At 35.6% G+C, this 288,358-nt stretch overlaps 2 protein-coding genes across 4 annotated transcripts; both read left to right on the forward strand.

Moving 5' to 3' along the window:
- The first annotated feature begins 1,940 nt into the window (after window positions 1-1,940).
- On the forward strand, window positions 1,941-127,200 carry LOC120626800 (angiotensin-converting enzyme-like). Of its 3 annotated transcripts, none has more exons than XM_039894549.1 (14): window positions 1,941-2,190; window positions 60,474-60,525; window positions 99,424-99,466; window positions 117,233-117,431; window positions 118,498-118,665; window positions 121,445-121,532; window positions 121,814-121,954; window positions 123,782-123,958; window positions 124,482-124,579; window positions 124,963-125,251; window positions 125,344-125,500; window positions 125,583-125,759; window positions 125,832-125,945; window positions 126,020-127,200. In XM_039894549.1, exons 4-14 carry the CDS (start codon window positions 117,237-117,239, stop codon window positions 126,576-126,578), a joined length of 2,163 nt encoding a protein of 720 aa, XP_039750483.1. In that variant the 5' UTR covers window positions 1,941-2,190; window positions 60,474-60,525; window positions 99,424-99,466; window positions 117,233-117,236; the 3' UTR covers window positions 126,579-127,200. The 3 variants fall into 3 exon arrangements, with proteins under 3 accessions (XP_039750483.1, XP_039750485.1, XP_039750484.1); XM_039894551.1 differs by having other exon boundaries at window positions 117,236-117,431; XM_039894550.1 differs by lacking the exon at window positions 60,474-60,525.
- LOC120627026 lies at window positions 85,010-86,560 on the forward strand. Its single transcript, XM_039894864.1, has one exon. It carries the CDS (start codon window positions 85,010-85,012, stop codon window positions 86,558-86,560), a length of 1,551 nt encoding a protein of 516 aa, XP_039750798.1.
- Window positions 127,201-288,358: the final 161,158 nt, after the last annotated feature.

The raw sequence follows: 288,358 nt of genomic DNA on the forward strand, positions 1-288,358 counted from the left end.
TGGTACACTGAAAATGACCATATCCAAGAAAGTTTATGAATGCAATAAGTAACTAAATTAAAAAAAACTGTTTGTTACGTAATCCTCTTTTATTTTTATTTTTATTTTAGTTGGTAGTATCTTTTATATTTTTTTTTAATTTATCTCTTTAGTTTTAGGTTCTGTATATTGAAGAACGTCTATATTTCATGATGCATGCAGAGTTAGCCTGTAAGTGGTGTATACAATGTAAAATTCAGAATGTTACTGTTATGTTTATAATAATTTTAAGACATTGTATATAACGTTGGCTTCCTAAATAAATAAATAAATAAATAGAACTAAATTGGTTAAGCCGTATTATAAGGCTTTGGGGTAGTATACTGATCAGGCAATATATTATACTGTCAGTCTGTCACCACAAATATTTGTTAAGTGATATTATTGAGCCGATTTAATTTTGAGAGTACTTTGATGTATTGACTTTGTTATGTCTCTATTTATTTAGGACGGCAATTTCGTATAATAATATAGTTGTTATTTACATACAGGGTTAACAGGATTCTGGAGGACACTGAACAGTAGAAATCTGTTTTTTTATTCGATACAAAGATAGAATATGACCCAATCACATCCCATACTAGAGCCTTTGTAACTAACCTTTTTTCTCTAACGCCAGTTTATTAGTAATCTTTATTCTTCACAGTGTTCTTGGTATTATTTCCTACTAAATGGTTGTCCACTTTACTACGATTTAGTAAAAATTTCAAATTAGAAAAAGAAGTAAATGTTAGAACGCAAATATTTAAAAGTATTTTTTTTAGTTATGTTTAAGATTTTGGGAAATTAGATAAATATTTTTAATGTTAACATAACCGAGTTTTCATAAAATTTATCATTATTTCTATGACTCCAAAAATGCAACAAAAATTGCAAATAAATAAAAACACTAAAAGATATATTTGCAAAATTTTTCTTATTCCAAGAAGGCATCAAACATTGCAGAAAAAATTACTTAACCAGTGCGACTCGTTGGATGTGATCTATCCATATAATGAACGCATGGGTTTACATGTTACTTTTTACATAGTTCCAAATTCGCGGCGCGGGATCGCCATTTCAGCTCCTTGGTACTTCAGCGGGCATTATCCGAGCTGTGTGTTTTGTAAGTAAAAAAAAATCAAAACCAAGTTCAATATCGTACTTAAGTATTTATTTTACCTACTTCGTAAGTGAATATTGTGGGAGTCCAATGATAATATATATTTTAAACAAAATGGTAACCAATAACCACCGCCTACCTGAGTAGGGCGCTGATAGCGCTGAAGATGAATTATATATCCCGTCCAAACAGTTACATCAGTCTATCTAAATAATAATCTTTTGTGCGACACTTCCGTATAGGTACCTACGTCAGCCCTTCGCTTAACTGTCTATCTTATAAAATTGCTAACGTAGGCATATACTTCACTATTCTTATCTATAATGTACCTACTACACCGTGGGATATGTAGGTATCTTAATGATGTTAGCTAGGCTGTAAAAATTCGGAAGTAATTATTAATGCTTAGTAATATTTTATTTAAATATTAACTATACTACAGAAGATAATAAAATTGCGTATGCATTCATTAGGTGCGAGTAAAATTCTCTTAATTCGGCCAAGAAACGCCGAAATTAGTATTATGTACTTTCGTAAGTAAATGGAGAGATAAGACTGTGTAAATAAAATAATATGTTCACACAATATCTCAGATAGATTACCATCAGGTCTTTTGGTGAATCACAGTTTTTTTGCGTTTAAATTAATCGATTTACATTTTTACCATAGTGTTCTGCGTTGCCAGTTGACGCGTATCGCGATTTACAAATCACGACTTTAGATCCATTCATATTTCATTCAACAATCAACGTTCAACGTTTACATTCACAGCTCACTCAGTACTCAGTCTGCGAGCGATCGCGGTATGACGTGGTTGTGTGTTATGTAACCTCAAGTCATTGCCGCGTTTTCGATCTTCGAAAGTATTTGAAACTTTTATTAAAATCAGTGATGTGTTTTTGTGTTGCCATGACATAGTTTTGTGTTGTTCTATTGTGATGTAACACCGACTGTGTGTGTTCATTTGTGTTACAAAGTTTTGAGGTTGTGCAAACAGGCCTCTAAGCGGATTACTTCTTACCCGGCATTTTGTTTAAACATTAAAACAAGTAAGTAAGAAACAATTAAAATTGACGATGTTTTACTAATATTACCGTTAACATAGATAACTATGAGTGCTAAGGTTTTTATCAGTCACGTATGTAGTCATTGAAGATAGATGTTTATTAACGATAATTCTATTGGGTCAAAGACCAGTGTAGCGTGTTACTCAAGTCGAAAGTTCCATGTATTACATTAAGTGTTTATTATGATCCTACCTACAAAAGAACATTTTATTCACCATGCTTGTACTTAAATTTGTACATCATGATTTAAATTTCTTTACAGGTTCATTGTTTTTCCTTTTCTATATTTTTTATGAAACCAAGCGATCCTGAGTCATTTACATTCGCATCAGCATCAGGTTTTACTATAACGATTTCACGAGTGGTCTTAGTGAATCGACTTTTACCTAAACTGCATCATATAAATTAGTACTTATGGTCTGTACAATAAGTGAGCTTACAAAAAGTGACATATGAAATCAATGTTAAAGTACCTACCTAATCAAAGGCTGCCCCAACATAGGTATATAATGACTATGTTTAACCAATATTTCAATTCATCAATACGCCCCCAATATTATTGACAATATACAGATCATTGTTAATAGTAATGACGTATGTGCGGGCAGCCATAGTCCACAGATCAACAAGAAATTAACAATTCTTATTTCTGTTTTGACGAAGTCGATTCTTCCCTGAGTAACCTAAGATTTATTGCAGCTATAGATTCGTAGTTCATACACGTTAAACTATGAGTGACCTGCTAGGTAATAAAAAAAAAAAAAAATCGTGGACGAATGTAAGGCTAAAATATTCAAAGATCTTTCTTTATCTCTTCAAAAGAAACAGGATAAATAGTGACAACATGTTCAGGAATTAAGAAGTATATTGAGATAATATTAAAAAAAAATAAAAGCATCAGTCACGTTTTTAGGCCCACTTTATAAGCATTCATTGGAACTTATTAATCGACGAGGTGTAGGTAACTCTTCAATAAAGCACGGAATAAATACTGACGAGTTGTTCAGGGAGACAAAAATACACTAAGATGATATTTCATACAAACTCATAAGTGATTTTTTACAAGTACGCCCACTTTAAATAATAAATAAATAAATATACTACGACAATACACACATCTTCATCTAGCCCCAAAGTAAGCGTTATTGGTACTAAGATAACTGATGAATAATTTTTATGAATAATATACATATACATAAATACTTATAATATATCGATAAACACCCATACAATGAAAAACATTCATGTTCATCACGCAAACACAACATTCATGTTCATCATCCAGTTGTGGGAATTGAACCCACGGACTTGGACTCGGAAAGCAGGGTCGCTGCCCACTGCGCCAATCGGCTGTCAACTGTAACAATATGTAGCATCACGCTTCGATCAAAAGTTGTAAAAAAGGGATTCATGATTCCTTTTGGTAGCTTATGTGGCGTGCGCTGCGTAAACGGTCTAAGTTGTGCAAAAAAAATAAAAAACAAAGTCCACGTCAGCAACTTTTTTTTTTTTATTTATACTCTTTATTTGTACACCACTCAGAAAAACGAGAAGAAAAAAACACATGAAAAATGAAGCCGGATACAAAAGGCGGCGTTATCGCTGAGTAGCGATCTCTGCCAGGAAACCTTAGGATTAGGAAAACTAAAAAGAAAAACGAATAGGTGGGGTACACTTTTTATCCCCCACTATCAATGAAGCAATCGGTCTTGTCTCACTTTATAACCTTTGGTTTCAACAATGCGTTTTCGCGATTGTGTTTTAATAAGCTTGATTTATTCATGTATTATTTATTTATTTTAATAATGATCCTGTCCGAATACGTACGTTGTTCATCATAATGTAAAAAAAAAAACTAAACTAATGAGAACGGAACGACGCCGCGGACAAAAGCTAGTAAAATATTATTCCTTATTAACTTCCTTATTAACTACGGAAATCTAGATAGAATAAAAATTATCGGTAATTAAGGCCTAATTAGGAGGCGGTCACGGCCGGTGTTTAATGAGGTAAACCTTCATTTCAAGCTGTAATTGAAAAACTACCTTTAAAGATATTAAAATATTATCTATGTGAGAAAATTGTGTTTTTTGAGTAACTACTTTATGCAAATTTTAGAAGAACTGGCTTTTTTACTCGTCCCTGAGGTTCTAAATAATATTATTGTTAATTGTTTTAATATTATAATAATAACAAGAAACAAAAAAGTATATATGCATACTACATAGTAACATACATAAATTAATGTCCATACCTACTCCATACGTAACCATAAAACTTAATATTAAGACATCTTGCAAACTACCACATTATATTACATACTAGCGATCTCTCGCGACTTCGTTCGCGTCTAAGTCAACCTTAAAAGATAGATACATAGACATATATTTTTAGAACTTTTAAAGGGGACCAACTTTGTCATACAACATGATTTTGTCAAAACTTTAACAGTTTACGTAGCGCACGCAGCGGAAGCTCACAAAATGCAAAAAACGATTTTGAAACATTCTTCATTGTCGCTATGGTCCTTTTGGTCTTAACATGATGGTATATAGCCTATAGCTTTCCTCGATAAATGGGCTATCCAACACTGAAGGAATTTTTCGAATCTGACCAGCAGTTCCAGAGATCATGGCATTCATGTAAATAAACGAAGAAACAAACAGATATAAGATTATTTTATTAAAATGGTATATGAAAACACGATTACAGCCACTGTTTCTTATAGTCATAAAACTTAAGGTTGCACTTGCACCTATCCAGAGGCAATACGTACCTACTGTTACATCTCTAAAATAATAGTATACATATTCATCATCATCATATCAACCCATTACCGGCCAACTACAGGGCACGGGTCAGAATGAGAAGGGTTTAGGCAGCAGTCTACCACGCTGGCCAAGTGCGGATTGGTAAACTCATGCCGTTGCCATTATGGAGAACTCGCAGGTTTCGTCACGATATTTTCCTTCACCGTTAAAGCAAGTGATATTGCTATTGTTTAAATTAGAAACGCACATAACTTCAAAAATCAGTGGACCCAACTCTATCGCCTCGAAAGAAACCCGAAGCCATACACACTAGCAATCACCGCTTCTTTTATTGCATGCTTATTGTTTTCATATAATTATTGATTTGCGTAACAATAAAGAGGAATCAGCGATATGTCTGTCGTTCCGGTATTAGCCGAACTTTTGTTTAGCTACGGACCTAGTTTCTGATTGCTGGCCTGGCTCAAAATTCAGCTAACCTCTTCAGCACAAATTGCTGAAAAGTGGGTAGTTTTGTGGGCCCGGTATATTTTATTTTTATCTTATATATTTTTATACTATTTATTACATTTCGACTAAGACACCGGGAGGTATCTTTTCATTGTTCGAGTCCATGTAGGACTGAAGTGTATCGAAAAAGCAGTCGTATTTATATCAAAATACCTACAAACACAATGTCATGAACGTTGGTTTTTAATAAAATTTGTAAAATCCTAATCAATTTAGTAAAATATCTGGTAAATACAAATTAAGTAATATAAAGTTTAATTGTTTACCCACTTTATAAATTTACTGTAACTGAAAATAATTTATTTTTCTATAACTATTTCTTGCCCTTGGGATGCGAGTGTTTTGTGAAAACATAATATCGGACGCATTTGCCAGAAGATGCTTATTCGCACTTGTTTAAAAGGTATCCAGTTAATTAGGATCCGGAAACGCATGTGCGTATGTAAAGCTTAACGCAAATTGCTTTATTTAATTTGCCGAGATATCAACGATATATTGTGATAAAACCGGTAACGCAGAGTTAGTAGATCCTCGAAGCTGTAGGCAGATGGCATCGAATAGGTCGTAGTGAGCTCTTAGACCCAAGCGGCATAATATTTGGAACTCCCTGCAAAAAAGCCAATGTCCACCAGTGGAACTCCACTTATTGACGTGACGATGGTGATGATGATGCTGATAATGATTGTGATGAAAACAAGCCCGTTGTCTTGTCTTGCGAAATAAGAATGGTAAATGGTAGACTCCATAGCACAAAACTTTTGCGAATAATGAAAAACTTATTTCACAAACATTAAAAAGGCATTTTTCACAATTTGCTCTTCCGCAAAGTTCGATATCCCGGATCTGGGCGCATGTCGCCGGATAGGATAGAGGATACACCATAATGCTGCTATTAATGATAACATATTGTAGAAGTTGGACACGTGAGATGTTTTGTGAAGCACTTTCGTGAAGTTTGCGAGAGGCATAAGCAATATTGGGCGATTTATTTTTTCAATACTGGACCTAATAACTTAATAGGCGATGATAATTCTTTTAATAGATTTCTAATAAAAGCAGATAGTTCTATAGTAATCTCTTAAATTAGAGGTTACAGTTTTTGCCATACTTAATATATAAATAGCATTTGGAAAAAGTTGATAGTAGTATTAGGCATACTTAGGCATCATCATCATAGCTATTACTTTACATTAGTATTTCGTAGGGATTTTCAAATTTCAAATTTCAAGGTCAGCACGATGATTGCAAAGACTGGCTATTTTAACAAAAATATTAAGGAATCGCAATAATTATTACAAGGAACAGTTTTATGAGCGTAAAATATATTAGACACTGCTATTTATTGTGAAATAAAACTCAATCTTTTCATGGCCACGGATTTCCGGAAAGGGTTTCCAAGGATTCTCGGGAAATGGCATAAATTAAAAAAAAATAGGGTGAAACCTTTTTACAGTTAATTTTTCAATTTCCCAAGTTTCCGGGATAATAAGAATCCCGCAGAGACTTGTTTCGCGGGGGCTCAAATTTTCAAATCAAAACGTTTCCGGTTTCAGAGAAAGAAAAGGAAATTGAGTGAATCCTTTTAATTTCCATAAATTTCCGGTATACTTAACTGATATGGGGTCCCATGGCTCAAATTATCTCCTAGAGTGTGGTGTACCGTGAAACCCTTTACGGTTGGTAAGTCTACACAATATATACTCTTACTCCGTGCTCCGCGTTCATTAAGCCTTCAGTTCCGGTTATTATCACTGACGTTAATGATATTCGTTAACCCTCGGTGGAAAGTTAATCTAATCTGGTTACTTAGCGACTATTTATGTAATATAATTAGATTATTTTTAGTAATTGTTTTAAGATAATGCGTAAATTACGCTACTTTGTAGTTAATAAATAAGTTTTAGGGATTTAGAGGCTAATACCTACTTTATAAATCGAAATAATATCAAAATCGGTTTGGCTTGATTTGTTCAAAAATATCATCACGAAAAACTGATTTAATTAAACTATCGGTTTCCCATACAAACCTTAATCAACTATTCTACACAATATTCTCCAAGCCACAGCGTCGTATCGTGTTGGGTGCGTTACAAGGTACTTATACTAATAGTGCTAGAGTTAAGCCCTTTCAAACCAAATAAACTATTCAGGTTTATGAGTTAAATATATAATATAAATATTAACGGTACCTAACTTCGTCTTGCCGGTAGGAAACTAGTTGCGGCCGAAGGTCAAAGTCAAGGTTATACCGTGACTTAGGTTATAAGGTATTTAACTGTTCTTTAAAAAAAAAAAGACCTATTGTTATAAATTGCCTTCATGCGGGAAATGACTCAGAAAGGTCAGATGTAATCGTTCAAAAGGCTTCGATAAGGTAGGCATTACACCTCCGCGACGGAAAATGTTAGGAGCAAACAGTGAGGTGGGTACAGCTGATAACTCCCTTTAACCTTCACATTTGCCTACACAGCGTGGAAAGATAAAGGTGTACTCATTGTAAAGTACTGCCTCGTGTGTCTAGTGGTTAGTCGGAATCTATATAATAAGGATGAATAGTTTTTTTTAATCTTAATTATTGACGGACCACTGACCAAGCACGCTCATAAACTCATCAACACTTCACAGGGCATGCAAGGAGCACGTCTTGCAACATGCCGCACTGTGTCCATCAATTCGAGACGTAGGTGTTTAGCCTCATATGCCTGTTATTAGTCCCTGGGTTCGATTCCCAGTTTAATATATTATACTATTGAGATTTTTAGTATCGTCCTGGAGTTAGGACTTTCAATCAGTCACCTTAGAGAGCACGTTGAGCAGACAATCCCGGTTATTAAAACTAACGTGATCGTTAAAGCTGGCGGTCTTTATACCTGTTCTGTTTCCCAATCCTGAGAGCAGTAGGAAAGTGCACGCTGATGATGATCAGAGTATTTATCAAGTAATTATGTGTGTGTTGTCGTATATTATTTGTAGTATATTTATTTATTTATTTATTTGGTATAATTATAATAATAAAAATAATATTTACACCTGCTTGTTTTATTCATGTTACCTACTGCATCCTGACTTCTGTACTTTTCTTCTTAGTGCGTTATTGCTGCGTAAAAGAAACAAACCAATTCACTTTAACATTTATATTCTGTCTCTTTATTTCCAGCATGAATTCACAAAAACAAACTTGCGTTTTAGTATTCTACAACCTTTCCCATAGGAACCGTCCATTTTATTTAACGGGATAAAATGTAGTCTCGCATAAACTAAAAATAATAATTTTGACAATTTAAAAAAAAATATGTTCATACATTTTATTCGACGATAAGTAATACCCAAACAACCGCTCGTCGTGCTATGAGGTTTTATTAGGCCGTAAAAAACCCTCTTTCCCCTGTCGAATCGCGGTTATATCCTTGATTGTGTGCTCCGATTGTCGGGTCTATCTGCCCCAATGTTAAATTCGGCCCAGTGGTAAATTTATATCTTGGCCCAATAGTAAAATATGTCTGATTATAGCCAGTCTTCAGCCAAAGGGTTAAAGACAACGTAAGGGATATAATATGTTATTTTTTTTGTTATAATTAGTACAGTAAGTGGCCATGTAGTCCTTTATTATGTTTACAATCCAATATGATGACTGTTCTATTGAACCCGTCCTATGTCCTTAGTTATGAGCTGGTTCGTGGGAACAGATTTTTTTTTTATTTACTCACTGATTTTTGGCTTTTATGCCACCTGTCAGGTGATTAAAGCTGCTTTTGGTTCTCTTGTGCGTAAAAGCGAACTTGTTGAAAAATCTACTATCTTTCTTTGAAGGCCTTTGAAGTCTGCTTTTGGAAATATTTTTCGTCAAAGGAAAAACTTGAATAAAATATTTATCACATTCAAACATACTTAAGAACAAACGCTGTGGCAAAATGATTAGAAAGGAAACTATTGAAATTGGGGGCTCTGTAGGCTACGAATGTCATCTGAAATTAAAATAATTGTGTTGACTAAAATTATCTCTGAAATTAGGTTATGCCATCGGTCAAAGTCTGGGATGAAATTTTTATTATGCGCATTTGAATCTGTAAGATCAAAACTGACTTCAAGAACAGCCTATAATTTTGTTAAGTCTAATTTTTTTTCACAGAGATTTAAACTTGAATAACATAATTCTTACTTTATGAGCGTAGGTATCCTTCTCAGCGTTTTTATCGCTATTCGACAGCAGGCTAATTATGTGCTTTCGGGACTTTTAAAATTGGGACAGAAAAACTAAATAGTAGAACTTGAATTAAAATAATTATACTGGCTGAAATTAGGGTACGGTTCTACTTAACTTGACCACGTTTTATAATGCGCATTTGAATGTGAAAGATTAAAACAGCGGACTTCCAACAACGACCTCTAATTTTGTAAAAGCTAAAAGTTTTCACAGAGCACGGAAATATTAAAACTGTTTTGCATGCAGTGGGGTATGTGAGCCAGTTATGTTGTTTTTGGATTGCACACAGACAATGCGACGTTCCATATGGTTTTGTATTCCGATATATTGTGCGTCACAAGAAACCATGGTTGCGTCTAATAGAAACTGGAGCATGCCGCCAAAGGTAGCTTGTAAAAAATTTGAATTCGTGACTACGATAGTTTAGTTTATATATTTGATGAATGACAATGAGGACACAACATCTCTACTCTATATCCTATATATAATACAATCTATATACTATATATAATACAACCAAAGAAGAACCTTTTTTTACTTTCCTTGCGCAGCAATATTTTTATGAAGTTCCTTAAGCTGTGCTGTAATAAACACATAGGGTCGATTCGAGGCCGCTTAACCTTTTAACAAAGTATTATAATTAAACGTTTCGTTCCGCGAGTTTGACTTGGCGGATTTGTTATCAATCATAACTTGAATATAAAACTCGGTATCAAGTCTATATTGTACATAATACCTTTAATGGCTACTAAATACGATTCGAAAAAAATAAGATTAAGCTACGGGTGGAATTTGAATCCTAATTCGATGAAATAGCTCTTGAAAGGGCAATTCGTACTAGAAGTGGAATATTAAGAGGCTCTGACCCTAAGCGGAGAGAAATTTATGGTCTTTGTAGGAACTTTGTCCCGTTTAGCGGCTGTAGTTACTTGCGTTTATTTTATGGTGTCGTTGTCTGCGATCTATCGTGTAAGGTTTCTTAACTTTCATCTATGTTCTTTATGTATAGTATATGTAGGTTGACCGATTTATAAGAAAACTTTCCTGTTCAACGATTTTATTAGAGCTAGATACGTACCTTAGCGCAGAGTAAATTGGATGGTCCAGATGTCCAATGCACTAGAAACCATCGTCTTTATCTCTTGTTGACTGGAAGAACCATGCGGATCCCCGGGCATTAAATACCCCAGCACGCACCTTTTATTTTTCTAATTAACATGTATTCTAAGCAATTAAAATATCATCAGTGAGGAAACCTGCATGCTTGATAGTTTTCCATAGTGTACTCAAAGGTGTGGAGTTCACCAATCTGCACTGGGCCAGCGTAGTGGACTACGACCTTAATCCCTTCTCACTGTAGAAATGCCCTGTACTGAGCTGGTAATAGGTGTTCCAGGGTATGTATGATGATGATGATGTTGAGGATTTCAATGATTAAACCTTGACCCTTTCGATTGAATAAAAAAGCTAAGTAGTCAACCTACTTACTCCATTATTTTCAAAATTTGTCAACGTCAATTTATTCGTTCCGCACATATAGACTTCCGGCTATCTACTTCTTGGAAAGGTTACTGTATGGAGCATCTTTATTAGGTCAATTTGCAAAATTCAAAATTCATTTATTTCAAGTAGGCCTAATTAATAAGCACTTATGAAACGTCAAGACTGTTTGTAGTGACTCTACCAACGGTTCGGAAGGCAGATTCCACTGAGAAGAGCCAGCAAGAAACTCAGCAGATTGCTCTTTTTCGACATCATTTTAAAGTTTAACAATCTTTAGAATTTTTCTGTTTTGTGAGAGATGGGAGCGGAGTGGCCTGCTTCCAAGCAGCCTTGTTGTTTAGGAATTCATCAATCGTGTAGTAACCACGATTTATTAAATGTGTTTTAATATATTGTTTAAACTTAGGTAAAGGTAGATCTAATATTACCTTCGGTATCATGTTATAAAAGCATATACCCATCCCCACAAAGGATTTCTGTACTTTTCTCAGACGATATGCAGATATCACTAATTTATGTCTGTTTCTAGTTAGTCGACTGTTTATATCGACTTTTTGTTTATAATTACTTATGTTTTGTTTAATAAAGATAATATTATTATAAATTAATTGCGAGGCTACTGTAAGTATACCTATTTCTTTAAATTTCGTACGAAGGTATTCGCGTGATCTAAGTTTATATATCGACCGCACAGCTCTTTTCTGTATTATAAATATAGTTTATATATCAGCAGCTCTGCCCCATAACAAGATCCCATACGACATTACACTATAAGCAAGAAGTGATATTATTGCAATTCTGTTGATAGGTCGGTTTTCCGTGGAATAGGATAGCACTACTTCTAGACCACCAACCTGGTGAAGCGTAATGGGTCATTTTTTTAGCCCTCTCTCCTATGTAATAGAAAATCAGTGCCCAGCTATGTTGTACATCAATAGGATTATGATGACTTTAGTTAGTTTATAGCTTTGTCTGACAAAATTGGTACCATTCTTCATTCCAAGCTTCTTTTATCAAATGTCCCGAGAGTGTTATAGTCCCGAGGAGAATACGGTTATAACTTTGCAATTGTTCATTGTAAAGTCAACATCTCCTGAGGGATCTCGGAGCCAAACTAGCGAAGAGAGCTTATTTTGGAATCGTGTGGAGTTGTTTCAATTCGAATTTTAAAGAAAAATTTATGTTAAAATATTACAAACTAGTTGATTCCCGCGGTTATACGTAATTTCGAGTTAACTACGGGTCGTAACGAAATATACTGAGCATATAATAATTTATGTTAGTTCTGTATATAATAGGCCTTGTGCAAATTAATGCTTGCATTAATTAGTTTAAAAACTCTGAGCAAACAAAGTCAGAGGCAATCTAATCATAAATATATTAGATTTCTGTGGCTTTGCTTCATTAGCTTTAACTCCGCAAACTCAAACCGAGTTACTGCTGATGTAAAATCCCCCGCGTATATTACTTAATAATGTATCCGTTTGACAACCCCGAGTGATTGACGTTGGAACCTGAAAGTAAATTAATTAGCTGGGCTCAGTGAACACGCTTGTGCACTACTTCCGATCCAATCGGCTTCTTATATAATCTGATATAATCATCATTATTATATTGAACTAGCTTCTGCCTGCGACTTCGTCTTCGCTTAGTGTAGTTTTGTTATCAATCGGTTTTTGTATTCATATATATACGATAGGATCAAATGATAAACGACTAAGACACCGGGAGGTATCTTTGCATCGTTCGAGTCCATGTAGGACTGAGGTGCATCGATAATGCAGTCGTATTTATATCAAAATACCCACCACCTCAATGTTATGAACATTGGTTGTTAATCATATATAATTTCAATTGCTTGTTGAAAACTATTTATTAAAATATCTGGCAAATGTGAATTTATAGTTTTGATAACTATAAATTCAAGTTTAATTATTTACCCACTTTATAAATTTACTGTAACACAAGTCTCTCTTTAAACTTTATTCCAACAAGAGAAATATGTAAACGGGAAAAATACATACTAACTAATAAATTTTATACCAACCATGTATTTTATACAAACTTGAATACTATGTGGTAGAACTAGCTTTCAATAGATATTCGAATTTTATAGAAAATGTGTGACAACCCAGATCAACTGAAACGTCTGCGTAACCCATTCTAGTGTACAGGCGTGATGTTTTATTGTTTGATCGCGTAAACAATGCATATTTATGTAATTTATTAAAGAGTTCCGTTGTCTGTATCCAAAACTCTTTATCAGATCGGAATAATCGCCCTTCGAACAAACAAAAACGTAAAACAACCGAATTGATAACCTTTTCCTTTTTCAAGGAAGTCTGTTGAAAATCGGAGCGAATCCTTGTCGGATTCAGTTAGTGCACGAGCTCTCGAAGGGTAAACTAATTATCCGTCTTTATTTAGAAATTCCAGTAATATCGGATCGTTTTATGCGATATGGGATGAAAGACATTCTTAGTGTTAATAATAAACTAGTAAAGGTTAGAAAATAATTTACGTTAATGTTTTAAATTAACAGATAAAGAGTGTAAAATATATCGTAATCCGAGAAAATAATAATTAAATTATCATTAAGGTGTCATATTAACACGAATTATATTATTATAAAATTATTATAAGGTAAATTATTATTATTATTATTCCCTTCTTATCTTATGTATAAATGCAAAGGTGCTGTGTGGAAGATTGACAAACCGACTCATGTCCGTTTTCACTGAATCTAGGAATCGCATAAATCGATTGTCTAGGCGATGTATATGGAAAAAAACGTTTCACAAACTCTCAGGTGATAACTATTGGTCAAAGGTTGATATACATCAACTAACTAAGCATGCGCTTAGGAATATCCTTAGATTAGGCGTTATTAATAGGCGTTGTCTTGTCGTCGTTAGTAAAGACGAAAAATTGTCACTTTCGCATAATAATACTCTTTAGCAGATTTCTTAGGATTATTTGTATTACACTGAGACCAACATTTATTTGCCTATGAGCCTGTTAATGTACATTAAGACAAAGGCCTCCTATCTCACAGCAGAGAATTAAAGCATAGACCCACGGACGCTATTCCGATGCCGGTTAGTGATCAAATCCCCCGTCGTTTAAAGCTCACCCGCTTTGAAGTAGCGTGGTGCTCAAAAACCCGTTATCAGGCTTCTTATGAATATTAGTAGGTATGTTATCCTTCACTGTTATGGTATCGTTGAAGCATTACCAAAACTCTGGGTCCACTAAAGCTCTGTTGTGCCGTCGGAAGGGGGAATTTCGCGCTCTGTAATCACCAGATATTCGCAATTCCTCGAGTTAGTTGTTAGCACCACAATGGATCCGCATAATTGGATTTAGCAATCCAAGTCTTGGATATATAATAATGCTAACTGCTAACTTGATATACTGATTGCACTTATGCTGTGTTGCGAAACACTGATAATTTTAATGTTACAAATTCTTGTACGGCGTCAGAAATCTTATGTTTATATTGAGGCAGACATTATCCAGTAGGTATATAGTTTGCTACACAGATCAAATAACAAAATTGCAAATGATACTGTTGTGACCTCCTAAGAATGCTCCGTAAACGCATTATCGTGGAGCGGAACGTAGGTATTTTGACAAAATTATATTACGTAGAGATTCTAATATGTCCACTACATAAACAATACCATGATCATCATATTAACCTATTACTGGCCTAGAATGGGTTAAGGCCGTAGCCCGCCAAACTGGCCCTGTCTAGATTGGTGGACTCCATACACCTTTGGAAACATTCTGGAGAACTCTCAGGCATGCAGGTTTCCTCACAATGTTTTTCCTTCACCGTTGAAGCAAGTGATATATTAACTGTAATATATAATATACTCTAGTATAAAAAACTATAAATAGAACTATACAGAGTAATTGTCTGGTTGACGCAGATAATAGTTTTAACTTAATGTTCATTGTAATGTTTCGTTTCAGAGAACTTGTTTACATTTCTCTAAGATAAGTATGTGACTGTTAAGGCAATCCTATGTAACTTTTGTTTCACAGGCAACACTGCACTCCGCAGCTCAATTGTTATGTCAAACGGACTGTGGAACTTTGCCCGCTATAATTACAAGCAATTCGTAATTTCTCGAGTCGGTTGTTAGGGGCACAATGAGGCCGGATAATTGGAATTGGCAATCCAAATCTTGGATGTTATTACGTTCCTATGTTTTGATAACTTAATGTTATTTTCATGTCACTTAAAATTTACAGTATCAACTTACTAGTGATCGGTTGCAACAGTGGTTAGCTGGTTCGACTACGGTCCTGAATTTCCGGCCTGTTCTGGATATTACTGATAGCAATTAATGTTACGAGTTTTTTTGTCTTGAAATGCTTTTGAAGCTACAGCGTTGACCAAATTGGGTTTCAGATGGTAAACAACATCATCATCATAAGAAGAAAATGTACTTACTAAAACAATATGTCCGGAAATACAATTTACTAGCTAGAGAATTGTCAGTTCCACACCGATTTCCAAAACCAGTGAAGACAGATGTCTGTCTTTCAATCCAAATCCAATAGAAGACTTCCAGAACAACCTCAATCAAACTAACTGCAATTAGAATATCGAGTTAGAACTGCTTTAGATGCAGACTTCAAATTGTTAAATTGAATTTTAATGTTCCATTTTGTGGAAACTGGAGTGTTTGATAATTCTGACAGTTCTGTCAATGTTTCTCTGCCTTCGTGTGTATGTACGTGCCTGCGTGAGTGTGTGCGCGTGATAATAAAAATTACAGTTATATTTTTAAAACGAAATTTAACTGTAATTTTTATTTTATCCCCCGATTGTATTTACGTGACGACAACGCACGGCAACAGGGTATAGAAATAGTTTACCCTCATTTATTATTTCCACCCGTGCGGTAATGCACGATCAGTTGATAAAACTGTGGGAAAGATCAAATTATGCCCTTTCCCCAATTAGAAAAAAAAAGACGGGTTGCACTCCGGGAGTGCCGGCAGAAGTGAAAACTCAATTTGTTATATTATATTAAACTGTGGTGAATAAAAGTGCTCGCATGATAACTCTTTTTTTTTCTTCTTTTTCCTCCTTCGAATCTTTTTTCTTCAAATCTTTTTTACGCTGACGCCATGCCTTTTGGTATTCTCGATTCCGTTCTTTTTTTTTTTTCTTTTCTTTCTCTGAAAAACGGAGATTATTTATTATCATTTTATTTCATTTATTTTCATTCGAAATTATTTGTTTGGTAAACCTACACCGCACATGTGCTTATTGTGATGTTATGAAAATATAGGTTAATGCTATAAAGTATAAACATATTACAAATATTACATTTATACTATGTAAGTTCATATGTATCTAAAGGGTGTAAAAAGACCCTTCCGTATAATATATAATATATTTATATTATATATCAGATTTATAAAAATCGGAATAGGTGTAAACCTAACCTAACCTGAATAATAAAATTATATTAATTAAAAATTAAAACTTATTAAATTTTCATCTAGTATATTTATAAAGTACTCACTCATTTTCTTTCGCTATTTCTTCATCACTTTTATCATTAATAGATGCACTTTGTTCAATTTCCATATTTTAAGCACTTTACATTCACGAATTTTACGAATACACAAGAATGTGATCACTACACAGACGGTCGAGCCATCAGCTGTCACCATCCATGGATGCGCGTGGCACGCTGTAACATACACGAACATTCGCGCAAGCGCCCTGCGCTGCCTAAACAAAACAGTAGCCCAGGCATACATTTTCGCCGCGCCGTAGAGAGGGGATAGCTGTCTACTCTCCATCCGTCTTACGCTTTTTCGATCAGGTCACGTGTCCTGACGCGAGTTTAAGATTTTATACCCATTACAGAAAAAGCGCTCAACGCCGCTAAAGAAGTTTTCACTTCAAAAAGTCTTCCAGCCTATGTGCAGGTAGGTCAGTCAAACAGTCAACAGTCTTAAATAAAAAGAGTACCTACATTTTTTTTTTGCCTGAACTAAACCTGTCAAAGTTAGGAGGATGATGATGATGAAATAGCATAACTACAGTAATGTCTACTTCAGTAGGTATTCATATATATTTTCTTAGAAACTCTTTCATGTCGCCCGCTTATATTAAACACTAACTCATTGAGACTTATTTTTGCACTGGCAATTTCAGCGCATTTCTGAGGTGCAGTTATATGTAAAGTACACTTTTAATACACTTCACAATAATGATACTCACCGTATAAAACTTTGTGCTTTGACTTTATTTCAGTAATGACTAATTTTTTATTTTTTACTTTGTATAATTATATTCAGGTCACTTGACTTCATTTCGAATCCTTATCCATACTAAAATTATAAATACGAAAGTGCTTGTTGCTACCAGACTAAACAGGTTGAACTGTATTTAACAGACTATATTTATGTGTTATATATTTCTATAAATTGAGTGTCTTTTTCTTTCTCTGAGAAACCTGTTAAATAAGATTAATTATATTATGATCTTTGTTAATAAATAAGTGTTTAGCTTTTTAATAGCTCAGTTTTGAATTCTATAAAAATTACAGGTCACCATAGTCAGGTTTCAGTTGTTGATCTTTTATTTTCTTTGTTATCTATGCTCGCCACGAATTTGGCACATCCTGTAGATAACATAGGGTTAGCGATAATTTCGCGTGGATACTCTTATCCCCGGGAAACTATCGATTTCCGCCGGATTTCCAAAAAAAATAAAAACGCGGACGCAATTTTAGGATTAAGTGTATTTTTAGGCTTGTTGGTTTGCAATACTTTCACGCAGCGACTTTTTGTACACATTGTCCAAAAATTGCGTGCCTCAACTATTTGTATATTGACAATTGTGGTCGGGCCACATAGTTCTGAGCACGGAATGCTAAGGTGCTAAAAAGGTTATCTCGCTCTATAAAATTTTCCGTTTGTAGTAGGGGTAGGTACCTACTAGGTATACAGACATTAAAGAAGTCGTTGGATTAAGCAACATAATATCATGGAGTTTAGAAAGACCTATGTTCAACTGTGGATGCCCATTAGTTGAGATGAACTCGTTTTTTTAAGTCTTATGTTAACTGTGGTACAGATAATATGAGGAAACTACAAAACTATGAAGATTCCTCGTATTTGTATAGTTAATTAGAAACAGTTTGTATGGAAGTTTGTATTGAGTCTAGTTTTAAATGTAGTGCATCTTGCAAAATAATCGCCTCTTTTGTAAGGCGAGAAACACTTGGAATTCCTTAATTGCACCAGCTCTTAATGAGTTTGCGACGGGAGGTTCAAACGGGTAAAAGTAGGATTGCTCTTGCGCGATGGAGTTGTTTTATGCTCTCAATTTCACTTTATTTCTATTTAAAATATGGCCTCGTTTCAATATAAAAATCATGCTTTGATATACTTAATGCTCAAACTAAAAATATTTTCAATATGTTTTAACTGCGCTGTTCGAGTACATTTTCTAAGTGTCAAATAGCTTTGAATATTTAAGTATGGGTGGTTAAATACCATACTATAGACCTACTACGCGCAAATCTTTGACCAGCGTTTTAAAATCTTTCTTGCATTTGATAGCGCAGTTTCTTAGCAAGGCTATATGATATATATAACTTCACCCCTAAACGCTAGCAATACAAAATACTGTATATATATATAAAATACTGTCATATTGGTACAATATACCTACAGTATTATTTTAATCAATATACAATATTAATACTGTTTATTGATTCATACAGGTTTTTAACTTTCCTAACAACAGAACACTCTTTAGCTATCATTTTAATTCCCTTTTACACGTATGCACATATATAAAAGCGTATTTAAACATACAATGCATGTTACATTGTGTTGGAATAATGTTTTTAAATTATCTAGGATTATAACCTTATTGTTGTTGCCACAGTAGTTTTCGAAGTAATTTGACCTTCAATTTAAACATAGGTTAGGTTGGTTGTCACTGCGTAATTTTTGTATCTAAGTTCTTTGTCTAAAAGTATTGATTTTAGGAAAAATTGTGGTAGAGATTTTTTTATACTGTGTAATACTATTCGAACAACTCTGTTATTGTTCGCGTTCATTGCCATTATACAAATACTAAATTATAAATATGAACTTATATATACATATCTTATGAATAAAAGGTCATGTATAACTTGTTGGTTTAATTTAATTCGATATTGAAAAAAGGCTTTTTAGAATATAATATCAACAAACAGGAAAAGGGAGACCAAAGATCGAAAAATAAAACCCAATTACTTAAGTATTACGAACTTGAAATGGGCCCCACGTAGTATACGCTTGTGAGTAAATTAATACTTCAAAACAATATGAATCCCTTTTAAATTGTTTTTTTTTATATTCCCTGTTAGAAATATCGCTGACAACGACGGAAATGAAAATAGGAACCGCTTCATCCCAACGCAATTGTTTGACCAATTTAGGGTTTTTGTTTGTATTTATTTATTGCTTTTTTTTATTTCGATGTACTTTTTGCCTTAGTTAGTCCCCGGGGAAACTCGTTTTGTTCTAACAAAATTTTTTACGTTTACAATAAATTCCTTCGTTTTGTTCGATCAACCCTCGTGTCTGTCTATAACGACTTCATATTTTGACTACTACCTTGCTACAAAAGCAGTAGGAATAAAAACCCCAAACATTAAAAAGTTTTTGCGGGTATATTTGAAACCCATTTAAGAAGTTGAATTCGATCTTTGAAAAATTAGAATAGGAGGGGTGGTAAAAAACACAATTACAATAAACTACCCATTGACTCCATGGAGATGTGTCTTAAAAAATTCAAAGTTTGTATGAAACGTAAGAAGTCATATTATAGTATAAAGGACTACGTAATCGGTAAAAAAGCTTGGATGTGAATTATTTCTCTAACCAGGTTGCTCTTCTCATAATTTTAAATGACATTGTGAGATGGTGGTAACAAAAAAAAACACCTGGCTGTTTGTGGTGGGCTTCTTAGACCTGGACGCGTTCGGAACCCTATTTGACTTTGAACAGAATTCTGATGTGCCGCCACCACTCTGGCAAAATAGTTGGTTAATGACTTTTGTATTACAAGAAAATGTTAACACAATAATCCGTTCAGAAAATGTTCATAATACTTATCTAAGTTGCTATTAGACTTTCTGGATCCACCTACTCTAGAGATACCTAGCAAGAAAAAGTTATATATACATATAAATATATAAAGAGCAAATCCTGTGTTTCTTGACGGCTTCTTCTTGGTAGAATAGTCACTACAAACAGACATAGGTACTTGACGTTTTAAAAGTGCTTATATTACGCCTACTTGAAATAAATAAATTTTATAATATTATACCTCAGTGCCTACTCAGTTAATGCCTTCCGTATTTCTCATAAAACTTTACGGGGCCTAGCAAATACGTTAAGTTATATGAAATTTTCTCATACAAGCAGAAAACTTTATTTCTACTTTTGAGAGTATGGAATTATAGAGATTTTCTTTTGTAAGTTAAACTGCAAATAAGAAATTCATGTGAATAAGAACAGCTGGAGAGATTTTTATTCTGCAGGAGTGTATTTCTTGTTTGAGTTTATAAAAACGTATTCTTATTGTATTTGTATGGAATAAGTAAAAAGGTCCTGGCATATTTGATTTATTTATGGCCCCTTGAGCTTCTTTGAAAGCAGATAATCTTTCTACGGCTGGCCGGGACTTGCGAATATTCTGTTACCTACTCACTTAAAGCAAAATCATCATAGTACCGGCACGCCTTATCGCTTGGCGGCTCGTTTGGCGTTAGGGTGGCAACAATCAGCCAGAGCCGAATCTTGCTACCAGACTAGACCGGAGAAATTCATTAAAAGCAGGGTCGCTGCCCACTGCGCCAGTCGGCCGACTACTGCACCAGAGAAGTAGATAAAATTTTATTTCATTATTAAAAAATTGATTAACCGTAGGTATTGCCTTGATAACAGATAGAAAAGATATAGAGAAAAAGTACACCGTTTCTCCAAGTAATAAACTGAATACTTTATGTTATTAAATATTGCTTTGAGGACAGATAAATTCGTTACAAAATAGTAAGTAGAGTTTTGTTGCAGTCTCTTAGTTGTATGAACTAAGTAGAACAATTAAATAGTTTGGTAACAACAAATGTCAACTATTTCAATTACGTTACTTGTTTGGTATGTTATAGTTATCAGACTGCACAAATAATAGATAGCTTATCAGACAAGTCGTAAAGATTCCTTCCTACCCGAATGATGTCGCCAACATTGTGCTTGGTGTTGAAATGTAAGTAGATAAAACTTAACGCTGAGTTAGGTGAAGGGAGTCCGTTGTTTCGTAAACAAAATCAGGACAGTTAGTCTTAAGGCTCCCTCTTAAATAATGATACCTTTGCCTGCCTTCGTTCCATTTCCATCGTTTTTTGGATCATGACCACTAACATGATTGTATTTAGCAAGAGATGGCTTGTGTGCTGCAGAAAGAAAAAAGTCGTTCCATGGAGAGTCATGTACGGTCACTATGGTGATAGTGGTGTGCTCGACCTAACAAAAGGAATATCTTTCTACGAGCGGGTGTTCATACTCGGGGACCGAAGTCTAACCATTCTTCTTTGTAAGTTGTATATATAATAATTCAATGTGAAAAGTTCGTTAGCACGATGAAGGATATTTGTGGCGCCATCTAGTTAGGTAATGTGGAGACCGCTACAGGCATGATGAAATTAGCACCTTTAAGGTATTTGCAGTTTTCGAAATATTCAAAAATATTCCTGAAATAAAACAACGAACTTAAAATCTTAAGCACTATTTAAATCACCGTTGATTTAAAATTAATAAAATAAATAAAATTTTCAGTTCTAAACACTAAAGTAAGAGTGCTGAAATTGTTAGCCAAACTGGTAAACAAGTTATTAGTAATGGTTCTAGTTGTTATATCTTAGGGTCTGTGCACGCCACATATTTTAAACGCGCCCATTTTTAGCAATACAGTCTCGATACGTACGCAGCCTGAAGACCTTTGCAAACCTATATAAATTTAAACACACGCGACGCGCGAGAAAGTTCTTGTCGGTTGACCGCTAGTGACGGGGGTTTGAATCGATACAAAAGCTATGCTAACGCGCGTGTGTATCGATACAGACGCGCCGGTGTCGTGCGTATGTATCGGCAAGCGACAACAAACCGCTCCGTAGGATACCAGCGCGCCGACGAGGCACATTTTTAAAACGCGCGTCGAAGGTGCGTTAAAAACACGTCGTGTGCACATGCTCTTAGAGAAACAGAAAAAGAGCAAAATACTCGTAGCATTAAAATTTAAAAGCCGACTTTCACCCTTAATGTATGGATTTGCGATAAAACCTTTATAGTGCCCTTGTGCCTTAGTTATTCAGGAACTTTTTAGACGCAAAATCTAATACTTCTAGAGGCATTAGGTTTAATCAGTGCTTTGCTTGTCCATCATTCATCAGTCTTTGATTTATGAAATAAATTAGAACCAATGCTCTCTTAACTATTATTGGTAACTTAATTTGCTTCGTTGTATTTATTATGACGCCATATTATTATTGCCACCAGGCAAGCGCTACAGAGGCAGACCGTGCACTCGATGGGACGATGATATAAAAATAATTGCGGGTCCACAATAGATCCATCTATTCCAAAAAGCTCTATCTAGTCACACAATATTCCAAATAGCTCAGAATAGGGGAAGAAGGCCTTCACCAAAGAGGGTGGGAAATTACCATGTATAGTAATAAAAGTTAGAGTAATAGATTGAGCAGCACATAACTAATTGTAATTGTAAAAGTTAAGTTTAGGAAATTTAAAAGGCTTAAATAAATAATTATTATTACAGCGCTGTGACATGGGGAACACCAAAATGTACCTGCCTCTATAATAATCGAATGCATAGGTATCCATACATAGCGTAAGCACATATGAACTAGCCTTTTCATAGTGTAATGATAAATATTCCCACCTTTATTATTCAGCAGACTACTATATAATTTAACTAAACCGAAAAGCCTTCACCACTAAATATTAACTACGGAAATTTGTTCTTTTAGAGCCTTCGTTTCCTGCATACTATTGAATGTTTCCATTTGTTGGCTACATGTGTGGAATTAGAAAAAAGGCTGAAAAGTCCACAAAAACTCGTCTACGCTCGAAAAAAAGAGGACGAATCTCTAGAGAGCGCAACGGATGGCGTTCCTATTTTTGGTGCGCTGTGTTTGGAGTGCGTTTTCCCAGTGCATACAATTACTTGATGACTTAGAATAGGTATTAAGACTGTTTTTAAGTGTACCTTTTCGGTTTGTACTAAGACCCTACGTTTATCATCATTATTATCAACTAACAACCAGCCCCACTGCAAGGCACGGGTCTCCTTTCGCAATGAGAAGGGCTTAGAACGTAGTCCACCACGCTGGCCAAGTGCGGTTTGGTAGACTTACACATCTTTGAGAGCAATATGAAGAACCCTCAGATATGCAGGTTTTCTCACGATATTTTCCTACTTCGTTAAAGAAACTGATATTCAAAATTTCTTCAATTAGAACTCCTCCTTCTCCGAAAAGTTAGAGGGGATTGAACTTGGTCATCTTAACTGGGATGCCCAAGCTGTAACCGCTAGGCTATCACCGCTTCAGACCCCGCGTTGTATGGGTAGAACTTTAAATCTTACAATTTTTATTTGATAAGTAACAAAATCTTTGATTAATGTTGAAGTTACAGCTTATGTAAAACCGTTATTACGACGTTTTATACCTGGAATACATTTTCTTAAAATAGTGCGCTATATCTGATAGCCTTGCGATACGAGTACAATCAAGTTACGATGGTAAATTTTTTTTTTTAATAGTTTAGTAGGTAATTTGGTTAGTATGTGTAAAGTGAAACAATATATTTTTTAATCGTCCTATTTGCTTGAACTTTAATAATATTTTATTATTTAATCAAAGAAAATATTATAAATGAAAAGTAGCATAATATATTATGTCACATTCCGGCACTCTAACAATCTGCTTCCAAAATTTTACATCTATCTCTTATTGTTCACAGTAAAACCTAAAACCCTGTTTTTATATAGTAATTGAAATCCAGGAAACGTTTGACTACTGGCCTTGCGGAATTCGGTTCGCAATAACCAAAATAAGCAATCCTAATTATAAAGGACGAGACTAGCGGCCTCGATTGACAGCCGCGACTACGTATGTACGTATGTAGATAATAAATATAGGTACAATATCGGACGTAGGTCGCGGACGTAACATTGGTAGGAAGTAGAAGAAGAAGAAACAGAAAAGTCTGCTAGTGGTGCGATTCTTTATTTGTAGACTAAGAGTTGGTGACTACCAATTTTTTTTTTTTTTTTTTATTATTGTAAGAAAGTCTGTCATTGGCTGTATGACTTGAACACTTATAATCATCATCAGCATGTCCACTGCTGGACAAAAGGCCTCTCCTAACGGGTGGGTTTGCCCATAATCACCACGCAGTGCAGGTGGGTTGATATGCGCAGTAGATGGTAGTAGTTGCACCAAGGCCACAGATGCCCGTTACACTTATAGTTTCATCAATATATATTATATATGTAATGAAATAAATGCTCTCATAATGATAAATGTTTAGGATACAGAAGGCACTAGTCCTTGAAACGGTTCGTACTGTGAGGAGGTTCCTCACTCTGGAGCCCTGACCGCCGGTTGCTTGGGCATTCAAAAGCCCCTCAAGCGGAGGGTGGACTTTATTTCTTCTTATAAATTTATAATAGTGTTTTTTTGTTTTGTAAGCATTCTTAAGAATTAAAAAAAAATGGAAATCTATAAATGATAGAATATAAAAAAATATTTTACTATGGGCTTGGTCTGAAATAAAGAGATTGTTATTATTATTATTTGGACGTGGAAAAAAATGCTTCTTCCCTAGTAGTAGTAGAAACTAGTTTTAGTTACCTCTTTTTTTGTTAACTGTCGTTTATTCAACTTGCGCACGATTTTGTCCTAATTACTCATTTTATTAATAGAAAACTTTTGAATAATAATTAATTAAATTACGTGAATAGTAAGTAGGTTAATGGTTAATGTCTGTGCAAATCATTTAAAAGCATCGTGTTGATTCATTCATAATGTTTAAATAAATAAAGTATGACGTAAAGCGCCCATGAGTATTAATGTGTGACATTGACCCATTGACGTTATGTCGAAATTCCTACGAAGTATTTAAAATAGTGAACACGATAGGCTTACGCGTACAATGTGGTTTTAATTCCCGGAAAGTTTATATAAGTTGTTTCTTATTTATTATATTAGATCTATTTGTGAAATGTTTTAAATATATCTTATTTATTGCACTGCCTACCAGGCTACCTCACATCCATGTTTGTTTACTCACTTCTAATTGTACTCTCTTGCTCTAAAGTGTCTTAATCTCTGTAACTACTTTTTTCTTTGGTGTAAAATAAAAGTGTATTCATTCATTAATTCCTAAGTTTTTTTTATAAGATTATGAGAAAGGAAATACGCTACCATTCAAATTATAAAAAAAACTGAACTGGGTGTAATGGAGATAAAATTGAATTCTCACGACCTCTTTGGCTCCTAGATTCGAAATCAATTCATAAAATTTTCTTGTTTGGTCTGGTTCTCTGGGAGGCTTCGGCCGTGGCTAGCTACCACTCTAGCGATAAAACGTGCCGCCAAACGATTTAGCGTTCCGATAAGATGCCGCGAAACCGATTAGTGACTCAGGTTTAATATACCTTATCTTAACCGTTTACACGTTTCTATGATCGACTGCATCAACATTTACCAGGTGAGATTGCAGTCAAACATGTAGTGGAATAAAAAAAAATGACTTAGTCAATTAATTAGGGCAGTAGTCTTCGTAGCTGGAAACAAGCTCGTTGTGTTGATACTATAATAATATTACTTTACAGTTCATCATCAACATAACATAATGTTGATGATGCAGGCCCTCGGCAAGTAATTACGTATCTAGCGACAGGCGCAAGCCTAAAGTTTCCAAGACAGTTAAGACTGTCTTGGAAACTTTGCTGTCAAACGTCACTTTTGTATTATTTTGTATGCAACATCGCTGGCACAACACGGATTGGTGGATTCGGGACACCTTTAAGAACATTATGGAGAACTCTCAGGCATGCAGGTTTCCTCACGATGTGTTGCTTCACCTTTAAACTTTACAGTAAATAAGTAGATATTTCACTGTAGGTATCGCCAAATTGTAGAGACAATAAATCGTGCAGAAACAATTAAATTTTAAACGCTGGGTCGAGTGAAACTTATCTCGACGTGTATTGTGCAATAAATTATATTATTGGAACAACTCGCGCCTGCTTTCACAATAAGCTGACAAGATTGTAGAGGACAGTATTAATTGCAAAGTACGCACAGCGTGAGTTTTGTGCAATATTAATTTTCACTACATTTAATATTTTAATGTATTGTATAGGTATTACCGTGGCAGGTCCTTCTTGGTGCAGTAGCACACGCAAAGAGAAATGTGGGTAGACCGTGGTTGCGCTTTAAAGACTGCGTCAAGAGAGATTCGGTCGACTTTCATATTAATCAGAAAGATTGGGAGAAGCTCGTGATCGACCGGAGTCGGTGGAGAGCTTGTTAAGGGAGGTGTGGAGTCCAAGATACCACATGATTTGATGTTCTTGCACTGAGGACAGCAAAGAGGCGGATCAGTGTCGCTAATGCGTCAGTATTTGTCAGTTTTTTTCTGTAGTAGTATGTCGATATTGTCGCTCACGACTTTGTCTTTACAGCAACAGGAAAATGCCTCCGAGACAATTTTTGAATCGTCTAACATAGACGACGAGGCCTGAATGTAGTAGAGCTTTTTGTGACAGAGCTCGTCCGGGGAAGTACTATCACCAATCACCACGCTTATGCTTATCTGCCGCTAAGCAGCATTGTTGCAATGCTGTGTTTCGGAATGAAGGGCGTGCTTGCCGTTGTATTTACAGGCACGTAAGGTTTAATACTTACGCCTCAGGTCGATGGACACAGGCCGACTCATTGCAGTAGGTACGTAAACAATAGTAAAAAAAAAATAAAAAAAAAATAGGTCAAAAATTCAAACTTGGTCCATTTAGAGGTTCAGATTTTCTAAAGTAATCAATTTTTCAAGAAAAAGATAGCTCTAGATGCCTTTTCCAGGGTAACAATAGGGGAATACATTTATATGGAGAAACCCGCCTGTACCTACCTACTATCCTCTTAATCCCACTTCTGAAAAATATCAAACAGACTTTTGCATTAAAAGTGAGGGTTTTGTGAAAGCAAAATAACCACAAAAGTAACGAGCTACTCATAATATAACTTCCGTAAGTAAATTTTAGTTTTTTATAAAATCCCTTGAAGATTTAAAATCTTTTATTCTGAAATTAATAATTTTTAAAACGTTCGCAGGGCAGTCCTTTGTAACTATCGAGGCTAAGTTTATTAAGTTTTTGCGCTTGCTAAACGTCTCACAAGGAAATCTAATGAGTGCTACAGACTGAATTGGAATAAATTTACCTTTCTAATTATAATAACTGCGCTTTTAAATCCAATTTCCATACTTTTGATAGAGCAACTTAAAATAGCATTTAAAATGGTTATACTATTTTTCTCAATGAACAATTGGTTAGAAACCGAAATGATTGCATGAAGTTTCATTAATCTAGGTTACCGGTTTATCCTTCAATCAAAAAATTACTCTAAATACTACACTTGTATTTACCATAAACTTGCGAGACTTTTTTTGTATGGGTCCGGTTAGTTGAATAAATGAAACCGATTAACCTAAACGTGTCCAAAACCAGGGTTAATGACAGAAACCGGTTCGTTTCCAAGTTCGTTTACCGGTTTCCAAGCCCGAAGGACAAGTTTTAATTGGCTCATGGGAATTGGGTGGTTACTATAGAAACACATGTACATGACGTTTTCTCTGTATTTTTTATTATGCTGTGTAAATTGTTAAAATCTAGGGAATGCGTTCGTTGAATTGCTTTTGTCTAATGAAGAGACAGTCTATGTCCTCATAAGACGACAGAGATACACCGAGCAAAGATATCTTTGTTACCCGTTGTGTTATTCTGAGCTTTCTTATGAGGCGCACAGTGCGCGACCACTTTTTGGGGCGATAACTCTTAACTGGCAACACGTATTTACTGCATTAGTATTCGAAATATGAATGAACATCGACACAGTCGCATAGTGTCTCGATATTCATACAATTTTCTACTTAAGGCTACAGTGATACGGTCCTATTTTCGATGAAGCCCGTAAATTGCTTGGGCACTTTTCCGATCTGTCTGAACTGTACTTATCTCGTCATTACTTCAAAATCCTAATACCATAGTTTAATGAGTGGCTTAATCATGACAACCAAAGACGTCAATCCTACTTGTCCCACTTCAAGGCAGCCTTATCATAGGAGCTTAGAGATTAAGAGTTTAGATCTTCCCCGCTGCTCAAATGCAAGTTGACGGGCTTCTTTACTCATTCAAGCTATTAGCACTATGCTGTCCTGAGCTACTCGAAAGTTTAGAGACGGATTATAAAGTCTGAAGTTTAGAAGCGTAGCGTCTAGATTAAAATTTTGTACTTAATTTACCAAAATATTTAGTTTCGTTGATGGAAATTCAAGGCAGCATACATAAATTTAGTTTGGGAGACCCCGAGTACTTAGCATTTCGAGTCACTGAAGTTTAATTCTAAACAAGATTAGCGTTGGTGCGTTAGGTGGCGATTTCCAGTGAGGTGTGAACGGCGCAAACCCTCTCATGTCAGACGATAACCTTGCAATTGACAGCCCTAAGTTATGCGGAGCTTATGCCGAGTATGAAACCACTTAGTGCTTTCTGTGCATATTAATAAGTTAAAAGTTTTGCGGCTTTCCGTGTAATTCTTTTTATAAGTATAATTTTTGTTTTATATCGATTTATCGATGGCCTATATCATAAATAATAAATATACCACGACAATACACACCTCGCCATCCAGCCCCAAAGTAAGCATAGCTTGTGTTTAAATAAGTACTAAGATAGCTGTTTAATATTTTAATTAATATAATACACAAAAATATGATACACAAATACTTATACAATTATACAGATAAAAACCAATACACCGAAATACATTTATATTCATCACACAAAAATTTTCCAGTTGTGGAAATCGAACCCACAACCCTTGTCTCAGAAATCAGGGTCGCTGTCCACTGCGCCAATCGGCCGTCAACAGTCCACTGCTGGGTTGGTGATCGCAGTAGACGGTAGTAGTAGCATGGAGTACGCTGCTACCCGTTTTCCATTTCATTGAAGGAAGGGTTATTAGTACAAAGTTACTTGTTACTATGCAATTAATGATTAGATATCTTTATAGATATGGTGTAACATTGTTTGCCATGTTTTTAATACCAACAGAAATACGCAAATGGAAGGAATAAATAAGTATTCCCTTAGTCGCATCGTACGACAACTGCGGGAAGATGAAGGATGGTCTCAACTGGAGTTCTGATCAGCCTTCACTACACGGCATATATCGATTACATTAACCAAATAGAAAAAAAAAAATCAGATTTAGCATATTCATAGACACTCTTCGAGGACTTCATCGTCATCATCATCATTTCAACCAATGGACGTCCACTGCTGGACATAGGTCTTTTGTAGGGAGTTCCACAATCTACGGTCCTGGGCCGTTTGCCTCCAGCGGCTCTCACCGACTTGCCTGGTGTCATCTGTCCACCGCGTTGGGGGCCGACCTACGGTGCGTTTACAGGTGCGGGTTTGACCTTAAGACCCTAACGTCCATTGGTTCTCCGAGCTATGTGCCCTGCCCATTGCCGTTTCAGCTTCGCGACTCGCTGAGCTATGTCGGTAACTCTAGTTCTCCTACGGATCTCCTAATTTCTGATTTGATCATGTAGAGATAACGTAGCATAGCTCTCCCCATCGCCCGCTGAGTAATTCTGCGCCTTCTTACGAGGCCAATAGTTAGCGACAACGTCTCAGATCCGTAAGTCATCAAGGACTTCAGATTTTCTAAAAAAAACTGGGTATAAATAGAGCGGTTGAATCTATAATGAGAATTTTATCGTTTAGATTTAGATTTCTATTGTTTGTAGTGTACGTACATTATATAGGTAAGTGTTTCTGTATATAATTTTATACTTTAAATTTATAGGGAAGCGTATCGGAAGAACTATCAAAGGATATAAGGCTTTGAGCTGGCTTTGGAGCGTAATACCGGAAATCTCGTTTAGATTTCTAGTTTGCCTCTTTCGTATCTTTGGACTTACATAAACTTGTTTATCGACTATAAAGCAAACGGCTAAGTATGGTATATTGGGTGTGCTCACACTTGAACGTTGAACTTGTGTCTACCTTATCCAACCTAATAAATAGACTTCCACAGCGTGTCACATAAACGGAAAGCTTGAGATCTAACTGTTAAGGATGCAAATAATTTATTACACTAAATAAATATAAATGAGCCGGTATAACGCACCCTTTTGCATGAAACTGTAATATTTAAAAAAAAAAAATAAAACTTGTCTGGGCAGGTCAGCGCTTTTTTTACGTAAAGTGATTTTTAATAAATAGTTAATAGAACGCTTTTACGGTACGATTTGATCACGCTGAGATATTCCGAGCAGAGCTCTTCTGAATGTCTCCTCATGAAGCACATAGCTAGCCAGCACGGCACCATAAGTCATTATTGGCATCACGCATTGTTAGAAGACTTAAATCTTCAGGCACATCGGGATTTTGGAGAAGGAGATGTCACGAAGTTTCCCGAAAATTGCCTGTCCATAGCGGATACGACGGTTCCCTCTTCTCTCGAAATTGGACCTACCTCACTTAATCGTGTGTCCTAGCCCATGCATCCATCCATGTGTCCCAGAGTCTCATCCCATTAAAAGCACATCATCAGCAAACTGGAATTGAACGATAAAATCGCTGTTGATGTTGATGCCAATTCGCAAAATATATGTACGTACAATAAGCGGATAAGTGTAGACGCACCTAATGAGCGATTTTAAATGCCTACTGTAGTATGCACTATGCATTCCTTGCACTGGAAATAGACATTCCATGAGGTATTTTATCTGGTAATTCTAATGAGACCGGTTTATCGCGTCATTTTAATACAAGTACTCAACTAGATACTAGATGATAGATGAGAAAACTCGATGTATATGGATCAGTGTGTTTTCTGAATTCACACATAAGCACACGTTCCCGCAGGATTTTACAAATCGAAATTAATGAACTCCCTGGCGCAGCGGTAAGGGTCTGTGGTTTTATGAGGTCCCGGGTTCGATTCCCGGCAGGGGCAATTAAGAAATTTAAAGTTTCTTATGGTCTGGCGAGAGGCATTGACCATGGCTAGTTCACACTACACTACGATTTAACGTGCCGGTACGACGTCGCGTAGAAATTAGGGGTATTGGTATAATATAACTTCTCCCTTAAAGGTTAGCCCACTACCATCTTAGACTGTATCATCACTTTCCACCAGGTAAGTTTGCAGTCAAGGGCTAATTTGTAGTGCAATAAAAATAAAAAAAATAAACGATAATGCGGTCGCTGTAGGTATCTAATATGCTGATTTATTTCCCCACCCAAGTATCGAACCTGTAATCCATAGACCAATACACTGACGACTAGAAGGCAGAAAACCAGAAGATGCTAGTTATAGGAGCTTACAGAATAAAACAACCTAGCTTTAAACTATCTTATCCCATCACAAATATGATAATTGTGACTCAAATGTAATCACTATATTATTCGGCTATACCACTACATTATGCATTATGTTGTAGCCTAGCTTATAATACAGTAACATATTAAATCAGTGGTCACAAGTCACAACACGATTTCCGTGTGACTAAATAAATTTGAATTCAAAAGAGATGGAATTTTATTACTGCCGTTTTTATTGCAAGTTCTGTGGACAAAATTGAATGAAAGTCTACCTGAATATGCTTTGTCATACGTCCCGTAAATATAAAGAACAAGTCTAAAAAAATGGCGACGTAAAATTAGCGAAATTGAAAAGCATCTTCCAGCAACAAATTAGCAACAAATTGACCCTTATTTGCTTGATTGATCAGTCGACATTCAGTGATTCCCACGCTATCTTAATGTAAAGTTAGCGTTATTGCCGATTTTATGCGATCGGTTAGAGCAAACAAATTAATTTTTTAGCAACTAATTAGCAACAAAAAGCAACAAATTTCGGTGTTTTTTTTTCTTCAATTTCGCTAATTTTACGTCGCCATTTTTTTAGACTTATAAAGAACTGTCATCACAATTTACCATCCCGTCCCATATTACTACTACTTGCTCCGGTTTTCGTCAAAATATAACTTCAAAATATATTTTAAGTAATAAATTAATTAAATAAACTTTAAAATTAAATAATTTTGATGTTTGTTATTTTAAACTTTTGACACGGTTGAGATCACTTACATGCTACGTTTACATGGTGTAATTGAAAAGCCATGTCGGGTTTAGAGCATCGGAGGAGAACACATCCCGTGTTGGTTGCTAGAATTTATAGCAACCCTAATTAAGTAATATCCTGTAATTCTTTAGTAAAGTTTTTATTTAATCATATTAACTGTCTCGTTGGCTTAGTACCAGCATTAGTAAGAAATTATAAAAACAAAAATTGACAGGCAGAGTGAGAGGGCAGTTATGCAGAGATTTATTGAAAGAGAAGAATGAGAGGATGATGATGAAATATATATAAGGAAATACGTTTGTTGGTTTATCAATTCTACGTCAAAGACGTGATGTTTTACATATACGATAGTTTAGTTAATGTAGTTAACTAACTAATTAACTACATTATATATAAATATATATAATATCACTTAATTAATAGTTCAAAATAAGTTATTTATGTGCTTATTTCATGCTATACAAACAAAAAATTCAAATACCGTCTATCTAATCTTTTGTATCACTGCAGCAAATATATCAAATCCTTAATTTCGCAAGCAAATTATGTTCTTCATATCCGACAGTTCTTCCGCACTGACTTTGTAAGTTAGCCAGTAATGGTATTGCGCAGTTTTGGACTCTATTTTAAGTGGTAGTTAAACCTAGGCGCCTATTGCTAACCTGGCGGCGGCATCCGTTTCCGACAGACATAAAACATCTATATATGGCCACGCAAAACGTGCGTGCGTAGAAATAAGGTAGTGCATTGATCATACATATAATATAACTCTCTCGGGAACATTTTTGCCAGCGCTTTTAGATCGTAGGTTTTATCTGACTACGGTGGGTAATGTGTTTAACAACAGTCGATGTATGTATATCTACATGTTCCACTGTTATCACGACCTTATTAGCCTAATTTTAATAATGGGGTTGTCGATGGCTACTTAGTTACTAAGTGGATATAATGACAACTGTGTGATAAGTGGTACAAAAATACGCGAAAAAAATAAAATATATTGGAGAAATATTACGGAGAGCAGAAATTAACAATACTAATAAGGGAATTATATTATTAACTAGCGGTCCCACGCGACTTCGTCCGCGTATAAGCTAACCTTAAAAGATATACATATATATGCTGTCGCAGACTTCTGTTTTGAATTTAAAAAGGGGAACAATTCTGTCATACATGATATTTTAGAAAGTTTAACCATTTACGCAGCGCACGCAGCGACGTTCTCAAAAGGAAAAATTAAATCCAATTTTGAAACATTCTTCATTGGTGCTATGCTACTATTGGTCTTAGCGTCAAAATATACAAAAGCCTATGGCCTTTTCCGATAAATGTGCTATCTTAGTAGTTCCTGAGATCATCGCGTTGAAGTAACTCACAAACAAACTCTACAGCTTTATATATTAGTATAAGATTTAAACACCAGTTTATCCGGGATCGTTACGAATAAACTCCGCAACCCATTGTTAATACCTAAATAGTAGTAAAGCAGGGGTACGCCTAGTACCTTCTATGATATTTGAGTCACTTTTTTATGCACTTTGGACAGACAACCTAATGCGATATCATCCTTCAGTGTCTGATAAGATCTAAATTGATACTAAAATAATGTACCGGTAACTAGATATCTTTGATTTTCTTATCTTCAAACACCGATTTACGACAAAAATTCGTTATTCGATGAAAGATTAGTGCTTGACTGCAATTTCACCTCAATCTACCATTATCACTTTATCTATCAAACTATGGAGCCCGCCTGGGGGATGTGCTTCGACACTTTAAAATTTTTTGTCAGGCTTCGGCCTTGGTTAGTTACTACCCTACAGACAAAGTCGTGCCGCTAAGCGATTTAGCGTTCCAGCGAAACAGATTACAGGTAGGTTGATATAACTGAAATACTCCCTAACACGCTACCATCTTAGACTGCAACATCACTTACCGTCAGGTGAGATTGCAGTCCAGGGCTAACTTGTAGTGGAATAAACAAACAGAATTTGTTAAGTATGAGGTTTCTATGTAAACAAATTTTCAGTACTATCTCGGAGTTAAGTCGTTGGCACTTCGTCTCGGAGGGCACGTAAAGCCGTCGTTTTTGGTTAAGATCACTAACATATTATCATAATAATAATTGAAGTACTTAGCTTTTGTGGTTAACAATGAATTATGAATACACTTTTATTAATACACCAAAGAAAAAAGTAGTTACAGAGATATACCTAAGTAGTTACACATAGAGCAAGAGAGTACAATTTGGTGGCCTTGTCGCTACATAGCGATTTCTTCTAGGCAACCAAAGATGCATAGAAAAGAGGTAGGTGGTGTAATAAATGAGATATATAAACATTACACAAATATATAAATATCATATTATATTTATAATATGTATGTATATAAATATATATTCTGTCATAACAATATTGTTATATATGTTAGACATATGACAGATTAATTATTAATATTATGGTCATTGGGTTTTTATCGACTTTACTTTCCAGGGGCCGAGTTCGAATCCCAGCACCTCTGACTTTTTCAAGTTATGTGCGTTTTAAGTAATTTAAAAATCACTTTCTTCAACGGTGAAGGGAAACATCGTGAGGAAATCTGCATGCCTGAGAGATCTACATAATGTTCTCAAAGATGTGTGGAGGCAACCAATCCGCACTGGGCTATCGCGGTGGACTACGACCTTTAACTCCTTCTCATTGTGGAAGGAGACCCGCGCGCTGTAGTGGGCCGGTAATGGGTTGGTATGATGATGATGTTACATGCTATAGGAGAAACCACTCTGGTTACCTCCTGCTCTGTGTTACACATACGACTACATTATTGACGACTTCTAAAGACTGTATTATTGTATATATATTATGTAGAGTCTAAGGAGTATCTACTGAGCACGAGCGTCTGGTTCGGGGCTATGTTCGACACTTTAGGCTCAGTTAAATTCTCGCCCTGCTATTCCCAAGAATCTTTGAAAACCCGTTTTCCTGTAGTTTTTAGTTGAGAAAGATAATAATCTTATTAACTTGATTCATTTACTTATTTAATGATCTGAGCATCTAATATAGGTATTTACTTAACGATAAAAGTTATTAAGTATTATAAAAACTCAGATATTCTTATTCTTATTGTCTTCTTCACTCTTGTCAAAGTGTACCCACTAGTGCTGGGAAAGACCTGCTCTGTCAAAAAAGAGAGTGGCTAATGAGGCAGTATCCAAAACTCAGAGTTAATCTGTTGAAAGTTTTTGTATGACTCCGTACAACAATACCTACTCATTGCTCTGCATTCCAACAATACAGTTTGTTTGAGCAGAAGCCTAATTAAAGAAAAATAAATATAAAAATGTAAATTAAACCAGATAGCGTATTTGTTATTCTTGTGAAAACCTAGTGATCTAGATTTCAGGAATCCATTGTCACGACATCTAGGGTGACGTCATTTTGCAAATGAAAAAAATATTCCATTAGTATCTATAAATAAAATTTAGGACAAACTTATAAAGTTGGAACTTAATAATAAAGTTGGACAAAGGCGACATGGAAAAATTTCGACTCATGAAATATAGATCTTAGGTTGGGTTGTACATAAATCTCAATGATTTCACTAAATTATAAATATAATTAATTCCCAGATTATTGCTATTCATTTCACTGTGTTCTCTGGGGATAAGGGCAGCACTATTTTGCCTTCAGCACTTTCAGTCTTATCTTCGCACAATAATTCTACAGAAAACGCACTAGGTAATTATTATTTTTAAAGTTTTTTTTCTGGAAAATAAAAATAAAGCATATCGTTAACACTGCAAGAATAATAATAAGAAATACAGATCTCAGCAAACCTTATTTTTATCTTGTTTTATTCCATTACTACAATGTAATAATAGTAAATTACAATATGTACGTATTCGGCAAGAAGTATTAACAAAGCGAGATTCGTTCGGTGTGTTGTTAATTTTTATTTTTATCTCACGGAAAATAATTACCGAATTAGTAATTATAATTAATATTTTTATCAATGTACCTAATAATATTATCGTAAAATATATTCAATTTATTGCGTATGATATTTAATTAAATGTACCTACTTACTTTTGTCAGCGATTACGTTCACGCGGATGTTTCGTCATAGGTATAAAAATTACACTCGCTTATTCACTGTTTCTTTACTGCAATCACATTGATCCGTTGCTGCGTGAAATATCATTCGTCTAGATCACTTTCGTATTTATTATATTAATTATGATAACATTTATTTCAACTAGTCAAACACTTATTTCGTATAGAATTTGAATGATGGCTTAATATCTGGAAAAGTATAGCAGAGGTATTCTTTAAATGCACCGCGCTGCTATCAACGCTGACTCAGCTATGAAATATATTACAATACCTAACTTTTTTTACCTTATCGTTTGAAGCGATGCCCTCCAGACAACATTTGGTTGATGAAGAATGTTTGGTACGGAAAACGGGATAGTGCAACATTCAATTTAAAAAACATAATTAATCTATCAATCAATCAAAAATACTTTATTGCACACATGAACGAAACAGAAGTAATTAAAAAAGAACAAAGATACAAGTAATTTAAATTTGTGTAACAAACATAAATATATGTATTACATATAATTTACATACTAATACTAAATAATGTAAAGATTAATCATTATATATATATTATATTGAGATTTTAACACAAAAAAGACACTTAAAAAGTTTACTGACCGATTCCGACCTCAATTTTCCTCGGTGGAAATTTCCTCCATAGAGGTTTTTCCAACTAAGCTGGGGATCAAAACAGAAGCTCGTGATCGGAAGTCGAACGTGATCACCACTAGACGAACAAGGCATAATATAAATAATTTATTGGAACACAAACTTAACAAACCGCAACTAAAACTATAAAACATAACTATTAAAATACAATTTCAAAATTGCAATCAATAATTTGATTTCGGCGGAAAAATCCGATTGCAGATAGAAACCAAGCAATCAATCAATAGCGCACAACACACGAATCCGCCTTCATAGTCCAGCCACGTAATGAAATAACAATTTTATTGAATTGCCTAGCTTTTGCATATCTGCTATGGCTCTCTCCAGGACGTAGCTATATATCTGTTTTTAACTATGAGAACGTTGTTTTTAGATATACTTACCTTATGTCTGATGTGTTGTTGGAGGCGCATGTTGAGAATACCCTGGACAGCCAAGCGCACAAATGTGTCTATCCTGGCGCAGCTAGGAGTTAGTGTTCGACTTTCGTCTATATGTTACCAACGTATGCTTTCTTATTTCGGGCACATAATGCGGCGGGGGAATGATAGCCTGGAAAAAAATATAGTTACGGGCAACACCGAAGGCAAAAGACCTAGAGGCCGGTCCCCAACAAGATGGGCAGACCAGCAGTAAAAATCAAATTCAGACCGCTTCTATCAAATCGCAAAAATGGCCTCCAACAGAAGTCGATGGAGACAGTTTACCAACGCAAAGTTGAGATCTCACCAGGACCACGATCTTCAGTCATGAAGGAACGACCATAGAGAGAGAGACCTTATGTCTGTCTTCGGGATGCAAACTATTGGTGAATTTTAAGATTAAAATAAATAACAAGCAAAGAAACAGACAGACAATTTAGCAATAAACATTTTCAGTCGCAAATGACCGGTTACCTACTACGCTTTCACGTCACCAACCTATATTCCTGTTGGTAATAATATAGAGTGAAAACATTTTAACTACATTGCAGGATGACGTATAATATCTATCTAGTCTTTATATATATATTTTTTTATTTAATTTTAAACATATATCTGCATATGATATAATAAAGAATTTTAAGTTGTTGAAACAGAAAAAAACCGGTGATTTATGGGGTATGTCTGTAATGGTAATATCTAACATTATAGACGTTATTGCCCCTTACTTAGCCATACTTTTTAATGAATGTGTTGATAGAGGTACTTTTCCAAATTTAATGAAACATAGTAAACTTATACCTCTATTTAAATCTGGCAATAAAAACGACATTAACAATTACAGACCCATTTCAATCTTACCAGCTCTTAGTAAGGTCTTTGAAAAAATTATATTAAATCAACTTTTGAATCACTTCAATGTAAATAACTTACTACATCCGGAGCAGTACGGTTTTACTAAAGGTCGTAGCACCACGGATGCAGGCGCTAAACTTTTAAAACATGTGTACGATGCCTGGGAACGTTCGCAGAATGCCATTGGTGTTTTTTGTGATCTATCCAAAGCATTCGATTGTGTCGATCATAAAACCTTGCTTCTTAAACTAGCCCATTATGGTATCAAAAACGTTGCACTAAATTTGGTTGCCTCTTATCTCAGTGACAGAACCCAAAGGGTTTGCATAAAAGACATTAAGTCGCAGGGGTCGGCTACGTCAATGGGTGTCCCACAGGGTTCAATCTTGGGTCCCTTTCTATTTTTGGTGTATATAAATGATCTACCACACCATGTCAGTGAAACCTGTGACATTGTACTGTTTGCTGATGATACATCTCTAATTTTTAAAACTGATAGAGGTAGAGACAACTCTGACGATGTAAGCCGTGCTATGTCGCATGTGTCGCACTGGTTTACTGTCAATAATTTACTTTTAAATGCAAAAAAAACTAAGTGTGTGGAATTTATTTTACCAAATGTAAAGAAAGTTAATAAAAATATAATAATAAATGGAGAATCACTAAAAATGGAAGATTCCACAGTTTTTCTGGGCATGACCTTGGATTGTAAGCTTCAGTGGGGTACCCATATAGATACACTAGCAGGTAAACTAAGCTCGGCTGCCTACGCCGTCAGGAAAATTAGACAGATTACTGACGTAGAAACAGCAAGACTTGTTTACTTCGCGTACTTTCATAGTGTGATGTCTTACGGGATCTTATTATGGGGCAAAGCTGCTGATATTGAAACTATATTCATATTGCAGAAAAGAGCTGTACGGTCAATATATAAACTTAAATCACGTGAATCCCTCCGTGAAAAATTTAAAGAAATTGGTATACTTACGGTAGCCTCACAATACATTTATAACAATGTAGTATTTGTAAGACAACATATTAGTCTTTATAAACAAAAAGTGGATATAAACAGTCGACTTACAAGAAATGGTCATAAATTAGTGACATCTGCATATCGTCTGCGAAAGGTGCAGAAGTCATTTGTGGGATTGAGTATACGCTTTTATAATATGATTCCTAAGGTAATTTTGGACCTACCAATCCATAAGTTTAAAGAATGTGTTAAAACACATTTATTACAGCGAGGTTATTATACAATTGATGAGTTTCTTAATGACAAGGTTGCTTGGAAGCATCCGGATCCGCTTTCATCTCTCACAAGATAGAAAAATGAATGTTAAAATATAAAATGTAAATTTTTGATGTTGGAAAAGAGCAACTGCTGAGTTTCTTGCCGGCTTCTTCTCGGTAGAATCTGCCTTCCGAACCGGTGGTAGAGTCACTACACACGGACAGACTTGACGTTTCAAAAGTGCTTGTATTAGGCCTACTTGAAATAAATGAATTTTGAATTATATATTTCTTGTGTGCGTGTGTATGTCACTGAACTCCTCCTAAACGGCTGGACCGAATTGAATGAATCTTTTGGAATGCCTTTGGGGGACACCCTGGATGGTTTAGATTCACAAATCAGCCCGACAGATTGCGCTGGGGTCCGCTAGTCTTAAATATAATTATAAATTATAACCTTTTGTTTCATAGGTTTTTGGGCAATTAAGATTAACATCTAAGATCTTAATTCTCATTGAGATCTGAAGTCATAGAACGGGAATGCGCTTTAATCCCATTGATTAGCGTGGCGGATGGCATTACGTTTAAAACCGAGATTAGGCGCGCTTATTATTAAGGTATTAAAGTATTTAGTGATCAATTGTTAGTCATATTATGTAGGTAGCGAACCGCCCCGGCTTTACACGGGTAGCAAAAAGTAAGCTTAGCTATTTGATTTACCAAATATTTCTATGGAATGTCACCATCATTATATTCATAATTTCAAAATGCCACAGGACTTCTCCCTCATAAGGGAGACTGATTCGAAGCTAAAGCCTAGCTGCTCCAATGCGAACGATGTCGCGTAAAAATCGATTAGCGGTACGGGTTTAACAGGTACTAGACTGCACACCTCTAACAGGTTAGCCCGTTAAACTGCATAATCTCTTACCAGCAGGTGAGATTGCAGTCAAGAGCAACTTTAGTAGAAGTCAAGCCTCATGTGCCTGTAATTATATCGCCAACTACGCCATGTTGTTTGGCGACAGACATAAGCAAGGTGTTGGTACTTTTCTTGACGAGCTCTGTTACAAGTAGCTCTACTAATTATTTTCATATTTGACGGCCGAGTGGCGCAGTGGGCAGCGACCCTGCTTTCTGAGTCCAAGGTCGTCGGTTCGATTCCCACAACTGGAAAATGTTTGTGTGATGAAAATGAATATTTTTCAGTGTCTGGGTGTTTATCTGTATATTATAAGTATTTATGTGTGTTATATTCATAAAAAAATATTCATCAGCTATCTCAGTACCAATAACACAAGCTACGCTTACTTTGGGGCTAGATGGCGATGTGTGTATCGTCGTAGTATATTTTTTATTTTATTTTTTTATTTTATTTATTTAGTATCATATCATAAACTAGCAATTCTTGTATATATATAATTGGAATCTCGGAATCGGCTCTAACGATTTTCATGAAATTTAGTAGGTATACAGGGGGTTTCGGGGGCGATAAATCGATCTAGCTAGGATTCATTTTTAGAAATTGTCATTTTATTCGTGTTTTCCGGTAATAACCGATTTGGTGCAACGAACTTGCACGGGTCAGCTAGTTTATTAGCAATAACTACTGGAACAAACTCAAAGTGCTTCTTCGAGGTATGGGAAAGGACAGTCTTAATTATTGTCTTTAAGGTGACACTGAGGTTTTAGTTCTCATTGAGATCTGAAGTCACATAACGGCTGTACACTAATCCTCTTGATTAGCGGCACGGCTGGGATTATGACTAATACCAAGATTAGTCGCGCTCATTATTAAGCTATCGTGCTAACAATTTTATTATCGAAATACCTACTCTCTTTCTTGCGCACGCAGCGACCTCCGTGGCACAACGGATGAGCGCTATGAATTTAAGTTGATTCCTGGCAGGGGCAATTTGGGTATTTATTATTTCTGAATTTTCTCCAGTCTGGTGGGGTAGGAGGCTTTGGCGGTGCCTATTTACCTGCCTACCGACAAAGACGTTCCGCTAAGCGATTTTGTGTTCCGCTGCCATGTCGCGTAGTAACCAATTAGGCGTTATGACTACCATATTCCCTAACAGGTTAGCCGGCTACCATCTTAGACTGCATCATCACTTACCACCAGATGAGATGATGGGTTAACTTGATGTGGAAAAAAAATACGCAGCGATTTGACAACACTATAAACTTTACCACCAATAAAAATGAAGTAGGTACTAAAGTATTTAAAAGTCAGGATATTGTAAACGCTTGGTTTTCTTGTTCTCATTAATTCATTTTCAGGTTAACCCATTATGGGGTACATTTGTATCACAGTATTAATTCCTATTCAAATAAATCATCAGGGGTATTTCTAATTAAGTGAGATTTTTTTCACACAACTTGAAAATATCTTTAAAATTATATAGAAGCTGTAACCAACGTACACTAAGTTATCTTTTACCTAAGTTGTCCCCATTGACCTATGCAATGCAGATGACGGTATGTAGATGATATAAAATTAAGAAAATCTCCATTACAAGTTATTATATATACTTAAGTAACATCCTACCCTTAAGTATATAATAAACACTTGTAAGAGTGTTAAAACACTCTTACAATGCCTATTCTTAAGTATTTATAACTCGTACTGAAGTTTTCTTCATTTTATATAATCTGCATACCCTGTGCATACCCTCTATGCACGCCACTGGCACTATCCAGTTAACATTATTTACACAGTGCAATGAACAGTTTTTTCGCTGCTGGCATTGCCACACATTTGTCAATTAAACTTTTCCTACGGGATGCTTTAAAAACCCGAAGCCGCAGGAAACAGCTAGTATACAACGTGTAACAGAATTAAGAAAAAATATTGAATGATACATAAGTACATTTCATAAGGAATCACCCTGTAAAAATAATAAATGAAAAGAATATTATAATATATTAATTATTTTTTCCGTACAACAATCTAAGTGCTAACTTATGAAAACCCCATTTTAAGATACGCTACGCAACGCGTACATAATAAAGTGACAGTAGGGCTGTATCTGGTTTCTTTCAGTAAAAACTATGTCAGTGGTTTACTCAAAAACTATTAGGTTTTCGGTTTCACAGATAAGTCACAGAGACAATACACAACGTACCTCTAAAGTCTGCGAAGTATTATTTCGGTTTTCTTTTACACGTTGTATATGTATAGTACCTACACAATCTTTACAAAAGTTATTTAAATTGAAACGAAATTTGTTAAAATTAACATACCAATTTGTGTGCATTTTTAAATACATTTCCTTTGTGTTCGGGAACATGGTACTCGTTCTCTGTTATTTCTTTTATCAAGTCAATGTAACTGTGTTATTGTTTTCATATTCCCGAGGGAACAAAAGCATGTGTGGTTTTCTAGGAAAATGAATTATGACGGATATGCGAAACGCTTTTTATTTAAAAACGAGGTGAATATTCAAAGCAATAACACTTTTTCAATAAAAATGGCGTGCTTATAAACGAACTTAATTTTAAGGTTAGGCTTAGCATGTATTTGTTTTAAAATAAGATAACTATTCACTATACCAATAAATAAAACGGAGGTATTGCTCTGTGATTTAATAATCTTATTAAATACTACAACAGCTGAACAGTGCCGTTCCTAGGGTTAACATGACTCGTCATCACCTCTTAAAGTTACCGTTCTTGTCGTGACAATGCCGAATGCCAAACAATATCAACTTGTCTTTGAAAAACACTACAATAAAGGTCAACACGCGGATTATGATTGGCAATATCGATTGATAATTGGTAGGATAAAAAGTTTCTAAGCGCTTTGTGCCTAAATTAAAAAAAAAACAATAACATCACTTCAATTGTTTCTCTGAATAAGCTATTTAAGTCATACTGACCAGACGTGATTTAACCATTCTTTTCATCAGAAAAAAAAATTACCAACACTCTCGTAAAATATGTAGCACATTATGAACAAATAGATGGCTCTATCGTTATCAATATAGATTAACATACAAATTTGTGTGAAATTTAAACATACATTTATCTTGTGTTACGGAACATTGTACTCAACGTATTCCGTAATTTCTTTTATCAAGTCGTGTGTTATTGTTTTTATATTTGTGGGAGTACAAAAACATGAGTGCTTTTCTTTTAAGGAAAATGAATTATGATGGAAATGGGAAATTTTGTTTATTAAAAAACGAGGTGAATATTCAAAGCAATAGAATTTTTCGCAATATAAATGCCCTGTTTATAAGACTGTATATGAGAGTTTGTAAGGTGAGTATGTATTTTTTTATAGTATTAGGTATATAGAAGCGGTGATAGCCTAGTGGGTAAGGCTTCGGCTTTCCTCTCTTGGAGGTCGAGTTCAGACCACCATTGACTTTTCGGAGTTATGTGCGTTTTTAATTTAAGCAATTGAAATAAGACTTATTTTAAACGGTGAAGGAAAACATTCAGAGGTGATTGTGTGTGCCTGAGAGTTCTCCGTAATGCTCACAACGGCGTGTGAATTCTACCGCACCTGGTCAGCGTGGTGGACTACGCGTAAACCCTTCTCATTCTGAGAGGAGACGACGATGGTGATGATGATGACGGTGGTTAGGATTTAGGTGCCCCGTTCCATCCTACTAACAATCCATACTTCCCTACTAATTTTACAAATGTGAAAATGTGTCTGCCTGTTAAATTTTGTTTGTTACATATGATCGACTCAACCAACGCCAAAATTTTGATGTAATATGGCACAGTTAGCTTGAATTCTATAATTGACAAAGGGTACATTTTATAGTTTTTTTTTTTTTTTTTTTTTTTTTTTTTAGAAAAAACCTTACTGAGGCTTCAAAATATTAATTATCACTTTTAAAAGTTGTACCCGTATTACAAAAAAAAAATAGTGTATTATACATTTTGTATCTTTACTTACATTCCCTTTGTGTTCGTGAACATCGTATTCAATGTCTGTAATTTCTTTGATGCCAATGCGTGTTATTGTTTTCATATTCGCGGAAGCACAAAAACATGAGTGTTTTTCCTTTAAGTACAATGAGTTGTGTCGGAAATGCAAAACGCCTTTTCTTTTGAAAAACGTGCTGAATGTTCAAAGGAACGCTCGTTCACTATTTCAATAAAGGAGGCTTGTAAAAACCGACCTCAATATAGGCGTACGTTAGGTTTTTTTTATTTTTTGTAGGGCATTCTCTACACTTAGTGTTAGCACGGCACAGGTAGGAGACAAAAATTTAATCCTCCGATTATGTCAATTGACAAGAGATCAAATTTACTTTACTTTATATTATTTGCATATTATTTCCACTCGTGCGGCCCATGCGGTGAGTGAATAAGACTGGCAGAAAATGGCCCTGCAGAAATATAAATTTAAGTGTACGTCCCTGTTTTTTTTAAATTATAATTTGTGTAAAGCGTTTTCTAGGATGAAACATATCCCAAAATTCTCTCCGTTATTTAAACTAACTCTATGTCTAAAATCAAGTTGATTGGTTGCTTAGTTAGGGCGTAAAGGGGGGGGGGGGGGGGCAAACAAACAAACGGACTTTCTCCTTAAAAATGTTAAGTAGTAAGGTCATGCGGCTATTTTATAATATTTAAAGAAGTATCACTGGCGCTCCACCTTTATAAGCTCCAATTTTATAATTATTGAGCAGTAATGAACATTTTACGGTTACCTCTCTAGTGAGGGGATAAAAACCTGCCACAGGAAACCTTTAAAGTAATTGAGCTTACTCAACTTAACTCGCGCCAGTGGTCGATAACCTTTTTTGTGATAAAAGCCAACGACAGCGATTAATTCACCCACCGTTGGGTTCCAACGTCGAGCGACACGTAGTGGCGCGCATACAGGATGATGATATAAAATAGAGAAAATCTCCAGTACAAGTTATAAAACTTAAGGGTTGGCTTTTTTTACAGCGTACAATGCCTACCCTTAAGTTTTTGTTATTCGTACAGGAGATTTTTATATTTTATATCATCGGCCCGCATAGTGCATACCCTGTATGCAAGCCAATGGCGACACCTATATAGCTCGCTTGTCTGGCAGATGTCGTTTTGAAATATTATATATTAATATGGGTGATATTGTAACAACTAGGCAAACTATGATAGATGAGTACACCATAAGAATAAATATCATCGAAGTTATTGCGTACGTACAGCGGCGTTTATTGAAAATATTAAGCTTTGAAAAAGATATATATATATATATATATATATATATATATATATATATATATATATATAATAGATACTAGAATAAATAATAATACAAGTCAAAAAACACTCACCATCATTATAAAGCTTAGCTGGGCCTGAACTTTGGGAAAAGTTTTATCCATCTTTAAGACACGCATCTTCACTCACCACTAAAAACGTTCTGTTAAAAGGTTCGTGGAGTTCGTGATGGTAGCGAATGCATTCCAATTTTTATTTTGACCAAGTGGTCCGCTACTTTTGGCATTATAGAGCCAGATATAGGCTCCCCCTAGTAAGGGTGGGCAATTTTTTGAATTGTCGTGTTCTGCACAGCTGGCCATGGTTCATGACAATTAAGGAAAATGGGACTCGACCGTTTTGGTTTCACTTGTAGGTATAACAGAACAATGGCATTTTAAGGCTTTAGGCATATACATTTTGGGACATCTTTACTTATATAAATATAAAAAGCTGTGATAAGATAGTGACTGAAAAGTTACAAGAAATTATCCGTATCCATTCACATTACAACTTTGTAGTCAGTAGTAAATAATGTATAATATGTATGAAAGTACATTGCCGAAGATCTGTTTGGCGTGGAGTATAAGGATTGAAGAAATTATAAATTACACCATACAGATTCTCCTGCTTTTCGCGGAGTATTGTAAATTAAACTTAATTTTCATAATAGTATATCATGGATTTCCGCAAAGTAACGCCTGCTTCTATCCAAGTATAGTATGTATTACAAGCTGGTCAAGAACCTCTTTCTCCCTGACGCACGGTGAGAGCTGTATATTTACGTAGGAGTTACCGGGTTCGATTCCTGGCAGGGGCATTGGGAATTTACAATTTCTAAATTTCTGGTGGGAGGCCTTGGCCGTGGCTAGTTACCACCCTACCGACTCCGCTAAGGGATTTAGTGTTCTGTTGCGATGTAGTGTAGAAACCGATAAGGGTTACTTCCATGCTCCCTAACAGGTTAGCCCACTACCATCTTATACTGCATCATCACCAGCTTACTATCAGGTAAAATTGCAGTCATGGACTATATATATATATATATATATATATATATATATTTATATATTTATACAGAGAAAATGCTGATGCATAAAACTCCGTTGAGGGAAACGGAGTAGCTATATGGGACTTGCACCTATTAAAAACTCTGTGTGTCCCTCGACGGACTTATGTGAGAGAACGGGATTCACTTGCGTATTTTCCGCACTCTCGCCAAGGTTTTGACCTCCAATGTGTTCGGCGGGTCCCACCGTCGCAGGCAGCCTTCCGTTTGCCGAATCCTCCAGGGAGGCGCGCTACACGGCACGCCTTTCTGGTCTGTAATTTGTAACGTGACAAACTTCGATTCGCCACCATCAGGCTTCAAAGGCACATAAACTTTCTAAGTTATGTGTGTTTTAAGCTATTCAATGGTTTAGGCTAGTAATGGGTTTTTAGATTGATGATGATATTGTAAGTGGGCTATATTCTGGCTGCAAAATTTTGGCGCTGTCCAGTTAGAGTAAAATATGTAACTCTTAATATAAGGGAGATTTTGTGGGGCGGTCAAAGTTACTCACAAAAGTGCAATATATATACATATATATATATCTTTATATATATATTTCTTGTGTGCGTGAATATGTCACTGAACTCCTCCTAAACGGCTGGACCGATTTGAATGATTTTTTTAGTATGCGTTTGGGTGGCACCCTGGATGGTTTAGATTCATAAATCAGCCCGACAGATGGCGTTGGGGTCCGTTAGTATATATATATAGCATTTAACACAATTTTGTAATTTTATAGATTAAGTACCACAATGACCCGCTCCTTTTTTAGGTTTTAGTCCCCAATGAATTTTGTGCATGTAGCGAACATGCGCTGCGCTAAAAATTGTTTATTAACCTTTTGTTCCGTAAAACCCAACGACAGCGTTTCAATATCGTCGGGTCTCCATTTCGTGTCTCGATTGGCTATCCGTGGCCTTCCTGTCAATTAAGAAATATTGGAGTCGACAGTTTCATTTATACTCACGTAGCGCGATAAACTGGCGCAACGGGAGGTATAGTTATATAACTTTAAGAAGTTTAAGTGTTTTCTAAACACGCAAAACCGTGATATCTACTTAAGAAACTTTTCTTGCTATTACTGATGAGACTGAAAATCCGTCGACCGTCAAACTACTCAAATTCGGATTTTCAGTCAGATATACCTGTTATATTGACCAGGACACAATTTTAATAACTAGATCAAATGTAATTCTTTTGAATAATACGGACAGTTAAATAAGGATCGTTACAGAAAAGAAATTTAATTATAGGGATCATTATTCCATCAAGTAATTTTCCAATCATCGTTTTGGTGGAACTTATACTCTGCATTGCGATATCCGATGATATATAATAGATATGTGCATAAGGCAATAAGACCGGAATCTCAACATCTGTATGTTTTAACATGTACATAAACTTATGTCAACTGGACTATACAGAACTTACAAATTGTTTTACTGCAATATTCAATAGTGACCTGGTCGAAATGATTTGTCTCTCCGGTTCTGTGTTTAACAGTGCCGCAGTAATCCTTTGTTGTTTGTACGACACTACAGTATTCATTGGAGTATAGAGTCGGCGTGTGGGACACTCATCAAGGATTAGGTAAATGTTAGTTTAATTTTAGCGTAGTATTAAAACGTTTCCTTTCTTGAATTTACCATGTTCAGGAAACATGGTCCCTGAAATTTTTGGTGCCCATAATTCCCGCAACTTTCATTTTATATTCTTGCCATCGGAGCAGAATAATTGGGTAGGTTCACGAGGAAAAAATTCTTCTGAAATTCCAAAAACTAATGTGCGCACACGTAAGTTATATTTCTCTTGCGCACAAATGAGATTTTTTACTTTCTTGGATTTTTTTTGAATTTCTTTTATCAATAGCGGTATGAAAAGCAATAACGAATACAAATAATTATCATTCTAGACTAAATTAATTGACATCTGATTTTATAACGCGCCAAAACCATAATAACTCACTTCTGTATTTATTATTTCAGTATGAATAAAGAATAAAGAAAAAAATATTTTAAAACTGGTGCAGAGTTTGAGGCTGAATTAAACTGTTAACTGAAACTTAATGACAACATCTTAGGAGGGTAGCAAGTAGTTAAAGACAATAAGCCTGCTCGCTTTGTAAAGTGATACCTATGTAAAAACAAAAAGATAATAAAAATACTAGCGAATAAATTCCCCCATTCTTAAAGATGGTAAAAGTTTTCGTGAAGAGCTTGGGCTTGGAGCTAAAGCAATTGGATTTGAGCCTACAATCGACTCGCTGTCGCACTTATCGCTTTTAGATTGCATTTACATAAGCTTTCAAAGGACCAATGCACGAATGTCGAGAACTCGATCATTTTCATACCAAATGCATTTGATATCCTCTCGCAAAACGGACGCCGCATTAATAGAAATTTTCACAAAAGAATTTTATATTTGAAGCTGTTAAACGGTCTCTTTGAAGATATATATACAGTAAGAAGTCGGGAGCTTTTGGATTTTCTTTGTGTTTACGTACAGTGTGTTATTACTGGTAAACCCGCTTTAATGGGTTGCTCCTTTCTTTTATAACCCTTTCTACTTTACTCAATTATTCTGAGGGATCACGTAGTGTTTTATTATAGTAAAAATAATTTTATATTTTTGTTGATTTACTTTTGGTACAAGATTCTTTCCTGGTTGGTAAGTTTTTTTAGGTATACAAAATAACGTTAGTATTTATCAAAATCATAAAAGCTACGGAAATATTAGAGTCAGTTTTCAGTTTTCGTACAGAGATTTCGAAACATTTTATAATACAAAAATACTTTGTCTTACAGTTTTAAAACAGTAGGTCAGAGAAATATCGGGTTATGGTAGCGATTTAATTTTTGGCGCAGGCTCAATAAGATTTTTAGATTTATAGTAGCTACCTATTCTACTAGGAACTACAGCCTTGCAGGAGTAGTTTTTGCTCAATAACAAACGCTTTTCACTGGCTTAAAACAATGTCTCAGCGGATTTTGTAAACTTTCCTCATTTTCCTTCAATTTTAATTTGAAATCTTTTCCCTCTTCAACTTAGATTAGTTATGACGATTGTCCGAGAAATAAATTGACTTTAATTTCTTCGCATTCAAAGTTTTTAAATGGTGACTAGTTGAACGAGTTGTGAGAATTTCAATTATGGCTAGTCACAACGGCGAAGTAAAATTGTAACAAGGAAAATTAACGCAAGAGTTCTTTAACTTAAGAGCAATTGTCGGTACAGCTTACTTCATCTTGTGGTGTGGCTTTGCCATTACTGCATATAAATTTCTGTAAACCTTTGTAGCGGTCTCCACATTACCAAACTAGATGGCGCCACAAAGATCCTGCATCGCGCTAACGAAGTGTTCACAAAAATTTACCATATCACCCGCTCGAAGGAAGATCTTCCTATTGTTACGGTCGAGCGCATCATCATAGCTCCCGTTCACCTTTCTCTTTAATCTACCTCGTATAATCTTTTCTTGTTCTTCCCTATCCGACACCCTATGCCCGCTTATTTTTTTAATCCCACGTCCCAAATGCTTGCACCACTCAGTTTGGATTCCTTTTGGGTTAGGTAATATCTATTTCCCTTTAATAACGCATTTTTTAACGCAAATAAATGAATTTTGAAATATCTGTTCTAGGTGTCACAATGCTATTGTATGTGGTCTACATGAGGGTAACAAACAAAATATTTTCACACTTTGATTAACACGAGTGGGTATTGCGTTATAAATTGATTGAACGATTAATAGAGGACGTTGAACAGCCTGATTGTCGTAATCTGGATTCGCTATCTCGTGATAAAGCATAAAATCTTCTGAATCGGTTCACGCAACTTATCGGTTTTAGGACGATTTATTATTTTCTCGAGGCCTCATTGTTCTGTGAGACATGTGTTCAGAGTTATCGGCTCTATAAAGTTTGGCTATAACTTTTCACATGTGCTGATTAGTGTCCATTATGATGTGATAACTGCGACACTAGACGATAATCTAACACCTTTTCATAGTGTCCTTCAATAACCTCTCATGATCTATTTGGAAGTAAAACCAACACGTATGGCGTAACGACAAACATCATGACGCCCTTTCTTATTTTGAATTTATATTCTCTCATTATTACTTGGTATAATTAGAGTAACAAGATAAATATTCATTTTAGTATGGAGACTATTTATTAACGAATTTTATGTTATACTAAAATTTTATTGTAATTATTTTTATTTTTATTACCAGTTCTACCTCTAAGTTTATATAGTATCCCGGGAAGGTCAGCTTTTACTTACTTTTTACACACGTTAAAATCATTCATTATGCTCATACTTTAAAGAAACAGGGTGTACTTTTAGAAAGATTTTAAAATACTATTGTCTTTGGTAACATTTGCTATCTTCATTAAATACTTTCGTCTGGTAACATTTCCCATCAACTTCTTTCGGTGCTCGAGAGACTTTATGTTCATGATAGGTATTATGTTAATGTGTGTATTTTCATGACAACAAAGTTGAGTTTGAACTAATTGATCATTGATAAGTGCATTGATCTTAGACATCAACATCGCTCAAAGTGATAAAGTGGCTTTTTAGAGTTAGCATCTCGTTTCAGCGATATTAAAAGTTCGAGATGTGATATTAAAAATGTTCCATACTTTCCAGAAAACTTTGGTTTTCTCGTTGAAGTTTTGTACTCTTAAATACAATGAAGCTAATCGAAGTAGTACATGTAGTGTGCGCTGGGGCTATTATTGGTTACGCAGCCATAGAAATATTCGTTTAAAAAAATATACCATTATTTTGGCAAAAAATGGAGCCTTTTTTTCCAGACCGTATTTATCTTTGAAGTGGGTGTTACATTTTTGATTCTTATCGTCTTTTTAGTTCAACATTCATCTCAATTTCAATTTATTCAGTAATAAAACACAATAATAATACTATAATTTATAATAAAATATTTGAAAGAAACTTTATTACCTATAAAGTAAAGTATGTAGAGTCAGTTTGAGCGCAGCCATTTTTAAAATTAAATAATTCTATGAATTTCTAAAACACTAGTAAAATATTGTTTAAGGGGGAAACCGATTTTATTGGGGATGTCATAATCTATTAAGTAATAGACACCGGTACAAAAAACGGGTATGATTTCTGTTATTGGAAATTGAAAAGCTTCTAGATCAAAGTTTGAGACCTATTCCTATAGACAAAAAATAAATATTGCAAAGAAGAAGAAAAAAGATGCACAAATGGACCTCGACCTCTCCAGGATCCTACGCAAGTTATTTCAGCCCAGTCAGATCAGCAGTGAAGGAAGGACAAACAAACACACACTTTCGCTTTGAAGTCGGTTAGAAACGATTTTCTTCTATTGGTACGTATGATAAGAGTACGCTGATGTTTTGTACATAAAGTGCTATAAGTAAATCCTTGAACTGAGTAATTGACTCCGCAACGCGAAGTTGTCAATTTAAAACAGAGTCATGTGATTTTCCTTGGATGTTTATCTAAATAACGGTAGTAGCGTTTCAAATAACAATAAAGATATAAGAATTTAGTTTTACACATTCATGGGTAAATTCTCTATTTCCTTAGATTCCTAAGCGAGTCACGTTGCGCACGTGCAAACGTTTCGGGGTCATTTTCAATTTTAGCTTAAGTAGTTTTGCTGCGGCTTCACCCTTTTGATTCCGATTCCAGTAACTTTGCTAGGCAGGGTGAATATACGTACCGCTTGATCTTCTTTTTCCTTTACCATTTTACAGCCACTTTCACTATTACCGATGGGCTTTTGGCTAACTATGGGCTTTTGGCTAACTATGGGCTTGATAATAAAGCTGGAGAATAAAAGTGGGCAATGACAGCTTGCTCTATTTACTCGTATGTAAGGAAAGCGGTTGAACGAGAGTACGCTCCTCTTCTCTTTCCCTAATACACGATCGCCAAAATACGATAAGGCCGTCTTTTATGTTTTTTTTTAATTTGCAGAATTTCTTGCCGGCTCTTCTCGGTGGAATCTTTCCTTCCGAACCAGTGTTAGAGTCACTGCAAACAGACTGTCTTTACGTTTCAAAAGTGCTTATAAACTCAGCCTACTTGAAATAATCGAATTTTGAATTTCCATTTGACTCCACGTAACACACTACAAATCGCGCAATGGTTTTGAGTGTGTAATTTATAAAGATAATATCTAGGTACTAGGTAACCTACTTATAATAAAACTGTAAACGGTCGAATTCTGTACATTGAAGATATTTTGAAAATATTTTTTTGGAGGACACTATAATCGATAATTAAGCCAATACTGTATTTTTCATTTTTGCCTGTCTGTCTGCCTGTAATATACGCGGGCGAAGCCGCTGGGCAGAGCTAGTAATTTAATGAGTTTGTAGCTGAATCGCGATGGATTAAGTTTTTACTTTACATCTCTGCCTAATTTCTTCTGTGGACCATTTTCCTTCAACTGCCCGGAAAAAAACAATTTCCTCCTACTCCTCTTTACTCAATAGGTAGTGATATATATATCCCTACTAACGTGATTCAATTTCCATAAAATGCATGCGAACCAAATAATTATTAATTGCGCTGATATGATTATCGGCTTGCTCTCAGTTTCACATCACGGTTTTTGTTAACAGATTTTCTGTAAATTCGAAAGGAGAACTAATTGGAATAAAAACAAAGACTGGTGAAATTATATCCTTTTATATAATTTTTTAATCAATTTTGTGAGTTTTTTACAAGGTTTTTTCGGAAACGGAATACCAGTAGATAGTTTAATTAATTTGTAGATTACATACATTTCCGTGTTTGATGGTAGTTAAATGACAACAGAAAATCTTCAATGTCCAATGGCTGTTGCTTTATCCAAACTACTGATAACACGCCTGTTTAATCACACGCGATTTTGTATAGATGTATTTTACGTTATGTATCTACACTGGTTTTAAACATGGCGGCTAGTAGGCGCCATATTTTAATGAAAAAACTCAAACGTTACGTGTTTTTTTTTTATTAAGTACTTGTTATAATTTTTTATCTGTGCTGTTACCTTTTTATGCTGTACCATAAAGTGTAAGTTACATGTATTGTTATTTAAATAATATATTATACACAACGAATGCAAAAATTATTTAAGCCGTTTAATAAGAATTAGTTTTTACTAAAATCATTCCTGCGTCAAATGTTTGCTTGATTTCCGTATTTAATCGCTTCGTTGATTTTCTTTATTAACTCTGCAAAAAATTTCAATGCCCAAAGCAATGAAAATACAAACACTCCGGTCCAAAGGCCGTAGTTATATCTTCATAGCTGAGAACTTGCAAGGATGTGTGTTAAAAATAGCTACTAATTATATTCTAAACTAGTTATTAATTACCCTTAACTTATTTCATATTTAATATGTTAAATAAAATAAATTAAAGTAGCCCTATATTTTTGTTTGATTTTTTGATATGTTTTCTGTTACACCCGGCACGCATCTTTAGCTTTCACTATGAAGAAAAACATCATGCGGAAACCTGCATGCCATATTGTTTCCGAGGCGTGTGATATATATATATGTACCACCTATCTTTCTTCTTGGGCTATGTTCTACGCCATTGGTTGATTGGAAGAGATCGCTTTGTAGCGGTAAGACCGTCAAATTGTATATTTTGTGTTTAATTTTAATTTGACCTTTATGTGGCGTACAATAAATGTGTATTATTTAATTCATTCATTCATTTTATGCCTCTCTACTGTGTTTCCACGTCAACGATATTTGTCCATTCAAGTTAGGTCGTTTGCCTTCTACTGTGCCCATAAATATGAGCTGGAGCAGTCGGTGTCGCACATGTCTCAGGACGTGGTCCAGATATCAGACTTTTCTCTTATTTGTAGTAACTTATGATAATGCCATGTAGTATGCCAACATTTACAGTAAACAAAAAAAAAGCTTGCAAAAGGATAAACGGTCCTGTGACAGTGAGAGTAAAGAGTTTTCAAATTGCTACCACTTATGCTTGAGATGCTTCGTGGGTGAGTGGATACAAATTGCAGTGCAAGTGTCGGCACTTGAATCAATGATTTGATCTACGTAAGTACAGACAGTTCCACTTCAATTTGTGTAGGTAATAGGTGTACGTATGGTAGGGATAGTGCTCTACGGGTAGCAATTTATTTATTTGTTTTGGATGAAAACTATTTTGTGTGGGTTTTTATATAAGTAAATAAATAAATAAATAAATAAATATACTACGACAATACATACATCGACATCTATCCCCAAAGTAAGCGTAGCTTGTGTTATGGGTACTAAGATGACTGATGAATATTTTTATGAATTATATATACATAAATACTTAGAAAATACATATAAACACCCAGACACTGAAAAACATATTGCTCATCACGCAAACGTTTTCCAGTTGTGGGAATCGAACCCACGGCCTTGGACTCAGAAAGCAGGGTCGCTGCCCACTGCGCCAATCGGCTGTCGAAGTATCATGCTTACTCGCTAATAAGAGGTACTTTTCTATAATTCCTGTCTGTTTTTTTTTTGCTTCTCAAGTAGGTACTGTATATGTAACAAATAAGATACAATCATGTATTTTGTGGTTTTGAAATTTTTAGTTTGTGTTATCTATGATGTTTTCAAAGGCGTGTGTAGTAACGTGGGCCAGCGTGGTGGACTACGGCCTAAACTCTTCTCATGTGTGTATGACATAAGTGTGTTGATTTGACGAATGATGACGTAATTAAGAGGTGATTTTCAACCGTCATTATTCAATCATATCAAAAAAAAAAAAACATTATGAAGACAACTTTATTTAGATAAACCTTTCCCTTTTCTTCATGCTATTTGGTCGTATAGCTTAGGAGTTTAATTAACATACGTACGATATTCTGCGCGGCTTATATTATGCATAACACTACCTCACGACACTTATTTAACGTAGAAAACAGCTAGATTTTAATATTTTTTTTAAACTACTACTAATTTAATTTCGACGACGTTATTTGATTATTCCTAAAGTAACGCTTACACTACTCTGTATTTAAACAACGTTGTCTTAATCTTTATATATATATTTCTTGTGTGCGTGTGTATGTCACTGAACTCCTCCTAGACGGCCGGACCGATTTCAATGAATTTTTCGGTATGCGTTTGGGTGGTAAACTGGATGGTTTAGATTCACAAATCAGCCCGACAGATGGCGCTGGGGTCAGCTAGTAAATTATAAAAAAAGTATTAAATTAATTTATACACATAGTCAGTGGCGTACACGTCATACACAAAACGGTTGCCTAACCTAAAACCTTTATGTTCTCGTACATGAGGATTTTTTTTCCATTTTATACCATATTCCTTCTCTATGCCTACCCTGGTGAAAAACCCTGTGCATGCCACAACTTGCAGTGCGTCCACATCGCAGCTTGGACAACATATGCTCGCTATGTAGCGATAAGGCCACGAAATTGTACTCTCTTGATTTGTATTTATATCTTTGTAACTACTTTTTGTTTCTTTGGTGTACAATAAAAGTGTATTCATTCATTCATTCATTAATATATAAAAAACACTGGCAATACAATAATTTTACCAAAACCGTAATGCTTAAATTTTACAACTCATGTTCGAAACATACGACGTATGCAAAGCCTCAAGTCTCAACTGACAATGCTTTGCGCTGAAACTGTGTGCTTAGATGATTCATTTAAGCCCAATTATCTCTCACTGTTTCTGCGACGCTGCGATGTTGTATCTGAATATCTGTGACCTTCAACTCTTCAGTTAGGCTGGTTATACCGAGTTACCTAATCTATTAGCATAATTACACTCCGTTGTAGGTTACGTATGCTAAGGTCACATTAAAGGGTATTAAAGGCTAAATTAGCATGCTTAATGTGTTAGTCAGTTGCCACTAGGCGTAGTACCACATCGATAACTGACTATTTAATGAGGTCAGTGTATAATTTACACGTAATATAAAACCTATGGCTCTTTGTGCTGGTTGATACTAAGTTCTAGCCCTCAGCCTTCCTCATCCACCCACCCTCCCGTCACTCTTTTTATGTCGTGAGTCCATCGTGATTTATTATCGGTGCATCGTCAGTGGACTATTATAGGCTGTTCATGATACTGAATATTATAACGAAAGTTTTTTGGTTTGTTCTTACTTCAAGCCCTAACCAAGTGACCAATTAACTTGATTTTTGGCATAAAGACAGTTAAAATGACGACGAGTTACTATATTCTTTTCATCCCATGACAACTAGTTAAATTTCCACCAATCCGCACTGGGTCAGCGTGGTGTAAGGCCTTAAACATTCTCTTCGTGGGTGAAGACCCGTGCCCTGTAGTAGGCCGGTATTTATTTATTTTAAAAACAAACAGCTGTACAATTTACATAGTTACAAAATTAGATATGTTTCCACAAATTTGTAAGTACATATTTACTAGGCACATTTCGCGATTTTGCTTTCCCTTATCTTAGCTCGCGTTCAACCGTTAGGTAAGGTTTGCTGCCGAAAGCTGGACACGACTTAGACACATTTCCTGATTTCGGATGCAACCCTCTCGTACTTATAAAAGAATATTGATATATGTTGGTATTTACTGAGTTCTATTTCTACAGTAATTAAGATTACCTTATGAAAGATGAAATGTGTACTTCTGCTGACAATATTGGGTTGATATGATGAGTTAATTTTATCAAGTAGGTAAATAAACGTTTTAGATTGTTCTACTTATTAGCCTAGCGTCACCACTCTCAAACCAGCGTGGCTTATTCCAATCATGTATAAAGTTGATAAGATTTTTGAACAGGGCATTAATTGCTAGGAATTTTATGACTCTAGATAAGTAATATCAAGAGTACCTAATATTGCAAGCCTTGTTCTTATCTATTCTTATCAACATTTCAGTACTTCAGTATTTCTTATTTAAATAAATAAATATACAACGACGATACACACATCGCCATCCAGCCCCAAAGTAAGCGTAGCTTGTGTTATGGGTAGGTACAAAGATGACCGATGAATATTCATTGAATAATATACATTTAAATACTTAGATATAATATATAGATAATGATGTACATTTCATCAAACATACATTTTCCAGTTCTGGGAATCTAACCCATAGCCTTGGACTTAGAACAACTTGCTAAGTTAAATTTTTACAAGGTCATTTGATTTTGATTCTACGGACATTCTATGTTCATGCATGCTCATAAAAATAATTTGGTAGGTACATAATTTAAAATATTAATGATATCTAGTATTATACCTACAATTAAAATAAATACACATAAAATACATTAAATAAGATCAAATTGATCAAACACAATGAAATTATATACAATTGAATTGAATTAAATACAACATACAATTTTTATAATGTTAAGGATTACTTGAACGATAGAAAAGCTTGGGTGTGAATTGCTCTAACTTCATAGCTTAATATATATTTACTGTGAGATGGTGATAACAAAAAAAAAACTGGCTTAGTTTGTTGTGGGCGCGTTTGTAACCCTCGCAGCTTTAGGTTTAAGTTGGCGAACGAAGTTATCACCATCTCCTTACAATTATGTAAACATAATATTATATGTATGAACGCTTCATAAGTGCCTGTGATATTGCTACATTAATAAAGAGATTTTGAATTTGAATTTCAAATAACATATCTCTATTAAAAGGCACCTATTGATTTGTATAAGCGAAATAATAACTGGGGGACTAAGTTCAATCCCCGGCACGCATCTCTAACTTTTCGGAGTTATGTGCGTTTTCATTGTCGTTTTTAAATATCACTTGCTTAAACAGTAAAAGAAATCATCGTGAGAAAACCTGCATGTCTGAGAGGTCTCCGCGATGGTATCGTGGCTTTGTAGAATGTTAGCGGTTGCTCCCCCTTACTGATACCGACGCTACGCCTTAAACATGTTGTGACGTCACTACAAGATTCATTAATATATAATTGCTTTAATAGTTCTATTTTGCTTTATATAATTCGTGATAATACTTGTGTAAATATTTAATGTTTTCCAAATAGTATAATAACAATATATTTTGTGAACTAATATCGTAAAATATTATTATTGGTTTGTTTTGTTGTCAACATTGTAAACGGTACCTGAGCCGTATAAAAGTAGAAGCATTACCTTCTCACGCATTCATTCTGTATCAAGTAGTTGTAGGGGGAAACTCTGCTAGATTATATGTCAAATGTAAGAAGTGAAAAATTTTATTATTCCAAGTACTATCCCCACGTTCTTCAACAAGAGTCAACCATCTGCACTAGGCAACAACTTGGATAACTACGGCCTAAGCCTTTCCCACTCTAATAGGACACCCTTGCCCTGTAGTGGGCCGGTAAATGGTTGATAATGATGATGTATGACAGTTAAACTTTCTAAAACACTTGTAGGTTCCTTATAAGCCGAAAACATTCATACCTCGCATTTAATTAGTTTCACCTGTCCCAGTGTCTCGAATCAAATTTGCAAGTTAAATTGGCACGTCTCTTGGTTTCCGATTGAGCTGAAACTTTGCATGTATAGTATGTAAATCGGATGACATTGCAATATTATTATGATGTGGAGCTGATCTGATGATTGCCCCGGAATGCGAAATGCGGCGGATGCTAAGTATATTATAAGCCATATATTTTTGCACGATCCCATACACAACCCTTTTAGTATTTCTATTGAAAAATCACGACAAATGGTTGTTCTGTTGTTGCGAAGGAAATATCTATTAAGATACATTCTCATTTATAATATAAGTATTTATAAGTACCCAAGGATTACCTCAGTATTGCGGCCGCGATATCAACTGACTTCATAATTTCCGAAAATGAGAGAACAAACTTCCTACGGTGTCAGAAAAATGCTTAGGATAAAGTTTAATTTACCTTCGCGTTTTGCGAGAGTTTGTTTTTTCACACAAAACTTTTATCGTGGTATTTTATTAAACCCCGGAAACAAGCGGAGTCCACCGCAAACAAAGCAGGGTTTGCTTTGACGCTAAAAATATCTGGAATATTCGAGCATGCTTTTCGAGAATGGATATAAATAATCAACAGTGTATGATTATTGTCAACATTAGCTTTACAGTCTAAACCAATGTACCCTGAATTAAAGTATTTAATGAATTTATGGAAAACCTCATTAAAATAAATACAAAAAAATATGTAACAGTAACACACTATCCAAAAGTTATCTATCTGATATTAAATTTTTTTTCGTTTCAGGTGAGTTGCTGACATTTTCACAATCTTCGTAAAGAAATAAAACGCAAATAAGGTTAGTTGTATACAAATTCTATAATTTAGTAATATAAGTGTATGATTATGAAAGTATTAGCGGTGATAGCTTAGTAGCTAGGACTTCAGCCTCCCTTTCAAAGGGACCGACTTCAATTCCCGGCACGCACTTCTAACTTTCCAAAGCTATGTGCATTTGAAGCACTTTAATATGAATATGAATAAATAAATATACTACGACAATACACACATCGCCATCTAGTCGCCAAAGTAAGCGTAGCTTGTGTTATGGCGACTAAGATAACTGATGTATAATTTATATGAATAATATACATAAATACTTATAGTATATAGATAAACACCCAGACACTGAAAAACATTCACGTTCATCACACAAATATTGTCCAGTTGTGGGAATCGAACCCACGGCCTTGGACTCAGAAAGCAGGGTCGCTGCCCACTGCGCCAATCGGCCGTCAAAAAATATGACTTGATCGTGGGGTAACTTGTACGCTAGAGTTCACCATAATGTTCCAAAAGGCGTGTGAATTCTACCGATTCACCCTGCAGCATTGTGGGCTAGGGTCTAGAACCATCATCTCATTCTAGACCCGTACCTTAAGTTGGACTGTAATGGTAAATGATGTATGAGTATGCGAGCATATTAATGCTATTCGGAGTACCTATATGAGATGTATTACTATGTGCCTCATATGAAGGCGCAGAGTTACTCAGCCGGCGATAGATAGACCAATTTTGGGAGTACATCTACGTGACTAAATAAGAAATGAGGAGATCCGTAGAAAAACTAGAGTTACCGGCACAGCTCAGCGAGTCGCAAAGCTGAAGCTATAAATGGGTGCATATCTCGGAGAACCGATGAACATGGGTTCCAAGGTGCTGGAATGGCGACCCCGCACAGGTAGAACGCATCTTTGGTTTGCCCCCAACGTGGTAGACAGACGACATCAAACTAGTCGCTGGGACCCGCTAGAAGGAAGCCGTGGATTTTGAAACTCCAAACGTCCAGCAGTGAACTTCAATCGGTTGATCTAGGGGTTAGCATATTCGACTGAAGATCATGTGGTTCTTGGTTCGATCTCCGGTTTGCTCCAACGAATAGTATTAGGATTGTTATTACCAACCCAGAGTTGGCGATGAAATACGCGGTGAAAATTGGAGATGACTCAATCCTGTGCTTCGATCGATCTTCCTCCGCTCTTATCGGATCTGCCATCTCTATGATAGCGAGGGAATCGTGAGCCCACTTTGGCTATAATATCTTTGGCGTAGTTAAAAATCTCCCTGGAGATTGACCACCCTGACCGACATCGTCATGGAAATCGTTTTATTTAAATGGATATGGATGGACAAACGCTACTGCTCGTGCCACTACTTGAGGTGTACGAAGGTTAGGTACCGAATTAAAAAAGGCTTCTGAACGCGTTTTATTGTTTTTGGAAGCTTTCAAACTTATTTTGTTCACTCTCGTGCTAATTAGAGTCTTACTGCTACTGACTAATGATACCCCAACATTCCTAGTCTCCACTACAGCTGAGTAATGAGAGTAGTACCCATTACGTGAATATCTAAACCAATTGGGCTCATTCTGAAACAACGTACCTTAATACTAAGCGGGCAACCTCGTTTACCTTTACCAAATCTTTGCGTTATGTAAATTAGGACCAGACCGCTTGTTTACTCAATTCTGTAAAACCGTTGTCTAGAGTTGTAAGGCGTACCTACTTTGTATGTACGATGAGATTAAGGTGATTGTTCTTTACATTTTGACGACATCCCTGGTGCAACGGTGAGCGCTGTGATTTTAAGTTGGAAGTCCCGGGTTCGATTCCCGACTGGGGCAATTTGGGAATTTATAATTTCTGAATTTTCTCTGGTCTGGTCTGGTTAGTTACCACCTTACCGACAGTGCCGTGCCGCTAAGCGATTTAGTGTTCCGGTGCTATGTTGCGTAGAAACCGTCTGTCTACCATACATCCTAACAAGTTAGCTCGCTACCATCTTAGTTTTCCATTTCATCATCATCAACTGATGGCTGTTCCACTACAGGGCACGGGTCTCCGCTCAGAATGAGAAGGGTTTTGGCCGTAGTCCATCGCTCTACCAAGGTCCGAGGTCTCTTCTTGCACCTTATGTAGAATTCTCAGGCACGCAGATTTCCTCGCGATCTTTTCCTTCACCGTTAAAGCAAGTGCTATGTAATTATTAAAATAATAAACGCACATAGCTCCAAAAAGTTGTAGGTGCGTGCCGGAGGATAAACACTTGGCTACTCCGCATCAGATCAATATGTGCCTTTTACTACAGAGATGTGTTTCAATTAATTCCATTCAACTGTATTTATTTTTTTTAATTTTAAGCTAGGTGAGTGATTGTATTTAATTTAATTTTGTTGTATAAAAATATTATTGTTTTGCTTTCAAGTTAGCTCATAACCACCGGAAGCTCTCAAAGCAGCTTACAATATGACGAAGCATGGTTTATATATTACTTCTTATTTTATATATTCGGATTACTTCTTAAGCTCAGATTGAGAGTAATTTGGTGTTGTCCAAGGAGGAGTTCTGACTTTTATTTAATCTTTTATATCTCGAATCGTTGGCTTATGTAAATGTGGAACCGACCGCTTGTTTACTAAATTCTCTAAAACCGTTGGCTAGAGTTTCACGGCGTAGGTATCCACTTTGTATGTACGGGGAGATTACGGGAATTGTTTTTACATCTATTGCTTTTAGGTTCGGTTCTGACTTAAAGTTAGTATTATAGATAAATATCGCACCCCTTACTTAGAAAAGTAAGGGGTGCGTCTTTACTCTATATCACTTGTTTCGACGTTAAAGGAAAAAATCCTGAGGAAACCTGCATGCCTAAGAGTACATAATGTTCTCAAATGTATGTGGAGTCCAGCAAACTGCACTGGACCAGCGTGGTGACCTACGGCCTTAAACCCCTTCTAATTGATGGAGGAGAGCCGTGCCCAGTAGTGGGCTGATAATGAGTCGATATGTAGAGATTAAAGTAAGCCTCTATAAAACTATAACAACTATATAAAACCGCTAAGTATATGTAGTAGCATAAAAATCCTTAAATTATGGTTTTGGCTAAATAATGCGATGTTGTATTTCACTGTTGTTGTTACAAATGAAGAACTACTCAAGATTCAGTATCTTCTCAAGTTACACGTGTTTAAAAAGTACATGATCTATCTATCACATTGGGTTTGAGTAGATATGCGATAGCGTTAATTCTATTTACATATTCTAACATTACGTATCGTGTAATTACAACTGCTTGATATTCAACTGGTAAATGAAATACTAAAGTTAAATCGACAATATGGCGCATTGAACAAAGCAATTTGTGGAAGAACGTAATAAAAGAGACGAGCGGCTTTTAGGGAGCTCGTAAGTCACGATATTTAAGGGTTAGAAGTCTAGCCGTCGGATTGCAGGCAATGATCGAACTACAATAAAAACAAGGTTCTATTCCAAACTTTTTACTGCAAAATCCTTCACTTAGATATAAGTGTTTCTACAAAAATCATCATTTATTCATGTGTCTTCTATTTAAAGAAGAATATAATAGAGATGCTGTTACATAGTATTATTACGTTAATAGGTAATAAGCTCACGAAGCCGCGGTTTTTTGCCCAATTCTTGTTTTTGCCAACTGGGAAATAGTAATAAAAATATGTATTAGACCACTTAAAAGTTCGTTACATACCGTACGTAGTTTTAAATTAGCTGCAAAAATTTGAATTATTTTTTACTCCTTCAAACATGTTTCTTGCGGTTAAGTCAGTAAAGCGGTGACTTCAAATAACTGAGCTCTGAATTAGCACAAAAAAGCTGATTTTCATACCTAAGATGCGTAAAAATATTTAAAACCGTTACATTTGTTTTTACGTCTAATAATAACAGGTTTACCCCGCAGAAAAATGCACAATAGATGAAGATGATGTTACAATGCAGTTCAGCTTAACACATAATATATTATTACATTCTTTGATATAAGCTTGTGGATCTTTAAGGCACGTTTATAATAACAAGTTCTTAATTATCGGTCGATCTACACATAAGACCTAACATTATAACAACGTCAGTTTTATAATACGGTCTCAACTAATGTAGTTTCTGGCGTATTGAAATCGCAAAATTAGTAAATTTGGATGGATCGATGGTGTCACCCAAGAAGCATATCGTATTGGTATGAGATATTAGAGCTATCTATCATCTGCATGATAATACAAAATGAAGAAAAACTCCAGTACGAGTTATAAATACTTAAGGGTAGGCTTTGTATATCATCTGCATTCCTTGTGCATACCCCCTATGCTCACCACTGCATTGGAGTGGTAGTACATAGAGCTTATTGTGACAGAGCTCGTCCGGAGAAACACTACCACCATGCTTAATCCTGCCGCTTATCACCATTTTTACAATGCTGTGTTCCGACCTGAAAGGGCGTGGTTGCCGGTTTAATTACAGACACATCAAACTTAACAGCTTCGCCTTTGGTGATGGACACAGGGCGGTACGTTCAAGGACGAGTTCTTGCGTGCCCTATTTATAGGCGACAGGTTGGCCATGTGCTTGGTCCATCAATTAAGCTTAATTTGCTTTACTCCGCGAACAGCAAGATAATCTGTATGGTGTAATTTATAATTTCTTCAATCCTTATACTCCACACAAAACAGATGTTCGGCAATGTACCCTCTACGCACGTTTCGCTCCGAAACCGGAGCATCCTCGGGAGATGTTGACTTTACAATGAATAATTGTTAATTCCATCAATTAATAGTATTAAAAAAAAGCGAGTGCAAGTCCTAATTTAGCATTAGGTAAATCAAGGTATCGATGTAGGAATTCATGCCCATGTAAAGACCTATTAGGGTTAAGCGCCGTTGCAGATGTCTATTAAACAGTCCCATTGGTTGAAATTGCAACAACCATAATGTTTTTTTCTTCATCTAGCAAGTAGGTATAAAACTTGCTCATGCCTTACTAAAGGATAAGCAAGTTAGTTACGTAAAATGATTGCGAAATTGTTGTACAAAATATAATTAGAAAAGACCCTCTTAAGCTCATACATTTTCGTCTAGTGGTCTAGTAAGTGTAGGTACTATTTATTGTATATGTAATGTGTATATACATAATAGCGGTAAAGGTCCGTTGGGGCGTGTAATTAATTGCTCCGAATTCTTAGCACATATCGTCCCGGCCGGCGCTATTGGGTTAACGCGAGGAGGAATCTTCAGATGAAAATAAAGGTATGTGGAGTATCGTGAATATTGTCTTATGGCATTCTTGTTTTGATATAGTGATGTGATTTTACTTTATTTTTAAAAGGTTAAGATTATCATAAAGAAGTTAATCTTAATATGTAATTAAGCAGTTTTGGAATGTTTTAAATTCCTTTATCTTAATTGCAATTGCTTGATATAATAAAAACAGGATTTCACCCAATAAAAAAGGGTTGAGATATTTTGGTCTTGACTTTTATTAGTAGGTATGTGCGAAAAGAATTAATCTCGCGAACAATAGATCTCAATAATTAAGTATAATAAGTGGGATAAAAAAGTATCCAGTGAATGACTTAGGTTATAAATGTATCTTGATAAATTTAAGAATTAACCAGTGCTATTAAGATAGTGTTCAGCGAAAGACTTAAAATCATCATCATCACATCTTCCTATTACAGAGCACGGGTGTCCTCTTTAAATGAGAAGGGGTTAAGGCCACCACGCTGGCCCAATGCAGATTGGTGGGCGAAACAACGAAAGACTTAGGTTATACCTAGTGTCAATAATGCAACACTTCGTCGCTGCGTCAGCGTTGTAAACAAGCCTTTAGTGCAGAACAACAGTTGAAGAAAGAACCGGAAATGAAATTCAAAAGAAATATTTGCGAAATTAGTTGTTAGATTCTCACCGCCGCCGCGCCGTCAGAGACATCATCGTCAAAAAGCGACGTCGATTGTTGTGCAGGCTCACGGATAAACATCCTGTTCAACATGAATACATAAACATACGAACAGGGGAAGATAAAAGGGATTCGTGTTTTGCCGTCCTGGATCTGCAAATTGTCACAAAGGCGGCGATATTTTATTCACGTGGCGACATCCTTTTGTTTTTTTTTTCTCTCGTCACATTGTTTCTTCATTGTATCGCGGTATAAAGATAATAGGTGTACCTTCAAGAGTGGTTTATAAACGAGAAATGTGGTCTTAAAAACTGTTCCTGGATATTCATCTACTTTTAAAATATTGTAACGATTTTAGAAAAAATAATTTTCGGTCCTGGATAAAATTCCAAAAAAAGCATTAATACCTTAAACATAAGCATTCAAACGTGTATTTGACCACTTACTTACCTTGAATCTAAAGTTTTAACTACCTTCCTTTCGTTTCATTGAAAGATATCACAACGTTGAGTTTTTATGGCTTTTGCGAGTTATGGCTTTTGCACAACATTTTGTTGACTCAATACCAAATCGACTCAAATTGAAGGTCCGAGGGATGATAACGGATAGGAACCTTATAGGTATCATTGCGTCAATTTTATAAATTCAAAATTCATATAAAAAAAATTCGGAACCGACAGGATTTGAACCTGCGACTCTCTGGCAATCGCGGCCTGAGCGCTTTCTCCAATTAAGCTCTCCTACCGTCGATGCCAAAATGAGTATATGTCTTTCACATCAGTCTTATAGCGACTGTAGCGTCATCTAGTAGGAAACGTTGCAGTTTCGATCTACTTTTTCAAAGGTCCATATTACAATGAGACACGTTTTAAACAAGAGATTGCTTTTTCTTTATTTTTTATTATTAATTAATTGAAAATTATTATATGCATTTTAAATTTATAATATTGATAATTTCTCCAAGTGTAGTTAAAAAACACTAATAAAAATATCTTTGCGTCATCTGAGTTTCGTACGAAACTCAAGTGTATCGAAAATGCATCACTATTTACATCAAAATTCTCACCGGCACAATTACATGACCATTGACTGCGAATCGAATATATATTTTTTTTTACTTGAGAACTATTAATTATTAAAAATCCTATTATAATTTTAAGGATTACTAAGGAAAAAAATTACCCGGCTAAGTTTATTGTGGGCTCTTCTTAGACCAGGGCGCGTTTGGAACCCTCGTAGCTTTAGATTTAAGTTGGCGAACGAAGTTATCACCATCTCCTTACAATTATGTAAATAAATATGTATGAAAGCTTCATAAGTGCCTGTGATAGGCCTACATGAATAAGGAAATTTTGAATTTGAATTTATTCAAATAAGCACATTTAGCACATTCGATAAAATTATGCTTCTTGAATGATGCCAATTTAATAAAATGTCTGGGACATTTTTTTTTGGATATTGATTGTCGAATAAAATTTTATTGAGATTTACCGCGGGTTTTGATGGTGATAACAGGCACGATAAAGTTTTATTATTTACCCACATTACAAAATACTGGAGCACTTGCATAAAGGGCTATTTGCAGGGCAGCCAAAAGCGTGGGTCGCATCAAAGGGCCGTGCACACTCAACCATTAATAGAACTGCTTGGAACAAGTGCTCGAAAAAAAAAAACAAAAGACTTTCGCTTCTGAGAGAGCTCTTGCAAAATATTTTAATATCATTTGCCATTTGCAAGTCAAATAAGAAATAACTAAAGTATGAATTCCCATAATTTATACGATATAAGGAATAACATCCTACCGTAGCCTTGAATTACATACATATTTCGTTCACCCCACGCTTCAGAGGGATTGGAAACGTGCGTGGGTGTACATTTAGTTCGCCTGTTCTTATTAACATTGTCGGAACAAATCAGCAATTTTACAGGAGAGCATTTTAATTTTTCATCATCGTCAAAAGCCTATACTGGCTGCTGGTCTAAAGGCCACTTTCAACTCTTATGGGTTTTCCCATAATCAACACGCTGGTTACCACGGTTTGTGATCGCAGTAGATGGTATTAGATGGACGCTGCTACCCGTTCTCCGTTATATTCCCCTAGTCGCCTCGTTGGACACCCGCGGCTAGAGGCGGGGTGGTGACAACTATTCTTATCTGCCGTCAAAAGTTTTTTTTATAATAAAACTAGCGGACCTCAGCGCCATCTGTCGGGCTGATTTGGGAATCTAAACCATCCAGGGTGCCACCAAAACGAATACCAAAAAATTCATTCAAATCGGTCCAGCCATTTAGGAGGAGTTCAGTGACATACACACGCACACAAGAAATATACATATAAAGATATGCAAACCTATAAGATTAACTAAGTCTGGTTTAACGTAGGTATGTCTATAATAATACCTAATAAATAAAATAAAAGTTCAAAAACTGAACCAGACTATGGTGAAAAATTTAATTGAAATATATAATTTTTATGGGGAAAGAACAATAGATTATTTACTTCGAAGATTAATAAATGAACTACCAATTAATATAAAATCCAAAATAAACAAACACAGGCTCAAGGGTGCCAAGAATCTATGAAATATGCTATATTTTTGTTTAACACAAAACGTATAAAAAGTTTTAAACCATGTGAGAATAAATAAGATCTAATATTAGATTCGAAACTATGAACATTTTTCTGAAATTTATTTTTTCTTTGCATATTTTTAACTCTCGCCACCAACACTTGGTTTGCTAATTAATTAAAATCGGTGGTCGGTCTTCACTAAAATAATATAGGTAATATTTGTGATTTTGCAATTCAGTAATAAGTAAGGTACGAGTATAAATTTGCACGTATACAATTTACACGATAAGTGAAGCTTTGAATTAGCTATCATATTACATTCATCCCACGCTTCATGAGGATTGGAAACGTGCGTGAGTTTTTACTGGTTGGTTCCTAGATTTTGTTAGATACCTTGTTTTTTAATCCACGGCATTGTGTTGTTTATACTATGCGCGTATCATTTACAAATGTGACCCGTGAGAAATTAAACAAACAACGAGATCGTGGCATACAAGTGATGAAAAACAAACCGGCCAAATGCGAGTCGGATTCATGCACAAAGGGTTCCGCACAATCTGTAAAAATGGCAAAAAAAAATCATCCTCTCGTCTGTTGTCCCTTTAAATGTTTATTTTATTCTGTTTTTTACTATGTTTGTCATTGCGGCAGCACAAATACATCATATTATGTAAAAATCTAAACTGTCCAACTATAACGGTTCATAAGATAAAGCCTGGTGACGGACGTAAAGACAGACTACCGGACGGACAGCAGAGTCTTAGTTTACCCTTAGGGTATGGAACACTAAACATGTAATTTTGTTATTGGTTTGTCAATCAGTATGGTTTGCCTGACTCCCCTAATTTCACATCTTTTTCAAATAAATGAATATTTTAACGATTGCAATATATTTAAGGTGTCTTATAAAATATTTTAATATTATGTGCCATTAGCAATTCAGTTAAATACCTAACTAAAGTGAGAATTGTTCGTTATTTAATCGTCGATTTACGGCCTAGCATTCTAGTGAAGCCTTGAATGTACCTACATATTCAATTCATTTATCCCACGCTCTGGAGGGATTGGAAACGTGCGTGGGTTTTCATTCAATACTTAGGTCATATTTATGCAATGGCGCTTCTTTTCGCAAGCGAGGTTCTAGATTCGATTTATGTCTAAATTTAAATAATGATTTTAGAGTATATTTAAAGTAAATTTGCATGTTGAAAATAGAAAGGTATGGTCCTTCGCTGTATTTTCTATCATATTTCGTAGCGTTCATAAATCGTAAGTCGCTTATAGTAATATCGTGATCAACAACCCTTTACACGCCCACAGCTGGGCACGAGTACTCTCTCAGAAAGACAAGTGTTTGGGATTGGTAGACTCCACTTACCTTTGATAACATTATAGAGAACTCTCAGGCATGCAGGTTTTCCCTTACCGGCAATGCCTAAGGTGTAGGGGACGCAGGTCCTAAACACGGTTCACGAGAACGTTACAAATTGTAAATAAAAGCCCAAGCCCGCTTCCGTAGTACTCTGCATTTTTTTTAATTCCACTAAAAGTTACTTCTTGACTGCAAGCTCACCTTGTGGTAAGTGATGATGCAGTCCAAGATGGTAGCGGGCTAACCTGTGAGGGATTATGGCAGTTATAATTCAAATTCAAATTCAAATTCAAATTCAAAATTTCTTTATTCATGTAGGCCTATCACAGGCACTTATGAAGCGTTCATACATAATTGTTTACATAATTGTAACGGGATGGTGATAACTTCGTTCGCCAACTTAAATCTAAAGCTACGAGGGTTCCAAACGCGCCCTGGTCTAAGAAGAGCCCACAACAAACTTAGCCGGGTAAATTTATTTTTTTGTTATCACCATCTTCCAGTAAATTTAAATTAAGCTATGAAGCTAGAGCAATTCACACCCAAGCTTTTTTGTCGTTTAAATAATCCTTAATGTTATAATAGGATTTTTCTGTAAGCTTACGTTTTATATAAACTTTGAACTTATTGAGAGACAACTCAAAGATTTCAATTGGTAATTTGTTATAAAATAATATACAATTGCCCTTGAATGAATTTGCAATTTTGTGTAGCCTAGTAAACTGCACAACGAGTTTATTTTTGCTTCTAATATTTATATTGTTACAGTGCATTTTCTTTTTAAATTTTGATATATTTTTATGGACATAAATTAAATTTTCATATATGTACTGACTATGCACCGTCATTATTTTAACTTCTTTAAATTTATCCCTTAATGACTCTCTTGGGCCCATTTTATATATCGCACGAACAGCCCAGGACGAAAATAGAATCTATATCAGCAGCATTACCCCATAATAAAATGCCATAGGACATAATGCTGTGAAAATAACTAAAATAAACAAGCCTAGCAGTTTCTATGTTTGTCATATGACGAATCTTTTTTACCGCGTATGCTGCAGAACTAAGTCTGTTCGCTAAATTATTTATATGTGGGCCCCATTGAAGCTTAGCATCTAAAGTTATTCCTAAAAAGATTGTCGTATCCACCAAATCCAACTCCTCATTATTAAGTTGTACAATGGTTTTTACTTGTTTAACATTCGGTAGTGTGAATTTAATACTCTTCGTTTTTTTTCCGTTAAGAGCTAAGTTATTAGCCTCAAACCATTGTACTACTTTAGCGAGACATATGTTTACATCGTCAAGATTTTTTTCACGACGTTTATTTTCAACATCAATGATGTATCATCAGCAAACAATACTATCCCGTGATTGTCCTCAGCTAGGTAAGGAAGGTCATTCATGTAAATGAGGAATAGGAAGGGTCCTAATATAGATCCCTGGGGTACACCAATTTGCACAAATGACCCGTTAGACCGCTTTCCGTTCACGTCAACTTTTTGAATTCTATCATTAAGATAGGAAATCATTAAATCTAGAGCTATGCCCCGAATTCCATAGTGGTGTAGTTTCCTGATTAATGTTTCATGTTGTACACAATCGAAAGCCTTGGACAAGTCACAGAAGACGCCAAGTGCGTCCCGTGACTTCTCCCAGGCTTCAAATATATTTTTTACTAACTCAACACCAGCATCGGTTGTTGAGCGACCCCGTGTAAAACCAAATTGCTGCCCGTGCAATAAATCGTTCTTCTTAAAAAAGTGAAGTAATTGATTTAAACTCTAATCGGTTTCTTCGCGACATCGTAACGCTCGTATCGAACCCTATCGCATAACGGCACGTCTTTGTTGCTAAGTTGGTAACTAGCGACGGCCAAAGCCTCTGACCAGAAAAATTAATATATTATAGATATATAGAAATAATGTTAAAGGTTGCATTAGTATACTTCATAAGAAATCACTCTATTTATTTTTCCATACAAACGAATTAAAAAAGTAAATAGAAAGTAAATACGGGTTCTTTTATAAGAGAAAAAAAATATGTTTCTGTATCTATTTACTTAATCAAAGCCATTGAAATACTTTTTCATTCCATGTCAATATAATGCACGTTACAAGCTAATATCAATTAATCTATGGATTACCTATATCCCATTCACTCACAGTTAATTTATGTTGCCGCAATGGAAAGCTCTTCGTCACACGCGAGGTGGTAATTAATAACCACCTTCATGCGCTGATTTATTATAGAATAAATACTCTCGTATCTCTATACAACAGATACTATAGGGGTTTTTTTTCTCGCCATACAAAAGTGACCCAGTTAATCTGTCCAATCTCTACGGTTAATTGGTATAAAAACAAAAAAATAAAAAAATTGGTTGCCTGTAAAGTCGGTATACGGGCGAAAGTTTTACGTGACAACGACTTTGAGTGGTAAAATAATTTTAATGTGAATATTCATTCGTATAGTAGGAAGAAGGATGAAATAATAGTAACAATTTAAAACATTTATTTATACAAAGAATTATATTTAAAACATTAATTTATACAAAGAATCTCGCACTGAATTTCATATTAACAAAATTTTATTTTTACCTTTACACATACATACGTATTTATATACAAATATACATACAATAACTTGCAATACATTTGCGTACAATGAAACAGCGTTTACTACAAAGGGACGCGTGCCTTTCACTTTTTATGTCTGTCTCTCTCGCTCTTAGGCGGGCGCGTGCCTCTCACTCGCTCTCATTGTGAGCGCATAACGTGAGCGGAGCGTAACGCAGTTTCTTGAAGTGTCACCCGGCAAACCAATTTATAAGACGTTGTCACGTCAAAATTGAATCATATTGAATAGCCTACATGGAGTGTGAGGCTGCCAAGCGTTTTAGCGTTCCATTACGATGTCGCGTAGAAACAGAGTATGGTATGGGACTTTGACATTGACAGCATCGTAACTTACCACCAGGTGATATTGAAGTCCTGTACAGGAATTTAAATAAGCACAAAAGTATACTGACTTGGCTCAATTAGTTTTACGCTAAATTTGCAATGCAACTATGAACTTATGAACGCTGTGGTACCAATGTGTTTTAATTGCAACCACGCATCAGATAACGCAGCGGTGGTAGATCTGATGTGTGGACCATTTTAGAACGGTGCAAACCCGTAGAATTTAAAACTAGTTGCAAGACATGTACAACATGTACTGTGGACTTACAGCTGTAGAAGTAGTTATGTACTTCCGATATACGAAATGTACAAATCTGGAACGCCTGAAACTTTTTCTTACATTCAACTTATTTCTAAAGCCAATTGCTTTCAGCTCACCACATAATAGCTACACGTACTTACCGTAACGAGGTTTTGTGGTGGCATTATTTAGAAGGCTTAAAATAAAGGTAACATTTTATGTAACTACCAAGTGAAACGTAAAACGTAGCTACCAATTGGCAGCATTTTCCCCCCTTTGTGCAAAAAACGTATTTCTTGGCGTTATTTGCGTTTGCTATCCTTATATAGATTAGTATGAATTTATCTCTTACTTGTTAACTAAGAGTTAGTGAGTTTTTCTACGTTATTTGCGTTTTAAGTAGAAGAAAGAAGAAATACTTTTTTGCACACAAACATCAAAATATACATAAAATATAGAATAAGCAAAATAACAAGAATTGTATTCATGCAAAGGCGGCCTCATTGCTGCAAGCAATCTCTTACAGGCAACCTCTGGCAGAAGGAAAAGCTGCAAGAGAGCGGGATGTTCAATTATATATACATATATATTCCAAAATAAATACATAAACATAGATATAATATAATAAATATATTTAAAAATGAAAGAAGAAAAATACGAGTAATACACATTCATTACGATATTTGTTCAAATTACTTCACTCAAAGACAGATATCACTTGCTCCAACTGTGAACGAAAACATCGCAGGTAAACCTGCATGCCTGAGAGTTCTCCATAATGTTCTGAAAGGCGTGTTAAGTGCACCAGTCCGTACTAGGCCAGCGTGGTGGACTACGGCCTAAACCCTACTTATTTTAATAGGAGACCCGTGCCCTGTATAGGGCCGGAATGGTTTCATATGATGATTTATTATCAACTGGCATAAATACGCAAATTTGTACTTGAATTAAGATATATAAAGAATATCGTAAGAACTCATTCATTTTCCGTGATAACACTATGTACAATTTATATCTTTGCCAAATTTTATCGAAATCTGCCTAACAGTTTAGGCGTGAAAAGGTTATTGATTATGAATTTTAAGTCGGTAACTGGGAGTGTGTGCCATTTCATAATGCAAAATCGGGCGATTACATTTCACCCGTGTCTTAGAAAGCACTCTAAAACGTCGCTGTCAATCATTTATGTGATTAATAGAAGTCCAAGTTAACTTGGCCTTAGGTCTGACCAATCATATTGGATATTTATACCCCCCCTGTTGTGGGAGAGCAGGCAAAGGTCGATGCACAGCAGAAGATCGTAAACAAAACACTGAGGTGTACCTATAGGAAAATTAAGTATTTCCTGGAAACATCATGATATGATTGTACCGAATGCGCCAAAGACCATAATTCCGACCAGCAAAGAACACACTGTTATCTGTCTTAGGCAAGTAACGTATTATGTGAGTTTTGTCCGCATCCCCCAAATTTATACTCCTAAAATTGTATTTCCTGGAATAACAATAATACATGTAGTTATACGGTATCATAAATATTATGATTTCATCCAACGCTTCCTTAAAGCTTCTATCAATATTAGTATTTGCGAATATCTCTATTTATGATCTTGTACAAATATTGTTGATAATAATAAATCAATATCTAATTTCCTTAACACCTGGATTACGTCGGTAAAGTAAACTCCAGTCATTTGTACCCTGAGTATCTGATTTAAACAGAAATCAAATTTGTTTTCGAGAATCGAAACTAGTTGGTGCCCGCATTCTTCGACCATGTTTACTACGGTTTTACAAGAACCGTTATCGATTTTTTTCCGAATTAAATAAAAAAAGTAGCCCACGCTACAAAACACAAAAATAAAATCGGTTGATTTCTTGGTTATGTACGTAAAGTAACGACAACAAACGAACGAACAAAAAACACACTTTCGCATTTATAATATAAGGAATGGATAAGGATTACTGTATATTGAAGTGTAAGCAAATCAAAGCTTAAAAACAATGAGAATGAAGTGCATTTTACTGTGCTGTTAGTGTCTTGATATGATTTGGTTGACACTGCGTATTTTTTAATAATAACGTTTTTGCGCCAAAATCGAAGGGGTGAATAACGTGTCTGTGGGTGTATGTGCGTGTTGTGTGTTTTTATGTGTGATTTTGATTTTGTTTTTTTTCTTAGAAAGATGAATCTATCCGGAGCGTCCTTAGCTATGTTTGAAAATAAGCCCAAGATGGCCGCCACCACAAAATGGCGAATTCCATTTCCATTCCAGCACTTTTAGGACTAAAGTTGGAGGCAGTTTAGGACTAACTGTTGCAGTGTACAGGTTTTACACATACCATCAGGTGGAAAATATGCTTGGTCAGTCAATTATTATCTACTATAACAAAAACTTGGTCTCTCTGTTATAAAACAATATCATATTGCCGACAATTTTTTAAGGATTGCTTTTACTTACGTAAGGCTTCTTGTGGTTAAAATGTTATCCCACTTCTAAGGTTTCGAACAACTTGCAGGGGTGGGTTTATCAAGTAAAATTAAGATAAAACAGAATTGTATATATTTAGGTATTCGGATGTTGTAAAACTATTTTAGCAGTTTACACTAACGTATTTTTTTTTTATCATTATTATTATCATCCATACGTACTTATTGCGCGGAAGGAGTAGTATGGAATTTTACACAGTTATAATTTATGTAGAGAAGGAATGCAAAATACCTAAGTTTTTTTTAAATTATGCATATACATTAAACATTTTACACACTACTGCGTTTTAACCAATTTATTTGACATGCACACGCGCATATGATATATATATATATATACTCTTTTATTTAATTACTTTTTGGATTATAATATGTTGTAAAAAATTAAGGCAAATTAACAGTTTATGTGCCTTGGGAAAATCTGTATTTATAGATTATTATTTAAATTAATTATGGCCGAATTTTGACCAGTGGGCGACCATTAGTTATTATAATAACACCGTAACGAACGGTTACCACTGCGCCATGAGGGTGTCATAATCACACCGGTTGATATATTTGCATCGTTCGAGTCCATACATGACTGAAGTGTATCGATAATGCAGTCATATTTATATCAAAATACCCACAAACTCAATGTCATGAACATTGGTTGTTAATCAAATATAATTTTAATTGTTTCGTGAAAACTATCTAAATAAAAATTAGTAAAAATTCTAATCAATTTATTAAAAGTTTAACTACGAGTATTTACCCACTTTATGAATTAACTGTAACACGTAATTATAAAATAAGTGGCAAGTAATTAAATAAATGGTAATACAGGTAAATTGGCTTATTTATTTCATTTATTATTCACATACCAAATGCGAAAATAATTCCCACTTTGAGAGTGTAGAATAGGAAATGTTAGGATGTCATGGCTAAATGCACTCAAGTCTGGAATCTCATTTCGTTTCTATCGCTGCAATATCATTCAGAAGCGGGGAGTCGATTTTCTGCTTAATATCATCATAATCGATCTATAATTTATAAATTTTACACGAATATTGATACAGATTTTCTTGCTTGCAAACATACTCAAAAACACGCGACCCTCACACGTACATACACGCACGAACACTCATACACACACACACACACACGCACGTATACACACCTTCACAAGCACGCACGCAAACACACACACATACACACGCACACACACACATACACAAACGCACTGTCGAACACATACGCATACACGAACACGTACATTATAAAATTGTAAGTTGTATTGTTTTAGTTGTAATATTTAAATTTTTCTTTGTTTTAGTCTTTTTGTATTTAAGCAAACCCGGAGGTGGGCGTTAATAGCTGTAACACAGTTTCTAACACAGTTGTTACCGTTCCTTAGATTATAAGAATCCATTGTAAATGAGACACAATAAAGACAATTATTATTATTATTATTATAGATTTCTTCAAAGTTAGAAGCGTTTTGTAACCTTTAGTTAAAATCTTGTTGTACACTAAAATTGTGGACCGATTTCCGGCACGCATCTCCCACTTAACGCAGTTGCGTTTTCAAATTAAGCCATTAAATATAACTTGCTCGCTGGAAAACATCGTAAGGCATGCATACCTAGAGTTCTCCATAATGTACTCAAACGCGTGTGAAGTCTACCAATCCGCATTTATACGACGGCCTAAACCTTTCTAATTCTGAGACAAGAACCGGGCCTGTAGTGGGCCGATAATAGGTTTTTTTGTAGTAGTAATTGGCGGATCAAGCAGATGACCTACATGGTGGTGAAGTGGAAAAACATCACAAGAGTTGCAAGGAACCCGTTCAGCAACGTGTTACCCTATGCCCCTGGGAATAGGTGTTAAAATGAAGTGCATGTTACAGTGTCTCAATATGATTTGGTTGACACTGCGTATTTTTTATCGAAACGTTTTTGCGTCAAAAACGAAGGGGTGTATGACGTGTTTGTGGGTGTATATGGGCGTGTTGTGTGTTTTATGTTTGATTTTGATTTTGTTTTTTTTTTCTTACAAAGATTAATCTGTCGGGAGCGTCCTTAGTTATTTTTGAAAATAAGCCCAAGATGGCGAATTCCATTTTATCCCTCAATATGCATGTCAAATGAAAGGGCTTGGCTAGTAGATGTACAGTATATTGAAAGTCGGGGGCTTTTTTTTTAATAAATAGAAAGATAATAGGTTTTTTTGTAGTAATAATTGGCGGATCAAGCAGATGACCTACATGGTGGTGAAGTGGAAAAACATCGCAAGAGCAGCAAGGAACCCGTTCAGCTACGTCTTACTCTATGCCCCTGTGCGTATGTGTTAAAACTTATGCGCCTGTAATTACACCGGCAACCACGCCCTTCAGACCGAAACACAGCATTGCAACAATGCTGCTTGGCAACAGAAATAAGCACGTCAGTAGTATGTCAACGGACTTGCTCCGTCACAAAAGCTCTTACTACTATTAGATAATTACAATGACACACACTCATGTTAGCGGTTGCCCATCTGACCGTTATCTAACGCTACGCCATATTACATGTAATTAGAATTTTAACTAGAACATTCATTGATATAGAATTGCTTAGATAGTAATAATTTGCTTTATAAGTTAAGCTCTCAATAAGTTCAAAGTTTATATAAAACGTAAGCTTACAGAAAAATCCTATTATAATATTAAGGATTACTTAAACGATAAAAAAGCTTGGGTGTGAATTGCTCTAGCTTCATAGCTTAATATAAATTTACTGGAAGATGGTGATGACAAAAAAAAAAATTACCCGGCTACGTTTGTTGTGGGCTCTTCTTAGACCAGGGCGCGTTTGGATCCCCCGTAGCATTAGATTTAAGTTGGCGAACGAAGTTATCACCATCCCCTTACAATTATGTAAACAAATATGTATGAACGCTTCATAAGTGCCTGTGATAGGTCTATATGAATAAAGAAATTACGAATTTGAATTTGAATTTTGAATTTATATAATTAGTTATAATTGTTAGCTAAATATTTATTGCTATCCAAATACATAGATTAATAACTAAATAATTTGTGAAAGAACTTCCCTAAAACATTGTAAAAAAATATTGTTTATACGTCTTGTTGTCAAAATTGTAAGTGATATCCCTGGCGTATTAAAGTAGACGCACTGCATTGTTAATCATTCATTTTTAACAAATATTTGTTAGGGGAATCTCTGCTCGATTATAAACCAAATGATATTAGTGAAAACGATTATTATTCTAGTCCATCACCACGTTCACCAACACTCACCTCCAATGGTAAGCTTCAGTGGCGTGCACAGAAATTTGGACTAGGGTGAAGAAGCATAAAGAAATAAAATAGCATAAAATGGCAAAAAAGTTCTAGCTCTTGTTGTCCAAATCCTAAGGTTGCCTAGCAGAAATCGCTTTTAAGCGATAAGGCCGCCTTTTTCTATTCTACTCGTCTTTGTGTTTCTCTCATTTCGTCCTTTATTTTCCTAACTGTGTAGCGGTGTACAGATAAAGAGTTTAAATAAATAAATAATAAAACGCTCCTCCGTTGATAGTTACATGATTTCAAGTTAGGGTATGCAGTGCTTTTGAGCATGTATGAAATGCACGCCACTGGTAAGTTTAATAGTTGTCTAAATACGAATGTTTTTACAGCAACTAAGCAGCTTAAGTCGAGTACGTCAATTCAATCTCATTACGAAGCAGTCTGGTTTTCACAGTGCGGTAATACGATCGGTTGCACAATGCAATGGATTAGCGGCTAAAGCTTTAGTAATAGCGTTTAACTGATGCTATAATTTTTCCATTCAGAGCTAGTGCTAACTTATTAATACAAGAGCCGCCCCGGCTTAGCACAAGTGCATTTTAGGTAAGTCTGTGCGTATATTATTGTACAGTAATTCAAATCTATGATGTCCAATCTCTAAGACATTCATTTTAATAATATGCCGTAGGAGACAATTTTGAAATGCAAAAAGTATTAAATGTATTTAATTGGATAAGGAATAATACTGTAGGTACCTACTGTTTGTAAGGTGTGTACAATACTGTAGTACATTGTTTTCATCTTTATCGTAGGGTTCAGCCAGCGTTTGCAACGCGCAAACAAATTTGATTATTCACAACATCACATTTGAAACCCCTAAAATTACATCTTTCTCTTGAATCACTCAATCTATTTAAAAAAAGTTATATGCAGTGGCGTGCACTTCATGCACAAAAGCATTGCCTACCCTAAAACAGAAATATAGGTCGTATATAACCTCTTATTTTGGCTATTTTATGCAATTTTCCTGCTGGATGCATACCCTGGTAAGAAGCCCAGTGCACGCAGTGGCGTGCACTTCATACATGCACAAAAGCACTGCATACCCAAATTATTTTATATAACACGTATTAGAGGGGAATTTTCACATTTTATGCCATGTACCTGCTTTATGCATACCCTGGTCAAAAACCCTGTGCACGCCGATGAGTGCACGCCACGGCTTATACGGCCCACCTCATTGTAATAACGATAGCCTGTTAACAGTGCAATACTAAGCAGGCCCTCCAACGTAGTGCCCTGTGCCCATCAATCTGAGGCTTAGGTGTTAAGCTTCATGTAATTACACTGGCAACCAGGCCCTCCAAACCGGAACAGTGCTACTTTGCGACAGAAATAAGCATGGTGGTAGTACTTTCCCTGACGAGCTCTATCACAAAAAGCTCTACCACTAAGTAGTAGTGCTACTGGACTGATCGCCCAGTATGGACGAGTCCTTAGTATCAAGTAAAAGGCGGTATTCTGACCCGCGCAATAACAGCGCCATCAGACGTAATTTCGGCAAGTGCCTAAATCAACGGAAGTGGCAATACAAAAGACTTCTTGTTGTACTTTCATTTGGACTTGTTAGAGTAAGCCAATTTTCTTTTTACTTTTTAACGGTGTTTTGCTGCGTTATTTCATTGGAACTACCTGAGTACTGCCTAAATAAAAATTTGAAACTTGAAAAATAATCAATTTCAAAAATGTTTTATTTATGCATCACAGGTATATTATGAAAATGAAGCTCCATTTTCTATAGTCCGCGAAAAGCAGGAGAATCTGTATGGTGTAATTTATAATTTCTTCAACCTTTGGAGTATAAGTACTCCACACCAAACAGATCTTCGGCAATGTACCCTCTACGCACGTTTCACTCCAAAACCGGAGCATCTCAGGAGGTGTTGAGTTGACAATGAACAATTGTTTAACAACTATCCGGTAAGTATTGAAGAAATTATAAATAACAATATACAGATTGTCCTGCTTTTCGTGGGGTGTAGCAAATTAAGCTTAATTTTCAAAATAACGCCTGCTTCTATCCAATACGCATCACAGGCACTTATGAAGCGTTTGAAATTCAAAATAATTTTATAAGCACTCTTGAAACGTCAAGTCAGTTTGTTTGTAGTAACTTTACCACCGGTTCGGAAGGCAGATTCTACCGAGAAGAGTCGGCAAGAAACTCAGCAGATTGCTCTTTTTCAACATCATTTTACAGTATTACAATATTTAGAATTGTTCTATCTTGTGATAGATAACAGCGGAGCGGCTTGCTTTCAAGTAGCCTTGTCGTTAATAGGTATTATATATAGCATTTCTTTATTAAACAAGAAGCTCTATTTATTTGCACTCGGTGTTTACCTTTAAGTGACTGAACATTCAGTCTTTATAGTGTATTGTTTTGTAATTTAAATATATTTTTAATCCAAATGACCAAACCATACCCAACCAAATCATCTCCACAATCAAACATAATTTCATATGTTTGTCAAACCATTAAAGGGAAGCGGTAGCGGTATTTCGCTTTATTACATATAATACTGAACTAATATGATTATATGACACGTATCGACAAGTTTTTGAAAGACAATAAAGGTAGATTATTGTTTATTTATTTATTAATTAGGAAGCCAACGTGCATACGAACTATCTGAATATATGGACACATTTAACAATTGCTTTATAATGTCATACACTCTACTTAAAAGCTTACTCAGCATTTAAAACACAAAAGACACTCTTTGTTTACAACGAAATTTTGTAATATTTAGCCGCTAAACAAAAAAGACAAAATTAAAGGCGCTGAAAGGTTCTTAGAAGTTATATGCCTGAGTTTTAAGTTATAGGTCTTAGTTTTAAACGAACTAAGTTATAATTATATGGTGCTTCTCATTAAAATAGTTCAAGATAAATTATTTTATTTATATGTACCGAACAATATATCATTCCGTTTTATTTGCACTTAAAACTTAATAGGCTTCACTGTTCTTATGAATGAATTTTGGTATACTATAATTTATGTTGAATACGACAGACATCTTTTTTCTCAGTGTACTTGGCTGCTATCCAATTGCCCTACAAAACCAGTGACGCAGGCAATATAAAGAATTTGTTCGATAGTAAAGCGAGGAATTACAACGCACTCTACTCTATTTGTTTTCGTCTTTTCGGGAAAAAAAATGTTAAGACGCTATCATGTATATCAATATAACTTCGGAACCGGAATTTTCCGGATTCCAATATGGATGTCGACATTTAACTAACGGAATTAAGACGGGGCTGTCTGCTGTTTTATTATAGCTTTAATTTTTAGGATTCCGAAAAAAAAAGTCCATTTAAGATCGGTCGGCCTATCTCCGAAATCTACCTGTTACATGTTGTAAATTTACACTTACAGCTTCGCCACGACTCCACTCCGCCAGCTTAGCGCTCGGCGGAGAGCGGATTGAACAAGTTTTTCCTTCTAAACTGTTGAATCATGATGATAAATTTTCTCTGTGGTGTACAATAAAAGTGTATTCATTCATTCATTCATTCATAAATTTGATGTACAGGTCTTCACCACTTGCCGTTGCGCTAGTAGATACTCGCTCCTCACTATTCTGGCACAATGTAAATCGAGCATTTGTAATCAATTGTATTAGTCGAAACAATTCGAAACAAAACAAAGTGGAGTCGGCGCAGATTGAAGTGCCACAAGAATTTGAATAACGGCCCATTAATAAATACGGCCAGCCAACAAATCACGGACTCGTTTCATCGCTGGTAGCAAATTAACAAAGGCGCGTTCAATTAAACATCGGCTATCGACTCCCAGACATGATCTCGAGGTCAACTAATATATTCCAGATGAAATCGAACACAGAACTGTGTTTGCTTCTAAGAAGCGTATCGTATCTGCAATATATCATGGAAGGGCTTTTATGTTATGTGTGTAATTTTAGACATTCGTTTTGAATCAGCAACATTATGTACAAGCTTTTATAGTTAATGCCATCCAAAGGGGCAATGCTGCCAGCATCTTGGGAACTGTGCCTCGCTGCGGTGGTTTCGAGGACGTTTTAGATTTTATTTAGTTTTTAAATAGTTTATTTTTAGGTTATAGTTATGTATTCTTTGATAAACAAATTAATTGCATATCTTTGACAATATTTAGAGTTAATATACATACTTGTAAGTTGTTGTTGCCCGCGACTTAGTTGTCGTGAAAATTTTGATGTGTAATGCGTAAGTTATTACCTGACGCCCTCTTACCACTGTGCACTGAAACATATCGATCGATATCTTGCTCTGTGTAAAACAAAAGAAATCTATCTCACACATATTTTGGAACTGTACAATTTTCCGTCATAAAAAGTAGGCTATTCCCGACTTAATCTGAAATATCATCCAGATCTGTTGAATGAATGAATGAATGAATACACTTTTATTGTACACCACAGAGAAAATTTACAGAGATACAAATACAACAGCACAATAAGGTAGAATGTACAATCTGTTCTGTAAAGTGTAGGTATAACTTGTAACACTTATCATACATTTTGTAGCAAATTCCGTTTTCTCTGTTTCTTCTCTGACAACTTAACAGTGGGAATTTTAACTTGCTCATAACCTATACAAGCTCAAACCATTTTATATTTCTTGCTATGTAACCTGACCAATCTGTAAATGGTACATATGTTTAAATTTAAAAAAATATATTAATTCAAAAGACTTCGTAAAAGGAAAGAACTTCGGCTTCACTTTCGGGGGGCCGAGTTTGAATCTTAGCACGCACACTTAACTTCTCTAAGTTATGTGCATTTTAAGAAATTAAAATATCACTTACTTCAAAGGTGAAGGAAATCTGCATTTCTGAGAGTTCGGCATAAATTTTCTCAAAGGCGTGTGGAGTCACCACGTTGGCCCAATGCGGATTGGGCCAACGTGGTGGACTATAGATTTCACACCTTCTCATTGTGGTAGGAGCCCCGTGTCCTGTAGTAACCCGGTAATTGGTAAAAATGAAAGTTTTGTAATGACTGGGCCATTGTACGAACTGAAAGAATTAAGAAAAATAAATCCACCCCAACAATAGGATGGCTATGCTTGGTGATCTCAACACAATTTCTCAAAGTGTGGGACAAGCAGTGGCGTGCACTTCGTACATGCACAAAAGCACTGCTTACCCTAAAATTTATGTATATAGGGGGAAAAGGATGTATGGAATTTCCACTGTATGCTTACCCTGTTAAGAAAGCTGCTTGGTTTTGCAGTCACAAGCATGGCGATATTACAGTACGCGCGGCGAGAGTTTGGCTTTGACCGTTATTGCGCAGAAATCAGAAATTGGGTATCAACGGGCAATTAGCGGGGTGTGGGGCGGGTGTGTAGGCGCACGCGGTGCTCTGATTGGCGCTCCAGTCGTTCCCTGCCTCTCGCATCGATACGACGTACCGCGCACTCCTGTTGTACAATTACGTTCACAAGTGAATTGCTATTTTCGTTAATTGTTTATTGTTGTCGATTGTTATTATTTGTTGAGTTTGTTTGTTTAAGTTTGTCAGTTAAGTTTTTTTTGTTAAATATTAAAAAGTGATTTGAAAATGCGTAAAAAAAACATTGTTTTAAAAAGGCAAGCACGGAAAATGATATATGACGTGAATTGCTTTTTAAAGAAAGAAGCTGACGAATGTGCCGATTCATTGAAGCAAATTCGAAGTCAGATTGAGGAAGTTTCTTCTTTACTCAGTCAGTCGGAGAATAACCAAACTATACAGACTATGCAGGTAATGAAAACGAAAACTGTTTCTAAATTAAATTGTGTAGTCAGTAAATTAGCTAAAATTCAAAAACGGACATCGGAGGCCACTAAGACTTCAATTGGAACTGTAAAAAATATCGCAAATCAAGCCAAGAGTTCCGATTTGCTAATTACTTTCAGAACACCTGGAAAAAAACGTCCCAGAGCTAAACCAGTTACGAATATTGATAATTTTGACCAAGGTATTATAAAAAGATGTATACACAATTTTCACAAGACGAATAATGAACTTCCCACCATTGGGAAACTAAAAAAGAAACTTGAGGAAGATATAAACTTTAAAGGGTCAGAAAAAAGTCTTCGTGTAATTGTAAAGGAGTTAGGATTTCGCTGGAAAAAAACAGAAAACAACCGTAAATTACTAATAGAAACATCGAATATCCGATTACAACGCATTGAATATTTAAGTAAAATAAGAAAATATCGACAAGAAGGAAGACCCATTGTTTACACAGATGAATCCTACGTAGATTCATCGCACTCAACAACCAAAGCCTGGAGCGATGGCCCTACGGAAGGACTAAAAAAACCCATTTCTAAAGGACAACGAGTCGTGATAGTCCACGCAGGATCTGAAGCTGGGTTTATACCAAATGCTTTATTAACTTTTAAAGCCGGCACCAAAACAGGGGACTATCACGACAACATGAATTACGAGAATTATGAAAAATGGCTTAGGACACAATTAATTCCCAACCTACCACCCAATTCTGTAGTGGTTGTCGACAACGCTTCATACCACAATAAACAATGGGATTTAGCACCGTCCTCCAATACCAAAAAAGCCGATATGCAGAATTGGCTAACTGATAAAGGCATAAAATATGATTCAACAATGCTCAAGCCACAATTGTACAACTTGATAAAAGCTAATAAAGAAAGATTTAAAACTTTTTCAATAGATCAAATTTTAGCAGAAGCAAACCATAGCATATTGAGATTACCGCCTTACCATCCAGACCTCAACCCCATAGAAATGGCATGCGCTACTATTAAACAATATGTAGCTAGCAAAAATGTTAAATGGAATTTACAAGAATGTACCAAACTTATCAAAGAAAAAGTATCCTTAATGGGTGCCCAGGAATGGGGAAAAATATGTAAAAAGGTAAAAGATATAGAAGAGTACGTCAAGAGTGACCATGTAGTTGATTTACTTACCGAGCAATTTATAATTCGCGTCGATGATAGTTCAGAAGACGATGATTCTGATGATGGTTATGAAGATGATGATGATTGCAACCGAGGAAGCCCTGAACCCGGACCCTCAACAAGCAAAAGACGTTGCACAATTTCGTGTCGCGGCAGCACCACTGGACCATGCGGTGATTTCATAGAAGGCGTTAAACCTTTAACTGATTCAGAATCTGAATAGCACTGCTGCTAAGACTTTTTTTTAATCTTAACTTTTGTATTTAATAATTATTTTAAGTTTTCTTTTGTTTGTATGTACCAATTTTACGTGTATCTTGGAATAAATAATTTTATTAAAAAACAATTATTTAGAATTTTCATCGCTGTCTCTGTAAACTTTAAAAGGAAATAAACATTTTATATAAGTAAAATAACTATCAATAGTTTTAATAAATGAAGAAGTTTTTCTAGCATTATTACCACTGTACATGAATTTTGACCCACTCAAATATCCAACCTGGTACATAAAAAAGGAAAAGTATTGTGTGCGTGACAGTACCCATGCGCAGTAATCCCCTCCACCCGAAGGTCAAAGCCAAACTCTCGCCGCGCGTACTGTACTTCCCTAGACGAGCGCTGTCATAATAAGCTCTACAACTCTACTATTTGACGGCCGAGTGGCGCAGTGGGCAGATCCTGCTTTCTGAGTCCAAGGCCGTGGGTTCGATTCCCACAACTGGAGAGTGTTTGTGTGATGAACGTGAATGTTTTTCAGTGTCTGGGTGTTTATCTGTATATTGTAAGTATATATTTGTATTATATTCATCAGCTATCTCAGTACCCATAACACAAGCTACGCTTACTTTGGGGCTAGATGGCGATGTGTGTATTGTCGTAGTATATTTATTATTATTATTTATTATTATTCTGGTAAGCCTGGTATACAATATTCGTTCGCAGGACCACATATATTCCATTATATCAATGAAGTAATCCATTATCCTTATAGCTGTCATAAAAGTGATCGTATAATCCAGATAAATAATACTCAATAATCACGTGTGTGATTAGTTAAAGTAAATAGGAACTGTAATAACTGTTCTTGTACTGCCGTCTATATTTACACTTAGGCCAATATATAGTGCGACCTATCAATAAAAAAGTAGATTCTCGCGTGATGCTGAATCTACTTTTGTATAGATGGCGATAAAATGTGTCGACGTCGACCGAAGATCCTAGCAGAGTTACCTAACTTCCTATTGCGTTATTTTAGTGTCAGAGTTTAATAAATTAATAACAATGCGTCAATTCTTTGAGATAATCACAGGTAGGTACGATGGATAACACATTCTATTTTTAGTAAGTTAAAAAGCAGTCTGTACGACGGCCTTCCTGGCGTAGCGGTGATCGCTGTGAATTTAAACCGAAGGTTCCGGGTTCGATTTCCGGCAGAGGTTACTTGCGAATTTATAATTGCTGAATTTTCCCTAGCCTTCGTGGGAGGCTGGGGAGGGAGGCTTCGTCTGTGGCTAGTTACCACCCTACTGACAAAGACCTGCTGCTAAGCGATCCGGTACGATGTCACGCAGAAACCGATTATTGGTATAGTTTATATATAACTGACATTCTCCATAACAAGTTAGCCCGCTACTATCTTAGACTGAGGGCTAGAGGGGCAACTTGTAGTGGAAAAAAAAGAAATAGGTCTTCTAATTTAGCGGGCTAACAGGTATGGCAGCTATATTATACTCATACCAAAGCAAAGCATACTGCGGAACTGTATAGTTCACATTTGAATTTTCAAATTAATGTCTAATTCACTCGAAAACTTTTTTTCAGAACGTGGCTACCGTTAATGTCCTAATAAATTAGGTTAAAAGTACTTTCGTTTCGTATAGAGTATCAAAGGATTATTGTTTATTATGTAGTTGATCCGTCGCCATCTATGCTGAGCACTTCATGAGCTGTATTCACGAAAGTTTGGAGTTACGGGAACTGAAGCGTAACGTTGGGTATTAGGCAACCATTACGCAACTAATCTGGCTTCAGCTCAATTCCTGTGACCTTGTATAGAGATTATTTATTCCCATTACGTATATTACATTAAGGAGTTTACGGAGCTGAGTATAGAGACTGCACTCGATGTGTGATGATACGCGTCGGTGATACAGATACGGTAATCGGTACGGGCTGATGATAGGACCGGCGATGAACGGTAATAGCCCAGAGGGTAGGTCATCGACTTCACTTTTAGAGGGCCAGTTTGAATATTATGAAAGTTAAGCTTAGTTCGCTATATCCGCGAATAGCAGAAGAATCAATATGGTGTCATTTAAAATTTCTCCAATTCTTATACTCCACACCAAACAGATCTTCGGTAATGTACCCTTTACGCACGTTTCGCTCCGAAACCGGAGCATCCTGAGGAGATGTGGACTTTACAATGAATAATATTTAAGTACGTGGCCAGTTTATAAATGTCAAAGTGTGGATGTTTGAAACTCAATCATGCAAAAACGGCTGAACGGATTTGAATGAAATTTAGCCATGCATAACATGGAAAAGAACATAGGCTACCTTTTATGCCGATTCCTTAAGTAGAAAACGAGGAAAAATTGTAAATTGTTAACGGACGAAGCTTTAAATCCAATTCTGAAGTCCACGCAGACGAAGAGAATTTTACAATATCTAAAGTAGGTAGGTACACGAATAACTAAAAACATCTTTTACCCAGTAAAATTATTTCGTAGCCGTGATATAAAATTGTATTTTAATCTTCAAACGTCGCATTTTGCTAGTGATCCATTTTTTACTTGCCCTTTTGGGATTTCTGAAAGTCGTTGAAAGATCACGTACCCACGCTTCCCGAGGAATTCCCGTTCATTATTTTTTTTTTTTTTAAATAAAAAAAAAATGGATTGCTGAATAACGAAAGGTTACTAACCGTGAACGCTGTAACATGATTTCCTTCGGGGCCAAAAGTTACACTGGATTATAGATCACATTTTCAGGAAATAAAATCCCCATACAACAAAGACGAAACGCAATAAAACTTTTAGTGGGCGTATATTATTTTTGGCTGCGCGCCAGCAATTGGGGTACCCCGGCACACTAGTGTTATGTGATACGCAGTTTGTCGACGAAGCCAAGGTTTGGAATTCTTGTCTTTGTTATGGCTAATGGGCAGCTATTAAGACGGTATCATATTATGGATATTGTTTACTGTCGCCAGAGCAGTACTGCTTTTTGTAAATATAGTATAATAATATAAAGCCCCAGAGTTCGTACGTTTTGACGTGCAAATTTCAAGATACAGCAGTCCGTTATGAAAAAGTACTTAATTATTGATAACAGAAGCTCGCCCACGGCGATTAAGTTGCGGTTCTATCCCAAAAAAATCGCGATGTAGTTGCCGACGCTGGTCGTATACCTACCTTGCCGGGTAACCAAGATTCTGCATCGAAAATTTTGTTGCAAATGCGACAAACAATTCGCGCAGAATTGCTGCAAAAAGGTGCCGTGAAACGTCCCTTTGAAACGTACTTATTGAAGATAGAAGATGATATAGCGTAAATATTTTTTTTAAAGTAGCTGAAATATTGCGGCATTTTATCATCATCATACAGGGTGGCCGATCAGTTGACGTCATAAAAAAAAAAAAAATCTAGTATGTTGCGGGGTACCTGAATCACCCCAGTATGTTCCACCATTTTTTATAGTTTTGGAGTTATGATTTTTTTTCGATTTTTTGAGGAATTTCGACATCACCATCCTCATTCCAAAAAAAAGCAAAGTACTTTTTGCTTTTTTTCAGAAATCTACGACTGGTTTTGTCGTCCGTCCACCTTTTTAAAGGTCTAAAATCATTCAGCTTAAAAAATAAGTAATCGCGTTCCTTATTTTTGTAAAAGCGGTTATAAAATTGAATCATTTAAAAAAAAAGACGTCGAAAGTTATTAGAACTGTGATTAAAAACAACACAATGAAAAGCCCACACCATACAGAGAAAATGCAATAAATCTGTTAGCAGGCGTATATTATTTCTGGCGACGGTCCAGAAGGGGGATTCCCCAGCTTTACAGTTACACTCGTACGATACGCAAATGTTGACAAAACTAAGACCCAAGATTTAGAATTCTAGTCTTTGTGTTTCTAATGACCCGGTTATGTCAGATTTAAAGGTTCCTACACAAATCTATTTAAAGATTTTAGTAGATCTATTCTTAGTTTTATTAATCGCACAATAATCTGCTATTTTTAACGTACATCCAAAAAAGCGCAAGTTGTTCAAATCTTTAAGTTTTTAATTTTATAAATTATGTGTTTCTTCGCCATTTCTTATTAATTGAGTGATTTTTGTATCTTGCAGTAGGTATTACTAAAACTAAAATAAATGTAAAGTGGTGATAATTGTAAAAAAATGTGTCTAAAGTTTTAATTGCGATCACATAGGCAATATAATATGTAGATGTGCATTAAACGCAATAAAAAAGATAATCGTTAAAAACCAGCGATCGTTGTATATTTTGGTTTTTGATAACCCGCCGGACTTATTAATATAATTTTTATTAATAAGTAAGACATATACATGAATATAATTTTTTTTTTGTAAGGGTTTTTATATTCTTTGATTCATTACCATTAGCTGTCTATCCTCACAATCAAGGACCTCTCACTTAGAAAGCCGAATCGTGGGTACCTACACCTCAGCAAAAGAGATCTGATCGTTGCTTATTCCCTTTGGAGATTATTCGGAGTTAGATTATTTTTCGGTAACCGCATCATAAAAGTTCTCCCCAACTAGCTGTATAATAAAGCTCTTGTCTCATCTGTAGTTCACGCTATAGCCATAATAGAGCTCCAGTACAGTTTTTTTCGTCTGGTATCTCTTCGCTAGTTGGGTCAGTGCCTACTCGAAAAATAATCTATTAATTTTCACATAATGTATTATTTTTATCTTCTAAATTTGTTCTGCTAATTAAAATTTCACACCGCAATGATAATTTATAAAACTTCCCTCTTCGATATACAGCAGTCAAATTTATTAATAACTAGCTGTTGCCTATGACTTTGTCCGCTTTTGTTTTTGGTTTTCGAAAGACATGTGCCTCATAAATGTGGCAGCACTTTATGTAGCTAGGATAGCTGAGCCTGGTGTAAAATCGTCAAACACTTTCGTCCCCTCTCCCGAGAGAACTGAGCTTAATTTCGGACTAAAAAGCATTCAAGTCCTATATTACTTCTAATACCTTCAGGAATATGTGTCCAAAGTTTCGTGATGATTTAGTAGTTTTTGCGTGAAAGCGTAACAAACAAACTTACTTTCACATTTGGAATATTAGTAGGGATAGTGATTCATGAATAATTGCTTTTAATGTTTTATGAAAATGACAAATTGTAATATTTGTATTATAATGTGTGTATTATATTTCGATTAACTGTGATTTATTATTGTTACAATAATATAAAGTACTTTTAAAATAAAAAATAAAACTCGGGATATGGAGCACTTTTTTGTAGTCCAAAACTGAATTTATAAATTTAATTCAAATTATCCACGGTGCTTTTGCTTCCATGGTGAAGGAAAACATCGTGAGGAAGCCTGGATGCCTGAGACTTCTGCATAATGTTCTCTAAGGTGTGTGGACTCTACATTATCTAGAACATTATCATATCTTCATGTATGAATATTATTTTCATATTATGTTTTATAATTTGTTATTAACAAGGCATGCTTTTCGACGGATTATTTTTATTTGTTACACTTACACAAGAACATATTAGAAACAAAAAAAAAATTGCGCTGGCGGCGCCCCTAATGTTGGCGCCTGTGTGCGCCGCACACTTCGCACATGTCATGTCATGTCAATGTCCTTTCGATACCCTCAAAAGAAAAACGGAATTCTTTCCCACTAGGCTATCGCAGCTATTTTCATGTTATATCATATCGCTTGCATTGGAATAGTAGTATCACGTTTTTTCTTATTTTCGAACTAGCACTTGCTCACTTAACATAGGAGTGGAATACATTTTGGTTGCATTTTTAAATGTAAAGCGGAGTAGGTCACTAATGGAACAGGTCAGCTTCCATTTCAACAACGTTCCGTTACGTTTCGAGTAATCCACTAGTTATCTCGGATTCGCGAGCGAAATTCCTACTCAGTGGATATGTGGACCGTGGTGTACGCACTTTAAAGTATTACAATCTTCACGGTCTGATTCGTGCTGCATATTTTGCTGCATTTTAATAAGATTCCTATTGCTCACTTACTTTTTAATAAACAATTTTATTTTTTCAGTTAATATTTACCGTAATAATAGTTGTAGTGCTTTTTATGGCAGAAGTCATCCTGGGAAGTACTATTGCAATGCTTTTTTTTAAAAGCAAGCTGCATTCCTGTGTTTCAGTTTGAAGCGCGTAGTTATCTGGTGACTTACAGGTACCCGAGGATTATTAACAGCTAGGCCTAAGGTTGATGGACACAGGACGTGTTCCTTGTATGCCCTGCAAGGTTTGCTCTGTTTATAGTCAATGGTTTCCCACCAGGCATGGTTTTGATCAGTTATGTATCATCACTGTCTGTCTGGTTTATATGAATTATTCATAGATAATATAACAGTAAAATATCTTCACTTGCTGCAACGGTGCTAAACACCGCAAATTATATTTAATCCGTTAACTAACACATAGGCATTTCATCCTGAAGAATTGTACATTGCTTGCAGGAACAACAGACAAGCTAGTTTTACAAAAAAACTAAAAATCGCAACGACTACGCGACTTCGAAAGCATATAGGTACCTACCAAAATATCCAGCTATTATATTATTTCGCATGATATTGTATGATGCGCCACATGGTAATTGATATAGGTATAATTTGATTCTGTGAATCAAAATCCAATCTGCCTCGTTTATGTTTATAATGCAAGGCGTAATATGCGGAGTTGTATATCAGTCAGTGGTGTAACATACACATTTTATACTTTTTAATTACGATAGGGTTGTAACCCAGAACAAGAATATATAAAAAACTCTTTATTATACACCAAAGAATATATCTAAAGACAGATCTTGGAGATGTCTCTTAAAAAGTTCAAAGTTTGTATTAAACGTAAGCTTATAGAAAAGTCCTATTATAGTATAAAGGACTACGTAATCGATAAAAAAGCTTGAATTGTTGCTCTAACCAGGTTGCTCTACTAATAATTTTAAATGTCATTGTGAGATGGTGATAAAAAAAACACCCGGCTTAGTTTGTTGTGGGCTTCTTCTTAGACCAGGACGCGTTTGGAACCCTCGTAGCTTTAGTTTTAAGTTTACGAATGTGGTTATCGCCATCATCAATTCTTATGTACTCATCAAAAGTGCCACCTATGGGCCTACTTGAATAAAGATATTTTTGACTTTGACTTTTGACTTTGCCAGCTTAATATGTGCCGTGTGGATAAGGAAAATCACAATACTATTGTCACCATCCCTCTTCATCCAACGGAGAACTGGCAGCCGGATCATCTGTACTAATACTCTACTTTTATACTACCATCTACTGACAATTTGTCCAGAATGCAGCATGGTGATTATGGACAAAGCCTCCCATTAGAAGAAGTCATCAGACCAGCCGTGAACTGTGCTGAAACAACATTAAAATAGGGTGTAAGGGCGGTATCACTTATAGTGATCTCTTCCAGGCAATCTCGAAACGTAAAGAGTTGCAATGGTGAAATTCTTACAATCTTGTTTTAAATAATGAGCGTGGATACAGCGGTTATGAATTTCACAGAGCCACCCTACTGCGGCTTATTTGAATACACCAGTAAAAGAAAGTTTAGGTACTAGCTAGCCAAGGACTTAAGTAGAAGTTTCGTCGAAGGACATTGTCATAAATTTGTCACTTGTACAGTGTTCTGCATAATGCACCTGAGCTTATTAAGCTTGATATTGTAGTTAAAGGCTAAACCCGGGACACGAGAATATCCCGAGAAAACCGGAACAAACTAACTCGCTTTAAAGCCATCTACAGACGTTCCCGCGAGTCTGGTGCTTTTTAAAGTTCTATGCCTCGGAAGATGGAACCTGTGAGGTCGATTTTTATGTCTTATGAAAATTGTATAACATACTTGAATAATTTTCAAATTATAACGATAAATGCTAGATTTTCTTTTTAGAAATAATATTCATTTAGTGAACTGTCCACGATTATTGTCCAACTACTCTCCTATTCATGTTCTATTTCATTCATATATCTCCCTATCGCTCATATTCGCGATGCTATTGAGCGCCGCAATTATTTGGTATGAACAGCTTTGCGGTACGACGTACGACGAGTTCACAGGAAAGCTTATATATTTACTGTGACTGCGTATATCATTTGCGGAATTTGGTGATGTCGTGTATGCTTCTGGTGTCTGCTATTTGTTACTGCTTTTGTAGTATTTGTTATTGTCGTAGCTGATATGCATAGAGCTGACTTAACAAACAGTCTGACTTAACAGTCGTGAGGATAAGACGGCTGCTGATCTAAACTGGATTTGGAAGTTGGAACATCTGAAGACGTCTTACGTCGTCGTCGCGTAAAATTTTAATAAAGCGTTTTAGTATCTGAATACAGATGAGCTTTAAATTAAAGTTTCTTTCAACGGGAGTGACACTGTGTCATCTTATAATGCTGATAGCTGTTTTCCATGGCTTCCCTTTTGTGAAATTTACTTTGTAACTAAAGCAAAGTATGAGTATATATTTTATACTAACAAGTAGCCCGCATACAAAATCTGATTATACTTACGTTTTTTGACTGCAATCTCACTTTCTTATAGTAACAATTGACATACCAAGCGGAAGGCTGACTTTATAGTACGTAGAAAACCATTGCCTATAAACAGAGTAACACTCCGTAGAACATGCAAAGAAAAGAGCACGTGTTACAAATTGATTTCCTACTACTACTCCAATGTAGAAGAGTAGGAGAACAACGCGCAGCATACCTTGGCTCCTCAGCATCACTCCCTGAAGCACTTGGCGACCTGGGCGGCCTGCTAAGCTTCTGGAGTGAGCTCGGCTGGATAAAGTAGATCGAAACTGCAACGTTTCCTACTAGATGACGCTATAGTCGCTATAAGACTGATGTGAAAGGCATATACTCATTTGATCTATATACTAACTGAATTGGAGAAAGCGCTCAGGCCGCGATTGCCAGAGAGTGCAGGTTCAAATCCTGTCGGTTCCGAATTTTTTTATATGCATTTTAAATTTATAAAATTGTTAATTCCTCCAAGTGTAGGTATAAACACTAATAAAAATTATAAAAATTAGATGCATGTCTAAAAAATCAACCGACGCGTCTTTTTATGAAAAATCTGGCGCATTGGCTATATTCTATACAATATCCGAGTATCTGACTTCAAATGAAATATAATAAAATTATTTGACATTACTATGATACCATTGACGTTACCTGTATAATTTAATTAATTACTTTTCAATGCTTACTCAACAAGATTTTGCAGACATAATTATTGTCCTTGTGCACTTTAAATTTCGCAAGCTTAATTATAGATTATGAAACGTTATTTTAATAAGACCCTATGAAAGCTCATGTTCAGCGAATAAATTTCATCTCATTTCATTTCAGATGGTAGCGGGGAAAATCATACCCCTTAAAGGCTTTCTACATAGTTTCGCACTGAAACACCAAATCGCTTGTCGAAAACTAGCCACGGCCGAAGCCGTTTGCTACTTTTTTTTTATTTTACTTTGAAGGGTGTGGGTTTTTTGACTGCAATCTCACTTTCTTATAGTAACAATTGACATACCAAGCGGAAGGCTGACTTTATAGTACGTAGAAAACCATTGCCTATAAACAGAGTAACACTCCGTAGAACATGCAAAGAAAAGAGCACGTGTTACAAATTGATTTCCTACTACTACTCCAATGTAGAAGAGTAGGAGAACAACGCGCAGCATACCTTGGCTCCTCAGCATCACTCCCTGAAGCACTTGGCGACCTGGGCGGCCTGCTAAGCTTCTGGAGTGAGCTCGGCTGGATAAAGTAGATCGAAACTGCAACGTTTCCTACTAGATGACGCTATAGTCGCTATAAGACTGATGTGAAAGGCATATACTCATTTGATCTATATACTAACTGAATTGGAGAAAGCGCTCAGGCCGCGATTGCCAGAGAGTGCAGGTTCAAATCCTGTCGGTTCCGAATTTTTTTATATGCATTTTAAATTTATAAAATTGTTAATTCCTCCAAGTGTAGGTATAAACACTAATAAAAATTATAAAAATTAGATGCATGTCTAAAAAATCAACCGACGCGTCTTTTTATGAAAAATCTGGCGCATTGGCTATATTCTATACAATATCCGAGTATCTGACTTCAAATGAAATATAATAAAATTATTTGACATTACTATGATACCATTGACGTTACCTGTATAATTTAATTAATTACTTTTCAATGCTTACTCAACAAGATTTTGCAGACATAATTATTGTCCTTGTGCACTTTAAATTTCGCAAGCTTAATTATAGATTATGAAACGTTATTTTAATAAGACCCTATGAAAGCTCATGTTCAGCGAATAAATTTCATCTCATTTCATTTCAGATGGTAGCGGGGAAAATCATACCCCTTAAAGGCTTTCTACATAGTTTCGCACTGAAACACCAAATCGCTTGTCGAAAACTAGCCACGGCCGAAGCCGTTTGCTACTTTTTTTTTATTTTACTTTGAAGGGTGTGGGCTAGAGAAAAGGTAGACATAGGTGCCTATTACGAGCGCTAGGTGCAATGACCAGGCGCTGTATTTGTGGCTTCTCTTAATGGCAAATGTGACTTTGCTGAGGTAAATTTCCGTTTCGTTACTCGGGTCATAGGTGAAAATCAGCGTCGTGTATTGGGCATTGTGTGCGTTTATAATGCATATGTTAAAAAGTATATATACTTGCGGCGTTACAAACCGATATCATAACTATTATATTCTACACGTCCTCAATCAAAAGCCTATAAAAGTTCACTGCTGGACTAAAGGGTTATCCAACCTGGAGTATTTGCCAATTGACGGCCTAATGGCGCAGTGGGCAGCAACCCTCTTATTTTTGCGTGGTGGTAAAGCTTTATTGCCACCTCCGACACTTGGGCAGGACGGAGGTTATGTGGGACTCCCCCCTCTAAAAGGGTATACCCAAACGAAAAACCACTACGGCATGTCCTTCTTGTTGGCTTTGTCGCCCGGGGAACACTGGGCAGCGTCCTGCTTTCTGAGTCCAAGGTCGTGGGTACCATTCCCACAATTGGAAAATGTTAGTGTGATGGGCATCAATGATTTTCACTGTATATTTTAAGTATTTATGTATGTTATTCATAAAAATATTCATCAGTGATCTGAGTACCCATAACACAAATTACGCTTACTTTGGGGCTAGATGACGATGTGTGTAATGTCGTACTGTATTTATTTATTTATTATTTATTTACCACGCTGGGCATACGATGGCATCTGACGACGGATTGTGATCGCAGTAAATGGTAATAGTAGCACTGAGGACGCTGCTGGAAGTTAACCGTTATATTTCCTAAGTTGCTTCGTGTCTCGGGAATAGGAGGAGTGTAACAATTGTATTCTAATCTGACGTCACCATAAGACACTACACGTAGCTAATTATATTGTATCTCATGTTTTGGTTCTTGTTAAAATTATTTATAAATAAATTTTCCTCGAACACGCGCCACGAGCTACGATTTACGAGTCAGACATCAAATTCACAATAAAATAAATTGCTCGGATCGCGTCTGTCGAGTTCTAAATCATTCCGTTTCAGACTACTACGTGTTTGTGTTATTCTGGCTCATAAAATTAGGCGAATTATAAATAAGACTGCATTATTTCAAACAGAGCTAATAATCATCATCATCATTGTCATTAATGGCCCACTCTAGGGCACGAGTCTGCTCTCGGAATTATAAGGGCTCTGGCAGTGGCGTGCACTTCATACACAAAAGCACTGCCTACCCTAAAATGTTTGTATGTCTCATAAAGGAGTATTTTCTATACATTTTGACGGCCGACTGGCGCAGTGGGCAGCGACCCTGCTTTCTGCGTCCTAGACTGTGGGTTCGGTGGTTCCTAGAATGTTGGTGTGATGAACATGATCGTTTTTCAGTGTCTGGGTATTTATCTGTATATTATAGTGTATTATAATCGTTAAAATATTCAGCAGTCATCTTAGTACCCATAACACAAGCTACGCTTACTTTGGGGCTAGATGGCGATGTGTGTATTGTCTTAGTATATTTATTTATTTATTATTTATCTTCCTTCTTTATGCATACCCTGGACAAAAGCCCTGTGCACACCACTGGGCTCAGGGCGTAGTCCACCACGTCAACCACTCCAATAAATGTGTGGATTCGTATATTAAACGTCTTCGAGAACATGGGGAAGGCTCAGGCATGCAGGTTTCTTGATGTTTTTCTTCACCGTTAAAGCAAGTGATATTTCATTGCTTAAATTAAAACGCACGTCACTCCAAAAGTTAGAATTCGGTCTCCCCGAAAGGGAAGCCGATGTCTTACCCACTGGGCTATCATTGCTTCAAGCTTATAATTCATTAAATTCAAATTCAAATTCAAAAATATTTTATTCATGTAGACGTTATTACAGGCATTTATGAAGCGTTCATACATTAAACATGTTACACTAATGATTGTGATGGTGGTAACTGCATTCGTTAACTTAGCGAGCCTACAAAAAACTTAGCCAGGTTTTTTTTTGTTATCACCATTTCACAGTCTAGTTAATTTTGAGCTATGAAGTTAGAGCAATTCATACTCAAGCTGTTTTATCATATAGCTGTTTTATTATTTTTAAGCTGATAATTGTTATTTACAAGTCGAGTTGGAAGTTGTATAAAGGTAGTTTAGTAAGTAGGTGCTCCTTTAATTGCTAACTTAACTTGTATTTTCGAGGATCCTCATGAAAAACTTCATAGATACCACGCGCCTTGAGGAAGCGCCGACATTATGACAGACTTTTTATGACGGTAAATAACTCTTATACTCCTATTAAAGTTATAAAACATTGTCTTTTTATTTGTTGCAGATTCAAATCGCAGCGAGTCTTCAGCTATAAAACGGCCAATCAGGCTAGTATTATATTATATTTTAGATTTATAGCAACATTACTTTGATTAAAGCCACGTCAAGGTTTCACATTCACGGCGCGCATAGCGGTGCGGTGCGTGGCAAGAATTAAGTGCAATACACAATGACTGCACGGGCAGCATCTGTGCGTGTCAGCAGCAGTAATAATTGACGAATCAAGTAGATGATGGCACGTGGAAGACCCCTTTTTTTGGTATGGTGGAAAAGCTTTAAAGCAATCTCCGACTCTTGGGCAAGCCGGAGGTTATGTGGGCAGCGGCGTGCACTTCATACATGCACAAAAGCACTGCATACCCAAATTATTGTATATAACTCGTATTGTAGGGGATTTTTTCCATTTAATGTCATGTAGCTGCTTTATGCATACCCTGGTCAGAAACCCTGTGCACGCCACTGTATGTGGGATCTCCCTTTTTAAAGGGGGGTATAACCAAACTAAAAATAAACCAGGGCATGTCCCGTTGGCTTCAGACCATCCCATATAACCAGAGCAACACTTCGCAGGGCATGCAAGGAACATGTCCCAAAATGGCGGAGGAGGGAAAGAATTAAAATAAATATAAACTCATGAATTATGAATTATGATAAATATGTAACTATAAATCAACGTTGAATACATTTATTTATCATAATAATTAAGTAGGTGACAACAAATGTGATGAATAATATAAAAACAGTACCTACGGCTAACCAATCTAAAATATGTTAAAAAAAATGTTTAACTTTAAATTGGAATGGTAAATGGGTATTCTATGTGTCCCAACAAAGTTAGGTTTCGTTTAAAACAGTCAAAAATCGACAGAAAACCCAAAATTCCTTAAATTTAAAACCATCTAATTTTAACGTTTCGCTTCGAGAGCGCATGTTTCCAGACGGTACCGTCACTAGCCGTTACGATAATTAAATGGCCATTTAGAAACAATTTGCATGTAGTTGGCCTACAATTACCTATTTCCCCCGGGTTTCGGTGCAACAAGTTGCTAAGAGTATGAATTGTCATCGATTCAAGTAGGTACCTACTTATCTTGTTATAACTGGCTTCTTTCTCATCTTCTTTACGAAGTTCTAGAAGTTGCTTACGACTTCGTCGGAGTTCGTTATTGTTTTTGAAGCATCCCTTAGGTACAATCTATATGGGAAATGTGTGGCATTCAATTAAGATGTAGTTCTACAGCATTTTAATTTGTTATTTTTTAAATCGGTGATCGGTGAAGTGTGTAATTTTATTTTACTCGCGATAACTTCAAAATTAAATGAATTGGAATGACTATGAAACTATATGTAAATACAATGTAATTTTGTGTTTGCTGGGTGTGTTTGTTTGTTTTAACACCTCGGGTATAATATCAAATTTTAAAACGTATAATATACAATATCTTCTATTGATATAAAGGTTATTCAAATTTCGAAGGTAGGTATCTAAAAAACTAGGCCATGTATCTATATCCATATCCATATCCATACTTTTAATAAAGCTGAAGAGTGCGTTTGTTTGACAGCACAAATCTCAGGAACTATCAGTCGGATTCGAAAATTTTGATTGCATTTGATAGCCCGATTCTCGGGAAAGGCTATATAATTTTTTTCAAACTCACCCCTAAGTAGGGCATCGAATTTCTAAACAAGTCTGTCATTTTCGTGATCGATATTTAATTGTACAGATAAAAAAATTACATTATGTGTCTCAGGATGTGTAAAAATTCTACCGCCAAGTTAACTATAAAATATAAAATACTGCGGCAATACACACATCGCTATCTAGCCCCAAAGTAAGCTCACCTTGTATATTGGGTAGTACTAAGATAACTGATGAATATTTTTATGAATTATATACACAAAATACTTATAAAATAAAATAAAACCAGATACTGCAAAATATTCATGTTCATCACAGAAATGTTTTCCAGTTGTGTGAATCGAACCCACGGCCTTGGACTCAGAAAGCAGGGTCGCTGCCCACTGCGCCAATCGGCTGTCAAAACTGAAACTGGCAATTTAACATAGTTAGGTTCTATTTTATTTCACTGGGGCCTTACTGCCATCGCTGAAAACCGTATTATCTTAAAAAGAGACTGTATTTCATGTTTTAAAAAATAGGAAAGTATAATAAACATGTAATAAATATCAAAAATATTATAGTAATACTGCTGTATTCAAAAGAACGTTTATATTAAAAGATAACATCTGTATACTATTAGCAAGTTAAACAGTTAAAAATCCTTCACTATGTAGAATCTATTGAGTAATAAAAACTCCAAAGTAAACAACTAACAATACCAATCCGTCAAAACTGTTTACTTTTAGTAAAACAAATCTTTTAACGATGTACAAACGATTATAAGTTCTTTGGCCGATCGTTACGGCCGCGAGTGGTTTATTTCCCGGTTCATAAAAAGGATCATAACGTTTATTTACTGCCGCACTCATATGTATAGTATGAGCAATAGAGTATAAACAATTCAAGAATAGAAGCACAATAAACGGATGAATCATATCTACTCGTATATGGCGTAATAGTTCTGCCTTCCGAACCGGTGCAGTGGTAGCGTGACTTTTGTAGTCACGCTACCGTGACGTACGTAGGTGACGACCTCTCGGGCTATAAGTGGGATTTTATCATTTCTGAATTTTCTCTGGTCTGAGCTTCTATGCGGCATCGTACTGAAACGTTTAATCGCTTAAACTAGTTACTCCCGCCAAACAAAAAGTTAATTACATAGTTATTTTAAAAATTGTTAGTGGTATAATTTGGCAGGCTTAATTTTTATTAGTTTATAGTTGTTATATTGAAAAAAATTCACGAAATTTCATATGATCGTTAAAATATTCCTTGCGGTTTCACCAGCGTTAATAATTTTCGTAATGTGCCTATTCAAGATACGAGTACCTTACTCATAGACTGCCCCGTTCATCCCGTGATATTATTTTGTTTTATATCTGCTAATAAAATGTTGTAAATGGCAAATCTACGTATGATTGCCTTTATAATGAACCGACTCTTTTTTGTAAGGATTCATATTTTATGTCTGGGTATTTGTATATGAAAAGTATTTATGTATATCTATATATATAAAAGAAAGTCGTGTTAGTTACACTACTTATAATTCAAGAACGGCTGTACCGATATGGCTGAAAATTGGTAGGTGGGTAGCTTAGAGCCAGGAGGCGGACATAGGATACTGTTTATCCCGTTCGACAGCGTTCCCGTCTGAGTTGACATAAAAAGTCAGTTACACCATTTATAACTTAAGAACGGCTGGACCAATTTATATGATATTTGACTTTTTGGATTCCTCTTAGACCGGAATAGGATAATAAGTATTAAAATAATAACATTCATCAAAAAAAATATGATGCGCGGTACAAAGTTCGCCGGGACAGCTAGTTATTCATAAAATATTAAACAGTGATATTAGTACCCATAACATAAGCTACGTTTACTTTGGGGCTAAATGGCGATGTTTGTACTGTCGCAGTATATTTATTAAAAAAATATTCTATATATTTATTTGCCTTTTTTTAAACATAATTTTCCATTGTAACATAAGCTGCATATTAAGCGAGCAAAGCGAATGTTTCCTCTTATACTGGGATATATCACATTTTTCATCAAGGCGACGAGAAGAAAGATTTCATTCTTTTTTATTTCCATATCGCGTTGAGGCAACGATGACACATGGTCGTCTCGTTACCCTCAAATCTAACGACTGGCGTTTAGTCTAAGAGATACACAAAATCTTATAAACACAGATTCTTATGAGCTTGATGTCTTCTGCATCGTACTTATCTATCCTGTAGCATAGATGAATAAAAGAAGTAAATTATAGATTGATCCACATAAATGCTTTCAATGCAATATTTATTTAGGTTAGTAAGATTTTTTATATATTTATATGCAAAAATATAACTAATCTGGGCCCTGATTCACTATGGTTGCTTGGAAGCAGACCGATTCGCTCTCATGTAAGATAGGTAGAAAAAAATCCTGATATTAGAGAAGAGCAACTGTACTGAGTTTCTCTCCGGGTTGTTCTTCTTAGTCTGCCTATCGAACCGATGGTCGTCACTTAAAACAAACAGACCTGACGGTTCAAAAGTGTTTGTAATTTTGTAATCGATCAGGCGGGTCAATATGATGTTAAGTTACCGCCGCCCATAGCCATCTATAGGACCACAAAAAACTATATGTGATGTGTATGAGGCATTTGTTTATCCGCTCCATAACAACTTAATTGAAACACCACGTAGGGGAACACGTTCTACAATTTTTTTTTTTTTTTATAAATAAATAAATATACTACGACAATACACACATCGCCATGTAGCCCCAAAGTAAGCGTAGCTTGTGTTATGGGTACTAAGATGACTGATGAATTTTTTTATGAATAATATACATAAATACTTATAATATACAGATAAACACCCAGACACTGAAAAACACTTATGTTCATCACACAAACATTTTCCAGTTGTGGGAATCGAACCCACGGCCTTGGACTCAGAAAGCAGGGTCGCTGTCCACTGCGCCAGTCGGCCGTCAAAATGCATGTTAGTGGCAAAAAAAAAAATCTGTGTGACTTCCTTTGCCTGAAGTTTTCTGGTATATATACAATCTTATGGGCTATGTCCTGGATGCATATTATTGGAGTGCATAATTTTGTACAAATCTGGGAATTTAAACAAATTGCGTACCTACAAAAGATCCACACATCTTCGCAGACTTTTACATTTATATTATCAGCGTGATGATTAGGTTGCTGGTTTCTGCGTACCGCAAGCCAATTTCAGCAATTGCATGCTGTTTAATGAAACAAACGAACAGCGTAATTGTATTCAGTCTCCCGTTTTATGCAATTAGACATGAATATTAATGTTACGCGCATTCAGGGATTAGGATTGTTCTAACTCAGAGCCAAGGCAAATCTAACGACAACGGATGGAATTTAAGAAACATGTGTATTGGCGGTAAGTCGCGTAGAAGGAAATGTAGCTTTTTTGTGACGTCATTATTTTGGGACACTTTAATGCTGACACGAATCTCACGACACCTAATTGACTATCCATCTTTTTTTTTCTTGGATGTGTTATGCACTTACATCTGCCTCTATATGGGGAAGAAATATGAGACTTCTTCTTCTCACTGAGCCGTTTTCTGCATTTCTGAACAACTTCCAAGCGCTTCGCTTATTGTACCACTAAACGATTCGGAAAGAGATATAAAAATATCTTGCAACCTTCTCTTGCACCATGTAGAGTTTATGTGACGCGTTAAGAAACCGTATCAATGTGTGCAATCACGATACACTCACTGTAATTTCCTCTCGAATCACATTAGGAGATTTTTGTATGGTATTTTTGTATTTATTTTTATTCAACTGCAATTCAGCCTTAACTGCAATCACAACTGGATGTAAGTGATGCTCCTTAGATGGTAAGGTGGATAGCAGATATTTGTATATTGGTTACTAACCACGGTCTGGTGGGAACCAGACCTGACCAGAGAAAACTCAGTTATTCCCCGCCGGAGATCGAAGACGGGACCTCGCATTTATAAGAGAATAGCGATCACCACAGTGCGAGAGGCAACGTTTTAGTATTAAACTAGCTGTTCCCCACACTACGTCATCGTTAATTACGATTTTTCAAAAATTCCGTGAGAACCGTTGGTTTTCCTAAGATAAAAAGCACACTATGATACTCTCCATCATTAACTAACTCTACCTATGCCAAGAATAAAGTTGATTGGTAGCTTTTTAAGGGTGTACTGGAAGGGGAAACAAACAAATAAACAAAAACACTATCATCATATCAATCCATTACCGGTCCACTACTGTGTACAGGTCTCCTCCCACAATGAGAAGGGGTTTTCGAATTCACACACCTTTGAGAACATTATGGAGAACTCTCAGGTATGCAGGTTTCCTTACGATGTTTTTCTTCACCGTTGAAGCAAGTGATATTTTAATTGCTTAAAAAGCACATAACTTTGAAAAGTGAGAGGTTCGTGCTGGGATTCGAACTCGCTCCCCCGAAAGTGAAGTTGAAGTCCTATTCACTGGGCTATCACCGCTATCGCATTTATAATATTAATACTTATATACTCGTTTATATTATAATAACTGTTCCTCACGATCTTCGTCAGCGTTAATTTCTGTTTTTTGAAAATCCCCCTGGTAACAGTTTCAGGAAAACCCTGGAATAAAAAGTAGTCTATTTTACTCTCCGTCCTTTCAACTTACTATAGAAATAGTTGCCAAAAATCATGTTTAGCAGTTACATAGTTAGGGCGTAAAAGAAAGACTAACAAACAGACATATGCGCATTTGTAGTATTAGTTAAGATTTCTTGTTTATTTATTTATTTAATAGGAAGCCAACGTTGTATACACATAATGATATTATTATAAATTTTTACCCCACTTACATGCTAACTCTGCATGCATTATGAAATTTAGACGTTATTCAAAGAAGCTTTCTTAAGAAATAAATTTAAAAAGTACTAAAGATTCAAAAAAGTATAGTAAAAATAAGAGAGGATTACGAAATAAACAGTTTTTTTTAAATTTTGCGCTTAAAACACAGAGCGGAATAATAGTAAGGATATTTTGTAACAAATGGAACAGTAGTAGGTTTCAATAGTCATTTTAAAAAAGCACCTACGAGGCGGCCTGGTTCGGCCTGTCCTTTATTGCGTATAAATTATATGAAGCCGCTCCAATGTTTTGATATTGGAAGCTGGAAGCGCGTTTAATCAACAATATTATCCAGGCGTGATCTCATTTTCACGGCGATTCGCCGCAGCTGCACACTATAGCAGTCTTAATTGCCTATCAAAGTTACCGACAGATAAAAATAACTTACCGGCTGATTTTTAATGTAAACTTTCAAAAGTTCAAGTCAAATATTTCTTTAATCAAATAGGCATGTAGCACTTTTGATGCGTTCTTTACACTCGAAATGTGTACATAGTAGTGAGTAGTGATGGCGAGAACTATATTCGTAAACCTAAAACTAAAGCTTCGATGGTTCCAAACGAAGCTCATTCCAAACTTAGCCGGTTGTTAACTTAAAGCTTTAAGCGATATAAATATTAATATTGAAGCCGGTCTTTGCTAGCTTTATCGCTTAACTGAGCCTCCGAAGTCCGTCTGTTCACCCTTCCGTCTGTCTGTCAGCAGACTTAATCTCACTAATCGTTATAGTTAAAGATTTGAAATTTTCACAGAAATTGTATACTTATTATAAAAAATTATATAATAAATTACTGAGTAGATGAAATAAATTTAAATAAAGAAAAACAACAGAATTGAAAACCTGTTTTCTTTGAAGTAAAGCAGAGATTGGGGAAATTCTTGAGGATAAATATACTATATGTGTTTTAAGAAATCTGAAACTTGTCCCACTAAAAACCAGCTGAGCTGCAGCAAATGGAAATCTTGAAGGGTAATATTTACTGAACGTTCCCCGTAACATGTAAAGTATGTTACTAGTTCATACGACGTCCTAACCCGGTCGAGCTCTAAATATGTGAGACAAAACTGCCAATTTTTATGGCTATCTAACTGGGCTATCTGCCACGGTTCCTGTTTTTATTAGTATCCTGTATTAAGTTTATTGTATTGGGAAAATGGTGATTATACAACGTGTAACGGAATTACGAAATACTGTCGAAGGGGGCATATGTATATTTTCACAAGGAATCACCCAGTAAAAATACTAAACTAAAAGAAGCGTATTTTTTTACTTACAAACTAATTCAAAACATTTTAAGTGATTTTGGTCAGACAAACACGCGCATAGTACCTACACTACGCGACGCGGATCTAATAAAATGACAGGAGTCACTTGATTTTACTTTTGCATGCGCTGCCATAGGTTTTCTTTCAGTAAAAACTATGGCAATGGTTTACGCAAAAACTATTACGTCGTAACGTCTCGGTTTCACAGATGAGTCTCAGACGGTAAATAATGTACCTTTAATGCCTCTGGTGTATTATTTCGGTTTTCATTTACACGTTGTATATGAGCCAAGTGCTAGTGCAGTCCCAATGTAGTGTTTACTTTAAATAAATTAATTAATAAGCCCCTTACAAATTAAAGTGGCATAACCTCGAAATAAGTATGAAGTGTTTTGACACACTTCAGGGCGTTAAAAAAAAACGCCCCATACTATACCCCATACTATACCGACGTTATGCCTCGTTTATTTTTTTTTTTTTTTTTTTTTCGACAATACACACATCGCCATCTAGCCCCAAGGTAAGCGTAGCTAATGTTGGCGGTTGCTTCCCCTGGCTAATACCTACGCTACGCCATAAATTGTGACGTCACTACAAAATTAATTAATATAGAATGGCTTTAAAAGTTCTATTTTGCTTTATATAATTCGTAATAATACTTGTGTAAATATTTAACGTTTTTCAAATAGAACAATAACAATATATTTTGTAAAATAAATTACCGGAAACTAATATCGTATAATATTATTATTGGTTCGTTTTGTTGTCAACATTGTAAACGATACCTGAGCCTTATAAAAGTAGAAGCATTACCTTCTCAAGCATTCATTCTGTATCAAGTAGTTGTAGGGCGAAACCCTGCTCGATTATATATCAAATGTAAAAAGTGAAAAATAGTATTATTCCAAGTCCTATCCCCACGTTCTTCAACAATTATGTTATGAGTACAAAGGTGACTGATGAATATTTTTATAAATGATATACATAAATACTTATAATATACATATAAACACCCAAATACTACAAATACATGTTCTAGTTGTGGGAATCGAACCCACTGCCTTGGACTCATAAAGCAGGGTCGCTGCCCACTTTGGCAATCGGCTGTCTTATTTATACCTAAAATACCTACCTGTAAATGTACCTACTCTTTAATTTACGTTAATTACTCAGCAGCTAAGTTTTTTTATCTTGATAAGTTACACTAGGAGCTCAGACGACGGAGTACGGGGTACGGACGGTAATACCTACAGCCGGTTCAATCTTTACTTCTATTTTAATATTATATAATAGATGCGAAACGGAAGATCAATCACCTGAGAACTGCTGACCGGATCTGGGTGAAATAGATTATAGTCTGGAATAGCACATATACTCATACCTACTACTCATATCCCGCAATAATAGACGGTTCCAAGGGATAGGTTTGTTTTAGTTTTTTACAGAGTTACGGTACCACGGTAGTTCAGTTATGAAATAATAACAAAATCCAACAACTAGTAATCAAGTAAATTGAAGAAAGGACAATTTTATAAACACTTTAAAAAAATTACGTCACCTCAATTCCCTTATTATAATAAGAATAATAAGTTTGTGTACGGATTCGATTGGTATGTATTATATGATAACTCTAGATATACAAACTTTAGACGGGTGGTTAATTAATCTCTAAAGGATTCTGGCTCTATACCGAAATTGGGCTTAACTTTGAACGTTTTGAGTAAAACTTGTGGTAATTTACTTAAGATCGATAAATCAGTGGTGTGGCCTTGTTGCGACAGCGTTAAGACCTATTCTAATTCATTTATTTTCTTTAGGCAACTAGTTCCTAGAAACAGATAAAATATTTTACAAAATATATAAAATGAAATTTATCTGAGTAAGTTTATAAAAAATCACGGTTTTAGTAAAAAAAATCATAAACATTTTCTAATCAATTGGCTGAAATACGTTTGGAACCCTCGCAGCTTTAGTTTTAAGTTTACGTTTTACAATAATATTGGATTAAAATCATGTACTTAAATTATTAAAAACCTTATTTTATTATAATATTTATTTTATATTATTTATTACGAATATAGTTATCGCCATCATCTCACTACCATGTACAAGTCGTCATCCAAAAATGATCTCTGCATCAAAAGCCCCGTCTTTGATTATATGCATAATAATAATTTCAATAAAGAAATATTTGACTTTGACTATAGCAGTGAGAATAGGTAATGATACGATATTTAATGATGATAGTGATACTTTCAGTACTTTTTTTCAGGCATAACGTTGGAAACAATATGCGATGTTTATATCAACTGCCATATAAAATGTGCATGACAATGCATAACTATTGCAATGTTATGCCACGTTTATTTTAAGGAACTAAGGTTACAATAATAGGCCACCAAAGTTGTTTTAAGTCATGGGATTTTTCTTGTTATCTATTCTATGACAATACTGTAATCGACAGCAGCTGGCGCAGTGGACAGAGACCCTGCTTTCTGAGTCCAAGACCGTGGGTTCGATCCCAACTGGATAAAAATTTGTTTGATGAACATGAATGTTTTTCAGTGTCTATAATATATGGTTAAACACAACTGTATATTATAAGTATTTATGTGCATTATATTCATAAAAATGGTACGCATAACATAATTACATTGAGGATGAATGTCTTAAAATCGTTAAAAATAAATAATAAATAAATGTATTATTTATTTAAACGATTGACTCACTTACATGCGGGGCTTAACTAGGTTACAATCCCAAGTCAATGATTTCCGATACCCAAGATTCAATCAAAAGCCTCTCGCACTTTATCAGATGCCGACGCAAATTATTTGGGTCGAAGTCTCATTAATGAAGGCTGTAGGTCTGAACTTTAGGCTGCCATTCCACCAGGATACGCAGCTTCTTTGTGTGCCCCACTAATACACCTTCATTGAAAATAGTTTTTTTTATTCATTGTGTCAGCTTTAGTAGGCCTTACTAATATTATTAATGCGAAAATATGTTTGTTTGTTTGACTTTTTCTACATGTTCTAAAGAAGAAACCAATCAACTTGATTTTTGGCATAAAGTTATATATATTTTTTTTTTTCTTTAATTGGAAAACCAACAGTTGTAGATACTAAATAGTTAACAAATTGGTTGACTTAAAACTAATTACAGGTTTCCACAGATAACTCTTATATAAACAAGCGTACCTGATAGAACCCAGCAATAACGCAGCAAACTATAACAAAGTGTTAAGTTTACCTAGCATGCAACAGTATATGTAAGGACTGAGAGTTACAATGGGTATTTATTTGTAAAAGAACCGCAATAAACGTGGACGATGGTCGCGGACAACAGCTAGAGTCCATCATCAACAGGCTATAACAGTCCACCGCAACAACAGGACTTAATCTCTCTCCCAATGGGGGGGTTTGCCATATTAATCACAACGCTGGCAGACGGGTTGGAGATCACAGTAGATGGTAGTACAGAGAACGCTGCTGCCCATTCTTGGTTATATTCCCTTACTTATCGCGTAAGACACCAGCGGGAAGAGTAGGGACAACTGTATATATGGCAGCTAGAGTATTCTACATAATATGTTTTATATTCTAACGAAGTTCTTTAATGTACCAAATAGTTTGTAATATATAAAATTAAAATTTGAAAGCTCCCGAATTTTTATATCTTTTACAGTATTGCAATAGTCAAGCCCTTTCATTTGATACCCATATTGTGGCAAGGAGTTGTGAAAACATGTTATCATAGCTAAGAACACTCCCGACTAAATCACCTTTATTGCCCCACACACACAGTCACTCACACCATACACGCGCACACTTATACACACACACACACACACGCGCGGACTGTTGTCGGCAAGTTTGACGCTATCTCTTTCAGTACTCAATGGATTGAGTAGAAACTTATCGAAATCTTGCATTTAGACTATATAAAAGTGTTTGTATATCGTTTCTTCAATCTGATTGGGCTTCTAGGAACCGTGGTTGGTGGGTAAGTTTATAAATACGGGTCCGATGTTGTATAGAATTAAAACATCTTTCCGAAAATTTCGACCCAACTGTTTTACACTTTTGGTATTTGGGTAGTGATTTATAGTAGTTGCGATTGCAATCGTGATATCAAATAGCATCCTAGTTCTGCCTGAGTTAAAAAAGGCTCAGTTATAGTTTCTTGTTATGGCGGAAACCCATCACGTTGAAAATTTAACGGATACAGGGCTGCCGTCCGTTTAATGTTTGTTAAACTTGTTTTTGTAATACGGCAACACTGTGCGCCCTTCTTGCCAACCCTAATTGCTTTATTTTTTCTTTCTTTCAATGATTCCTCAAATAGTTCTATCACCGTATTTTTATTAGAAGCATGTTTCTTTCTTAAATATGTATTTGTCTTTTAGGTATGTAAATAATAATCTCTTTACCATTTAATGTTAATAATTAGGTTTAACAAATATATATTATTCATTGTCTGTTTGTTTTTTGTCTGGTGGGAGCGTGGCGCGTGGTTTGGCCGTGGCTATTTACCACCCTACCGACAAAAACGTGCCGTTATGCGATTTACTGCATCATCACTTACCACCAGGTGAGATTGCATTCCAGGGCTAACTTGAAGAGGAATAAAAAAAAAATTCAACAGAACATATTTTTTCTGTTTTTGAATCATACTTTACACTAAGAAATTTTTTAATTTACACTAGTTAGTTACATAATAAAAGCGAACAAAACATCCGTTAAGTAGACTTATAAATGTACATTATCGGTGGAAATGCAGCCTTTGGTTAGGAACATAGAGAATAGGTGGGCAGTTCGCAAGTTAACACCAAGCTTAAAGAAGCTTAGGCCCAAAATTCAATCATGTGCCTAATGCCTTTTATCGGGTAAATTGTATTGGATTCCGTTTAATTGGTTATTGTTCATGTATAAAGTCGAATTTAGCTGCTTTTGTAGTTCAATAAAATGTTACACGTGCCGTACGTACTCGTATATGTGTTTATTTTAATAAGCTCTATTAGATCACACAGAATAATCTTCTTTGTCGGGTGAGTCCGGTAACCAGCCACGGCCAAAGCCTCAAACCAGACCTAACCAGAGATAATTCGAAAATTAAAAATTTGCAAATCGCCCGTCAGGGTGCGAACCGGCCACTTAAAACCGTGTTCATCGCTGCTCCAGGGAGGTGAACAAAATGGTATCTAGCCGTTATACTGCTCTACATTTAACTCTAATAACTAAAACGTAGTTGTAACGTTTTAGTTATTACGCTTTGGTCGATAACCAGATAAAAATGGAGTGACATGCGTATTGTTTTTGACAGCGGTAGTTGTAAAAGATAGAAGATACCTTAACATTTATCCATCCTACTCCTTTACGAGGTACATAAAGTTTTTAAGGTAGGCAGTGCGTGTAATAAGTGCACGCCACTGAACATCTATCTTTTGCTGGTTGTTGCGGTAAATTAAAAGGGGAACACGCTTACGCCCTTTGAACCGAAATGTGATGTCTATTTTACCTACAAAAACATTCTCAAAAGTTTTGGGAAGTCAAAACAGGCTAGCTGGTCGACTCTTTAGAATATGCCCAAACCAACATGCAATGCAACAAGTCTGTCAAGTTTGAAGACAGACTTGTTTTTTTGTGCTGTACCCACATTGCGCGGGTTAAGAAAAGAGTATGTCATTATAACTTCGCATTACAGGCAAACTACAAGTTACCGGTCTCCTTTTAGAATGAGAACGATTTTGACCGTAGCCCACCAAGCTGGCCAAGTGCGTATTGGTAGACTTAACACGCCTTTGAAAACGTTATGGAAAACTCCCCAGCATCGAGGATATTTTATCTGCTTAAATTGAAAAAGTAAAAAAAGAGAATCTGAATAAATTATCATCTAAATTTGAAACAGGTTATTTTGTATAGTGAAGCACACACGGGTAGGTGATATGACGCGGGAACAAAAGGCATCTCACAATTTAGGAGGCCTTTAGTATAGGCTAACAAAGGGACCTTTCGTGAGACGTGACAATATATTAGACTTGCAAAAGATAAGTAATTAACTGTTTTATTTACAGGAGTGATACGGGCATTCGTTTTTGAAATCTTTCATCTCTCACAAGATAAAATAATGATAAATAGTAAATTATTGGTGTAAGAAAAGAATAACTTCTGAGTTTCTTGCTGGCTAGAAGCCAGCTCGGGTATCTATAATCTGCCTTCCAAACCAGGGTGCTTCCAAAATAATGAATCCGATTGCAAAATAGATGATTAATAAAACTAATATTTGATGTTGGAAAAGAGCAATGCTGAGTATCTTGTCGCCTTCTTCTTGGTAGAATCTGTCTTCAGAACTGCGGTGGTAGACTACAACAAAACGGCGATTCAAATGTACTTTAAAAGTATTCCTTCTTGAAAATAATGAATCCTATCTGACGTTATAAATGCAAATTTGAGTATTTTTCATTGTTACTCTTCCACCCCTTAACTACTCAACCGATTCAACCGAACCGAACATAATGTACATAGATATCTTAGTCAGTAGTAATGTAGTAGCTATCTTACATCCATCCAAACAAAGTACTGTTCCCAAGGTATAGAACAAAAGTCTGAAGTTTACAGTCCCATATCTCAGGAAAACCACAAAACAAAGATGTCCACAGTAGAACCAGATTCATTGACGTAGCCCAAACCATCACCATGTTGAAATGACCTACTGCCAGGCTTGTGTTAGGTGTGATGGCTGTTGGGACAGAAAAGTCCTCGTTTGGAAATCGTGGACAAGCAACTGACCACAAAAGAGGTAGGCCGAGGACCAAGAAGAGAAAGAGGTATGTGTGGTGGCGAAGTTTGTGAAAGGCCTATTTTCAGATGTGGGCGTCAGCAGACTGAAATGATGTTTATCATAAATGAATAGTCTATTGCTTTTTCCACGAAACATTGTATGTGATTTTTGTCCATATAGCGTAATAATTATAAACTGGTAAAAAATCAAATCAACATTAAATCACTATTCGTTTGTTTATAATTGTCATCGGAGACTGAAATTTATTTACGTTTGTATCCATTAATTCTGGTACCTCGTGAATATTCAATCAAACGTTTCGTGTTTGGTGATAAATGCTTGATCAAGCGATATTATTTATTTATTATTCATGTACCAAATGCATAAATGTTGTTTATATTATAAGAAAATGTATAAGTATAAGTAGTACCCACATTATTGTGTTAATAATCTAAAGGTTAGCCAAAGGTCTCCTATGAAAGGTAAGGTTCATAGCAGAGTACGATGAAATAATTGTCCAATTTATTATTATTATATATTGGACAATTACTTCATATAGTTGAGGGAGAGTCCCTATGGAATTCCTCGACGGAAACGTTTACCCACACAATCTGGATGCCTGGTATTCTGCCGGTAATATATATGACAAATCATTTATGCCGCGTAATTACAATTTGAGAACAATCTTACATCTGCATTCCTTCAAAATTACAATTAAGGATTATTCAAGTGGCGAGTAAACAAACTCTTAAAGGCCCACATTACATGTATTACTTGAATCACAATTTCGACAACACGACATGTTCGTTAGAGTTACAATGCTGCCATCTCTTGATAAATCCGAAGTCATACTAATGTCAATAACAAAGTGTTTCAGTCTTTTATTGTAATTCGTGGCCACCCAATACACAATACCAGCTTTTAGTTTTTTTTTTAATTTCAATTATATTGCGTAGGTATAGCCGCTCTAAAACTTTTAAAATTAGCACCGGGCGTCCCCTCCAAAAACGATTCACGAATTATGACTGGACCCCAATTATTGCCAAAAATATTAAATTACTTATGCACTATATAACAAAGATAATAAACGTTGCAACTTCTTCTCAAAGTAGCTAAACCGTTAAGCGAAGCGGGCTCCGAGGCTCGTTAACTCATCCAGTGTGCCACTGAGTGTACTCTTTGCTCACTAATTTATTTATCTTGACGGCTTTGTCCCAAAACGAGCCGCATTGCAGCTTGGTTAGCCAAATGCTGTTAAAATTTCCTACTTCTATACAGCCTGTTACCTAATCTTGCTGGGTATAACAAAACACGTACAATATCCTCATTATTACTTCTCGTCTGGATGCAAGACTCTTTATTATAATAACAGTTACGTTACCAACCTGCCTGCTGACCTGATAGTGAGTGGCATCCATCACCATCGCCCAGGGCATGCAAGGAACACGACCTGTAAAGTGCTGGGCTGTGTCCAGCAACCTGGGGCGTAGGTGTTACGCCTTCAAAACATAATTCAGCAATTATATATTTTCAAATATTATATAGTTCGTTTAAATTATTATTATCTACCTTTTACACTGTGTATCTTAATTAGTTAACTTATATAAATATATAATTATATGTTAGAAATATGTTATTATTATTATAGTTGTTTAGTTAGTTTGGCAGTATTCATTTAATTGCTGTATTTTACAATTTTTTTTTTGTTACTTTATATAAGTTTGCCTTAACTTTAGCTTAGTTTTTATTAAATTAAATATTAAAATTTGGTCAGTAGATGGCTACGCATTTCCGTGGTGTCACCTGGTGCAAGGTGCCAACTGAAAATCAGCGCTGTAGACTCCCACTGGGGCATGCAGCACAATGAGCTGGCACCTTTTTTCTAGGTTGGGCCACACATAACATATGTGGTGTTGTTAATATTATAATGTTTAGCGCAATGTAAAAAATATTGTTTTTTCTTTCTTCTTTCAATTCAGCATGGCGGCAGAAATAGCATTGCGGTAGTACTAGAGCTCGAACAAAAAGTTCAACTACTACTGAAACTACGAAGAATATTTATTGGAGAACGTTTTTAGATTAATTACCAGCAGACTAATCTAAAAACGATCTTTAATAAATATTCTTTATTGTTTTTGAAATGTTTTAGTAAATAAACTAAAACATTAAAGAAATTATAAAACATTGTGATCCTCGCTCAAATATAACGATTCTTAAATATGATTGAGCCTCTTAAGACGATAGACGCCAGCTTTTATGAATGCCTGGTCTCTAATTTAAATCTTATTGTGAACCTTTTGAAGTGAACAAAGAACTGCAAGGAAGGGCAGTCATTATTCCCCGACCCTTTCATTAGCGGGCAGTTTTGACGCTGTCAGAGTGATAATTGCCTACTGATGGGACACAAAAAATCTTATCGCTTAAATTAAACTTTACGTAATTGCCTCATCATAATCTTGGAATAATTTAATTCATGATAACACAAAGCAGATCTTTTTTAATTTTGGATAATTTAAAAAAAAAAAAGTTGCAATCAATCCGGTCAACATGCGTTCTTTTTTTTGGGTCATCACAGTTCTCGGTCGGTTGCTCTTAATACGGATAAGTTTAAGTTTGCTCGTTTCTGACTGAATTCTAATCTAGACCTTAACCTGATGATGCGTTAATAGTTACGTCGTTATTTCTGTGAATTAACAAGAATTGGCGGATTGGAAGTATTTTCTATTGACCGACAGCTTATTTGTATCCCCGAGTCCTAATATTGATTTAACTATTGGCTGTCGCAAAAGTTGATGTTACCGAAAATCACGGTTATACCTCAAAGTTGTTCTACTGCAGTTTATTTATATTATGATCAGCTATACCTACTCATTAATTCTAATCCAACCTTATGTTATAAATGCGAATCTGAGGATATTTGTTTGTTTGTTACACTTTCACGCTACCTACTCTACTGATATTTAAGAAGTCCTGTATACACGTAGTCACAGAGATGGTACCTTTCATCCAGAAAAAATCTGTTCCTGAGTGATGCAAAAATTGTTTTTAAAAACGACAACCCGTATCGTAAACCATAGCTAGCTATTCTTCACTATCGCGTGCGAAGCCGCGTACATAAACTAGTTTCTAAATAAAATTAAAACCAGTTACGCATAGTCCTTCGAGACCTTCAGCTATTTCATTGAAACTAGATAACTTTTCTTTCTAAAATTGTGTTTTGTTACAGTAGGATGCGGCCGACCCTTTCTCTTCTGTGCGTTTGCTTCTACGCCGTATTATCAAGTGGAAAGCCGAGCGGAGACGACAGAAGATGGCTTGTCTCCCTCGTGGATTTGGTGGAATTAGACTACCAGGACCACTGCGATCAGAGAGCCAAGGCTACATGGGAGGAACTGCTTGGTAGCAGTAAAGGTCTCCCACTCAAGGTAACAGCATAGTTTATTATTGAAGTTCAAACATAACCGTGTATTTTTCCTTGATTATGTTTAAATAAAAGAGGTCAGTTTAATTTCAGTAAAATTCAAACGCATAAATATCTTTGGCGAAGTAAGATGATCCATTCAAAAGGTTTTATTAATTCATTACGAAGGCTCAAGTGCCGGGCAAACAAAAACTTAGTTGCCACTTTCTTTGAAAACTTTGCTTTGGTTAGATATAATTCGTTGTACATTATACATTTAGTTATTTAGATCGAGTGATACCTTGTATATAAATTTACGTTATAACGTTATCTTTATATCTCAAAAGTAGGTACATACATAATCATGAATTTTAGGTTAGTCTAAGATTCGGTTATTACAGTGAGTTGAACCAGCGTGGGGTTTTAATCAGTAAGAGTCTGACATAACCTACACGCTTCCCCGTGACCTGTAGTATGTATGAATCAAGATCTCCCTACGATAAGAAAATAAATAATAGGAATAGGTTTATATACGAGATCTTTAGCAAAACAGCAGGCTTAGTAGAAGTACTTAGTTATTAATTTGTTTAGATTATTTATTTTTCTCCGTTTTTCATTAATTATATTTTTTTAAATAATAATTGTAAAAACTTGTTCGTGGTAGTAAGGTGCATTAGATTTAGTTACTAGGTAAGTTAAAAGTGCCTGTCCAGTTCGGCTAGATATTAAATGTAAGGTCACTTTGTGCATCTAATGTATCATATCAATAAATTGCTCTTTGTTGTTTTCGCATATAAAACCCTATACAGTCAAAGTAAAATGGACCTAATATCACTCGTTTAGAGTCTTAAACCTTGTATTTTTATTTTCAAACAAACTGCCATAAGCAGCCGGGATGCCTTAATTTCTTCAGCTCGTGCTTTAATATAAATAGTGAGGCTGATTTTTAATAAGATCCATTTTACTCTTACGTTCAAGTATCTACTTCAAAGTCACACGCAATTTTCGAGTAACGTTCAAGTGTATACTTGAACTCGAAAATTGCGTGTACCCAAATTTTGTACTAAGAGTACAGGCACTTTTTTGCACAGTTGGAGCGAGACAAAGCTTATGGGATATTTGCACGTAAGCAGAAGACGGAAGTAAATGCAGCATTCACCGCGCATTCAATGGGGGCCGACGATGATGTGCTGAGGCGTAGAGTGAAACTCCTTATACAGCCGGGAGACACGCTGCTCGATACAAAAGAGTGGATACGTGTAAGGTTTTTATTATATTATCTCCCTATTATGTTCCCAAATTCCACGCTTACACCCACAACTATCACATCACACGCTGCTAACTACACGCATGCAAATAAATGTATATCCATCCCTACGGCATATCGAGCATGAACTTGAAGAAAATCATCATCATCATCATCTTCCGCCTGTTAATGTTCCAGTTCTGGATTGTACCACAACTCTGCTTCAATTTGTTCCGGAGATCTTTTTTAGTAACGTTTATTATCACATGTTACTGATGATAACGTCGTGCTCGTACTGAAAATGTGACTAACAAGCTTACAACTATACCAACGTATATGAAGTTTTAGATAACTTTGCTATAATCTGCAATCAAATCTGTGAAAATTGCAACGTTTTCTTGTATTACGCAAGGAGGTCACTTGCTAAAAACAAGAGGTACAGGAGGTCTTTCATATCAAGGAGAGTAAATTAATTACTCCGCTGTTGCACAGATCTTAAATAAACTCTATACTGGTTTTAATGCATTCACAGGAAAACATGTGGCAGTTGTAAACGAGCAAGCAGCTTAACTGATCTACAAACACAGAGTCCAGTTCGATTTAAGCTAAATACTTTCAGAAACAATGAAAAGAATAAAAATTAAAACACCCACCTATAAAATAATGTTTTTAAAACACAATCACGACAAGGATAAAAAAACTGGAAATTAAAATTGAAAACGAAATCCTTTGTGTGATTTTATCCCGGAATTAGAATGTTTATATCCCCGTGGATGCTAATCATGCTATCCATCCTGGCGAATACAAAGTTGTTTACAAGTCAAAAGATTTGTATCAAGAATCAGGAATTTTGAAACTTATTCCATTAGCCTCTGGACTTATTTTTATAAGTAACTCTGCTCAATATGAACTTCATTTATCAAGAAACAAGTTGAATTTCTAATGAGTTCGCTATAAGCGACTTTTTGCTCCAAAAGGTTTCGGAACCAGAACTTGGTTGGTAACTTTATGATTATTATAATAAATTACAATTAACAGAAATGAATTCTATGACTAAGCAAGTAATTTTAAATTCCTTTAAACAGTAAAATTCTGATATTAGTTAAAGTTTAGAGAAACTAAGAGGCGAGAAAATCTTAAAATATAAAGCAGCGAACCTATTAATTCTATTTTTAAGAGCCATAAGCTTACCCTTGTTTACACCTTCGGTCAGTAAAATACCAGATACGCTGTAAGTCGACAAAAAGTGTTCGTTACAAATAAGATTTCACCCAGGATTTTGGAACCTATTTAGTTAGTTATCTAGTAGAGTTAAGGTCCGGTAAGAGGCTTTGGCCACGACTAGTCTACCATCTACTAATCTAATCTACCATCTTACCGAAAAAGATGTGCCGCTAAAAGAAAAAGTTTGTTTCGTAAACCTCTAGTGTTTAAAACCTGTAGAGAAATAATAAACAAAAATAAATCAGTTGACGTGGGGTTGTGAAATATGGAAAGCTTTTGCTGCAGTCAAAAGTTCTTACATCATTGCAGCTTTTGCTACTAGGTTCCTCGTACTTATCTTTGGTGTTGTTGTTTGCGTATTCGGATTTGCGGATCACAATTGAGTCGTTTGCGGTCCTGATTTCGATTCCCGGTATAAACCAATAGTTGAGAAATATTGAATCATAAAGTTAGAGCAGCGTGGAGACTGGATGCCCCACATCGGAACATTATATCGCTGTTGATGATGGATACCAGTGTTCCCACAAAATATATAAAACAGTAGGTTAATATCATAATGCTGATCATGTTACAGTCATACATAATTTAGATTATGTTATGAGTACTAACTACTCAAGCAATTTTCCTTTGCTTATTCCAGCCTTAGCTGTAATTAGTGAAATTGATACGGCTTCCCGCAAACTAATTCAGGCCATCTAAGATCGCCGCTACGACACGTCGGCTTCACTTAATTATCTGACATACCATTACACATGATTACAACTAAGCTCCGAACATGAAAAATTGGTTTCTGAGAACATATATTGAAACGTCAAGTCTGTCTGTTTGTAAAGACTCTACCACTGGTTTGGAAAATACATTCTACGGAGAACAAGCCGAAAAAAACGCAGCACTAGCCTTTTTCCAAAATCATCATTTTTACAATAATTATTTGTCTTTAAAAAAAAGCCTTGTCATTGAGAAATTCATAGATTGTGAAATAACCTAGTCGTAATAAATGGTATTTAACACATCTCGTCTAAACGTATGCATTCGTAGGTCCAAAATCAACTTATAAAAAAAAATTCACAACCCCATTTATTTGTATGTTTACATATTTAGTCTGATTAATCATAAAAAATAGGAAATTGTTTTTTTTTATTGTTTATCTAGTAATATGATCAGGATTAAAGTACATAAATTAAAAGTTAGTATCGAAACTGATGAAAGATATGATAACTGTTTTAAATGAATAAACAAAAAAGAGTTTAGAATGTTGCTGATGCCATTTCTGTTGTCTATCTCACAAATTTCCAACCTAAACTGAATTGGCTGTAATACTACGCTAAAGTAGTTAGTACGGAACCCGGAAAGTAAACAAACTGAGTACCTACCTAACTCATTAAGTTAACAATGAAGAAGAAGAACAAACTGAACTTCAAGATGACGTACATCTGCCAAATTCGTATGGACTTCATCTATGAGTTAACAAACTCCAAGGACCTCCAAATAAAAGAACATCTGCAAGTTGGATGTAACCTCAACAACCACATGCTAAATGACCTTTTCTTGTACTGCATTTGTTTCAGCTGGTAACATTTGGCGACACGGCATTAAATAGACTGCGTTTTGCGACGGATTATGATTGCGGATACAATACTACTTGCACTTTGAGAGGTAAGCAATGCCATAAATAAGAAATCAGAACGTCACATTATATTCCGAGCTTCTTTCGTTTTCAATTCAGACGTATTTTTTAAGAATGTCACCTCAAATCCTTTATCCGATTTGAAAAATATTTTCAAAAGAATATAAATTGATCACAGAGATTTAATAAAATTTGGCTTATGTGTTTGGTATCATATCGAAATGATTCTGGAAACTAAAAAAACTATGTCATATATTTTTACCAATAGACGTTTTTTTTCAATTGTAATCTTTTTATTGTCCTTCAACAGAATTACAAAACAACATCGCAAGGCAACCAGACGAAGAGATTTTACGTCGAATGAAGCTATCATGGGAGAATCATCTACCAGATATCCAAGATTACCTCGACAATATCCTGCCGCTACTGAAAAACGCTTCCAAAGAAAATCGTATGTCCTCATTAATTTTATTTTATTGAATTTGATAGATTACTCGTGTAAGCGCCAAAACACACCTCAGTATTTCGAGCGCCTATTTTGCGACGCGTTACACAAACTGCTATGTGTAAAATACACGTCACAACGCTAAGCGTAATAGATCCTGGATGTCTTGCGCGCACGTTATTATTATTATTATTTATTTATTATTATTTTAAGATTCTTAGACATTTTAGGATTCTTATTCAGTTTTTACGCAATAACGCATCACCAGCTCAGAGTGCCTAGTGTAAGATTTTCCACCCATTCAAACGCGTGAAAGTTTACTACGACATTTTTACAGTCAAAAGAGCATCATCAAGCTTTTAGGCTTAAATATTTTTTTGATTAGGTACTTTAGGCAGGTTAATATTATCTGTCATAGTACGTGTTATGTGATCTACATCGTATCGCCCTTTTTGCATTGCTCCTTAAAATATGTTGTGGATTAAAAATTAATCCCATTTTTTGTAAGAATAAAAAAAAATACTAAGTTGAATAACAAACTCTGTCAATTCCATACTTCATACCATCGAATATGTGAAAAAATCTCACATCAGGCAATCAAGAGGCACGGTTCACTAATGATTAAAAAATAACGTTAAACAAATGATCATTTCACGTTTTAAAAACTAATCAAATAAACGTCACATTCCACAAACTAATCGTTTTACAAAAGATTATTTGACGAATATTATTTTCGCAAATGTTTTATTTTGCAAATGTGCTGGATGTTACAAATATGGATATAACATTTATTATTTCCCCAAATAATTCTTTTACCAATTTCACAAAATAGTGGATTGTAAATTAATATTTGATAAACAAAACTAATAACATATCAATAATAACGAAGGGTCCTTTTTCTAGGTGGTTTAAAAAAAAAATTGTGTAATGACACTTTGTTATTTGTTTTTTGTGAATTAATCGGTCACCAAGAAGCACATTGGTAGGCTTATTTACTTGACGTTATAAGATAATACAATTAGCATATTTCCAATGCCAATTGCGAAAGATACGCTCATACTAAGCATTTCGGCCCTTTCACATGTTTTTAGTTTCTGCCCGTCAAAATTATTTATTGCGAGTATATTTTTTTGTATTTCCCAGGAACTCATGGTATCCTAATTCCGTTGTATCTAAATAAATATAAAAATAATGAAAAGAATTATGAGCCACGAAATTGTAAATAATAGACGGAGACTTATATTGCACGCAGTACCGTCGTAAACTTAAATTTGATTTAATAAAATTTCTTGCATAATTAATTCGTCTTTTGATATATTTTTCGATTGTGAAGTAATCTTATATAGACAAATACATTCTCTAACATTCAACAAATTTACATTAAAATTTTCTGAAAGACAAACTTGACTAAGACTGTTCCAACAATCGCTTACATTAACGTAACAAAGTTATTATATGGCTTTTTGATATTCATCTTAAAAGGTTTGACTCTCATTTGATAACGTATTGTTAATCTTTCTAAATTGTAAAGCAGATTAAGACTTTAAATTATTATTCAGGAGATAATTATAATTATATTTTAAATTCATATAATATTAAGTCTATATTGTAGAATATAAACAAAATCTTAGTTTTGCCTGTATGCATAGAACTCATCAAATTAATAGCTAGCTTATAATAATTGTTAAAGCCCGTCAACACGCAATGGAGCTGTGTATCACCTTAACTATTTCTATCCTCTACAAGAGGGTCTGTGCCCATCAGTGGATCACAAAGAGACTGAGGATGATGATGATGATGATGATGATGATGATCTTGTTTATTATTAAATAGATTACAATCTCATTGAGGAGTATTGGGACTCGCTGGTGGAGTATGAAGGAGCTATGTTGACCGCTCGTGATATCTGGCAGCATGTTCAACCGCTGTACCTTAAGCTGCATAAGTACGTTACTCTACGACTTCGAGGTGCTGAGGAAGTTGGCAAACCCCTGCCTGTACATTTATTCAGTAAGTTGAAATAAAAAAGTTTTTAGATTTCAGTTGGTTTAAAAGAGTTCAACACATACTATTAAGAGCTAAAAAATTGCTGGATTTCTCTCGATTTCCATAGGATCTTCCCATCGGATCCCGATTTTGTGACAATAGGACCATCTCGAAAATATACCTTTTCAAACAATTAAAGTCGGTTCAGCCCACCTTAGATGACTAAGTATATGAATTACATAGTTCATTGGTCCAATTTATATTTTTTAGTGATTACAGATTATAAAACTTGTTTAGGTACATGTAGTAATTATTTGGAATTAAAATTTGAAATCTGGTATCCTCGGTGATATACCCGAAGATCCTTAGAATGAAGTATACAAAAAGTTGAATAGACTTGTGTCTGCAATATCTTACAACGTATAAAATAATTTAATTATCACTTACTATTTCCAAGTTTTATTCGACGATAAAGGCATTGTACGTGAGGCTCCTAGGATAAAGTCTAACAAAGGAATCGATTCTACGTGAAAATTTAATTTCACAGGATCTCTCACGGGAGATGACTGGTCTAATCTAATCGAGAGTTTACTACCTAAATATCCCGATATATATCAGAAGGTCCACGCCAATATTCAACTAAAGGTATGTTGTTCTTTGTTTCGGAAATTATATTTCATCTATATAGGCGATCGGTCAATTATTTATCCAGAATTTGCTAATTATTTTAAACCACTTTGAATATTAACAAGAAGCTGAGGTTAAGATATAGTTTCAACTATTAGATAAGTAATTATTCTTATCCTGAAGCCATGAAAGAAGGGTAACCCTAAGCTCAGTTACCGAATTAAGTCATCGTTTCAACAAGCACAATATAGATATTTAATAAATTTTAACGCTAATACTCATTAAACTATTCCCAAATAATATCGTTGTCTATTAATGTATTTGAACGCACAGTGTTGGTTATAAATCATGAGTATATTTATTTTTGTTTAAATTTATTTATACACGATTCATCTTTGCAGGACATTGGAGGGTTAAATGCATACAGAGAAGCAAATAACTTGCTCAGCCAATTGAATTTAGGCGAAGTTCCCAATGATATTTTGGAAGAATCAGCTTTTAATGGCACTTGTCCCCCAACAATAGTAGACTGGTGCCAACCGAACAAACTGAGATTTGCATCTTGTAAAGATGTCAGTATTCAAAACTATATGGATGCTCACGAGACAGCCACCAAAATTAGATTTAAAATTACAACAGCTTTACACAGCAATAACACTTATATTTTGAGGGAAGCTCCACGCTATTCAGGTACAACCTTTGATAGTTTCTGTTTAAAACGAAAAATAATAATAAAGCAAATCCGCGAATCAAATTAATGCATCTATCATTATCTTTTACAGCTATATATGAAGCGGTGCCAGGATTTGTTTCTCTTCTGTCTTTAGACCCTCATACACTTGATAGAGCAGGGCTATATCCTCTAGAAAGGTTTAATTTTAATCGCAATCATCATCGCCTGGTTTTGCAACTTATTGTTGCATTAAGAGATTTGCCTAAGTAAGTTTATCTTAATAAGAGTAAAATTGTTTTCTTTTTCAAGATTTTATTTTATTTTTTATCTGTGATCTTATTCTTTCAGACTAAATTATTATTTGGCAGCAGACGAATGGCGAATAAAAATCCTTATGGGTGAAATCCCTTTATCAAAAGTAGAAGATAGTTGGAGTGAGTTTAGGAAAAATTTCTCTTTGATAATGCCATCGAGTTCTGACATTCTGGGCGACTCAAATATTTTGTTTAACAAACCATACATTGGGTAAGAAAAGGTTATTTTTTTTTCGTTTATGTGAATTTCTTTTAACATTAATGAATTCAATATTGATTTCAGAAAATTTTTGGGTCTTATATTGAAATATCAAATCTACCAGTCTTTCGCCGAAGAACTGATATCTGATGATTTAGATTTAATAACACACGTTTTCCAAAATAATCAACGTTTAATGTAAGTAAATATAAATTTCATCCTTCAGTTTTATGATTGAACTTGATGTAAATTATTATTTTTTCTATTTTCAGTGATGTCATGATGCAAGGTTTTGGTGTCTCGTGGCCTGAAATGATCAGCGATTTATTAGTTAAACGTGAAAATGGACTGGAGTATAATGCTTTCACGGATTACTTCAGACTATTAGACGAATATTTAGATAATCAACTAGATCCAGCAAGTGAACATCAAATTTTAGATTATAACGAACCTCCCCCCGAAGTTGAAATACAAGAAAATGAAATTCCCGAAGAAACTAGTTTACCGAAATCCCCGGATGAAAATGAGAGAGAAGATATCACATCGATAAAAAATCATGATAGTATATTTGATAATATCATAGACACTGATGAACAGTCCAACGCTAAATATGAAACATCAACAGTAGGCGTGTTAGAAATAAAGAATCCAGTGGCAGTTGGGGACCAGAGCAATGCTCTACATCCCCAAGAAGCGTCATACAACGTTTACTGGTGGATTGGTGTTGCAGTAGCGCTCGCAGTTGTGGTAATATTAGTGGCAATAATTGCAAGGAAACGACAAAATCACAGAAAACAGCTAGAAAAACAAAGGAGAAGACAGGCTGCCTGATTTGAAGAATATCGGTTCTAAAATGAGAACCGATACTTTGTTTAGGACACTAGTGAAATTGTGCCAATACGATAAATGGGGTGTGTAGAGTACAAATGTGTTGATGGTTAAATGTTTTATACTATAATTTCAATGTGTTTAATATGGTTTAGATATAATTGGTGTAAAAATGAATTATTTATTCTTACTCTATGGTGCTGTATCTCTTAATAGATTCCATTTTTACTGTTGCATTTATGTTTGTCTTTATTTCGATGTGTGTTTGTGAGTGTTTCTCTTGCGGTATAATAAATATTCTTAGATAGTGAAGATGAAAAAAATATTTTTGTACATATCACAATTTGAAAAACATAGTTTAATGAAGGTTACCAAGTGTGTACGATAGGTGTAAATTCTAGTTAGATGTAATTTCGCCGTGCCTTAAGCGTTTCAATTTCGTATAAGTAAAGAAATATTATATAAAAGGAAACGATCAAATTTGTAACAAATAAGGTAATTTTATAAAAATCTATTTACTCTGCCCTTAAAGACCAAACCATTATGTTTATTTGTATTTTATCAGATACCATTAATTTACTAACATTTATATTGTTTTAATAAGTATAAAATTATTTAAAAATTATACCAATCCAGTTATAACTGATGCATTTTAATTTTAATCTAATGTATTTTATTGTTTAGATTACTAACTCCCGTTAGTAAGCATGAAATAGTGAATTTGTCTCAGAATTTGATAAAAAGAGTAAAAAAATAAATGTTTTAAACAAATCTTTAGCTGTTTTAGTTAATGCACAAAGTATACACGATACATCAAAGTATCCAATTTTCTGTTTTGCTGTCCAAAAGCCAAAAATTTTGGGGAAAAGGTTGGGAGAGGCCTTCCGTCTAACAGTAGACTGTTATAAGGTATTGATTGACTGATATTTCATCATGATCATCATGATCATTCAATTCGTATTTCTATTTACCGCTCCTTTCTGAGGGTTGATAAAATAATTCATATTGGGAGTCCAATATTAGCGAGAGTCCCGCTTTAAATATATTATTAAGTATTAATAACACTTATTCGGCTGCAGATATATTTATTAATTTCTTCTTACACCACAACACTACCAACTAGCTTAGCAGCTAAGAAACCAAAATGAAATTTTAAAAGATTATTCACTTTGATTAATCACATTATTTTATCATTATTACCGGAGGTCAAAATTGAGCTACTCAGGATTTAAAAATATGAAAATCGTTAAACATCTCTTTGAAAATCTACAAGTTAAATTAAACATATTTTTACGGAAGTTTGAACAATATTTATAATTTTAAACCTTATTACTTTTATTCTACTTACGTAATGTTGCAAAAGTTTCAATAAAATTAAAATCTTATTTTAATAAAAGCTAACATAAGTGACGATTCAGACTAAGATTTTGGCGGCCTAACCTGTTAAGATGATGGCAATTATAATAAACCCATACGAAATCATCTATTATCATAGTGTTTTACGTTACAATAGCTGCAACCAATTTAAAAAACCTAAAATGGATCTAAAATAATAATCCTTAAGTACTAATATTACAAAATCGAAATTGCATTTGTTTGTTTGTGTTTTTTTTTTGTTTGTTTACCTTAGTAACCAATCAACTTGATTTTAGCATAGAGTTAGTTAAAAGGACGTACTGTAACATATGCTACTTTTTATCGCAGCGAAACAAACCGGTTCTGCGGAATTTGTAAAAAAAAAAAATCCGGAAGAAGGACGCGTGCTAACAGTCGTAATTCCGAAGACTTCCGAAGACAATAAAAATATTTACGCTTTTTGAACCACGCGCATTATATTCCCTCATACTACCCTATTGTTCAATAACTACTAATTCTTTATTCTACCTAAATGTGGGTCAGGTTAATGAGAAAATGCTGTGCGAATGCATCGTAATGGAAATATGTTTGTGTTGGTAAGTAATATCCTCTCTTTTTGCAACAACATGTATATTTTAATTAAAAATTATAGCTTTTTTTAATACTACATATAACGTGTTAATACCGAGTTTAATTCCAGTACAAATTGCTCTTGACTGCAATCTCTCCGTTGATAAGTGATGACGCAGTCTAAGATGGTATGGGGCTAAGCTGCATCGTATCATCGCTAAATAGCTTTCTGGCACGTCTTGGTCAGTAGTGTAGTAACTAACCTCGGCTGAGTCCTGCCATCAGACCAGGACTACAGAAAATTTAGAAATTATACTTCATTAATTCAAGTGCTTGTAAAAAAAAATGAAAAAGTTTGTTAGTTTAAACGACGAAGAGTAACATAGGCTACTTTTTATTTCAGCACGGCTAGCATGGGCAGGATATAATTATCTCCCCGGGAAAAGGATAAAAATTTATCTTCTCCCACAGCTTTATCAACTCTCAGAGCACTGGGGCACAAGTTTAAATTATATCCAAATAATATAATAAACGGCGGTAAACTTCTATTCCCCGTTCAAATTCTTTAGCAAGTGGACACGTTAATTATAGCCCTTGTAGGGGATATAATTTTTGTCTCCTGCCTGTGCTAGCCCTGCAGGAAGACAAACGGTGCCCACGGGATTTGTAAAAAACCGTAATAAACGCGGTCGAAGAACGGAGGCAACAGCTAGTGGAATAATAAAAACCAAACAAGACTCGAAACCAATTCAGAAAAGATTATCTCCCAGTGATTAAACTCGAAACGAAAATTGAATAAATTAAATAATATCAATATCAGATTCCAGAAAGTTATTCTATTTGTTATTGGCGACTTATTTGTTGTTTCAAAGTAGGGTAATGTCTAAGAGACGAGAAGCGACCTCATTAATCATTCCGTGTTTTTGTTTGCGCGTTTTCTGATAACTTCCAAGATTGATCTTCATTTATATTGAGCCGCTTTTGATGTTTGTCACCTCCAGAGGTCGTATTACCTTTAAATTTTTATAAAAGCTAAAAATAATGCATAGATTTTACGTTCATATAACTAACGTAGGCAAGGTACGCTAATCGTTTCTTCCTGCAGTCTTTATTGATTCGTATTTTATACACAACAAATACCAAATTTAGTGACCGTATTGAAACTTAGGTAGTGGAAGCCTTTATAGTGGGCATCTTTAAGTTAAGGCGTGAACTGTTAAGCTACGTATCAATACGCGAACACATTGATACACGGTGAGCATCTTGTGTTAAGTTGCTTGACATGAGTATTTAAAAATACGTTTAAACGAATGTTTTTTCTTGATATGTATATGATAATATTATCCTATAAGTGTAAAAATTAGTTTCGAAAAGTCCTTGACTAGATAGATATATCGGTAGTAGAGCATCACCTCAACTCTTCGCTTATGAGGCGCGCAAAAATAAATGGAGCGCCGTGTGGTGACTCTCCGCGTTGATTCGTGATCTACAATAAAGATAAACATAAAATGTTGCAATAGCACGCCCAGCTTCCTCTTTCTTTAAGTTATTATATCTAATGAAATGGGCGTAGAGGGTTTCAAAGTAGGTTGGCACGTTGTTGAAATGAAATAATTTCATGTTTTTTTTTGTGTGATTCTGGCTCCAAAATTTTCATTCCTCGACTGAGTGCGCTTTGATTAGTGCCCAGAACCACAAAATGCGTAGCGTAAAACGAACCACTTGACTTTAGCAGACCTGTATTGACTATCGGCATGCGAGTTCATGCGTTCACTGCTCTCACGCTCGCATGTCAATACGCGGCTTAACTCGTAATCTTCGTGTATAGTCTACCTCGACTGAGTTTCTCAGTCAAATACATTGTATGTAGACTTCTCGTCAAAATATCTAGTAATTATTTACATAAATACTGTTTGCAAGGGTAGTGTAAAAACAACATACTTATTTTGGACTGACTGCCTGCCTCCGTTTGTCTCTAGGATGCAAACTTTCCTGTACCAAATTTCGTTAAGCTCGGTGCAGCTTTGATCCGACATATTTTAACATTTATGATAGTAGTATTGATAAACTTTAAACCATAATTATTTTCGTTGTAATCACTCCTTCACTGATTTGTCGCAAACTTGTAAATTTTCTGACATAACAATAGCTACCCGTAATACCTCCCGCCCACCCTTCCGCAACGGTTCTAAATCAAAATTACCCATTCCGCTTTCCAACCGATCCTCCGAAGTAATTAATACTTTTTTATATCCATCACGGTTTATTTAAATTCAGCTTTTTATCGGGCCTTTTGAAATTCAGCGATCGTTTTCAATTAACCCCTTTTTTTAGGGATGGAACTTTTCTACATACCTAATCGCGCCAATCTTTAGCGATCAAATGAAAAACTGTTATAACAATAGCTAGTAGATTGAATTTATTAGTGCTACCCTAAAGTTCCGAAGCGTAGATAGCCCAATGGGTGGGACTTCGTCTTCACTTTCGGCGGGGGCGAGTTCGAATCCCAGCACGCACCTACAACATTTCTGAGTTATGTGCATATTAATCAATAAAATTATCACTTGCACCCTGCTTACTTGAGAGTTCTCCATAATCGACGGCGAGTTATGTGGCACAGTGGACAGCTACCCTGCTTTCTGGGTCCGGGGCCGTGGTTTCGATCCCAGATCCCACAACTGGAAAATGATTGTGTCACGAACATGAATGTTTTCAGAGTCCGGGTGTTTATATATATGTTATAAGTATTTATGTATATTATTAATTAAAAGATTTGCCAGTAATTTTATTACCCTTAACTCAAGCTACGCTTATTTGGGGCTAGATGGCGATGCGTGTATTGCCGTAGTATACTGATTTATTTATTTATAATGTTCTCAAAGGTGTGTGAAGTCCGCCAATCCGCACTGGGCCATCGTGATGGACTACGGCCTTAACCCCTTCTCGTTGTGGGAGGAGACCCGTGCCCTGTAGTGGGCCGGTATTGGGTTGATATGATGATAATGAGTGCTAACCTCTTCCTTTTTTCCCTGTAGAAAAGGACCGTCACCATCGTCTTCATTACCATCCCATTAAGGGCCACTACACAGTCCCATTACTGGTCCACTCAGAATCGACTTAGACCGTAGTCCAGCACGTAAACTAGTAGACATAACATTCCTTTGAAAACGTTATCAAAAACTCTCAGGACTGTAATTAAATAAATAAAAATACTAAGACAATTCACACATCGCCACCTAGCCCCAAAGTAAGCGTAGCTTGTGTTATGGGTACTGAAGCAAAATTTTCAAAATACATTAAATGCACAAAAATCTTCCAGTTACTGATTTATTATAAGTATAGATTATAGGTAACTAGCCTGGAGTGGAGAATAATTTTGTCCTGTGTCTTTACTTAGGTGTCAGTGTGTTTGGTGTCGATTATATTGTACACGAATGTATATTTCAACTAAATTGAAAGACTGCGGTATCTCTTGAACCTCTTATTTGATTGTCTAACGAATGTACTTATCTTCTAGTGCGTAATATTTTAACATAAAATGATTTGAATTTTTTCAAAGGAAAGTATATAGTCTTTTGGCGCGTTATATCGCGTTATTAAAAAAAAAAAACTGGTGCATTTATAATGGGAGATAGCAGACATGATCCGGCTAATTTATTTTATTGTCTGAAGTCACTCTTAACTCGTGATGTGCTGTGTTTTAGGGTTAAGGTACTAACTTTCAGTTATTGTCTGGCAGCTAGCTGTAACAAAAGGGTTTGTATGAAAAGGTTTATTACGTGGGTATAATGAAATCAAGCGGAAATAAATTCTGATTAAAAAATGTTTTATTTACGTATTACAGGCACTTATGAGGCGTTCTTACATACCTATATTACCATAAATGTGGTTACTTTTTATCTCGTGATAACAACTAATTATTCTGTGAGATTAAACATATTAATGACCCTTCGGGCTGTGAATTTAAGTAGGAGGTTTCGATTTCCAGGGGGTAATTTCGAAATTTATATTTTCTGAATTATCTCTAGTCTTATCTGGTGGGAGCCTTTGGCCGTGGCTACCACCCTACCGAAAAAGACGTGCCGTTAAACGATTTAATGTTTCAGTGTGATGTCGCGTAGAAACCGATTTGGGGCACGACTACTATACTTCCTAACAGTTTAGCAATCAAGGGCAACCTGTAGTGGAAAAAACGTGTTATAAGTACGTAATATATATACTAGTGCAAAAAGAGAAGATATTAATTACCAACATACTTACAGATATTTCCATTACGATGCATTCGCACGGCATGCTCATTAACCTGCCTCAAAAAAAAAATTACGCTTATGTGAAAGCTATAGTTAGGTTACCTACTGTATAAATATGCGAGAGTCTTACGGGTCCAGTTAAGTGTTTCCGTATTTATACGACCCTTGCGAAGTCAAATCTTGCGGACAAAGCTATGCGGTCGGCAGTCAAGGCCCGGATAATTTATTTCCCCGTGACGTTTGGCCCGGGACTTGGCGTATTACGTATTACGGAGTACTCCAAGCTTTCAGCTGTGATACTCTTAAGGCATTGATACACTAGCGACAGGGCACTGGTTTTTTTTAACTAAGTGGAGTTTTTTTTTTATATGATAATGACTAAGAGACTCCAGGAAGAACCTTGGCGGTGTCTGAGTTTCAAAATTCTTAATTCATTTATTTCAAGTAGTTATAGTTTATAAGCGCTTTTTAAATGTCAAGTCAGTCTGTTTGACTTGACCACCGGTTCGGAATTATCTTTGTTTTTTGACGATGACCAGTTTGTGTAAAAGGTAGGTATACTTAATAACCAAAAATAACTAACACTATTGTATACTTTTTATGTTAGTCTGAAGTAAAATAATCCAAAAACAAAATGTGCGTTACATACATAATGTAAAGCTTTAAAGGATCTTTTACCCTCATTATTTTTAAAACCTTTCACAACATATAATGCGGTAGCTATTTTCGGATCCTGCAACTTCCCTCGATATGTTAGTACTATCAACTTTATATAATAGGGAATTGGGTATGTTACAAAAATCCGGGTATTGGCTCACATATTAATAAATCATAATCTGAAAAAGGTCCATGAAAGGACGTGGGCGTCTCTCTGGAGCGTTGGCATCATTCATTCGGTGTCATTACATACGGTATTATGCCTTTATCGGTATAAAATCGGGCGAAATGGAAATGATTCGAATAAATCACAGATCCCGTAATTGATTAGGCAGTGTGGAGATTTTACACGACTGTCATTCAACATTCGTTGTGCGTTTCTCGATACTGCGCCTCGTTACTTATTAACAATATTAATTTAGACCTATGTTAGTTCCTATCAGTGATACTTAAAACTATCTTAGAAAACTTATTGCACCCTAACGGAGAAATGAGCATCGTTCCAAGCTCTCCAGAGGGTACTCGCAAGTGTGCTCATCACGACGCACGCACTTCCATGCAAGCATCCGCAAACATTGCTGAAGCGCTGCGGCGTCGCGACTTGTCCAACACTGTCCTCAGGACTTGTTATATTGTAACTGCGCTGCGTGTAGTTCGTCCACAGACAGTACATGTAGAAGGACTGGCAGTAACCTCTAACCAAAGTTAATTTGACCTGCGCAGTACGGCGTGCAAATCTGCAAGCCAACATGTTGCCTTTGACTGACAGCGCCCTAAACTCCCGCTCCAAGTCAATGTCGTCATCGAGCCGTTCGGTCACTAGATGTTCGAGATACCTTAAAGATTTGAGTCATTCGTTGGTGGAGACATAATCATCCACTGCCTATGAAAGCCCACTGCTGGACTTCAGGCCTCTCCCAGCGTTCATCGCCACTTCAGCTTCGCAAATTTTTGAGCATACCCAAAATTTCGGATCGGTAACTTTGGTTGCTCTACAAATCTCCTCACGATCTCCCTTGATCACGTTGTGTGACAATGAGTTTTCTTATATAGATAATTAATTATTTATAAGATTGGCACATTAATATAGATTATCTCCCTCAACTGATACAATATCACAAAAAGGACTTTCCCTCTCGAGACCGATAGTGTAACAGTAAGCTACGAAGGTGTTTGAATACCGACTTTGCATCAGAAAACGAACGCTAAGCGAGTCACAGGTAGAAAGAAATTACTTATGTCCATCGCTTGAAACGACTTATCATATAAAAAACTTGCCCGCATTCTTCGTTCGCTTTTAGTAAGGTTTTTTTACAAATCCCGCGGGAACTGTTTGTTTTACTGGGACAAAACCGTTTGTAAAAAAAGTTACTCTCCGGCCTTTTAACCAGCTCCATGCCAGAACTCAAGTTGATTGGATGCTTATTTTGGGCGTAAAGGAAAGATAAACAAACAAATAATCAAACACACTTTTGCATTTATAATAAGTATTAGTAAAGACTAAAGACTTGTAAGGATAGTACTGAAACTACGAGTAGGTGTTTGTAGGTGTAGATAATATTCCCATTAATTAGTGGTTTTAGATATTTCTGCCTTTATCCGCCTATGCAGGTAATTAGTTCGGGGAAATCACAGTTCTTATTTCCTTCCATAATTTATTAGTTAATTAATAACTCATAATGGTACAGAAAGGGTCTGAGAAAATTAATGGGTGTTCTTTTGGATGAACTTTTGTATAAAGTGGATTAATAAGGTAAATCAGCATTTTGATATCATGATTGCGTGCTTAAGGTTGTGCTGCTATATGGAATTGGAAGAACTTTAACTATTAACAATTTATGGCGTTCTTCATGCCGAAAAAAATATAGGTGATTTTCTTCATCACATTTCATGATTAAATTGTTGCCAACTTTACACGACTCAGTAAAATTATCTCGGTAGAAAAAAACGTCAAAGTTTCCTGTAAATGTAAAAATTACGAAAATCGCTAGATTTAAGCCCATCTCGAAGGTTGTGATTTCTCCTCCTTCAGTATTGTCGACAATACAGTACTTTCGTAAGTACTTAATTGTAAGCAACAATTGTAGTTGTTGTTTGACGGCTTATTGACGCAGTGGGCAGCGACCCGGCTTTCTAAGTCCAAGGCCTTGGGTTCGATTCCTACAACTGGAAAATGTTTGTGTGAAAATGAATGTTTTTCAGTGTCTAGGTGTTTGTTTATATGTAAATTACGGGTTTTTTGTACCTACATTATTCATTAAAATATTCATCATTCTTTTTAGTATCCTTAACACAAGCTACGCTTGCTTTGGGGCTAGATGGCGATGTGTGTATTGTCGTAGTATATTTATTTATTTATTAGATATCGATGTGTGTATCTTTATTTATTTATTTTTTTAAGTATTGAAAGTCTGACCGATATTTACCATTTCTCTTCACGCAAAATAAAATTCTTGCTCCCTTTACGGAAACAGTAAGAGTAAATCCATTGCTACGAATCTACTGCGAATATCTCATACCTAGTAGTATATCCTACTTGCATGATGCATTGTTGCGTCGTTCGCTTGAGATATCCTTCCCTACCGCTTTATTCTCTGTTTGCAGTAAAATACTGATGCCATTTATATAACAGTGAATGTAGTTCCCGCTCTTGCCCGTTTGAATTATTGTTTAAGCTATCAGTTTTCGTTTAAGTACTTAAATATTCTTTAAAAGAGTTACCTATTACCCACCTATTCGATTTACGATGCAGTAAAATTTTGGTATGATCATCAGTTCGCAATTTTGTAAAAGATATTTGTCGATGAAGCAACGGTCGTTTCTTAAACACAAGTTTTTTTTCTTTAATTTGTTCCTCTAAATTTTACTACTTGGCTAGTGGCAAGTGATGATGAAGTCTAAGATGGAAGCGGGCTAACCTGTTAGGGAGTATGGTAGTCATACCCCTAACCCCTGCTGGGAATTGAACCCGGAACTTCTTACTTAAATTCACAGCGCTCTCACCGTTATGTCAGGGAGGTCGTCAAAAATCTACGGCGGGAGTACGGGATGACTTGCTTATTGGCCGCAATCCCGCCAGGTTTTGACCGACCAATGTATTACCCAACATCGTCTGTAGCATGGCCGCTGACAAACTCTTTAGAGATACTGTGTTGTATGTAGAAGAAAATTACCGGTGTAACTGCAGCGAAAAGCTGATATCATATACAAATGTTCTTCGATTCAATCCTTTGTAATGCTTGAGAGTAACTTAAAGGAGAAGGTGCTTTGAGTAAATTACGGTGTACATCATTATTCCCCGCACGCTGAGTTGTATTAGATTCTCCGTGAAAAGGATTTTTATAAGAAATTCATATTTTATCAGTGAACGAAGCTAACGTAAAAGAAATATTTCTTTGATAAAGAAACTAGGATATTTTGTTACCTACTACTGAGATTGTCTTCGTTTTAAAATAATTGAACCATTCGTTATGATGAAAGCATTTCACTGAGCAGTACAATATTGCATGTAGTCACTTTAGTTACTACGCTCTATAAACGATAAAAAAAAATAGGAAATAAGTAGATATAATTAGTTTTTCTCACATTTCTTATAGTATAAACATTTTTCCGATACTTTAAAGTGTTTCAAAATCGTAAAAAGTTATCTATTGCGTGAAACGGTCTAAGTTAATTGTAAAACTAGTTTTTTTAACTGATAGAACTGATTAATTCTTTTTAATATTTTTTTTATTTTGGCTTTTTAATTTTATATTTGTAACATGGCATTTGAATCAATTTATACTGTAATTTTAATTTTTAATTCGATATTGCATATTAACTAATACTAATTATTGTTTTAAATGTATTAATATGGGCTGTTCCTGAAATAAATAGATTATTATTAATAATAATCAATCTTATCCAAAATCAGATGACGGATTGAATTTAGAAGTGCTATCTATAACGCACTATTCCGTAGATAAATACTACAAAATGCAATAATGCCATCAAGAAGATTAAATTGATTATTTATTTATACTAACTTATTTATTTATATTAACTTCGTAGTAAAAATAAAAAAATAAAAAAAAATAAAAATAGTTTATTTGGGTAAATAAAATTACTTTAAACACTAATGGCTGGAGCCTTCTTTTAAGGGTAGTATTACTACCCCTGTGTCAGAAGACACCGCTCTTCCATAACAAGAAATAAACATAAAAACGAGGGTAGGTATACAAACAAAAATATTTGTGTTGATATTAAAAATAATAGACATCTTAACAGAAGAAATTAAGTTAACTAAAAAATGAACATTAAAGAAAAATGATGTAGTAGCCTTTGTTTTGTCTAGAAATCAGTCATGGTCTAATCGTAGTCCTTTTTGAGGAATGCTGGCAGTTACGGAACGCCGGGCAGTGAAACATTGAAGCCAATATCAGAATTTATCCTATCATTCCCTATCCCTACTAATATTATAAATATGAATTTAAGTTTGTTTGTTACGCTTTCACGCGAAAACTACTGAACCGATCTTCATAAAACTTTTTATACATATTGTTGGAGGTATTATAAATAATATAGTATACATTTTAATGAAAAAAAATTTCGTAAGATAAAAAAATGTTTTTGAAAAAATCTCAAAATCTCAAATATGACTGCGGCGGGCGAAGCCGCAGGGCACATCTAGTTATACCTATATAATATTATACATGTGATTGGATGTTTGTTACTTAATTACGTAAAAACAGTTAAACGGATTTAGATGAAATTTGGCATTAATGTGCCCTTGACATGGCAAAGAACATGGGCTACCTTTTGTCCTGATTCCTTAAGAAACTCCGAGGGAGAATTGAAAATTGCTTACGAGCTAAGTTACGGGCATACAGCTTTGTATTTGGTATGCATGTCACCTTTGCTATGGAATAGGGCATGTACCTACTTACTATACCGATCTCTCAAATAGTTCCCGTGGTATGATTAAAAATTATTAGCGACGAAGCTTTAGACCCAATTATGAAGTCCACGCAGACGAAGTCGCAGGCAGAAGCTAGTATTTACTAAAAACTCTTTCGTAGTCTGTCTCTTTGTATAATGTGTATACGTCTTTCTCTGTTTCTCCACGCTTTTTCTGTGCGTAGTTAATTTCCTCACATGATACAGAAAAAACTATGCATTCTGTTGTTGTATTAATATACAACTTATTATATAAAGCGTGTTTAAACATTTCGTATCTTTGACATTTCACTTCAAATTTTTATTCTTGCCAAAAAAGTCCTTAATAATATAACAATGCGAAAGTGTGTTTGTTTGTTTGTTTAAACTTTCTTTACGCTATAACAAAGCCACTAATTTTCTTGATTTTTGGCTTAGAGTTACTTGAAAGGCCAGAGAGTAACAAAGGCTACTTTTGGCCCCAGGAAATGTAACGGTTCCCATGGGATTTGTGAAAACCGTAATAAACGCGGGCGAAGTCCGCAGTCAAGTCTAGTATAAAAGCCTATAAGGTATCCTAGGCAATTAACGCCCACTTAATTCCAAATTGATATATTATTTAATGAAATGATTGAATTTAAAAACTGTTTTGAAAAATAGTTTTATTGACCAATAAAGAACACAGAAAAATAACACATAAGTGCTTTCAGTCATCTAAGATTATGCAAACAAAGACATTTTGAATACCCTGTCATGGACGTTATTGAACATACAGTTTTTAGTAACGCCCATATATTAATTTACGTATTATCTTAATAAACATAAATATTTCGACTTAGAGCCGTACAAAACCTAAAAGTATATTATATTGTCTTTTTTAGATAGCACTATAATTATCATTATATGAACAACAAATACTACAATATTCAAATTTTGTAACACGTCCAACACATCACGTACTTTCTTCATATTCATCTTTGACAAAAATATCTCACTTCTAACTTGTGTTATAGGTATAGAACATCAATATCTAAAGGATTTTTAATTAAAATATAGATAATTATGAAATGCTTATTGGGCGCTATTAAACGTAGATGGCTAATGACGTCCCAGACTAGCGCGTCAATTAACGCCCTGAATTGGGTACAACATTAAACATGAATGAGATCAGTAATCTTTCATAGTATCTTCCGACCAAGACTCCCCTCTTCTCTTACGTGTGGAATGAGATGGATTCATTTCACCGATCTGTAAAAAGCAAATCATTATGATACACAGAAATTTACGCCTTGTATAAATGCGCCCACATAAGGATAATAGCGCCCATACAGGCTATTCACGCTCAAACCTCACTTTACGGGGCGTTACTACCCGAATAGTACCTTCTACCTAAAACTCATATTTTCACACATAATTAAAAAAAATCAATCAAATCGTCAATGAAATATGAAAAAAAGGTATCTAAAATAAACGCTAATCACAAAATTAGAAATGTTAATTATAGAAAATATACTAAAACTTACGAATTTGTCAGAGTATTTTTTATAATAACAGCGTGCACTGCCGGCGTCCATGAGGTAAAGTTCGCAACTGAGCATTTGGTGGCGTGAGCCCCGTAGCATTGCGTCTGTGCGTTCCTATTGTTTTATTCTATGTGTGCGTGGCGTGTAACGTAACTCGTGCGGCAGTATCCCCAATTTTTAGCATTCGGGCGTTATTCCAAATTGGGCGTTAAATGCCATACCTACCTTAAAGCATTTTATTTCATAAATTGTCTTGTTACATACACACTTTGAGTTAATGCGTAATCCTATATCCCAATATCTTGAAGAAACCATTCAAGGTTAATACTTTACTGCGGTTATCCGCGCCCTTAGAGCTGTCGCCAACATGAATATATTCATTAACGAGCACCCATCTTACATTACAGGAGTGAAGTGGGTTCGCACCTTCCATTTGCCTACTTGTCAAACGTTACGATTATGTTCTTATTAAATATATTACGTACTAACCAGTTGCATGTTCCCAATACGTGAGAACATTATTAATAATTTCCTCAATATAGTTTAACAGGTACATACCACGATAATATTCTGGGAATTTTTTATTTTGAGTGTAATTATAGGGTATCATCCTAAAATTTTCAAATCTTCTTATTAGATTTTATTATTTGTTGTTTAAATAATAGAAAATACACATTATTTCTACCTATTATGAAATCCAGCATGGTGACAGACAGATGGACAGACGCACGGACAGATGAACAGCGGTGGCTCAAAGAAATTAAAATTAAAATTTAAAAAATATTACCACTTTGAAAAATTCTTCTACTTTTTATATATATGTACAGGTATTTTATCAATGATTTGAAAAAAATATATAATAAGAATCTTTGATCTAACTAATGTGTAATTGTTTATGTGTTTATGTGTTTATTTTTATACATTTTCAATTTAAATAATATTGGGTTGGTACTAAAGTCCAGATAAAATACTGTAATAAAAAAAATACTTTAATGTAAAATCATGAACGAAATTCTGAAAGGAGCTTGCAACTAAACCGTATCTTCGTACCTTTACGTATCTACTTTGAACAAGGAAGGTACCAAGTCACGGTCGATGTCAAATTTAAAATGATAACGTCAAATTTCCACCCCCTCTTCCAGTGCAGCTTTACTCGAAATCAGCTTTACTGTTTAAGGCTGCTCAGACACCAGTAGCTTGGCATTAATTAATAAAATAAAATAATACATTGCTTGCAACCCAGCTCTAATTAAAGTTCTAAAGTCGATTAAAACTTTGCTCAATTGAAACCCTTTTTCCCAGTATAGTGGCTTTTGTTATATTTTTTTTATTTGGTTTCCACCACAAACTAGCTGCTTAACTATCTAAAGACATAACACTTTTTGGCATCTCTATAAAGTTGTGCCTTCTACTCGTAAATGTACCTACAACTGCTGGAAATAGCAACAATATTTAAAAATAAAAATGCTCAAAAAAACTTACTATTATCTAATTTTTTTTACTTGATCTTGACACCAGGAATGCTAGCGAAAAATCTGTTGCCGATTAACACCTTGATATTAAGAAACTACTCTCTGAAGGGCAATGAAAACCCTATCAATGTGTAAATTTTTGTTTGATTGCTTCTAATCGATGATACCTTTTGTATTCTTAGGTTTTTTACGTGCTAATTTTTAAACTTATTTCAGCCTAGGACTTAGATTTAATTTAATCCAGTTATAACTATATTTTTACTTTAACGCTGTTGATACGAATAAAATAATTTAAAATAATAGGAAAGTTAAGACAAACGTGATGGCATGCGGTATTTCAAGACCGGCAAACTGGCTATCTTACGATGTCAAAAAGGTTTACTATTATAAACTAAGTTATTGAAGTCTCCTCCTCGCCTAACGCTAATGTCAAGGCAGCCTTACTTCAAATCAGTGTAACAGTTTAACCAAGGCACGTCCCGCGGTCACGTGCTAAGCAACGTTTATCACATGTGGTACCCTCGTAAAAAGTTTGTATGTAATAATACCAGACTTCAGAAACCTCTATACAAGAGTAAGAATAAAGAAAATTAGTTCTAATATCCCCAGCAGGGCTTGCATTTTTTTTTGTAGTATTGGTACTTTAAAAAACAAAATGATTTAAGTTTTATCGTCTGTTGATGTTTGAGTACCTATGGCGTCAAAGATCGAACTCATTTAAGCGATTGATAAGCAATTTCCTTGTGTAAGCGTTGACTAGGTTGATTGACCGCTCGAGCACGATCGCTCAAGCAGTCAAGCGGGAAGCGGGCGGGCGTGCTCGTGTACACAGGTAACAGATTATGAGTGGTTTGATGTATCTTTCTCAAATAAATTTGTTCAAGCAAAACCGGTTAAACCTAAATAAATTATCGGTTACATATTTTAAAGCCGGGCAACGAATATCCAACAAACAAGCAGAGTTAACGATAAAACTGAAAACGCTATAAGAGCTGTATTATGATTATTAAAATACCTACAATTGTTAAGTAATATGTTAAACCATGTAACTATTTTAACCGAAGTCAGGACTGAGTGGATAATAGTATGTTTCACTTAAACGTACATACGTTTAATTGAAATAAAAACGTTTGATTCTAGCTCTTATATCGTAATCTGTTGAGATTACGCACAAATCTTTGATGGAGAGTCAGCCTTCCTCGGAATAAATAATTTATAACCCCGACTTAAAAACTACGGTTTTATAAGTTTAACGTGTATTTGTGTGTGTGACTGTCTGTGGCATCGTATTACCTGAACGGATGAACCAAATTTAATTTTTTTTTTCGGATGAAAAGTGAATGAGTTGGAAGTGTTCATAGCTATGTTAATAACCAAAGCATGTCCCGGTCGTGCGTTAAGTAACGTGTATCACATGTGGTTGGCTCGTAAAAAGTTTATGTGTAGTGTCCGAATTAAAATAGCTCTGTACAGGAGTGAAAATAAAGAAAATTAGATTTACTATCCCCAGAGACAGTGAGGTATCTGTACGAGTGTTGGACTTTTATAGTTCTGAGCATGAAATATGCCCTATTATATGACTAGAATCTTCTCGACACAGTCAGTTAAGGGCAACAGTCAGTTTATTTTGAGGTATCAAGAAACGGTGGTATTAATGTCAGAAACAAATAAAACCTAATTTAAATAATAATATAAATTAGAACTAAAAGTATGACTATCTTATAAAAAAAATATTAAAACAATTTGATGACTGGACAAGGTATTGTGAGTCGTAATTTTATTTTAATTCCTTAATTGAATTGTAAACTAAAACTAAAGTTATGTTGTAATTTAGATAATTTTGATAGTTTCAACAACTTCAGCCTACCTTTTTGCCTAGTTTAATCGTCTTTATTTACGTGTTTTTTAAGCAATTAAATATCACTTGCTTTAAAGGTGAACGTGAGATCGTGAGGTTACTTGCTTGCCCAACAAAGCTTTTCCACCAGTCCAAAACAAAAAAAAAAAGGTTACAGGTAATGGGGAGCTCTTAGGCATGCAGCCTAAGAGCTCCCCATTATGTTCTCAAAGGTATGTGAAGTCCACCAATCCATTCTTAACCATCGTGGTGGAGTACTGTCTACACCCTTTCTTATTCTGATAGAAGACCCTGGCTCTATTGTGGGCCCGCTATGCGTTGCTATTGATTATGATGATGCAACTACTTTAACACTTCTTTTTAATTTTTTTTAACATAGTGTCCCAAATATTGGTCCCAAGAGTTGGCGCTTATTTAGCTAAGTCTAGCAATTCAAAGGGGCTAAAGCGCCAGCATTTTGGTTACCATGCCCATAAGTGAACAGTAAGACGACTTATATTTTTTGTAAATATTAATGTTAGTTTTTAATTATTATTATGTGTTTTCTAATTGGAATAATATTTAGGCGTACTTGAAATAATAGGGAAATCTTTATTCGGACGCCAAAAAAAGTTGTAAAACAACAGATTTGATGTAGGTACATTAGTTCAGTGTACTGGTGCTAAACCCAGAACAGAGGGTACCTAATGTTTTTTTCAATATATGATAATGTCTACTGATTAATGTATTAGTTGAAAATATTTATGATTTTTTTTGGGAATAATATCCTAGGTACTGGATTTATTATGTATTTCTTTTGAAAGAGATCTTGCAAACATAATATAACAATTCGATTTGGATACGTAAAGTCATGCCGCTTGATATTCATAAATTCATGTTATGTAACATACGACCGACGGGGGATCACGAATAAAATCTATTTCCTGCGAAGCATTTCGGCTATATCATGTACATGAATTTGTCATTTTGTACTAGCATTCTTCTACAAAAAGGAAAATCTTTTTATCCGATTATTATAAGCGCCTTAAAATTTTATATTATCAGGGACTTCATATTTCTATTATTATATTCACAGGATGAAAGCTGTCTTTTGCTTGTTTCACGACTTTGGCGATTAGTGGTACCAGACAAACAGACAAAAGCAACTTGCTATAAATTCAAATTAAAATTCATTTATTTCAAGTAGGCCTACTTTATAAGCACTTTTGAAACGTCTAGTATGTATGTTTTTAGTGACTCTACCACCGGTTCGGAAAGCAGATTCTACCGAGAAGATAGGGCAAGAAACTCAGTAGTTGCAGTACTCAATATAGATATAGCGTACTTGCACTCATTATAATACTTTCAATGAGCTAGTGTTAGATTATTTATTTATTTTACATCTTGTTAGTACGGCAGGGCCACTTACACTAACTAGGTAGAACTACATAATTTATGGATAACTAACTATGAGACAAATAAATTAAAGATGACATGAAACGTTATAAAATACATGATATTAACGTAGTGTACTATAGTGATACTCTGCGAATATTGATGTAAAGGTCATTCAATATTCTCAGAGTATCTTAACAATTCACGGAACAATGCTGTGTACACTTCATGGAATAGATCCCATTGAGCATTGCTGTCCAGAGCGCATTGAATGACGACAATGGACGCGGTATAGGTGCCATGCTTCGTGCAACAGTGTTACAGGAAGGGATCACGAATATTTTTTTTTTTCACGGACGTAGGTTATTGTCTTTTGAGGCGCGCATACAACACAGTCAGTAATGGAGATCTGGAGCATCGACGTCTCCTCGTAAGATTTAGCACATTATTTTTAGTTGGTAGAAAGTCCGTCTGACCTCCAAATATATGATGATCGAAGGTCATTTAAATTTTAAATTTAATATTAATGCTAGTGATTACATTATAATGTAAGATGGGAATAAATAAATAAATAAAAATACATATATTCTATTCCATTACAAGTTAGCCCTTGACTTAAATCTCACCTGGTAGTAAATGACGATACAGTCTTAGATGGTAGCGGGCTAACCTGTTAGAGGTATAGCAGTTATATTAAACCCATACGCCTAATCGGTTTTTAACAATGTATCGTACAAAAACGCTTTATTGCTTCGCAGCACGTCTTTGTCATTATGGAAGTAACTAGCTTAGGTCAAAGCTTCCCGCCAGACCAAACCAGTGAAATAGTGAACTTATAAAGTCCCAGATTACACCTGTCGGGGAACGAACCTGAGACCTTCCCTCACAGCGCTTACAACTGCGCCAGGGTTGTCGTCAAATATTTTCACATTATACAATTATACAATTGGAAAAGTAAACTCAACACAGAAACATTAATTTGCATTTTATTGATTATTCTCATTTTACGAACACAAACAAAAAAGTGCTGTAATATCATCATCCTCATCATCTCAACCGATTGGGGTCCACTGCTGGGCAACTCGCATGATGTCGTCTTTCCACCTTGTTGGGGGCCGACCAATGCTGTGTTTTGCGGGCTCATCGATATATACTTCTTATCTTAGACGGAAATTCATTTATCAAATTTAAAATTAGAATAGAATATCTAAACGCATTTTCACTTGGAAAACTGCATAGTGAATAGTTTGAAATGAAATGTGCAAGATAAACTTTTGCTTGGAGCTTGCATTGTTGACTATTAACTTTATGCTTAAGGAACAGCGGTAAATATTTCAATTCACAAATGCCATATCAATTGGTTTTTAAAATATTATGGGTCCGCTGTCCAAAGGACCGAATATGAATGTTTATATAAGAAATAGTAATTACTGAATTTTTCTTACTAAAACTAAAACTAGAACTGTGTGCGTGAATTTATTGTGGCTACTACAAATCTTGACCTCATTAATAAAACCAAAGTGTCCGGCTGCTGGCTTAAGTTAGAAGAAAATATATGGATGATTTGTTTACAATTTGACATTCGTACCACGGTACAGGGACACTTTTTTGGAGCACTGTATAGTTATCGCTTTGGATTTTATAGTCGCTTGTTACGTGGGAATAAAATGTATTTTTAAAAACTAATTTATTTGAGTACACAATAATCTAATAATATTTTGATATAAACAATTTCATTAAAATATATAGTAAAAACACTAACAATGTTGTGAATAAGAATAAAATAAACTAGATATAAAAACAAATGAACAGTGTAACGATCTTGAAAATCAAAATAGAATGTGTCTTACTTTTTCGCATTGATACTTACCGATAACCACCTGAGGGGTTGCTATGGCGTCACCGGGGAAGTGGGGCGAGCGCGAAAGCTCGCCATGTGAAGAGCCCCAGGGCTCGACGACATCGGGGGGGAAGCTGGGAGACTTCGACCCGAAGGTGCCTGCTGCGAAGACTCGGACCTCGGCTCGACGTTAATTGGACTGTTTGTGCACTTTTGGACTAATCATTGTTTATTCCGAACGCCCCCGTGACCGTGGCAAGGGTCCACGACCCGATGACGTCAGAAAACGGGGCCATCGTCTTCGCCGGCGAAGACGCTTTGTTTGCTGTGAGTGTGTGTGGACATGCTTCGGACGTCGCCGATTAAGCTCGACGTCGGGGTGTATAAGTGTAAGCCTCGATCACTAGGGGGTTGGGTTGTCGGGGTGGGTGTACTGCAAGTAGAATGTGTCGTGATAAGGGTGTGTTTAGTGTGTCGAGAGTGGAAGAGATAGCGTGGGTTAGCGCGTTGCTGTGTACATAGAATTATCATTCATTTACATTATTAGGACGAATGAAATACTTATTTAGTAATTAATGTACATAATTCGGTCTAGTGGCTAGTAGGTACAAATTATAATAGCTGAGCTGTTAATGATAAAACTATCGGTATGATTACTATTGATAGGTACATTAAAGATAAGTTATAGACTAAGCTCAGGACTAGGTGACGCAGGCCTGGCATATTAATATTCACCTACTCAGTATTTCTATTCGCCCACTTTACATTTTAATATCCTCATTATGTTTAAATTATAATGTTTATTATTTCTGAACAATAATAAATTATGGTCCCTGGTTTAGTTAATTTTCCACAAACTAAAAAATAATCCCATTCTGCTTGGTTAAATATTACAATATCTCATTAGCAGTCGCCATATGATTTTGTATCCGCTCAGTTTTCAGTATTACTTTTTTTTAAAGCTTTTCTCTCCCAATAGATGGTTTTAGATTAATATTTGACGATCTAATGGCTACACTCATGAAATAGTAAAAAAAATTGTTTACGTCAAAAAAATTGTTGGTAACTCCTTTCTAAGTTAGGGTTTTGTTAAAGTCCCATTCTCTATAATGTAAATTCTTCATTGTGAAGATTGACTTTACTTATTTGTTAATATAGAATAATATTATAATGAATTTATGAATTCATATACATTTGTATGATATAATTTATTATTTAATAATTACTATGTGACGTATAATATTAATATTTATGCATAAATGATTATTGACTATTGACTATTGACTTTTGACTTTTGACTATTGACTACCATAAGGTGTCATTGCAGCGAAGCGCTTACTTAAAAATACATAATATACAATTTTCTCTAGTTTGGTCTGGTTGTAGGTCTTGTGTATTTCACTTGCAAACTACTCGTGAGAGAATTTTTTGTTCTTCACGGTGTTTATGGCGACTGACACATCTATTTATCAAAGTGCATCCGAATTTAAAAGGTACATTCAACCAATCACATAACCGTCTCACAAATCAAGGTTAACTAACTATCGGAAATCTACGAGATATCGGATAACCGGGATAGCACGAAAGCTACACCGCCTAGGCGGGTTCCAGGCTGGTTCTGTAACAGAAAATATACTTAACCAAACAATGTACAGCCCTGCCCGGGATTCGAACGTAGGGCCTCGTATTCAGTAGTTGAATATGCTGACCACTAGACCAACGAGGCGCAAGGCCACATGATCTGCACTTACTTATTCAGGTGTCATTTCAGTCAAGCGAAAATCCACACATTTAAAACAAAAGTCCTATCGAAGCTTAGCGCTACTCCATTTATTAAAAAAAAGAGATTATTGAATAAGGATGAAAAGACATTTTCATAACTCCAAGTGCAATTTACAGAGAAAATGTCTGCAAATATGTAATGCGAATAGTTTAAAATGAAATGTGCGAGATAACTTTTGTTATCATAGTTCACTAACGACCTGAGGCATATGAAATGTGAGCTAGCAAGTATTGCGTTGCACTTTTAAAACGCCATAACTTTGACGAGTCAAAAACTTTAAAATATTACCTGTTTAATGATTTTATCCTGATTGGTTTTTGACTTAAACTTAAATGGAAAAATAAAAGACTTTCCCCACTTAGGGGTACAATTAAAAACTAGCTTTCCGTGTAGGTACACCTCTACTTAGAGTGGCAAAAAAATTACAAACAAACAAACAAATCTTTGTTACGGATTTCCACCCACGGTCTATTGCTCGTTTCCAGCGATTTACTGCGGCTCGCTTGATGTCGTGTACACCTAGTGGAGGTCTCCTAACGCTGCGCTAACTTGCTGGCTCGTCACACCTGTACCTTGGGTCCCCATCGTCTATTAGTCCTTCTATTGCCACGTTATTATATTATTTTTTTTCTGATACCTTATATCTGATTAATATCATGTTTGAAAATTTAATTTATATCCATAAAAATATAGCAAAATTTAAAAAGAAAATGGATTGTAACAATATTAAAATTAGAAGTAAAAATAAACTCGTTGTGCAGTTTATTAGGCTATAATCTCTCAAAAGGTTCAACGTTTATATAAAACATAAGCTGTAAGCTTAATGTTAAGGATTACTTAAACTAAAAAAAAAGCTTGGATGTGACTTGCTCTAACTTCATAGCTTAATATAAATTTACTGTGAGATGGTGATAACAAAAACAAAATTTACCCGGCTTAGTTTGTTGTGGGCTATTCTTTAACCAGGGCGCGTTTGGAACCCTCGTAGCTTTAGGTTTAAGTTTGCGAACGAAGTTATCATCATACCCTTACAATTAAATAAACATATATGTATAAACGCTTCATAAGGGCCTACATGAATAAAGAAATTTGGAATTTGAATTTGTAGTAGCTCACTAGCATAGCTCACTCCATTAGCCGCTGTCAAGGACGCTGATATGATCTTCTTGATCTTTGGTAATAGTGTGGTATCTAGCAACGGCCGAAGTCTCCCACAAGATCAGACCCCGCCGGGAATCAAATCCAAGGCTTCCACTTATAACACCACAACGCTCACCATTACGCCAGGAAGATCGTTTTAGCGTTCGTTATTTTTTTTTACATGATTTAAATAAAATCATATACCTACCCTATTGTCGGCTGCACTGATTTAGTATAGTGCGCTAAATGAGCATAGTTGGGATTGTTCTAACAATATGCTATTTACAGAGTACCGAGCCTAGAATCTTGTTTCTCTACAATGCCATTGTTCCCGAATAGTATAACTTCTGCAACATCTATTATTCTCCCGTTGGTATTCATAATGCAAATATTTTCACAACAAATGGTCAGTATACGCCTCACTGTTACTACAAACAGAGAAAGAAACTGAGCGAAAAAATATATTACATATTATTTCTACATTTCTCAAATAGCTACTGATTATATTTTTTACTGTTATTTTAATCGGAGGCTTTTATGTTATTTATTTGTAGAGAATAAGTCATCATTATTCTTTTTTTATTATTTAAATATAACAATGACAAAGTACCTTGAACGACAAAACAATTCGGGATACTGGATCTGAGCCTCTAAGGTTATATATTGCGTACTACTCAAAATCATAAAATAAAATGCAGTCAATTTATTCGTGGACTACATGTTAACAAAGAAATATCAGCCTTCGCTTAGTGAAGGGGTAAACAACATTTTAGTCTTCTCCGAAAATTAGTAACGCGTTTTTGGAATAATTAAAAATTACTTTTAACGGAGAAAAACATCGTGAGAAAAACGGCAGTCCTGACAGGTCTCCGTATGTTCTCCAAGACGTGAAGCCGTACAGCCGCCTTAGCCTGTTATGCGCGAATGTAAACTTGAAACTTTTGTAATTTCTCTCCAAAACTTATCTACGAAACGTAATATCATTGTGGTTTTAATAAAATGACTCGCGAGGTGTAAAAAGTATAGTGTTCGACGCTGAAGCAAGGCTGTCTTCGTTTAGGGCACCCCTAAACCCTACACTCAGGATTTTAGACATTTACTAATATGTTTTGCTCTTTATTATGTGTGTTTATCAAGACTTGAACGTTTTATTTGCAAGCGAGCATATATTTAATGCATTAATTGGCTTAATTAGAAACAACAGCACATGATTGTCGGCACGTGATACATGAGAACGCGTGTTTGTGTATGCATGTGCAGTACTCGTTCAATACAGTAATTAGTGCCAGGTGTTTCATTGAATATACCGCAGTAACATTTAAAGGTGATACGTTATATGTATTGACATAATTCCGCAATACTAATAAATCCACCTTTGACGGCCGATTGACGCAGTGGGCAGCGACCCTGCTTTTAGAGTCCAAGGCCTTGAGTTCGGTTCTCACAACTGGAACATTTTCGTCATTCATGTTTTCCAGCGTCTGGGTATTTCTATGTATTTTATAAGTATTTATGTATAATATTTATAAAAAATATTCATCAGTCATCTTAGTACTCATAAAACAAGCTACGCTTACTTTGGGGCAACAAGGCGATGTGTGAATTGTCGTAGTATATTGATTTATGTGTATTTATTATGTCACTATTGATAATTTTTTCTTACTTTCTACACCGACCACTGTCGCTCTTTTCAGCTTTCAGACAAAAGTCTTCTAGAACTAGATGGAATAAATAGAACACGAGAAGAACCGATTTTTTTTGTTTTGAATGTCAATTGAATATATTTGCGGACACAATTAAGTGGTCGAAGAATTGAGTTTTTCCGTTTTGTGGTTCGTAACCCTATTAATTATTGAAGAAGTTTATATTTCTTACTCCACTAATTACTTTTCTTGGGCCTACTTTTAGGAAATCCCTTTAGGCTATTACTATAGTAACAACTTCCTGTCATGAGAACCCTTCTCACATAACGTTTAACACTTAACTTGATATTAATGGAATTTGCATTGCTTATATGTTCGTGACATTGATTGATATGAAACAAAATCTGGAATTTTAAGTTAAAAACGATATACAGCGTGTTAATGGAAACGCTTCATAAGTGCCTGTGATAATGTCTACATGAATAAAACATTTTTTAATTTGAATTTTAATATATATAAATATATATACTAGGTGACACCAGCACCATCTGTCGGGCTGATTTGTGAATCTAAACCATCCAGGGTGCCACCCAAAAGCATACCGAAAAATTCATTCAAATCGGTCCAGCCGTCTAGGAGGTGTTCAGTGACATACCCACGCACACAAGAAATAAATATATAAAGATATATATACACATCGATATTCACAGATAAAGGTTCTTGTTACATTTACTAAGATTTACATGATATTACAGTAGAATAGGAGTTCGTGTAAACATGGCGAGCCCATGTGTAGAATAGTCTGACAATTCATGGCAGTCTCAGCGACCACAAGCATGTGGTGTAGGGCGAAATAGGGAATGACAAACGGCTTTTAGTTTGGGGCAATTTTGTTGCCATTAAGATTTGAGTCTAGCCAATCTATTGTGACCTTGCGGATATTGGTAAAGCCAAAACGTAATTTATCGCAATAGATCGATTTAAGCTCAAAATAGTTCTCAATTCGGTTGTATTTATTTTTATTTTTGTAATGTTTTTTTTGCTTCTTGGCTCAAACCGACATGATTTTATTTTGTTTTATACGTTTTTTTTAGTTTGAAAGGTGAATTGGTCGGAAGTGTTTAGCTATGTTTGATGATAATTGGTCCAAGCGTGACATATTTTTTCATAAATCTCTTAATTTTGGTACAAAATGAAATGGCTTGACTAGTGGGATAATGTACATTATATTAAAAGTCGGGGGTTTTAAATTTTAAAGTCAATACAGGCACGCGAGTTTCCAACCGCGAAAGTAAAGGCGTACTCTTAGTACGCCTTTACTCTACAGAATAAAAAGTATGACGCACTTGTCATGCTGCTTTAAAAAAAAAAAAGGTTGCTCTGTGGAGCATTTGTTACATTGATAATGTTTAGTAGGTAGGTTAATAAAATATACTTTATAATGTATAAAGGTAGTATAAAATTCCGAAAATAAATTAAAAATAAATTATATACAAAAGAGTAATCAGATTTTTTTGTATGGTAAATAAAGTACGAAACCTTATAAAATGGGTCAGCAAACAAAAAGCAATTTGAAAAGGAATAAGTGATTTTATTTTTTTTTCATAAGCTTGGCTTGTTGCTTGGCTGTGCGTTTTTTGATGGACGACCATGGGCGGGGTGGAAACTTATCTCAAATATTTGTTTTAGAACCTTTTTATCGATTCAATTGGGGTTTTTATCACCTTTACAATACACTTCCTTTGGCAAATTTAGGTATTTTTGAATTAAAATTATGTATAGTAATGTATAGAATAGTAGGTACCTACCTAATCTTCATTTTTGTTCATAGTGATTCTTATAATATCTCTTAAAACTCCTATTTACTTTTGAGCAAACATCAAACAGTAATATTTGTTATTAACTCTATTCTCTTGTCATATCTTGGTTGCTTTTAAGCACAGATAATGTCATGTCAACTCATTTCTGGACTTCTACAGAGCACGGGTCTCCACACACAATGAGAAGGGGTTAAGGCCTTAGTCCACCTCGCTGGCCAAATTCAGATTGGTGGACTCCTCACACCTTTGAGCATTATGGTGTACACTCAGGCATGCAGGTCTCTTCACGATGTTTTCCTTCACCGTTGGAGCAAGTGATATTTTAATTACTTAAAACGCAATAACTTTTGAAAAGTTAGAGGTATTCGAACTCAGCCCCCCGAAATTGAAGTCGAAGTCCTACTCACTGGGCTATCACCGCTTCTATTACTGCTTATAATAATCCTATTGTCTTGTCATATTCTCTTGTGTCACAGTGATTCTATTATTTTGTTTTTTCAAACTCACGACCTTTCGTGCTAAAGGTAATTTATGTGATACCTAAAGTTGATCCTTGTGATACCTATTGTGAAAAAGTGCAATGTCGAAAACCAACCATTAAAATACGAAAAAAATTAAATCCTTATAAAGTATTTTCAGGATCATTAAAATACGACTAAAAATGAAAAATCCTTTCGAATCCCTATAACAGAAAGCCTATATTCATTTTCATATGGGCCATTAAAAAAAATTATTAAAATCAACATTCGCACGGAACAAAACAGGAAATACGTATATTTTAGTAAAATGAATTTATAAAGCAAAAGCCTCACCAACGTTCGTTACTTTATTCTAAACGATGATAAATGATAATTGACTGTCAAGCTACATTACAGGGCTGCTACCGACTTTGCTATAGGTCTTTTGATAGTATCAATGAAAATAACCATCTGGAAATATTTATTAAGTATGAAATTTCCAAAAATTATTCCATCCTAAAAATTTGTTGTACTTACTCATAAAAAGACCTTGACAAATAATCAAATAACCAGGATAATCTTCTGTCGGCCGACTGGCGCAGTGGGCAGCGACTCTGCTTTCTGAGTCCATGACCGTGGGTTCGATTCCCACAACTGGAAAATATTTGGGTAATGAACACGAATGTTTTCCAGTGTCTGGGTGTTTATATGTATTTTATAAGTATTTATGTATATATAATTCATTAAAATATTCATCAGTCATCGTCATCATCAACATATCAACCGATTACCGGCCCACTACAGGGCACCGGTCTCCTCCCACAATAAGAAGGGAAGACCTTATTCCACCACGCTGTCCCAGTGCGGATTGGTGGACTCCACACACCTTTTTTCTTGCCGGCTCTTTTCAGTGGAATCTGCCTTCCGAACCGGTGGTAGAGTCACTACAAACAGACTGACTTGACAAAAGTGCATATAAGGCCTACTTGAAATAAATGAATTTTGAATTTTAATTTTTGAGAACATTATGGAAAACTCTCAGGCATTCAGGTTTTCTCACGATGTTTTCCTTCACCGTTGAAGCAAGTGATATTTTAACTACTTAAAAAGCGCATAACTTTAAATAGTTAGAGGTGAGATTCGGCCCCCCAAAGTGAAATCGAGCTCCTGAGCTATCGCCGCTTCAATATAATATAAAATGAATTAATTATAGTTTTAATAGAATTGTCTGGAAAGATCTCAATATAGCGATAAGAATGCCGTAGATTGTAAGAGGTAGTGGTGTTTTTATTTTATTGTACTTGCAATAAAAGTAGGTCGCCTCTCTCTCACAGTTGTGAGAGTTAATCGTTATTAATGTTGCTTTAGTTACAATTTAAGTAATTTAAGAGTATTGGCAGACGTGCAGGGCTATACAAAGAACCTGATTAGAGAATTTAAAATTAAAAATGTTAGCAGCGTTTTTCGATCTACGTGGTAGTATTAGATATACAGTCCTATACAAAGTCGTGCCAAAATAGACCTGTTTCTTTAGTTATTACATCCATTGAGTGTTGAAAAGTATTATCATGTATTTCTTGTAAACTTACTTTTTACGGATATCTGCTGAAAGTATCTAAAGGATTGGGATAAAGACTATCACGGTATACCATATATATCGATTGAAACATGTTATATAACGTCCTCTTGCAAAATTATTTCTCACGTACATATTGCTTGCAGCAGAGGGGTTGGAATAAGGATCCTACATTTTACTTTTATCCATTGAGTATTCAAGGTATTGAATAGAACATTTTATAATATGTATCTCTTGAAAAAACATTTTTCAAGAAAATGTGCTGATAGTATCTGAAGTATTGGAATAAGTAATATCGGTATACTTATATCTATTACATGTTTAAAACAGTTATGTTAACATCATCATCATCATCATATCAACACCTTACCGGTACACGGTCACCAAATTCAAATTCAAATTCAAAATTTCTTTATTCATGTAGGCATATCACAGGCACTTATGAAGCGTTCATACATATTTGTTTACATAATTGTAAGGGGATGGTGATAACTTCGTTCGCTAACTTAAATCTACGAGGGTTCCAATCGCGCCCTGGTTAGACCAGGGCGCGTTTGGATCCCTCGTAGCGCGCGAAGAGCCCACAACAAAATTAGCCGGGTAAATTTTTTTTTTGTTATCACCATCTTCTAGTAAATTTATATTAAGCTATGAAGCTAAAGCAATTCACACCCAAGCTTTTTTATCGTTTAAGTAATCCTTAATATACCTTTGAGAACAGTATGGAGTATGGAGAACAATATAACAGTGCATTTGCATGCCTGCGAGTTCTCATAACTCATAAGCGTGTTGACCACCAATCCGCACCGGGCCAGCGTGGTGGACTACGGCCTAAAAACCATAAAAACGTTAATGAGTTGATATGACGATGATGATGAAATTTGACGTTTGTTAAACGTGGACTCAGGTGAAAGACGTCACACAAGATTCCAAGATATTAAGTATAGGATATAAAGTAAAAAGTACTATACGTATACCGTGTCACAAACGTGCATTTCATTTTATTCTTAAACTGTCTGTAATAAATCTCGTCAATTCTTTGACCTGTTGCTGCGTGAAAGAAAGACCAACAAACATACTTTCGGATCAGAAGTGAAGTGGAGATTGATATATTCGCCCGGATAGTATGATATACGTAGGTATTGGAAAATTACATATTTATAAGTCAGTATGTGGAATTCTCAAATCATTGTGTTACTTGGTATTCATGGAACGACATATTGAACGGAGCGCAAACAGGCCTTTATGAGAACCGTCAGAACTTAGAGCACGCCAGCGATTTATCATTCGACAAAAAGTTCTTATAAATTCCTCGCAATATATTAAAAATTATCGCATACTATGCGCCTTATTTAAAAGCTCAAAGCCACCCAGCATACGATCGAGTGAGCTATGGCCAAAATATACAGTAAGTACATGATCAAATCAGAAATTATTACTTCAAGCCTACCGAAATAGCTCAATAACAAAGCTAGAATTGCAATGCCGTTTCAACTTGACGTTTCAAAAAAGTTTATATTAGGCATACTTAAAATAAATGAATTTTGAATATGCATGCGCAGAACACATGGCTCAGAGATAGAACAGGTCGTCGTTAGGTTCCAAAGGTCCTGGAATAGCGACCTCGCACCACGATATTTCAGTAGTAAAGGGTCCCTGAATGACTGAAGCTAAAGATCGAGTGAGCTATGGCCAAAATATACAGTAAGTACATGATCAAATCAGAAATTATTACTTCAAGAACCAAAGTTACCGAAATAGCTCAATAACAAAGCTAGAATTGCAATGCCGTTTCAACTTGACGTTTCAAAAGTGCTTATATTAGGCCTACTTGAAATATATGAATTTTGAATTTGCATGCGCAGAACACATGGCTCAGAGATAGAATAGGTAGTCGTTAGGTTCCAAAGGTCCTGGAATAGCGACTTCGCACCACGATTTTCCTCACTATAGGTAGACAGCCGATGTCAAACGAGTGGTAAAGGGTCCTTGCATGACTGAAGCTAAATGGAGATAAACACCAAGAGTGGCTGCTGGAGTGTAGATTCCGAGATTTTTGTCGACCTCCCTGGAGCAACGGTGAGCGCCGTGAATTTAAGTAGGACGTAGGAGGGCAATTTGGGATTGATAATTTCTGAATTTTCTCTAATTTTCTTTAGGTCTGGAGGCTTTGACAGTGGCTAGTTACCACCCTACCAACTAAGACGAGCCGCTAAGCGACTAAGTGTTACGGTGCGATGTCGTGCAGACACCGATTAAGGGTATGACTACCATAATCCCTAACAGATTAGGCCGCTTCCATCTTGGAATGCATCCACCAGGTGAGATTGCAGTGTCACCTGCTGGTAAGTCTCACCAGGACTAACTTGTAGTGGAACAAAAAGAAATCGTGCGATCCCTGAATTCCTCGGAGCTTGCTAGACTTCAGGAACCAGCATAGATGGCTTGAAGAGCAAATATAGCCGAATTTTTTCACATACAACGGGTAAAGAAACAAAGACGTACAAAAATATTATTTAAATTTAAAGACGGAATACTGCGCTGTATGAGAAAGAACAAGATGGCCCTCGTAAAATACCAAGTGGAAAAGTTGTTAAATAAAAAGTCCTAAGTCTGATTTTACGCTTACGAAATATCACACACTCGTAATGCTCCGTAAGCACAAGTTCGGTACTGAGATATGAAAAATAAACATTATCTGATGACGTGTACGAATATTTCCTCCCCCTTGAACCTGGTGCTTTCCTTTATAGACTTATACAACTAGAAGGAAAAAGAAAGTTTCAGAATGGTTGAGTACCATTTAGAAACTTTCTTCGAAAGGACTTTTGGTTTACAACGCCTTGTTAGGGTTTCGCACCAGAAAGTCGGCAACGATAGTAGCGTGCACTTTATACATGCACACAGTGGCGTGCATACAGGATATGCACAAGGTATGCAGATGAAATTAAATGAAGAAAATCTCCAGTACGAATTATAAATACTTAAGGGTAGGCTTTTTATAACTCTTACAATGTTCCTTAAGTTTTATATTACTCGCACTGCAGATTTTCTTCATTTTATATTCCCTGCATAGTCTTACCATGTGCATATATCATGTTGCCACAGTAAATCATTTTTTTTTCTTTCATACCCTCTATACGCCACTGCATGCACAAAAGGACTGTCTACACATTTTTTTTAAGTCTTTTTTTTTTCTATTTAATGAATTTTCCATTTTACTGCTGTATGCCTACTCAGATCAAAAACCCTGTGCACACCACTGGTCAACCTGATTACTAAGCCTCTGCTTTCCGCCTTTCCACCCATTCGTCTGTCTGGCTGCGGGCTCATAAACCGTAAATAGATAATATCATAACCGTATAGTGTAGAGACTTTGCTGCTATTATTACAGATATTTTATGATGACAACACTGCAACTTAATATTAATTTACTGTGAGATGGTGATAATAAAAAAAAATACGAGGCTAAGTTTGTTGTGGGCTCTTCTCTTCAGGGCGCGTTAAGAACCCTCGTAGCTTTAGGTATAAGCTGGCGAACGAAGTTATCACCGTCCCCTTACAATTATGTAAACATATATGTGTGAACGCTTCATAAGGGCCTGTGATAGGCCTACGTGAAACGTACGTACGTGAAGAAATTTAGAATTAGAATTTGAAAATTTGCAGTTTCCAAATTGTCTGGTGGTACGGAACCTTTCGTATGCGAGTGTAACTCGTAACAACCCCTTTCAAGTCCCGCTGTGTTGTGTGTGTGTGTGTGTGTGTGTGCGTGCGTGTGTGTGTGTGTGGTATAACATTGCATGCATTACGTAAGTAATGCATGCAATGTTATACCACATTTGCATGCATTACGTAAGTAAATCTTTCAATCGTGTTTAATATGAGTTTTTCAGTTGGAAGATTGTATAAATAATAGGACTTAGGGTTGAAATTTAAAAAAAAACTTACTAACTAAATTTCAGTGAAATTTTGAAGTGCGTGGTTAACATTAATTGACACCACAGTTTTAACTACTGTAGGAACTTGTGTACTATTTACTTGTGTACTTTAAATGATACTAATTAATCTTGGTTCTAAAAATTATAAAAAATAAAATGAGTGTATGTATAAGTGTACACACGTAAGAAGTTAAACTTCTTTATGCCATCTTTTTTATTTGTTATTACAATTAATTGATATTTACTAGATTACAGTTGTATTAATTAATAATTGCTAGTATTAATAAAATCATTTACATTAACATCATCATCAGCATCATCACATCAACTAATTACGCTGGTCCAGTGCGGATTGGTGGACTCCATACACTTTTGAAAACCTTATGTTGGACTCTCACGATGTTTTCCTTCACCGTTGAGCAAGTGATATTTTAATTATTTAAAACGCACATAACTTAGAAATGTTAGAGGTGCATGTTGGGATTCAAACTCGGCCCCCCGAAAGTGGAGGCGAGCTCTTACCCAATGCGCTATTACCGCTTCCGCTAAAGATTACCACTTAAAATTATTTACATTCACTGATATTCTACAATCAAAAACTAAATTAAAAAAAATAATACATGAATCTATTAGAAATAAATATGGCGCGTAACCGAACAATGTACCGTTAAATTTTTTTCCAACGCCGATAAAGAAGTTTCACTTCAAAAAGTATATTTATTTATATATTAATATGAAGTATGTTATAAATATTTACAGAAGGAATAAAGACAAAATATGAAAAATATGATACTCTCAAGACGGGAACGTCGTACAAATATTTCTCAGCGTGAAATATTTTTACGGGCACCATACAATAAACATTCCGAGGCGAATATTGACAGTCGATTTTAAGGTTACTCTTCGAAAAACCTTGGCTAAAATCCATACTACATATTATTTGTTATTTGAAAAGTAAAATCGCATCTGACTCTGAGAAAGCGTTTTCGCGGCAAATTTATCTTATTATAATTATTAATTTCATTTATCTTTCCGAAGGGAATCAATTGCTATAAAATCATCAGAATACCCAGTTAGTTAAAGCTATTCATGGTAATTTGAATCTAACTAACTATTATGAGGTGCTAGTTATAGTGATCGGTACTAAAAATAACATTAAGATGACAACTTCAAATATTCCACTAGGCTCAACCTTGCTTAATCATTAATCCTTATCAACTGATTTACGCCTGAAAGCCTCCTTAGTAGAAATTGCTTAAAGTTATAAGCAGTTTCTACTAAGCAGTTTCTAACTAAATCCAGGCTGCTCAAATACGTAATGTGGAAAATGTAAAGTAACATTGAAAAACTAAACTAAAATTGGTATGAAAATGGTGCCATTTTAAGATATTTTTGTTAAAAGAACCACAAGCGAACGAATAATGCAGGTTATTTTTCGATATTTAAGAGTCGTCTGAAGGACTCCCTCTCTTTGAGTGATGGAATTTGAAGTAGATTCTTTTTATTCTTTCTTCTAAATTCTGTGTTAAAATCTACTTATTTATTTTATGTTTGTTATATATTTATATATATTATGTATATTTTATATTTATATATTATGTATATTTTATATTTATATATTACGTATATTTATTTAAATTATATATGTATTTGTAACTTTACATTTTGGTATTTATGTATCAACACTCTTGGCACTATCCCGGTCTCTTGCTCTCTACAAAGGTTGCCTGTAGATTGCTTGCAGCAATAAGGCCGCCTTTGCATGTCTAAATTGTGTACCGTATTCTCGTTACTGTTTCGTTTTCCGTGCAATAAAGTTTATCTTCTTCTTCTTCAAAAATAATGCAGCCATTTTAGTGCAGGAAAATTAAAATAGAGTTAAAAAAAAAGAATAATTGGAACAATGAATACTTTACAGGCGATGTTTCATTCCATACGGAGAAAATTAAACCCATCAAGAAACTTGTGTATACTTATATAATTTTAAAAATTTACCTTATATTCGAGATGCTAAGGTTTGAAATTACATGAGCGCTGTAACGTTAGAAACGTTAGTGAGGAGCAAATCCACGGTAGATAGCCATTTTGCAACAACGACTCGTTATAATTTTCCGTTTAAGTTAGAAAATTTAATTTACTTTATTGCAGTAAAACGCAGTTATCTGGGTACACCTAAGTAGTAAAACCAAGATGAACTTTGTTAGTCAGTGTAAGATCTGTGTCACTGTCAGGTATAACGCATCGTGCTACATAGCATCAGACTTAACGCGCAACGATTAAAGATATTTGGGGTATTTTGGAGTTTTACTATATATTTCACCATATACAACGTGTAAATGAAAACCCAAATATTACTTCACGGGCTTTAGAGGCATTATTTAGTATCTTTGAGACTTATCTGTGAAACTGAAATGCTCATAGTTTTTGATTAAACCATTGCCATAGTTGTTACTGAAAGAAATCACACGCAAAAGTATAATCAAGTAACTCCTGTCACTTTATTTGGTGCGCGGCGCGAAGCGTAGGTACTATGCCCTTGTCGGTCTTTTATCTTCAATAGGGTTGTCACAAGTAAACTATTGGAATGTTTGAAATTAGTTTGACTAGAAAAATAAATATGATTCTTTTTATTTAATATTTTTACAGGGTGATTCCTAATGAAATATACTTATGCAACAGTTTCTCGTAATTCTGTTGCACGTTGTATAAAGTAGTGAGGGTCATTATCATTATATCAACCCATTATAGGCCCACTATAGGGCATCTCCCACAATGAGAAGGGTTTAGGCATTAGTCCACCAACCTGGCTCAGTGCGACTTGGTGGCACTCGTTTGAAAACATTATGGACAATTCTCAGGCGTCCAAGTTTCCTCACAATGTTATCCCTCGGCGTTAAAGCAAGTTATATTTAATGCAAAATGCAAATCGATATCATAAATTATTCATTATAATAATGATTGTACATACCATTATTGTACTAGCTGACCCGTGCAACTTCGTCTGCACCAAATCGGTTATTACGGGAAAACACGAATAAAATGACATTTTCTAAAAATGAATCCTAGTAGATCGATTTATTGCCGCCGAATACTCAATTTCATGAAAATCGTTCCGAGATTCCGAGATTCCAATTATATATATATATATATATAATTCTTGTATATATATACACAAGAATTGCTCGTTTAAAGATATAAGATATACAGCGCTAGTAGTTGCCCGAGGGTTGTCAGCGTTTTCTTCTTATTTAACAATCTATCAATCAAACAATTACTTTCCCGGAATAACAGTCTCTTATATCTGTCTCCAAGATCTCGCCAAGTTTAACTTGAAGCCGTATCAATGTATAACAGGTTGTTTAAATCACCTGGGAACATTTCTCTGGAGAGTTGATTATCGTGATAAAAAGTATATATCATAATCTATCTAGGATAATCAACTCAAGAATGCAAGCTAAATGTGTTCCTAATTCTATGATGATCGGTGCAGTGGTCGAATCGAACATATGAAACAAACAAACAAATAAACACGCTCTAGTGTTTTTAATATAAGTATGGATTTGTAGTATGCTTGTTTATAATTTGAGATCATTATAGAACTGATTAAATTCATAATTGAAATCATTAGTAATCAGGTACAACAAATTTCTCTGTATAAATAATTGAAAACCAGATCATATAAATTAATACTACAAACAAAACTTCTAATGACATTAAAGAATTTATTATATTATAAATGTGAATTTTTTTATGTAAGGATGTATGGATGGAAGTTTGTTATTCTTTCACGCAATTTGCTGAGCCAATTGACTGGAATTCGGAATATTTTCAACACTGGCTTAAAACATATGCTATTTTGTATACAGAATAAAACCAAAAAACGTGGACAAAGCCACGGACAACAGCAAGTCATTTTATAAGTTACAGACTAACTGTCAACCGAGTTTTCAGTGTTCTTGTCCTCGGTAGTGGGACGTTGCTATTGCTGGGCACAACCCTCTATCATGGCAGAGAGGTTATTAGAGTATGGACCCACCACGCTGCCCTGATGCAAGGTGGCGGGCTTATAACATGTTTAGGATAGTAATCGGGACTATCAGCTTAAAGCGCTCTTAGTTTTGCTAACTCCAGGCTAGTGGATGGTAGTAGTTGGGCAGCCCCGGGAATCTCCAAAGCTAAGTTAGATCCAAATTGATTAAAGTTTTTTTATTATTGCAGCGATCTTAGAATATTTATACGCCTTTTGCCATTATTGCAAACAATTTGGGATCTGAATCTTGCACAGAAATGAAGTAATTACTTCTCCAGCTGGCCTCCGTTGGTTCCACCTTTATAATGGTACGTATCAAATTTTCAACGGAGTCATAAATTCCGGCAAGAGTGCCGCGCTCTTTAACTTGGCACATTTCATTGGATATAAAATTTAGAAGACGGAACTACAGAAACGGTGAGGGTAATTATATTTTTACGGTTCCTCGAAAACGGGAGTCTTGGAATAAATTATTATTTTTTAACTTTCTCGGCAATAATTCAAATATAATTGATTTGTCTTCGTTAAATGAACGGTATATACCAATTCTACTTTTAGAAATACCTTTTTATTGTTATAAAACATCCTTTTTTTTTTTTCGTTGGTATCCTCATGGATACCACGAAAATGCTACGTGGAGGCACGGGGACTAAAACCTCACGGTGTTCCAATCAGTCGCCTGGTGGCTGGGCCACGAGAAAGCTTTCGCACCCATCCGCAACTCAGCGTAGCTTAGCGTTCCCTCCTCAAGGAAATAATAAAATGGCCCCAAAATTTGTCGAATGCACTGAAACTGGAAACACTGGGTGTGTTTTGTAAGCCGAGGAATTAACTCCAACGGATGACTGATACACTGCATCCATAGCATGGAGGTCCTTATCAAGAGGGCTAGCGGCGTACGCCTGTGTCCGATCCTCTTACGACGGATCTATTGAGATTCCTCGTCGTCCTCTCTAAACCGCTCAACCACCTCTTTCTGCAAATTACTTGTTTGTAGAAGGAGACCATCGCTTTCTGGCGCTGTCTGCCGTAGCCTTGACCACAGCTTGCAAAAAGAGTTCTTGCCCTGCTGTTGGCCAAAGTGCCTTGCGGGGCTCCGCATTTCTAGGTCATTAAACCAGCGTATGCTGCGCCGTATCTTTAGCAGCAGACATTGCACACCATCGTCGGTCCCAGCCGGCCACCTTGCATAGGTATCTTCCGGAGCATGCGTGCTCTTAAAGCTACTGTGTAGGGTAGAAGGCAATTGACCAGTGTTTTCGGTCTACTTATTGCTGGAAGAGAGGACAAATCGCCTGAATAGTCTGAAAACCCGCAGTGGGTAACTCGAGCCTCCCCCGCAATTGATGAAGGAGCACGGCCTGCGCTATCCAGTGACCAACTCCGGCAAAGGGTGCTTCCCATGCGATCAGCTATCCACCTTTCGCCGATGCACGCCTCTGCATCCAAATCCCACGGAGGTATGCCGGCCAGCACGCTCGACGACACGAGAAACCCTGGGCTGCCATGACCGGCTGCGGTCGCCGCAGCAGAGTCCTATTACGGACAGTCAAACGTCTGTTCTGATGGGCGCCCCCGTACATGGCTATCGAGTTAAAAAAATAAATAAACCTTACCCGTATATTTCGTATATGCGATTTCGATTTATAAATGTTTTTTCCTCCATGTTTCGTTTGTTTTTGATATCTAAACTAACATAAGGTAAAATATAGGTAAAAACTGAAGTTCAAACAGCAGAGGTTTAAACGTTTCCTGCGAATAAAGAAAACTTTATCTTTACTGTACTCGTATGTCAATATAGTTTAGTTTACATATTTATTCAAAACTGTTCTAATATTAAAAATAAAAACGATTTATTTGTTTGTTTGTTTATAACGGATTAACCTTGAAACTACTAAGCCATTCCTTTCACATTTATTGCTATTTATTATGCTAAAGACACAATATCCCTATCCCTATCCCTACTAATATTATAAATGTCAATGTAAGTTTGTTTGTTACGCTTTCACGCAAAAACTACTAAACCGATCCTCATGAAATTTTAAACACATTCTTGGAAGTGTTAGAAGTAATATAGGATACTTTTTATACCGACATTAAGATAGGTTTCTTTGGGAGAGGGGATAAAAGTGTTTGACGGTTTTACACCACAACTCCGACAAATTATAACCGATTTAATTAAATAATTATTTTTGCACTATATACTCTGTATGGCTATAATACGTATTTTGCCCAAACTTTTTGTAGATCGGATGAATGTGGTTGGAGATAGAGGACAGAACTCCTCAGCGGACAGCAGCTAACACCTCATTTAAGGCTTAGCGATACTGAGTAGTTTAATTTTTTTTAGAACTACAACTAAGTTGAATGCCACATCAAAAAACAAAATCAAACGCAGACGAAGTGGCGGGCAACAGCTATATTTTATCAGTGACAACAAATTATGGTTTTTGTAAAGCAAGCCAGAAGAAAAAAAAAAGGTACATAAATACTCGGGTTTTTTTTTATTATAATTTTTATTTCTACACTACTACAAGTTAAAGAAGTAATAGAAGAATAATTAAACGAAGACAGAAGAAGAATAGAAAGACAATATCGTATGTACGTACGTACGTAGTATTTATGTATCAATTTCATCATCATCATATCAATCCATTACCGGACCACTACTACGGGTCTCCTCGTCCCACAGTGAGAAGGGGTTAAGGCCGTAGTCCACCATAGTTGCCCAGTGCGGATTGGTGGACTCCACACATCTTTGAGAACGCAGGTTTCCTCACGATATTTTCCTTCACCGTTTAAGCAAGTGATATTTTAAGTACTTAAAACGCACGTAACTTAGAAAAGTTAGCGGTGGGTTAGTGCTGGGATTCGAACTCGGCCCCCCGAATGTGAAGTCGAACTACTCCGAACCCAATGCGCTTTACTTTATAGATTCACTAAGTTATCGATCCTAAACCACGATAAGTTTAAGTTTGTTTGTATGGACTGCGAAATGTATATTTGGAAATTTCGTATAAAATTGTCAAATTAACTTAGCTCCAGAGTTATATTAATTTTAATTTTACCACGTTTTATCTTGAAACTGCACTAGTGACCCGAGTCCTCCATGAGAACTAACGACCAGTTTAACTTAGTTACATTTTACTCGTACCATTTTTTGTTATTTCATGGACACTCGACATAGTTCGTTCGTTATTGGTATTCGTTTAAGCTTTAAAGGTTGAGAATTATATTGCAATGATACTTAACTTTAATAGAAGCAATTTAGATAGAGAGTTGTCTATTACTTAAATTTTAGCTTTACCAAAGTTTTAGTTTGGTAATTTTCATACATTTAAATTTTATTTGTTTTGGACGACCTCTGGGACATGGGAAATACCGGGTTCGATCTTCGCCAAACTCTGTTTATCAGTAATTTAAACCATAAACCATGGTACAAAATCGGTACGCGTGCGATAAGATTTTCGTCGAAGGGTTATTCGTCAAAACCCTAACTGGTATGGTGTATTTATCGACGCAATCTTAATTGAGAGCCCTTTTAATGTTTTCCTCAAAACAAGAGTCATTTTAATATTATCATCTCTATCATTTTTTTTTTTTTTTTTTTTAAATTATTAACAATGCTTAAAGATAAATTAAAAAAACAAAAAAAAAACATATATTATATTGTTATTGGAGCGTATGTGAAATGTTCACGATTTTAATTTACAACCTAGCTTATTTATCGATAGATTCCTTTTTAGTATACTAGGAATTTGCTATAAGCTTAGGTTTATACAAACTTTGAACTATGAATATATGAATGAATAATGAATATCTTGCTTCACGGTGAAGGAGAACAATGTGAGGGAACCTGCATGCCTGAGAGTTCTCCATAATGTGGAGCCCAACAATCGGCACTGCGCCAGTTTGGTGGACTGCGGAAAAAACCCTTCTCACTGTGGGAGGAGACCCGTACCCTGTGGTGAACCGGTAATGAGTTAATATGATGAATATATGAACAAAGGCTGCCTGTTCATTTTATCGAAACATCGTTCTTTTCTGAGTAATTCTGAGCTCCAATGAGCCTCATAATAAGCTTATGCGTATGCAGCTGTTATTAGCCATGCCATAGAAACACGAAATGATATAAAGTACAAAAAGGCGCGTTGCCTTTTTGTTTTTATCAAAAACAAAACTTAAGGAGTTGAATAAAGCAACATTTTCAAGACGTACAAACAAAAAACACAAACTCACCTCTTTTGTGTTGTTTCGTATTGTCAGTATCATCTCAACTAAAGAACTTTGCAAAAGTTAGTTTTAGTCGCAAATTGAACGACGTTAGGTGTGCCAAGTTTTATTTACTAATTTAGCTCACGTCCGCCACCGCCTAAACAAGTAAAGCCTCCAACGCCGCGATAGCAAACGTACGTTTCCAAACAACAGATATGCTATTTTGGTCAGGGCTTTTTAACTAAGTCGCTGCAGAGGCATTTAGTGTTAAAGTTAGGAAAAAAAATCATAAACATACTATAACATATATCTATCTGGCAATAAGTTTTATTTTTTATAAACCACTGAGCATAGACAGAGCTACACTTCGCAGGGTATTTTATACTCTTTATTTGTACAACACTCAGAAAAACAAGACAGAAAAAAACAGGATACAAAAGGCGGCCTTATCGCTAAGTAGCGATCTCTGACAGGCAACCTTAGGATTAGGAAAACTAAAATGAAAAGGAATAGGTGGGGTACACTATTTAATACATACATACGAATATGTACATACTAATACATAAACCAGACTACACAAATACAAAAATACTATTGATAAATATAAAAAATAAATATACTAATACATATCTTAACATACCATAAATACTTAAATATGAGTTTGAGTAGATAAATAAATAATAATAGTCGTCTTTACTGAGCGAGATAATGAGCCTTAACAGCATGTTTAAATATACCTGTATAGGTTATGCAGAGAGTGCCTATAACTGTTGCCCTGAGTCCATTAACGTAATTCGCAAAAATTACACTGGCAGCCACTGAAGCTCAGGAATGGTGCTGGGCACAATAACATGGTATGACAGGGCCAGTCCGGGGTAGTACTACCGACGTGTTATTGGTGTGAATTATTGCTCTTACCAGATTGCTCTTCTCATCATTTTAAATGACAATGTGCGATGGTGATAACGAAAAAGAACACCCGGCTACGTTGTGGGCTTCTTCTCGGGCAGCAGCGACCTCTGTGTTATCACTATTAGCAACCCGTCAGCCCGTAGTCCAGCAGTGGACGGCTATAGGATATTGACTTGTGGTAAATAACTTCCCATCAAAATAACAGTTGGTATAGAAGCGGTTTCTGTGTTACTCAACAGCCTGACGTCAAACTATGCCAAAGGTGGGGTGAGGTGAACCTAAGAGAGGTTTGACTAATTAATCTTCAGATCAGGAGAGGTCTTAGACATAGTCCAAACTATTGTGTCTAGTTTATAAGTGGAGTTTGAGTTGCCCTTCGATATTTAAGGAGATTACCATTAGGTCGGAAACAATATTTTTATTTTGTACTAGCTGATACCGGTGACTTCGTTTGCGTGGATTAAGGTTTTTATTCTCGCGGGATCTCTCCTATCTCCCGGGATAAATGAAAACCTATGTTCTTTTCCATGTCAAAGCATGCATGTATGCATGCCAAATTTTATCCATATCCGTTCAGCCGTTTTTGCGTGATTGAGTAACAAACATCCGCACTTCCACATCTATAATTTTAGTTGGATTGAACAGCCTGATGGACTAATGCCCGTTTTCACCGAGCCTAGGAAATGCCTTAATCGCCTAGTGATTTCGGTAAAATTAAACAAAGATAAACAAAAATAATGATTTGTAATAACTGCAGCAACTAAGTTTTCGTAAGAGATAATTTTTATTGTAGATAGTAATGTACTAGTCAAAATACGTTACCGCAAAAGATGTAGAAACAATATTCAACACAAAAATAAGAAAATAAAAACAGCAAAAAAGTGCGGAAAATTTAAGGTATGCAAAGTTGGTGCAAGAAATTCTAAGAGTGCTCGGAGTTTACTCGCTGTGGTACCAATATAGATACAACTACGCTTACGTGAATGCACTTTATTCCGTAAGCGACTTTTGATCCAGCTTGCAACTTTAAAAATGGATTTTCAAAATGGACACGTTCGTACGGCGTACTGAATACATGATTATGCATAATATATAATATGTGCTTTTTTCGCTTATTATACTACACATATCGGTACTCGACGTTACTATATATATTGATGTTTTTGTCTATGACAAAGTTGCTTGGAAGCTAGCCACTCCGCTTTCATCTCATAGATATAGACCAATGATTTTTAAATTGTACAACGATGTTGGAAAAAAAAAACTGATTTTCTTGCCGGCCTCTTCTCGTTAGAATCTGCCTTCCGAACCGGTGGTAAAGTCGCTACAAACATACTGTAGTACAGACAGAATACCTACTTGGCATTTCAAAAGTGATTACATTAGGTCTACTTGAAACAGCCCAATGTTGGATTTAGATTTTTTCTTTTTTTTACTGAATTTACCATACTCACTGAAGTTTAGCGATTTGGATAGTCCACTGCGGAGCGAAAAGTCCTGGGTTTGGTTGCCAGGTCGGGCCAAACAAACGGTTAGCGATGTAATGTTCCGGGACGATGTCGCGTACAAACCGATTAGGAGTAAGGGTTTAATATAATTGCCATAACTCTAAGTGTCCATTCACACAGACCGGCTCGGACAGAATTGGACGGTGCTCTTCTTTTCACACAGTCCTCCGGCACACGTACGGTTGGAACTGGCCGGAGCGACCAAGCTTTGTTACACATAGACCTAAAAAGCAAAGCTAAAAGAGCACTGTTCAAGCGGACGCGTTCGGAGCCGGACGGAAGCACGGGTCATCAGAAATCATACGTAGCCTTAAAAATAAAAGGACCCGACCCCTTTTATTTTTTAAACTAACCGCGTAAGGATTGCTCTCCGGCATTCTCAATAACAAAAGAGGTATGATATGTAAAAAAAAACCTTATTTCGACTATCCAAAACTCTATTTTAATCGCTATCAAAATCTGCTCTCCGGTCCGAGCCGATCTGTGTGAACGGACACTAGGACGCTGGACTGCTATCATCTCAGACTGAATCACCAGGAGCTCATAAACGTAGTAGAAGATGCTAACAAGACCAATGTGGTAGTTTACAGTAGCACTTAACAAGAACGTAATGTGCCTACTTAGACAAGACTCACACTTTCAAGATAAGATTTTCAATTTTATTCTTATGTTCCTAAGCTCCTTCCGTTTAATGTTGCTTAACATGCATGGTTTTACCCCGTTTCCCGATTTCCCATGGTTGCTATTATTATTGTACTACATTTAGAATTTTATTCCCTCGACCCATTAACTAGGACGTTAACGTAAAGAAATAAGCTCTCCGTTGTAAGAAACGGCAAAATGGTTTTATTAAGATACGTGTAATTCAGTTTAATGTATAGTTTAAGATACAGCCCTCAATACAAATGTTTGTAAACCAGGTGTGAAAGTAGTCGAATACACATGTTTAAAAGCATTCATTTCGAGTTTATCATTCGATTACTAAACGTTCGAGTGAATGCTAATGTACCCTAAAACATGAGGGTTCCAAACCTATTAAAAAAATCTATTTATCCAACGTTGTGAAATTTAAATTTATAGGAATAAGTGTTAACTTTATACGGTCTGTTTTAACTCGCGTATTCATAAGAAGGATTAGCCTGTGTGGAAATATATCTTGCATTGACACCATTGTATTGGCATGCATTTCACTATTGACTGATTGCATGATTGATTGGTATAGTTAACAATATTCTTATTTGTTCATAAGTTTTATTGTCAAAAATGTATCAGAAGGGATCCATATTATTTTACTAGTTTAGATAATAAGTTTTGATGATAATAATTTAATTAAAACCTTTATAAATCCACAGTAGTAAAAGGCAATTGACTTTAAGAACCTCAATCTGTGTCTATCGATGTTTTCCTTCACCGTTGAAGCGAGTCTAATTACTCAAAATGCACATAGCTCCGAAAAGTTGCATGTGCGTTTCGGGGATCGAACTCGACGGAACTCTATTCCGAAAGGGAAGCTAAAGCCTTGATACAACGGAATCTAAGAAAGATCAAATAGAAAGTTTCCCTTTTATTTTATAAAGTAAAGTTTAAACATAGAAAAATAGTAAAAGTAAGTATACAAAAAAAGAGACTTGCTAATTTATATCCGCATCCCTCCGGCAATCACGGTCTGAGTTCTTTGCCAAGGTTTACGCACCGATATTAAATAATTAAAAGTGAACAAAAAAGTAACTGATAAGGAAAATATTGAGATGCGATGATAATAATTATGACTGACAGCACTAACTTTCGGCTACCTTGTCCGAATGAAAGTTCATAATTGTATTACCAACTGGTCTCTCTCTACGTCGTGTTCCTCACTGCTGAGGGTCGTGACCCCTTCCACTTACAACTTTTTGGACGATTTTGTGCCATGTGACTCGGCTTTGAGCAACGTTTAAAGCAGTATGCACTTTGGTGTCGAGAGCTGTGCGGATTTGATCCGACCAACGAATCGGGCTACGTCCTCGAGGTCTCTTTCCTTCCACTTCGCCAGTGACCACTATCTTTTCAAGATTGTCTCCATCTCTTCTGGCAATGTGACCGAAGTACTCGCGAATCCTCTTAAGACAGGTGGTTGATAGCCTTCTTGTAATTTTAAGCCGTCTCAAAATCGATGCGTTGGTCCTGTGTGCCGTCCACGGGATTCGTAACATTCTTCTCCAGCACCACATCTCAAAAGCGTCAATACGTTGTCTATCAGCTGCTTTAATGGTCCATGTCTCAGCTGCATACGTAAACCGAATACTGCATACCAACTGGTAGGTAGAGGTAAAAGAACAAAGAACTTTGTGGCAAAAATAAATTAAGCTTCCAAAAAGTTCCGAAACTCTACTCATAATTATGAAAAAAAAGGTTTACGTTGACACGCTTTTATAAGTTCTGTAAGAAAGTTTTCTTCTCTGCGACGTTCAATCTTTTTTGCTAATGAGGCTCGTTGCTTTGAATACTAAATGAAAAAAAAGCCCCTTTTATTGTGACTGACGCAAGTAATGGAGCAAAAAATATATCATTACTATCATAATTTTCAGCCTATTAATGTTCTTACCACAAATTTAATCTTCATACTTGAGTTTTTCAGAAGAAAATTGTCTTGAGAAATGAGTCTCAAAGTTGGCAGCAAAAAGTTAAGCAGCTAACGCTAATAGTACATTTAAAAAAAACTCTATTTGTGTAAATGTAGGTACATTGGATATTAATTTTATTCATGGTGGTATAGTTTAAGTTTAATTATTTGTCATTATATTGGAAAGATACTTATTAATATATTTATAACGAAGCCAACGTGTCATACAGCCTATCTTAATATATGGACACATTTAACAATTGTTTTATGATGCTGTACACCCCACTTAAAGGCTCACTCAGCATGCATAACACAAAAGACACTCTTTGTTTACCACCAAAAAAAGTGATATTTAGCCGATAAACAAAAAAAAAATTTAAAATGAAAAAGAAAAAAAAAAATAAGCCCTAATATAGATACTTACATAACCATGAAAAAAAAAATAACTTAACGAAATAAATAAATGACTAACTGTCATGCCGTACTTTTAAAAGTTTTTTGACTTATTTTTTGAAACACGGGTCCTACCTACCTATAATAAACACAACCCTTTGTCCACTGCTTTGCTTTCGGTATGTAGATGTAGATTTTGTCAATCAGTTTCAGTAGTTTCGTATTCAAAAAGTAACTTTTCCATTTCTTGGCAACAGTATTTGTTTCCTAAATGAAAGGCAACCTATGCCCTTTGCTGTATGCTTTGGTAATGTGTGTGCAAAGTTTCATGATGATTGATATAGTAGCTAAGGCCTGAAAGCGTAGCAAATAAACTATTCTTCTTCTTCTTTAGGTGCCTCTCCAACTAGTGAAGGTTGGCCGTCAGTTTTTGATACTTTTCCTTTTCTCTCGCGAGGCTAAACAGCTGGGCGGCACTCGCGATCCCAGTCCACTCCCTTATATTGCGCAACCAAGACTTCCTCTTGCGACCGATGCGTCTCTTTCCAGCAACTTTGCCCATCATTATCAGTTGCAGTAGCCTGTATCTATCATGCCGAAGCACATGCCCTAGATAAGCAACTTTTTTCTTTTTGATGGTCTTCCAAAGTTCGCGCTGACAACCAACTCGTCGCAAGACTCCCTCATTGGTAACCTTTTGAGTCCAACTAATTTTCAGCATGCGTCGATAGGCCCACATCTCGAAAACTATTGTTCACAATTAAAATATTAGGTAAGTTACTTTAGATTGGCATTGTTAATTTTTAAAGTATTAAAACCGCTTGATAAGCGCTTAGTTAAGCCTTAACCGTGCCTAAATCGAAGAAATAATTAAACATATAAAGATAGAATTATGCTAATTTATAGGTTAGGTTAGAAGCGGTGATAGCGCATTGGGTTAGGAGCTCACCGCACCTCTAACTTTTCTAAGTTATGTGCGTTTTAATTAATTAATATATCACTTGCTTCAACGGTCAAGGAAAACATCGTAAGGAAACCTGCACGCCTGAGAGATCTACATAATGTTCTCAAAGGTGTGTGAAGTCCACCAATCCGAACTGGGCCAGCGTGGTGGACTGCGGCCTTAACCCTCTCTCATTGTGGGAGGAGACCCGTGCTCTGTGGTGGGCCGTTAATGGGTTTATGCGATGATGACGATAGGTTACTATTAAAATGAGCTAATATTAAGAATAACATTGTTTACCAATAAGAGAGCGATTTTTTTTCGTGGCGCGTAACATATTAAAAACGTCTAAAATAAATTACTCAATAAAACATAAGTGGTATCTAACCGCCGTTGGTAGACCCCTGAGGTGGTCGGATGACATGAAGCGAGTTGCAGGGACCCAACCGGCACGAGACGTTGGTATTTAGAACTCATGATGATGTAAAAAAAAAATATAAATATACTACGACAATACACACATCGCCATCTAGCCCCAAAGTAAGCGTAGCTTGTGTTATGGGTACTAAGATAGCTGATGAATATTTTTATGAATAAAATACACATAAATACTTACAATATACAAATAAACACTCAGATACTGAAAAACATTCATGTTCATCACACAAGCATTTTCCAGTTGTGGGAATCGAACCCACGGCCTTGGACTCAGAAAGCAGGGTCGCTGCCCACTGCGCCAATCGGCTGTCAATTTTATGTTTTGTATGTTACCAAACCTAGTCTTTCTTGATATTCAGGTGCCCTGATAGCCGTACTAAACTTGTGTGATACACCAATAAGCTATTGTTTGACCTAACTTAAGATCGTCGGGAACGTGATGGTGATACGAATAAAGGACCTAACGGATCTAAGCGGTGAACCTCAGAATCAGTTTTCACTACTAATGGCAACGTCATTAAACGATTCCGAAGCTGTGGTTAAAATCTACCGCTAGTAGATTTTATCACACCAATTTCTAAGTACTTTAATTACGGAATTGGTGTTATAAAGGAGGGTTAAGTAACTTTTTATTGATGTATTACTTGAGTCCAGTGTCTTAGTGGCTATCATGTTTGATCTATCCTCATCATCATCATCATCATTGTCAACGAATGAAGGGCTACAGGGCAAGAGTGTATTGGGATTTATACCGAAGTCAATCACGGCGGCGAAGCGCAGACCGGTAGACTTAACACGCCCTTGAGAATGTAAAGAACTCTCAGGCATGAAGGTTTCCTCACGATGTTTTCTTTCAGCGTTGACACAAGTGATATTTTATGTGCTACAATAAAGTGAAGTCGAACCTACCCACTGGTTTATCACCTCTATGCCGTCTATCGTTTAGGACCCTACGTTGTGTTTGGCTATAATTTTATTTACTTATTTATTTATTCAATGGACAATCAACAGGTTACAACAAATCTTATAAAACATATAAATGTAATATTGTAGACCCACTTAAAGACTGCCACAACTTGCGAATAAAAAACTAGATTGTCAGTTAGAAGGAGAAAAAACTATTTAATTATTGTATATTTATTAATACAAACTTACTTAACTCTTTATTTGCACACGTCTACAAGTTATAGAAACAAAAGAAGAATAGAAAAACCAAGACAGAAGCAGAATACAAAAGACGGCCTTATCGCTTGGCGCCTTTTGTATTCTGCTTCTTTTGTGCCTGTTGAATATAATGTCAATTATTCATCATTATCATATCAACCCATTATCGGCCCACTACAGGGCACGGGACTCCTCCCACAATAAGAAGGGGTTAAACCCGCAGTCCACCACGGTGGCCCAGCGCGGATTGGTGAGACTGAGAACATTATGTAGAACTCTCAGGCATGTAGGTTTCCTCACGATGTTTACCTTCACCGTTGAGTAAGTAATATGTGAATTACTTAAAACGCACATAACTTAAAAAAAGAGGTGCGTGCTGGGATTCCAACTCGAGCTTCTACCCACTGCGCTATCACCGCTTCAGTTATTAATATAATATAAAAAGTGAAAAATAATTGGTAGCGCAATTCCAGGGAACGTTAATGCTTATCAAAATTCTTCCATATCTCAGCTCACTGAGTTATCAAGAAACATGTGATGCAAACGAGCCTAGGAATGACATGGCAAGAGTGTTTACACATGATAATGTAGAATTTACTGTTAACCTTCATTTGTGCTTCTTTTTCGTTACACATTCAGGCATAAATTAATTAAATAGGTGTTAGGATTGTAATTTATTATTGTTTTCTTTATGTTGTTTGCCCAGCAGGGCAACATAGAAAGCATTATATCATTAACTTGTCATAATCATCTCTAAAGCCTATGTTTTATTACAAATACAAATGCCATGTTAACCTGGACTTTTTGATTAATTTGACATTTTGTTAGATTTTCCCTTAGGATTTTGCAGAAAAAGGTTAAATTTTTCCCTATCTTAAAGTTTATAAAGAGATTAGAAAAACATCTATTAAATACCTATTGTTTAAAATTTAATGTTTTGTTATTCTCTAATTATTAGGTTTAGAATTACATCAAAGCGAAGTGAGAAGAATTCTTACTTGTAAATTAATATAACACAAAGGCCATCAAACTTTATCCAAAACAAAATGGAAGAAATTATGTTTCTATATCATCAAATGTAATTTGAACCTTAAGCTAATTAACGCGAAGTTTTCTTGTGATTAGTGACGCTAAAATGATGCTTACACATCAACAACAAAAATGTTGTGAAAATATTTTATTTATTTTTGATGTGAGACTTCTTAGCGAGCCTTGGGTTAATTAAAAAGAAAAATGTCTAAACACGTTGGGTTTTTTTTTGTGACACGAAAAATGAAACTCCCGGTCTGCGTGACGGTTTTATATTGTTGGAAAAGGTCGTTGGACTGTAATTATTATGTTTATGCAACGTTTTTTATAATATATGTGACTTTTTCTGCATCACCGGCCCACTGTAGGGCATAAGTCTTCTTTAAGAATAAGAAGCGTTTAGACTGTAATCAAACAATCAATTAGCAATTCACACGCGTTTGTTTTTAAAAAGTCGGCGGACTTGGTTTGTTTGCTTGGAATAGAAAATATCATAACACACCGTCTCTTATATGCAAGCTACATCTATACAAAACTTCGCTAAGATCATTGTATAGGAAACAAACTGTGTTTTAACGCTATTTTGTCGGCTTCTTCTCAGAAACTGCCTCCCAAAACGTGTAATGAAAAAAATAGACTTGACTATCCAAAAGTGATTAAGGCCATCCACCACGCTGGCCCAGTGCGGATTACTTTGTAGGCCTACTTGAAAATAAACAAAATTTAATTATTGAGCAGGAATTCCAGAAGAAAAAAGCAGCAAGCCAGTGCTGGTATACTAACAGACGCACCTAACTTACTGCTTAAAATTTAACTGCATTCACGCGATACATAATCGTTTTACCGCTAAGCCGCTGGCGCCCGAACTAACTAATTAACATAATCTGAACCGGGCTTATCTGTCAGGAGCATCGAGGTCAAAGCATGTGGAAATAGCCAGTATGTTCACCCTCATACAGTGATATTAGGCTTTTGCTCGTTTTGTCTCTTTGAACTTTATTTACCTAAACTCGTAATTGAAGGGCTTTGTTAACATTATCTTCTTGGCCATAGTGGGTTCTCAGTATATATTTAACTTATCTTCAGAGCAATACTTCGAAGCCATTCAAGTAAGACATCCTAGAAATTGTCGCCTTGTGCCAATAAACTTGAAACGCCATGTTTCTATAATAATTCTGGCAACCAAGCTCTTTAGACGAGATGAGACAGCAAAACTGCTTACTGGCAGAAATAAGCAGTGTACATACCTCCCCGGAGTAACTCTGTCACAAAAAGTCTACTTCTACTAATTGTCTTCTTCATCTTCCTCTTGGAAGTATCCTCACGTAAGCTTGTCGCTTGTTGTGCGTCGAAATGTCCCGCGTTTCTTTGCTACTCCAGCCATCCTCATTCCAGAAGCCGAGCATGCCCCTGTTGCCCCCTAGGTTGAATACGACTTCCTGGAAAGTGGATGGAGATCGCGTTCGCGTTGTTCTACTACGCCCATACACTCCAGCATCAGGTACGTGGGTGTATCATCAAATTCAAATTTCAAATTCAAAATTCCAAAATTTCTTTATTCATGTAGGCCTAACACAGGCACTTATGAAGCGTTCATACATACTTGTTTACATAATTGTAAGGGGATGGTGATAACTTCGTTCGCGAACTTAAATCTAAAGCTACGAGGGTTCCAAACGCGCCCTGGTTGAAGAAGAGCCCACAACAAACTTAGCCGGGTAAATTTTTTTTTGTTATCACCATCTCCGAGTAAATTTATATTAAGCTATGAAGCTAGAGCAATTCACACGCAAGCTTTTTTATCGTTTAAGTAATCCTCAATATTATAATAGGATTTTTCTTTAAGCTTACGTTTTATATAAACTTTGAACTTATTGAGAGACATCTCAAAGATTTCATCTGCCTCTATACATGCTCTGCAAAGAGGGCTGTCGGTTACACCTATAATGGAAAGTTGAAAGGACTATGCCCTTATTAGTCCCGCGACACTCCTGAGTTTACCTCTTTCTAGACGCAGTAGTTTGTTAGTTTAGGGAAAGGAACTTTGGCTTGTTTACAATCCGTTGCATGGCCCACAGTTGGGAATGCTCGATTTTTGTTTGTTCATGTAACCATGTTTTCTACTCACTGAGTGAAACTAATTCGTTTGGTAATTTAATATTCTTACCTTACCCAACCTTTTTAATATTACAGCCACTAGTGAATTAACAACGATATATTTAGTACGAGTTATTATTATTCTTATAATTCCGAAAATTAGATCCGAAGACAACTGTTCCATTAAAGATTGTTCAATTAGGTGCAGGACTTCAAAATAAGTGGTTTAGGCATTTTTCTTCCAACTACAAACACTTTTATCCCGTGATAAAGATATAAATTCCTAGTAATGAAAGATCTAAAATAAAAAAGTTCACCTCAATCTCGGAAGCTTAGAAATGGTGTGAATTCAATGACGCTCTTGATCCGGAATGTACGGTTGCGGGAAGTTAAATAAAATCTTGTATTTCCTCCACCTCGGGTAGGTAAGTGAAATGCTCTCACAATAACAAGAGATACAATCACCTAGAGGTCTGGTTGAAAATCAATTTCCACCAGTTCAGTACGCTTGACGTTTTGTTGTCCGAAGCACCTGGCTATTCTATTCAGAAGTAGAAGTTGTTTTGTGGTTCCGATACATACACAGAATTCACAGTTTCGATGTGAAACGTTTTGACGCCTTGGCTGTGAAATCATTTCGTTTGTTTCTGTTGTTTATAAGTGAGGGGACCCGGGTTTAATCACCGGTGAGGGCAATTAAGGAATTTGTTATTTCTGAATGCTACGCAGAAACTGATTAGTGGTATGAGTTTAAAATAACTACCATTACCTTAACAGGTTAGCTACCATCTCTATCGGATAGCTCTCAGAATAATTAGTTTGAGGTTAACCTATATTGAATTACAGACAGATATTCTAAGACGTGTCATGTACTTTACATTAAAATGATCAAAGTCTAAGTGATATAGAGACAGGAGGGCTCCTCCAACGGAGTGAGAAATACACCGCTCAATTTACTGCCGCGTCCAATGATATAATAAATAAAGAAAATAGATACGTAGGTGTAGCATAGCGAAGTTAGCAGTGTGTACGAACAACTAAGAACTGTCCATCTGAATTGTTCCATAATGTATACTTATATATACTAATATTATAAATGTCAATGTAAGTTTGTTTGTTACGCTTTCACGCAAAAACTAAATTACCGATCCTCATGAAACTTTGTACATATATTAGAAGTGTTAGAAGTAATATAAGATACTTTTTATACCGACATTAAGCTCGGTTCCTTTGGGAGAGAGGATGAGTGTTTGACGATTTCACATCATAACTCCGACAAATTATATCCGATTTAAATAAATATTTTTGTACTATAGAGGTTATAATATGTGTTTTTCTCAAATTGTGGTTAGATATAGAGGACAGAACTCCTCAATGGACAGCAGCAAACCCCTCAATTAAGGCTCAACGATACTCAATACTTTTAATTTATTTATATCTACAAATAAATTTAATGCCACATCAAAAAGCAAAACAGCTAGTCATATAATAAATGTGAAACTGTGTTTGTGTGAAACCATCTTGACATGTAGCTTGTATCCTGGAGAATTCTTTACTATTTATTTATTATTTACTCCACTACAAGTTGACAGCAATCTTACCCAGTGGTAAGTGATGATGCAGTCTAAAATGGTAGCGGGCTAACCTGTTGCGGAGTATGGTAGTCATATCCCTAATTGGTTTCTACGCGACTACATGTTTGTTTTCTATGTTTGGCTAAAACACCACATCGATTTTGGCGAAATATCGCATATAATTATAACTCGAATCCTGGAGAAGAACGTTGGATTTATGTATTATTAAGAACACAAAACAAACGCGGAGGAAAACACGGGAATCAGCTAGTAAATATCAATGTGTTAACAGCACAGGCTGTCTGGCAGGTAGGCAAAATGACGTCAGTAATATGAGGCACAGAAGTTATGGGGAACGTCTCGGTACAGATTCCAATGTTTATTGGAGATCTATCCGAGAAAATTCACTACGTGGGCCCAATCTCTAAACATTGCAATTTGTATCTTGTGAAAACTAGTTACGCATGAATTTAAGTTGGATGAAGATAAAATACTCTACAAAAAGCCTCAGTATATTGTGTTGGCTATTATATGTTTCTGAAAAAAAACATTTCGCAGCGTTTGGCAGTTTAAATATTAAACCTATTCCCCCTGAACGGTGTGCATGCCACATTGTACACATGTTGAATGCTAGATCGCTTAACCGCTGTTCACTATTTTAGATTAAATAAATGAATAAAAATCTTTATTTGGAGCAGTTAGAATATAAATAGTATTAGATTTAAACAAGTAGTCGCCTGTGCCATTTTATAACTGGCTATTATTTTGAAACTGGCTGCTATTTATTTTTTATTAAATGTGCAAGCTGCCATACCTTAAGTAAAGGCTACATGTAGCTGTTGGTCGCGTTTTTGATGTGAAATATGTTTGCCATCACGGCAAACGGCGTGACACTTTCTTATGTCGGCATGGCCGCTGTTGCCCCAACATATTTACTTCATGTTTAATATCTTGTACCTAATTAATATTACATTTATAATTAAAGTAATAATGAAACTCTACTTTTTCGATATTTCACATCTGCCATCTACGTAACGGCTTTCTCTTTTAAATGAAATATTTGGTATTCATACGCAGTGCTTTTCAGCCTCTATGGCAAGCAAGTCATGCATACAACTTGAACACTCACTTGAGTTTTACGCTCTACGTGTGAATCTCAAGAGATCATGGATATGATACTCTTGGATCTGGAACTAAGAAGAAAAGAAGACCTTTCTTTTCACTCCATATACCTAACATATTATCACTAACATATATATTAAATAGCATGGGTCTTCCTCACAAAATTAGAAGGGTTTAGGTTTAGGTTTAGGTTTTTAAGTTTATGAATAATAATAGATTGTTAGTCTGTCAATCTTCTTCTTCGTTCTTTTTTTTTTTATTATTATATAAACTAATCAATAATAACTTAGTGGTTTAGAAAAAATTGCTTCTAATATAGAAGCATTTTTTCTTATGTCGTTATTATTGATTAGTTTATATATTAAAAAAAATAAAAAGAACGAAGAAGAAGAATGATAGACTTCACACGCTTTTGCGAACATTATGTTGAACTCTCATGCATGCAGGTTTTGTCACGATGTTTTCCTTCACCTTTAAAGCAAGTTAAATTAAAAACGTACATAGATCAGAAAAGTTAGAGGTGCGTGTTGGTTTTCGAACTCGGTCCTCCCGAAAGGGACGCCGAAGCCCTAACCACTGGACTATTAGCTTTTATTACTGTTGTGTATATCTTGGGTATTTTGTATCAAGGTAGGATCATATTTCCACTTTATTCAGACTGGGTTCATTTATCATACGCACCTTAGCATACATTACGCGGGTTTTTCTGCAATGATTAATGTGATCCATTTGCATGCGTATAAAGTTGAAAACGCCACTATAAAGGTAAAATCACGATGCACCCGGCACGGTACCCTTTTCAGGTTTCATGTTTATTTATTTTTTTATTCTACTACAAGTTAACCCTTCACTGCAATCTGACCTGGCGGTAAGTGATGATGCAGTCTAAGATGGTAGAGGGCTAACCTGTTAACACTAAATAGCTTAGCGGCAGGTTTTTGCAAGTGGGAGCTTGGTGAGTTTGGTGGGAAGCTTTGGCCGTGGCCGTTGAAACCTTGAAAGCTAGACCGGACCAGAAAAAAATCAGAAATTATAAATTCCCTGGATAATTAATTCACTGCGCTACCCATTGCGCAAGTCGGCCGTCTAAAATAAATATATATAAAACAATATTTATAAGTAAACGTGGTTACTGGTAATATAAATGGTTACCTTTTTACGTTTCATGTTCCCATTATAACCCCAACTGTGCTCAAACAACCTTCTCTACGCGAGGAAGTAAAAATACGCCTGGAGTCAAGGGTATGCTGCTACAGCAGTAAATAATTTACTCGGATGCTCTTAAATTATCATACATTCTAAATTGAACTTTAACTTGGTGAAGTTAAGGTCTTTTCTCTATCGTATCTGTCGCATAACTTGTAATTGTTCACATGTGCGCACTTATGGCGATATGGTGGCAGAACAAAAGGCGCCTAATAAGTCAGTTGTCCCTTCGTTACGTGAACAATGGGAGTATACTGACATTAAGCGTAACTAACGTAAGTTTACCGTTAACTTCTTTGACCTAGCATTCTCCCGGTGCTCAACAAGGGATTGCTTTTTATTCCCACTATCTCTCAGACAATAGGCTTTGATAAAGTAAAATTTCATCATACTTTTAATGGCCGAGCCCTGACGGACTTGACTTTACAAAAGTGCTTATAAATTAAGTCGAAAAGAAATAAATCGAACTTTGTCACGGATTGTGTTTAATTAGTGTCTCTAGGTACTTTATTATGAAAATAATTTATCTGTTGTATAAATTTCATTACAAAACAATAGGCTAAGAGGCTGTATTTAAGTTTGAAACAACCTGTATTTCGAGGTCTCCCTCTTTCATTACAGACTTTATAACTAATAACATGACGTAACCAACTTATTTTACTATAGCATAACTTAATAGAATATGCAATTTGTCTTTTTCCAGTCATTTGACAGTTCATTGCTGGAATAAAAGCCTTTCCCGACGGGAGGGTGTGTCCATAAGCACTACAGCCAGACGGGTTTGGTGACCGCAGTAGATGGTAGCAGTACCACAGACGACGCTGCTGCCCGCCTTCCGTTAGATTCCCTAAGTAGCCTCGGACGCCACCCTTGGGGAGACTAGGGGTGGTTACAACTGTTTTCTGATCTGCCGTCACCGCCCGGCATTTAGCACAAGAAGAAAAATGCATGTTAATGCAACTTATTTATCGATTTTGGTAAGGAAATATATTTATCAATTAATAGTTATGAGAAGTTTATACCCTAAAAGTTAAAAAGACTAACATAAAATTATTCCCCACCCTCTGCCCTTCTTTTTTTCGTGCGGAAATCTTCATGAACACAACCGCAACAGGGAAGTGCAGGTGTTCCAGCTCGTCTCCCAGTGGCTGGGTCACAGGAACGCTTTCGCACAAAACAGCAATCAAGAATTTTCCAACTGTTACAGAGGTCCTTCCAAGGATTTTCAAATTACGTCCTTAAAGCACATCCTTAGTAATCTCACGATTTTTTTTTGAACGTAAAAGCAAGTGATATTTCATTGATTTTTATCATTAATTTATCTTATACCTACTTGGTATCGCTCTAGTAGTTTTAAGTTATTTTAGCACTAACTAACATAGGTTTTTTTTTTTTAAATATACTACGACAATAGACACATCGCCATCTAGCCCCAAAGTAAGCGTGGCTTGTGTTATGGGTACTAAGATGACAGTTGAATATTTTGATGAATAATATACATATAATAACACCCAGACACTGAAAGACATTAATGTCCATCACACAAAAATTTTCCAGTTGTGGGAATCGAACCCACGGCCTTGGACCTAGAAAGCAGGGCTACCCACTGCGCCAATTGGCCGTCATTATTATACCTTACAAGATTATTATTTATTTTTATCTACGGAACCCTAAATACATACAGCCAGTACGAAATTATTCGCTTTTTTAAGCCCTCCCATTTTAATCTCGGGAAATACAACTCTCAGACCAATCTCCTATGAATTAATTTTTCATATTCTTTTCTCCAATAAGAAAGAAGGCTTACTTTTTTACAGTATGACTTAAGCGGCAACGTTGTAAAATAAAATATGAGAAGTATAAAACAAGATGAACTCAAGTGCCTACCTTCCTATTTCGGCTAAGACGCACCTTATATTATTGAATGCAATATCACAAACTAAAATTGTACCATAACATAGCTTGGGTATTAATCACTGTGTATTTCACCGGGGTGTTTTAAAAAATAGGTTTAAGTGACAATGTGCGATGGTGATAAAAAAATAACACCTATCAAGTTCGCTTCTTTTTAGATCCACCTGGTCTTGGAACCCTCGTAGCATTAGTGCTCGTAGCACAGTCTACGAACGCATCAAGCTACGAGTATTGCCATCATCTCACTACCACGTACAAATTTTTAAATGTAATTTATGCACCAAAAGAGCCATCTAAGTGCTGTGAATAAATAAATAAGTAATTTTACTTTCATTTTTATTTTGGAAGGTACCAATATGTGTGTATTGTCGTAGTATATATTTATTTATTTATTTACATTTAATATGATTCACAACTTCTGTAGAATTTACCTATTGACGACAGTCCGGTTTAATACGTAAGAATTAATGAGACACCATGATAATAATGAAAACATTTGTAAATTTAAATAAATAGATAAAAATTTGACTTATGGGTTAAAAAAAAAGGATTTTTATACGTGTATCGCGCGTAAGTATTAAAAAAGATGTTGTAATACCGTTTAAAGAACATGGACGTGAGCAGATATGCAAACTTAGCAAAAAGAGGCATGCGCGCTTCATCACGTTAGATTGAGATCAAGTGAGATTGCATAAGCACTAATATTTTATTTGGGTATTTTTAAGTCTAGCAATAAATATCGATTAACATTGTGAAAATTAACATTTCAGTTTTATTTTTACTTTTAATTTGAATCTTTGGATGTTTGTCATTTTTTTTGCGCTGCGATAACTTAATCGATATGGATACAAATTTGGAATGGTGATAGCTTAACTAGGTATACCCTGACTAGATTACTTATAATCAAGAACATCCTAATGCCACCGCAAAGCATAGCTATAAAGCACCAAACAAAAAAAAATAATTGCGCACAATTGATTTTAAGATGAAGGATATCATAGGAACTCTGTTATCGAAATTTTTGAAGTACACTATGATGAAACATTTGACTGTATTCTACAGCCATTTTGTAATGAAGTTATTCACCATCATCCTAATCATCAATTCTTGTGATTACTTGGGTTTACCCCAACGTCCATCGGTTCTCCTAGCTATGTGCCGTGTCCGTCTATCTATGTCGGTAATAGTTCTTCCACTAATCTCTTCATTTCTGATTTAATAACTTAGAGTTATTCCTAGCACAGCTCTCTTCATCGCCTTATTATGAGGTCCATAGTAACCGAACACGTTTGTGATCCGTAAGTCATCACTGACAACACGCACTATTCAAGGACTTACGTCTTCAGGCCCTGAGTGATTTTGGACGAAACGATCTCCCGAAGTTACCCGAGCGCTGCCCATCCCGAGTGAGATTATAACTTCTAAAATATTTTTCATATAAGTGGCCAGTTCCAGAAACTTTCTTTAAAAGTAGCTTCAATAAGGTGAAACTAATAAGAAGTAAGTTTTCCTAGAGTTTTATTTGCGACGTAGATAGATATAAGAATATAATATCCTAAGGCCTGTGTGTACCTAATACAGTTTGTACGCAGGGTAAGTGGGTACATAAATCTTTTATGGGGTTAATATAACAAAATCTCGCAAGAAAAATAAGTTTTTCTTACTTTAACATACGCCATAAAATAAAAAGATCCTGCACAAGGTAAGCTTTTTTCGTAATTGCTGTACGGATGGTTTTCTTACACAATATCTTTTAAACTAATTTGACAATATTAATTGTAAACTAATGAGACGTTATATTAAGACTCGCTTAAGTACTAAAAGTCATCAAAATTCTAAATTCATTTATTTTGACTAGATCTATCTCATAAGCACTTTTTAAACGTGGAATATGTATGTTGATAATGACGCTACTACTGGTTCGGATAACAAATTTTACCGAAAAGAAGCCGGAAAAAAACTCAGCCATTGCTCTTTTCTAACTTCAACATTGAAAATTATTTTATTATGTTGCGGGAGATGAGAGCGGAGCTGTACTTCTAAACTACCTTGCCATTAGGAAGTTCTTCTATAGTAATCTCGCTGTAATAAATGTGGTTTAACGCATTGCTTAAACGTATGCATTGTTAGGTCCAGAATCGTGTTATAAAAGCGTACACTCATCCTTACTAAGGATTGCAGCCATTCGTAAAAGTCCTTTATGTTACTAGAGTCCTTCTACTAACATAAAGGACTCCATTCCATTGCCATTCCATGGCCATTCCACTTGAAAATAGTAACAATTTTCGTATATATAAAGGCATATTTGAAGATAAAATCTCTGGCACAAGGCTGATAAGTGGATACATAAATCTTTTATAGTGATAATTCATCAAAATGCTGCAAGAAAAATAAGTTATGTTACTTTAATATCGCCGTAAAATAAAGAAGTTCTGTTACACTGTTGACTTTATCATTTATCTCTTGCCGGCAGCTTTATGAATTTTGTAAACTTACAATTTGATCAATGATTAAAGAATATAGAAGTATAAATTATTTAACTCAGTATAATTTGATACAATATATTTCTGAGGACTATTGTTTTAGAACACTTATTCTTGCTAAGGGACGTCTCAAAATATAAAAATAAAAATAAAACTATAAAATTGGGGCTGACATATAGGTAAACTATAAAAGGCTCCAAAAAAAAAAAAAAATGTAATACAGCTGTCTGTTAAGAAATAAGTTAAACTTTGTTTAACCAGCGCAATTAAATCATTGGTCATCATCACACACACCCCGTCACACCATCTTTATATATATAATGGTTGTGATCTTTTATTTATATAATCCGATCGTCGTATCTTAACTTTAATAACTTTGCAATAAAGATCAGCTAAAGGCTTAATAAAGGTCAGATAAAGTTAGATTCTCCTTGGTATTAAAATGTCAAGAACAAGCCAAGTTTCTCAAAAGGTGCCTGGAACCTCTTGAAACTTCTGTGGGATGGAATTAATTGAGAAACCACAAGAATGTTTTTTAATCTTTTGTTTTAATTTAAGTAACACAGAGTTATCTTATCTATTTGGTTATAGATAGGATTTCATTGATTTTTTTTATTTGAAGTTTGTCCCGAGTGAAACAAGGGGATATTCTTTTTATAGTTTGTTTTTCTATGCATATTTTTCGAAAGATTTCATTGTTGCTACACAGCTACAGTAAAGAAAAGTAAAAAATTGATATGCGGCAGCCTGTGGTGATTCCATCAGTCGATATGTCATATTCATGGCGTGCGTTTTAGAAATCTCCCGCATCGAGAATGCGTTCCCGAACAACCAATGCAAATTGTACAGGCTTTTTGGCACGCTGTTTTTCAAAGACTGCTTAGAGATTATTCTATCTAGTACCCTCTCTTGTACCCTTAAAACCCCAACGAAGAAAAACGCAAACTGGCGTTTTTCTATATATAGAACGCAAGCCGTATTGGGGTTTTTTAGGTTTGGAATGCACCTCCAAGATCAGTCTGTTGTCTTGATTTTCTGCGCATCAGATGCGCAGAAAATCAAGCGTTAGGGAAGAGTAGCGACAGATTGTGAAGCGGGCCACTACACCCAAATGACGACCACGACTAGTCTGTCAAGACTGTATCGATTAAGAAGAAAAAGAAGACCCTTAAATTAAAAAAAGGAATAAGTGCCGCAAGGCCTTGGTTGGCCCCCAACGAGGCAACCCAGGACCGTGGTTTTTGGAATTCCCAGCAAAAGGATTATGGCAAAAGGCTTTTTCACTAGTAGTAGAGTTTTTTGCCAGAACGAAAGCTCGCTCGGGGAAGTACTACTGCCATGCTTGCTTGCATGCCCTGTGAAGTGTTACTGATAGGTGATTGTTTTCTATTAACTATTATGGGCCATCTTCTCGGTCCGTCAATGCTTGCTATAAAAACAAATGCCCAATAGTGGGCATCGGATTTAGTGATGATGAGGACGAGATGTTCTTACCCTCAGCAGGGCTAGCACGGGCGGAAGATAAAAGTTATATCCCCCGATTATACCCCCTGACGAGGGATATAATTTATGTCTTTTCCCCGGCGATATAATTGTAATTAATTAGTTAATTATAATGAATTAATCAATTAACTCTTTAATCCAATTGTCTTGTCCTAGCTAGCCGTGCAGGTGGGATTGCAGAAAGAAAAAATCTTTGGTCTCTTATCGATAACTGTAGGCTTATAAATTATCAAGCCGACTACAGTTTTGATATTGCTGGCTGGAAATGCGTTTCATAGACAATCTTATTCAGGCGTGATGTCATTTTCACGTCGATACGGTCTACATGGCAGCTGCTATCTATCGCACCGACCATTTGTATAGGTTTTAAGACTGAAGCGATTGTCTTTCATGTCTGAATATACAACTTTTGGATAGATCAAGTGACTGTGGAAATCCATCATATACCTAAATTTTTTTCTTCAAATGAAATTGTAACAAACATTTTCTAATAACATCAACCATCCATATAGAAACTTTGCGTTTATTTTGCGGCACAAACCCTACAATTTTTATCATTTATTGTTTATATATCAGAAGACCTGTTACAGACCTACCATTTTTCATTCCGTATGGTAAATTAAATGCATTAATTTTAACCATCATTCCTGGCTTCTAAACAGTTCTCCGATGCGCACGGATTTCCTTTCTCCTAAAAAAATAGAGACTTTAGCCCGTTAGGTTATAGGCAAGTTATAGACAAGTTAGATTATATTAGTTGCCTAGTCAAAAGTTATTGTTGAAAGGTAATGCTAAAGGTACTGGCATGCCTTGGTATTTTTGATTAGGCTTGACTTACTTAGGCATTGCCTTGTCCGTCGTTAGTGAAATCTACTTTTAGTTAGGTTAGGGAATAAGAGCTTAGACTCTCCACGTTTCTCTAATGCAATAGGTATTTGGGTTAACGCTTTAAGCTTTCATCTTATACCGATCATCGTGGACAAGATTAAAAGATTATAAACACAGCCTCTTGAACATTTGACCTGAGATTGAAACCGTAATGTCTTTTCAAATGGGATCTTGGGAGACACTTCTTTTTATTTTCCTTTATCTTCCGTAACGATAACGATTATTTTGTTTTTGCCTTTTAAAACGCATTTCTATTATATTAATTGTCTTTAAATTATTATTACTATAAAACAATCGCATTTGAATGAAATCATCATCATCATCATCATCATTTTAACTGATTGACGTCTCTTTTGCCCTTCCTTACTTACTCTGTGTCAGTCACTTGATGTCACCGCGAAATTTAGTAAAGGAAATTTTGTAGAGGAGAATTTATCAGTGCTGCGCTTCTCAGTCAGAGGTCGCCTCACCAGCTCTTTAGTTTAACACCGGCCGTCGGTCCGTGTTTTTTTTATGCCACTCCAAATTAAGTCTTGACTGCAATCTCTGATAGTAACGATGATGATGCAATCCAAGATAGTAACATGCTTGTAAGGGGTATAGCAGTTATAGTAAATCCAAACATCATAACGGAACGCTAAATCGCTTGGCAAGAATTGGAGCCTGGCTGAAACCTCCGCCAGACCAGAGCGGAAAAAATTCAAAAACTTAAAATTAAATTAGCATTTCCGGGAATCAACCCGAGACCTCCCACTTAAAACCACAGCACACACTGCGCCCAGGGAGGTCATGCTCCTTGTTGGGGAGGGGGAAGTCTGATGACTCTCAAAAAATAAGGTATATCCTGTATCCAATATTGCTACACAGATAAATCCATTTAGATTAATGCTAATCACATTACCCATTATTGCGAGTGATAAGATTACAGTAGTTTGTAATTTAATTAATATAACATCCTATTATGATAAATATCTGATGTACAAATAACGTTTATCAAACAATGTAATTTTCGAGGGTTCTTTGCTTAAGGATTATCCTTTGGGGATCAAGTTCCGCCGGTCTTTGGTGGAAGTGTTTGGTACCAAGGCCTATTATATTACAGAACAAAATAGTTTAAAATGGAAAATTGAAAAAAAAAAAGACTTAGAAGTTTTCACCGTAACTTTAGAATAATTTCCTTTAAAGGTTGTTCTAAGGTATAGGACTCTTGTTATCGCATTCAAGATGGCTTAAAAGTTTGATAATGCTTAAAATTAAATAGTACGATTCCAGCCAGTGTTATAACATATCATATCTTAGATGCGATACGCTCGCTATTTAAGAACTGCACTAAAATCGTTTGGTTAGAACACAATACAAAACATGCTTTATGAACTGCATTGTCACATTTATTATTTTTTAATATTTTACCTCAAATTCATTTTGATAGGATTGAGGGACAAAGAAAGAGTTAACTGATTATTAACTTTCACCTTAAATGCCAAAAAAAAATTAATACCTATTGCATAGCATTATTGTGACATATCAATGGGTTAAAATAACTGAACTCCCACTTTTATCTACCTATCTACTTATAAAAATCTATCGCAAATTCCCACGATTGTGTGGCTGTATGTTCTTCTTTATATTCTCACTATCGTCAGTAAGCGTCTTTATCTGCGTACAAATCTAAATACGATATAAGGTAACTTTAAATCGGTATCCTATAAAATACACTCCTACCTACCGCGCAGCATGTCCCGCCCGCTCTTTATACCTTTTCGCTCGGCTCCTAGGGGTCATATTTTAATTTTTAAGAGTTTATACCAATCCTCAAATATTAGGCTATAAAGTGAAAATATTATTTTTCAAATACACCAGCTACTTTGACATTTTAAATTGGTAGCAGCTTTATATTTGTAAATAGTAACTAAAGAGTATATTTGATAGGATTTTTACCACAATGACATTTATGAAACTTTAACATTTTTATGGGTATCTGTTGCGGCGAGTAAGTAAGTTACCGAACAACAACACAATTTTGTATGCAAAAGACAACGCTCGTATAAAAAAGTAATATAAAAATTATAATTTTATCCGCGTTGAATACTCGGTGTATTTCTATACTAGCACGTATTACGTGAAATTTTGGCAAAGCAATTTCCATATTACGTTTCTTGGGGAGCACCCATTTTCCATTTGATGACAAAAGGTTTATATACTTGTCTGCTTAAGCCAGTGAACTCTAAATGACTCCTAAATTATTAACAAAATCACTTTGAGGATGACTCTAACTCTGGGTAAAGTGTCCTCTTGCATACAAGACAAAGTTTTGTGATGATCTGACTACAAGTTAAACGCAAACGATCAAAGCATAAACGATCCAATACCGGCCCACCGCAAGGTACATACAGGTCTCTTCTCATATATATTATAGTTATATATATATATATATATATATATATATATATATATTTATTATGTAATGTAATGTTGTTTTTACTTGCTATATATTCATATTTCCGTAACTACTTTTTATTTTCTTTGGTGTACAATAAAAGTGTATTCATTCATTCATTCATTCATTCATTCATTCTAGGCCATAGTCCAACACGCTGGCCTAGTGCGAATTGATAGACGTCACACGCCTTTGAGAACATTATGTAAAACTCTCATGCGTGCAGGTTTCCTCACGATGTTTTTCTACACAGTCAGAGCAACTGAAAATTAAAAACGCTCATAAATCCGGAAGGCAAACCTCGGTCCCCCCGAAAAGGAAGCTGAAGTATTAACCACAAGTATCCCCTTTATTATTTTAGCCGACTTTTATTATTTATGCAACTCCGTGATATGAGTAACAATTGAAGGACAAACTCCTTCAATTGGAGAATCGTTGGAGAATATTAAAACCTTATATCCAAATATGTTTACAAAAAGAGTTTTTTTTTGTTACGTGGTTTTACTAACGTACCTATATAATGAAAGCAGGTCATAAATAATTGTACTTACTGTTGCCCTTAGAATTATAATACCGTTATATAACCTATTATTATGTTACTTCTAACGAAGTTAGAAAGTATTCTTCGAGTTTGTTGTAAGCAAACAAACAATGTTAGCAATACTAAAGCACAAAAATAGTGTTATCTCATAAAGCCGCCATTATCGTAAACCTAGAATATAGAGCACAATTTTGTATGCAAATAACTACGTCATACTAAATAAAAAATATGAAAATGTCTACTTTATGAAGAAACCTTCATATTTATCTTAACTTGTTGACCTCATTCGATATCCAAGGCACAAACGTATCTTATCTCAGTAAAGCTTCTGCAATCTCAAACGCTCTCAAGCACTTATGCTCGAAAAAATAAAATTCAATTTTGATGAATAAACGTTGTAACCAAAAGTAAAAAAAATCTTGTATCTCATCAGATGTTTCGTTATGCTTATCTTGCATGTTTAAATTTTCCAGTATTGTACAAACACTTGCAAGGAAGCGAAATATCCAGTTCTGGAAGCAATGGGTGGGTCTACATATATACACACACGAAGCAAAAAGTAATGAATTGAATGTGAATGTGAATGAAGTAATGAATTTTAATTATTATAATTATTTATTGTATTTTTTAAAATATTCATGACATGCTTTGCAATTGATTTTTTAAAAGTAATTTTTTTTTCTCATTTTGTTATTTATAAATGTATAACTATTCTTGAAATAAAGATTATTATTCTCTGTATTAAATACTCTGTTCACACATTAGACAACCTCGTTGTTTAGGTGAGTTTTACGTACATACACGTGTCCTTAATAACCCGTGTTTTTTTCAAGTTTGTTAATAATAATTGGAAGAAGAATAATAACTTAAGGAATGTAACTGAGACCGGGCAACGTCCTCCTTTGTAATACTGTTTCAGTCCTATTTCTTTATTTATAAAGCCACTATCACAATACTAACCAAAAATATTTATACAATGTTTAATTTTTTTTTCCTGACTTATCTGTATGCCCTTTGGCAAATGGCTTTCCATCCTTTGCAGTCTTCCCAATTTCTTGTGCATCTGGTTAAAATTTTTCATTTTGTAGCCGCAATTTCGTCTTCCCATCTTTTGAATTGTCGTTCCTTCCTCCTCTTTTCCTTTCGGTGGTACCGCACACTAATAACACTAATATGCTCCAGTTCTCTCCACCCCGAATACTGAGGCTAGCTCATCACCATACTTCAGTTAAAAAACAATTCCCTGCCACGGTTCTACAAAAAAAAAAACACTTCAAAAGTAATGCAGTTTTTCATTCACTGCCTCATAAAAAATAGATGGAATCATAGTTACAATGTACCAACCAGTCATGATCATGCAATCTCAATGGCCCTCAAACCACAAGAGCACCGAAGAGAATACGCAATTTGCTTATGCAGCTGACAATGCTCGAACAAAACAGAAGTAACCATACATTCTAATTTTTATCCGTGTTGCGTAGCCGGGATTTCAACACTGGCACAGAATTTTCCATTTTTTTCCGTCAAACCTTGGAATAACAATTTTCATTTTACCTTTTCTGGAGCGTGTCCGCAGTTGTAAGCTACGACGACGTGTGGACGTAATATGGCTGTGTAAATTTGATTTTCTCTTTTTGTTTGCATGGTGCAGCAATATTAACTATCTCGCTGTATTCGAGTTTTCCCGCAACTACTTCAGCGTACAAGTTCTGATAAGTGAAGAGACTGCTGATAACCCACAGAAAAACTTACTGATAAGTGCAGGAGAATTGTCAACCCACAGAAAAACCAAGACAAAAGATATATTTTGTCTCAATTTTTTTGCAATTTTGATTGTAACAAGAATACTACGCTACTTAGCCATAAGGCCGTCTTTTGTATGCTGTGTTTTAATTTTCTTCTGCTTTTTTAACTTGTAGTGCGAAAATAAAGAGTATAAATAAAATGAATAAATAAAAATATGTAATTTTTACATTGTAAGTCAATGCCTACAGTGTAAATGTATTGCCTTAAGTTTTTCGAGGAAATACCCAAGGCAATATCTATCTTAACATTGAATAGCTATTTTAAGTTACTTTACAATTTAAAAAGAACGTCCCGTATGGCGTATGCATCAGTCAAGGCGTGACTTCATCCAAATCCTATGAGGGGTAAATAAGGTTGAGGAGGTTGTTTAGAATCCAGAACCTCGTTACCCCTCCTTAAGCATGCCAACCAATACATCAGCGAGGCAGTATTTATATTGTAATCTTAAACGAAAAATACTTCGATAATAAAAGCATTTCCCATATACATGATTCAAGTGAAAGGACGCAATTTTTTCCTCAATCGTAAAACGCTGAGTTCGTGATTTTTTCCCACGGGAAAGATATCTGTTGCTACGAAGGTAACGTCGCGGGGTGCGCTACGCTTCATTTGCGGTAAGAGTTTTATGGGATTTAGATACCATTGTTTATGCTGTTATTACCCTAGTAAGGCAGATAAATGTTGTTATTCTCCTTAAGATTAGAAGCGTAGCATACAGCGTGACAAATGTGCTAGAAAGGTGCGAGTGGTCATCATCCTATAGCATTCCACTAAAAATTAAGCTTAATTTATTTGCTATAAATTAATAAAGACCTCTCACAACGAGAAGGTTTGCTCGTAATCACATCGCTGGGCATTATATTTTATTGATTAGAAATAGCGTAGCATACAGCGTGACAAATGTTCTAGAAAAGTTCGAGTGGTCATCATCAATAGACTATAACATTCCACTAAAGATTAAGCTTAATTTATTTGCTATTAATTGATAAAGACCTCTCACAACGAGAGGGTTCGGTCGTAATCACTACGCTGGGTGTTATATTTTATTTATTAGAAGTAGCGTAGCATACAGCGTGACATATGTTCTAGAACGGTTCGAGTGGTCATCATCAATAGGCTATAAATTCCACTCAAGATTAAGCTTAATTTATTTGCTATTAATTAATAAAGACCTCTCACAACGAGAAAGTTCGGTCGTAATCACTACGCTGGGTATAAATTTATTTATTAGAAGTAGCGTAGCATACAGCGTGACAAATGTTCTAGAAAGGTTTGAGTGGTCATTATCACAGGCCTATAACATTCCACTGTTGGACTAATATCCACGCTGGGCAGATAAGTTGATAATTGCAGTAGATAGTAGAAGTAGCACAGAGGCCGCTGCTACCTCTCTCCATTATATTATCTTCCTCACCTCGTACAATACTTGCGGGAAAAGGAGGGGTATTGGACAGCTTTATTGGGATATGCGGTCACCACACGGCATTGTTATTAGTATTATTCATCATAATCCACTACAGAGCACGGGTCTTATCCCACAATGAGAACAGTGGCGAGCACATCATACATGCACAAAAGCTCTGCCTACCCTAAAATTTTTGTTCAACTCATAAATCCGAAGCATTTTTCCATTTTCTGGCATCTTCCTTCTTTGTGCATACCCAGGTCAAAAACCCGGTGCTCGCTACTGAATGAGAAAGGGTAAAGGCCATAGTCCACCACCCTGGCCAATTGCAGATTGGTGGACTCCACACACCTTTGAGAAGATTATGTAGAACACTCAGGCATGCAGGTTTCTTCACGATGTTTTCCTTCACTATTGAAGCAAGTGATATTTTAATTACTTAAAACGCACATAACTAGGCAAAGTTAGAGGTGCGTGCTTGGATTCGAAAGTTAAGTCGCGCTCCTACCCAATGCGCTATTACCGCTTCATCATTATTATAACTCTACGTGCAGTTATACACCACGTGCAGTAAAAGATTTACAAGAAAACGGAATCATAAAAATAGACGCTGAATACAAAAGGCGGCCTTATCGCTTAGTAGCATTGTTTAAATAAAATATATTTATTTATTTAACATCCGAAACGAGTCACAGTAGTCAGAAGTGGTTTCTGTGTGTTACACAACTGCTCGACGTCTATGCCTAAGCTTAGGTGCTCTTAGGTGTGACTAATTAATCTTCAGATCAGACAATAGGTCATACAGTAAGTCCGAAGTATATTGTGTTTAAATGACAAGTGGAGTTTGATTTGTTCGTTTGTGTTTATTTTGTATAAATGCTCTGATCACTGGAATTACTAGACTCACTTGAAAAATCGATACCGCCCCCTACAAATTGACTTTACAACGAAAACTCAGCTCAGCAATTTTCGTTGTCAACTAACGATGCTCCACAACATGCAAATCTGTTTCACTAAGGTTACACCTTAGTGAAACAGATTTGCATGTTTGTGGCGGATTATAGTAATGTTGTAGCGGTGATAGCGCATTGAGTAGGCTCGATATTCGTGGGCCAAGTTCGGATCCAAACACGCACCTCTAACTTTTCAAAGCTATGTGCGTTTTTTAAGTAATTAAAATATCACTTGCTTCAACAGTGAAGGAAAACATCGTGAGGAAACCTGCATGCCTGAGAGTCTACATAATGTTTTCAAAGGTGTGCGGAGTCCACTGCACTGGGCCAGCGTGGTGGACTACGGCTTTAAATCTTTCTCATTGTGGGATGAGAGCCGTGCTCTGGAGTGGGCCGGTAATGGGCTGATGAGATGAAGATGATGATAGCAATGTGCGGTGTGGTGATGGCAGATCAGATTGGAGTTGGCACCACCTCTCGGGTGACCACTATACTAATACTACCATCTACAGCAGTTGCTAACCCATCTGCCCAGCGTTGTGATTATGGGAAAACCCTCCCGTTAGGACAGGCCCTAATTCCAGCAATGGACTGTTAGAAGCTACTGATTACTTGATAACAATTAAATCAAGCCTTACCTTTATTTTTGTATGTTACTATTATGTTTCCAGCATTATTCATCCTAACCAGGTCACATGCTCCTTACAATATGTCAATGTTATTTAACACTACATATATGCAACGATTAGCAAACAAGGGACACCAGCATTTCAAGTAGTTTGAACTAGGTATCACATACCTAACAAGATATTTGGAACCCTCCTTCTGGCGCTCTGCCCAAAATACACTAGAGACCACTGACTTTAAATTTTATTAAGTTTTGAAGTTCTATCTTTTCTTGTCACGTGGAAGTTGGAGCTATCGTCATTTTAACTGACTTCATGAAAAGGTTCTCTTTATATTTCTTCTTTTTTCTTCTCAATTTTTCGTTTTTTAAATGCATTGACTTTGAATAAGCTACTTTTAAACTACCTTCAACATAGGTCTAATTCTCAACTTTTAAATATATTAGGCGTAAATTACAGCGAACGAATAAACAGCCGTTGGTAAATAACAAATGAAATATGTGCACAAAAACTATAAATTTAAACTTGATATTATATTCAGAATAATTTACTGTAGAAGGTTTGAAATTATTTAATAATCGACCAAATTAATACTTTTTCTCAACTAAGTGCAGAGTGGTGACCTCTATGCGTAACTACATGTGTAAATAATATCTTCATTACTAATCTCTTCGGACTCGGCGCTAGTATAATTATGATAGAACTTCACGTACAGGTAAGTTCGTTTAATCATTAATTATACTAGCGCCTCGTCCTCGAGATTAGTAATGAAGATATTATTTACACATGTAGACATTGAGAGTATTGCGGGAATATCATCAATGAGAAATAACGTTTTTCCAAAATATAATTTTATTATTAAATCTTTTGGTAAACGAAAATCACAACCAGAATCTACTTTATTTATTATAATTCGGATCATATTAACTAAAACCTAAGGATTAATTATTCTTATAATAACTATCATAGCTAGTTGTTAACATTACGTATGTATTTGGTACAATATACAATATACTTTGCGAGTGATTTCGCTATACATAATAGACTGAGCATAATTGTTATCAATTTTGGTTAATTATTGATTCTGCTAAAGTAGTGTCATCCTGAATAACAATATCTCTCTGATAATATTTAGCAAAAGTTGTGGAATTTCTACTCCAGCCTGCTGTTTTACGGATAGTGTCGAGGCTAACTCCGAGTGAGTGCGCGCGCGATGATGCGGCATGTCTTGTGCTGTGAGCACTGAACACGCTCGTGTCAACCCCACACTCACACAGTGTCCGCTTTATCCAGCGGCTAAGGGTTTGCGTTCCTACTGGTTTATGAGGATTCCTAATTCCAACAAATAATTCATCAGATGTCCTTAAAGGTGAGGTACGTTCTATATAACATAGCAGTGTACTGGCTGGACATATGGCTGTTTTTTCCATGAAAAATGGTAAATGAATAGTAGGTTGTTGAGACCCAGGTCTAGAGGTATTTATAATGTCGGGAATTTTAATTGTGATACGCTGAGAAAGATTTTGGACATTACTAACTTTTATCTTCGATAGAGTTTGGACTCTTTGTGCGGTTGACAGAGCTAGTAAGGTAATGGTTTTACTTGTAAGCTTATCTAAGGTTAATTCCTCATTTGGGTACCATAGACTCAGTTTATCTAATACTAAGTTGGCATCCCAGGTAACGTCATATTTAGGTTTTGGTGGTTTTAGTCGAAATACCCCTTTTAGGAATCTTTTGATGCTATCATCATTAACAAGTTTTGGGCTCAGTATTAATGAAAGAGCGGATTTACACGAATTCAGTGTACCATATTGGCAGCCATCATTAAAAAATTGGGTTAGAAAAGAAATTAATGTGGGTACAGACGTATCATACATATTAATCGAATTTGTTTGACAGAAATACCACCATTTCTTCAAGTAAACGTCGTACTGCTTCACAGAGTTAGGTGCTAATGATGCCAACATTATTTCCAGGGATGATTCTGGTATTCCTTTGCTTGAAAATGCTTCCCTGACAATAAGCCTGCCACCAGGGTAATCGAGTCGTGTATTCGACGGGAGCTGGAATGAGACAATAAGGCATGGCTTTTAGGGGAAAATGTTACAGTATCTGATATGAGGAGGGACCTAAACAAGGGGTACCAAGGCTGTGTAGGCCAAAAGGGTACAACCATAATTCCTCGTGCCTTGTCTGTAATTATTTTCCTAAGCGTTTTTAGTATGACAGAAAAGGGTGGAAATGCGTAGAATTTATAATTTGACCATGAAACCGTAAATGAGTCTATAGCGAATGCGTCTGGGTCTCTGTGCCAGGATATGTATGTGGCGCATTTGTTATTGATCCGACTTGCAAACAAATCAATATTTGGATTACCGAATGTGCTGATCAGACTGTCGAAAGCCCAATCAGCCAGCTCCCATTCTATGTCTGGATGATTTCTTCGTGATTCATAGTCTGCTATTATGTTGTCACTAGATTTTATGTACGAAGCGAAGATGAAAAGTTGTTTGCTTTCGCACCATTCCCATATATCACGAGTAATTTTTGTAAGATGAGGGTACTGTATACCCCCCATTTTATTTATGTATGCTACTGCTGTTGAATTATCCACTCGTAGCAATATCTGACAGTTAAAAAAGTTTTTAGCAAAAATTTTTAAGGCAATAAATGCAGCAAGCAGCTCTAAAAAAATTTATGTGTCGTTCTCGTTCGGTATGTGACCACTGCCCACTTGCAGACCTACCATCACATGCGGCCCCCCACCCCGTCGTTGAGGCGTCAGAAAATATCTCAACCTGGTACACATCAATCCTTATTCGATGAACAGAACGTTCTATTTTATTTATCCACCAGTTAAAATCGGGTTGAAGTGATTCCGGTAAATTCATAAAATTGTTATAATCATCATGACCTTTCAAGTTGAGATATTTACATCTTTCCATTTCTTTAGTGTGCAACCATCCGTATTCGATAGCTGGACAAGAAGACACTAATAAGCCTAACAGCTGAGCGAAAACCCTAATTTTGCAACGTTTTAATTTTGAAAACAATTCAACTCGTGTTTTTATTCGTAATCTTTTATCTGTTGGTAAACTAATTTGAAACTTCTGTGAATCTATGATCATGCCCAAGAACTTACATTTAGTTGACGGAAAGAGTACGCTCTTTACTTCATTTATGATGAAACCAAGTGATACTAGAAGTCCTTTAGTTAGACCAATGTTAGTTAGACATTCTGAACGAGAATATCCAAACAATAGCCAATCATCAAAATAGACGGTGGACAACAGATCCGCGGAGCGCAATAGTTTAGCTATAGGTTTACATATTTTTGTAAAAACGTATGGGGCCGTGCTCAGCCCGAAGGGCAAAACCTTAAACTCGAATAATTTATCCTCAAAAAAGAATCTTAAATATTTTCTTGATTCTTTATGTATTTTAATTAAAAAATAAGCGTCTTTTAGGTCAATTGACGCCATATGGCAATCATGTGTTACAATTTTTAGTGCTGTTCTTATATCTTCTAATTTAAAGTGATCCGTTTTAACATATTTATTAAGATTTTTTAAATTTAAAATAAAGCGCTTCTCGCCACCTGGTTTTGGTACCAAGAAAATACTTGATACAAATTGATTTTTACAAGGAAAACATTCTGATATGGCTCCTATATCAAGTAGGTTATTAATAGCTTCTAGGTAATGGGGTTTTTCACTAGCCGAGTAAGTCGGTCGAGCGGGAGGTATCAGTTGTACCACAGTTGATGTAAATGGTATCTTATAACCTTTTACCCAGGATAGTATAGTTTTATCGTTTGTAATCGAAGCCCACTGTTGATAAAATGTGGATAAACGGCCTGCGTACTTAACTGCATCTAATGGCGGCGACGGGGATACGACGCCGGATGGCCTCGCGATGATGCCCTGGATGAGTGCGCGTGCGGCGGCGGCCGGTAGTGCGGCGGCGGAGGGTAGTGCGCCGGCGGCGGGGGAAAACGAACGCGCGGCGCGGCTGGCTCGCGGCTCCACGCTGGCCCCGCAGGCGGCCTGCGCGCCTGGGGGGGAGCCTTGCAGTTTAAAAAATCTCGCGATGCCAGTCGTTTATAATTGGTGTTCGCTGTCCTGTTACTGGATTCGGCTTTCAACTCTATTCCTGATTTATTTAAGGCCTTAGCCGATTTTAATGTATCGGTTAAATTTTCCCCAAACAGAAAAGTATCTATCTTCGTATTTTTAAGATGCTCCTTCATGTCGTTCTTCAGGGCAAATAAAATGAAATTTCTACGCGTGATAGAATCTGCATGTTGTATATCGCATAGCATTCTGCTTATATCCATTAATTTTTGCAACATGTCATTATTTATTGGCTTTGAATTCAATTGAGAATTTATGATATCAGCTAAACAAGCTATTGCACTAGACATTTGTTTTTGTTTGTTTTCGATGCCTTTATCACGCTTGACAGCCGTATCAGCAATTGCGGCTTTAATTTCCAGATTCATCTTAGGGGCATCTAGTTGAACACAATTGTTAGGCAATAGGTATTTTGTAATTAAGTTTTTTCGGATTTCCTTAGTGAGACCGTCTTTAACAATGTGTAATAAACGATTTGCAAGCTCGTTGCGTATCTCTGGCCCATATTTGTCTTTAGAGTTAGGATCATCGCCTAAAATTTCTAGAATTTCTGTATCTAGGTCGTCCATATTTTTATCAAAAACAGTAGGTTCTGCAGGGGCAACATCTGTGTCCGTACTCGGCCCTGGCTGAGGTTATTATTATTATTATTATTAAACTCTTTATTTGTATACCACAACATTTAAAATATAACAAAAACAGAAACATCGAAAGAAGTAGTAATACAAAAGGCGGCCTTATCGCTTAATAGCGATCTCTGCCAGGCAACCTTAGAATTAGGAAAAAAAAAGAAGAGGAGAATAGACTGCTGGTGGTACAAATATTAAAATACATACATGCAAATAACTACATGCCAATACATAAACTAGTGTGCACAAATAGATAAAAAGTAAATAATATAATAAATAAATAAATATAAAAATAAACTAATATATATAATAACAACACTTACATAATTAAATACTTTAACATACAATAAATGAGTAAGTACATATATACATACTATTAAAAGTCGTTAACAATATAATGGGCCTTAACTGCTCTTTTAAATATCGCCAGTGATTTGGATCGTCGTATGCTCAATGGAAGCGCATTCCACAATTCCACAGCTCGTACGCTAAACGAACGCTTATAAAATTTTGTCTTATGATAAGGCATACACAGCGTCAGCGCACGGCACGATCTTACACCAGATTGCTCACCAAGAAAAGTGAACTTCTCTTTTAAATACGAGGGAGTATTTAGATGAAATAACACACAGTACAGAAGAGAAAGTACATGCATATCCCGGCGACGACGAATAGGAAGCCACTTGAGTTTTTGTCGAAATACGGAAACATGGTCATATTTGCGAAGGCCAAATATGAACCGAATAGCCAGATTTTGAAGACGCTCAAGTTTATTAAGCTGATCCTCGGTCAGATTAAGAAAGCTTGCATCCGCATAATCGAGAATAGATAGAAAAAGAGAATGTGCTAGCATAACTTTGGTCGGAATTGGAAGAAATGATTGCAGCCTTCGCAACGAGCTCATCGCCACAAACACTTTCTGACTCAGCTCTTTGACATGCACTGTCCATGACAATTCCCGGTCGAGGTATACACCAAGATCTTTCACAGAGTCACAAAAAGGAATAGCGATGCCATTATAAATAACAGAAGGAATGCTCAGCCAATCAACCCTCGCGATCATTCCTGAGCTACCAATAACGATAGCTTTTGATTTTGCAGGATTGACCTTTAGCCCATATTGCCTGCTCCACTCAGAAATTGCAGCCATATCATTATTTATAGCTGCAATAGCAGAACCAAGATTTTGAAGGGTAGATGAGCGATATATTTGGATATCATCTGCATACATGTGATAGAGAGAAGAGATGTTTTGAGTAATAGAGTTAATGAAAATAGAAAAAAGTAAAGGAGATAACACGCCACCCTGAGGTACCCCAGCCGCTACATCACACCAAGACGAAAAGGACTCGTCAATCTGAATGCGCTGTCGACGGCCATTGAGGTAACTCCGAAACCAGTTCAGAGGTTCGTGAGGGATATTCAAATTATGACCTGAATCTTCCTCAGTCTGCCATTCTAATAGCCAATCGTCTGGTCGCAGTGCGGGGGTATCTAAAAAATATCATAGATATGATAATTTCAGAATTCGTAAGCTAAATAACTTACATAAAACCTGGACCTTAATAAGTCCCTGACCATGCGATATACTTTTCTTTATACAAAGAATATACACATTTATGGTACATTATTAAGCTAATACGGTTGTAAATTTATCATTGTTATATTAGGTTAGGTTACAATCCCCAGCGGAAGGAACGCCAACCCTATATTTGTAATGCGTTGAAACAGTCCCAATGACTGCTCAGGTTGCATTTGAGTATGGTTAAATTTAGCACGTGGACACGTCCCTATAGGCAACGTAGATATTTCACTTTAAAACAGAAAATTGTAAATACCTGCTCCAATATCGTCGTCTAGTACAGCGACAGTATCTTCCAATTCCGCTGCACTTTCCGAAGTACTAATTTGTCGTTTACGAATTTTACTTTGTAACTTTCTTATTTTATTTTTATAATGGTTTATATCGTCTTCACGAGATCTAGAACCTTTACGTTTCGGCATTTTTTTGTTTTAAAACGAACAGTGCGAAAACGCTTAATAGTTGTATGAGTGGTTGAGCACTAGAATGCGAATGACGGGCGATATTCACCGGACATAGGAACTGGACGATACCTACCCGCAATAGAAAAAAAAAAAAAATAACACATAAAAGGTTAGTCAAATTAATACTTTTTCTCAACTAAGTGCAGAGTGGTGACCTCTATGCGTAACTACATGTGTAAATAATATCTTCATTACTAATCTCGAGGACGAGGCGCTAGTATAATTAGTCAATTTATTAAACTAAATAATATCACAGCAAATACAAATGATGCTAATAATTGTGCGGCCTTATCGGTGTTTTTCATGAAAAAGACGGAAAATAGGTGCACTTTATTTATGCACTTTCTATCTGTGCAAAAAAATTTGTGTACGCCTTATAATCACATTCATTACAATAAAATTGAGATTATTTGTAAATAATAATTAAACTACATCCAATTATACCGTGAAAAGTAATAGGCTTCTATTCCTCAAAATACTGAAGCCTATAAAAAAACTCGATAGGTGAAGCATTTCGCTCGTTATCGTAACCACAAGATACGGGATCCGCACATACAGACACACGGACGTCCAAGACAGAACTTTTTTAAGCAATTTTTTAATTAGTTTCAATAATAAAAAGAGATTTAAAAATATGAGTGTTAAAAATAGTGTTTTTTCTCAACATTTGTCTATTTATTCACTTATAAAAGCAATAAAGAATAAAAAAAGTGACATTTTAATTTGGAGAATCACTCGGTGTGCGTAAACTGTCAGTAATACTCACCTCAACGCTTCGCTTATGAGGCGTGCAATTGACGATATGTCTATGTGCTTTGGTTTTTTGTTTTCGTAAATCGACAAAAATAAAACATTATTTCATTCAAAATTTTGTACTGTATGTTCCTGTTCACATGAAATACGTTTGCAAAATGATATGTTAAACTGAAAGTTAAATATGTACGCACTTACATAGTTCCAGTAACTATTGGAATCTGTTGAATAATAAATACGACAGGTGAACCATAAGCTCCCAACAGTTGAAATTTACTAGCCGTATATAAATGTTGTTACTAACCCCCAGTTTCAGAATTATTGAGCTAAATAGCGAATCCACATATCAATCGTTGATTATTTCCAAATTCAGTTGCATGTAAGGTTGCTTTGTCAACACTTTAGTAAAAAAATAATGTCAGAATGCATGGCACCGCTTTACATCGAATAACAGGTTACATACAAATAAAAAGATAGTTGTGGCGCAAAAAATACACTAAGTATTATTTTAAATATTTCAATTACTGTACTTACCTGGATATTACTTTCGGGTAGGTAATATGCGTTAATACTAACTAGATAAATGAGTTTTGCACTGAAATTGTTTGCCTGTTTGGTCTTTTGTGACGATTTTTGTGACTAATAAAATTTTTAATAAACGTGTCTGGGAATAATCGAAAATTTCAGTCGATCGTTGATTTAATAAGCTTCTCAGAAACTTGACATTGCATAGAAACCTGTGTTCAAGTCGTCTGAAACTCTATTCGCAGATATTACTTCGTCGTCTCAGTGCATCCGAATGAGCATGGGTTGATTAAGATGCGTTTTCACTTAATACTGAGTTGCTACCTGAAACTTCATTTACTCAATTGGTGCTCTAAATATACAAGGCTAGTCAAAAAGGGGTGATACAGTATCTTCTTAGGGAGGGTCTTTTGTAGGGAGTTCCACAATACACGGTCCTGGGCTGCTTACCTCCAGCGGCTCCCAGCGACTCACCTGATGTCATCTGTCCACCTCGTTGGGGGCCGATCTATGCTGCGTTTACCGGTGCGGGGTCGCCATTCCAGCACCTTAAGACCCCAACGTCCTTCGGTTCTCCGAGCTATGTGCCCTGCCCATTGCCACTTCAGTTTCACGGCTCGCTGAGCTATGTCAGTAACTCTAGTTCTTCTACAGATCTCCTCATTTCTGATCACGTAGAGATCACATCTAGCATAGCTCTCTCCATTGCCCGCTGACTACTTAGGTCAACTTGGTCATATGCAATTGTAACCATAAAATGGTAACGGTCCTAGAGAACACTACGACAGACACAAAAATAATCACAGAAATAAACGATGCGATTTCAAGTAATTACAATTATTATTTCATAACCATCATAAACACATATATAAACTCATTTTCGGCCTACTACAGGAAACGGCTTCTCTCAAAATGAGCAGACTGGAGGGTTTAGGTTACGCTTACGCTCATCAAGTGTGGTTCGTTATACTGTGACCGTTGAGGATATTATGGAGAACTATCAGGGTTTCCTAACGACGTTAAAGCAAGCGACATTTAATTGCTCAAACGCTATGTGCGTTTTGAGCAAAGGGAATCGAACTACTAGGCTAACACTGCTTTTTTTAATAACGGTTAATTATCATTTAGAATCAACCCTTGATTTGAAAGAACTCCATTATATACAATATATATTATTTATCATCATCATATCAACCCATTACAGGCCCACAACACGGCACGGGTCTCCCCCTAAAATTAGAAGAGGTTAAGGCCGTAGTCCAACACGCTGAACCAGTGCGGATTGGTGGACTCGACATACCTTTGAGAACATTATGGGGAACTCTCTGGCATGCAGGTTTCCTCACGATGTTTTACTTTAACATTTTCTTAAAGAAAGTGATATTTTAATAGCTTAGAAAACACATAACTTCGAAAAGTAAGAGGTGCGTGCTGGGATTCGAATTTGACCCCTGAAATTGAAGTCCAAGTCTTACCCCTGGGCTATCATCACTTCTGGGCATTATTTTTTTTTTTTTTTAATTTAATAAATCTCGAAAATTAGGAAAATCCTTACTAATTAACAGATTTTTCTGGTTTTTGCGGATTAATATAGCAAATCAGGCTTCATATTTATTAGAATCAATTATATTCCTATCTAGGGAGCGGGAAAGACGGAAGCACGAAGGGCATTCCAGATCTTTGCGGTGAGTTTCAGGAACGAGGAAGTAAAGCGCTTCGTACGTGTCAATAGGATATTAAATACGTAACGGTGCAGACCTTTTCAACACCTCGCCTTTTGATAGTGGATAAAGAGCGAGAACCAAATAAAATTGTAGGAATGAATTTCTGTTTTCTTGCCTTTCTAAGGTGAATAACTTAAAATTACTCAGAGCTAAGTGTTGTGGTGACCAGGACTCTGGAGAGGACGAAGACCCAGAAATTTCTAAGACTGACCTTCAAGCGTTCCTTCGAAGTTGATTCGGCAGCCAGTGGCGTGCAAAGAAGGTATGCACAGGGTATGCAGATGATATATAATGAAGAAAATCTAGTACAAGTTACAAAAAACTTAGGGATAGTTATTACAAGCCTACTTTTGATTATTTATAACTCGTACTGGAGATTTTCTTCATCATATCATCATATCATCATATCATCTGCATACCGTGTGCGTACCCTCAATGCACGCCACCGTCGGCAGAAATCCTTTTCAATCACCATACACATTTTATTTTGTTGAGAATAGGTAGGATTTAGCCATATTATTTTCGATAATTAGTTATATTTGCTAGGGTCGACCCGAATAAGGCGGTTTAGCGTAACAAGCGATTAGCGAGCGTCGTTTTTCTATCAACGCGAACTGAAGTCGATTGACTGTCGGCGGCGACGGGCGATTAGCGTTTGGAAGGATATATATACCATGTTATAGTGCGTGCGTCTATGACCATATTAAAAAATTCGATGGCGTAAAAAACTTGCCTCTTGAAATTATGTCATAATCGGTTCAGCAATTTTAATGATTAGGTCAAACAAACAGACAGTTAGTCAAACAATTTAAAAAAAGGTTATTGTGATATAGATAATTCTATCCTTAGCAGGCTCGTATTATTAAACTCACATCTATAGTGAGATCTGTGAGCTATCCACAAAATTATAAAACCTGTTCTGAGGAAGCTCAGTGTGAGTATAGAAAAGTTTTTTTATTTTCCTGATTAGACTAAAGCCTTTTTTCTGCCCTTTACAAAACAGCTTATAAAAGGCGGACTTAAACATCTTCTACCTCAAGTTCCGTTTTATGTAATTGACCGATACTTGAACCTGATCTTGACTCGATGTTACCATCTTCATCGTATCAACCCATTCCCGGCTCACGGGCACGGGTCTCCTTCCACAATGGGAAAGGGTTAAGGCCATAGTCCACCACGCTAGCCCAGTGTGGTGTGGTGGAAAACTCTATGTCAGTTTAATATTATACAGGTCTTAGTAAATTGCAAGCGGTTAAACAGTGGCAGTAAGCTCTACAAATAATCGTTATCACCGATACGCAAACAATGAGTTCTACCGGAAACGCATTGCCTTCCACTCGTGGAGACGTAGACGTTAGAAATAACTTGAAAAACTGGCTAAGTGTGATTTGGACGTATACAACTAAGGTTCAGTACCATGGTGTAATATGAAACATTGATTAGCATGCAGGTAACAAGTGCTGCTAAAACAGGATTAAAAACATAAACTACTAATAATTAATCTATATAGTTTTTCACAGCAAAAAAACTGATAAGTTGTCCTTCAGCATATTTAACACTAAATTGTTTTCCATCATTATCAGCATCAACCCATTTTACCAGCCCGCTACATGGCAATAATTTCCTCTCAGAATAAGAAGGGTTTAGGTCGTTAGTCTACCACGCTGGCGAAGTGTGGATTTTTAGACTTCACACATAATAATTTAGTGTTAAGGCAAGTAAAATGTATATTACTTAAATTCAATTCTTGTCACATGATGTTGTTACATGTGTACGCTACGCGTATACAATCCGTTCTTACCGCTCACTCAAACTTACTTCATTCCATTCATTCCTACCATTATTCTTAATCTGGTCTAGCCAATGGCAGAGCTCGCTTTACGAGTGTACTGGTACACGTATGCCCATTGGCCCCGGCCGATAGTGAGTTGGCAACGAACTACAGACGCGGACGTTTTAATCCGAGTCAGTGAGTCGATTCAGTTAAATTTTAAAACGAAAATTTGATATACGTTTTGCTTGGATAAAATAAAAAATACTGTAGATATATGATGTAGACACTACTGAGTATTTTGATAGTTTTAACAATTGCAACTTTTAAATTTTTATTATTTGATGCTATATCATAGTGGCAGCAGAATTATACATTAGGTGACAACTATTTACCTATGTCGGTGCATGAGATACAGCCTGCTGATAGGAAAGACGGATAAACGGACAGCGGAGGCTTAGTAACAGGGTTCCATTAGCATCCTGTGCGTACGGAACCCTAAAAATTGACGATCGTAGACTTGGCAGGCCTCCAACCGTCCTAAAAAGAGTGACGTAGGACACGGCAGTCGACAAAAATAATTCCTTAAGCAGTAAAGCGAAGAATTACAGCACAACTCCCCCTTTTGTTTGCGTCGTTTCCGGAAAATATTGCGGCCGTTGGAATAAAGAGAATTGTTGCGGAATTTTTCGGTAAACCGTAACTGCCTCGATTCCAAGGACAATCAAGGTTAGATGCTGGTGAAATAGAAAGAGGATATATTAAATACCAGCTTCACCCCACGTTGCTAACAGTGATGAATAAGAAGTCTGTACCCACATTTTTTTTATTCGCAATAACAGATAAGTATATAGAGATTAGTTTTTAATTAAAAAAAATTTAATATCACCTGCTTTAACGGTGTAGGCAAACGTCGTGACGAAACCTGCATGGCTAAGAGTTCTCCATAATGTTCTCGACGGTGTGTGAAGTCGACCGATCCGCAATTTCCAGCTTCCATTTTCCCCAGTTCTTACAATATGAGTACCTTCAAATCAAGCTCCACCTTAGGCTGCATATTCGCTTACCATCAGGTGTGATTGCAGTCAAGCACTCGTCTATAAACAGAAAAAAAAAAATTGTCAGCGTGGTAGTGGAAGAAGGTCTAACGCTTCTCATTCCGGGAGGAGACCCGTGCCCTGCAGTGGGTTGATGATAATTTATTTTTTTATTTATACACTTTATTTGTACACCACAAATAGTAAAAAAAAACAATGGACACAACAAAAATAAACTTAAAAAGTAGGATACAAAGGGCGGCCTTATCGCTTAGTAGCGATCTCTTCCAGGCAACCTTAGGATTAGGAAAACCAAGGGAAACCGATTGGTGGGGTGTATTATTATTATATACATACTTATGAACAATTACACACTAATACTTATCAAGATTACACACATAAAATACTAATAATAATAAATATAAAAAATAATAAACTAATATATACTAAAACATACTTAAATACGAGTAAGAGTCGTCTTTATTGTCTTGAACAATAAAGACGACAGTGATTAACTAATGGGCATTAACAGTATTTTTAAATATGTCTAGTGACCTTGACTGTCGTATGCTTATTGGGAGTGCATTCCACAGTTCAGTAGCTTGAACAATGAATGAATGCTTAGCTTAGTTTTATGATAATGATAATGATATACATCGCGGTAAAGTTATAATTCATTATTAATACTTAATGAGCTTAGAGATGCTGGAGTGGCGACCCTGCACCGGCAAACGCAGCGTAGGTCGGCCCCCAACAAGGTGGACGGATGACATCAGGCGAGTCACCGGGAGCCGCTGGAGGCAAGCGGCCCAGGACCGTGTATTGTAGAACTCCCTATAAAAGACCTATGTCCAGTAGTGGACGTTGATTGGTTGACATGATAATGATGAATCTTTAATGAGAAGGGTTAAGGCCGCTATGGCCCAATACGGAATGGTGGGCAGCATCGAGTTGAAATTGAGTTTTTCAAAAATCGAGTAAGAGGCCTAGATTTTTCCGGGGTAAAAAGTTGCCTATGTATTAATTCACGGTATAATCTGTCCTATCACGGTATATCTGTCTGGCTAGAATGCACTACATCTGACTCTCCTATAAAAATGGAAACCCAGCTATGGGACAATAAAAAGCTGTGCGTAATCCACTACTCCGCACACGACTTATTAGAACTCTGATTGTTCTAGGTATAGGTTTAATCAATCAACTCAACAATCAATTAAGCTTAACTTGCTATACTCCGCGAAAAGCAGGAGAATCTGTACGGTGTAATTTATAACTTCTGCAATCCTTATACTCCACACCAAACAGTTCTTCGGCAAAAAAAACCGGGGCATCTTCAGGAGATGTTGACTTTAAAATTATTCATTGTAAAGTCAATCGAGTCGAACAGTGCGTAAACACCAAACAGATATTCGGCAATGTACCCTATTGCTGAAGATCTATTTGGTGTGGAGTAAGGATTGAAAAAATTATGAATCACACCCATGTACCTATAGCAAATTAAGCTTAATTTTCATAATATATCATGGATTTCCGCAAAGTAACGCCTGCTTCTATCTGATAATCAATCAACTGTTAACCTGATATTCTAGTTTATCGATGGGCTAAGATAAATAGGTTTAAACGAATTTCTCTTGAACCAAATTTCACGGGGCGGTTACGGTAAAGGTAAAGTGAAAGGATGTGATTGATCTAGTCGAGGCCCACGCACGCCTATTTCGTTTTCAATTCCAATTCATCGGTTAGATAGGTATACCGGTTACCTATATGGCATAAATTGGATTTGTAATTTACGGTAAATCATCAATATCCTATAACAGTCCTCGGTTGAACTACAGGCCTCTTAATATGAACCGACAATATGGCTGACCATATAACCTTAATAATATTCAAACTTATAATTTAAAACTCAACTGTTCTGAGAAGTTGTTGTACACATTTTTTTTATTTATTTGTTTAAACTCTTTATTTGTACACCACTACACAGTTAGGAAAATAAAAGACGAATAGAGAGAAACACAATAACTGGAGTGGAATACAAAAGGCGGCCTTATCGCTTAAAAGCGATCTCAGCCAGGCAAACTTAGGATTAGGACAACAAGAGCGAGAACAAATAGGATCTGTAAAATTATTATATACCTACATTCAAAAAACTACATACGAGTGCATCAACAAAATATACACCAATAAAATGTATATAAAATAAATATAAAAATAATAAAGTAATATATATTATGATAAGCTATATTAATGAATAGATGGAAAAAAAAACATTTTCTCTTGGAACACCTTATCAAGAGAAAATGTTTTTTTTTTCCATCTATTAAAAAAAAATATTCTCTCTTGGAACAGCTTATCATTATCACTAGTCACGTGCACTAACCCTAGGTGAGCTATTATTAGGTTCAACACTTGTTAGTTTTTATGTGTTTTTTAGTACTAAATACAAACTGTATTTAGTAAAAAACCACATAAAAATCTCCATAAACGTTAGGCAAATTTAGTAAGGTATATTTAATACATAACTATTTGATTGCACGCACAAAACTAGCTATTATATTTTGAGAGACCAATTAAATGAATGTTTAAATTAACGATTAGATATGTTACGGTTATTGAGCAGTTAAAACCACAGTTAATGGAACATGTGTTCATATCTAATGCACATCATTAAAATTTGTCAATGTGTTGTTTGGTGTCCTATTAATGTATTCACACCGGTACAACGAATGGGAATGAACGAGATTTGGTTGTTGTAAAGGAGTCAAGGACTAGTAAATAGGCAGGTTAGTCGCGGACTTTAATTGTTTCTCTCTCTGATTCCTTTAGGCAGATCTGAACGTGTTAAAAATGTAACAAATTCATATACTAACTGATTGAATGTATTTAGCTGTTTCCAAAGTAACTAGATTGTATTTTTTTAGACTACTTTATGTTAGCCCTATAATCTCACCTGGTGGTCAGTGATGTTGCACTCAATGTGGCAATGGGCTTACCTGTAGGTATGGCAGTTATGTTAAACTAACTGGCTTCTACACTACATTGTACCGGAACGCTTAATCGCTTAGCGGATCGTCTTTGTCGGGTGGTAACTAGCCGCGAACCAAGCTTCCCACATTCCAAACATATATGTATATATGTATATATATGTATATTTTATACTGAGGAAAGCGCCTGGTGGCTTGAGACACAGGTTTTACCTAGTTCAAGCATCAGTCCCCACATAATAACTGTGTAACAAAATAGCCCGTAAGCAACGTTATATTGTACTATACTTATAAGTAATGTGGAGAAATAAATAAATCATTCATTCATTCATTCATTCATATTCATTTATGGAATCATTAATATCTTCATCATCGTATCAACCCATTACCAGCCCACAAAAGGGCACGGTCTCCGCCCATAATGAGAAGGGGCTAAGACTGTAGTGCACCAAGCAGGCCCATTGCGTATTGGTGGACTCCAAACACCTTTTTTTTATTTATTAGGTTTACTTACAAACACTTACACTAATACAACCGTTTTTTAAAATTTTAACTATTCTATTTAAGTGTAATGTTTTCTTAAAAGTAAACAGCATATGAAAATATACAATAACACCATAACATGAAAACAAAAGGTATCGTGTATGAGAATATAAAAACAACATATCTCACACACTAAAAAATAAATCAAGGTAACAGCAAATAAAGGTCAATTGGTCCATGATAAAAATATCTTATCTCTGAACTTATACAACGAGTCAGAGTAAATATCAACTTCAGTGCTAATACACCTCATGGAGAACTCTCAGGCATGCAGGTTTCCTCACGATGTTTTCCTTCACCGTTGAAGCAAGTGATATTTTAATTGCTTAAAACGCACATAACTTAGAAAAGTTAGAGGTGCGTGTTGGGATACGAACTCGGCCCCACGACAGTGAAGTCGAAGTCCTACCCACTGGGCTACCACCGCTTCTCAGTACAGTATTCGAAAAACATTTTATTTGAGTTATACGAATAATTAGGGTTTGAGGCTATGTTAACTATGTTAGGACAATTAAGAATAGAACTGACACTCCAATTTGAGAAATACCTTAGAATTTCATCGACCATATGTTGAAAGGTTATAGACCATAAAACGTGTAGCCAAATTATGAAATACTGTTAAGAGGGCGTAAGTATATTTCATAAGGAATCACTTTGTATAAATATTAAATCAAAAGAAGCCTATTACTTTTTTATACAAACTAATTCAAAACTCTCCAAGTGTTTCCTTAGAGCAACCCTTTTGTAGATGAAAGACCGACACGCGCATAGTACCTACTCTACACATGCCTAATAAAATGACAGGAGTCATTTGATTTTAATTTTGCGATGAATAATGATGTTGTGATGTTAAAGCTCTATCTGATTTCTTTCAGTAAAAACCATGGAAGTTGTTAACTCAAAAACTATTAGCGTTTCGGATAAGTCTCAGAGACAGTTTAACGGTCGGGTGGCGCAGTGGGCAGCCACCCTGCTTTCTGAGTCCAAGGTCGTGGGTTCGATTCCCACAACTGGAAAATGTTTATGTGATGAATATGAATGTTTTTCAGTGTCTGGGTGTTTATCTGTATATTATAAGTATCAATGTGTATTATTTTTAAAAAAAAATATTCATCAGCTAACTTAGTACCCATAACACAAGCTACGCTTACTTTGGGGCTAGATGGCGTGTGTATTGTCGTAGTATATTTATTTATTCATTTATTTATTACAGTAAATAATTCACATCTAAAGCCTGTAAAGTAATATTTCAGTTTTCATTTACACGTTGTATTTTTTATGAATTTGATGCGTGTAACCACGGGATATATAACACGTGTATATTATTATAATGATGTTCTATCAAAAGCCATTATAGCATGTCACTACAAGCTAACAAACGTTGGGGGTTCAACACAAATAGCGTCGTTAATTTTAGTTCGGCGCTCTTTAGGCCATTAATTAAAATCAACTCCGCTACATTTTCCGTACCTTGTCAATAGTGATAATGTTTATGGACAATTTAGAGAGTGGCCTGGCTGCGACAATGCAGATAAGTCGATGGCATTGGTTAAGCTAATTTCACTCAAGTGAGTAACTGGATGGTTGACGGACAAAGGAAAGCAGTTTAAGTCATCGGTGCATATTCTATAGCACCTGTTAATGATCTTCATCGAATGATTTGAGTTCGTTTCCTATAAGCTTTAGTAGTAGTAGTAGTAGTAGTAGTAGAATTAGAGCTTTTTATCACAGGGCTCGTCCGGGAACTTTGTAGAACAAGAGCTTGCATATCCTGCGAAGTGTTGCACTGTTTATGGTCGATGTTTTTTTGGTTGGCTTCATCCGTCAATTATTACTATAAAATAGCCGGCTGATAATTATTTATTCTTTAAAATAATTGTTTCATAAATATAACCTAAAATAAACTATTTAAAACTAAGTAAAATCTAAAACGTCCTCGAAACCACCGCAGAGAGGCACAGTTCCTAAGATTGCCCCTTTGGATGGCCAAACTAATTCGTTGGCAGGCTAATCAACATCAATTGGCATGGTGGGTCGAAGCTATATCGCTCTATCAAATAAGAAATAATGTATTTTCCTAACGGTGCCGACCTCCCTGGTGCAGGAGTGAGTGCTGTGGTTTTAAGCCGGAGGTTCCAGGCTTGGTTCCAGGGGTGATTTGGGAAAATATAATTTTAGAATTTTCTCTGGGCTGGTGTAATGGGAGGCTTCGGCCGTGGCTAGTTACGACCCTACCGACAAAGACACGCTACTAAGCAATTAAGCGTTCCGGTACGATGTCGCGTAGAAACCGATTAGGGGAATGGTTTAAATATAACTGGCATACTCCCTAACCGGCATCATCACTTAACATTTTTTTAAGCCCCTGATTGCAATGAGATTGCAGTCAGGGGCTAAAAAATAGTGCGACATTTATTAGGTGGATTAATTGAATCAATGCCGCGATATTTTATAATGTGTTAAAACTGGTAGCTCTGCCTAGAGCAATAATCGTATGAGAGATATACGATAATGAAATCCTGTGAGACAAGTTTTGGTTTTTAGTGTTCGGGCTGTAAATAGCTCCCAAATGGTAGAGGAGTATATTCCTTCCTATCTAAGCGAGACATAGCTTTATATCCCTCTTTCCATTAGAAGAAGAAACTTGTGACCAGTAGTGGGAAAATTCACAATTGATTATTGCACCTATAATAATTAAGAAAAACACTACAAATTCCAACGCGAATAACTAACACTACACATGTATAAATAAAAGGAATAACATTTTAGATTAGACTGCACTTAAATTTGGTCTACATTCGAGGAAAACCCATAATAAAAAACAAAGTTTCGATAGCCAAACTCATAAACCATAGAGAGGGATAAAAATTTATTGGACGATGAAGAAAAAATAAATATTAACGGTTCTGTTCTGGATAAATTGCGACATAAAACTGGTCAGAAAGTTGTATTAAGTGCCATTATGTTGACCGGCGATCAAACTGTAGTAGCAGGCGTTCTTAAGTGGGCTGTCGATACTTTTATTGATATTAACTTTGTCTTATGGCTTTATAAAAACGGTTGAACGAATTGTTTTGTAAATAAACACTAGTCACAATTTTCTTGACTTCTTTCACAGCGGAAAGCTTACAGCGTGATTCTTACAGGATTCGTCATTTTATTCTGTAGCTTTTTTTTAAATCTTTTTTTAATTTTTATAGGAATGGGCTAGAGCATGCCAGGCGTAGTTGTTAAGACTCACGTGCCTTTAATGACACGGGAAACCACGCAATTCAGACCAGAACACATCATTGCAACAATGCTTCTCAGCGGCAGAAATAAACATGGTGACAGTACTTCCCCGGACGAGCTCTGTCACAAAAAGCTCTACTAATTCTATGAGCGATCAACAAGACAATATTTTTTTTTTATAAAATAAGAAAGTGCTAAAAAAAAAAGAAGCTATTAAGCGATAAGGCCGCCTTTTGTATTACTACTTCTTTCGATGTTTCTGTTTTTGTTATATTTTAAATATGTTAATGTTGTGGTATACAAATAAAGAGTATAATAATAATAATAAAGTGCTTTTGAAAAAAGGTGCAAGGTGCACCGATAAAAACTCTCTGATTGTCTGGGATTATAACTATTATGATATAAGATTGGGGAATAAGTTGATTTGCAATCAAATCCCCCCCTGGCGCAAAGGTGAGCGCTATGGATTTATGTGGTAGTTCCCGGGTTGTACTCCGGCAGGGGAAATTTCAACTTTCTAAATATTCTCCAGTCTGGTTTGGTCGGAGGCTTCTGCTATGGCTAGTTACCAGCCTACCGACAAAAACGAGCCACAAAACTTTTAAGAGTTACGGTACGATGTCTCATAGAAACCAAAAAGGGGTTATAACAAAGATAATATAGTATGCGTTTGATATAACTACCATACCCCTAACAGGTCAGCCTGTTACTATCTTAGACTGCAACATCGCTTAACAGCAGGTCAGATTACAGTCAAGAGCTTACAGCTTGCAGTGGAATAAAAAAAAAATCATAATCAGGTTTAGTTCCCGTGAAAGTTTTTGAACATTTTAAATAAATAAATAACAAAATATACTACGACAATACACACATCGCCATCTAGCCCCAAAGTAAGCGTAGATTGTGTTATGGGTACTAAGATGACTGATGAATATTTTTGTGAATAATAAGAAAGAAAGAAAGAAAGCAGGGTCGCTGCCCCAGTCGGCCGTCAAGAACCAATAAAGAAGAAAAATTTACTTGATCCAAAGGTATTCTTTTGGTTCACAACAATTAGTTATCATTATTAAAGTTACGATAGAATTTTCGCATGAACAATCACAAAACCTTGATCAAAGTTTCCGAGATCTCCGTAATTACATCTGTGACACTTCTGAGTGCTGACACGCTATTAACAGTGTCCAAGGCTTGTTGCCGAAGTTAGATAACTACCGACCTATCCAACTTTGAGTATTCTACTTATTATGATAAAGTTATTTTGGCAATGATGGCTGACTAAACCGTTAAGGATATAAAGATAACTCTTAATCTTATTGTTTTATTTTTCTTATTTATTATCTATAGGTACTAATATAATATTTTATAAGGAGAAAAGATTTTTTTGTTTGTTTGCTTGTTTAACTCCGCTCCGAAAGTATTGGACTAATTTAGCCACCTCGCGAAAATAAAGCTAAACTATGATAAAAAAAACTTTAAAGTAATATGTTTTAAAAACAAAAACAAACGCGGACAAAGCCAACGGCGACAATCAACGGCAAGCGGCAACAGCTAGTTCTTGATAAAGGTTCCTATATTCAGCAATATATTCATATAGATGATCGGCCGTCATCTATATATTTCAATATAGATGACGGCCGATTGGCGCAGTTCGCAGCGACCCAGCTTTCTGAGCCCAAGGCCGTGGGTTCGATTCCCACTACTGGAAAATGTCTGTGTGATGAGCATGAATGTTTGTCAGTGTCCGGGTGTTTATATGTATATTCTAAGTATTTATGTTGTTATTCATAAAAAAAAAATATTCATCAGTCATCTTAGTACCCATAACACAAGCTAAGCTTACTGTGGGGCTGTGTGTATTGTCGTAGTATATTTATTTATTTGTTTATTTATAATATTTCAAATATTTCGTTATTCAAATAGGCACATAGATGGCACTTCTGATGCCTACGTTACATGTAAAATATGACATAGAAGTGAGTTTATGGCGATAACTAAATTCGTCAACATAAAACTAAAGCTACGAGGGTTGCAAACGCGCCCTGTTCTAAGAAAAAGCCCACAACATACTAAGCCGGTAGTTTTTTTTTTAAACTATTAACGAAGCAACCTGATTAGAGCAATAAATTACAACCAAGCATTTTTATCGTTGACGTAGTACCTAATACTAATAGGAATTTTCTATAAGCTTACGTTTAATACAAACTTTGTTCTTTTTAAGAGACATCTCATAAAATTATCATCTCATATAATGATTAAATTGAATTTGACTGATATTATAGATTTTGAAAAAAAAAGCGGAGGTAACCTTTAGATAGGATCAGTTTTTTTAATTCCTCTACAAGTTTGCCCTTAACTGCAATCTCACCTGGTGGTAAGTGATGATGCAGTCTAAGACGGTAGCGGGCCAACCTGTTAGTCATACCCCTCGGTATTTACGCGATATCGCGACGTACACTAAATCGCTTAGCGGCACGTGTTTGTCGGTAGGGTGGCAGCTAGCCACGGCCAAAGCCTCCCACAAGACCAGTCTAGAGAAAGAAGTCCCCTGCCGGGAATCGAACCCGGGACCTCCCACTTAAATTCACAGTGCTCACCGTTCCGCCAGGGAGGTCGCCAGGGTTTCGAGTATTTTACAATTTGCTTTTTTTTTTTAATTTGACTATACTTGTTACATGCATCAATATCATTAGTAATTTAAATGTATCCATTATTGCCAACATTCAAATAATGTGTATCTCGATTTCCTGTAGGGAGAAGTGAATTTTTAAAACAAAGCAATGTAGAATAAAGGGAAGCGTACAAATTTGTTATATTACAAAAGTTTAATTAAATCGTGAGCTATCGTTGTAGAAAGAAAGCTCACAGAAGAAAAACAAATATAAAATCTCTGAGATAAAGCATTTATATTACAACAGTTCAAATACATTAAATCTGAAGCTTACGGTCCGTCGTACCTCCCGTGTTTGTTCAAAGACTAAAGTTTCAAACATTTTGACACATTAAAGGAATTATCATAACGAATATGCTTTAATATTTAAATATGTGCTACAATTTGCATTCCAATGCTACAAATGGTATGTTTTTGAAGCATTTGTAGGAGTTTTACAGAGGTATTCCATAACTTTTTCGAGTACTATTTCCTATCTAACATGCAGCAAAATGTTTAATGATTTATATATATACTCATATATATGATTTAACTGTGTATTATGTAGTATAAGTATGTAAAGTGCATGTGTATCGATTATTTATTTTTAAATTGAATGTTGCACTATCCCGATTTCCGTACCAAACGTGCTTCATCAACCAAAGGTTGTCTGGAGCAGATCGCTTCAAGCGATAAGGCCGCCTTTGCGAGGATATATTTATTTACCTTTTTTTTGTTTAATTTGTTTTTTTCTGTATGTGCAAAAAAGACTTTCTATCTATCTATCTTTTAATATCTAAGGATTTATGTAAAATGATGTGAAATCCAAAAGTTTGTGTGTAATAAACAATTTGTCCTTCCTTTAACTAAACAAACGATCAACTTCATTTTTTGTATTAAGTTAGTTGAAAGGACGGAGAGTACATAGGCAAATTTTTATCCAAGAATAACCAAGTCACACGGGGTTTACGAGACTAAGTCAGTCAGCAGTCAACAGCTAGTATAGATAAAGTAAATTTTAAGGTTTACAAAATATCCTTTCATGTAAATGGCGATCAAAAGAGCAGGGGATTTGCATAATGTGAAGCAATTAAAACCCCCACCATGACCATTTGCAGCTGCTGACTTGCAGTGAATTTTCAGACAGTCGTAAGAAATTCGTTAACCGATAGCTGGAAGGATTTTTCTTGTAAGTAACTGTTTTGAGCTTGGTAGTTTCGTCCTAGATCAGAACATTTATCGATAGCTAGAAGGGTTTTTATGATACTTTTTTTTAGCTTGGTTGCATTCTGGTCAGATTTAAATTGAAACCCCGCTTGCAGTTACGTATGGAAAAGCTCGAAACCTTGAAAAAAAAACAGTAGGAGTCAATAACGATTTGAACGTCGAAACAAATCCCGTTTTAGGGCTGTTCTACAGGTACAGTGAAAGCCAAACCGCCAAGAAAAAGCCGACTTTTCATGTGGACACTATAAACAACAAGAAGAGCATAAATTAAACTAAAAAAGCTATATAAAGTTAAACGCTTTTATACAATTATCGTATTCGTAACTGGGTCAGGAAACGGAGTCGAAAGGATGATGTAGATGTTAGTGTCAGTTCAAATAGTACGTTGTTACATTACCAGTCGATATACAAATACCAACACTCGATTTTGAAGCTCCAGAAATTCTAGTAACGGTATGTTGAAAATCAAAGGCCATGTGCCTGACTTTGGCATGATTTTGAATCGGTTGGTAATCAAGACGTCCGACCAAGAGGTGTGATTTCAATTGCAAACCCTTTGACTTTGACTAGTGAAGCTATAGTTAGAGACCGCCCCGTGTTTTGCTCTTTTGGCATTCCTTCCTTGGTGAATTTTCTTGAAATTACTTTATTATATTTTATTATATTCCTAATTAATCTCATAAGTAACATACATTATTCAGACGGCCGATTGGCGCAGTGGACAGGGACCCTGCTTTCTGAGCCCAAGGCCGTGGGTTCGATTCCCACAACTGGAAAATGTTTGAGCATGAATGTTTTTTAGTGTCTGGGTGTTTATATGTATGTTCTAAGTATTTATGTATATTATTCTTAAAATTTTCATCAGTTATCTTAGTCCTATAACACAAGTTACGCTTACTTTGGGGCTAGGCGGTGTGTGTATTGTAGTAGTATATTTATTGATTATTATTTATTATTATTCCTATAAGTAGGGATTTCGATTGAGTATATTACGATTCTAGAGGGATTCTTGAACCAAATGGTTCAAGAATCCCTCTAGAATCGTTATATTAACAAAAACAAAAGAGAAATAAGAGTATCATTTCAAATTATGTTAAGATCCACTCTGATTAGATAACCTAAAAAAAGTCTAAATCGCTGAGCCGACCTTGGCATAATTTGGGACAGATGTATATAGCGGTACCGAGGATATACTTATCCTCGGTCATTCTCCAGAGTACTGGTAAATAAAAGGATTGAAGTGGGTCACGACTAACAAACTTATTGTTTCAAAAGTGCTTATAGAGTAAGCCTACTTGTTATAGATGATTTTGTTTTTAAATTTGATTATTACAGGTTCTACAATCATATTACTATAGTACCTACTAATTATTGTATAAAGGTCAGTGGTCAGTGAGTGAGCAACTTGAGTTTCTGATTTTGATATCATTATTTAATAATTCAAATTGACATTGAAATGCTATCGGTATGACATATTTTATTTGTGCTTTCAAAACGTAGCAAATGATGTGGCAAATTCGAAAATTTGAGTTTAGACACAAATTTTGCAAGAAACGTCTGTCTATATTGGATAGAAGCAGGCGTTACTTTGCGGAAATCCATAATATATTATGAAAATTAAGCTTAATTTGCTCCTCGCTTAATACTCCGCGAAAAGCAGGAGAATGTGTATGGTGTAATTTATAATTTCTTCAATCAATTTTCTGCTGTTCTATCATATCAAAAAGCACGGTTTAAGTGTATGGTATACGGATATTAGTTTATAGTTTAGATATTAGGAGAAACTTGAGATTTATGTTTACCAAAAAAAAATAAACAATATTTAATAATACTTCTGTAAAAGGATCTACTATTTCACATTTAACATAGTAAAATCGTAGAAAGAGTAGAAAAAGAAACACTGTATTGCACGTATAAAATACAGGGAAAGAAACAATAAGGAGTATACAGTACACAATGTAGACGTGCAAATGCAGCCTTATTGCAAGCAATCCCTTACAGGCAACCTTTGTAGACAGGAATTACAGCAAAAGAACGGGATAGTGCCAAGAGTGTTGATATATGCAAATATACATAAATACCAAAATGTATAGATACATATGGATCATTTAAATAAATTTACGTAATATGTAAATATATAACAAACAATATATATATATACCTAGATTTTAATACATAATTTACAAACAATAATAAAGAATCTATTTCTAATGCCATCACTCAAAGAGAAGTAGTAGTCCTACAGACTACGTATTATTACAATGAAATGGCAGAACATTATATTTACCAAACTTTCAATTCCTTTTAATGGATAAGATTAAAATGGACACAATCTTATGAGAAACTTAATCCACACAAATAACAGGCGGTTATCACTGTATCAAATAAGGTTACTTAATATTTTCTGTACAACAGAACCGGCAAGACTAATTTATTTCCTCCTTTCTGACGTATCTATAACAGATAGTAAGGCATAAATTGTGTATACTCCAATTGCTTCTCTCTTTCTTTTTTCACAAATACGCCTGCCTTCCTCGTATACGTATTTACTATATTGACTTTAATATATCAGAGGGTAATGTATAAAGTTTTTCCTTTATTTGGGTTGTTTATATACAAATTACTAAGTGGAGCGAGTGTTTTATTTGGTAATAAGTTATTTTTTATTATATTCGTTTTATTTTACTATCCATTAATTCACCTTAAGATAATAGACATTTAATTTTATTTCTCAAATCAATTTTATTTATTTACATCTTTAAACTCATCCAAGTTCATTAATTGACAGTTTATCATTTAGATCCAGTTCATTGGTCAAGAAATAGAAGTTTGATGATTAACGAATAGCTCATTGGTCAGTATTCGGAGACAAGCAGAAAATATAACTTTATTCTCATGTTTTTTGCTGGGGAAGTTTCTTTTAAAATGAAAGTGCGGAAATAAATATTTAAATGATATTTCATTTCATTTTCAGAGTAGGGCATAATGATATAATTCGACGCATAAGCAATTATTATTTCAATTTAACAGCGTCACCTTGATCGACGCTAATTGGATTCAATTTTCACATTATGGATATTGACTTCACTTCACTTCATTTTCTCTTTAATATTCCTTTTTTAACACAAACGATGAGGTGTTATAAGCTTGACTTGCCTGTGAGTGTGTTCGTGGTGCATCTGTTTGTGGCATCGTTTTTCTCGAACCGATTTAGATTTTTTTTTTCATCTTGTGAATCAGTCGGGAGTATTATTAGCTACGAGTATTTTTGATAAAAATCGATCAAAGGCGAATTGTAGCGAATTACGTATTTTTTCACAACGTCCTTAATATGGGTAAATGAACGGGCTTGTCCATTAGAATAATGTACACTATATTTAAAGCCGGGGGTTTTTTTATTTATAAGCATAAAAGAAAAATTTAATATTTATGAACTAGTTTTCAAGAAATATTACACGTAGCTTAACGTAATTGCAATGGTCTCCTCTCGGAATAGTTTAGACCGTTGTTCACCACGCTGGCAAAATGCGGATGGGTGGACTTCACACTTCTTTGAAAACATTATGGAGAACTCTCAGGCATGTAGGTTTCCTCTTTTTATTTTTATTGCACTACAAGTTAGCCCTTGACTTCTATCTCACCTGGTGGTATGTGATGATACAGTCTAAGATGGTAGCGGGCTAACATGTTTGGGAGTATGGTAGTCATACCGCTAATCGGTTTCTACGCGACATCGCAACGAAACACTTAATCGCTTAGCGGCACGTCTTTGTCTGTAGGGTGGTAACTAGCCACGGCCCAAGCCTTCCACCAGACAAAAATTCCTTCCTATGTTTTCCTTCACCGTTAAAGCAAGTGATACTTAATTCTTAAAACACACATAACTTAGAAAAGTTAGAAGAACATGCTGTGGTTCGAACTCGGCCACCCGACAGCAAAGCCGACGTTCCACCCACTAGTCTATCATTGCTTCATTTTTATTATTACTCTGTAACTAATGTATTTCAAATGACATACGCTTGGTACTATCATGCCAGATTTTTAATGGTATTGCAATAACCAGCTAGTTTAACTATTTGGGCCAGGGTCTCGGCGCAGACTGTTGCATTCTAAAAATATAATGATGATCAATATCCTACTGCCAATAAGTCGGACGCTGTGAAAATCCTACTTTCTGTTCAAAACTGGGTTAATGTCTATAAGATAGTGCACGTCAATCATTTACTGCTTTTTGTTTGTTTTCAGTTAATTTTTACTACAGTTAACTATTGCATTTATATCTACTAAAATTGTTAATTTGCATATTTGTACACTTTACATATTTATGATATTTCTCAAGGTAGTTTAATTGGTAAAACCGCATTTTAAAACCATTTCTGTTTTTATTCTTCTTCGCTTAAGTCTCTACCACAAATGGACACTCGGGCGGAGGGTCTAGAGGTTTCATAGATACGCTAAGTCTCTAAGAGCTGTCGCTGGTTGAGCTGGGATAGTGTGCGCAAGCGTTTCCACGGCCATGACAGCAGGTTAACAACTTGTTCATTACTTCAACCAATTGACTTCCACTGCTGGACATATGTCATTTGTATTGAGTTCTAATATCACGGCCCTGGGCCGCTTGTTTTCAGCAGCTCCTATCCCGACTCATTTGATGTCGTCTGTTCACCTAGTTGGGGAGGCAATCAACGCCTCGTTTTCCGGTGCGGGCCCGCTTTTGGGACCGAAACTTCTATTGGCTCTCCAAACTTTTCGCTTCGCTTATTGCCGCGTAGATATTCTCCTAACATAACTCTCTCCATCACCCATGAGGCCCATATTAAGCCACCGCGTTTCAGATCCGTAAGTCATTACTGGCTACACGATCTGCTCAAAGACTTTGGTCTACAGGATTTTGGGCGAAAAGATGTACAGAAGTCTCCCGAACGCTTAAATTCAACTCTGATATGCCCAACCGAATTGAGTTCCACGATTCACTCCCTTCTCGAAATAGGATCTACCTAAATGGATGATTTGTCTCACTTTATTTCGTCTACGATTTCGAGTGCGGAGCTCCTGACCTTTTCTGGGTAGAGTCGAACATGAGCGTGAGACATAATTTTCGTCTTGCTCACGTTCATTCGTAACTTCCTACTGAGATCATTGAGCATCATATTAAAGTCTTAACAACTTGTGCCAATAAGTCCAATATATGTTATGTAAATGTGTGCGACCTTAAGAGTTTAAAAAGCATTCTAAAATTGAATATTTCTGGCAACTTTTACACAAAACCTAACTTATATATTTTGTGCTCTCTCATGGACGCAGAGTGTTCCCGTGAAAGTGTTCGCACGGGACTAATTTCCTAACATCGGAGTAGTTAACACGTTTAGTGCGAAGACTTTTCGTTGTAATTTTAGTTTTAATTTTATTATCAGAATATTCAGATTCTCTTTGTCCCCTGTCTGCGCTGACACCTTTGGTATTTAGTTTCTAAAAGAAGATTCTCAAGAAACTATGTGAAGTACTTCTACTTCACTTTTGCGGGGCGAGTTTGAATCCCAGCACGCACCTCTTTTACTACTTTCGCACGCAACTTTTCTGAGTTATGTGCGTTTTAAGCAATTAAAATATCACTTGCTTCAACGGTGAAGGAAATCATCGTGAGGAAACTTGCACACCTGAGAGTCGTGGCCATCGTGCCGGGGATTAAACTTTGTCTCCCCTCCCCCCCCCCCCCTAAATGAAAGCCTAAGCCTATGAATGTCATAATCACCGTTGTGACTCCACATTATCTTACTAGATTGCGGCTAAAAATCCTGCTACGCGCTAGCGATGTGTTCACAAATAATTACCATAATATACAACTTCCAAAGATGAATGGTTGGACCACGGTCCCCGAGCACAGAACACTCGCTCGGAGGAAGATCTTCATATTGTTACCGTCAAGCGCAATACATAGCTTCGGAACACAATCATCTCACGAATACGTACATATTTTGTTTGTAATGAACGAGTCAAAAGAGTCACATATGTGTCTATTCGAATAAAGAAACATTTGACTTTGACTTTCCCACTGGGCCATCACCGCTTAGTATTTTAAAAAGTGATTACGGTAGCTTTTAATATTAATTTTCGCTCGTTTAAATGAAAAGCCTTAAAGAAATGCTCCACACCTTTATGCACTCATACAAAGGTGGAGTAATTTTAAATTTCATTTTTATTTCCGCGGCGCTGGCCCGTCACATTCAAATGATACATTGTAATGCTCCAGCAAGACTTACTTATTCTTATTTTCGGTACCGAGGACAATATATTACAGGCACTATTCTCTCTGTCAAATGTAAAAATAGCTTTAAAATATATATTTGAGGGTACGTGGTAATTTTATTACTTAGCAGCTGTCACATTATTGTCTTCTGTGGAAATGTTGGCTTTATTTAGGAATGGCATTTTGAGGTTTCGTTATTTGCAATTCGCTCGGCAGTTTCAGGGATTCACTTCCGTATCCATCAAATGCATGGCATCAAATATGAATTCAAATTAGTTTCAGTCGTTAATCTCGGTATCAGAATCATTTTGGTTAAGGTTTTGGTTTCGTTTATTCAACCGGTTAAATTGAGAAACCGTTTACAAATTCAACTAACAGAAATTCACCGGTTTATCGAACTCAAAATTACCACCACCACCAGCTACTACGATTTGCAGCAAAAAACTACCAAGTTTAAATTAGCGCCAAATATCAAATATTAATTATTAATTAATCAGTTGATCCAAGTACAATATTTTTAACCGGTTGGTAACCGTTGACAGGAAAATGATTGGTTTATTAATCATTGGTTTCTAATTGTTTTTAGGACCTAATGCATTTTGCTCCAGTCGCCTTGTAGTACCATTCAAGTTAAGGCCTATTTTTCAAAGATCTGAGCAACATTAGCATTTTTTTTTGTAAGCAATAAGAAGTCATTGTTCATAATACTCATTTGAAAAATACTTCGATTAAAACATTGAACAAGATTTTTAATATATAAAATACTGCAACCTCTTGCCTTGTCATATGAATACTGATTTTCCGATAAAATGGCTCTTGGAATGAACTCTATTGTATCACGAGGAATCAATTCAATGTAACAATTCGGATCTCCCATAGAACTTTATAAAGAGCCCTCTAATTACATCCCCGTCATCTTTAGAAACTCTTATAAAGTGTCGATACATCATTAATGTTGTCGTCAACTTGTTGCCAAAGTTATTGAGTCGGTATCTTGTTACAATCCCATAATACTTTTTGTTCATTGGCTTTGCTATTAATTTATTGTCAATAGATAGTTTTCGATCGATACTAGGGAAGTACCGACCGCTTTCTGTATTCCGTTTGTTATATAATCTGTTTATTTTGTTAAATTTAAAAAGTTACAGTAGATAGATAGTGTATAGTGTGTGATGTGTGAATTATCACGATTTTGGTACCTTCATTCAAAATTCAAAATTTATTTATTTCAATTAGGCCCGGTTTATGAGCACTTTTGAAACGTCAAGTCAGTCTGTTTGTTGTGACTATGCCATATTGGTTAATTCATATCACTACAGTCTACAGGGCACGGGTCTCCACCCACAATGAGAAGGGGTTAAAGCCGTAGTCCACCACGCTGGCCGTGTGCGGATTGGTGGACTTCACACACTTTTGAGAACATTATGGTGAACACTCAGGTATGCAGGTTACCTCACGATGTTTCCCTTCACCGTTGAAGCAAGTGATATTTTAATTACTTAAAACGCACATAACTTCGATAAGTTAGAGGTGCGTGCTGGGATTCCAAGTCGCCCCCTCGGAAGTTAAGTTGAAGTCCCACCAATTGGGCTATCACCGCTTTATTACATTTAATAAATATCTTGCCCAAATACCTACTAAGGCGGCCCTTCTTGCTCTTATCGCGTTATGTGGGATAAGGGCAAGAGGAAGTATAATAATATGTCAAAACAACAAGGCAGTTTTTCATGATTAAAGAAGCAAAACAACTTGTCTTCTTTAAACATAAAGGCAGACTTGTTATTTTTTACATTTTCTTTTGAACAACAGACCACATCTTGTCTGATGTCATTTTTCTGTTCATAAGGGTAAAGTAGTAATTATCCCTTATTAATCGCAGAATTGTGAATTTCCCTGAGCATCCACATGATATCATTCCAGACCCGTTCAAACATGTTCCTCCTTTCATTCGACTTTTGTAATTAGAAGGAATAAAAACTTAGGGCCTTTATGTATAAGTTCAATTTCTTTTTAATTTTATGAATCTCTTATAATTTTTTTTGAATATAGAATATTATGAAAATGTTGTCTTTACAATGAATACTTAGTTGTGAAGATGTTGACCTAACAATTTTTCATTGTAAAGTCCACATCTCCTGAGGATGCTCCGGTTTCGGAGCGAAACGTGCGTAGAGGGTACATTGCCGAAGATATGTATGGTGTGGAGTATAAGGATTGAAGATATTATAAATTACACCATACAGATTCTCCTGCTTTTCGCGGAATATAGTAAATTAAGCTTAATTTTCATAATATATCATGGATTTCCGCAAAGTAACGCCTGCTTCAATAGAATATAGAATAGTTAATCTTCAACGGAAAACGGCAAATTCCCCAAAACCGTATACTTACATAACCGTACACTATATTTTCAAGAATGACTTTATCTTATTTGCTTTATACTTGGCAGACAGGTCGTAGTCATCACTTTGGAGTTGTGTATATATATATAATATATTAACGTCTACGTTATTTCAAAATTATTTTAGTATTTTAATGTTAAACTGCTATTGAGCGTTTTTTTAAAATAATATCTGTCGGTTTTTATATTTTTCTAGCAAGTCTTTCAACTTTCAAAAGCAGGTAGGCAAGACTCCTTATAACAACGGGAAAGAGAACTGATTTTAAAGAAACTTTTTAAAGTTTTATTAGCTATTTCTAATAAAACTTAAAAAGTTTCCCTTTTTAAGTTTTATTACCTGCTTTTTAAACTTCACACGGACTGCGGAACAAAAATATTTTGCAACAAAAGTCGCGGGTAGCAGCTAGTCATATATAAATTTTAATTAAAAGGTGCTTAATTAAAAACTTAATAGACAAATTATGCAAATTAAATTATAAATACGTTTTCATGTTATTCTGTCAATTGGCATCGAATTAATTGTGTATTTTAATTAATGTATTTACGAATTAATTTACAAATAAATAATTACAATAAATGATGCACTTTGAATTACATAGTATACATGTTATAAGGTTTAAACAGCGCTAATCAAAAGTTTTTTGTATATTCTTCCGAAAAAGTAAGAAAAATCTGCCCGGGCTAGGGTCTCGAGAGTTTGCTTTATAAAAGAAAATCGGTTATCGGCTGCTGTTATAATATAAGTATGCATTGTGTACGCAATCTCACCACCACATCTCGCCTGTACAATCAAAAGGGTTCCGCAGTTTTATTCAGTATATCGGGGTACATCCACAATTATTGTATTCATTTATTTATTTACTTGCATCCATGCCTTAACATAGTCACGAGGCCCTGTCAGGGCGTAGCAAAAAGAAACAGTTTGACCCTTATAATTATCTATTATTTTCAATCATATTTAGTAGTAGTTGCATAGTTTTTCGCGACTTCAGAGCTAGTCGTAGTTGTAGCAGATAAATAATAAATAAATAAATATACTACGACAATATACACATCGCCATCTAAGTAAGCGAAGCTTGTGTTATGGGTACTAAGATAGCTGATAAATATTTTGATGAAAATAATACACATAAATACTTATTATATATAGAAAAACACCCAGATACTTAAAAACTTTCATGCTCATCACACAAAAGTTTTCCAGTTTTCGGAATCGAACCCACGTCCTTAGACTCAGAAAGCAGGGTCGCTGCCCACTGCGCCAACCGGCTGTCAAATAGACTTGAAGCTTGATTTATAAAAAAACATGTTTACTTTTTAGTTCGTATAAAATTTATTTCTGAAGTCTTCTTCTTCTCCACCTTGTTTGTAAGAAGAACAAACATCAAAAGAAACGCAACCACTAAACAAACGCCAGCGATATCTATTGTCGCTACAAATAGACATAAATCAAATGTCGTCGAACGAAATAGGACGTGCTATCTATCCCATAAATCTTTGTTACGTTAGGTTAGTTATAATATATAGTGTAATAAGTGATCGTTCTGCAAAAGTCGGTTTTTTCGAATCTTTTACTTCTTTTTAACAGCTGTAAGCTTTTAAACTAGGCTGAAAAACGCGATGGTAAAGAAGATATCAGACGGTTCGTTTCTGTTTTTAATTCGGTATTTTTCATTGTAAATATAAAACGACTGTTTACGTGTATTGCGGTTCTTAAACTTTAATCATCTTCAACCCATTGCCGGTACACGGCGCAAGTCTCCTCTCAGAGTGAGAAGGGCTTAGGAAGTAGACCGTAGCCCACCACGCTTGCCATGTGCGGATTGGTGGACTTCAAACGTCTTCAGACCACTATGGAGACCAGCAGGCAGCAGGTTTCGTAACAATGTTTTCTTTCACCGTTATAGCAAGTAATATTTCGAACTCCCGACACTCGGCTATCACCGCACATAAATTTTAATATTATAACAAAATGTTACGAACTGTAGGCGAATAGCTGGAGTGCGATAAAAAGTTTAAATAAAGAACTACTTTGTTTACCCAACAATAAAGCACAGGTAACGTTACCATGTTTTTAATTTGTTCAGACGAAAATTTTCGTCTAATAATGACGTGATAAACCGTGTCTAGCAAATTAAGTTCGGCGTCTGGAACTTTTAATTGCTTCGCTAACTTTGCCATTTACCAAGAGATTCATCAGTGTAATAATTTACGATGAGTTTATAAAAATGCGCGTTTATTTACGTTATAATAATAGAACATTGGAAACGAGTTTGAGACGACTAGTGGTGCGCGCTGTACTCTTATGAGTGGGAATTCCTGTGTTCAATTCTCAGCGAGGGCAATTTGGAAATTGATTTCGGAATTTTGCTCTGGTCTAATCTGGTGGACGGCCCAGTGATGGCGATAGCCCAGTGGTGGACTTCGGCTTTAATTTTGGGGGGCCGAGTTCGAAGACCAGCACGAATACCTCTAACTTATCTAAGTTATGTGCGTTTGGAGTAATTAAAATATCACTTGCTTCAACAGTAAAGGAAAATGTCGTAAGGAAAACTGCATGCCTGTGAGTTCTCCATAATATACTCAAAGACCAGACCAGATATTGGGCCAGCGGGGTAGACCACGGCCTGAACCCTTCTCATTGTGGGAGGAGAGCCGTGCACTGTAATGGGTCGGTAATGGGTCGATATGATGATGATGATGATCTGATGGAAGGGTATATTTCCATAAAGTTGTTACAGTCACTACACCCTTCGCCGGTCACGCCGGGCGTCGCGTGGCCAGCACGTAAGGCAACTTGGCTTACAGTTTATGGATCTGTTGTTAAATACGTGTTCCGTGCGCTTTATGCGATATCTTCTTCTTCTTAGTCGGTTCGCTCTTGTCAGAGCGGTCGTGGTCGTCACTTAAGGGTTGTGGCACGCTTGACTATTCGTTGCCACTCCTCTCTGGCAGCTGTCTTTCTAGCACACTCATGCAAGGGGACAGCCACTGCAGACTTCATTTGTCAGCCCATCTAATGGGCGATCTTCCGCGTGATCTGGTGCCTTCGATTCTTCCTTGGACAATCAGACGTTCAATGGAGTCGTTGTCTCCTCTGGATACGTGACCAAAGAACGTGAGAATACGAGCGATATACATGTCACTTTGTCCTTTCCGGTTCGGGTAGTAGTTTTTCGAATTTCTAACCTAGTAGGTACCAACCAGGTTCTATTCAGAGTGATGATCATTTCGCGCCGGAAAAATAAGAACCAGAACACGGCAGGTCGTGGTATTAAAATAACTCAATTGCTCTGTCGGGAAATTCCAATGCGATAAACCGTGTCGAGTAAATTAAGTTTTCCGTTTGGTAACTTTTAATGGCGTGTCCAGGACTGTTAACTGTTGACACTTTTTTCTCGGAAGGTAGATTATTAACGTTTATTCACGTGTAATTATTTATAATGTACGACTTGCGTTGCTGGTCTAGTGGTTAGCATGTTCAGCGGATCATGGGGTACGGAGTTTGAAGCCCGGGTCGGGCTAAGAATTAGTTAAGTACAAGTATTATCCGTCCAAAATTTTAAACCAGTTAAGTACCCGTCTGGAATAACGAAATTGGTGGTAGGCTGATAGGTGCATGTGAGATTAATCGTTAAAATCCATCAACCCCCATTGTAGCAGCGTGATGGGTCCATGCTCTAAAATGTTTCCTTTTTCTATTGTGAAAGGAGGCCAGTTGGACGATGAAGAAAATTATGACATTCTGTAATAATTCGGTAACATTCCTGTTGATGGAACGATTATAGTTTTATCATGTTGTTTATCCCACAAGCACTGACAGCCGAGTTGGTAAAACTTCGGTCTCCCTTTTTGGAAGACAATGAATAAGAAATATTAGTTAGAAGCAGGCGTTACTTTGCATAATTCCATGATATAATTTGACAATTAAGCTTTAATTAAAGCAGGAGAATCTGTATGGTTTAATTTATAATTTCTTCAATCTTTATACTCCCCACTAAACAGATCTCCGAAAATGTGCATGTAAAACATTTTCGTAAAAGTATTCTCAGTAGATGTTGACTTTACAATGAATAATTGTATAGTCTTAAGAATTATTATTTTATTCGATTATAGCAAATTATGATTAACTTTCATAAAGTAAGAAATAAGTAAAGACAAACAAAACCGATAAACATACTCGTGATTTTCAATATAATTTGGAATATGGGTACATAGGTTTTTAAAGCTCATTCTACTATTATAAATGTGAAAGTGTGGATGTTTGTTACTCAATCACGCAAAAACGGCTGAACGGATGTGGATGGAATTTGGCATGCATGTAGCTTATGACTTAGAAAAAAACAAAGGCTACCATTTATCCCAATACCTGAAGAAGTTCCTGAGGGAAAATTGGAAATTGTTTCGGGTTAAGCCGCAAGCAGACAGCTTTGGAATTTTGTATGCATGTCACCTATGCTATGGAAAAGGACATGTACTTTCTATGCCGATAGTACCCGTGGTAAAATTAAAAATTGTTAACGAGTGAAGCTTTAGACGCAAGTCTGAAGTCCACGCAGACGAAGTCGCGGGCAGGAGCTAGTAATATTATAAATGCGTAAGTGTGTTTGTTTGTTTGCCCTAACTAAACATCGAATAAACTTGATTTAGGATAGAGTTACTTGAAAGGACACTTGAACATAACTACAAAAATAACAAATAAAACGAATATAATAATATCTAGGTAGGTATCTCCTAAGTAAAAATAGGTCAGTCAACACAATATTCAGTTCTCAAAATAGGTAAACTGGAACTAAGTTAGAGTGAATTGAGGTCAGAAATAAGCATCAAAGTTTTTGGTTAAAATTAACGCGAAACGCTGGTGTTTTGCATAAAAGCGGTCCCAGTTGTAGGTACCTACTTGTAAGTGAAATTATGAAAATCATCTTGTTATCTAAGCAGGATAATATATTTTAGCTGCAAAATCTCGCAGCGCGCTTAAAGAATTCATGCAATCCTGGTAGAACTGCAAACGTAGGTACTCCTCGTTCATGACACATGGGCATAAAGTTTGAAGAGTAATAATAATTTTACAAGAAAATACGGTTAGAAAGAGTAATATCGTATAAATAAATAAAATATATGAATTAATATACTACGACAATACACACAGCGCCATCTAGCCCCAAAGTAAGCGTAGATTGTGTTACGGGTACTAAGATGACTGATGAATATTTTTAGGAATAATATACATAAATACTTATAATATACTTATCTGAATATTGTCACCCAGACACTGATAAAACAATCATATTCATCACACAAACATTTTCCAGTTGTGGGAATCGCACACTCGGCCTTGGACTCAGAAAGCAGGGTCGTTGCCTACTGCGTCAGTCGGCCGCCAAAGGTATAAAAGCTATGAGAGGAATTTATAAATGTCGGACAATACTGAGATGTTCATATAAGCATTTATTTAATTTCTTCGGCAGTAAAGTAAACCCCGACCCACCGCGTTAACTCACCCACCCGCGCTATTATTACGTTTGCTAGGTTCATATCCCTATAACCTTTAACCTTTGCCAATAACTGGGATATCAAATGCAAAAAATTGGAGTGGTATGTGTTGAGTACGTCGTAACAAGTCAAATTTCATTCTTTATTTGGTTAAAAGGAGTTAACTTTTGAATATAAATTATAACAATCTATGATATCGATCGTAAATCAAAAATTACAACATTTTATTTGTGAATCGTAACGGCATCGGTGCAGCTATGACACATACACAAAATGTCATGTCATGATACCAACTTTTGTCGTCAGATTCATCCGCTTTTTTTCAACTTTTGAAAACTTTTGAGGGAACTGAATTTTTTTTTGGATAAAAAAGTATCCAACATACGAGCAGGTACGTCTACGGCAAGCGATATCAGTGTCAAATGTTATGTGGATTCGTTGAGCCGAAAATAGGTAACGAACAAACAAATAAGCAAACTGTATACTTTCTCATATAAAATATTATTTCGGATTCTTGCAAGTTTGGTAAGTAATATCACCGTGAGTCGAAAGTCATTAAAATTTTTCGACGTGCTGTTAGAAATACGTCGCGGAAGTTCAGAGCTGTTGAGTAAATTTTTAAATCAACATAACGTAGGCCGAACCGGTCACTAGGGTGGACAGAGGAAATATAAATCATACAAACGTTCAAAGTTTTCATGTTCAAAAAGATTTGTATGAAATTGGTACAGCTTTTTCAATAATTCTTGTAGCGTACGCATTTATGTCACTGTTGTCAAAATACTAAAGTTGAATGTAAAGTAGTGATATAAAAATTTTACGGTGCCAGGTGTATATCCTGTGTAGTCTTACAAACCATTTTCCATCTAAACCGACAACTGAGAAAGTTGCGTACTTTTGAAAATATCATTTAAGGTATACTTAGATAGACAAGCATTTTAAAGCCTTTGCACACTGCGCGGTTCGCGTGCATCACAAACGACTTAAATCGACCTTGAACGCAAGATAATTAAAGTCTGTTTATTAAAGCATTTCCTGCCTTAGTCTTCTTCATAAAATGCGATGTCCGCAGCGCCGAGCCGCTGGTTAGTCGAACATTTAACAAACCTTTTATAAAGCCTTCTTATGTAAGTTAAATTAATAAGTAGACGCTCCTAACACTGACCTGACGATATCAAGGATAGGAGGAAGAATACGTCAAACATGTGGAATGTGTCAAAACTAAAAAACAGTGGAATGTGAGAAAAATACTCAAATTCATATTCAAATTCAACATTTCTTTATTCATGTAGGCCTATCTCAGGCACTTATGAAGCGTTAATACATATATGTTTAAATAATTGTAAGGGGATAGTGATAACTTCGTTCGCCAGCTTAAACCTAAACCTATGAGGGTTCCAAACGCGTACTTACTACTTTATCCACTCCATTCATAATATTCTATAGGATTAAGGCAGCAAATGCGTTTCGACTGCGCGTAAAAATGGTATCGTGTGCAGAAACTTTAAGAAAAATTGCTGTCAACTTTTGTACTTACGATTGTTTTACCTAATTAGTCTTTCCTCGTAAGTACTTCGAGTTTATAATATTATGGTTCCTGCAATCAACGTAAATCCCTCGTAATATTAAATGAGCCTGGTTGTATCTTCTAATTAGTCGTAACTGTTCTTATGTGTCGAGGGATGATGTCCCGGGCAGTGTTTTGAATAATGACTTAGATGAAATTTCACTTATTGCCCAAAATTAATTTTGAGCACTGAAAATTGTTTATAACATGTAATCAAAGTCAAAGCCAAATATTTCCTTATTCAAATAGGCACCTAGAGGACACTTTTGATGCGTACATTACATGTAAAGTTTGCTATAGAAGTGAGTGGATTGCAATAACTAAATTCGTAAACTTACAACTAAAGCTACGAGGACTACAAAGAACTTAGCCAGTTATGTTGTTCACCATCTCACATTGTTATTTGCCTTATGTCATGTGTCTTATTGATTTTTGGAGTTGCTATTTTTTACTCCTCCACTTCAAGTTTGAGGTAGCCTAAGATGGTAGTGGACTAACCTTTAGGGCATGGCAGTTATATTAAATCCTTACGCTTGGTTTCTACGCGGAATCGCACCGGGACGCTTAATCTCTCTGTACGTTGCTAGTTGTCATGTTTAAAGTAATTGTGACTAAAATAGTTTAACAAGTAAATTGTTACTAACAAAAGAAACATGGACGTATCGTCTGCAAAACTTGTAGAAAAAATTGTGAAATGTTTTTATCGGACGATCCCTAAGGTAATGTTGAACCTGTCAATTTACAACTTAAAAGAATGTGTTTAAAGAAATTCATAAAGTTCAGGTACTGCTGTATTTATTATTGAAAAGTTGCTTAGCAGAAATTCAGCTCTGTTTTCATCTGCACACAAGAATATGATCTCAAAAAATGAAAAATGATTATTTAGCAAAATGTTCATGTATCAACCTCGTGTTGGGTTCTAATTGATAGTCTAATTTCAAAATTGACTGACTTGACGATTAAACTGAGATATAATTGTATATTTATTTGCATCAGAAATAATTATAATTGAATAAACAGACGATGAGATGTATAAATGTCGTCTTAGCGTTATTTTATAACAATGTCAAAGAATTTTCTCAAACTTCGTCAATGCCGTTGAGTTTAATTTGTTTTTTTTTCCATCCTTAACTTAGATTGGGAGGATTATCCGAGGGCGAAATGAACGCTGATTTGTTGACATAAAAGTTCTTAAATAATAGGTCGAGATTAAAGTCTTATTTTTTCGGTGAAATAGCAATGGTAATTTTGTTGAAGTGGTTAAATGATACAACTTTTTTAGATAAAGTTTCTGTTTCGTATAGTGTGGTAGAGTATGCTTCAACACGAATGCAATAGCCATTTATTTCGCCTTGTAGCAAGATCAAAATGGCGTGAAGATATCTCTTGGGTCCCTGGTGTAAGTTTTCAAGTTAACAAACCTGGCAACGGATTGTAGTAGGTTTCCGAGAGCCAATGATAGGCATACTTGAATATAGACCATTCACTTAAACATTTATCTTCCATACAGATACAGAAAATAAAAATAGAGTTTTTTCTTATAAATGTAGAGTTAGGTACTAGTTAAGCAGTGAATATGCGCAAGATAAATATGTAATGGCGTCAGAGTAGACTCCAAATTGCTTTTCACTTAGACCCGAGTGGATACAAATTGCAGCGTAAGTGTCGGCCACTCGAATCAATGATCGTACGAACAGCTTAGTTGTTCTGTTAAACCTATAACCATCGTTTATACTCAAGTGGAGTTTAATTTTAACCTTTGTGTTTTACCTGCCTTAAGCGAAGCAAAGCTTTTTAAGGTATTTGAGTAATTGCAGTTTATTCGTGCTTACAGAACGTCCAGAAGTCGGTATGCATTTAAAAATTGTACTGTCATTGTGGTGACCCAAATTGTAATTCAAAACCTATTATGAATTTAAATAAAGCCAAAAGGGCGCGGGCTGTAGTCCACAACGCTGGAAAAGTGCGGAACTTCTTAGTGCAACATGGTATTTGTTATGGGGTTTGCCGATATACATTGTTGCTATGTGCAAGATGGGGGCCGAGTTCAAATCCCAGCCTGCACCTTCTTACTTTTCTAAGTTAAGTTTAAAGCAATTAAAGTATCATTAGCTCCAACGGTGAAGGAAAACATCACGGGGAAACCTGCATGCCTTAGAGTTCGCCACAATGTTCTCAAAGGTGTGTGCAGTCTACCAATCAGCACTAGGCTAGCGTGGTAAACTACGGCCTTAACCCCTTCATATGAGGCCGTACCAGACCTCAACCCACGATTCATAACAAAACTACTGCAACTAAATCGGTCTAAACTAAGGACAGTTGTAGGTACGACAACAGGGCACTGCCCACTAAACAAACACCTTTCCATTTTAGGTATAACTGACAGTCCTCTCTGCAGAGCATGCACGGAGACCGAAGAAACACCGATACACGTAATGCTCCAATGCAATGGAGTAGCAGAACAACGCGCAGCACACCTTGGCTCCTCAGCAACACTCCATGAAGCACTCGGCGACCTGGGCGGCCTGCTAAGCTTCTGGAGTGAGCTCGGCTGGCTGGAGTGATCCAGCGGGGAGCCGCATCAGTGGCCATACATACAATGGACGGTCACAGACCAACCGAGTGCGGAAAAGGCCCAGGAACAGAAGAAGAATAAGAGGAAGAAAAACCCCTTCACATTGTGTGAGGAGATTCATGCCCTGTAGTAGGCCGGTATTGGCTTGATATGATGATGATGATGTGCAAGGTTATGTTCATTCGATGAACTACCATTAAAATTAGCTTATTTCACTTTTTCGGACCTTACGGTCTTTATACCAAACGTAAGTTAAAAATCTTCTTATTTCTTGGTATTTCCCACAAAAACCGTTGTAGTAAACAGCTTTCGGTTATTTTTATGTTCGTGGCCCACCCCTAGACAATTTGTTTTTGCAATATTCTCGTTGCCAGGACACTTAGAAAAATTGTAGAATTAGCACAAGTGGTAATTCTAAAACGGCTTTTATAAACCACGAAAGTTGGATCAGGGTTGTAGTTCCTAAATCTATTTTAGTCCCTTTTGCTGATAAATTATCTACATATAACAAAAACCGCCCCACGTTGTAACCATTTACAACTTGATATAGTTGAAACTGCTATACTGTTGTGAGTGAAAGAGCTGTGAGTCTCTGATTGCATTTTAAAAGCCTAGATACGACCGTACCACTATCAGCGGTTTGCACAAACACATAGATGATACACGCCATTTGTCACCAAACATAGCGGCAATGTAAGCGTTTTTGCTACAAGAAACACTGAAGTGGCGTTCGGATCGTGGCGTAATTTAAAAAGACTTAAAGGTGAGTAGACAAACGGCTTAAAATTAAATATGAAGCACATCATTATCACAGTGCATGGCGTCAAAATTTGCAATTTTTCAAAACACACTCTTTAGTGACGCGAGACTTGTGGCGTTGCTCAAAACGACAAAATAAACGGCTGGGTCAGTGGATTAAATAGAAATATAGCAATAGATGAAACACGCCACATTTTAGACAAGAGGCACTGCAAGCTACTTTGACGAGAAAATCACTGCAGTGGCGTACGTGCCACAGCATGATTAAACAGACAGTGTATATGTAAGATATCTTAGCGACAGGTTAAAACAAATATATACAAATTGAAGCTCGTCATGTTCAAGGAGATAAGGTAAATGATTTTTGATGAGAGAATAATTAAAGTGGCGTGCGCATAATGGTGTGCTGTAATTGTTAGCAAACGTTAAGAACACACCTAAGTGTTTATTTACATGGCGCCATGAATAGGGAAAGGGAAAGAGTAGTTGAGATGGATTTTTGTAAATATTAGATAAAAGCGGGCGTTACTTTACGGAAATCCATATTGTGAAAAATTAGCTTAATTTTCTATACTCCGCGAAAAGCAGGGGAATCTGTATGGTGTTATTTATATTTCTTCAATCATTATACTCCACACCAAACAGATCTTCGGCAATGTACACTCTATGCACGTTTCGCTCCGAAACCGGAGCATCCTCATCCTCAGGAGAATTTGACTTTAATGTTGTAATGGTGACTTTACAATGAATAAATTTTACAGATTTTTAATTTTGAATTTCATACAGATTCTTCAGCTTTCCGCAGAGTTAAGCAAATCAAGTTTAATTTGTATAATATATGGATTTTATACTATTCAATTAATAGTTGAACTATCCTTTGAAATAACTGCAGCGAGTCAGCGACTTAGTAACTTCTTATAGATTGGATAGTATATCTAGTAATATCTATCACACACAGCCACACATCAATGTTTATTTCTTTTTACGCCTTTAGTTGCCTGAAAGAGATCACTACGTATCGAAAAGTACCAAATTGTACCCTCTTGCTCTTATGTGTTTTTATCTCTGTAATTAAATTTTTCTTTGGTTTGCAGAAGAAGTGTTTTCATACATTCAAGTGGTTAGGATGGAAAATAGTCTGATGAATTAATGATGGCGATGAAGATGATGAAATGACCTGAAATATCCTTTCTTCCTAACTTCCATTTTTTCCAAAAGTAATAATTGATTTCATTTTGATACTACGATTCAAAAATAACAAAATTTATTATTCGGTAACGAGTATAAAGTTTGACGAATTTTTATATGAAATTGACGGGATTTCCGGTTTGAAATCAATTAGTCCCGATTTCATTTTGGTAAAAAAAAACAATTTGAACATCCGAGTGAAACTTCGTCATTCAGACACAAAAGCAAACGTTAAAAATACAAAATTATGTGAACTAAATGAAACTCAGCCAAAATAATATTACAATAATTTTCACATTTTCGTTACGTATTATGAAAATTGTATCAGAGCGTCCGAATTGAATTATATTAGAGCGTAGAGGGCCTTTCATTAATTCCTTTAAGTCATTATGGTCCAATAATTACAAAATGAATTAAATTTTCTTCCATTTACGCGTCTCAAATTTCCGTGAAATCGAGATCTGAAAGTGTCTGGAAAGAAATATGGGAGGGAAATGTTGAACGTAAAAATAAAATGTTTTTTTAATCTGTGTGCCATTTAATTTAATTCCATACACTTTTTCTTGTTATGCGTGGACTACAGAAAATTTTGTCGGTTTATAACGAATTTAATAAACGTAGCTGAGATTCTATGATGTACTCCACAGAAAGGCACTCGTCATTATACGGCATAAAATATTAACTCTTACAAAAAAGCACCTTTGTTATCAAGGAAACCCAGTAGGTATACTATTTATTAATTCAGTAATAAGATTTCAGTCTGAAAAGACCACTAACTGGTCCAGTGATTAAAATCATCATCATTATGAAGCCAAAATTTTGATTTGATTTTTCATAGAGACAGTTGAAAGCACGGAAAGTTACAAGGGTCATACACCATCCACTTTCCACCATCGCGGCTTTGCAAGATCAGGTTGCCTTTAAGAGATCACTTTTAGTGGTAAGGCCGTCTTTGCAACCTACCACTAAGTACCATTACTGTTTTCCTGTTTCTGAGTCAAAGGCCGTGGGTTCGATTCCCACAACTTTAAAATTTTGGTGTGATGAACATGAATGTTTTTCAGTGCCTGGGTGTTTATCTGTATATTATAAGTATTTATGTACGTATTATAACTATATAAATAATTATTTTGTTTTTATTCCAATAAACGTGGCCAATATCCTTTAGCTATGTTATAAATGCTAAGGTGTGTATGTTTTTTTCACTTTACTAGCCTAAGTCAACTGCGTTACGATTTTTTACAAATCCCATGAGAACTGTTTCTTTTCCTGGGATAAAAAGTATTTTCTGTTCTTTCGCCTAACATTACAAAAATCAAGTTGATCGGTTGCTTAGCTAGGGAGTAAGTTAGGGACAAAAAAACATACAAACAAACACGGTTTTCATTTATTATTTAATATCCTTACTAATCTTATATATTTCTTGTGTGCGTGTGAATGTCACTGAACTCCTCCTAAACGGCTGGACCGATTTGAATGATTTTTTTGGTATGCGTTTGGGTGGCATCCTGGATGGTTTAGGTTCACAAATCATCCCGACAGATGAAGTTGGGGTCCACTAGTATTTATATACTTAGTAAGTATATATTTTAAAATATAAGTAAGTATATTTGGCATAGCCACGGTACCACCTGACGTTTGGCGAATGCTTATATTCTTGCATCCTGAAGACAGATATAGTATTTCACATAGGCATTTAAGCCTCCGAAAACGAATAGATCTCACAAGATTCTTTTAAACTAAAATAAATGCGGATGGCTGCAGTCAGATAAATGTTATCTGCCTAATTCCAAGAAAATAAAAACGATTTTACTTAACCATAACACAACATTGATAATATGGCGAAATATGACCTGAAAATAAAATTTATCTCCTACCAATAAAAAACTGATGTTAATCGACTTTACTTTTAATTTATTTAGTCCCAGGTAAAATCAGTCCACAAGCAGATTTAAAATTCAATATCGGGTTAAATTTTTAAAGTATAAAATCTATTAAATCATTCACGAACTGCACTGGAAGCTGATCCATAGTCAATTTTATGGTAACAATATTATTGGAAAAGTTCAGTTTATGAGAGAAACGAAGGGAAACTCTTTGCAATTTTATTAAAAAAATTAGTAGAGTTTTTAAAAGTCCCATCCCAACCGGGATTTATATTAAATTATTCTCTGTGGTGTCCTCCAATGTTTTGCTTGATCATTTTGCAATCAGTGACGTAAAGTTAAACCAGTTTTCTTTGCTAGACCCTTACTTTCATAGGACTCTCATAGACTGTCATATTCTTTAAGAGATACCCCTCTCGCTGCTTCAATACGGGAGGGTGGGCTTCAACAATTATTAGCACATTTTAGTGATAATAACTGACTGCTTAACGTGCTCTCCAAGGTACGGGGGTTGACATATTCGAGGACTTCGCAATGCCTTTATAAATATGCTAACCAACAAAACATATTTTTTTTGTATATTGGGTACTATAACGACTCAAGATTCAATTAACTTAAAAAAGAATGATAACTGGCATGAATTTGAGTTTTTAGTTTAGTTTTTATTAGTTAGGGCACGGGTCTCCTTTCACAATGACGGTTTAGGCTGTAGTCCACCACGCTGGCTCAGTGCGGATTGGTGGACTTCACACGCCTTGGAGAACATTATGATGAACTGTCAGGCATGCAGGCTTCCTCCATTATCTATACTGTTGAAGAAAGTGTAATTTAATTACTTAAAACGCACATAACTAAGAAAACTTCGAAACTCGGCCCCCCGAAAGTGAAGCTGAAGTGCTAGCCACTGGGCTATCACTGCTTTCGGTTAAATATTTAGTGGTACCCACCTACCACTTAATATTTAATCTGTAAGTTTTAGTATTCTGTTAACACCGTAACCATCTTACTGTATGAGTACTTCTTTAACATGTTGACGATAAAGCTTTCATGCTTCAGGAAAGGATTATTGCGACGTCTGAAAAGGAAAACAGCTTTTAGCTGAATTGCAGTGAGTAAAACGAGTTTTATTCTACACTCTAAAAAAAAATTGGTTATTCCTAACAAGATAGTAATTGTTGTGATCAAGCATCTTGATTCCATACGAGCCTAACAAGAACATAGATACATCAAATAAGATGATAATGATTGTTTATCATAATTCAATGGACTGGGCAACTGTATTGCTCCTATTATTGTTACTTAACTAAGGCATATTCTTAACTGATTCAATTTACGTACTTGTTTAAGCTAAATAATTAAAAATGATCTAATCATACAAAGACGTAAATAATAATAGAAACAACGTATTTATTTGTTAGAATCAATGAACATACCTACATTGTTAGCTCAATCTATAATGAACTTGCTGCTATAACTAATCAGCTTTTGTTGTTATGTCTATTATCGTAATTGTTATAATTTATATAACGTCAACTAAGAGAAAATCTCTCTTAGTTGGCTTTCTTTTTTTAGAGTGTACGTATTAGGATCACGTAAAGTGAAATATATAGGTAATTTCTGAGTTTAGTCATCATCACCAATATCATCATATCATTGCATTACCAGCTTACTACAGGGCACGGGTCTCTTTCTAGAATGATAATGTTCGGGTTGTTGAACTTCACACGCCTTTGAGTAGTTTATGGAAAAGACTTAGGTACGACGTTTTAATTGCTTGAAAAATTCTTTTAGATACCTAGAAAACATTTTCTGCATTCATTCATATTTGCTTACAATATAATAGTGGGAAGAATAGTTTTTTTTTTTTTTTTTTAATTTATTGCTCAAAATAAAAGTAACAAATATTTTTCCAACATAATTATCCATCCCCTTAGAAACTATGCGTTTATGGTGGGGATGGCAGGTTCGCAAGTGTATATCTTAAAAAAAAGAAAAATTTATCTAACTACTTAATCTTAATGTAAAAATATTTAGACAATCTTAATCAAACAGTGGCATTTTTGAAGCTAAAAAATGTCTTTTACAATTTCTTAAAAATATATGTTTTTTTCCATTTACACATTGCAAAGCAGGTACACATTCCATTTACACATTGTAAATACCTAATTAATAATAAAACAACCAGTTACTGGTAACTGGTGTATGTTGAGTCACGTAGTCTTAGAAATAAATAAAACTTCTTACTAATTGTAAAATTTTTGATATTTATTTATTTATTGGGTCTATCGGCGATTTTACATAAATAAATATAATATTCCTTATCCTATATACATTAAACAGAGTATGCTCATTTAATGGTAAACACTCATGCTAATTTCGCTTATAAACTAATAATTTTCAAAGTGAATCAATAAAAAAGAAAAAGAAAAACAACGATAAAAGCTGAAACAGTAACAAATGTACAAGTTGATAATATTACAATAAAATCTATGATTAAACTTATTCATGTCTTTAATCTTTTTATATATATTTATTTTGGTTTATTGGAAAGGTTGCCAGAAGAATTTACAAAGAAAAATCTGTGTTTTCTTATAATTAAGCTTACTATCTAAACTTACAAAGAAACTTAATTATAAATCTTATAAGCTAAACGTCTGGAGTACTCTGATGCTAGGAAAATATTCTGTCTGAACAGACTTAATCTAACACTGTCTCGGTAACACTTATCACTTATGCAGGTGTTCAAAATGCTTTTATAGCGCTTATGCTATGAAAACACGTAGGGTTGGTGCTCTCTAGTTTCTATAGAGTTGCAAATATATATTGTATACACATACACATTCCATTTACACATTGTAAATACCTAATTAATAATAAAACAACCAGTTACTGGTAACTGGTGTATGTTGAGTCACGTAGTCTTAGAAATAAATAAAACTTCTCACTTATTGTAAAATTTTTGATATTTATTTATTTATTGGGTCTATCGGCGATTTTACATAAATAAATATAATATTCCTTATCCTATATACATTACACAGAGTATGCAAACTCATTTAATAGTAAACACTACATGCTAATTTCGCTTATAAACTAATCATTTTCAAAGTGAATCAATAAAAAAGAAAAAGAAAAACAACGACAAAAGCTGAAACAGTAACAAATGTACAAGTTGATAATATTACAATAAAACCTATGATTAAACTTATTCTTGTCTTTAATCTTTTTATATATATTTATTTTGGTTTATTGGAAAGGTTGCCAGAAGAATTTACAAAGAAAAATCTGTGTTTTCTTATAATTAAGCTTACTATCTAAACTTACAAAGAAACTTAATTATAAATCTTATAAGCTAAACGTCTGGAGTACTCTGATGCTAGGAAAATAGTCTGTCTGAACAGACTTAATCTAACACTGTCTCGGTAACACTTATCACTTATGCAGGTGTTCAAAATGCTTTTATAGCGCTTATGCTATGAAAACACGTAGGGTTGGTGCTCTCTAGTTTCTATAGAGTTGCAAATATATATTGTATATTTTCTCACGGACTATACCGTTTAGGGGACACTGGAGCACTGAACAGATTTAATCTAACACTATCTCGGTTATATTTAACACTAAATAAGGTGTCTGTGTTGCTTTTATAGTGCTTTCTTTATGAAACCACATAGGGTTGACGCGCACTAGTTTTTATAGGTCTGCGGTAGTCATCAGTATTTTCTCACTGATCCTTGTTCATACAAGAGCATTAAACAGATTTAATCTAAAATGTTTCGGTAACATATAACACTTATTTAGGATTCCATATTGCTTTTATAACGCTTACGCTATGACACGTAGAGCTGGTGCTTTCTAGTTTCTATAAGTCTGCGAAAATCATGAATATTTTCCTACTTGCTATATTGTTTATTCCTGGTAATGATAATGTACGATGAACATATTAAATCCAACTCTGGATCGGTAACACTTACCAGTAACGCTAGTTCAAAATGCTTTAATAGCGCTTTCGCTATAAAAAGACGTAAGGCTGGCGCTCTCTAGTTTCCATAGGTTTGCAAATATTACATTGTATATTTCCTCACGGTCCATACATTTTGGTGATACTGGAGCACTGAACAGTCATAATCTAACACTATCTCGGTTACACTTTTTACTAATTCAGGTGTCCTTATTGCTTTTATAGCGCTTACTGTATACAAAACACATAGGGTTGGCGCTCTCTAGTTCCTATAGGTCTGCGAAAGTTATGGGTATTTTCTCACTGACTATATAGTCTGTTTCTTGTGTATTCTGGAGAATTGAACAGTCCTAATTTAATACTGTCTCGGTAACACTTACCAGTTACGCTAGTTCAAAATGCTTTAATAGCGCTTACGCTATGAAAACACGTAGGGCTGGCGCTCTCAAGGTTCTATACGTCTTCGAATAACATTTCTGTTTTCTTACTATATAGTTTGTTCCCGGTAGATAACGAAGTTGGTACATTTCATTTAAATCGCTCGTAATTCGTGAGTTATTTGGCTCACGATTGCTATGATATATTAATTTTATATTGGTGTTAAAAATATAATTTTAAATGAGGTACTTTAGAAGGAAGCTCGAAAGGGTATTATTAGGACTTAAATATATCTAGTGGATGAAAGTAAATAATACTTTTGCTGAATGATTTGGTGTAAAAATTAAAATTTCTGTTTTATCAAGACACGTTTCACGTTAATCAATGAATTTTTTCGGACCATTACTATCCCCCGCCCTGCAATCCCCTATTATTTTGTATACTCGTATAAGTTATAGGAACTAAAATAGTAAGTATCCACAACTATGCTAAATATCAGCTTTATTAGTTTTCGACGAAAGTACCTTGACTTTGCAATGATAGAGGTTCATAAACATAAAGATTAATTTGTTTTAATACGCGGGTGCAACTTACATAGTTTTTTCATAGTATAAACGTTGTTTTGTCTAGTTGGAGGCTTTGGTCGTGGCTAGTTGTCACCCTGCCAACACAGACACGCCGCCAAGCGATTTAGCGTTCCGGTACGATGCCGCGAAGACTGCGGGGTATTGGTTTAATATAACTGCCATACCTCTAACAGGTTAGCCCGCTACCATCAATGAATGCATCCTTACCGCCAGGTTAGACTGCAGTCAAAGACTTAGTTGTATTGGACTAAAAAATGGAACTAATTGTCCGCTTTTTCCTATAATAATAGAGGTTTCTTGCTTGACTAAACATCTCTAAAAATATACACGCACGTAATGCACGTAACTTGTGTTACTATAAATCCCAAAAGCCATAAGTTATAGATATAATATTGCCAGGGTTTTACTGCGGTTAGCCATACCTTTAATCCCAAGCTGTCGCCAAATGCATATATTCATGAGTACGCAAGCAGCTATCTCATATTACAAGCTTATGGTCTATCCAGACAACATCAAGGTCAGCGCACAATCACTACTGCGTCAGGCACGAAGAAAAAACGCTTCTATAATATCACTACTTTCATTATTATTACTATTAACTTTAAGAACGTGGTACGGAAGAAAATACTATGTGGAGAATCAAAGTTCATTCTAGACATGTCACTATAATTTTCTTACACGAAAAGCTGAGTACTTTGGAAAATCTGACCAACGATACACCTTTTTTAGCGCCATGTACTCTACGAAACGTCGCTCTCGATTCTAGCGTTGGTACTTCCAAGAACAATCGAATTTGCTATATATTTTGCTGTTACATACGTACCTAATTAGTAATGTTGTTCACTTTAGGACGTGTGACAGATATCCGGATTCATTGCTTAATAACTCCCAATTATTTGCTTTCTTTCTAACGTTTTAGTTTGTGTCCAATTATCTTGCGACATACTCGTAGCTATACTAAATAGAGCTTGAACGGAAACGCGGTTAAATAGTTTCAGATGATTCGAGCAAATTGTTTTAGAAACGCTATGTGAAACCGTTCTATGATTTCTCGCATGGAGTCAGGTAAACTTGACAAGAAATGAAGATGACAAATGAATATTCTCAGTAGAATCTGCCTTCCGAACCGGTGGTAGATTCACTACAAACAGACAGACTTGACGGTTCAAAAGTGCTTATTAGGTCTACTTGAAATAAATGAATTTTGAATTTGAATTTGAAGTTAGATAACGTTCCTGACGTCTAGACGCATCAAGCCTCTTTGAGCCCTGATGCTGATATATCTGATCAAACCTTTAGGGAAAATTTATATGAAGTAGGCAATTAAGTTTAATGTTAACCTAAAATATTGTTGCAAACGGTCAAACATTCGATCTTAATTACTATTAACTCAATTTTATACACGTAAGAGTTGAATTCACCTGAATCTCAAATCACAATCTTCAAGTGAAAATAAAATATGAAACTGGAATATTTTTATTCATTTCGCCATGCATTATGTTTTAAAAAGTGTCAGTCAAAAAGTTCCTAATTATAAGGCGGCCGATTGCCGCGGTGAGCAGCAATCCTGCTTTCTGAGTCCAAGGCCGCGGGTTTGATTTCCACAACTGGGAAATGTTTCTGTGATGAACATTGATTGTTTTCAGTGTCTGGGTGTTTATACGTTTATTATAAATATTTGTGTATATTATTCATAAAAATATTCATTCATGATCATTAGTACCCATAACACAAGCTACGCTTACTTTGGCTAGATGGCGATGTGTGTATTGTCTTAGTATTTTTCTTAGTTTATTATTGTGGCGCACCTGTAGCGCGTGAGTTAATTTTGAAGATAGCTTAAAAAGTTATCGATCAATTACCTTTTCAAGTTTTACAAGAATAAAGGCTATAAATGACGAAATAGAAATAGCAAAAATTAATAAAACAATATTACTTTCCACACTATCTCAAAGTAGTCTTTTATGGTTATATTTATTAAATTGTTATCTACTACGTCAATAGTTGATGTTTTATATATTGCAGTTTCCTCAACTACTCTCATTCACTAAAAATATCTGCCCTCCATAGCTATTGAGTTATTAAACTCAGCACACTTAACTCTCACTCTGTTTACAAAGACTTTGCTGGGTTTTGAGCTGTAATTTGCTATCCACAGCTGGGCACTTTGGCGACATGTCCTTGATAAATGTACTGAAACAAAAGTACATGGACCTTAGAAAAATAACCGAAGAAAACGAGCCTAACTTTAAAAATGGTAATTAAGAGATAAAAAAACTGACAAAATTATTAATTTAATTTCAAATCTGGGTAATAACATAAGAGCGCTTAGTTTATTCATATAGCTCAATTTGTTGGTATACATAGAATTTTGAGTAGAAGCGGTGATAGCACAGTGGGTATAGCTCGACTTCACTTTCGGGAGGCCGAGTTTGAATCCCAGTACGCACCTCCAACTTTTCTAAGTTATGTACATTTTAAGTTATTAAAATATCACTTGCTTCAACGGTGAAGGAAAACATTTTGAGGAAACCTACATGCCTGAGAGTTCTACATAATATTCTCAAAGGTGTGTGGAGTCCACCAATCTTCACTGGGCCAGCGTGGTGAACTACGGCCTTACTCCTTCTCATTGAGGGCGGAGACCCGTCGTCGTTTCGACCTGCAGTGAGCCGGTAATGGATTGATATGATGAAAGCTACGTAACCAATCGAATATACAACTCGTATTGTTCTGTTACCTACATGAGAACACATTGCGACCTGATAAGACATTAAAACTTCATTAGCCTCCAACTTTGTATCGAATTAGGGACTAATAATTCCATCCATTACACTTAACTAGAGACCTGGTTAGAAATTAAAAAACATTCAACTCCGCCCCGGTATCGAGCTAGGGACAAATATTATACACAAGGCGCACAGAGAGGCAAGGAGGTCGTGAAACTTCGCAATATTGCCGTATATTTAATTTTCATACTTATGCAAAGGCGACTTCACCAAGTTGATATTAAAAAGAAATGTTCCGCGGCAAAGAGGCGCAAAGGCGTAAGATAATACGGCAACAGAGCAAGGATTAAGCCGTAAATCCCGGAGAGAGGTCTGATTCTGTCGTGACGTTGATGGATGAGCTCGCTCGGACTTTCTTTTTTGTTTTAGCAGCGTCTGTGAACAGTGTAGAAATGTTGTGAATTTTATTTGACTGTTAAAGCTTAAAATGCTTGCGGCTTTATCCGTTAACTCTCTATTATTATCTCTCTCTGTTAAGCTTTGTTTCGGCCTACAATGTTATACTTTTGATTAGGATCTTCTTTTTATTAGAAAGATTTAAATTCAATAATTTACAATGTAAAATAGGTCTCGTGACAAGTGCACCTAGTTAAAAAAAAAAAAAACTATATCAAAACATTGGGAGCTAATAAGCAATGAGTCCGGATAACTCGCACGTCCTAAATTTACCAAAATACTAATTAGGCACGTATATATCATCAATATAGATAGCAAATTAGATTGTTTTTGGAAGTACAATATAATTTATAATATAATATAATATCAATCAACTCTGGAGGTTCGAATTTATTTGACTTAAGACGATGGTATAGCTAGGACAAATTCATCGTCGCTCTGAGCCTGTCTTTCCCCGTGAAGTGCGACAGGGACAGATTTAGGTCAGATCTATTTTACCAACAAAAAATTGACAGACGCGACTTTTCGTGCAGTCCTTTGAACATGGCAGTGTAACAGGTCAGATTTTCTATTAATAAAAAGATCTTTTAAGTATAAGGACTGGGATGGATGGTGACAAGCGAATTCTGTCTGATTGTTTACAGTGATCACACGGCACTGTAAATAATAAAATTAAATACAATGAATACAGCAACGGATATTTAGCAGAAAAGCCTAACCTAGTAACCAGTTCGTATATAATTCCAGAATAAAATAATTAAATTAAAAATATAGAGTTTCTAGCACTAACACTCATTACGTACGGAATTTAAATCCTCAGAGAGTAATTATTAATACTCAAAAGAAATTTTCAAAGCGAGCTACCACGGAGGACCTATTGAAAAGTGTGAAAGTATAGCACTGCATTTTATTTATGAAGATTTAATTCAATATTTTCCAACTGAGCATTTTATAATTTTTAAACGTTGTAAAGAAAATGAGCAGGCAAGATGAAAATCAACAAGTGTACATAATAATCCCAAAAAAACATGGTGAAATGGTACATTTATATCTAAAATATATACGTTTTTTATTTCATAAAACAAAATGTAATTATGTTAAAATATTATCAAATCGTTTTTTTTTATCTGTGCACGCAATGTGCGGTAGAAAGTTTACTTTTGCGTTTAGAAACAGTAAAATTTTTGTTGTTGTATTTATATTCTATAAATAAAATAACTTAATTTCATTTCACACTAACTAACAATAATGTACATAAGGCGGCCTTATCGCTATTGCGATCATAGACCAGGCAACCTAGCAGTAAATAACTACGAAAAAGACTAATAAAATGAACATATAAAATAAATACAAATATTTAAATAATTTCTACGGCAGACGTCGTGCTGTCGTGCTTTATTTTCAAACCAACCAGGCACCCATTGCAATTAACTTCTTAAGAGGATCTAGATGGCAAACGCAAATTCGTTTAAGGGTAATTGTATATCTTTTATAACAAATTACCAGATGAAATCCTTGAGATATTACTCAATAAGTCCAAAGTTTATATAAAACGTAAGCTTATAGAAAATTTCTATTACAATATTAAGGATAACATGTATTAAAAAAAGCTCGGGTATAAATTGCTCTAATTTCATAGCTCATTATGTCATAACCAGACTGTGAGATGGTGATGACAAAAAATAAAAAACCTGGACCAAGTTTTTTGTGAGCTCTTCTTAGTCCAGGGCGCGTTTGGAACCCTCCTAGCTTTAGTTTTAAGTTAATGCAGTTATCACCATCACTAACATTAGTGTAATATGTTAAATGTGTGAACTCTTCATAAGTCTCTGTAATAAGTTCTACATGAGTAAAACATTTTTGAATTTGAATTTGAATCTGAACGCACCTACCGAAGCATTATATATATTAGTATATTTCTCACCGTTTATACCTTCCCGAGACTTCCACGAATATGACCTAAATTAGCCAAATCGGTCAAACCATTCTCGAGTTTAAGTGAGACTAACGAAAGCAATTCATTTATATATATATATATATTGATTTTCTCGTGTACCACGGAGCGGAGTTCAAAATTCGTTGCTCTAGGATTGTTCGATTCATAAAACGTTCGAGAATCGTAGAAAATCTCAAAATACCGTTGTATCGCTTATTTGGATCACGTGCCTTAGATAAATAGGCGGCTTATGAGCACGTTTCTGCGCTGCCGTCACAAATGTATACCTGCAAAGGAAAATACAAATAGAGTATGGCAGGATACGTAAAGTAAAACGAAATTTTATTTATCAGCATCAAATACCTGCGTTAGATAACAGCATAGGTTTCGAATCTGTTCCGAAATGTTATCTCGCAGACATTTAGCTGCAGGCGTACCATTTTAGGTACGTGGAGATATTGGACCGGTTCACAGCAAAGTCTCGTTGTCTTTTGAAGTCGATCAAATACGATAAGAAACATAACAATAAATTCGTACACGATAAGGAATTTTAAATAACGTGAAATTGAGATTTATGTTTTAGTTCTGTCAAAATTACTGTATCTATGTTTTTTTTCGCTTAAATTCCTCTACAAGTTGTCCTTGCCTGCAATCTTATTTCGTGTAAAGTGTTGATGCAGTTTAAGATGGTAACACAGACTTTTAAGACTTTTAGAGATAAAAATCGTAAAATATTAGAAAGCGTAGGTAGAGATACGGTTAAAAAAAGGTGTGATTGAACTTATTAATTATTTATATTAAATAATACAAAAACCATAAATATTCCTCTAATTATAAACAATGAGTTTTGAGTTATATAAATCAAGTGACAATTTATGTTCCTATTGAATGATTCATAAGGGCCCGGCTGAAAAAATCACATTGGGCACTAATAGGCCGACTATAAAATTTTGCAAAAGTATGAGAACTTGAGCTCCAGCTTGCATTTTTCATAATTGGATCAACTGAACCACCTAAACTCTTTTGATGGTAACTTGTAGGCGAATGGGCAGTTATTTTAAAGCCATATCATACATTATCGGTTTCTACGTGACACCGTACCGAAACTTTAAATAGCTTGGCGGCGTCTTTGTCGGTAGGGTAGTAAATAAAAAAAAAAATATGCCAATTAAAATTACCCAGCCAGGGATTGCACCCGTGACCTTAGCGCTCAGGAAGATCGTCAATGCACCAGGAAGGTTTAGTATTGAATGTTAGCATTAAAAATTATTGAAACCCACTCAGTAATAAATATAGTTATATTCTTATTGAAGTGTTGTTAGAGAGTTGGAACTTATAACAAGAGTCTGGAAATTATAAGAGCAAAACCCCTCATTGAATTTCATGGGCTGATGGATTCATTTAGCTCACATTTCGCTTATAAATTATTTATTGTAAACACTGACGGCCTCACTTAATAACCTTTGATAAATTATTTAAAGCATTGAATACTTGCTTGATTTGGACCAATACCCGTTTTCATTAACGTCAAACAATGCAATGCCTAAAGAAGTACGCCTAATCTAAGGAGATTCCTAAGCATACATCAACCGATCATCAATAGATATTACCTGCATTAGAGCAGTGTTGCGTTTCTGTACTCTGTAACTCTCTCTCCCCATGAAGTAAAACAATACATAGATGAAGGTTTATCATAGATAAAGTGCTGTAATTCCCTATTTCCTAACACGTGTAATGTATAGAAATAGAAAATATTATCTAAATAACAGAATTATTTCTTTCACATTTGTTTTATAAATATAACCTAAAATAAACTATGCTATTTAACTATGACTAAGTAAAATCTAAAACGTTTTCGAAACCAGCGCAGCGAGGCAGTTTTCTAAGATGCTGGCAGCATTGCCCCTTTGGTTGGTAAAATTAATTCGTTGGCCAAGGTAACTGCCCGCTCTAGGATCACCGGTAGACGCGATAACCCTTTTCGATAATTCTTTTAAAAGAGCTTGTGCCTCAGGACCCCACGGTCTCGCCTCCAAAAGGCTATAATTAACTAGATATGTTACACGCGACGAAGTTCGAGCTAGCCCAAGTTTTATTAAAATTTATTTTATTTTCCTGGATAGCAAACTATTCAATGAATATTTGATAAAAGCCCATAATCCCTCCGTGGATCTGCTTTGTCTTCCTTGAGCAACTAAACAGACGTTATCTTTCATTGTTTGAACAAAAAGCGTGTATCCATTTCACGAACTCACAAGTACTTTATATTTGTGGTACACAATAAACAGTATTAATAAATAAATGAGCAGAACAAGCGTTCTCATCTAGCTAATTGTTAAAGTTGATCCGACAAACGAATCAAAACTTTGCACTTATGTAATAGAGTTTAAATTCACATAGCGTTATAATGATAAAGTCATAGCCGTTAGTGAAGTGCAAATGCTTTGGAAACGCCGCAACAACTGCTAGTTTTAAACTTCCATTTTAGCTAGAGCTATTTAATTTGTTTCGTGTAACATGTGCGATTATTGTATCTAGTACAGTTTGTCCCTCTCCTTTTCTATAATTAAAAGAATTTCGGACGTCTCGTCACCTTTCTTTAATTCAACTGTGATATTGTAAATGTAAATGCTACAAAGAGTTATTTGTTGTCAGTTAAAGTGCTACATCACACGGCATAGCTAGGTGTTCCGTCGTAATAATAAGTCTATTTGTAAGACCCTGAGTATCATCGCTTTTAAAGCGCTGATATCCTAGTGGCTATAGCTTTGGCTTCCCTTTCGGGGGGTTCAGCTCGATCCCGGGCACACAGTAGCGTGCATAGAGGGTATGCACAGGGTACGCAGATGATATAAAATGAAAGTCTCCAGTACGAGTTATATATATGTACTTAAGGGTAGGCTTTTTATAACACTTACAATGCCTATCCTTAAATCTTTCATAACTCATACTGGAGATTTACTTCATTTTATATCATCAGCATACCCTGTGCATACCCTCTATGCACGCCACTGCGGCTAAATGGTAAAAAAAAATGGAATTCTCCTCCTATACCAGTAATATACAAATAAACAAGGGTAGGCAGTCATAAGTGCATGTATAAAGTGAACGTTACTGCCAGCACGCACTGCGTTTTTAATTGATGCAAATAAAAATTTCACTTGCTCTATCGGTGAGAGAAAACATCTTGAGTCAACCTGCATGCCTTAGAGTTCTTCATAACATTCTTAGGTGTGTGAAGTGTGCCAATCCGCATTCGGCCAGAGTGGTGGGCTATGGCATAAACTCTCCTCATTCTGAGTAGAAACCCGTTCCCTGAAGTGAGCCGGCAATGGGTTGATCCCGATGATGAGTGTTTACATTCCATTTACTATACCTTATCCCCTATCTTATTATATACGAGGTGTAAGTGGAGGCTTTAGAGGTACATTATGTACTGCCTCTCAGACTTATCTGTGAAACCGAAACCTAATAGATCTTAGTAAACAACTGCCTTACTAAAATAAATCAGATACAGCCCTTACGTCACATGCAAAATTAAAATCATGTGGCTCCTGTCACTTTAGTAGGTACGCGTCGCGTTGCGTAGGTACTATACGCGTGTCGATCTTTTATCATCAATAGGGTTGTCAAAGGTAAACACTTAGAATATTTTGAATTCGTTTGTATGGAAAAATAAATTTGCTTCTTTTGATTTAATATATTACAGGGCGATTCCTCATAAAATATACTTATGCATATTTCAATATTATTTCCTAATTCTGTTACACGTTGTATACATCCATTTATATGTATAGTGGACAACGACGTAAAATATCTAACACATTAATAGAAAGGTGGCTTTGAAAATCAATCTGACATTAATAGGCTGGTACTTAAGTACCGGGCTACTAATTTAAATTCGCTTTGACATCTAAATTAAACAAGGGCAGATCTTTACGTAATAAATTTAACCACGAAAGCCAGCGACAAACTGAAATAATTGAGTTATCAAACTAAGGCTTTACCGTTATAATTGACAGGGAAGATGCTTTCTGGTCGACAATTTAAAGCTGGGTACTGACTGACTTTCAATGTTCAAACCGTTGTACTCCTTGTATACGTCTATCGAATTCCTACAGAGTTTCCACCACCTGTCTGGCGCAGCGTTGAGCGCTGTGGTTTTAAGTTGGAGGTCCCTGGTTCGATTCCCGACAGAGGCAATTAGCAATTTAATAATTTCTGAATTAACTCCGGACTGGTAGGAGGCTTCGGCCGTAGCTAGTTGTTAATGTTTCGGCACGATGTCGCAGATTAACCGATTAGGAGTATGAGCTTAATTTATCTGCTATAGCCCCGCTACCGTCTTAGATTGCATCATCGCTTGCTAAAAACAAAAAAAAAGATATGTACTATTATCATAATAGCAACCCATTACCGGCTCACTACAGGGCACGGGTCTCCTCTAACAATGAGAAGGGTTTGGGGTAGTTCACCACGCTGGCACAGTGCGGATTGGTGGACTTCACACGTCTGTGAACACATTACGCAGAGCTCTCAGGCGTGCAATTTTCCTCACAATCTTTACAGTTGAAGCAAGGGAAATTTAGAAGAGTTAAATGTGCGTGCTAAGATTTGAACTCGGCCCCCGATGTGGCCGGTGTCCTATTATAATATAATTGTACTGTACATAAGAGAAAGGGCGATCAGTGTCTTAAAATAATATAATTATTCCCGAACAGTCCAAATTCTGACCTTACCGAATAACAATATAGACAGAAGAGCTTTTATACATTCGAGCGGAGTTATTTTCCGCAGATTCCTAACCTAGTCACGTACTTTGAGCTGAAGATATGGACATACTTCGACCACTACCTAGCGTTCTATCTTTTCAAACTATTTTTTAATAAAAGCTGAAGGCGATAATATTACAATATAAAGATAATATTACAATTGACACGTTATGCAAAAACGCCCATGAGCAGTAGAAGTTGTAATATTATCGCCTTCAGCTTCTGTCCGTTCCGCATCTGTCAGTTCTGTTCAGTCTAGCAGTATTCATTGTCAAATTAAATCTACGTTCCTGAATCAGCTCAGTGGGGCAATAGGTTGTTACTTTGGTAAGCGCCACTTAAACCTTCACATTCAAACGTAACGCCCTATTAATTATAAAAATATAATTTTGCTGATTTTGAAAGTACGTACTCGTACGATTGTTTCGCAACCATGTTCACTAAGCTGGTTGAGAGAGCTATTTATATTCTGTTGACATTTAAGTTAATAATATCGTCATACAGAGCACCGAGTACCTACTTGCTATGTCGTATTCAACTGAAGCATTATTTGCTGTGCCATGATTAAATAGGGACATTTTATATCAGGCCAAGTATGTTTATTGTGTTTGAAACATTAAAAACTTTTTTAAAGATTGTAAAAATGAATTAGATCATATTCTTATTTTTTTTTTATTATACACCCCACCGTTCAGTTTCTCTTGGTTTTCTTAATCCTAAAGTTGCCCGGAAGAAACCATTACTAATCGATAAAACCGCCTTTTGTATCCTATTTTTTGAGTTTCTGCTGTTCATGTCTTTTGTGGCGTAGAGTGTATAAATTATAAACAAATAAAGTTTGCTTGTGACTGTAATCCCACCTTGGCTAAAATGTTTTGATCAAAAATGGTACTCGGCTTAGTTAACCTATGTATGGTAGGCAGTTATGTAAACTATACCCGTTCCTACACAGCATCGAACCAAAACGATTGGGTTATTGCTTGTTCCTCGTTCCTAAATTAGTTTTCCCACTTTATAAACCGAAATTCAACTTTAAAAATATAAGGAAGCTTGATTTCGTGAAGTGTAGGCTTAGATATACTCGTATAATATGAGTCATGACATAGTATCCCATCAAAATTCTGTGTTAAGTTAATAGCCCATTGGCACAAGAGACTCCTTGAGAACCGTGTTGACTTTTTTTCAGGTAAAATACAATTCTTACCTGCCTGTAATGTGTTGTTTGTACCAACCTGTGCTACAATATCTCTCAAATGAACGTCTGGGCATGCAATAAACCGTTTTTTAAATTATCCGGTGCGGTAGACTTCTTCTTCTACGCTGTACTTTACTTAACCACGCTGACGTTGCTACTCAAGCCTGTGAAAAGTAGTAGCTCGAGTTTGCGAGGGTGTCGTTTATCTGTGAATCTGACTACTCTGCTTCGTTCATTAAATACAACGGTAGGTTCAAATTTGCTGTAGCATGGAGGGAAAATTGTGATATAAGTCTAATTTAGCATTGCTGAAACAGTTTGATAAAAAATTAAACAGCAAACGTTATCACACTGCGCATTTTCTTTTCTTTTCTTTAGATATTTTGCTTGCCATTTTGTATGTGCGGATCATGTCCTCAATTACTACTACAGAAACTTTTCGGGATAAAATGAAGCCTTTGCGTTAGTAACAAGATCCATTTCAAATTCATACCGGAAGGCGTAACAGTCAGACATACAAACAGTCAAATTTGTTTTAAGACGTTCCTTAGTTTTTATTATGATTATTATTCTTTATTTGTACACCATATGAAGTAATAGAATTATACAAGAAAAAAGAAACAAAAAAATAGATGCAGAATACAAAATCGCCAATCGGCCTTATCGCTTAGTAGCGATCTCTGCCCGGCAACCTTAGTTTTTGTCCATCTTACAGCCATTGCAGCAATGTGCGATCATCTTAACGCTGAATGGACGTTCGCATAAACAAAGAGAGGATACAAAAGGATTTGTATTTCCTGTCTTGTTATCCTGTATCTACGAATTCCTACAAAGCTAGTTATATTTTATTCACATCACGCCATCCATTGTTTTGAACTGTATGTCTGTTTTGATGCCATACAAAAGTCGCAGACTGGAGGAAAAAGGTAGAAAGGAGAATGTTATTAATAAATATAGTATTCCAAGAGTTGAAGAGAAGTGTGTGAAAGTTAAGCGCGAAGAGTCTAATCATTAAAATCATAGAAAGAACTATTGAAGATATTGAAAAAAAAAAAAAAAATATTATGGTAGAGTTGATTAATCTGAGATTAATTCAGTTGCACACAACATTTCGCGATTCACCAAGGCATTTTAATCATAGGACCATGCGGGAGATCCTAGAGTATGTAGGTGTTTCATATTTAACGTCATAAATAAATATATATATTTTTTTCCATATCTTTCTCTCTATTTTACGGCCGATTGGCGCAGTGGGCAGCGACCCTGTTTTCTGAGTCCAAATCCGTGGGTTCGATTCCCACAACTGGAAAATGTTTGTCTGATGATGATGAATGTTTTTCAGTATCTGAGTGTTTATCTGTATAATATCCATAAAAATATTCTTCAGTCAATTTAGTACCCATAACACAAGCTACGCTGTTTGGGGGCTAGATGGCGATGTGTGTCTCGTAGTATATTAATTTATATAAAATTAAAATAAAAAAAAAAATTATTACGATAACGTTTATGTTTTGTTTGTTCTTTACTAAAGTCCGTGTAATTGAGATTATTTTCTAATAAGAGACCATTCCAAGTTAGGCGTCAAATGTTAGAAATTTGCAGTTCAGGTGCTCATTTAGGAAATATGCATAATCACTTTATTGCACCCGCCAATCGATATTTAATCATCGTCGTGTGTCTGTGCTCTTTAATCCTCGCTCCTTTAAGAAAGTAGACGGTAACAATAACTCTTACTAAAATCAGATACTTAATTACTAAATTATATTTAGTACCAGGCATTCATAACATAATAAGCAGATACCTTGTATAGTAAGTATACAGTACATAATCCCGTGAGAAATGAAACCTACATTAAATGTACAGCTACTAGTAAACTGGCCATTCAAATAGATGATTATTCTGCGGTTATTAGCAATAAAACCACAGGTAATGGAATATCTGTCTACCGCGGCCGTACCTAATGCAATGGAATAATAAATTACACGTAAGTATATAAACTGCATAATAGGATTTTATACAAGAGTTTTTGGTTTCTAAATCACGCAATGCAAACTCAGTTTGTCTTGGTTCGCACGAAGGTCATAAAAGTACGGACAGGTTAAGAAAAAGTCAGGCATACTCCGACAAAATTTACCTCGAATTTATTTAGTCAAATATTTAATTGCTCGAAAATTTATGGCATCATAATAAATTACATTAACGACAAATTAAATGCTTATATACTTATAAAAAGTTTTTTTTTACAAAATATGCCTAACGCCTTTTACCGTTTTCAGCCATCTCAGCTGCGTCTACCGGTTTTTATGTTGGTGAAGCTATTTGTCATATCATGTTGCTAAAGATTTGCTTTACAGTTTCTGATTTTTATAAGCATGCATCTCACATTATGAAAAGTGATGATGCAGTCTAAGGTTTGACGGCCGACTGGCGCAGTGGGCAGCGACCGTGCTTTCTGAGTCCAAGGCCGTGGGTTCGATTCCCACAACTGGAAAATATTTATGTGATGAACATGAATGTTTTTAAGTATTTATCTGTATGTTATAAGTATTTATGTATATTATTTATAGACATATTCATCAGTCATCTTAGTACCCATAACACAAGCTACGCTTACTTTGGGACTCGATGGCGATGTGTGTATTGTTGTAGTATATTTATATAAAAAAAGATGGTAGCGGGCTAACCAGTTAGGGAGTAGAGCAGTTATATTTAACCCATAATCTTAATTGGTTTCTTCACGAAATCGTACCGGAACGCTAAACGCTTAGCGGCACGTCTTTTTCGGTAGGATGGTAACTATCCGCGGCCGAAGCCTCCCTCCCTCTTTAAAAGATAATTAAGACACGCAGTTTTTTATGTAGGTATTGCATATTAACTATATAAATGTTATTGCCCTTACAAAACTAATATGAGAGCATTTAAAATGGTGGTACTAGGACATTGAAGGAACGGGGATCGCTGCGTCCTTTGTTCTTTTTGACGGCCGATTGGCGCAGTGGGCAGCGACCCTGCTTTCTGAGCCAAGGCCGTCGGTTCGATTCCCACAACTGGACAATGTTAGTGTGATGAACATTAATGTTTTTCAGTGTCTGGGTGTTTATCTATATATTATAAGTATTTACGTATATTATTCATATAATTATTCATCAGTCATCTTAGTACCCATAACACAAGCTATGCTTACTTTGGGGCTAGATGGCGATGTGTATATTGTCGTAGTATATATTAATTTATACTACTACCATCTACTGCGATCAACTCCTCTCGTTGAGAGAAGCCTTTAGTCCAGCAGTGGGCTCTTATAGTGGATTGATAGTAAATATAATTTTGTCCACTTATTCCTCAACAAATGTGTTTCATTATCATGAAAACCATAATACCCTTTTCGTACAAAACCATCTTTACACTCTAGCCTTGTACAAACCGAATTTATAATTATAATGTTCCGGTTACGTCTCTCACTCGGCATTCATACTAAAATTATAATTGCGGAATTGTGTCTGTTTAAATATTTGTAACTTTATTGTAGAAGGAGAGCTTTTTGCAACAGAGCTCGTCTGGTGAAGTATATAAGTGAAATAGGCAGTGGCGTGCATAGAGAGTTTGCACAGGGTATGCAGATGATACATAATGAAGAAAATCTCCAGTATAAGTTATAAATACTTAAGGGTAAGCGTTTTATAACTCTTGCAATGCCTATCCTTAAATTTTTTATATCTCGTACTGGAGATTTTCTTAATTTTATATCATCTGCATACCCTGTGCATACCCTCTATGCACACCACTGGAAATAGGTATACTTACAGTAGCCTCGCAATACGTTATAATTATGTAATCTTTATTAAAGAAAACATAAGTCAGTCAGGTATATGCTTTTTTACATGATACCGAAGGTAATATTAGAGCTACCTTTACCTAAGTTTAAACAATATATTAAAACACATTAAACAAATCGTGTTTACTACACGATTAATGAATTCCTTAACGCCAAGGCTGCTTGAAAGCAGGCCACTCCGCTTTCATCTCTCACAAAACAAAAAAATTCTAAAGATTGTTAAACTACAAAATGATGTTGGAAAAGAGCAATCTGCTGAGTTTCTCACCGGCTCTTCTCGGTGGAATCTGCCTTCCGAACCGGTGGTAGAGTCACTGCAAATACTGACTTGACGTTTCAAAAGTACTTATAAACTAGGCTTAGTTGAAATAAATGAATTTTGAATTTGAATTTGAAGGGCGTGGGTGCCTGTGTAACACTTACTCGTTGTATGGACATATGGCGACACTATGTGGGATGTGCTCCTTGCACACTCTTTGAAGTGTTGCTATGTTTATAGGCAATGGCTTTTCACTAATGTGGCCTATCTGCTAGTCAATCAGTATTACTATTAAATAAAAAACAATCTATGTAAGTCTCAAACCATGTACAGATCTTTAAAAAAATTGCCACAGAGACAGCTTTTATCCCGGACAAGTTCTATCTTAACATATTTCCAGGATTAAAAAAAACACCAAGGCTTAGCCGCACAGCTGATTCTGAAAAAAAAGTCATAGTAACACATTACATCCTGGTGATATATTGTAGACCTGAAAAAGGAACAGTTCCTGCTATTTTTTTTTAAATTGGAACAAACGCATACGATGTCGCAGGTAATAGTATCCTTACTAATATTATAAATGCGAAAGTGTGTTAACCACTTTATTTTTATCTCAGGGATAGAAGGTCTGAGAGTAAGATGAATACAATATGTTTATTTTCTGTAATTTTTCCCAGGAAAATGAAATGAAAAATTTAAATGAAAATACACTTTATTGTACACCTAACAGATATGAAATTACAAACAAAAAAAAAAACACTAAATAAAACAGGAAGGTACAATGGGCGGCCTTATCGCTAAAAAGCGACCTCTGCCAGGCAACCCAACAAAGGAAAGGGAAAAAAAAACACTTAGACTTTATGGCTAAGTTGTACACAAGAAGACGTTACCAAATAAAAAAAGTAAAAGTATTAAAAATCAGCAGCAGATTTGTAAAAAACCGTAATTAACGCGGACGAAGTCGCGGGCAACAGCTAGTTCATAATCCGTGCCTGCGGCCTATTTATTATTGTTCCCATCCAAATGCTTCAAAGAACTTCAGAAGCGAATCAACCGCAAACAACAGAGTGGGTTAAATCCACACTCGGGGCTACACAATATAGCAAAGGTTAAAGAGCAGGATCCCGAGCGGGTTTTTACAAAGCTTGTTAAGCTTTTAACTGGTTTATTACTCTGTACGGCGTTATCGCTAAGATATTTATGGTTATGAAAAAGTTCGCTGGAATTTACTTACAGAAAAAGTAGCCATATATACCTACACTCTATTTATTTTAACTTATCCTGTAATGCTCCTCTCTTCTATTTACAGTAGTAAATTTAAAAAAAAAACAAGTGCGATAAAATAATTTAAAGCGAACGAAAAGCGAAATAAAAAGAGATTTCCTTTACGTAAGGGTGCTTTAAATATTTTCTTTATTATTTAAAACTTAACTTTCACTAACGTAACACAATTATTGTTTACGTTAAAAGACAGGGAAGAAAAAAAAGACTATTGTCGTGTTCAACAAAAAAATATATAATATTATTTTATATACATTAAATTAAAACAACCAAAATTCTCAGTATTATTTATATACTTTATATAATTTGTTAATTCATACGAACATTTTAATAAATGACTAAGGAGACTTTTTTTTTTATCAAGAAAATTTTACCGAATGTTTTATACTGGACAACGATTTACTCAAACATTCAGTCAAAAATATTATGAAGATTAAAATATTTTTTTCGTTGAGAGAAACAACAAAATTCTAAAACTCATATTAATAATTTTAGCTCGTATCTTATTTAGATGAACTCTACACCTTAAGAACTTTCAAGTCTATCACGAACACATGTAATTAAACAAACTCTTCAATTTAATTACGCGAATGCATTTAACACATCAGACGCAACTCGAACGAGCTGCATACGCAATACAATCGTAGTTTAAAGTTTTCGACTATCCAAACCATCTAACACCAATGTGAAATGTACCTAATATTAAATGTTTTAAAGTCGAATTTTCTCCTTCAAATTCTAGTTCATATCCGTCTGACGTAGATCAATTGGGAGGTAGGGCCCTTGAGGCTTATCCTTCATCGGGTGTGTCCTCACATAGCTGTTACTACCTCGACTACTACTGGTTTCTCAGCTGAGTTTGCTGTGGGCTCTTCTTAGACCAGGGTGTGTTTGGAACTTTCGTAGCGTCGTAGCTTTAGGTTTAAGTTGGCGAACGAAGTTATCACCATCCCCTTACAATTATGTAAACACATTATATGTATGAACGCTTCATAAGTGCCTGTGATAGGAATAATAAAGAAATTTTGATTTGATTTGATTTGAGCTTCTTTTTTTAAGTAATACTTACACCCAGATGAGAGTGAAGTCAAGAACTAACTCGTAATGGAATCAAAAAAAACGGTTTAACTAAAAGTTTCTGTTATAGAAATGAGTTGTTCATCCGCTGGTGTCCTACGAAAAAATTAAATCTGTTTGTTGTTGTTTGGGGATATCTATATAACCGACAAGATGACTGTGAATATAACTGAGCCTACAAAACATATATATAACACTGCAACTTTAAGAGACTAGATTGTTAAACTTCGATGGAATTTATTACAAGCTTGTAAAACTTTTTTAACTTCAATATGATTTATTTAAAAAATATTTTCATATGCATTCTGAACAATGTTCCTTTTATCAAAACAAACAAAATAAAGTTACAATACTTAGCAACAGCCCGGCCAGGACATCGTGTCCATAACCTAGATTTAAAGGTATTCTAAAGATCATTTTCAACCTGTACTTAAAAGCAAGTGAATTAATTAATACAAAATGCTAAAAAGATCGCATGCAAAAGCACATAGAAATTATCAAACTCATTTCCGTCCTATCGCCGCAAACTCGTTTAGAGACGTGACTCAATTTTCTTAATAACATCGTCAATATCGATCCCCGTTTCATTGCAGGAACTACTAAGTGTATGGGCTCAACAAACACGGTAGTAAAAACTTGTGAACTATTTACTGTTCTTTATACTTTCATTGAACAGACTTGGTGACGCTATTGACTTTATGAGTGTCATCTTACAGCAATGGCGTGAACTTTATACATTCACGAAACCAATGCCTACCTTTACATTATTACATAACTAGCTGTTGCCCGCGACTTCGTATGCGTTTGATTTTGTTTTTTGATCTAAAAAAATTTAAAGCATTCAGTATCGCTAAGCCTTAAATGAGGGGTGTGCTGCTGTCCGTTGAGGAGTTCTGTCCTATATCTCCAACCACAGTTTGGGCAAAATTAAACACATATTATAAACTCTATAGTACAAGAATAATTATTTAAATCGGTTATAATTTGTCGGAGTTATGGTGTAAAATCGTCAAATACTCATCCCCTCTCCCAAAGGAACCGGGCTTAATGTCGGGATAAAAAGTATCCTATATTACTTTCAACAATTCCAAGAAAACGTGTACAAATTAATTTTAGTAGTATTTGCGTGAAAGCGTAACCAACAAACTTACATTGTCATTTATAATATTAGTAGGGATATGGATAGGGATGTATAGCGGGAGGATTTCTCTAGTTTTATGCCATCTTATTACTTTTGGTTTAAACTGTCTTACTGTTACCATTCTCAGCAACGAAGAAGTACTATGCTCTTCATATCACCATCCTTGCCAATGAATGTCCCACTTCTGGGTACGGGCTCTGTCATGGAATTTAGAGTCACATTGTTCCAACGCAGGCTTAAACGATAACACATTACTCAGTAATAATGCATGTACGTACTTCACGTTCTCTCAGAGTCATGGGAACACCAATATTCAGATTCTGTGCTGGAACTGAGATTTACTTAAAATAAATGAAATATAAAAATCTTTATCGTGAAACAGGAATCGAACCCACCCACACACGAAAATATGCTAAACACTGTACCAGCGAGTACAAAAGTACTATATGTGTGAACGATAATAATAAATACTTATAAATCAGCACCTATCAGTTTTTAACAGCACTTATTTATTTCGTTTCAGTTTCCAGTTTAATTCAAGAAAAATGAGTTTATTTCACAGCCTGAAAAGGTTTTTCAGTCACTATTAAATGGATACAATAAAATACCCGAGGGCAAATAAATTAAAACTTGTTCGTTCATTTGTTTCTGCAAATGGGAATTGTATTAGGAGCAGTCATGTTGCGATACGCTTTTTGTTTTGTTTGTATGTATGCGAACTCTGCGAGTCAACAAGCTTAGCTTCTGTGAACGTAATGGTGATGTAAAAAACGCCGTGTTTGGTCGGTGAAGAGTAGAAGAGGTTTCCCTAGTTTAAGTACGAAGTCCTCTTTCTATGTCCTCTCTATGGGACACAGCAAGGATATAGTTTAAATTTGTACCTCCAAAGTCAACTATGCAGTTTCTGACGTTGCTTAACTAGCTTAATTACCTGGGTTCTCAGGTACAAATCCGACTTAATGTACTTGTTTCAAGAAGGCTCGTAGAAACGTCAACTTTGTCTGTTTGTGTCCACCGATTCAGGAGGCAGATTTCTACTTAGAAGAAGCCAGGAATTAACAGATGCTTATTTTCAACACCATTAAGTAAGTAGCATGATGTGTTAAATGTATGTTAATACATTGCGTAATCTCTTGAAACTGTGACAGCCCTTACTACATTAGGTTTAGATTTTCAATGCTTCGTCCAAAATCTGATATCTGTTGTATATAATCTATCAACACTATTTTTTACAGTTTGGAAACTCCGGAACTTTGGAACCCCAATGCCCATCAGTCTTAGGAACTATATATCCCACCCATTGTTACTTTAGCTTCTCAACTCGCACTGTGTGAGTTCTTCTTTTTCTCGTTATTTATTTAATAACAAATAAATACATCCAGCTTATTATCCAGTCCGCAGAAACTCTAGAATCTTAAAACCCCCACCCTCATTGATCTCAAGAGCTCTGTGTCCCCACCACTGCCATTTTAGTTTCGTAACTCCCTGAGTTATGGCTATGCTTCTTCCGATCTTCTCATTGTTTGTTTGATCACGCACATAAACACAGCATGTTTTCCACTCTGAGGCAGAAACTCTTAAAACTTGAGAAACCTACGCCCTTCCTAAGGGCTGTCATTTTAGCTTCGTAGCTAGTTACTTTAGCTCTTTTACGAACCTTTGGTTATATCACGCATGTATACTTCGAACAGCCTTGTTATTCGCCAGCTAAGTGGCTCCGAGATTTGCGCTAAATGCTTTCGTATTTAATCTGTATTATCTGTTGGCGCTGTGCACTCGTCGATGGAAGTGCATAGCTACAATACTATGCTTTGTTACATCGGGAATCGCTTGTACGCAGCTTTGGCCTCTGTACGGTATTTGCTCTGCGGTAAAACTATCCAATACACAATCGGAATCGTTTAGATAGTCGGTGTGTAAATTAAACTCACCAAATAAACCGATCTCCCGGAAAACTATTGCGAATAAAAATGTAACTATATTTATACAGGATCGGATTTGCGAAAGCACATGCTAAATTCGTTCTTTTTCTGTTTAATGTATGGAGATTTATAGAAACATGTTTTATTTCATTGTCTAGGTAATACCTATAGACAGGACTTATAAATTAACGGAAATGACGCATGTCACTACAATTATAATGTAACTTGGTAGGTTAGGATTTGAGATTTACGATTACGCGGGAATCCGCTTGAATCTAGAAAGTACGACCTGTTTTGTATTAAAGAGTTATATATATTTAAAACAAAAAAGCCATAAACAAGAATTGAATTGAATTGAATATTTAAAACAAGTAACATAAAATTGGATTAATTTTATTCAATTTCATTCATATATTCGTTCATTGAACATATTTATAGTGAACTAAATATTAGTTATTTTAATAGTATCAAGCAAGTTTGACTTTTCATACCTTAAACATAATTTTGGCATTTTTGAGAGATAATAATTATTCCGTTTTATATTGTAAATGAATAGTCGTAAGTAGTACATTGACTCAATTGTCAGCAAAAGGCTTTGTCTGTTATACCAGCATAATTATTACTAGAGAATCATCAAATACGTTTCGAATGTTCCCAGACAAAGTAATCCTTATTTTAATAGACAGCGTAGATAGAGTTGACTCGCAAATTCAAATTACATTTACATTAACGTGGGTCCAATAACAAATTTCTAACTTGTTCCATTATTACAACTAAATGAACGCAACACTGGTTAATTTTCATTATATATATATTATTACCTGAATAAATGTAAAATGGACAAAAATATTACCTTCACTTAACATTTTCAACAAAAAGTATAATTTTTTCTCTATCACTAAAAAGACAGCAATTAATTTGCTTACGTTTCAAAATATTCGTAAATTAAGTTAAAATAAAAACAATTTGATAGAACTCTTAAATAAATTAAATAGAATATTTTATCCACAACTGTGTCTCCTTGCATCATTGGCCTGCCTGCCCGTACCGATAACGCCGTCTAATTGTATGTACTAGGAGCGACTGTAGCTTTTAATCATATTTTATTTATCTTTTCTTTTGCGTCGTGAATAATAAAAGTTAATTCATTCTTTATAAATCCATTCATTACTAGACTAGACTAATTAATATCCGTAAAGAAAAGACAGATATAAAAAATAGGCTGTGCTGTATTTGAGCCGCAAAATACATAGAACAGTGGCATTGTTGCATAGTTTTATTGCAAAACTTATGTGTTTGACTAAACAAGCGCCATGTTTTCGAACACCAAACGCGTGACGAATAAATCAGAGTTTTAATTGAAACATTATTTGTTATTACGATATTAAATAATTTTTAATTCAACATGTTATGTAGATCGACGTGACACAAAAATTCAATTTCACTTTCAATTAAGTTAGGACAAATAACAAATTACTCACTCGTTTGACTGTTGGTAACAAATAAACACAGGCCAGTTTAATTTACCGACAGTTATTGACCCTAAAGCTGAACTCACATTACATTAAGTGAATAAAAACCCGTCCAGTCGCAGTCGCGTGGCCTCTCGTAACTTCGATACGATACCTCGATAATGCAGAATATCTCTATCTATGTGCTCTCTGAGGGACATAAAAAGCCTTTTGTAATACCAAAGTCATCCATTCAGTTACTGACCTTTCCAGCTTAATTGACTGTTTTCTAGAGTTCAATTACGACGTTGTGTTTGGCTTAAAACTCAAATTCATAATTCATTTATTTCAAGAAGGTCTTTTGAAAGGTCAATCTAGTCCGTTTAAAGTTACTCTATAATAGGTTCGGATGGTTGATTTTACCTATAAGAAGCTAGCCAAAAAAATCAGCACTTTACATTCATTTCTTTAAGTTGTTAGTTGGGTTTCTCATTCAGAAAATTCACAGGAGAAATCTGAGGTAAGTAAATTGATCCCAATAATTATCACTAATAATGATCATCAAAGCCCGCCAAACCGCATTAAACAAGCGTGGTGATTCTACGCTTATAATTCTGCCAGAGGCTCGTGCCCAGTTCAGGGTATTAAAAGTTATAACATTTAGTTTCAAAATCGTTTACAGAAATTTTCGCGAGTTCATTAATGTACAATAATGTTTTATCTCTAAATGAATTAAAATCGTTTACACAAATTTTCTAAGGAAATCGATTATATAAAGGATTTTGTAAAGGCGCCAATCAAGATTGAAGTGGCGCTCAAGCTTCAATAGCGATTCCATTCAACGACTAATCACGAACTCGTTTCACTTCTGGTAACGAATTCACAAAAGCCTATTTAATTGTGTTACTGGTACTTGCCTTAGTTGTACTGTAAATTATATACATAACGTTGATTTTTAATCAAGTCAAGAACAATTTTAGACGTGAAAATAACCTTAATTTGGCGCAGGGGCGAGCGCTGTGGTTTGAAGTTAATGTGAAAAAAAAAAATTTAAATTTCATTCTCATTTCAATAATAATCTTATATCTTTAAACGAGCAATTCTTGTATATATATAATTGGAATCTCGGAATCAGCTCCAATGATTTTCAAGAAATTTATTATACACGGGGTTCCGGGGCGATAAATTGATCTAGCTAGGATTCATTTTTAGAAAATGTCATTTTATTCATGTTTTCCGGTAATAACCGATTTGGTGCAACGAAGTTACACGGGTCAGCTAGTAAATAATAATAATGCAATCAAGGGCTAAACTTGTAGTGTTATTAAAAAAATAAAAATGCCTTTCAATGATAATTTAGGCAGTTTCTTTTTTATAAATAATGGGGTGTATAGATGACCACGTGCTTAAAATGGGCTTCGTTAGCTCAAGAACTCCAACTTTGAGCTGGAGATTATTATCAGTTATGGTCTAGAATAATTGATGGTATAGCTTGCCAAAGCACGGTGGAAAGGTGAAAACCAGAGTTTGCTACCCAAAGGATACCAACGGAACCGTACGTGATTTTTGGAAACATTTGCCAACTGTAACTTATTAATTTATTTTTTATTTACGACTGGCTTCCGAAAAACGCGAAGTTTCACCTATTTTCATATTCTAGGTATATGTTTTGAAACTATTTGTATTAAACATGTCGTTTTGTGATTAAAATCTCTGTATCAAATCCCCGTTGAATTCTGTTAAGCCCTGTTAAATATGATCTGCTCAATCTTCTGCCAACTGAGACGAAAAACTGTCAATTATGTCAAAACGGTTCGAAATTTCATTCATTCAAAAAGTGTCGCAAATGTCATGTTTATTTATGCTACAATGTCAAAATTCCTTTACAGATATTCACATATCCTGATTATAAGATATATATGCATGTGTTGTCTGTGCTGCCTTAGGTTAAAGAACTAACTAGCTAATCACAACTATTTCTTGGTACATATTCAAAATTAACTTTTCATTAGTTTCACCGATCAATCTCCTTCGTGCCTTCTTCATCTACAAGACATTGGCGAAGTACCTTGTGCCCAGTTGGCACAGACAAAAGCCATAAACAAGAATTGAATTGAAATATCCTGATTATATTTTTACTCATAGCAAATGATATATGGAGTCATCATTACTTTAGTAGCATTCATATAAAGCCATATATACTGTTAAAATAATAATCGTTTATATTACCTAACAAATAGTTTTTTTTACGTTTCTGTCTATTAAGTCCTAATAAAATTAGGTTTAAATATAGAAAAAAACATTCCATCTCCTTCATAATTCATGCAACAGAGTGATAGAAATTCTTAAGAAGAGACGAAGTCGAAGAGCAAGAAAAAGTTGAGTGCAAAAATATATCAATCGCTCACTTCGATCACCGTAAAGTTGTACCGTATCAAGCGTGGACGCTTTTTACAGCATATCATGATCGAGTATTAAAATGTCCAGTTCAGTGTCAGCACACCTTTGATTTTTGGCAAAAACTCCACATGGATCCGGTCGCATCACGTATCGTATCACAGTGGCGTATCAATAACAGGTATCATCACCCGTCCACATATGTGTTGGTGATACGTATACAGTGCTCGGATTGGGCTTGCGATAGGAACCTATCTGGACTAGGTTTAATACTGTTTAAAACTGGCAAAAAATAATATATCTGATACAAATACCGCAGAATTTTTAAAATTCATTCATTCATGGCACGAGGCGTTGTTAATAAAACACTTACGTCTGCCACTTACTCTTAAAATATGCAGGACCGCAATCCCTTACGAAACACAAGTACACGAAATCTGTTGCAGCTTATATACCGCAGCTTATTCCGGGTTTCATAGAAACCTGACCCATCTATGTAAATGCGATAAAACTATACTGTTGTGGATGGAATTTCTGGTTTCGCGTCCCAACACTCGCATTATGTCTAGTGTAAGAGCTGATTAACCATTTCTTACAATATTTCTGCACACATTCAAAATAGCGTAAAATAGTGTTGTCTAATTATGTTATAAATACAGGATGCCTGGTGTTAAAAAAGTTTCTAAATTTGAATTATCTGTTCAAACGTTTTTAGCAAATATTGCATATTGCATCATCACATTTTTTCTTGTTGCGTGGATTTGATAGCCAACATTTTTGCTTAGGTATTTTGTAGTCATGAATTCACATCATACTAATTTTATATTACATAAACTAGACATGCGGAATGTAATCTACCAACTAGTAATAAATAGTTTATTAAATACACGGATATATATTTAAAAAAAAACAAAAAACTAAAAACTAATTAACTCCCAATGATCACCTTTGAAAAAGTTGTTTTCGAACCAGAAACACTTAATTTTGACTATCTTGATTGTTTAATTATTAAATAGCAAACGTTACTTTATAAAGCAAACAATGCTTTTCTTTTAAAGATGTGATATAAATTATAAGCATTGTTTTCTAAAACTTCTATCACACTAATGTCCAATTTCCCGAAATTATCATTATGTTCTTTTAATAAACACAAAAACTAGTACAAATGATTTTTTTATTATTTAATAAATAAATATACTACGATAATGCACTCCAACAACTAGTCATACTTCTAACATACAGATAAAATCCCAACCACTGAAAAACATTCATGTTCATCACACAAACATTTTCCAATTGTGGGAATCGAACTCACTTCCTTGCCCTCAGTAAGCAGGGTTGCTGTCTTTGCGCCAATTGGCCGTCAATTGCAGCTATTTCTTATTCAATTATAAAAAAATAAACAACTTGAAAAAGTAACATTGAAGATAATTCTTTTTCTGTACTCTCATCAACAACATGTAACCTGTAACCTCGAAACTATAATATTTTCTTAGGTATATGATACCAGCAATTGGTGGCTTCGTTCGAGCATTATAATAATCTCTAGGATGGTTGCAATGCCTGGACCTAATTATTTGTATTATAATTGAAATGATATGTTATTGAGCAACACAACACACAAATAATTCTGTGGTTATAAGCTAGGATATTATTTGCCAGGCAGCTCTGAGCCTACATAAGTTGTATACGAATGTCCGCAATATCGTTGGATATATTTCCCGCAGTGAGTTTTATGGTTCGGCGATACCATAAATTATCAGCAGATATCAATAAATATGCCGAATTTAGATGACCTTCCTGGCACAATTATTTTCCTTGGTTCTTACATGCACTTCTAAGTTTGGAAAGATCAATGTCAATCCAAATGTGATAATCCAATGTGTAATATTGTCTGTTAACTTATCTTTATTCTGCAGAATATTTGCTATGTTTGGTCAGTGCTGTGTCTCAAATGCTGATGGACTAAGGGCCAAACCTAGCGGGAAGGTTGCCCATAATCACTGCGCCGGGCAGACGGGTTTGTGATCGTAGTGGATGGTAGTAGTAATATAGAGGATACTGCTGCCCGTTTTATTCCCTTAGTCGCCTCGTACGAGACCCACGAGTAGAGGAAGGGGAGAACTGTATTCTGATCTGCCGTCACCATACGGCTGGAAACAATGGTAGGGAATTACACTGTGCATGTGCACTTTTTTTTTAAATTAATAAATAAATATACTACGACAATACGCACATTGCCATCTAGTCCCAAAGTAAGCGTAGCTTGTGTTATGGGTACTGAGATGAGTGATGAATATTTTTATGAATAATATACATAAATTCTTATAACATACATATAAACACCCAGACACTGAATACATTAGTGTTCATCACACTAACATTTCTCCAGTTCTGGGAATCGAACCCACGGCCTTGGACTCAGAAAATAGGGTTGCTGCATGCTGCGCCAATCGGCCGTCAACTACTTTGAGTAGTTGACGTCATAATTAAAGCATAAGTATTTACAAAGCGTTCAAGTACGAGGATTTTGCGAATCTGGGAAGGTGTTGCTTTTCAGGGAGTTTAATTTGACTACATTCTAGGTAATGTCTCGGGAAGAAAAAATCTTTACTCAATCCACTACGAAATATTTATGAACATTTTCTGAGCTATGTTCACATGAAATCCACATTTTAATATTCAATATGAGTATGGCAAGATGACAAGAGGTTTCTCCGATGGAGAAATATATTTCTTAGTGGAGCACGCTTTTGAATAACGTATGAGTCTGACGAGCTATGCGGTCCGTCACACCTGCCTGATTGCGTTTATTTTCACGTTCTTATCATTCTTTTTACTTCTTCTACCCTTCTCCTCGTTTATACGTTTCTTCAAACTAGTGTAGTTGGGAATTTCGTATTTCGAGTAGTTAATTTATTGTTTTTAATATATATTTTATAAAATTTTGTGGCTATTTATTTACAGTCACTATAACTTTGTGTATTGAATATTAAGAGTAGATAATGAATGACTTTAAAACAACTAATTTTTCTATCAAAACTAGCTGTTTTCCTCGCGGTTTAATACGCGTTGTTTTCGGTGTATGAAAATCTCAAGATAACCATTAGTTTGTCCGAGCTAAAAAGTACTTTATGCCAATCTCCAGGATGCAAGCTATATGTGTGCTTTAATTGCACATGATGGCTAAATTGCATACGTTGTTTTGTTATACTTTTAATTTTTTTTATGTACTTTTTGTGATGTGCAATAAAATTATATTCATTCATTCATTCATGATCGGTTCAGCGGTTAAGCTGAGCATGGGTAACAAATAAACAAAAAAAATTGCAATTTTACTTGATATCAAGTAATATGAAGTAGTACGAAACTTTTCAGTATATATATACTGAAAAGTTTCATTTGTTCTTTAGCTAATATTATTATTGCACTCCCATCTGGGATAAAGACCTGTGCAACTAACACAGCGCAGCATCGTTGGGTAATTAATGAAACTTCAGTCTGTAGTTCCATTAATATATTAATATAAAATGTATACAGCGACGTTTTAAGAGCAAAGCACTGAAGTCTTTAGTCCTTAGTGCTTTTGCTATAGCGTCTTGTCTTGTCAGTTGTCTATTTAAACGTGACGGCCTTTGTTACATGGCTTCCGCGTTTATAATATTACGATAAAAGAAAATTGTCGTTTAACTAATGTAGTTGTAGATCTTTTTATGACAGAGCCCGTTTATAGAAGTACTACGGCTTTGCTTATTTATGCCGCCATGCACTGCATTGTTGTGTTCTGATCTAAAGGGCTTGTTTGTCGGTGTAATTATCGACATAAGGAACTTCATATCTACCTTAGGTTGATGGACACAGGACAGCACTTTCTACGACGTGCTCCGTAACTGTCCTGTAAAGAGTTGCTCAGTTTCTTTTCAATGGTTTCCGCCATCAGCTTGGTCAGTCATTTTTTTGTAAACGATTCATCATCCTTCAGGTATTAATGTTAAGCATACCTTGTCTCAAATCCGGCAGGAGCTTAAGATCTGACCCTCCTTTCTGCTCCAATGGGTAGTAGGGTAGCTGGAATAAACCATTATTGTGAAGTTAGTATGATGTATGTGCACATAGCCCGAGACGTTGGACGCAGTGGCGGTACTACCATAGAAGCCGAAAAGCCAGACTTATATTATCTATTGAAATTTTTAATGATAATTCGCGTGTGGACCATAATCATAGAGTCTTTCAAAGATGAGTTGATGTTCGTCATTAGGCACAAAAAGCACTGCCTTATATTGGTCATATGATGAGTAAAATTTTTCCTATATGTAACTGGGCTTGCTCTAATTCAAGACCCTAGGAACGCCACTGGTTGGACGGACTAGGTGAAGGAAGCACGCGAATGCCACGTCTAAAGTTCTTCTCATACGACGGAAATTCGAAAGAGAAGTAGACAGATTGCCAATTGGACAGGTTACTACCGTTTTTTTGACCACGGTTGTAAAATAATAGTATATTTCTCCATTACAGCCGGTTGGAGCAGTGGGCAGCGACCCTGCTTTCTGAGTTCGAGGCCGTGGGTTCGATTCCCACAACTGGAAAATGTTTGTGTGATGAACATGGATGTTTTTAAGCGTCTGGGTGTTTATCTGTACATTACAAGTATTTATGTGTATTATATTCATAAAAATATTTTTAACACTAGCTATGCTTACTTTGGCGCTAGATAGCGATGTGTTTATTGTCGTAGTATATTTTTTTAATAATTTTTACTTCAAATTACAATGATATCAAGAAATTATTTATTAAATATACAAAATACGGATATACATTAATTCAAGTTAATCTAGATTAAATTATTTATTAGCGAACCAGTAGTGTGAGCTAAATATTTAATATGTTCCGGTATACCTTAATAAATTCATTATAATAGCAAAGCCAGTGGGGTATAACTCATCGCGTTTATAAATGGGTCTCTATTCTCTACTTAGGACCGTCGAATGTTTCATTATGGGCCAAATATTATAAGCAAATTAGTTGTGTAACTATTTCTAGTGGCTTGCAATCCCTAAAGGCAATATTATACAGCTCCATTACAGTGTCGGTTAATGATTACAATAGATTTAGGATTAGGAATTACTTGAAATAAATGAATTTGAGCGATAAGAAATAATATATTACTAGCGGTTGCCCGCGACTTCGTCTGCGTTTGATTTTGTTTTTTAATGTGGCGTTCAATTTAGTTTTAGTTCTAAAAACACTTAAAAGTATTCAGTATCGCTATGCCTTAAATGAAGGGGTTTTCTGCCGTCCGCTGAGGAGTTCTGTCCTCTATGTGCAACCACATTCAAATCTACACAAAGTTTGGGCAAAATTAAACACATATTATAACCTCTATATAGTACAAAAATAATTATTTAAATCGGTTATAATTTGTCGGAGTTATGGTGTAAAATCGTCAAACACTTTCATCCCATTTCCCAAAGGAACCGAGCTTAATGTCGGGTCAAAAAGTATCCTATATTACTTCTAACACTTTCAAAAATATGTGTACAAAGTTTCATGAGGATCGGTTAGGTAGTTTTTGTGTGAAAGCGTAACAAACAAATTTACATTGACATTTATAATATTAGTAGGATAGGATAGGATGTTATTTGTGACAATAATTTTGATTAAATAGTTGTTCTCTTTGCACAATAATTTAGTAAAATTTTTGAATTTTCTCTGGTCTGGTGGGAGGTTTCGGATGTAGCTGGTTACTACCCTGCCGACAAAGGCTTGCCACCAGCTTAGACTGCATCATCACTTACCCCAGGTGAGATTGCGGACAGGGGCTAACCTTTAGAAGCTTAAAAAAAACAACGATCTTTTTTATATTTGAATAGGACGTTATTTCTTGAAAAATTATTGAAGTTTGAAGTTATTTTCGTAGTAATTTATAATATAGATAATGTTTCAATTGAAATATATGCTTGATTTACCTTTGAATTACTACAGTTAATAGTATGTTAGTATTGCATCCGGATTAATTAACTACAATATGCTTTAGCGGCTAATGTACTCGCCATATGTTAATGAAGTCATGCACGATTGCCTTCTAATTTGGCTTTCATTTTAGAGACATCTTGATGGCATTGAGGACTTACTGATTGGAGTAATTATATAACTCATGCCGTGCTGCGTTGTGACGACAGATTAGAATGCAGTTGTCACCGCCAGCTATTCCCCTTTTGATTGCTTACAGCAATAAGGCCGCCTTTGCATGTCTACATTGTGCACTGTATACTCAATACTTTATTGCACTAAAAAGTATTATAAAGTGTTTCTACTTCTTCTTCTTTTCTTCCCGCGGTACGAGTTGCTATAGAGAATTAACGGAGAAAGGTTAGCAGCGTTCTCTGCGCTACTACTATCATCTACTGCGATCATTAAACTACCCAGCGTGGTAATTATAAGCAAACCCTTCTGAGGTCATAATCATCAACATCGACCCATTAACTTCGTTAGAAAAATAAGGTACAATGTTTCACCTAGTAAAGGCATGCAAATATTTGACAAAACAAAAAAATACTAAATACAATAGTATTATGTTTGAAAGTCATGCATAGGAGCATGAAAACCAATTTCATTTCGAACTTTTAGTCACCCAATAAATAGTCAATACAACTTTTGTAAAAGATTTTATATTTTCCATACGAAATTCTTATTCCCAATTCCTTAGCGTCGAAATGTGAGGAGACCCTCAGGCGTTAAAGTCACAGTGAAATAAATTGCCGGAGTTGTTGCGGCGAGCGTCGGGCCGTCTCTGGGGACTTCTTGGTTTGTACGGGATAACCGCTTACACCGTAACATACTATGTATATCTACTACGGGTTTCTTAAGAGCGTTAACACACTAGATAGTAACTTTATAGTTTTGTCCCACGTGATTTCTCTCAGGTAATTCTCTCTTATAAGAGACAAATCCCCAGGATTCCTTCTTTCTTATAATAGCGAAAGACCGCCCCGCTTTACTTATGCGGGTTGCTTGGCCTATTTTTAACGACCTCCATAGCACAGAGCAGAGCTCTGTGGTTTTAACTTGGGAGGTCCGGAATTCGATCCATTGCAGTGTGTTTGGATATTTAATTAATTTCTGATTTTTCTCTGGTATGGTGGTGACGACATCGTCCTTAACGGCAGGCGAGATTGCGAGATTGTCAAAGGCCAACTTGTACTGGAATAAAAAATTGTACTCGCATGTATATTCAAAATCCGTTTAATTTTTATCCCTGCCCGCACGTTTAGGTGACTCTCGTAGTTTAATCGAGGTGCTAAAATTGCACGTTTCGGTATTTGTGTGACAGCAGTCAGAGGCGCGTTCCGCAAATACCACAGCCTCACTAAATCGGAGCGACTGGCATTTGAATGAGCGGACACTACACATCGCATGTGATGCATTCACTCGTTCCATTAATATATCGGAACGATATCTAACTAGGTACCTTACAACATAAAACGTGCTAAATTCAGACAGTGACTTTATAAAGGTATGAAACAATTAGTAAAAAATTAATTAGGTTAACAATGAGTATGCAGCCCGTTATTATAAATAAACATCTCAGCTTGTAACATATTCATTTATTCCAAAATAAAATTTTTGACTGCTGTATCGATTCCCGGGACGGGCCAAAACATTGTGAGATATTATTTCATGTATTAGAAAAGCCATCAAAGTCAAAGTCAAAGTCAAAAATATCTTTATTCAAGTAGGCCCGCAGGTGGCACTTTTGATGCGTACATAAGAATTACACGGTAGTGAGATGATGGCGATAACCACATTCGTAAACTTAAAACTAAAGCTACGAGGGTTCCAAACATCGAAAACCATTCCCATGTATAAAAAAATGGAAGAAGGAATTTGGCAAATTTATTTTAATTTACTTATATACAGTTTTAGTAATAATAATTAAAAAAAAAGTAGTAGTAACAGAGCTTTTGTGACAGAGCTTGTCCAGGGATGAACTACCGCCATGCTTATTTCTGCCACAAAGCAGCATTGTTCCAAAGCTGGGTTCTGGTGGTTGCCGGTGTAACTCCAGGTACATGAGGCTTAACACCTACCTACGCCTCAGGTTTATGGACACAGGGTGCCATATTGCAGGACGAGTTCCTTGCATGTCCTGCTTAGTGTTGCGTAGTTTATAGGCAATAGTTTTGCTCTAACCATTAGCTAGGCCGTCACTACTATTATAAAAAATAAATCTGGATCCCTGACCCGGTTCCGGAGCGAAACGTGCGTAGAGAGTACATCGAAGAAGATCTATTTGGCGTGGAGTATAAAGAATGAGAAAATTATACATACACCGTAAAACACCGTACAGATTATCCTGCTTTTCGCAGAGTATAATAATAATAATTAATAATAATAATATTTATTGAAAGGTATAAACCCAGTTATTAGAATATATAAAGATAAATTAAATAACAAAATAATAATAATAATAAGTAACAGTATTGCAATATAAAAATATTGTAAACTCACGTCCGTCATAATAATTACATAGTTCGTCATAGTTTATGGGTTATCTTATACCTAACCTTTACAAAATCACTACAGTTTATTTTCTATTCGACTCATGGTGCACCGAAAGCCAGTGCTTGAAAATCGAGCAGTTCAGACCCTCTGCCAACGTGCTTAGGATTTCATTATCGGAGGCTCGCAAACGACTCCAAAATGTTGCGATACGCGATCTCATGATCGCAAAGAAATCCGGTACTCTGGCCCTAGCGATATAGCAAGTTAAGCTTAATTTTCATAGTGTATCATGGAATTCCGCAAAGTAACGCCTATTTCTATCCAATACCCTCATGTGGTAGAAGTGATAGTCGATGATAACTTGGATGGCGACGCGTTGTTTACTCGTTGACTGTAGAAAAGTGGATGAAAGGATGTCACTTCGTTAAAGGCAATCGACGTTGAAACGGTATTGAGTAAACGGTTCAGCGAATGCCTTTATAGGTAAAAAGCAAGAAATTCCCTACAATACAAAACATGTTCGGTAAATTAAGTTTTGTGTCTGTAGCTATTAATCGGGCCACCGTAGCAAACTTTTAGCATTACCCTCACCAAGCTCCACTAGGGGTAATAATTAACGACATGCCATTAAGAGTGCAGTGGAATTGCTGTATCTGTTTTTACCTCGTTTTTTTGGAACAGTAAAAGCTGATTCACATTATTCCATTTGCGTTCATACTAATGACAATATAATAATTTAATATTAAACGTTTGTAAATACAAATTAAGTTCATTCTAGGTTTAAACCTATATAATATAATGTATAATATTTAATTGATATACACTCATTAGGATTTTCTTTCTGGCCAGTTTAGCGATCTAATCCAGCGCTGAATTGTTACGTGAATAATGTGAATACGTGTTAATACTAGTGCAATAAAAAATAAAAAATAGCACAGGTTAGTGGAATTTCATGAATTCCATGAATTGAACGATAAGCTTAGTTAATAATATTGTCCAAAAAACACGCAAAGATTTGTAATTATGTGATGTGTAGACATGTAGTAGAACTTTTCCGGGAAAAGCTACGGTGCGATTTCACGACAAAACCTGCGTAGATGTTTTTCAAAACTCTCCGTAGCTCCATAGCCTGATTGGAATTAGGAAATTTGTATTTTCCTCCCCTGCCACTGAAAGCACTTAAATCCCGCGCTGGATCCAATTATTCATATTAAACATTTGATAAACATGACCGCCTCATAGATAGGTTTATAGAAGGGACGGTTCAGTGCGAGGGGAAACCTAACAGAAACATTGGCTTAGGGGGATGAAGGTTACCGATGATGATAACGTTAATACGTTTTGAAGCTTTCAATTCTTTGCGCTTGTTAATTAATTAATTCCTAACCTCTCAAAAATAAGGAAAAAACTCACACATTCCAGTCCAGTGCTTACTGGATCCACCGACTAGAATAATGTGAACGACCATACTACTTCTGAAGTTTTAAACATTACAAGAAACGTTGGGGTTATAATTAATTGCATCTATACAGTAAAGACAGTGGAGCGTTTCTGTTTTGTTTATTCTTTGTTTTTGTTCTGGCAGGATATTTTATATTGTGACTAATATAAAAAGTAGAGAGTAGTCTGTCCAAGGTGTGACAACTGGCGTTGTTGCACGTCGAATTTATTGGTGAACCTAAAATTGCAGTAGGTTGAATGAGCCCGCCAGTTGGCATTGGAATAGCGTGGTGTGTGCAAGCTTTATATCCCTCTTCTAAATGAGAAAGTGAAATCCTTTAGTTTGGCTAGTGATGATAAATATGAATGCCTTTGAGCCGGATGGTAAAAGTGTTGATGCATGTAAAGATCGAAGTGCTTTAAACAAAGTCATGATTCATTTCTGATGAATATATTTTGCGTGAACTAAGGTTTACTTTTAGAGAATGCTAGGCATTAGTTACTCTTTCTGTTAAGCTTTTTATTTTAATATAAATTAATAAAAAAAGAAACAATCTCTTTGGAAATCGAACCTTGTACCTCCCTCTTAGCATTGACTCACACCTTGTACTAAGTTTCATACACCAATAAATTAATTTCACGCTTACGATATCTATGTCATATAAATTCATAACTCCGGAAACCAAACAAAATAACGAACCGACGTTATTATTTTTTTTCTGTAATAAGTAACTTTAATCAACCACACGACCAATGATACATACATAATACGAACAAGGGTACGTTGCGAACAAAGTTGGATACGTAGAGGAGTAATCATAAAATTGTAACCGCTGAGAGTTTGTTTGTTTTTACCCCCTTAGTTTTTATGGTATATTACGGATAAGGGCAATAAAACCGTATGATCAGTGTTGCTAATTTATCAGAACTTCGCGGGGGTAAAACCACGAAGCTCGGTCGGGGTAATATATAACAATATGCTCTTAAAACTGCAGTATAACTGTTATTTGAATGTGCTAACTCCAGGCAATACTCTCGCCAAGTTCTGCTAGGGTTGTGAACTATGTAAAAAGGTATTTACCAGCTCGTTTAGATTTCGCACTTAAAGCACATTTTAGTGAATCACCATCATTGTCATAAAAACCCATTACTGGCCCACTACAGAGCACGGGTCTCCTCCCACAATGAAAAAGGTTTAACCACCACGTGCGGATTGGTTGACTCCACATACCTTTGAGAACATAATATAGAACTCTCAGGCATGCAGGTTTTCTCACGATGTTTTCCGTCACCGTTTAAGCAAGTGTTATTTTAATTTCCGAATAAGCGCACACGACTTAGAAAAGTTAGAGGTGTGTGTTGGGATTCGAACTCGCCTCCACGAAAGTGATCTTGAAGTCAAATCTGAAAATCTGAAATCAAATCACACATTGTCATGGCCATTTCGGATAAATACTCGTAGTTAGTTCAAAATCCAGACAATTTAGTATGAAGTGGTTGTAATAGAATTGTGTTTTTATTCCATAGGAACCATGTTTATTGTGTGGTCCTTAGTCTACGTGGAACTTAAAGTTTCGCCATGTCTGTCTGTCCGTCTGCGGTTTAGCTTAGAGATCCTTAGTACTAAAAAGCGGAAATTTGAAAAGAGTCCACACATTAAAAACGCAAACAAAGTGGTTAAATCAAGTAAAAAAAAACAAAAGTCATCGTTCTGACAAGTAAAGTGGGCATTTTTATTTTCCATTTAGTCATGGTTATCAAAGTCATGTCCGTTGGTATACTAGAAATTAGAATAGTATTACACTTTATAGCCAAGTCATACCTTGAAATTGTTTTGTACAAAATATCGGAGAGAGTTATTTATTTCGTGAAGATAATTAATGAGCATCATAACAAAGGGTATAGAATAATCGGAAAGCTTTGAAATACAGCCTTATTTGTTGAAACAATCACTAACAGATAGTCTTTGGTGAAAGGAATTCGGTTTTAGAGAGCCGGATATTGCAAGCGTAGTGCTTTGAATTATTAATCAATCAATCATCAATTCTTTATTAAAATATCAAATGGACTTCCACTGCTTATAGTATACTTCGGTTTTTTGAATTTCTTTATGCCACTTGCTTAATGCTCCCTGCGATATGTTTGATTCCGTTAGCCTACTAGAGCATCTACCAACGCTGTGTTTACAGATTTAATTGTAACTTAATTTGCGAATTGTTGAGTTATGTTGGTACGAAAACAAATGTCTTCATTTACTCTGATCACATAGTTCCCTTGAGTAGCTCTCACCGTCATGTCAGTTGATAAGTGACTCGGAGCTTTCTTATCAGGCCCATAGTAACAGACCTTGGTTTAGTTATAAGTCGTCATTGACAAAGCGCACTTGTTGGAGACATTGATCTTCAGAACCTCATAAAAAGTATGAATGATAACATATAATAAGGACAAATCCAAAATAGTAGGAATAAAATTCTCTTGGCTAATACTATCCATTATTTCCATAATCATCATCATTATATTCACGCACCGGCCCACTACAGAGCATGGAACTCCTCTCACAATGGCAAGATTTTTGGCCGTAATCCACCACGGCACGAAGTCAGTGCGGATTGGTGGACTTCACACGCTGTTGAGAACATTATGGAGAATCCTCAGGCATGCAGGTTTCCACCCGATGTTTTCCTTCACCGTTTAAGCAAGTGACATTTCATTTACTTAAAACGCACATATCTTACAAAAGTTAGAGGGGCGTGCTGGGATTCGAACTCAGCCCCTCGAAAGTGAAGACGAAGTACTAACCGCTGTCACCGCTACAATTATTTCCATATAATTAATGTTGTTCTTTGTAGCAAGTGCTTTACTTGGAAATATTTGTAATAGTTCGAATAAGGTATTTAGGTAAAGAAAAGTTGGAATAGGTTTATTATATTTGGGAACAACTGAAATACTTTTTATATTTGATTTGAACTTAAAAGAATTCACGACAGGGATGTACTATGGATGGATCTCAAATTTATATATAATGTGTTGCAAAAATACGTTAATAAGTAGATACAAGTAGAACTAAATTAAAACACGATGAGGCTTTAAACTTATTAAAATAATTATTTGACATTTGATTTATAAATTCTTTCGTTTTTCACAGAAAAAATTGTGAAAATATTCGTACGATTCGTGTGATTTAAAAACACGTACATGTAATTTTTATTTTACTTTTTTGTAACAGCTGTAGATCACTTTAAACTAAAATAAAAACTGGTGCATTTGAAAAATAACCTGCATTAGTATATTAGGAAAATACTAGACGTATGAGTAATTATACACTGGATATAATCGTAGGTATATACATAATCTATATATATAAAAGAGGATGTTTGTATATATGTCATCGATAAACTCAGAAACTATTTGACCGATCATTATGAAAATTGGTATGCTTATGTATTTTTTCACGGAGAAGGTTTATATGCTATGCCCATTGATGTAACTCCCCACCAGGCGGCGCTGTCAAGTATCGACTTCCGCCCCGTTCAACCGATTGTCATAAAAATTGGTATGACCATGTAGTTTTCCACGGAGAAAACGAACATGCTATGTCCATTGATGTAACTCCCCACCAGGCGGCGCTGTCAAGTATCGACTTCCGCCCCGTTCAACCGATTGTCATAAAAATTGGTATGACCATGTATTTTTCCACGGAGAAAACGAACATGCTATGTCCATTGATGTAACTCCCCACCAGGCGGCGCTGTCAAGTATCGACTTCCGCCCCGTTCAACCGATTGTCATAAAAATTGGTATGACCATGTATTTTTCCTCGGAGAAAACGAACATGCTATGTCCATTGATGTAACTCCCCACCAGGCGGCGCTGTCAAGTATCGACTTCCGCCCCGTTCAACCGATTGTCATAAAAATTGGTATGACCATGTATTTTTCCACGGAGAATGTAAATATGATATATATAGATTCTTGGAAGTGTTAGAAGTAATATAGGATACTTTTTATCCCGTCATTAAGCTCGGTTCCTTTGGGAGAGGGGATGAGTGGTGGACGATTTAACATCATAACTCCGACAAATTAGAACCGATTTAAATAATTATTTTTGTACTATACAGGTATATGTGTTTAATTGTGTGCCCAAACTGTGGTTGGAGATAGACGACAGAACTCCTCAGCGGACAGCAGCAATTTAATGCCACATCGAAAAACAAACGCAGACGAAGTCGCGGGCAACAGCTAGTATTAACATAAATGTCTAAGTTAGGTAGAAGGTACAATTTCTCGGCCTTATCGCTATCATAGCGATCTTCTTTAGCCAAAGGATTATACAGTTGTCTCAAACGGCATACTGCTATGATTTAAAATGAAATAAATATCATTAATAAAAACAAGGTTAAACGCTTATAATTAAATGAAGTTTTGTTTGTTAATGTTCCGAGAGTCAACTCGCAAGTAATTATAACTTGGGGCGGGAGCAGACTAATGAAACGATAAATAAACCACAGGGGCCCAATGGTGCGGTTTATTTCATACATAAGTTAAACATAATTAACCGATTTCTAAAAAGGGAGAGGTTTCCAATTCGAACTTTAGGTACGTAGGTGGTGATTCAAACAACAATAAGAATATTGATAGTACTTCGGATTTCGCCTCTGTTTTACTTTGGATATTACGTTTGCTTTTCTCCGAATAAAACTATTGCTGTCCTTAGAATATTTCTTTTGTAATTACTTTTCAAGTTTATCGATCTTTATTTCTATTTCTTCTTTAGTTTTTTTAATATTTGAGATGGTCTTTATTGGATTAAGTAAATATTAAGCAAAGTTTGGTGAGAAGTCTACCAGAAAATCCTGATTGCCTATAAATTGATTGAAAAAAGATCTCATAGGCAAACAGTCCTAGTTAAAACGTTGTAGCTTATCAGTCTCAGTTAGAACGTAGAAGCAGCAACGTTATTCTAGGTCTCTATGACGTTGAAATTTTGATTAGGTATTAAGCTTTAGTTTTTGTCCCAGCGTGAGCATATTTAGCTGACGCGACGGTTCGGTTGCTATTTGTTTACACCTGATTATAATTGTTAAATAAGTGTCAGTTAAGTGTAAGTAACATCATTCATCATCACTTCAGCCAATTTTCCACTGCTGTACACAGGTCTTTTGTAGGGAGTTCCAAATCCACAGTCCTGGGACGTATGATTCTAGCGGCTTCCAGTGACACGATTGATGTCGTCTGTCCACCTCGTTGGGGGCCACATTTTCCAGCACCCCCAACGTCCATAGGTTCTCCGAGCTATGTGCCCCACCCATTTCCACTTCAGCGTTAGTCGTAACGCTGAAGTGGAAATGGGCGCTGAGCTATGACGGTAACTCTGGTTCTTCTACGGATTTACTCATGTATGATTTGATCACATAGATATACTCCCAACATAGCTCTCTCCATCAAGTACTGAGTGACTCTGAGCCTTCTTATGACCTAAACGTGAACCCACCAACCCACAATGGCGCAGCGTTCTGGGTCTAAGCTCTTGCAATTTTAGAGAGGAAGCATTCAGCAGTGGCACTTTAAATTTGACTGTGGACAACCGTATTAATCCAAGTGTAAAGTACTACTTTACAAAAGATATATTCTATGTGTCTATTAATACTTTTTGTAGATGCATCGTGAATAGTCTAGGATTTGAAAATTCTCACGAACCAGAAAAGAAAAATTGCTTCTGGTATTTAAGAAAACCATCCAACTACACGGCAATAAATGGTCTGAGAGAACCATTACACCAAAGAAGGTATTTCAAACACAGTAGAATAGACGATAGACGACGTACAAAATCGTCCGCAAATTAAAACAGAAATGTCACTGGAACTTTTACTGGAATTTATCGGTTTGGACTTTGTCAGTGCATCGCTAACATCGCACTGAATGGGATTTGATCCTGAGGAACTTTTAAACTTTTAGTTTTGGTGAAAACGGCGCTCATTCGACACTCGAAATTCATTTGGAACCGAACGGGAGTTGCGCTGAATAAAATTTGCTACATTTGAAATGTAAATCTTGTTTCTCTATCTCTATGTTTATATTAGTGGTGTGGGGCGTCTTGACGTTGTGACCCATCGCTTATGTTGTACTAGCTGTTGGTGGGTTTAAACTAATTACTTAAATTTTTAAGAACTAGAAATATCAGAACCCGTTATGGAAATGCTTTAATATAACGTTCTTCAAAGTAATTGGTCATCCTCATCACTGTCAACCCATTACCGGCCGACTTCCAGGCACGAGTCTCTTCTCAGAATGAGAAGTCCTTCTCATTCTGTGAGGAGACTCGTGCTATCGTCGTGCTAAGTGCTTATCCCGTAGCCCACCACGCTGGCCAAGTGAGTGCGGATTGGTTGACTTTACACGCCTTTCAGAACGTTATGGAGAACTCTCAAGCTTGCAGGTTTCATCACGACCATTTCCTTCACCGTTAAAGCAATTGATATTTTAAATGCTTAAATGAAATCGCACATAATTCCCAAAAGTTAGAGGTGCGTGCCAGGGAATCGGTCTACTAGAAAAAAACGCCGAAGCTCTAGCCAAGCATATTAAAATATTAAATCAACATTAATATTTAATCAATAATTAAATTAACATGTGCCTATCGACATGGAACAAGATAATAAAAAAACTAACTGAATAAAAATAAAAAAACTTTGTTTTTAGTGAGTAATAAAGCGAGAAAATGAATATGAATTTGATTAGTTTAATGGCTTTCGCACGCCACATCGAATTCACTCGAATTCAACTCAAAAAGTGACGTTTAATTATTCATGTGACATAAAGTTTTGTTTGGAGTGTGTGACGCGTTATGTGAAAATGCGAGCTTTCCAGTAGTACTTTACTTCACTGCGTGCATAAAACTATTACAATAAATATCAATTTACAATACTTTAATTTAAGTCGCTGATGAGGATTTTCGGTCCGAAGTTTCGTCACAGTCATCTTAGCTATTAAGTGTTGATTGGATTTTTTTTATCCTGCTAAAAAGGGTTTCCGGAATAAGAAGTATGTAGTAAAGGTCCATTTTCAGGATACCATCACAAGGGTATGCCATTAATAAGAAACAAATAAGAACAGACAAGACAGTTCAAGAGTG

This window comes from Pararge aegeria, chromosome 10 (assembly GCF_905163445.1).
Source record: "Pararge aegeria chromosome 10, ilParAegt1.1, whole genome shotgun sequence".
NCBI lineage: Eukaryota > Metazoa > Arthropoda > Insecta > Lepidoptera > Nymphalidae > Pararge > Pararge aegeria.

What these genes read in the sequence shown, in the direction of transcription:
- LOC120626800 (XM_039894549.1), top strand. Translation starts at nt 117,237, where the DNA reads ATGCGGCCGACCCTTTCTCTTCTGTGCGTTTGCTTCTACGCCGTATTA. An exon ending in GTAAAGGTCTCCCACTCAAG is followed by an intron (nt 117,432 to 118,497) that starts GTAACAGCATAG and finishes TTTTTTGCACAG; the next exon opens with TTGGAGCGAGACAAAGCTTA. An exon ending in TTTAACAAACCATACATTGG is followed by an intron (nt 125,760 to 125,831) that starts GTAAGAAAAGGT and finishes TATTGATTTCAG; the next exon opens with AAAATTTTTGGGTCTTATAT.
- LOC120627026 (XM_039894864.1), top strand. Translation starts at nt 85,010, where the DNA reads ATGATATATGACGTGAATTGCTTTTTAAAGAAAGAAGCTGACGAATGT.